This window comes from Accipiter gentilis, chromosome 17, assembly GCF_929443795.1.
Source record: "Accipiter gentilis chromosome 17, bAccGen1.1, whole genome shotgun sequence".
In the NCBI taxonomy this organism is placed as follows: domain Eukaryota; kingdom Metazoa; phylum Chordata; class Aves; order Accipitriformes; family Accipitridae; genus Astur; species Astur gentilis.
Genome location: NC_064896.1, coordinates 4,696,624 through 4,928,846, shown reverse-complemented (window position 1 = coordinate 4,928,846; position 232,223 = coordinate 4,696,624). Strand labels below are relative to the sequence as shown.

Here is a 232,223-nt window from a genome sequence, read left to right as displayed (position 1 = left end):
AAGGGGGGGGGAGGGAAGGGGAGGGGAGGGATTTGTTGTTTATTTTTTTTTTTAAATTCAATCTGTAAATAGAGAGAAATAAAACCTTTCTAACAAGTGGAGGGAGCCTGAGTCCTTCTGCCTCCCACCCCCCCCCCTCAGGGAGAGGGGCTGCCCCGGCGGGGGGATAGATAGCAGGCAGGGTGGGTTGGGGGGGTGGCTAGAGCTGGGGAGACAACCCTGGATTGCAAGATTTGGGGTGGGGGCACCCATCCCCATGCAGGGGGGCTCCCAGGTTGAGCCAAACCAGGACTGAGGGCCGTATCCTCACCCCCTCCAGCCCCACAGCACAGACATGCCTCGGCCTGGGGGGGGCCACCTCCACTGGGGAAAGCAGAGAAAGGCTCCCCCCCTGCTCCCCTAGGCCATTTGGGGCTGCAGCACTGGCTCCCCCTGCAAATAAAAGCCTGGAAAACCAGGGTTTGGGAAGCATTTGGGTTTGCAAAGCTGCCCCCACGCAGGGCACCCCGCAGCCCCCCCTGCACCCAGCATCCCCAACAGCGGGCACCGTCCCCTCCTGCTAGTTCCCAGGCATGTGCGTTAACGAGGCAGCAGCCTGGATTTAATTAGCGGGGGGGGGGGTGTCCCCTGGGCAGTGTCTGGCTGGGGGGAGCTGGTGCCCCCCCTCCTCTGTGTGAGCTCAGCCGTGCTGGTGGGGGGGTCCTGTTCTTGGAGACTGGGGAGGAAGAGGTTAATTTTCCTTGCAGCTTGGCCTCCCCAGCAGGGCCCAGCTGTGGCCGGCTAATGAATTCCCCAGCACTGGTGGGAAGGGGGGACTGGCCCTGGCCCCATCCGGGGGGGGCTCAGGCTGGGGGGGGAGGAGGCCCCAGGCAGGTGGGGAGGGGGGCACGGGGCCAATGCCAGCGGATTTGGGGACATACCAGGGGGTTAGGGGACATGCCACCATCCTGGGCACCTCCCCAACTCCTGCTTCACCCCAGTTCCTCCAAGGGCTGCAAATCCCCCAGGGAATAGGGGCACGCAGCACAGCAGGACTGGATGCGGCCGCATCCCCCCCCCGCCCTCCCCTCTTCCCCATCCCAGAGAAAAATCCCTCTGGGAAGAGCCAGGCCCCCGGCCAGGCTTGGCTGGGCAGTATGGCACGATGCCCAGTGCCGGGGGGGGGGGGCCAAGCGAGGAGAGCAGATTGCGTGGCACCGCCAGCCGAGGCGAGGAGGCGGTTGGCACCGGACCGCAGCGGGCAGAGCCCCGGTGCCAGATTGCAGCCACCGGCTCCGGCCACCCCACGCCTGGAGCTGGGCACCCAGGGACACGTAGGCTTTGTGGGGCCAAGGGGGACACGGGGCACCCCACGGCCACGGCAGCGTCTCCATCACCCCCCCGCCGGTAGCGCTGGGGTTTGGGGCTGTGCCCCCCCCCCCCCCCCCAAAAGGGCTGCCCGCTCTGCCCACCCGGCTGCCCCCCACCTCGTATCGCCCCCGCGCTTGGCGTGCGTACGCGTGCACACCCACGTGTGTTCGGTGTACACACGCACGCCGCCTGTCCTGGGTGCGCACACGCGTGCACTCCGTGCAACCCTGCCCGCAGGTCCGTGCACGCGTGTGCGCACACACGCACCCCCTAATATTCAGCGCCCGCAGGCTCTGACGCACACCCAGCACCCCAAAAACGCTCTCCCTTCGTGTGGGGTGCACGCGTCACCCCCGCGCGATGTGTCCCTTGTCCCCAGGCCCACGGGGACACGTGTGTTGTCCCTCTCCAGCCCCACGTTGGGGGCAGAGCCCTCCAGCCTGGGGGAGCATCCCAGTTCAACGCCAGCTCTCTGAGTTGGGCACAGCACCGCTCGGCGAAACAAAGCAGGGTTGGGGGGTGTCCCCCCACCACCACCCCATTACCCCTGTGCCCCCTGGCACCGGCGCTGGGCAGGGTCCTTCCGCAGCTCAGCCCTGGTAATTAAAGTCTCCCACTTAATTGCAACTGGAGTTTTCATAGAGCAGGGCTGGCTCGGGGGTGGTGGGGGGCCATGGGGACCCCAAGTTTGTGCACCCCAGCTGTGGCTGTTGGGGGGGGCAGCAGCCTCTGCCTGCAGCTGCTCGGTGCTGGATCAGGGAGGAGATGGATGTGGCTCCACGGCCACGGTGGGCACCTGCGGAGAGAAGAGGGCTGGATAGGCGGTGGTGGGTGGGCACCAGCAGGGAGGAAGGCTCACCATCGCCTTCGCTGCGCCCACAGGCAGCCCCTTCATCCAGGGTGTGATGGACAAGTGACGGGCGCTGCCGGATGGACCCCGGTGTGCTGGGCCCTGGCTATGCCAGTCCTGACTCGATCCCTGTTCCTGCCTGGTTCCTGCCCGTTCCCGCCTGCTTGGGCATTCAGGGGGGGGGCTGATCCCACCGTGCTCCGGCTGCCCGGCAGGGTTACACCGGGGCAGCAGCGAGCAGGATCAGCCCCTCGCTCTGCCAACCTGGCAATACGCTCCAGCACAAAATTCACTTTAAAAGGAATAAAAATGTAAATCCGGGGCCTGGCCTGGTGTGGAGGGGAAGGCTGGCGATGCACTCTCTCCATTGCCGCCCTCCTAATGCTCCGCTTTCACCTCCCAGCAGCCTGGGACAGATCCTGCCCTCCCAACTGGAAATGATGCCAGCCCCACATGTCCCCAGCAAAAGACCCCTGTCCCTGGCAGTGCCGGTGGCAGGAGTGGGTCAAGACCGAGCCAGAGGGTTTGTGCTGGCCGTGCCGTGCCGTGCCCCAGGGACCCGCGTGGATTTGGCCACGTGCTTTTAAATGCAGTTGTGCCGCAGTAATCTCTGCAGGACCGTGGTCGTGTCACTGTAGTCTGTCCCCAATTTTTCCCTTTGGTGTCATGAGCGTGAAAAGCTCTTGGGGACAGAGAGCGGGGCCAAAGATTGCAGGGACCTGCGTGAAGGGGCTGAAGGGAGGGTCCCCTGTCCTGGCCTCCGTCCTTCTGTCCTTCCCCCTCTTCCCCCATGGGTGCCCCGAGGCAGGGGCGAAGGGGTTAAAGGGTATCGCCCCGGGGTGACCGCAGGCTGGGCAGGGGAGGCGGCATCGATTTTATGTTAATGCTGGGCTGCATCGACCAGGGATGAAGGGACAGTTGCTGGGGGGGGGCACGGCCATCCGCCCGCTCCCGGGGTCACCCTCCGCACATCCCCGGCAGCTCCCGGCAGCCCAGGGCAGGGTCAACCCTGGGGTGCCTCCAGCCAGGAGCGATGGGAAGGCAGGGAAGGAAGCTGCCCCCCCCCCCCCCCCCCCAAAGGTGCTGCAGGGCTCATTTTTGCTGCAGAGCTTGGGTTGGGTGCTCAAAGGGAACACGGCTGCGGGTGCTGGGGAGGGCAAAGCTCAGCATCCAGACCTGGGGGTTCTGGCCCATTCCCCTCCCGGCTGACCGGTCCCTGCAGCATCGCAGGCAGTGCCGCAGAGCCGAGCTTTGGCTGCAGCATCTTCTGGAGAGGAGGCAAAAGCAGCTCAGCATCACCTCCCCTGCCCTCACCCTGCCTGCAGCCGAAGGCCGAATCCAGCATGAAGCTGCAGCGTCAGGTCCCCACGATGTTCCCCAGGACCCCCCAACCCCATCGTGCTCAGACTTGCCTTTCCCTTCTCCTGCCTGCAAATCCTGCCCGTGCCTGCCCAGCCCACGCGGTCCCGCTCCGGCTGGCTGCTCTGCCTGCGCCGTGCCAGCCTCGGTCCGCACGAGCGCGGCGGGAGCTCGCGGGCGGGGGGTTCTGGAGCGAGCGTGCCCACCCGGTGCCAAGCGGGCGGTGGGCGCAGGTGTGAGACCGCTGCAGATGGCCGGCGCTGAAGACCCTGGCACGAGGGAGCTGTGGCACTGCCACCCTCCCCGGGAGGGGGTCCCCTTGCCCAGAGCTACCGCCGGGAGCTGCGTCTCCCTCGTGGTTGGGAAGGTGCCATCCCCACCCAAAACAGGCCCAGGGACCGGGTCTGTTCCTGTCCCCTTCAGCACAAGCTCCCCAGGGACTGGCAGAGCCCGCAGAGCTCCTGGGTCATGGATTGGAGCAGCGTCCTCGCGGCAGCGATGACCAGACAACAGTGGAAGATGGCCAAAAATGTGGTTTTAGGCTCAACCGGGCATAGGACTACTGGGCCAGGCCCGCAGGGACTGTGTCCCCACAGGGGAAACTGAGGCACGGAGGGACTTATCGGCAGCCACCCAGCAGCTCAGCACCAGTCGCTGGGAGGGGATGCCTTTTTCCAGGAAAAAAACAAGAGAGGTTTGGGAAGAGCCATGCACCGGCCGCAGCGGCATCCATGACAGCAACCAGGGAGCAGCAGGATTATGGGGATGGAGGTTTTCTGGGCAAAGCGAGGCATGGGGATGCTCGGGTCACAACACAGACACGCGTGGATGGGGAGGAGGTGCAGCGGGAGCCTTGCCGTGCCCGGGGGCACGGCGCTGCTTGGAGCTGCTGAGCAATGGTTGCACTGGGGAGAAATCTGGGATGGTTTTTGCTGCTGCTCCAGGGCAGCACAGGGCTGGAATTCAGGGACGGATGGGTCTCTTCTGCTGCAGTTACATTTATCAAGGTGAAATCTAGCTGGCCCCAATTCTCCGCAGACGCCGGAGGGGCAGGATCCCTCCAAACAAAATCGGGGTCTCTGGACCGCGCTTTCCACAAAGGCAGCTCCCGCCCCCCAGCCATGCGTCAAACGCCTTTTGCTGGCCCCCTCGCCTCCCTGTGCCCGTGCACCCCAGTTCTCCCCCACAGCACCCCACTGCCTCCAAAAACCCCCTGCTCCCACCTTGGGGAGCTGGTGGCTTTTGGGGTGCTGACTCCCACCCCCCCCCCCCCAGCTAAGCCAAAACGAGCTTTTGGGGGACAAAACCCCAGGTGGCCCGATCCTGGCAAGGGTGATGGGCAGCGGGACCATCGCCCCCGGGGTTTGGGGAGCGGGGGGAGTTGGAGTCCCGGGCCAGCCGCCCACAGGGTGCAGGGACACGGGCTGAGAGCCGGGGACAGCGGTGGCCCCGGCTCGGCAAAGCAGCCACTAGATGGTAGCGTAAGTCCACGCCAACGCTGCTGACACAGCACTTGGCTGGGAGAGGGGGACAGGGTGCCCGGGTGACCCGGGTGGCCCTGGGGACCCGCCTCCGCCACCCACCTCCCCAGGTAAAAAGAGACAGCGGCAGGGCTGAGCACCCGCGGAGTTGTGACACGGGTGGCGTGGGCACGGCTCCCCCGCCCCAATGCCCCCTGCCACCCGTGCCCGCCGGTGGGTCTCTGAACAGGCAGCAAGGGGAGGACCCCGCTCCCAAACCATCACATCCACCTCCCCATCTCCCCCCCCCCCCCCCAAACCCAAACCACCCTGTGCAGCAGAGCTGGGGACAACCGCGGGGCACAAGCCTGACTTGAGGGGGGACAAACCCAGGCCTGGGGACAAATGGGGTAACCCACAAGGCACCCAGGTCAGCGGGGGGGTGCTGGGCACCCATGGGAGCCTGGCGGGGCCGGAACGTGGGTGGCCCTCGCCGGGGACCCCGCTGCGAAGTGCCTTGCTTTGCTCCTCAACCCCTCTCCCAGCCCTGCCGAGGGCTCCATGCCAGACTGATATATATATTTTATGATAACTATAGAGATGCACTTCAAACCTGACAAAGGACTTTGACAGTTTTAAGCATCTCTTTGATTAATACATGACCTTTTAATGCTTCGGATTAAATTAATAAATCTTTTACATTCTAACCCATTCTGCTTGCAATGTAATGTTTTTTGCACGACCTCCCTCTCTCCCTGCCCGTGCAAGAGAGCTGACCCGTCCCTCCGTCCCGCTCCCCCAGTGCACACGCAGGTACAGCACTACACAGCCTTGCAATATTCATAGGGTGCAAAGCCCTGCAAGGCGAGAAGGGAGGGATCCTCCCCGTTTTTTTGAACCGTCCCTAAAAATAGCAAGAAAATTCAAAGCTGACATTCAGGGTGAGGGGACGAGGAAGCCTGCAAAGTTGCTCACTCAGCCACCAGCAATTGCAGCGATCCTGTCTGCGTGTGCAGATTCCTCTGCTGACCGGGCTGGAGCCCAGGCCTCCTCTCTGCACCGCTTCCAGGAGATATGCAGACCGGTCCCCATCTTTATCCGGGGGGTCCAGACTCCAGCCGGTCCCCAATCCATCCCTGCTGATCCCACTGGGGTGCACGGAGCCCCGGCGACGGATCTGCCGGCTTTTCGGGTGCAATAGGTCCCCGCTGGAAGACAACTCTCAGCTTGACCCCAGCTCACCAGTTCATCCCAGTCCGACGGCAAAGCTGGGGTGCCCAGCGCGTATCCTGAGCGCAGATTGGCTCCTCGCTGCCTGTTGATCCAGAAACATGCAGCAAACCCCAACCTGCACCACGCAGGCGAGGCAGAGGGCTGCTGTAAAGCCAGGTGCTGTGTCTCTCCCTGCACCCATGTGTTATTTCATCGATGACTCACGTGTTATTAGCAGCCAAGCAATATTCCCAATTCCCTGGAGTTAACCCTTCACTCGTCACTCACAAAAACACAATGTCATAACAAACATCACTGGTATTATCTACTTTAATTATATTGTATCTACCCGGCTCCGGGAACATTAACATCGGCGGAGACTTGGAGGGAAGGTGCTGGGGAGATGCTCGGCGGAGCCATGGGGAGGAGGGAGGTCACGGGGTGCTCAGGGAGCTGGGGGTCATCTCCCTGCTCTGCCACCGCTGTCCCAAGGGGCCTTGGTCACCGCCTGCCCTCCTGGCATCCCCTCTGGGACCTGGCCGAGAAGGGGACACAGCGCCGTACCCCAAAGAACGTGGAGGAGCAGGGTGTTACCAACCAGCGAGGAAGTTTCCAGGCCCCAGACAGAGCTTTTGCTTCAAAAAAAATTAATTAAAAGTGGAGGAAAAAAAAAAAAAAAAGGGGGGAGGGTATTTGGGTGGCTCCGTGTGGGTGCCGAGGTGGAGAGGGGCTGCAGGGGCTGTCCCGTCGTGGGTGGGTGGGTGTCCCCCCCCCTCCAACCCTGCATCCTTGGGGGGGGGGGGGTGAGCAGTGCGGGTGCAACCCGGGAGAGGGCAGCAATGTCCCACGCATCCCACTGGGACCTCGGGGTGGGGGGGGGCACCCCGGGGGGGGGGGGATACCCCCCTTTCCCCTAAGTCCCCCCTCCCTCCCCAAGAAGCGCGCAAGAGACGCGCCCGTTTGCGCCCCTCCCTGCGCGCTTCGCAGCAGCGGGGAGGAGAAAGAGGGGCGGAGGGGAGGGGGGGGGAAAGGAAAAGAAGGAGGGGAAAAAAAAAAAAAAAAAAAGGGGGGGGGTGGGAAAAGGAAGGACTACAAGGCCCGGCATGCCCCGGTGGTGCTGCACGGCTCCCCGGGGTGCCGGATGCTGGCCGTGCCGCTGACAGCGGAGCGAAGCGAAGCCGCGGTCCCCGCCGAGCCCCGGGGAGAGGAGAGAGGGGCAGGGCGCGCCTCGCCGCCGGCTCCGCTCCCCCCCTTTTTTTTTTTATCCCAGCCCCCACAAAGCCGGGAGCGGCAGAAGGCAAGAGCGAGGGAGGAGGAGGAGGTGGTAGGAGGAGGAGGAGGAGGAGGAGGAGGAGGGAGGAGGAGGAGGAGGAGGAGGAAGGGGGGAGGCAGCGGCAAGCCAGGGCTCTGCTGCGCTGTGTCTTTCTTTGCTTTCCGCAGGCGGCGAGCGGCGGAGGCGCAGAGGGGAGGTCGGTTCCCCTCCGCCTCCCGCTCCGCTGCCTTTTGTGTGTGTGAGAGGCGAAGGGGGGGGGGGGGGGGAGAGAGAGAGAGAAGAGGAAAAAAAAAAAAAAAAAAAGAGGAGAAAAAAAAGAGAGGGAGGAAAAATTAAAAAAAAAAAAAAAAAAAAAGCTAAGAGGTAGAGGGGAGAGAAAAGCCCGGAAAAAAAAAAAAATAATAATAAAATAGAGGGGTGGAGGGGGGGGAGAGGGAAGGAGGAAAGCGGAGAGGAAAGAGCAGGCAGGGGACGGAGGAGGGGGCGGGCTGGCAGGAGCGGAGTTGCCTGGGGAGAATGTGAGCAGGAGGCGCTGGAAATGCTCTCGTTGAAGGTGGCGAGCGGTGCCGAGGGCTCCGGGACTCCCGCGGCCGGTCAGGAGGCAGCCCCCCCGGACGGCAGGAGCCTCCCCAAGCGGGCGGGCTCCGAGGGGCTCGGAGCGCAGCAGCCGGTGGGTGAGTACCGGGGACCCCCCGCCTTTGTGTGGGGCTGGGGAGACTGGGAAAGGGGGGGTGGGAAACGGGGAAAGAAGGGGGGGGGGGAGGGAGAGAGGGAGAAGGAGGGGGGGGGGAGGACACACGGGACACCCCCTTCGGGGAGAGCGGGGCGGAGGAGGGGATGGGGGGGGGGGGTGAGAGGAAAGGAGGCGGCGTGTCCCCCGTCGTGTCGTCGTCGTGTCGTGTCCCCCCCCCCCTCCCCCCCGCCGTCCCCTTCGCTGAAGTTGCGCGGCGAGTTGGTGCCAAATTGCAGGAGTTTAATGGCACTTGGGGCGGGGAGGGGCGTGCGGGGGGGGGGGTGGGGGGGGGGAGGCCGAGGCGAGCCCCCGGCGGGGAGGGCGAGGGGGGACGGGGGGGGGCTGCGATCTCCACGAGTTCGGCCGCCTCCCCCTGGCCGGCCCCCCCCCCCCCACCCCCACCCCCCCCCGGTTACTCCGTCGCCTCCACCCCCCCGCCCCCCCCCCCCCGGCTGCGAGCGCTGAGTGACAGCTGTCAGAGCCGGCTCCGTCCGCTAGAAGGCAGGCCGCCGCCGGAGCCGAGCGTGTCAACAACGTTTGGGGTTAACCGGGCTTCCCGGGGGACTTGGGGGGGGGGGGACACACAGAGCATCTGTACCCCCCCCCCCCCTTCCCCTGGCAGCCTGGCCCCGGGGAACGGCGGGCTGACCCGCGGGGAGCAGCCCCGGGGCTGGGAGGTACGGGGGGGGGGGGGGTGGGTGTAGGTGGGGAGTGTTTTGGGGGGGTGGGGGTGTCACCCCAGCCCCGCCGGCGAAGTTGCGTGGTCCGTGGCGCGGGTCTCGGCGAGCGGTTGTCACTTCGGTGCCTGTCATCCCCCCTCTGATTTGTTTTTATCGATCAGCTGTTTTAAATCCCCCCCCCCCCCTCCCTCTGTCTACCCCCCCCTCGCCACCGACGCGGCCCCTCGGTGTTTGCACGGCGATGGAGGAGCGGTGGTTTTGGTGGGAGCTGGAGTCACCCCCACCCACCCACCCACCCACCCCTCACCGGGGGTCACGCTAATACCGGACCCTCTACCAACCCCGGGCGATGGGTTTGGTGTCCCCAAAACCAGAGGCAGGTGGAGACACCTGGGTCCCCGCTTGTTTACGTGCCCGGGGAAGGACGTGGCCCCAGCTGGGACCAGGTGGCCTCGTGCATCCAGCCCCTCGGCCCCGTGGCTGCCAGAACAGCCACCGAAAGCCACGGGCTGAGCTCATTGTGTGCCGCCGCGAGCCCCCCGGCGCTCCGTGGAGTCGCTCCAGATTTATCCTGGCGTGACAGAGAGCAGAAGCGAACCCCCCGGGGCGACGGGCACCAATCCTGCCCGCTCGCTTTCTACCCAGGAGACGGCAGGCGCTGGGGGTGTGGGGTCCGAAGCGGTGCCCCCCATCCTCCCCTCCTCAAGGCCTTCCCCCCCCCCCTCTTCTCTGCCTTCCTCGCCCCCCCAGGTGTCCCCTTACACTGGCTTCTCCTGCTGGGCTGAGGAATTTGCAGAGGAGGGTGGTGGTGGTGGTGGTGGTGGTGGGGAGGGGGGGAAGAGGAGGGCGGGGGGGTTGGGGGGGGGGGGGGCTGGAGAAGGGATGGCGCGGCGCCAAATTCCGCTCTGCCATGTCTCTGTAACCTGAATAGGCCAACTCCATCCCCGGTGCGAGTCCCCCGGGGCTCCGCCGCGCTCCGATGCAGTCAGGCGGGAGGTGGCTTTCACCCGGCTGCTGGCCTCCCCCCAAACCCCCCCCCCCCCCATTACACACACACACAACCCCCCCGTCAACCACAGTCCGGTTCCCTCCCTGCGCCGTCCGGCGAGCGGACGCCGGTCGGAGCCACCGCGTACCCGCCGGAGCCACCGCGCGCCCGCCGGGAACCGATCCGTCAGGAGGTGGTGATGGCTGGGGTTTTGGGGTGGGGGGGGTGGTGGGGGAATTAGTGGGCGAGAGGCGAAGGGTTGGCACCGTGACGGGGACGGAGTAGCCAAGGACATGCCGGGAGCAGGGCGGCCAGCGGAGGAGAAGCGATGGAAGCCCGTGGAAGGTTACGGGAAGCCTGGGGGGGGGCCGGCGCTGCCCTGGCCTCCTTAGAGGAGGCAGCAGAGACCCGGGGCAGGCTATTTCTGCTGAGATCCCGAGGAAAGCTCTGGGAGAATTGTGGGCTTCTATAAATAGTGTGTGTCAGCCGAGTGGAAACAGGGCCTTGAAATGCTCCTGCTATTCTCCCGAGTGCTTGGAACCAGCTCTTGGTAAACAGGGCAGCGGTGGGGAGGGCTGTTTCCTTCTTCCGGGCTCGTTAACGGGAGCGTGGTGAGGGGGGAGCGGGAGGGACGGGCTGGGGGGGGGGGATTTTTGCCTGGTGATAAGGCAGGGCTCCCCCCCCCAAGGGCCAGCCGGCTGGATGCTGGGCTGTGGCCGGACTGCCCGGATGCGGGATGGCCCCTGAATGCGTCGCGGATGTCCCGTGCCCCCCCCCCCACCCCCCTTGCCCCTCCGCCGTCCCCTCCCCAGCCTCGCCACCCGCCAAACTTCGGGGCCGGGATGTGCCGCGCGGTCCGGTTGTGGTCCTCGGGGAGCCGGCGATGCCGGCGGCGGTTCTGGGGGCGCGAGGGCTCAGCTGGCCGGGAGATGCTCGGCAGGCCCCCTCCTCTCGCCGGCGTGGGGGTCCGCGGCGTCGCAGCCTGGTTCCCCTGCTCCCCGCCGCTTGTCCGTCCGTCTGTCCGGGCTGGAGTTGTTCCTGCTCTGCCTTGGGGGCACGTGTTGAGCGATGGCTCGGCCCGCTGCGTGTGCTGGAGGGCAGGTATTTGGTCCCGTGGGACTTTCCCTAGGCACGTCTGGATGCCCAGGGTGCTGGGACCCCCCCTCCCCCGGGGGCTTTTGCATGTGGAGGGGACGTGGTGACATGTGCCCAGGGTGTCTGCTTGGCTCCGGGGTGCATCCCGACGGTCTCACCGCCGCGGGTGAGCGTTTCGGCTTCGCACGAGGAACCGGCATCGCGCGCGGCGGCGCCTCCCCTCGCACCCGCGCCCCGATATTTACCCCGTGCCGCAAACGGTGGCTCGAAAGCTGCGTTGTTGTTATTTTTCTTTCAAAATAACACAGAGGGGAAACAAACGGGGTGCCGCTAAGGTGCCCGCTGTGAGTTTTTAAGGCGATGTATGGCGGGCTGCGTCGGTGAGAGGGATCCGGCGCGCTCGCGGTGGGATTTGGCGTTGCAAAGTGAAGCAGCCTGGAGTTCATCGGGGTGTCGTGGGCCTGGGGAGCTCGCCCTGGCCCCGTGGGCTGGCTGACCCGGGTGAAGGCTGGGGCTCTCGGTGCCGGCGCAGCGGAGCGTGCCGCTCTGCGTGGGTGGGAAGGGGCGAGCGCCAGTCCAGTTTTTTTTCAGTTGGGTTTTTTTTTTTTTTTCCTCTCCATCTTTTTTTTCTTTTTTTTTTTTTTTTCCCTTTCTTTCCTTTTTTTTTTTTTTTTTTTTTCTTTTTTCCCTCCCTCTCTGTGGGTTGAACGTTGGGGCGACAGACAGGGAAAGTCTGAGCAATGGTCTCCGCGCTGGTGCTGTCTTCAATCACCGCGTCCCAGAATCCCTCGCTCTGGGCCTTCTAGGCACAAGGGCTTACAGCGAAAATCGGCAGCTGCAGCTGCGAGTGAAAGCACAAGAGCCCGGCTGGGTCTTTGGCATCGGCAGGAGAGCAAAAAGCTGGGGGAGGCGAGGAGGGAAAGAGGGGGGGGGGAAAATGTGCCCTGTGGTTTTTTTCCAGGCTTGCCACCGAGGGTTGTGTTTCAGAGCATCGGTTCCCGGGCGCGGGAAGAGGCGGGGAGGGAGGGGTGGGGGGTGGGAGGGGGGTGCAGAGCGATGCCTCCGGGGAGCTCATTAAAATCCGTCGGCTCCCCCTTTTCGCCGGCCGAGGGAGGCTGGATACGAAGGAGAAGGAGGGAGGGACGTGCTGGGAAGGAACATGCCTGCAAACCGGCTGCCCGGTGGGGACAGTTCCTGGCCCAGGCAGGAACGCTGCCCCGGGGGCTCACCTGTCGGAGCACGTAGGACGCCTGCGTGCCAGCGGGGCCGTGACAAGGGCGGTTGCTCGCCGCCACGTCGGGGACTCTCTTTGCGGCGGGGCGAAGCTCCCCCCGGGGACGCCGAGCTGGGCCGGGAGGTGTGATGAGCTGCCGTGGGGCTGGGGCGAGGGGGGGGGGGCTGCGGCGGGTGGGCTGCGGAGGGGGTGCTTGGCTGGGGGTGCGAGGGGGTCAGCGGGGCGCGGGCAGGAGGGGGCGTCAGCGGGAGGCGTCGGCACGTGAGCGGGCAGGGTTTGGTGTGCCAGGGCTGGGGTTGGCGTGTGGAGCTGGGGGGGTGAAGGGGGGGACTGGGCAGGTGCTGGCGGGGGACACGTCACGGCGGCGAAAACGCCTCCTGCTCCTCCTCGGTGAAGGGGACGGGGACGGACGGCGGCGGGGACCCCCCACCCCCCACCCCGCGTCGAAGCCCACCCCGCGCAGGCGTGCACGCGGGCGAGCGCTGATGCAGCCTGCCCTGGCGCGATGCGGGGAGACGCGGGAGCGGCGAAATGTGTTATTGATCCTCTCGGAGGGAGAGCAAAGCAGTTCTGGCATCTGCCAGCTCCAACCTCTGCCCTTCCCGCCACTAAACGAGCTCCAGGCGGAGGGAGCAGCATCCCATCCCATCCCATCCCATCCCATCCCATCCCTGTGCCGCCACCCCCGGGGCCCCGAGCCCCACGCACGCTTTTTGCCTCCTGCTGACTTCAGCGCATCGGCTTGGGCTCGGCGCCTGTACATTCCTCGCAAAACCTGGGCCTAAAATATCTGGAGGAGGACGGAGCGCCTTGGGCGAGGGAGATGAGCTCTTCAGCTGCGGGAAAGAAGGAGGCTGCTCCGCTGGAGGCAACGGGGCTGCTCCGCTCCCTGCCAGCTGCCGGCCCCGCTGGCCCCCCGGGAATTCACCGGGAATAAATCTCGCCCGGCGAACTCGGTAGCTGGGTTTGGGATGGATGCGCCCGAGCAGAAGCAGGGGTAGGAGGGGAGCGTGGCACCCCGCGCATCGCCAGCCGAGCGGCATGGGAGCAGGGTGGCAGGGGGGACGGGGTGACGTGGGAGCAGGGTGGCAGGGAGCGGGTGACACGGGAGCGGGGTGGCAGGGAGCAAGCTGGGGCTGGGTGGCTGAGGAGGGACAATAAATGCCGAGAGGGAGGTGCTAGGCGGGAGCTGTGTGAGAACCAGTTTGCGAGGTCCAGATTGGCAGCAGATCCTGAACCAGGAGGAGCTGAGCATCCATACGGCCCCTGCCGAGATCAGACGAGACGACAGCGACTCGGTTTGGGGGAAGAAATTGGAGGCGGGGGAAGCTTTTTTGCTGAAATGAAATTTGAACCCCAAAGTGGGAGGGAAGTGGAGGTGGGGGGCACGGCTCTCTCCACATGGTTATTACTGCTGTTTTCCACCCAGCTGAAAGGAGAATGTAGCTTAATATGGACCCGCGGGGAGGAGAAGCGATCGGGAACGGGGATTTGTCAGGAGGGAGCTGGGAAACAGCGAGAGAGACGTAGAGGTGAGAGTGGCCAGCGCATTGCCCAGGGAGGTGTTTGCAGCCCGGCAGGAGAGGACGGAGCCGGGCTGGAACAAGGCGCTATTGTTCTTGGCGAGCGGGGGGCCAGCCCACGGCCCCCCCAGACCCGCAGAGCTGGCGCGGATGCGGGGAAGGTTTTTTGGGACCGTTTTTTCCCAGCGGATTGCCGGCTGGGGAATGGGAAACGCTCCTGGGTTTGGGGTGCGCCAAAGGAACCGGCCGAAACGCCGGGGGAGGCGAAGGGGCGGCGTGCCGGGGCCTGGCGGGCACGGATGGGGGGGTGATGGCAGGCGAGGTGGGGAGAGGACAGGGATGAGCTGAGGGGGGGGTCGGATCGGCAAGCGAGAGGGTGGCGGTGGCGGAGCGGGGCTTCGGGGGACGGGGGACGGGGCTGCGCGAGCGGCGACGGGGCAAAGCCCGGTGTCCCTCGGCTGGCAGGCGCGGCGGCTCCTCCTTGACGCGTGCGTGGGGCTAGGGCGGGCGAACCGGAGGGGCTTCTTGCCTTGGTGGCCTGGGGACCCCCGTCACCCCGCGATCTGGGTCCTGCTGCGATTTCCCCCCTTGGCTTTTGGCATCTCTCCGGCAGCCCCCAGCCCGCCGCTGCTATCCCGCGCGTCCCCTCGGTCCCTCGCCCCGACGCCTGCCATCGCCGCCCTCGGCACGCTGCCGCCGGCGTCTCGCTTTCTGCCCCCGGCATCGGGCACCGAGGCGTTGGCAAGAGCAGCAGCCCCGTCCCGCTGCCGGCATCAACCGCCACGTTGCCGCAGCTGCCGACTGTCCCCCAGGCCACGTCGGTGCTTGGGGACACCCCAGGGTGCCGGCGAGCGGGAATGTGGGGGACCAGTGAGGCGTGTAGGGGCTGGGGGAAAAGAAGAGGAGGAGGAGGAGGAGGAGGAGGGAGAGATGTGTAGCCCAGTGGGGTCTGGGGGCTGCGGCCGGGGAGGGGGCGGTGAGGCAGGGGCCAGCCTTCGCATGGCTCAGGGCGAAGCTGAGCTTGTCCCAGCCCTCCCGGGCTCCCTGCGCTGTGGCCGGGGGCCAGCCTTGGCTGCCTTCAACCCAGCTGGAAAAGAGAGAACGCCCCCCCCACCAGTGCAGCCCTGGCATTTGCTCCCCATCCCCCCCCACCCCAGTTCCCACCTCTCTGATGCTTCAAACACAGCGATGCCCTAAAGGCAGCAGAAGCACCTTAGCAAGTGCACACTAAATATTTGAACGCGCATGGGTGGGTTTGGGTTTGCTGCTGTTCTTGCCCTTCCCCAGCTCCTTCCCCGGCGTCTGCCTCTTTGGAGCCCCCAAATTTGGGGGGTACCCGTGGGAGCTTCTCCTCTGCTCCGGGACTGGGGTGTAATATTTGCTCGGCGGCTCTCGCTTCGAATTATTTTATTACGGCCGTTCCAACCCAGCCAGCGCGGTGCTCGGCATTGCCGTGCCACCCCGGGTGCGTGTCATCGTGTGTCCCCCCCCGCCCTCCCAGCCCACCCACTGCCAGCCCTGACCACACGTGGTGGTACCACGGCATCCCCGCACCACCCGCCTCCCCATCCTTCATCCCCGTGCCCTCCCCTCCTCTTCCTCCCAGCCTCAGCACCCTGCAGCCGGGCCGGGCGCCCATCGGGGCGGGGGGAACAGCGTTCCCCTCCCCTCCCCGGCATTCCTCGGGAGTGAAACACAAGAGCTGGCAGGGCACTCCTGCTTTCTCTGGCCTCTGCTCCTCCGGTGCCTGAACAAAGCCCTCCTGCCTCTCCCGGGAACCCGGGGTTTGAAACAGGAGAGGCGGCTGGTGCTGCGTGGCAAGGCGAAATGTCCTCCTCCAGCCTATTTTGGGTTTCTAGGGTGGGTGGGGGACAGAGGCGGGCACGGTCCCCACGGTCCCCACGGGGGGCAACTCCGGCCGGGGTACCCCGGCCGGAGTTGCCCCCCGTGGGGACCGCGGGGACCGTGCCCGCCCTGTGGCATCCTCCCCAACCTGGGCTTTGCGTCCCCGCCATCTCGCTGCCATTGTATTGCTATGGAAACCGAGCCCTGGAGAGGACCGGTTCAACCCCAGTTTGGCCCCAGTTTGGTCCCAGCTCTCACGCGCAATCCATCCGTGGCAATACAGGTCGGTGTATCCGGGCCAGCTTCGCCCCTTCATCCCGCGATGATGCATCCCAGAGGGAGCGTGCGCTCCGGCCCCCGGCCGCCTTCCCAAAGTCCGACACCCCCCTCCTTGCAGAACAAAGCCCCCCCTCCGCTCCCCACCGCCCCCGGTGAAACAGGCCCCTGTCGGAGCGCAGTCCCCGACAGCGAAGGTTATTTTAATGGATGCATTACTTTAAACGAACCCTCCGCCATCTGTTCCACCCCCTAATTACGCATGCAAAAAAAGCCCATCTCACAGCCAGCGCAGGAGAAAGTAAAGATATAAGTGATTTAAATGCATGTATCCGCAGCTCCGCCGGCAGCTGGGCTGGGCTGCGCTCCTCGCCTTCCTCCCGGCTGCCTGGCGAGCCGGGCAAGTTGCAGGCAAAGGCGGCAGAGGGATGGATCTCTCGGGTCCGGCAGCTTCCCGACACCTCGGGACGGTGGCCTCGCTGCCGGACGGTGGGTGCAGGCAGGGGTTGGAGTTTGGTGGCTGCATTCGCCCCCCTCCCTCCCCGTTGCCTTTCTCCGCCACCCCCCTGAAGGTTAGCTCTGCCCGCCGGCTGCCAGCCTCGGCGTGGCGGCGGCTGAGCCTTCAAAGCGTGGGGACACGCCACCGTCCCCGGGCTGCCGCGGTGCATGGCGGGGATTTGGGGGGGAGCACCCCCGACTTGGCCGGGCTCCTCGCCCTGCCGCCGTTTGGTGGCGGTTCACGTGGGTAGGGGGTCCCGCGGTGCCGGCTCTGCGTGTGCGCGGCCCCCGGGGTGACGCTGGGGTCCTTGTCCCCTGGGAGAGCGGCTGGGGGGGGGCGGTTGGCTCTGCCCCCAGGCTGTGCTCAGGGGTGCGAGGCTGTTTCCCAAGCAGCAGTTGCATTTCCATGGGCCGTCCCAAAATCCAGGGATCCCGGACCCTGAGTGTCCCCAGATGATGTTCGACCCTGGGGGTCTCTCCTTCGGGGCTGTGGAGGGTGAGAATGGGAGGGGGGGGTTGTGTGTGTGCTCAACAAGCCCCCCCCGCCCCCGGAGAGGCAGAGCCTGTAGGTGTTTGAAAAAACCCGTTTTTAAGTCAGCCTCCTGGTTTGGGGAGTCCCAGCTGGGGGCAGGGGGGGGATGGCGACACACCAGGGCTGCGGTGCAGGCGACTGCGTCCGGCCACCGACCAGGGCTGCCCCGGCGTGACTCAGTTTCCCCCAACCCCAGCGCAAACCCTCTCCTTGTGCCACCACCCGTGGGGCTGGGGTGGGTGACCGGCGTGGCTTTGGGTGACCCCACGGTGACAACGCAGGACCACGACCACCATAGCAGGACCACCGCCTGGCGCCGAAGCCGACGGCAGTCCCGGGCGCCGGCGTCCCCCCCTCTCCCTTCGTCTCCCTCTCTCCGTGCCTGACTGCAGCAGATGCGCCAGCTCTGCAGGAAGAGGGAATTAAGTTGGGCTGGAGGAATTTTAAAGATTGCTGCAGGCCTGAGGGTCTTAGATCCCCCCGCGGAGATGGGCAGTCATGCAGAATTAATCCTATCGGCAGCCTGGCTCGGCTTCAGCCGGTGCAGAGCTCCAGGAGAGCGCGAGGGAGCGCGGGGGGCGATGCTGGGGGCGGCTGAGCGAGCCCCGGCGCCTCTCAGCGTCGATGGGAAATTAATAATGAAAAATTAAAAGCCCCAATTCGGCCTCCCCCCCTCCCCAGCCCGGAGGTGGGACTCGTAGAGGGGGGAGGAGGCGGGAGGATTCTGCAAAGCTTAAGGAAAACCTGTTTGCCGTAGCAAACGGAGCTCGGTGGTGTGAGAAAACACCGGGGCCGCATCCTGCTCTTGGTGAACGGTGCTTTGGTACAGCCAGGGCTCTGCCCTCTGCCACGGGGTGGGGGCTGGCTGGCTCTCGGGTGGGAGCACCCCTTGGCTGCCGTCACCCAAACCCACCCGCGATGGGCTCATGCGGTGGCAGGAGGTAGTTCGCGGTGCCGCGCCGGCGCGGGGGACGCGGGGACGCACCGGACATCCCCACGTGCTGCAGCAGCCGCACGCCACGTCCAAGGGGATGCGAGGGTGGCATCTGGGCACCCCGTGGCTCTGCCAGCCCCACGGGTAGCCTTGTCCCCATTGTCCCTCCTGGCCACCGGGGCCGCGGTGCCACCGTGCCAGCGGGCTCGGTGGCTGCGTGACGCCGGGCAGGGTGGCCCGCGAGGGCTCTGCAGCTGCCGCCGAGCTCTCTGCTCCTCCAGTTTATAAATAATGCAGCACCGAGGCGTGTTGGCAGCGCCGCGCACACGCCTGCAGGCCCGGCGCGGCGGTGGGCGCTTCGGGGGCGAGCGGTGGGTGCTGTCACCCCGTCTGGGTGCCACCGAGCCACGCCATCCCGGTGGGAAGGAGGCGAACCCCGGTGTCCCCGTGCCCCCTCGTCTCCCCACACCGTCGCCCAGCCCCACACCCCACCGGGGTGGGTGGCGGCGGTGGCGGGTGCCCGCGGTGACCCCACGCGTGGGGACGTCCCCGTGCCTCGTGGCGGTGGCGCCGATGGCGGCGCGCAGCTTGCACGGTTGCCATGGCGATGTGCCGGCGCTAACGAACCCGAGTAAACATTAACGAGGGAGAGCCCCACGCGGGGTGGGTGGGAGGGTGGGGGGCCGCGGCGCTCGGGCCTGGGGACCCGGGCGTCCTGCAGGACTGGGTGCTGGGGTGGGAGGGTCTTGGCATCGTCCGTGTGTCTTAGGGTGCGCCCGGGAGCATCGCCCCGGACGCCTGGGTCCCCTCTAGATGCTGCCTGAGGTTGTGCTTTAATGGGCAGACTGGGAGCTCTGGGTGCTGGGCGAGGTCCGTGGGGGCAGGACGTCTGGGTCCCCGTCCCAGCTCGGGGGGTACCCAAGGTGGGAAGGTCCCGACCCCAAGAACCCAGGGGTCCTGTCCCGCCTCCGCGCGGGCACCAGCACGGTGCACGGCACCGCTAGGCGAGCACCGGCCGCCGTCGCCCTCTCCGTGTAGCACCCATGGGTGCAGGTGCGGTGGGGGGGATGCAGCTGCGGTCGGGTGCCCCCCGGGGCTGGCGGGGAGCTCAAGGCGCTCCTGGCAGCAGCTGCCACGCAGCCCTGCCACCGCCGCTGCCTGCAGTTGTCACCATGACTCAACTCCCCCCATCCCTCCTTTCTCTCGGCCACACCGGCACGGAGACCCACACCGCGGTTTGGGTGGGGGTCAGGGTGGGGGTCAGCCCTCCCCGCGCCAGCAGCCCCAGCGTGCTCGAGGTCCCCTCCAGCATTTAATGGCGCTGCAGCTCATTAAACGGAGGTGCAGGTGCCCCCGGTACCTTCCTCCTCCCGGAGGGCTCTTAATGAGCGGCTGCTAACGAGCGCCTGCGCTCCCCGCTTGCCTCCCCAGCCCCGGGAAGAGGCTGATTGGCGAGCAGGCACCCAGGAGCGATGCACGGGCTCTTTTCGGGGGCTTTAAGGGGTCGAGTGACCCCACGTCCGCTGCCCCTTTGCCGTGCCGCGGACGTGGCCTTTGCACCGTGCACGAGGGTCCCGCGTCACCGTCACCGGTGGTCCACCAGCTCGGTGGTGGGGAGCACCGATGGCTCTTGCAGCCCTCGTGGTCCCGTTGTCTGTCAGCCTGAGGGTGGGGGCTGACAGCACGGCAGCTCCCTGCCTGCAGCCTGCCTGCAGCCTGCCTGATTTTGCAGCAGAGCACTGTACCTGGGGAGAGAGGGCTGAGGGCTGTCACCATCCTTCCAGGCGTGCGTGGACGTGGCAGCACCGCATCTCTCCCCGGCTCCTCGACGCAGGGCTGCTGCGGGATGTGCGTCATGGGCACCTGGTGCCCCGTGCCTCAGTTTCCCCTCCGGGGGGACACAGGGCCCTAGGGGCAGGCGCCGGGGCTGGGCAGACATGCAGAGATGTGGGTTGAGGCTCGTGTTGGTCCCCCCCAGCCCTATTTTTGTCCCCGTAGTCACATCGTACAAAGCCACCCAACCGCTGGGAAGCCCTCCTCGGGTCTAGTTTGAGCAGGGGAGCTCCGAGAGGGGGGTCAGTCGAGGGTCCGTGGCTCCCCTGTACTCCCAAAATAACCCAGTGGCACTGGTGCGGGGCAGGGGTGCAGGTCTGTGGGTACCCCGGAGGAGGTGGGCTGGGAGCTGCCTGGCTGGGGGGGGTCCTTAGGCTCGTCCCCCTCCTTCGGGGACTGCAGCGAGGGACAGCCCATCCCGCACAGAGCCATCGACCCGCTCCGGGGCCGGGTCCCCCAGCTCCCTGCCAAAGGGAGCCCTAATCCTCCGTGACACGGTGCCCGGCTCCGCGGTGGCTAATTGCAGTGTCCCCAGCTGAGGATTACGGTTTAAAGCGGGGAAGGAGCAGCGGGAGCAGATGAGCTCCCGAGCAACAAAGCTCCCGTTTCCCTGCAAAGCGACTTTTATTAGGGGTATAATTAAAAGCTGACAGGAGGGGAAAATCACGGGGATGGTCAGGGCGAGGGCTGGAGCTACCCGAAGGTCCCCGTGCCCCCCCAGGCATCCGACCCACCAGCCCCCCGCTCCGACCGCAGCTTTTCTGGCAGGGCAGGAGGCAGCGAGGTGCTGGGCTGGCGGAGGAAATCCAAACTCGGCCCCTATGAAAGGGGCTTTGTGTGCCCGGGAAGGAGCAGCCCTCCTCTTTCTCCTCCTCCTCCTCCTCCTCCTCCCCTGGCTGCGGGGCCGCTTTCCCGCCTGAGGGTGACCTCACCGTGGGTGCCGGAGGGAAACTGAGGCACGGGGCGGCATGGCAGCCCCGTGGTCTCCTGCCCCGCTCAGGCTCCCACAAGGGCTTTTCTCCATCGCTTACACCCGTGGCATCCGCAGGGGCCACGCGCTGCGGGTGAGCCGGTCCCTGGGGACGTGCTGGGGTCGCCCATGGGTGCCCCAGCTGATGCTGGGTCCCTTGGGGTGGGTCCTCCCTGCTGGGGCAGTGGGGAAGGAATCGCGGGGACAGAAGGACATCACGGGGACAGAGGGACATTTTCCCCTGTCCTCTTCATGCCGCCAGGATTGGCTTTCCCCAGTGCCACTGTCTGCCTCAGTTTCCCCTTCCCCTCCGTGCAAGCACTGTGGCTGCCGTCCGGCACGGTGGGATGCCGGATCTCCCTGGGGGGCGTTCGACCTGCATTGGTGACCCCGACTGCCTCTGTGGATGTGGCTGATGTCCCCTGGGAAGGGGACACATTGCAGCACCCAGTGTTTTGCACATCCCCGGGCAGAAGCTCGCAGGAATGTCCCTCCCGTGCCGGTCAGGTCCTGTTGCAGGGAGAAGGGTGGGCGCAGGCAGGGCCCCCCAGCTGGGTGCTGGCCCACCGGCTGCCTTGCCCTGGCCTGGCTCCGGCCCCAGCGGGCGGCGGGGGGCTTGTTCTCCGCCTGGACAGGAAGACGAATGAATTCCATTACGGGATCGCGATTTTATTCCACGTGTCAGGGAGCCTGAGATTAACTTGCTCACCAGGCTGTGACAAACCCAGACACCCGCGTGCGCGCGCTCGGGTGCAGGGGCTTCGTATGCTCGCCGGGCACGGAGCTGCCTGAGACCCCGCCGTGCCCCCCAGGGCGGGCAAGGCTGTACCCGTCCCCGCTGTCACCAGTTGGGAGCCCTCCCGGCACCTGGGGAGGGTGGCACTGGCCAAGGTGGGGGCCTGGCGCTGCCACCGTGCTGTCCCATTGTCCTAGAGGTCCTTTGGCCACCCAAGGATGCAGATCTTGCAGCCGGGCGAGGGGTGAAGCATCTTCCCGGTACAGCTCCCCTGCAGCCCGACGCTGTGCCGGGAGGCCGCGTGCTGCCAAAAAACGGGCTGGGAGGGAGGTGGGAAGGGGGACACAGGGGTTCAGGGGGCCTGTCGCAATGGCTGGCAGTGTTGGAGCCACGGCAAGACCAATGGCTCGCTCTCATCTCACCCCAGCCGAGTGGCTGCCCACCCTGGGAGAACACGTCGGGGCCCTGCATCCGCATCGGGGCCGTGCATCCGCGTGCACGGAGCTGTGCCGTGCCGTGCCGTGCCGTGCCGTGCCGCGGGGCCGGCTGCTCTCCCCTCGCCGCCCCCCCTGCGCGGGCGCAGGCAGCTGGCTCTGTTTGCTGGAGGCTTTGCGCATTCCAGTTCGTGGGTCACTCGCCTTCGAAACCTCTCCGGGGACGGAGGCAGTTGGGAGCCGTAACAAACAACCCAAGGGCTCCGATGACGCCCGCGCCCAGCGCTGCCTGCCAGCACTGGGGCGGGGGGGGGGGGGGGGCGGGGAGACGGCCCCCTGCTCCCCTGGGGTGCCGGAGTGGAGCTTTGGGGTGGTGCTGGGAGGTCCCAGTAAAAATAACTGGGGAGGAGGGCCACGCCGAGCGGGTCTCCTTTGCAGGCCGTGGGAGCGATCGCTTTTTGGGGAGCGGTGGGGTGCACAGGAGGGATGCCGCGGTCCTCTCTGCTTATGGGGCGTCAGGGCTGGGGTGCGGAGTGGGGTGCCGGCAGCGGGGCATCGGCCGGGATCCGTACGGGGAGGGGTGGGGGAGCCGGGGGGTGGGTCCGGCGCGGGCAACGAGCTTGGGGTGGCCGGGCTGGGGTTTGCTCAGGGCTGGTTAATGTGTCCTGGAATGTGCGTCGGAGCCGTCCCGGGGAGATCAAGGGTCCGGCAGAGCGGCGGGAGCGCGGCGTGGCTCGGGGGGCTGCGGGGCCGCGCGCCGGGGAGGCTGGGTGGCGCGGGGAAGGTCAGCCTTGGCCAGATGCAGCCACTCCACCCTCCTCCAGTGCTTTGCACATTAATGCAAATGCACTGGCCTGAGTGGTTCATTAGCAGCATGTGGAATGGAATAATGCATCCGCATCCCATTAGCCTAATGAAAAAAAGGGAGCCGGCACCTGGAACAAAGCTGCCGACTCTTGGCTAGTGCTCTGGTTCGGCCATGCTGGGCCGTGGGGCCCCCCCTTCCCTCGCCCTCCCTTCCCGTCCCTTCCCTCCGCCGCCCCGGCCATCGCCTGCCCGGTCCTCCCGGCGTCCTCGCACCCAGCGCCGCAGAAGGGGCCGCCATCCCCGGGACGTCACCGTGGCGGGGTGCAGCCGCAGGGGGACCCCGGGGTGGGCAGAGCCCGTCCCAGCATCACCCCTCTGCGTCCCGGGGGGGACACACGGCCGAGCCGGGAGTGCCGCAGAGGCGCTGGCCGGGCGGCGGTGCCGGGCGGCGAGATGTCCCCGTGTCCCTGGGGCTGGGAGCTCGAAGCCTGAAGGATTAGAGGAAACATTGCCAAACAAACCAGGCTGTGCCGGAACCAATTAGCCTCCAGCAGGCAGAGTTTCAGATGCTGTTATTTCTGCCTCTTCTCTTTTCTCTCCCTCCTTCTGTCTCCCCCTTTCCCCCCTCCCCGGCCCTCCCCAGCCCCTCCTGCCCGCCCCCAGCATCTCTGCTCTCGCCATTCCTCTCCGTGTCGGAGCTTGTTTTGGGCACTGGCTCTGGAGTGAGTCATGCCGCGCGTAGGGGATTTTAAAAGCTTTCTGCTGTCGCTGGGAAGCCGGTTTGGGCTGCTCCGACACTGGGGGTGGAGCGCGATGCCTCGCAGACAACCCTCGTCTGGGGAACCCAAAAAAAAAATCCCCCACCCCGGTGCCCCGAACCCCTGGGGTCCTGCGGGCCCCCTCTTTGCCGGGCCTGGCTCGGTCACCCTAGCCAGCGGTTGAGTCACAGCCGAAACTTTCGAGCCGTTGGAGCTTCCTCCGCCGGGGCCCCTCTCCGAGGAAGTGGTCTGCCGGGGCGTCGAGCCCGGCGGGGCGGTTGCCCTGGCCCCGACGGGTGCAGCACGCAGGCGCGGGCAGCCGGCGCTGGAGGTTGAAGCGTGGGAGATTTTTTTTCTTTTTTTTTTCCCCCCTCTGCCTCCCTCCTTTCCTCCACCGCCGCCTCCGCCAGCCCCGTTGCCAAGCCTGGGGTGGGGGCCCTCCGGCACGACCCTCCTGCCGGTCCACAGCTGGCCCCGGTCCTCTCCCCCCCCCCCTTCATCCTCCTCCTCCTCCTCCTCCTCCTCCTCCTTGCCTTGAGCTGTGCTGCCGAGGGACTGCAGCTCCCGTGGATCAGGAGGAGATTTAGGTCAAGCGCTCGACTGAGTCGAAACAGCCATCTGTGTGCGGAGGAAACCGGCCACCCAGAGCCCCCGGCGCGGCTGGCCCGGCATCGCCACCGGGTCCCGGCACCGCCGGCACCCTCCGAACCCCGCGGCTGACCGCGCAGGCTGCCTTTGTCTCCGGCAAGGAAAAAAAACCCCACCCAACGAATAAATAAACGGGGGGAAAAAGATTCCCCCTGCCCACCCCATCCGTCCCCCCCAGCTCTGCCGTTGGCATCGCCGCCGAGCGCCGGGAAATTTGGCACGCACCGGCCGCGGCACCGCTCCAAGGTCGCCCTGACACGCCACTGGAAGGTGCGCGCCCGGGGAGGGAGGCCGGCGCAAGCTGAGCTGGGGATGTGGGTGCCGAGGGCCGGAGTTGGCCCCGGGGCGCCCGCGGTGCAGGCAAGGGAGGCAGGGCGGGAGGTGCAGGCAGGAGGGAGGCGCTGGCTGCCTGCCCGGAGTCCGGACTCCTGGGTTCCTGCAGGAACAGGGTGGAGCGGGAGGAGGCCGGGGAGCTGGTGTCATCCCAAGCCGCGGCGGGGGGGGAGCGTTTCCCTCCCCTGGAGGGTGGGTGGGGGGCTCCGAGCGGACCGCGGCGTGCGGAACTGCTCCCCGCTCGCCGCCGTGCCTCAGTTTCCCCAAGTGGGGGTACTGCCTGCAGAGCAGCCCGGTGCTAGCGGCACGGCCAGGCGCCCCGGTGAGGTGGGGAGCCCCAGCCGCCCCTTTGCACCCCATGCCGGGGCGGGGGCGGCCACGGCCCCTCCTGCTCTCCACCTGCCGGCTTCTTCTCGCTTTCTCCATTTCCTTCCGGAGCCTTTTTTCGCTCGCCGGTGTCTCTTGTCGCTGCGCCTGTGCACACGCCCGTGCGCGGGGAGAGGAAACGCCGCCGGTGCCGTGGGAGGGCCGGCGCACGCCGGACGGGACTTCCCGCCGCGGTCGGTTTGGTGCACCCCAACCGTGCAACGAGTTGTGCCTGGTCTCAGGCCGGAGCCCGGCCAGGTGCAGGGATGCTCCCCGGCATCTTGCCCACCCAGCGCTCTGCCCGCGCCCCGCCAGGCCCCTCGGGAGCCCGTCGATCTGCACGTCGTGCTTGGTAAGGAGCTTTGCCTGGCTACGCAGCCGGTTCGCACGGTAATCCCGCCTTCGCCGGGGGGATTACACGTGGGGAGAGCTGTGGGGGGCCCGGAGCGCCCAGGGGCCGGCAGCCGGCTTTTGGAGGTCGGGATTTCCCCTGGTGCAGCGGGTTTTGGCCAGGAGGGCGACGGGGACATCCTCGCGCCAGAGCGGGTCTTGCCGATCGAGGACCGCCGGCATTTACCGCCGGCTCGCCCAGCCGTGGGGCGAAGCAGGCGGGAGCCCGGCGTCCCCGCAAGATCTTTACCGGGCAGGGGACAGGCAGCCCTGCGCCGAGCCGTGCCGGGGCTGGAGCCGGTGCTTCCCTCCGGCGGGATCACGGTGAGCGTGCCTGCATCCTTCGCCTGCATCCCTCCCTCCCCGCGGCGCGCTGGCGTGGCAGCGTGCAGGCACGTGCAGGCAGCAGCGAGGCGAGGCAGCTGCGAGTGGGGACACGCAGGCAGCGTGCGGAGGAGGTGTCCGGCACGGGGACTTGGGAGCTGGGCTCGGGGACAGGCTCTGATCGGGGGTCCCATCCTGGCTTCCCCACAGCCCTGAGTCCCTGGGGTGGGGGGGCTCGGAGGGGGCTGGTGGATGCCGGGAGCTCGGCGGTTCGTTATGGTCTCAGAGGGCTCCATTAATTCTTTAAATATCCAGCCTTTCCAGGTGGGTTTTGTTGAAAATTAATTTCCGGAGCTATTTTAATTTTGCTGTATTTAATTTGCTGTTTATTTTAATTAATTAACGTCGGGAAAATCTCTTCTCCCGAGCATCCTGCAGCCGTCTGGGGTGGCTGCACCCGGGAGGCGAGAGCAAGGGGGTGTCGCGAGCGCGAGGGGCACCGGCAGGGAGGGTGCCCGGCCCCCACCGTGCCCACCCAGCTCCGCCGCACCTGCGCCAACCTGCCCGGGCAAACAGGCTGTCGGCACCCTCCCACTCGCCGGGATGGTCACGGGGAGGCGGCGAGCTGGGTCTCTTCCCAGCTCCGTCCCCGGCTCCGGGGCTTATCCGGGGGTTTGCTGCTGGCTCCCTGGGATGGTCGTTGCATCTCCTGGCTGGCAGATGGCTCGGGTACCGCTTGCAGCCGCCTTCCTCCTCCTCCTCCCCCTGGACCTGGGGGTCCAGCATCTGTGGGGATGCAGCATGCGGTGGTGCAGCTGCGCCGTGCCGTGCCACGCTGTGCCACGCCGTGCCGTGCCAAGCAGCAGAGCTCTGGTTTAAAAGCCCGGCACGGAGCTGTTTCCACCCACACCCACGCAGAAGGATGCGGGGCTGAGCTCAACCTCCCGCTCCCATCCCCGCATCCCCCTCGGTGCTCGATGCTCCAGCCCTGGGACTGGCCATACCCCTGCAAAGGGGTCCCTGGGGGGAGGCAGGCGAGGTGGGGGGGGGAAGGGATGGAGCCGCCTTCCTCCAGATCAAGGCCTCTGGTCTCTCGCATGTCTAGACGCTGCCACACACACCTAATGTGGTTCTTGGCAGGAGCCGCGGCTGCTCTCTCGAGGTTAATTGCTGCGCGCAGAGCTCTGCAGACAGATAGCCGGGCTCCGTGCTGCCCCGGGGACACCCGCCTTGCCCGGTCCCTGCGTTGGCTGCAGCCCCTCAGGGATGCTCGGACCCCCGAGGGATGCTCGGACCCCCCCCAGGGTAGAGGAGCGGATGGGGGATGCAGAAGGAGCGCTGCTGCGCCAAGCCGGGCGATTTGGGGTGCAGCACTGAGCAATGAGGGGGGGGTCCCTGGTTTTGGGGAGCAAGCAGGGATGGAGGAGAGGCGCTGGCGGTGCTTTGCAAGGGGCGATGATGGCCCTGGGGGCTTTGGAGCCAGAGGAGGAGAAGAGTTAACGGCCTCTCCCTCGCCGGCTCGGCGCTGCCGCCGTCCTCCTGCCTGCTCTTGGCAAGGCGGCTGGGCTAGATAAGGGGAAGCGCGGCGGGGGGAGCCGGACAAAGGCAGAGCCTTATTCAGCCAGCGTGGCCGGATCCAGCCTCCGGAATGGGAGCCGGAGAGAGACGCGGCGGGGACTGGGGTGGGAAGAGCCGTTTCATCCTCCGGCCCCAACATCTGGTGGAAAGCGGGGCTGGGGAGGGGGGGAACGCCGGGGGTGCTGCAGGGGCGAACCCTGGGGCTCGGCCGGATCTGGACTCCCTGGGATGGGCTGGATGAGGCCATTCCCAGCCGCTGCTCTTGCAAAGGAGCCCAGAGGTCTCTGGGATCCACAGGGAGTTCAGGGCAGCCAGGCACCGGCACCTTCCCGGGAGCACCGCGAGCAAATGCTGCCAAAACGCCATGGTCGGAGCCACCAGCACCGCAAGCCCCGTCCCTGCCTGGCGCCGTGCGTAGGGACCGGCTTCCCCATGAGCAAACTAGTCCCTTGCCGGGCCCGATGTTGGCTCCCACGTGCCATCACCGAGGCAGGGTGGTACAGAGCAGGGCTGGGAAGTGGGGCATCCCAAGGGGGGAATCACATTGGGGTCACAGGAGAAATCCCCAAAGCACGACATCCCCTCGCCTCGCACATGGCTGGTGCCGGTGTTGGGGTCCGGGCTCGGTCCCATGTCCCGGGGCCGTGTGGGGGTGAGCTCTAGCCCTGGGACCTGCCCCACACGGGATCCCCGGGGAATCAGGTGAAGGTTTCAGTCCGAGCTGTGTTTTGGTTTGGGGTTTCGTCATGTTTTCATGGCAGGGAATTTCCGTTCCTAACCAAAGACAAGAGAAAAAAAAAAAAAAAAAAAAGAAAAAACCAAAACCAAAAAAAAAACAACCCCTGCCTTGAAATTTTGCCAAAAAAATGGGATGTTTCCATTCTTGTTTTGGTTTTTGGCAGCCCCAAACTGCAGCCAATGGAAGAAAATATCTGTGTGGAAATGCTGCTGGCCTCCTCCGCGCAGTGCAATGGCTGTTTCAGGGCCGGCAGGGCTAGGAGCTCCTGCCCCCATGGCCGGGTGGCTTTGGGGGGTTTTGGGTGCAGAGGGAGACTTTTGGCATATGGAGAAACTTGCAGAGAGCGTGAGAAGGAGCGTGGACCCTCCTGAGCGTGGTGCCGGGCACCGCTCCTCCGACGCTTTCCTCCCCGCACCCGTGCTCTTTGCAGAGGACATTGCCATGAGAACGGGATTGTTGTTTTGTGGGGAGCATCGACAAGAAGCAGGCGAGCGGCTGCAAGGACACCGGTGGCATGCGGAGCTTGCGGTTCCCACTTGTCCTTGCAGCGGGTCGCTCTCTCCTCCCCAGCTGGCAGCGGAGCCGCGTTTGGCTCCAGCGTGTGCCGTGCAACGCCGTCCTCCCACCGTGCATCGCCTCCCCTCCCGGCATCACCCAGCCTCCCCCCGCCGCCACCCCGCTTCGCCCCCCGGCTTTTGGGGGACCCTCTGCGGGGGCCACGATGCTGCGGTGGGTGGGGTTGGGAGAAAGCGGCCGCTGCGATGCTTAAATGAGGTTGGGTATTTTTCCACCCCCCCATCCATGCTAGGAAGAATTACAGTCACCCAGGCATCTGTTCTGGCAGAGTCGAGCTAAAGAGCTTGTCCTGGGCTTGGCAAACCAGCCGGCGCAGCCGACAGCTTTTCCAAGGGCAGCCTTGGCGGATGCGGAGCAGCAGGTTGACATTGCAGGGAGAGGATCCCTGCACCGCAGGCACCCGCCCTGCGCCCCTCTGTTCCTGCCTGGGTGGGGTGGAGGGGGGGGGTGTCCTGTGGGGAGGATGGGTTGCAGGATGCTGCAAACCTCCTCCCCAAAAAGCAGCATCCTCCAGCAGGTCTTTGTTCAGAGCAAGGAGGAGGGTGGCCGGTGCCAGCGCATCCTGGGCTCCTCGTCCCCGGGCAGGGAGGGTGGCTCGTGGCACCCTGCACCCGGTTGCAGGAGGCAGGATCGGTCCCTGAGCAGCCCCTTGCGTGTCCATGGGAGACCCCTGCAAGGGACCACCACCAAAAAACCCCCCGTTAGCTGCTTCTCACGTGTGGAACCCGGAGACATCTCTTGGCATCCCCTGGCTGTGCAGCATCCCCTGTCACCGCCACCCCGTCCCTGCTGGGCGCTGCACACCTCACGGCCACCCCACGGGTCCTGCTGTCACCCACCGTCCCCGTGAATGCCATGGGTGGGTACAGCGGTGGCACCAGGAGGGGCTAGGAACGCGGCGTGCCTGGCCGGTGCTCGGCCACCCCTCATGCCTTCCCCAACCCCGCCATGCCCTGATCCTGCCCAGGCCTGCGAGCACAGCCGCGGTGCGGGTAATTAGCAGTAAATCTCTGTGTGCATCTCCTCTCATCAGCTCGCAGGAGCTGGGCTTGGCACGGCCGGCAGAGAGGCTGCTGTTTGAAGGCACCTTTGCGGCCGCCCTCCCACCCGACGCCCAGCACATCGCCGTATGGGTGCCGCAGACCAGCCAGCGGCACGGTGCGCACGGGCCGTATCCGTGCCCCAAGCCATCAGCGGTCGAGGCAGGGGGGAGGCGAATCGGCACGGCTGGGCAGGGAGGTGGGGGAGCCCTGCCAGAGCGCCAGGCTCGGAGCTGGAGCGTGTCAGGCACAGATGGGATTGTTAGTAGTGGTAAAAATTAGCCAGCCCCCTCTTAAAAACCCAGGCGCAGCAACCCGACCCCACGGGCTCCGGTGGCGGCGGTTCCCACCGGAGGGGTGTTGGCGTTTGCTTCCCCTGCCATTACCATCCATCCCCGGGCTGGGATACGGGGCCACGGCTGCCCTTCATGTGCCACCACGTCCCCTCTGCGCTGCTGGGCTGTGGGCTTGCTCCTTCGCCCAGCCCTGGGGACGAGCACCCTGACCCTGCACCCGTCCCGGCCCCAGTGCCACCAGTGCAGGGCGAACCCTGTCCCCGCGGGTGCCCCCACCCTCCAATCTGATCCGCCCCGTGCGATTTCCTATTTCTTTCTTAATGCGCCCAAGCCTCCTGTTTGCTTTTTTAACTGCAGTAACCACAAGAGGGAAGTTTCGGAGCGGTATGAGCCCAGCTCCACCGGGAAGGGAGAGTCGCCGCGACGCTGCCGCCCATCACCGCGGCACCGTGACGGGGGGGCTTCGCCAGCACGGTCCAGGGGATGGTGGCAGTTGTACTCTCCATCCCCCTCTCCCCGCCCCTCATCCCCAGCCCCTTTTCTTTTCGAAGTGGTGAATTTGGGGCTGGTTCGGTGTCGCCGAAGGGACTCAGGCCCCCCCAGCGCCGATCGATCGCTCTGCTCGCTCCCGCTCGCTTTTTTTTCTGTTTGTTTGCAGCCGCTTGAGGGCTCTTGTGATGAATCCAGCCTGGACAGATTTCAAGAACAGCTGAAACGCAGCCCGGGGTGGGGGTGGGAGTGGGAGGGCAGCGGGGCTGGCCAGCACCAGAATGCAAAATGGTGCAGCGGGCAGAGCTGGGACGGCGGGACGGGCTCACGTGGGGTCCGGCTCGAGGAGAAGAGAGGGATGGGGAGCAACGGCAGCGCCTCCCCAAAGCTCTGGGTTCTGTGGGTCAGCGACATGGGGACCCTCTGGGTTTAGTGGGGCTGAGGATTCGGGGCGATGCGTGGGGAGCGGGCTCAGCCCCTGCGTCTGCCTTCTGCCCGCTGCCCGCGGCCGCTGCCGGGAGCTGGGCTGCGCTCCAAGCCAGCCCCTAATTGCACCGGCAACGGGCCGGTCCCGCTGGCCTGGCGCGGCTTGGGCTGCGCCGGGGCTCGGGGTCGCACCTGCGAGGGGCCGAGGGGGCCGCGCCGGCTCCGCCGCCCACCCCGCCGCACCAGGTGCCGTCCATCCCCGAGCGGCCCCGGGGATCGGCCGCCTGGCCTTCCATCGCTGTAAAATGGCGGCTTCTTAATAAAAAAGGAAACCCTCCCAAAAACCCAAGCACGAGGAGGGTGAGCATCTCCCCGCACCCGCAGCCCGGGGCTGCCGGCTTTGCCGGGGAGGGGGGAGCGATGGCAGCAAAAGGGGGGGCGCGCAGCTGTGCCAGGGGGAACAGAAGCACGGGGGGCAGGAGGAGAACCAGAGCCTTGGAGGAAATCTTCCCTGGCTGAGGCGATGCCGATTGGCGAGGCGGCGGCTGCCGTGGTGCTGGGTGCTGGGGTTGGCTGTGATTTTGCAGCCGCAACTCCGGGAGAGAGCGGGACGCGCGTCTGCGCGCGTGTGCGTACGAGTGTGCGCGCAGGCGGGAGGAATAATTAGTTCCTACTACAGCACTTCTCACTCAAAGTGCTTTTTAAAAGCCTCCATTCATTAGTCTTCACAGCTCCCCTGAGGTGTCATGTCCTGGTTCTCTCCCCCCTCTGACTCCCCACCTTCCCCGGAGCAACTGGGGATCCTGAGCTGGGGAAGGGGAGGGTGACACCGCCAGCAGATGCTGGGTCCTTGTAAAACCCGAGGTTTTTGAAGACCGTCCCGGTGCCCCCCGTCCCCATGGGGCTGATGGGGTGTCGTGGGCACATGGGCATCGCTGGAAAGTTCCTGTTGAGGCTGAGCTGTGCCAGGTTCGGAGCACTGGGGAGGAGAGCGGGATGGCAGGGAAGGGGTCATGGGTCCGGTGGGTCCCACCACCGGCTGCACCCAGGGACAGTGGTGTCCCTCACCGGGGTGCCAGGGAGTGGCACAGCAGTGCCAGTTTCCAAATTACCCAGCGCGTGCTGGGCTGCCAGGGGTCACCGGGCAGAAGGACGGAGGATGCCGGAGGGTGCCGGTGCCGCTCAGCCCCCGAACGCGAGCATCGCCGATGGGCGAGGGAGTGGGGGGGTGCCCGGGCGCTTGCCCCCAGTGGGGCAGCAGGGCCGGGGGGGCACGGAGGTGGGCAGGCGATGGTGGAGGGCCTCCTCTGCAAACCCTAACCTTATTTTCCCAGGTCCGACGCCAGTTTCCATGGAAACAGCCGGGAGCAGAAACGGGAACCAGAATCCAGAAATGCGAAGCCTCGAGCTCCCGTTCGCCTTCCTGGATTCCCGCTCCCCGTGGCCCCGGGATGCTGGCTGGGTGCTCACCACGGGGCACCCACGCTGCTCCCACCATGCTGGGGTGCGGGGCCGGCCCGTCTCGGCAGCCCGTGGGGTTGGGGTGCTCCTCTGTCCTTGCACGCTGTGGCACCCGTGCATGGTGCACGGCACATGGGGATGTGCATGGTGTGCACAGCAGGGTTGTGCGGTAGGCAGGGGGTACCGCGGGCAGGGGGTACCGCGGGCAGGGGCTACTGCGGGCAGGGATATTGCAGGCAGCACCGTGCGCGGGCAAGTTCAGACAACATCTGCACACATCTGTGCGTCTAGATGGTGCACAAGGGTGGGCGTGTGATGTGTATATGTAGGCGCTCCTGCACAGACATGTGCGCTATATGGGTATAAGGGGGGTGTGGGCACCGTATGTATCAATAATGTATGGTCTGTATGTTCAGTGTTACTGGTTGCACTGGCAGGACCCCAGTCCCGTGGTGTTTCCCAGTCCCGTCCCTGCCCTGATGTCCCCATCCCCAGGACGCGGCAGGGATGGGGGACCCCAGCCGCCTCGAGAGGGGCAGCACCAGCCAGCCCCACCATGGGGACCTGGGTGCTGGGTGCTGCACACAAACCCAGGCCTGTGGCTGGGGGGGGAGGCCCTGCTTGGCCCCCTGGGGCTGAGAGCCCCCCAGACTGCTCCGGGCAGCCAAACCGGAGCCTCACGGGCCACGTTTGCATCCCACAAAGCCGAGCCCCGTGCCCTGCGCCGCGCCGTGCCGCGTCCGTCCAGCCTGCGCCTTCCCCGCTGCCCACCGACCTCCTGCACGCGTGTGCTCGCCTCGCACGCGCGTGTGCAAGCCTCACCCCGTGGTCCCTCAGGTGCGCAGCGGCACGTTGCGTTCCCGCATAAGCTCGTAGGAGCCAGCATCCGTGGGGTGGGACATTGGTGTCCCCTGGCACATCCCAGCCGGTGATGGGGATCTCTTGGCGCCGTCCTGGTGCCAACTGTCCCCATCCTCCCTGCGGCACCCCGCCACCCCCCGCGAGCCGATTTCACCATGCTCCCAGCGGGCTGGCTCCCAGCGGAGCCACGCACGGCTACCGGATCGCGGCACCCAACCCCACGCCGCACCCTGGGGGTGACGACAGCACCGTCGTGACACCTTCCCCCCCCCCCCCCCCCCCGCCGCCGCGGTACACGGAGCCGTGGGTGCGGGCACCGCTGCCATTGTGTGCGCGCACCGTAATACATCATTTACAGACGGACAGGTATTAAGATACATTATGGATAACTCACAGAGAGAGACGCTATTAATAATACAGACACATACAGAGGGAAGAAAGTGCACACTCGATTTCCATGTTGCTACCAGGAGTTGTGAGGCTGGCTCTGGCTGCCTCTTCCCACACGTGACTGCAACACAGTGGGTAGCTGACAGCCCAGAGAGCCTGGCTTGGGGCCAGGAAAAAGCAGAAAACACAATGTCTGTGCATATCCTCTCTCTTAAAATAACACTCCAACACCGTCTGAGACGAATTAAAATAAGATCAGGAGCGGTCTCGCGAAGAGAGGAAGACGAAGAGGGAAAAGGCAGGCAGGGGAACGGCCGGGGCTGGGCGGCTTCAGTCCCCGGCGGGGAAGGAAAGGGGGCTTGTTTTGCAGGGTTAGAGTTTAAAATTTAAAAAAAAAAAAAATAAAAATGCTGAAGGAGAAAAGAGAAGGCGAAGAGGGAGAAGCAAATCCCCAACGGGGAGGGGAGCGATGCCGGCGGCGGCGGCGGTGCTGGCTGTCCAGCACATGGCTGTCCTTTGGAGGGAAGCCGCGGCAGGGCGGGGGATGCGAGCGCAGGCTGCATGATGGAGAGCATCAGGAATTTCCTGCAGCTGAGGAACACACCAAATACCAGAATGCAAGAGCGAGCGGAGGAGAGCAGGGTGCCGGGGAGGGAATGAGGAGGCGGGGTGGGGGGGGTGGTGGGATGCAGAGGGCTTGAAATAACTGGTGGGGAGAGCAGTGAGGGCAGGGGGCAGCGGGGGGGGGGGGGGGTACTGGGGTGGGGGGAAACGTGGCACTTTGGGCCTTTTTCCATCTCTTTGCCTTGATTTTTTTGCTGCTTTTTTGAAGGAGGTGCCCCGCGGTGCTGCCTGTGCCCGCAGGCCCCTCTCCCTCCTGCCCGCTCCCTGCCCGAAGAGGGGGGGGCTTGGTGTATTTTGGGGGTTTAACGTCTTTCCTCCCTTCTTTTCCCCGGTGATCTGGCGCGGCGCCGGCGGGGACGCAGGGGTCGGTGACGCCGGGGCGTGGGGACGGGGCTACGTCCCGCAGACCCCCGCCTCTCCCGTGGGGCCAGATCCAGGCTCAGGGAGCCAGGAGCAACCCGGAGAACGGGTCCATCCCTGCGGGACAGTGTCACGGGAGAGCGGGGGCCCTTCGGGGGGACCCGCCGTGCAGGCAGCGAGGGCAAACGCTGCCCGAGGAGCCATGGCAGCGCCTCCCACACATGCAACGAGTTTGGCAGGCGCCCTTTGGCCACGCTCCTGCTTCTCCCTGAGCCAGGCTGGGTTAAACACAACAACCCCAAAATCCCCAGGCAGGCTGCGAGCCCCTGAGGCCGGCGTTGCATCCAGGTGCAGCCCGACCTCTCCCTCCTCCTTGGCCACCCCCGGCTCCCCCCTGCATCCAGCTCCTGACTGCATCCAGCCCTGGCTCCCCCGGGGATGCTGGGGGGCCGGAGGGGAGGGGAGATCAGAGGGGGCATCTTGCAGTGCCGGATCCAGGTAGCCAGAAGGTCGCACTGAAAATCTGGAAGTGGAGTTTGGAGCTTAGCAGAGCGGTGAAATCAGTCTTGCTTTAGGGCAGAGAGGAGGAGGAGGAGGGAGAAAGATGCGGTGAAGGGAGCAGGAGGGAGAGGGGCTGCGTGTCCCCCCACATTTTGGGGTGCTGGGTGTCCCCAGGTAGATGCCGTGCCATGCCCCGGCTGGGGCTCTGCCGAGCATCGCGACGAACTGGGTCAGGGGCGTTTGGGGGGGGGGACCGAAGAAGGATGAAGAGGAGGCAGCAGACCCTTGAGCGAGTGCCGAAACCCGGCCAGGCGATGCCGAAGGCTTTGCGGCCCCTTCACCGGGTGCCTCCCGTTTCCACCGATTCCAGGCCGCGGCGTCCCCGGCATCCCTGGGCGAGCGGTGACCCACACCTGCCAGGGCCCCGCCGGGGATGGGGATGCTGAGAAAGGGCTGAGCTCATTAGCAGGCTCCAGCCTCCCCAGCACAGGGGGTCAGAGAGCAGCAGCCCCGGGGCATGGGGAGGGGGGGGCGTGGGGAGCGTGGCTGGAGGCGCTTTGTGTGGGCTGGTGGCCCCCGCCGACCCGCTCGCCAGCCCCCACGAACTGTCCCAGTTCCCGCGATGTTTGTCCCCAAATCTGGGGGTACAGCATCACCGGACGGGGATCTAGCAGGCATGGTGAAGGTAGTGCTGGGGAGGGGGGTCCCCAGGGGCTCCCCCCACCCAGTGCTGCACCCCGCTGTGGTTTTTCCTACCTCCCCCCCCCCCCAAAGCACCCAGTTTCCTTCATTGCAGACCATGAGCTCTTGGTCTGGGTGCAGGGGGGGTGCCTGTGCCCCCCCCCCCCAGCATGCCGGTGCCCTGTCCTTCCCTGCCCAGCACGGAGTAAGGGCTCTCTCGGCCCGTTGCGTGCCAGGAATCCTTCCTGGCCTTGCTCGCCGAGCCGGCAGCGGCACTTTGATCTCCAGCACCGCGGGGTGAGAGGGCGAGAGGGGCCCAGCCGGGGTGCAGAGAGACAGGGCTGCAGCCTGGGGGGGGGGGGTCAAGCACCCCGGGACCCCTCCCTGGCTAATGAATCTGGGGACGAGGGGCCGCCGTGCCCAGTGTCACCCTGCCTGGGCAGGAGATGCGAAGCCTGTGCTTACCCCAAGGTTGGGGTGTTTCTCGTTAGGCATCAGCTGCTAATTGGCCCCTCCGCAAAGTTGTGCAATGGTGGGGGGGTGTCCATCCCCCCAGATGTGCCCCCTCTCGGTCATGCCTGCCTGGCACGGAGCAGGGTGCCCCATCATTTAGCATGGGTGCCTGACGTAAGTGCCCCCGTGGGCTGCCCACAGGGGCCATGGCACCTTCGCTTACACCGTGGCATCCAGGCAGGGGACAAGCAGGGTGCCAGTACCTGCCCTCGGGATGGGGACAGGGTGGCAAAAACCCTACCAGCAGATCACAGGGTGCCCCGGTTTCCCCCGCTCCCCCTGCCCACCCACCTCCCCAGCCCTCCCTGCACATGCCTTTGCTTGGGGGCTGGCCGGCAGGGAGGCCACCCGGGTGCAGGGGCCGGAGGCAGGCGGTGGAGGGGGGGGGATACTGGCTGGAGCGAGTCTAAACCTGGCATCTGTCGAATGTCACCTTACCCAGACAGTCTGTGCTTCCCTGTCTCCATATCAACCGTTCTGCTCCAGCCACCTGCGGGGGGGGTGGCAGGGAGCGCCTTTGGGGAGGAGGAGAGCTCGCCGCTCGCTTGCCGCTCGCTTGCCGCTCACTCGCCGCAACCTCCCTTTCCCCTCCCTTGCTCGCCCCTGGGGTGCGAGGCCCCGGGCTATAAATCGTGGCGCAGGCGCGCACCGATACTCCTCCAGCCACCTGGGATGCGCCTGGGAGATGGGGGGGCGGTGACCCCGGCGCTGGCGGCTTGCGCAACCCCAAATTGCATCATCTGGCTCCGCCGTGCCTCAGTTTCCCCTCGCCGCAGCGGTGAGGCTGGGGACCAGCAAACCCCTACCTGGGCCGCTGGCCCCCCGCGCCCACCGGCACCTCCGCTCCCCGCCGAGCCCCGGCGCAGCTGCGGTGCAGGAGGGATGCTGGGGCTCGCTCCACCCCAGACTCAGCGGCGAGGGCCTCTTCTAACAGCTCTGCACATTTCCCCGGACTGTCCCTCTTCCCTGTGACCAGATGTTCTCGCCCTCCTCCCCCCCGACGGGGTCCGGGCCAGAGCCAGCTCACCGCGGCCGTGCTGGGACGGACACCGCCTGCCAGCATCTCTCCTCCTGCCCCACACCTGGACGGCGGCTGGGGACAGGGGACAGCTAATGGCGTCCTCCCGTGTGGCTCCCAGTGCTCCCCAGTATCGACCCGTTCTGCCGCAGCTGGGCTGTGACACCCCCAAACACAGCGGGGAGGCGAGCCCGTCCCGTCTCTGCGCGGGGCAGTGCGTCGGGGACGGGATTGCAGCACCAGGGCTTTGTATTTGGGGGGATGCTGGAGTATTTGGGGGGATGCTGGAGTATTTGGGGGGATGCTGGAACAGTAGGGGAGATGCTGGAGCATTGGGGGGGGCTACTGGAGCATTTGGAGGGACATGCTGGCGCATTGGGGGGGATGCTGGAGCGTTTAGGGGGATGCTGGAACATTTGAGGTGGGGGTTCTGGAGCATTAGGGAGGCTGCTGGAGCATTTGGGGAGGTGCTTTAGCATTTGGGGTGGGGGTGCTGGAGAATTGGGGGGGTTGCTGGAGCATTTGGGAGATGCTGGAACATTGCGGTGGTGCTGGAGCATTTAGGGGGATGCTGGAGCATTTGGGGTGGGGGTGCTGGAGATTGGGGGGGTTGCTGGAGCATTTGGGAAGGTGCTTTAGCATTTGGGGTGGGGGTGCTGGAGCATTGGGGGGGGTTGCTGGAGCATTTGGGAGATCCTGGAGCATTTCAGGGGAGTTGCTGGAGCTTTTGGGAGGTGCTGGAGCATTTAGGGTGGGGGTGCTGGGGCACTGGGGGGTTGCTGAAGCATTTGGTGGTCACAACAGTGCTCCTTGCTGGTTTACGCCTATCCCAACACCGGGGCAGGCAGCAGAACCGAATTCCCGTAGCGGCGGTGCCGTGGGCAGACGGGTCGGGACGGGGCACGCGCGTGCATGCGGGCCCCTCGCGGGTGCATGTGCATGTGCCACGCATGTGCCGAGCCACGCGGGGCGAGACGCCGGGCTGCGTGGCCACCACCAGCGGGGGCCACGCGGACACCGCTCGCGCTCCGGCGGGAACGCCTCGCCGGCCACGCGCTCCCGGAGCGCTTCGGGAAGGCACGGATTGCGCGGCAGGCGGGATCGGACGGACGGACAGCCGAGGACGGACGCCACCGCCCTCTCCCTCCTCTCCCAACCATGCGCAGCGGCTCCTGCGAGTGTGTAATTTCACCACAGTGCCTAAACGAGGGACAGAAGTAAATTGACCTTTTAACCCGTTTTCCTACCAGGGGGATTATAGCCTGTTTCCTGTTAAATCTCTCCAAGAACTGGCTCCATCCTGCTCGCAGAGTGGGGCGGGGGGGGGACGACACCCACCCAAAGCGGGGGGCTTTCATTTCCCTCGCCGTCCACCGCCAACTCGCCTTTCCCATCCCATCCCATCTCCACCACCTCTTTTCCCGTTCGAGTCTTCGGGGGTGCTTTCACCAACCCCGGGAAAAACCAACGTGGAAAATTGCTGGGAGGAAGGAACCGAAGGCGGAGAGTGATAAATATTGAAAGGGTGGGATTTCGATGTAGGCTGCAACAGCTGTGCCGGTTACAGTGTCACACTATCTCTCCACAGGTTTACTGACCCATTTCCATTCACACGGCTGCCAGTATCTTAGCAACTGCAACAGTCCCCCAAGAACAGGCATATTGCCTGCTATTAGTGACTGCTGCAACTGTGTCAAGGTTAGCTCTCTCCCTCCAAGCCCTGCCGGGTTTGTTTTTCGCCCAAAGCCAGCCCAGGCTGTTCGGTGACATATCCCCCTTCGGCAGCCGTCTTGGGTATTGGGTGGTCATTCCTTCCACAAAAAAAACGCCGGCGGGACCGGAGGAGCGCTTGGCGGGGTGATGGATGGATGGGCTGCGGGGTTGGGTGGTGGGACGGAGGGGGATGCGGGGTTGGGGTGCGCCGGGAGATGCTGCGGGAGGTTGGTGATGGCGTGGGTGCGTGGTGCGTCCCCCCAGAATAGGAGTGCTGTCATCCGGCTGGGTGTCACCGTCGTCCCTGTGCAGTGCCGAGCCCCGGGAAGTCAGCTGGAGGTGGTTGGGGGCTGCGTTGAGCCCGCCTGGGCTGTCACGAGTGGGGCCGGCCTCAGCCCGCACCCTCGGTGGCTCAGCAATGAGTGCTCCCATGGCTGGGCACGGGCAGAGGGATGGTGCATGTCCCTGGGCTCCGTGGCAGCACCGGGGGGGCTCGGAAGGGGAGGCATATGTCCATCCATGTTGGCAAAGCCTGGGACCACCGTGCACCGGCTTGGGACAGAAAGTGCCACGTCGGTGACATCCGCTGTCACCACCTCAGGCACAGGGTCAGCTTCGGCGAGAGACCCACTGGGGTCCCCCCACACTGCATTCCCCCCCACCCCCAGCCCCTGCTCAGCTCTAGCACTTGTCCTATCAGGGCCGTGCCTTCGGGGGAAACTGAGGCACACGGTGTGTGGTCAGGGGACCAACAGGGTGCTTGCTGTTCCCGCTGCATCCAGCCTTGAGGGGCATGGAGTGCGGAGCCATAGCCACAGCAAGAGAAGGGACGTGTGCTCCCTCAGTGTCCCCCAAAACGCAGCGATATTGGGGTGACTGAACCCGCAGAGCAGAGAGAGGGCAAGCAGCCGGTGCGTCCCCCAAACAGCCCATCCAGGGAGGGAAACTGAGGCACAGGCACCCACCAGGCAGGCAGAGCTCCCCATCACCCAGCTCCCCGGCGGGTGCTCTGCTTGCTGGGACCTCGCAGCCACCCCAGGGCTGCACCCACGGGTGAGGAGCAGTGAGGTGGGTGCTGGGGTGGGCAGGGTGCGTCCCGGCCCCCCCGTGCCAGCCACCCCCCCCCCCCCCCCCGGCAGTGCTGCAGACAGTAGGCTCCACACCAGCACGGCCGCGGGGACGGCTGAGAGGGAAGCCACAAAAATGATTTAAGGGGCTGGCGGGATTGATTTATTAAGAACAATTAAAAGCGCTAAATACGCTTAGCTCAGCCAGACGCCGAGCAAGGGAGCCTGGGGGGAAGAGACCTGTCTGCTGTATCCGGAGGGCGAGGCTGGCAGCGGGGGGACCTGCGGCACTTTGCGGGGGGACTGGGTGGCACTGGGCGGCACTGGGCTGGGCTGGAGCAGCCGGGGAAGGGGAGGGGTGCTGGGGCTTGGCTGAAAGGCGATGTAATGGGGTGCAGCGCCCTGTGGCTGGGTTTGCACCCAGCGGTGGATCTGTACCTAGTGACGGATTCGGATCCAGGGCTGAATTCGTACCCAGGCGTGGGTTTGCACCCCAGCTGGAGGGTGCGTGGTGGATGCCCAGGGGACAAGGATGTCCCCAGGCAGTGCTGAAACTGGGGGAGCTGCTTAGGGCCAGTGTCAGCTGCCCAGTATGACCAGTAAACCACACTGGGCAGGGTGTTGCTGTCACAGCCCTGTCTGGCAGGGCTATCCCGGGAGCTCTGCAAGGCCCCGGGAGCCGGCTCAGGGCTGGTGTTCGCCAAGCACCAGTGGCGTGCCAGGCGATCGGCAAAGGGAGGAGGCTCGGTGGCCGTGGGTGTAACCCACAGGACTCCTCACTGATGGGCACCCACGAGGCCAACTGCATTGCGTGGGTTCCAGGGAGGTCGCGGTGCAGAAATCACGAAGCGTTGCGACATCCGCAAACCCGCGTCCCGCTCAGGAAATCCCAGCCGAAAGTCCTTGGAGGCTGGGAGAGTCCCTGGCCTTGTACAGACCTGCCCAGCCCCGGCTCCTCCCTGGGCACCAGCAACGGCTGGGGGGGAGACGGGAGAGCTGCACCCACCATGGCTTTTCTGGGGTCCCCGGTGCTGTCACCCCGTGGGGTGGGCTTTGCCCGGCAGTGGCGGTTCGGCGTCCCCACCGTGCTGCTGGGGTGCTGGCGGTGGGGGCAGCGGGCAGTGCTCTGCATCCTGCCAGTCCCCCTGGCTGTCTGCAGTGGGAGCACTGGTGTTGTACGCATTCCCCAGTGCAGTGCAGGATTCGTCCCCTCCCCGGGGCTCAGCGGGCTGGCTGTGCGCTGGGGGCCTGGGTGATGCTCAGGGACATGCGGATGGGGAGCCGTGCTGCCTTCTTCCCCTCGCCCACTCCCTCTACAGCATCCCAGTGCCATCGGGGGAGCTGGGTTGGGGGGTTTGGCTTCAGACCCCCCCCGCAGAGCAGCCGCCACCTCCCCCAGTCACCCCACCTTAGGTCAGGATGCGCCCACGGCCCCATCACCGCACGGGTCCCCCGTGCCGTGAGCCACGTTGGGCACCTCCTGCCTTGCCCAGGAGCCATTTCCTCGCCAAAACCCCACAGAACCGGGGCGGGGGGCCTGCCCTGACCCCCCCAGAGAGGAGCCCCGGGAGGTGGCGGGAGCTGGGAGGTGCTGGGAAAGGTGCTGAATGGGAACAAAAGGTCCACGGGGTGGCTGGCAGGGGCGAGTGGAGCCAGAGGCTTTCTGCTGACCCTGCTCCAGCTGCCCCGGCCCCGGCCTCCCCCCGCCACCCCCACCCGCTCCTGCCGACGTCAGCGCTTCCCGGCAGCGCTCCCAGGTAGAGGAGCCGGCCGGGAGGTGGAAAAGCCATTTCTGCCTCTGCCCCCGGCGCTTACGCCTCCGCCAGCCGTGGCAAAAGCTTCCTGGAGCAGGGTGGGTGCTCGTGCCTCGTCCCCAAGCGTCACCACGGGGCCACGTGCCCTTTTCCCGTGGGGACGGAGCTGTGGTGAGGTGCGGAGTGCGGCACGGGTTGGGTGCTGGACACGGTGTGGGTGTTGCGTCCCCCTCTGCCTGCACCAGCACCATGTTGCGTTTGCCGGGTGTTCCTGTGGGGACAGTGGCCGGGGATGGAGGTGGCCGGAGATGGAGGTGACCGGGGATGGAGGTGACCAGGGATGGAGGTGACCGGGGATGGAGGTGGCCCTGGCACTGCCAGCGTTTGCTTCCATGCTCCTGCTTGGCCAAGTGCTGTCCCAACCGCGGGCAGCGGGGACAAAGCCTTGTGCGGCAAGGCGAGGGGCTGCCGGGGGTCACCCCGCTGGCAGTGGTCACCTACTGGGATGCACTGGAGTCCCAGTAGCCGCACTGGGGGGGAAGGTGGGTGTGGGAGCAGCTCGGTGACTTGCCCGGGGCCGTGCAAGCAGGGGGGTGGCAGAGGTGGGTCTGCCCCAGGACGCTGGGCGGCGGGTCCCTGGGTGCCCCCGGCCTCGACAGAGCGCACCCGCCGCTGGCTGCCCAAGGGTTAACGAGAGTTTGCTGCTCCTGCAGACAATTAGTGACATCTTTGCTGACAACGCCACACTGAGCCGCTCGCTGCCTCCCCGGCAGCACCAGCCTGGCCGCCCCCGCGCCCCGCACGGCCCCCGCACCACCGCCTGCCTTCGCCGCCGTGGCCCAGCCGTCCAGCCCGGCACCTCGCCCCGGCACCTCGCCCCGGCGGATTTTCGGCAGCGACGGCACAATTGCAATCCCGAGCGGAGCAGCCAGCTCCCCTCGCTGCCCTCTGACCCGCTGTTGCTGTGGAAACTACATCCCACGTAGGATTACGGAGCCTGAATCCGCAGGCTCCGAACTCCCCTCGAAATCCAGACGGCCACGGGGGTGTCGTGGCCGTCCCCCTCCCTCGCCGGCCATGCCAGCCCCCCCTGCCCGCGGTGCCCATGGCGGTGGTACCCGCAGGGTGCCAGCCTGCGCCCGCCGTCCCCGCCGGGATGGAGGTTGGGTGCTGGAGGAGGTGGCAGCAGCACTTTCTGGGGACCCTGGTTCGCACCCACCAGCTGGTGACACCGCCAAAGGTGCCGTGGTGTCACCGTGAGGCTGTCGGTGACCCCCTGGCACCTCTGCTCCCCCATGCTGTCGCCTGAGCATCGTCTCCTGGTGTGCCGCCATCCCTGCATCCCGGAGGGATGGGGAGAGGTGTGGGGTGCCAGCGGGATCCGCCTCCCCCCTCACCGCAACCAGTAACCAAAAGCACCCTGGGGAGGTGGGTCCACCCCAAGGACCCAGGCCCCAAACCGTGTGCATGGGTCCCCAAAACCTCTGGGGCAGCAGCAGGAGCCGGGCACCCACCAAAGCCCCCCACGTCCCCAGGGACAGGCAGCGTGGGTCCCCCAGGCCTGGGTGCCCGCGCTGGGGGAAGGGGTGGGCGCGGGGGAGAGCGGAGCCTGTTTGGGGAGCTCTGTGGGCTGGGTTTGTGTCTCAGCATCTCTCCCTGCCACCCGGGGAGGTAGGAGCTGAATTAATCGCGATCAATTAGTGCTGCTTGCAGTCCCCGGCTTCCTCCCTGCACCAGCTTTGTGCCGTCGCACCCGGCAAGGGGGGCCCCGGCGTCCCCAGCAGCACCCGGGCACCGTTGGGGACCGCAGCCCCTCCGGACCCTCCGGGATGGGGACAGGGGACAAGCGGGATGTCCCCCAGCCCGCGTGGGCACCCGCAGCCATAGCAAACGTCCACGCCATAAAATTTGGCGGGGGCGACAGCGCAGGGATGGGGAGGGGACGCGTGAGCCCCTCGAAGCCCTTCTGCCAGGGCTGGAGCGGGATGATTTGGGGGTCCCGAGCGAGTGGCCGGATCCTGCAGTATACTGCAGCAAATGCCCTGCAATCTGCATCCGAATGAATCCCACCTTCCTTCCCCCGCAACGTGCTGCCCTGGGCTACAGCTAATCTATTGTGCGCTGGGCTGCAGCCAGCACAAGCTGCAATACAGTAAATCCTTCTGCAGTATCCTGCAAGGGGACCGAGCCCAGCCGCAGCCGCTCGCCGCCTGCCAGACAAAGCCGGGGGGCCCGCGCGGGGACGGGGCGCAGGGGACAGGGACGCAGGAGGGTGGCAGGCACCCCTGGCTTCATGCCGGCGAAGCTGGGAGAACGTAACCCCTGACCAGGGTGGGAAGTTCCCCGGGGAGTTTTGGCAGCACCGTGCTCTGTGGATCCCCCTCGCTCCCCAAATCCCTGCTGTGGGCCAGGGACATGCTCCGTCCTTTGCCTTCCTGAGGGTGGGGTTGTCCCTAAAGCCTGTCACCACCATGGTCCCCGCCAGGGTCCAGGCGCGACGCAGGGGTTTGCATCCTCACCCTCTCCTCGTGCATGGCGCAACCTCCCTCGTGCCTCAGTTTCCCCACCACCGCAGGGCTCGCCAAGCACCTCATCCCCCTCCCGCCAGCAGGCTCTGGCGCACGTGAGCCCTGCTGCCCTTTGCCAAGGGATATTGCTTGGATACTGTTATTATTGTTATTATTACTACTATTATTATTATTATTATTATTATTATTATTGGGATGTTGGTGGGGCACAGCGGCTCTGCCGGACCCGTCTTTGGAGAGCGAGGCATCCTTCAAAGGGAAGGCGCTCTGTCACCGCCCCACAGCAGCTGCGTTCTCCTCAATTAGAAGAGGTAATGAAGCAATTTATGGGCATCTACAAAGTGATGTGTGAGTGACAGGCTGTGTACGATCCGCGCCGGGGCTCTGCCGGCAAGTTGTGTTCTTCCAATTTTAATGGAAAGCTCCCTGGCGAGGGAAGGGGGGGGAATAGGCGTACCTATAGGTGTGTGTGCTTGGAGGTTCCTACGTGGCTGGATCAGTGATGCCGGTGGGTCGTGGCTGGGTGCAGGGAGAGCTGGGTGCCCTGATCCCCCGGCCCTGGGGAGCTTGGCCCCCCAGGACGCGTCGTGCCGCAGCCTGGCCCAGCCGCAGCTGTAACCGGAGCTGGGAGGGCAGCTGGGTGGGAGCAGAGCGGGGGGCTGGGGCTGCAGCGGACGCCTGGGTCCTCTGGGAGAGTTGGCTGCAGCTCCCTGTTTCCATCTGCACTCCAGGCACTGCCCACCCTGCTCCCTGCCTCAGTTTCCCCACGCGTATCCATGCCCCCACTGCTTATTGCTGCCAGATCCCGGGTGCTTTCCCTGCGCTCGCACCTTCCTCGCGCCTCTGGCTTTTTGGATGCTACCGCGGCCTCTCAAAGGGGAAGGGTGACTTGGGTTTTGGGGTCACCCGCTCTGATCGGGGCATAAACCAGTGTGCCCCCTGGCACAAGCTGCCAATGGCCCCCTGCTTCTGCTGCTGCTGGGGTGTGGCGTGGGGGTCCACGGTGCCAGCCTGGCCATACTGGGGGGCTAGGGAGTCCCTGCACTGTGGGAGCCCATGGGTGCTGCCTGGGTGCCCGGCTGGGGCTGCCAGCGCTTCGTGGTCGGGAGGGTGCGGGGGCATTGCGGTGCTTGTCGGTGCATTGTACCCCCGAGTGGGTGTGATCCTGCGCGTGCGTGGGAGATGGGTGCTGCGCATCCATGCGCCAGCACACCTGGGTGGCTGTACCTGTGTGCACCCGCGTGTGCGCCCATCTGTGCGCCCGCCGGTGCCCATGCACGTTCTGTACCTGCGTCTCCACCTGCACCCATGTAGGTGTGTGCGTACCCCTGGACCCATGCTTGTCTGGGTGGGTGCACCCACGTGAGCGCAATCGTCCCCCCGTGCACGTACCTGCGCGCACACCTGCGTGCGCACAGCCACCTTGGGCACGTGCAGCCCCGTGCGCATGCACACCTGCACCCGTATCTGTCAGTGGGTGCATCTCCTACGTACCCACCTGTGTGCGGGGTGGCAGGCTGCCGTGGGGCTGCCCCCCTCCCCGCGCCTCTGCCCCGGCACGCCGGTGTTGGCATTATCCCCAGTGGCTCCCACACCCCAGCTCGGCCCCAGCCGGCCCTGCACCATGCCGCATCTCCCAGGAAACAGGATCCGCAGCCAGGAGTTTCCGCTCAACTCGTGTATGCCTCCCACAAAAAAAAAAAAAAAAAAAAAAAAAAAGAAAGCAAAAAAGAAAAAAAACCCCAACCAACCCACCCTGACACCAGCACGGCCGTTAATCCTGCCCGGCCCATTCTGCTTTTCTTGTCTAGCCAGTTTCTAAAATTGGCCAAGGGAGGCAACTGGCTGCTCTCCCCCTGCCCAGACCCCCCCCAGTCCCCACCTGGTCACCCCGACACGTCGTCGGCACCGAAGGGGTGCAGCGGCGATGCCGTGGGCTCGACCGGTGCACCTGGACCCCGCTGCCGCCGCTCCCTGCGGTGGGGCTGCAAGCGAGGGAGGCAGCGGCCGGTGCCTGGTGTGGGGGGTGTGGGTGGGCGCTGGGTGGCCCTGAACCCCGGCGGGCACACGGTCGGCATCCCGACATCCCGGCGGGTGCCCCTTTGCTGCCCTGGGCAGCCCCCCAACCCTCAAGCGCCGGGGGAGCATGGCTGTGCCGAGCGAGCCTTCGGCACGGGCACGCGTCCATCTGGCGCCTTCCAAATGTTACTGGCCTCGCAGGATCCCGGCCCCGCTCGGTGTTAACCCGCAGCGCACCGCGGCCTCACAGCCGGCTGGGGACAGGGGGGAGCTGAGCATCTCCTCTGCCCCCCCCCCCTCCGGGGGTCCCTCAGCAGGGTGTCGGGGGGCTTCAGAGCCACCCCGGGTGCCACGGGCTGCGGGCAGGGGGTGGCGTGGGCAAGGAACGGAGCCCCCCTCCGCGCCGGCACGGCCGCGGGTGTTACATGACCCGGCGTGGCCGGCACTGGGCAGGGACACACCGGGGCTGTGACTCATGCTGTGGCTATAACAGGGAGCCCGGAGAGGGGGGCCGCGGCCGTCTGCGCAGCCTCAGGCCTGCCGGCGCATTGAGGGGGGTGCCCCGGGGCACGCTTCACCACGCTGGGGCGAAGCACCCCACGGCACCAGCCGTCGCGCGGCGACGTGCGTGCAAAACTACCCGGCACCCCGAAGACCCCCTGGCACCCTGACCTGGCACCCCGAGGAATGGGTGCTGGGGGGTCCCATCGTCTGTCCCCCCCGGCAGGGAGAGGGCAGAGGAGGGGGCCAGGCCGGCTGCTCGCCTCCCGCGCCGGCTCGACGGGGCGGGGGAACAAAGCTGGCACCGAGGAAAGCAGCTAAATTTAGCCCGTTTCCCTGCTAGCTCTGAACTGCGGCTCTGGGCTCCAGCCGGCCGAGGTGCCACCATCTCTGCAGTCCATCTGTCGAGCGGTTTTGCCGCCCGACCTCCCCCGGCCCCCCCCCTCCAGCCCCACCGCCGCCTCCTGCCCCCCTCCCAGCAGGGGAGGGGGGTCAGGCCCCTCTGGGACCAAGGGGGGTCGGGGTGGGAAAGGGGGCTGCGTCCACGCTGGACGATGCCGCTGGGGCTGGGGGTACCTGGGCATGGAGGGGAGCTTGCCCCCCACTCCCGAGCGGCTGCAGCCACCCAAATCTGTGGGAGGAGGAGAGGGTCCTTGCACGGGGAAATGGTTTCTTGCAGAGGGAGACGGTTGCAGGGGAAAATGGTCAGTGCAGGGGAGATGGTTCTTGCAGGGGAGATGGTTTCTTGCAACAGCGGGAATAGGCATCCCCACCCCTGCCCATTTCGAGGGCACCGTGACACGTTACAGGGCTGAAGGCTGAACCCATTGAGGGTCCCACCAGCTCCTGGACCACCAGGCCCTCAGGCTGAGGCGTGAACCCCCCGAGGATGCCACCAGCCAGGCTGGGGGCTGCGCTGCCGGAGACCCCCGTGGCAGCAGCCCACACCTGGGGCCAGGCCCAAGAGAAGGGCCGTGTGTCCTGACTCACCATTATCCCCCCAACAGCGTGGGGGCGTCGGCGTCCCCGGGGTCCCTGCTTCCAGGGCCAGCCGGGATTTCGGAGCTGTTTTGGCAATGAGTTTCCCACCCTGCCTTGCTGCAGTGCTGGGTGGTTGGGGGGATGCCAAGACCTGCAAGCACCCCCTGCTTGAGCCCAGCGGTCCCAGAGCCCCCTTCCCAGTGCCAGGGTGGGTGCCTGAGCCTGCCCCGGGGATGTGGCACCCCAGGGTGCCATGGGAGGGTGGCTCCCAGCCCCAGCTCTCCTTTGGGACCACATCTCCCACGTGTATTTGCCCCCCACGCCAGCCAAGGCCTTCTGGGCACCGCCATCTCCTCCCGCACCGGCACCACATCCCGGCACTGCACTGGGGGCGATGTGTTCCCCCACCAGCTCCCTGCTTGGGAGGGACCCCAAAAAACCTCCACTCTGGCGACCAGTGGCCCCCTGAAAGGAACTGGTGGCCGAGCAGCTCGGCTGGACCCGTTACCTAAGATGAAACCCGGGCGCCATCTGCTCCGTCTCCTAATTACAAGCGCGGCAGAGAAGGCAGGGTGGTGGGGAGGGACATGGTGACAGCCGGGTTCCAACGGCGGTGGGAGCGGGGTGACAACCCAAGGAGGGGTCGGGGCTGCCTACAAGCACCCTGCACCTCTGCCTGCAAGCACCCTGTGCCCCAGCACCCATCTGTGCCCACCCCTCTGGACCCCCGGCTCTTGCCCTTCTCCCAACCCGTGCGCTGGTGGCATCGTAGGGTGGTGGGTCCCCGAGGTGGAGCGGGTGCCCTGGGAGCTGGCAGCGGTACCAGGGCAGGGGGTTTCTAGACGGGCTCCCAAATCACCCTTGGGGTGCTGATGGGTGCCCCCATTCCAGAGGCAAGCAGGGTGGTGGCAGGGGATGCCCGGCGCGTGGGGTGCAGGCAGGTTGACGAGGTGTGGGGAGAAAGAGGAGGGAGCAGGACCCGTATGCTTTGGGGTGGGGGCTGTGATGCTGAATTGGGGGGGGGGGGGAACGCAGAGGTTGGGGTGGCAGGAATGAAGGCGGGGGGTCCTCCTGCCTGCCCGACCCCCCGCACAGCTCAGGGAGGAGGTGGCCAACGGGGGGGGGGGGGGGGGCTGGCTGGGGAACACGGAAACCCTCGGAAAGCGCCTGCCAGGAAGCTGTCACTGGAGGGGATTTTCCATTGGTGTCAGCAGGAGCAGGACGGGCTCCGGGGGGACTCACAGGGCGGGGGGGCCTGGGTGCATGTGAGGGAGCAAGGGGGGTGCGGGAGCGTGCGAGGGACAGGGCGCAAAGGGGACAGCAGCGGGGAGGGGGGACGTGCAAGGGAGCTGCACGTCTGTGGTGCCCCCAGATGTGCGTGTGCAAGGGAGGAAAACCTCTGCCGTGCCCCAGCTGTGTGAGTGTGCAAGGGAGAGGCACCGCCACAGCGGCCCCAGGCTTGTGCAAGGGCGGCCGCGGGAGCGGGACACCCCGTGATGCCACATCATGCGTGTGTGCAAGGAGGGGGGGGGGGGGCACCTCTGGGGTGCCCCAGATGCGTCTGTGCACACGCAAGGGACAGCTGCGACAGCTGTGCACGCAGAACACGGGTGATGGGGGTGTCCAGAGACCCCACGTGGGGGTATTTAGGGCCACCCCGACCCCTCCCAGCACCCCACGGTGCCCAGGGAGCCGGGAGGCGGCAGGGCGATGGGGAGGACCCCCCGGCCGTGGCCCTGCCGCCGCGGGCGGCTCGGCACGGTGCCCTGTCGGGGTGGGAGGCGGAGGGCCAGCGTGTCCCCATCTGTGTGGCGGCTGGGTCCCCGCCGCCTGCCTGTCTCCCGGTGGCATCTCCGGCCCCACCCTGACGTCTGGGTGGCCTCAGAGCCGGGCACCAAACCACGTCCGTGTCTTGCGGAGCCGTCCCTCCGCCGCAAGCTGCCGCCACGCCGGTGCCAAGCGAGCCATTCTGTGCCCACCCTCCCCCCCCCTGCTCCTCTGCCCCGCCGGCGCTGAGGGTCGGGGCTGGGTGCCAGCAGCCTCAGGGGACATAGAAGGGGGGGGGGGTCTGCAGCCCCCCTGTGCCCTCATGGTGCCACCTCTCCCACCCCACAGCACCCTTGCCACCCAAGAGGGAGACCCCCGGGAGCCTGTCCGGGAAGGAGAAGCGGCGGCGAGGGGGGAGCATGCCACTTGCTGCCAACCTTCGTCAAGCCTGAAACCGTTAAACTAATTAAAGCTTTGCAGCAGCAGGATTAAGCCCGGGCAGGGGAGGTGGCGAGCCCAGGTAGTCGATTAGTTCACCAGGCGAGGATATTGGATTTCTGCGAGGCGAGTCAGCAGTCTTCGGGGGCTGTTATCTTTGCAGGGCTGCGGGGTCAGGAGGTGGGAAGCGGAGGTGACTGCAATCTCGCCCGCTTCCCCCCCCCCCCGCCTCTGTTCCCCCCCCCCCAACCCCGCCGCAGCACCCGGCCTCGCTGCCTCTCCCCCGCCCACGGCGCCCATCTATCTCTCCTTCTCGTTTCGTTCCCTCCATCCCTCCTCGCTTGTGTGGTCTCGGCTGGTGTTTTGTAACCAGCGAGGAGAAAAAAAAAAATTAAAAAAAAAAAATTAAAAAAAAAAAAGGGAAAAAAAAAAAAGAAGGAAAAAGGCCCTACCCCTGGCGAGCAAGCCAGGAATGGCGAAGTCCGGAGAGCCTAATGCGAAACATGTGGCGGCTGCCTGGGGCTGAGCAGGGAGGTGAAAGTGAGCGCGGCGGCGCGGCGAGCATCCCGCCGCACCCGGCTCCCCCCCCTGCAGCCCCCTCCCCACCGCCCAGGGCCAGGCTCCCGTCCTGCGTCCCATGCCCCGGGTGGGTGGTGGTGGTGGTGGTGGTGGTGGTGGTGGTGGTGTGAGGATGGTGGGTGCTGCCCATCCCCACGGCGTGGTGTGGTGGGTGCCTGGTGAGTGGCGCAGGTGGTCCCCGCCGTGGGGGGCAGCCGGATGGCGGCGGTTCGGCCGGGGTGAGGGAGGAGCGCTGGCACGGCGCGGGGAGCGTCCCCCGCCTTGTCACCGGACACGTGGCCCTGCCGGGGCTGGAAGGGGGTCCGAGGGCAGGAGCCTGACGCCGGGCAGTGTGGGGTAAGAGCCGGCTGGACGGGCAGGGCAGGGCGGGAGGGGTCATACCCAGCACCTCTGGCACCCACGAACGCACGCCGGCGGGTGCCGCGCACCCCGTTGGGGACCCCACGGGCATCCCGCAGGATTTCCCGACTCATCCGCCACCCCGTACGCCGTGGACACGCAGGGGGACGCTGGAGCAGAGACCGGGGGGGGGGGGGGACCGCGCCCCACGCCCCGCGACGCCTCCGGTCCTCCCCGTCGAGCCGTGCGCAGCGTGTGCGGCGGGGACCGGCTCCCAGCGGCTGTTCTGGAAAACCTCCCGTTTGCTTCCTTCCTGCCTGCCTCCCCTCCAACAGCTCTCCGGGCACATTAGCAGCTTCATCAGAGACTAGACCGGTCTTTCTAGCACATATTTTCCTGCTCCTACATTGCCCTTGGTGTAACTCTACACCACGCAGGCAACACGGCGGTGTTTGCCGGAGAGGTGCCCGCATCTCCTCTGTGCCAGCGCTGCGCCCAAAGGCTGGTGGGGAGACTGGGGTGGGGGGTGGGATGCGGATGGACTGACAGGTTTGAATTCTCTTTCCCTGCCTTGTTGATAAGTTGTCACGCTAATCCAGACACCGGGAAGAGCCTGGATCACGCCGAGCGGCTGCGTGTGTGTGTGTGTGTGTGTCTGCGGGTGTGTGCTGGGGGAGGGAGCCAACAGGCAGGGATTCACACGCGGCGCTCGGGGGGGGACGGACAGGCGGACACGCTGGCATGGGGGGACCACGATGGGTTGGGGGGTTCTGCTGGGCACCCCTGTGCCGGATAGGCAGCTGCCTTGGGTGCCCGGACCCCCAGCACGCCGGTGTCACGCAGGGCGGCAGGGGCCCCCGCATGCACACGCGTGTGCAACGCGCACATCCGTGTGGACGTGCGCACGCGCGCCCGTGGCGCGGCTGGGAGGTGGTGCCCTGCCTCGGACGGGCAGCCCAAGGCACGGCTACAGCGGGGAAGAAAGGGATGTCCTGCCCCAAAATGCCACCCTGTGCCCGGGCATCCCGCGATGGGCCCCATCCTGTGGCGCATAGGGGACAGCGTGGCTCCCTGGGTGTCCCGATGGCTTTGAGGGGAAGGCGTAAACGGGGAGCACGCAGCGTGCCCGGCCCTGTGAGCGCCCACGCTAGCCCGGGGCAAGGGGTGCTCCCCCGGGGAGGGGGCCGCCGGCCTGACGCTTGGGGGTCTCTGTGCTTGCTCGAGCAGATGGGAGCTCGGTCGCCTGCCAGCCCGTCGCACTGGAGAACGGTGCCAGCCCGCCAGCCGAGTGGTTCCCGCGTACCCAGGGCTCCGGCCCCCGCCAGCCCGGCAGCGACGGCGACGGCAGGACCTTCAAAGTGAACCTACACTGCAAGCACCCGCGGCCCAGGTACCCCGGGGGGGCCCTCGCCCCGGGAACGGGGAACGGGGGCTGCACCGGGGGTGGTAGGGGGGGGGTTGGCAGCAAATCTTGTTGCCTCTTCTCTGCCCGTCCCTGCCTTGGCGGGAGTGGGGGGGCTGCAAAGCATCCTTGAGGATTTGGGGTTGGCGGGGGGGGGGGGGGGGGGGGGCTCTGCGGCTTTGCAAAGCCCTGGGCTTGGAGCGGGGAGGTGGGGGGGGGGGCAAATAGGGGTGCCTGCAGCCTGCCGTGCGGTGCAGGGTGGGCTGTGCTAGTGGGTGCATGGGTCCCATGCCGGGCACCCCAACCCACCCGTGGGTGCCTGTGCAACACACCCCCCCCCCCCGGCCTCGACCTCGACCTCGCTTGTGTCCCCGTTGCCAGCGAGGGGAAACTGAGGCAGACGCAATGCGGGTGGTCCCCGGGGGCTGCTGGCACCGGGCAGTGTCACCTCGGGTGGGGGCAGCAGCTGTGCGTGGGCTGTCCACGGGTGGGTGGGAAGGAGGTGGGGCTGGGGAACGGGGGACACGGACGGACAGACGGACGGACCGGAACATGCTAAGCCACCTCCGTGGGCAAAAAACACTTCCCCCCCCCCCCCCCTCCTCCCCTCTTCCCCACCCCTCCCTCCCCGGTCTGTCCGGTGGCCGGACCGGGGCGCTGGGCGGCGGGGAGGGGGGGGCGGCGGGGGCCGGGCCGGGGCGGCGGGTGGGAGCGCGGCTCGCCGGGGACACCTAGCGGCAGCACGGCCGTAGGGCCCCCCCTTTCCCCCCCCCACCCCTTACCGCCCCGGGCCTCTTTCCTTCCCCCCCCCCCCCCCCTTTCCCCGCCCCCAGCGCCCCAGCCCCGAGGAGGGGTTGTTGGTGGTGATGGTGGTATTGGGAGGGAGGTGGGGGGGGTAGGGGGGGGGGTAAAAAACCTGTCCCCTCTGTCCCCCAGATTGGAGGCAGCTTCCCCCCCCTTTTCCCCGTCCCCGCCCCGCTCGCAGCCCCGACGCCAGGGTGATGGGCGGGCGCTGCCCTCTCGGCTGTGGGAGCTCGGGAGGATCGGCCCCTGGTATGTCCCTTGTAGGGACTGGTGCTGCGAAGAAGCCGTGGGCGCGGTGGGCACCCAGGTGTTCCCCCACACCCCCCCACCCACCCCCCACCCCCCACCCCACTCGGGGCTAACCCTCGGCACCCCTTCCTTTGCAGAGAGCTCAAGTGCAATAGCAGGAGCAGCAGCAAAGCCGAGGGTAAGTCCCAAGCCCCGACCCCGTGATGTCCCTGGACCCCCCAAACCCTGCCCCACGGGGGAATGGGGCAGCCCCGGACCCCCCAAGCCCTGCCCTACGGGACAATGGGGCAGCCCCAGACCCCCCAACCCAGCCCCATGAGGGGATGGGGCAGCCCCAGACCCCCACGGACACAGCCATCCCGCTTCCCTTTGGAATTGGCTCTGCGCCGGGGCGAGCCGGGGCTTGGCACGGGTGGTCGTGCCGTGGGGAGGGTGTCCAACCCCCCGCCCTGAGCAGGGGAGGGGGCCTGACCCCATTTCCCCACCGCTGTGGCGGGCAAGGGAGGAGGCTGGGGGCGGCGGGGGCGGGTTCCCGCAGTGCCAGCCTGGTCGTCGCTGGTGATAAGGCAGGGATGAGCCGGGGGGTGAATGCGGGCACCCCGTCTCCGAGGGTGGCGGGGATGGAGCAAGGCACCGCCGGCTGCTTTTGGCCGGCAGTGCCCTCGGAGCCTCACTGTCCCCCTCTCTGCCCCACGCAGGTCCCGGTCTCACATTCCCCGACCCCCATGTCAGCAACTGCTCGGCCAAGCGGCACGCGGGGGAGGAGGAGGTCAGGATGCGCGTGAAGCCCCCGGGCCCAGTGGTAACGACCAGCGTTGTGCGTGGCTCGCCCGACTACGTCCGAGAGCCCAAGTTCTACCCGCCGGGGCACCCGGCGCAGCGGCCCCCAGCCTGCCCGGCGGAAAAGGCCTTATCCTGCAGCGTGCTGAGCTTCCCTGAGGGCTCGTGCCCCGCGCTCGGCCGGGAGCACCAGGCAGGCTCGCTGCTGCACGGCGACCCGGCCGACCGGTGCCAGAGCGTGCACGGGGGCACCAAGGCGGCGGAGGACTTGCTGGGCTGTGCCGGTGAGCCCCGGATCCTGGGGGGCAGCGCGGAGGAGGCAGCCGCCCGCGATCGGGCGCCTAAAACCTTCCCCAACGTGACGCTGGCCTCGGGCCGCTGCAACGTCGACAGCATCCTCGCCTTGCTCCGGAGCAAGTGCGGCAACGGGCACATCAACCTCCACCCCGTGGTGCAGCTTATCGACATCATGAAGGACCTCAACCGCCTCTCCGAGGACCTCAAGAGCAGTGGGGTGCACCTGGACTGCGGCAGCCTCCGCGGCGGTGGCGGCGGTGGCCACGAGGACAGCCGCCTCCTGCCCGCCGACCGCGACCTCCAGTACAGCTTCTTCTCCTCGCCCTCCCTGGCCAACAGCATCCGCAGCCCCGAGGAGCGGGGGGTGCTCTGCAAAACCGAGCCGCCGCGGCATCCCCGGCCCCCGGCCCGCGATGGAGAAGCCGACGGCGGCGGGGGGAGTGCCCCGCAGCCCCCCGGCCACAGCGGGGGCGTGGGGGGGGCCTCCAAAGCACCGGCGGAGGAAGCCGGTTGCTCCCAGCCCGACGCCGGCGATTACTCGGACCTGGCCGAGGCGGACATCCTGAACGAACTGGCCTCCCTGGCGTGCCCGGGGACGCAGCTGCTGGAGTCGCAGGCGATGGAGCCGCAGCCCCAGTTGCTGCCAGCCCAAGAGCTGGACTCCCAGTCCCGGCTGCTGGATTCCCAGTCCCTCGAGTCACAGCCCCAGCTGCTCGATTCGCAAAGCCTGGAGCCGCTGCCGGAGTCTCTGGAGCTGCAAAACCTGGAGCCGTTGGGGTTGCAGTCGCTGGAGCCGCTCTCCGAGTCGCTGGAGCTGCAGTCGCTGGAGCCCTTGTCCGAGTCGCTGGAGCTGCAGTCGCTGGAGCCGCTGGCGGAGCCGCTGGGGCTGCAGACGCTGGAGCCGCTGCCCGGGGCCCTGGAGCCGCCGCTGCTGGACGCGCGGGCCCCGCTGCTGCCCGCCGAGCCCTCGCTGCTGGAGGCGCAGCCGCTGGGCCCTGTGTCAGAGCTGCTGGAGGCGCAGCCGGGTGCCGGGGACCCGCTGCGGCCCCACGGGCTGCAGCCCCGGCTGGGGGGTTGTCCCCTGGGCGGCGTGGTGAAGCGGGGACCCTGCGGGGGCCGGGGGGCCGGGCGGTGCGGCGAGGACCACCGCAAGTACGCCCTGCGCCGGACAGACAAGCCAAAGATGCTGTGCCGCCGGAGGAGGGCAGGGCGAGGGCGCCGGGCGGACATCGCCCCCGAGAGCCGCGTCTTGTCCCCCCTCGCCCTGCCCGCCGAGGTGCCCCCCGGGCCCGAGGAGCCCGGCGCTCCGCTGCTGGCCCCCCCGCCGCCAGACCCCACCACGCTGGACCCTGACGAGGCGCCCAAGGCCCCCACGACGGGGAAGAAGAGCAAGTGCCGGGGGGTGAGGAAGATGGTGGTGAAGATGGCCAAGATCCCCGTGTCCCTGGGGAGGAGGAACAAGACCACCTACAAGGTGTCGTCACTCAGCAGCAACCTGAACCTGGAGGGCAAGGAGCTGGCGGCCAGCAGCTCCATGGAGCCCACGCCGCTGCTCAAGATGAAGAACAACGGGCGCAACGTGGTGGTGGTCTTCCCCCCCGGCGAGATGCCCATCATCTTGAAGCGCAAGCGGGGCAGGCCCCCCAAGAACCTGCTGCTGGGCCAAGCCAAGCCCAAGGAGCCCGCCCCGGAGGTGAAGAAGAGGAGGAGGAGGAAGCAGAAGCTGGCCTCGCCCCAGCCCTCCTACATTGCCGACACCAACGACAGCAAGGCCGACTACTCGGATGTGCTGGCCAAGCTGGCCTTCCTCAACCGGCAGAGCCAGTGCTCGGGGCGCTGCTCGCCGCCCCGCTGCTGGACCCCCAGCGAGCCCGAGTCCATCCACCAAGCCCCCGACACCCAGAGCATCTCCCACTTCTTGCACCGCGTCCAGGGCTTCCGCCGGCGCGGTGGCAAGGCGGGGGGTTTCGGCGGGCGCGGGGGCGGCCACGCCGCCCGTGCCGCCCGTTGCTCCTTCAGCGATTTCTTCGAGGGCATCGGGAAGAAGAAGAAAGCCCCCGCCGCCCTCCACGCCGACCCCGTGCACCCGCGCAAGCGGGGCCGGCCGGAGCCCGACCCCGTGGGCAAACCCAAGCGGAAGCGACGGGCCCGCAAGAACGGGGCGCTCTTCCCCGAGCCCAACCCCGGGCAGAGCTTTGGCGACGGCCCTGCCGAGTGGGCCGGGGGGGAAAAGGGCAGCCCCTGGGCCCCGCACCACGGCCACCCCGGCGGCCAGGCCGGCCGCAATGGCGGCTACCAAGGGGCCGAGGCGAGACCCTTCCACGCCGCCGGCCTGGAGTCGGGCTCCTCCGGCCGGGCAGGCTTCTACGCCGGGAGCGCGCCGTCCTCGCAGACGGAGGCCGGCCCGGAGAGGCACAGCCTCTTCACCGGCTACTTCCGCTCCTTGCTGGATTCGGACGACTCCTCCGACCTGCTGGACTTCGCCCTCTCGGCCTCCCGCTCCGAGTCCCGCAAGTCGGCGGCCGCCTACACAGCCCCACCGGCCGCCCTGCCGGGCCAGCGGGGTCTGGCCGCCTACCCGGCCCGGGGTGGCAAGGTGGCGGCGGCAACTCCCGGCACCGAGGCCGCCTTCCACGCGGCGATGCAGGGCCGGCCGGCCTTCCCGCCCGGCCGTGCCGCCGCAGCCGCCGCCGCCGCCGCCGGCTACGGGGTGGCCCAAGGGTCGTCCGAATGCCGGGGGGCCGAGGCCTTCCCCAAGCTGGCGCCGCCCTCAGCTGTCTCCCGGTCGCCCACGGCTCACCCAGCGGCGAGCGGCACCCCTGGCTACTCCCCATACGGCAGCTACGGCGCCGGGCAGAGCGTGGCACCTGCCAGCGTCTTCCCACCAGGGAAGCAGTACCCGTCGGCCCAGGACTGCCCCAACAGCAAGGACTGCAGCTTTGCCTACGGCAGCGGCAGCAGCCTCCCGTCCTCCCCCAGCAGCGCCCACAGCGCCGGTTACGCGCCGCAGACGGCCGGTCCCAGCCTGCCGCTGGGCAAAGCCGCGTTCTTCAACAGCGCCGAGCAAGGGGGACAGTTCTCCAGCGCGGCGCACACCCCGTTGCGCTGCGATAGCCGGGCCAGCACCGTCTCACCCGGCGGCTACATGGTGCCCAAGGGTTCGGCCTCCTTTCAGCCCTCGCCCGAAAATTGCCGGCAGTTCCCTAGCGCCGCGCCGTGGGCTTTCCGGCAAGGCTACGGCGGGCTGGACTGGAGCTCAGAGGCCTTCAGCCAGCTCTACAACCCAGGTTTCGAGTGCCACCTCAACGAGCCCAACGTCATCCTAGACATCTCCAACTACACCCCGCAGAAAGCCAAGCAGCAAACCGTCTCGGAGACCTTCTCCGAATCCTCCTCCGACAGCACCCAGTTCAACCAGCCGGCCGGCTACCGGCGTGCCAACAGCGAGGCCTCCTCCAGCGAGGGCCAGTCCAGCCTCTCCAGCCTGGAGAAGCTGATGATGGACTGGAACGAGGCGTCCTCCGCCCCGGGCTACAACTGGAACCAGAGCGTCCTCTTCCAGAGCAACTCCAAGCCCGGTCGGGGCCGACGGAAGAAGGTGGACATGTTCGACACCTCCCACCTGAACTTCTCCTCCTCCTCCTCCTCCTCCTCTGTGTACCCCTCCAAGAGGAGCACGGGACCCCGGCAGCCCCGGGGGTCCCGGGGGGCTTGTGCCTCCAAGAAGGAGAGGGGGACGGGCAAGGCCAAGTTCCCCACCAAGTCGCAGGCGGTCAACCCCCTCTTCCAGGAGAGCACGGACCTGGGCTTGGACTACTACAGCGGGGACAGCAGCATGTCCCCCCTGCCCTCCCAGTCCCGGGGCTTTGGGGTAGGCGAGCGGGACCCCTGCGACTACGCCGGCCCCTACTCCATGAACCCCTCCACCCCCTCGGACGGGACTTTCGTCCAGGGTTTTCAGAGCGACTCCCCCGGTTTGGGGCAGCCAGATTTGGAGAGCAAGCACTTCCCTGCCCTCCCGCACCAGCTGGCAGCCCCCGGCCAGCAGACTGTCTTCGAGGCCGGCTTGCAGAAAGCCTTCTCGCCCAACTGCTCCCCAACCTTGGCCTTCAAGGAGGACCTACGGGCGGGCGACATCCGTAAGCTGCCCGCCTGCGACTCGCTCAAACACAGCATGCAGGGGGGGGCCCTGCCGCACGCCCCCCACCTGGCTTGCCGCGATCTCCCCATGCCTCAACCGCACTACGACTCCCCCAGTTGCAAAAACCCCCCGTACTGGTATTCCCCCAACGCCAGCACCCGTAGCCCCTCGTACGACGGCAAAGCGGGGGCCGGTATGCTGGTAGACTTCATGGGCAGGACGGACCCCCCATGTCTCAACCCCCACTTGAGCAGCCCGAGCGGCACCCACCCCTCCAAGGGTGAGAAGGAGCCCTTGGAGATGTCCCGGGCTCACCACCGAGGACCCTACGCTTGTCCCTTGATCAATGACTTGAACATCTCCCCCGTACCGAGAGACTCAATGCTGCAGCTGCAGGACAACTACAGGTACCCCAGTTTTGCACCCCAAGGGCACCCCGTCATGGCCCCCACCCAGAAGAGCGGGTTTTTGGGACCCATGGTAGAGCAACAACATCCCGAGGACACTTTTACGGTCACCTCATTGTAGTGTCTGCTGACGTGCCAACCGGACAACGAGGTTTTGTTACAGGGTAGGTGGGGGAGCCCCTCGGGGCGAGGGTGGCGGGGTGGCAGGGGTGGGGACGGGGCACCCCTGGGCCCTTCTCATCGTCACCCCCCCCCCCCTCCGTGTTGTGTTTCTCTTTCAGAGGTAATTTAGCCAGCACTTTTTTCTGGAACACTTTTCAAGTTCTGTATTTAACTGGGATTGGAACCGTTTGTTTGTTTTCTAAAAAAAAAAAAAAAAAAAAAAAAAAAAAAAAAAAAAAAAAGGAAAAAAAAGAAAAAAAAGGAAAAAAAGTTAAAAAATAAGCGAAACGAAAGGAAAAAAAAAATAATAACGGACGAAGAGAGAAAACCCCCGTTTTTTTCCCCCCTCCGCACTCAAACCCACTCCGCCTGCCAACCGCCTGGCTCTGCTTTCCGGACTGCCGCCCCCACCTCCCGCCCCGCAGCAGGACAATCGGACGGACAGACGGATGGACGGACGGACGGATGGACGGCGCCGGCCCCCGCTGAGCCCAGGGCAGGGGCGCAGGCAGGGAGGGCAGGCAGGCCGGGCAGGAGGCGGCCGTGGGGCCTGGGGGTCAGCGGCTGGGTGCCCCCTGCCCGCAGCCCAACCGGGGGGCAAGGGCAGCCCCCTCAGCCGCCCCTGGGGGGGGTCTGGTTGGGGTTTTTGGTTTGTTTTTTTTCTTTTCCCTCCCGTCCGCTCGCTTGCCGGGGGTGTTTTTCTTGCCGGATGGATGCCGATGGGTGTTTGGGAGAGCTGACCCCCACCAGGCTCTGGCAGCTTCGCCAGCGGGGTTCGGAGACGCCACCGTCACCCGGTAAGTGCCACCCAAATCCCCTCGCTGCCCGATGCCCGTCCCCTGGGAGGGTGGTGCGGGGTTGGGGGCCGGGAGCTGAGGGGGCAGCGGGGCTGCGCTGGGTGCCCTGCGCTTGCTGGTGGGCTTTCTAACCCCAACGCACCCAGTGAGGTTTGCCCACTGGGTGCCCCCAGCCCCTTTTGGGCTGCAAGCGCTTGCCCTGGGTGTTTCCCCACGGCCAAGCATCAAACTGGGGACTTCGTCTGCCCCAGTGTCTGTGGGTGGCTGGAACCCAGGGTGTGGGGTGCTGGAGTCCAGGGTGGTGGGGTGCTGGGTGCTGGACCCTGGGCATGCCGGAGCTGCAGGGTTGTGGGGTGCCCCAGAGCCCTGGGTATGTGGGTGCCAGACCCCTGGATATATGGCTGCCAGATGGAGGGTGGGCAGGACCCCAAAATCCTGGGTGTGTGGGTGCAGATGGAAGGGTGAGCAGGACCCCAAAACTCTGGGTACATGGGTGACAGACCCGGGCTGAGCAGGACCCCAGACCCCTGGGTGAATGGGTGCTGGATGGGGGATGAGCAGGAGCCCAGACCCCTGGGTGCATGGGTACCAGATGGGGGGTGAGTAGACCCCCAGATGCTGGGTATATGGGTGCCAGACCTGGGATGGGCAGGACCTCAGACCCCTGGGTGCGTGGGTGCCGGATGGGGGATGAGAAGGACCCCAGATCCCTGGGTGCATGGGTGCAGGGTGGGCAGTGGACAGGACCCCAAAACCCTGGGTATGTGGGTGCTAGACCCCTGGGTGCGTGGATGCCAGATGGGAGATGGGCAGGACCCCAAAACCCTGGGTGCATGGGTGCCAGTTGGGGGTGGGCAGGACCCCAAAACCCTGGGTACATGGGTGCCAGACCCCTGCGTGTGTGGGTACCAGATGGGGGGTGAGCAGGACCCTAAAACCCTGGGTACGTGGGTGCTAGACCCCTGGGTGCATGGGTGACAGGTGGGCAGTGGGCAGGACCCCAAAACCCTGGGTACATGGGTGCCAGGTGGGCAGTGGGCAGGACCCCAAAACCCTGGCTGCATGGGTGCAGGGTGGGCAGTGGGCAGGACCCCAAAACCCTGGCTGCATGGGTGCAGGGTGGGCAGTGGGCAGGACCCCCAAAACCCTGGCTGCATGGGTGCAGGGTGGGCAGTGGGCAGGACCCCAAAACCCTGGCTGCATGGGTGCAGGGTGGGCAGTGGGCAGGACCCCCAAAACCCTGGCTGCATGGGTGCCAGACCCCTGGGTGTGTGGGTGCCAGATGGGGGGTGAGCAGGACCCTAAAACCCTGGGTACATGGGTGCTGGGTGAGCAGTGACCCCAAAACCTTGGGGTACATGGGTGCCGGGTGACCCCAAAACCTTGGGTATGTGGGTGCTAGACCCCTGGGTGCGTGGATGCCAGATGGGAGATGGGCAGGACCCCAAAACCCTGGGTGCAGGGGTGCCAGATGGGGGGTGAGCAGGCCCCCAGACGCTGGGGCGCAGCTCCATCCCTCCGCCACGGGGAGCCAGGGCAGGGAGGTCTCCTTGCCACCCAGTTGCCGCAAGCCCCACCGAGTGGGTGGGCACCCACTCGGCGCAGTGCCGAGCCCCAACCTCACACCCAGCACCCCCAGCTGGGCCGAGGGGCCACAGCGGTGGGACGCTCACCCCTCTCTCGCCTCTCCCCCCCCAGCCTGCCCGCCAGCCACAGCACCCTCGGCCCCGCACCCCGCACCCGTCCCGGCCACCGGAGCAGAGAGGAGAGGAGGGGGCCGCTGCCAGCGGGGTACCCCGGCCCCGTCGCCCCCCGCTTTGCCCGCCGGCCCCCACCTTGGCCGTGGCGCCGGCGCCGCGTTCTCTCTCCTCCCGGCCAGAAGCAGAGGGACTCTTTAATTTTGATTTTTTTATTTTATTAATTTTCATTTTCTGCACAAAACCAGCAATTGTAAATAATTTTTAATAAAATAATTAAAAAAAAAAAAAAAAAAAAAAAGTTTAAGGAAAAAAAAATCTTAAAAAGCTGAAAATTCACAAAAAAAAAACCTAAAAGAAGAGAGAGCCACACACCAGAGGGAGAATCAAAAAGTGACCGAGAACAGAGACCTAAAGCGACCGAGAGGTGAATATGCAGGAGAGAAGAGCAAAAACCCACCAGTATGCACTGAGAAAAATTTATTTACAGATCGATCGACAAAAAAAAGAAAAGAAAAAAAAAAGTAACAATAACCTATTTATTGTATATAATGTTTTATTATAAATCGTGTCTTGTATATTGCATTCTGTACATCTGCTGTGGTTTTGTGGTGTGCAACTTCCGCATGGGTTCCTTGGGTTTCCGTTGCCTTTTTTTAATGACGATGATGATGATTTGAGTTTTATTTTTATTATTATTAAGAAGAACGAGGCGGGTTTTTTTTGGCAGTACACACCCAAAGATCCAAATTTGTATAAAAAAAAAAACAAAAAAAATTAAAAAAAAAAAAAAAAAGAAAGAGAAATCAATCACATACCCTCTTGGTGGGGAGGGGGAGCCGGGGGGGGACCGGGGCGCGGGCCGGGGCAAAGGGGGGGTCACCGGCTTTCTCGTGGCCCCCAGCGTGGCGGCGGTGATGAGCTCAGGGTGTGGGTGCGTGCGTGGGTGCCAGGGGGGGCTTTGGGCTCCTCTCCTCCTCCCCCCCCCAGTCCCCTGTGTGTGTCCCCCCCCCCAGGGTTTGGCAACTTCTGTACAGCTTTGTGGATTGTGCAAAAAAAAGAAGAAAAAAAAACAAAAACAAAAACAACAACAAAAAAAAAGATAAAACCAACCTGAAATGAAAAAAAAAAAAAAGACAAAATGCAAAAAAAAAAAAAAAAAAAAAAAAGGGAACCCCCTCCCCTGGTCAAAATAGCCCCCCCTTTCCCACCCCTCCTGTGCTCCCCCTCCCCGGCTGACCCGCGCGGTGCTTGTGCTGCCCTGGCCGGAGCGGCCCCCCCCGGCAAGATCCCCCCCACCCCGGTGAGCCCCCCGCGCCCGGCCCCCCCCGGCCCCCGCTCTATCCCCTCAACTGGTCTTTTTGTGTTATTTAGGAAGGAATTTTTAATAGGCACTTTTTTTATATTAAAAAGAAACCTATATATTGAGCGATGCCCGCTGCTTTCTTGCTTCTCTTTGGGGGTGGCACAACCTGGTTGTGCCAGGGGATGTGGGGGGGGGGGGGCTGGAAGGAGACTGACACCCCCCCCCCCCCCCCCGAATTTGGCAGGGGATGCCAGGCCTAAGGTGGGAATTGCAGCGAGAAAGCTGAATTTTGGTGCAAATTGGGGTGCGGTATGGCACGAGGTGGTCCCGCTGCTGCTCCCCCCCCGGGATGGGGTGCCAGTGGGGGTCCCGGGGGGGGGGGGGAACACGTTACCCCAGGGTGGCTGGAGCACGTCAGGGACCCGCTGCCCTCCCCGATCGCCTCGTGCTCGGGGCTGTGGGTGCACGAGTTATTGCTTTGGGGGGGCTTTCCTTTGCTGCGCAAGATGGGTGCTCACCCCTCCCTGGCACCCATGGGGCACCCTGGGTTGTACGGGGGGGGGGGGGGGAACACACACAGGGCTGCAGGCAGCTTTGTGGTGATGGATGGAGAAAGCGCCAACACCATAAAGGAGCAAAAGGGAGGAAAATAAGCCAAAAAAAAAAAAAAAATCAAAATAAAATAATAAAAAAAAATCCACCAACTTCCAGGACTGGGAAGATGAAGGCTGCAGCATCCTCCGGGCGAAGAGAAGGAGATGGGGGGGGGGGGGGTCGGGGTGTGTGGAGGGGGGGGGGAACCAGCTACCTGTGGGTGGGAGAGGTTAGCGATCCCGGCGGGGTCAGGGCTGCTGCAGCGAAGTGCTTGTGCAGCGCTGGGGGGGCCGGGGGGGGGGGGGGGAGGCAGGAGGTTGCTATGGAGAAGAACACACGGTGCATACTGATGGCTGGGGGGGGGGGGAGAGAGGGGGGAGCGGGGCTGCCAGCGCCGCAGCAGCCTGGGAAGATGTCGGTGCTGTGCAGGGAGAGCTGGGGGGGGGGGGGGGGGGATGCTGGGGGACCCCCTCTTTGCTGGGCTGGGGGACCAGCAAAGCACCCCCCCCCCCTCCCCTTGCTGCTGGGATATGCAGCTGGGTGGCATCAAGGGAGGTGGTCCAATGCAGCCCCCCTCCCCCCCCATTATAGGGTGTGAGGGGCACCCTGAGCACCCATCTGGGCATGGAGCTGGGCTTATGGGAGCCCCCCCCCCCTCCCCGGCACCCCCGGGGGTGCCAGGAGGGAGAAGGGGCTTTTGCCAGTCCCTGCGCCCCAGGTGAAGGTGGTTGGGTGTTTGGAGGGAGCTGTATTTCCACCACCCTTTCCTGCCCCAGGGCCCCCAAGTGCTGCGGGGGGGGGGGCGCTCAGCGGGGGCTCTGGGTGCTGGTGGGTGTTTGGCAGCATGGCTGCGTGTGTGTGCATGGGGTGTCCCTGCAGGGGACGACTTGGGTCCCTCGGTGCAACCACATCTCTGCAGGGGCCAAACTGGGAGGGGGGGGGGGGGGCAATGCTCCTCTGTGGCCCCCCTGGGTGTCCCCCATATCAGGCAGGGCCCTCAGGGTAAGCTGGGGGAGATGCTGCGGGTAGAGGTGATAAAGGGGGGCTTGGGGGGCTCTGCCGGCACAGGGGACCCTGCAGAGGATGCCATCCTCTCACTGCAAGCACCCTGGTGCTGGGTGGTTTTGGTGGGGGGGGGGCACTTGCACCCCTAATGTCGCACACTGGAGCTTCGCTCAGCGACCTCCATCTGCTCCCCGTGGGCTGGTGCCCGCTGGGCACCCAGTGGCCCCATCCAGGCTGGGACTGGCCCCACCAGAGCTAGTGCTGGCTCTGGGGATGCTGCTCCCATCTAGCACAGCTGGTGGGTCGTCCCCCCCTCCAGCACCCCCCCAGCAGGGTGGCCGCAGCACTGGGAGGCTGCTGGTGGGGATGGGATGGAGGTTGGAGCACCCCTTCCCACGATCCTCATCCACGGTGCGGGCAGAGTGTCATGGCTGGGGCAAAAGGGGACCCCTCGGGGGGGGCCACCTTGATGCTGCGCTCTCACCCTGCTGGGCACCAAACGTCCCCGATCGTGACGTTGCTCGATGGGGAAACTGAGGCACGTGAGCAGGGTAGGGGATGGACGGCCTTCCCTGCCGCTCTGCCCACGCCACGGCCGTGCCCGCATCCTGCACCCGTCCCACAGAGGCTGGACCCCCTGGCACAGCTACCCCTGGGGAGGGTCTTTTAGGGGTGTGTGACCATTCCCACCTTGGCTCCAACGTGATGCTTCCCACAAGCATCAAATTTGCTTTTCCCCCCATTTTTCCTCTCTTTCATTTCAGGTTGCAAAAAGCAGCATCAAAGGAGGACGAAATCCGTTGTGGCCTGATTAATGCCCGGGTAAGGTGGGCACAAACGAGCACAAGACCACCGATGGAGGCACTGGGGTGCGCCGGGAGAGAAATCCCCCCCGGCAGGTAAATCCCACCGGGAGGCATCACCCAGCATGGCCACAGCCTTTCCGGGCACGGCCGGCTGCTTGGAGCACAGCTTGATTTTATTTATTTTATTTATTTATTTATTTATTTAAGACTCAATTAAATCTATCAAGCAGCGTGCGCCGTTTCTGAGGCTGAAAAACCTCATGATTGGGCTGATTGCTGGGGGTTTATCAGCACAGCCCAGCATCGCTGCCGCCGCACCCGGCTCTTGCTTGGGTTTTGCCAGCAGAGGCTGCTTGGTGCAGGGGGCGGAGAGGGGGGGGGGGGGGGGAAGGAGAAAAGGCTTCAAAATTTGGTGGGGAAACGGTTGTTTTGCTACTTCTTTATTTGCGTGGCGTGTGCTTATCAAAGGTTTCTGGGAACTGCTTGTGGGGGCACCCGGGGTGAGCCTGGCACGGCCGCGGTGCCACGCTGTGCCCAGGGTGATGTGGGATGAACGGGGAGAGGAAAGCCTGGTCCCCGGGTGCCTGGCTGTACCTGCTCGGCCACGCCGCCTCCTCGGGATGGAAATGATTATTTTAATTAAGCAGCTCTGCTGGGAGGAGGGTTCTGGCCTCTCATGGTGCTAACGATGCCAGAGCAGGCGATGGTGCTCGGAGCCTGGGGACGCTGCAGGACGGTGGGATGAGGGATGCTCCGTGTCCCCGGCACTGGCAGAGGGGTCCAGGGCTGACCCCGGAGCCACTGCACCACGGTGAGCCGGAGCTTTGCCCACATGTGCCATGGGGAGCGTGGCTGTAAGGAGGGTCCTTGCGCCGCTGCCGGGATCCGGCATGCGCCGGGGGGGAAGGCAGCTTTGCCGCCATTTTGACTTTTTCCATCCCCTTGGAAACAAGGCAGGAATTTGCCCTCCTCCCCCTGCCCTTCCCTCCTGCCCATCGCATGGGGATGGATCCGGGGGGGGGACGACAAAGCTGGGAAATGCCCCATTCCTGGGCGGTGAGGGCCGGGGCAGAGGATGGTGTGCATGGATGCACACATGTTGCACACCCAGTCCCGGTTGCACCATCACCCCGGCACAGGGAAGCACATGGGATGCCCATACCCGTGCTGAGCTCACCCCAGTACCGGCACCCGGCCCAGCCGCTGCTCAGCGGTACCCGGAGCGGAGCGGAGCAGAGCGAGGGCTGCGTTGCCCACCCCAGCCCTGGGGTCTTGTCCCGGGGGGCAGCGGTGGGCCCTTGCCTTCGCCCCGCAGGGCTGGGGCCAGCGGAGCCGCCTGGAGCTGCCCGGGAGGTTTAGACACCCCCTTCTCCTTCAAATTAATGGCTGTGCCGTGAAGAAAATTGAAGCCATTATTCTTAGCTCGCATCCTTTATACCCACCAACTTCAACCACTTGACATGCTAATCACAAGCTAACGAGGAAGGGAGGCGATTTCCCACGTCAGACCTGCAATCCAGTGCATCTGGCAGCTGGGGTGGGGACCATCGCATGCCGGGGGCCACCAGCACCCCTGCACCAACGCCTGCACCCCTGCTACCGCCCCTGTCCTTCCTGCCAGCAGCACCCCGGCAAACAGCCCCCGTTAGCCCCGTTGAAGCCCCCCCACGGCTGGCGTCACCCTACGTTGTCCTTGTCACCCACTCCGGGACAGCCGGGAAGAGGACGCGAGGGCGATGGCGATGGTCCCCAGGGCTGTCCCACCGCAGGGCAGCCTGTGCCGTGCCGCGTCCCCGCTGCAGAACGGCCTCTGCGCCGGCAGCGGGGGCGGCGCAAAGCCCAGCTGGACGACCAGACCACCCCTGCTTTTCCCAGAGGAAGGGCCAGGCCCTTGGAAGATATTTCCACCACCCACCCCCACCCCCTCCCCATGTCCCCCCCATCCTCCTTCCGCTCTGCCAGCAGCAGCTCGGGTTGCCCATGCGCTCCCCGCGCCGGGGTCCAGCTGAGCCCTGGCGCACTCGTTGCACACGCCGCAGGGCTGCGCCTGCCCGTCCCCAGCCACCCCAGGCTGGATTCGGCCCAGCCGCCGGCCGGGCAGAAAGCTCTGGAGTCCATTAACATTCCCCTGAGCGATCTAATCCCCCCTCTCTGCCCTGGCTCTGGCTTTTACTTGGTTTTAATCAAGCCCAGCCTGGCGCCTTTTAAATAACCGGGGCGGATGGCACCCAGCTCCCTGCACGGCACGTGGGTGCTGCCGTCCCCGGTGTGGGTGCCGGCGCGGAGGGGGAGGCAGGGGCAGCCGGGGGCAGAGCATTTGCAGAGGTCTCCACTCTCCAGTAATTTTAAAAGGCATTTTGGAGCCGGAGGAGCTGAGATCAGCAGAGCGGGGGCCAGGAAAGCGAGGGAATAAAAGCAAAGGCTATTGCAGGGGTTGTTATTAATATTTGCTGGCTGATGATGGAAGGGGGGGGGGGGGGGAGCCGGCACCAGGGAGTGGGCTGCGTGTCCGCCCTGTGGGGAAAGGGCAGGCTGGGCTTCCCATGAAGGGAGGAGGGATTTGGCATCCGGATGCCTGGGTTCCTTCCTGGCACCCAGAGATGGGGGGGGGGGGGGGTGTGCAGGATCCATGCCAGCACTCCTGGGTCCTGCGCAGCCGCCGGTGGGGCCCCGGTTGGGGCGAAAGGCGATGCTCTCCGCACCGACGCTCCTAAATCAAAGTGTTGGGGCACAGCTGGGGTATGTTGGGGGGAGCCCGGACCCCCCCTGAGGCGGGGGCATCCAGGGGATCCCCCCCTAAACCCCTGGGGACCAGAAGGGTGCGAGGGGAGGGCACCCATGGTGCTCAGCCTCCAGGGGCTCCACCATGTCCCAGCTGCAAAGGGAGCAGGAGCCTGGGGGAGCAAAATACCTGGGGGGGCGTCCTGGATGGGACCCCCCCGGCTGGGGCTGGGGGCTCTGCAGGGTCGTGGTGGCCTTGCCCAGCCGTGCCCTGCGAGACGGCGCCGGGGAGCCATGCCGGTTCCCCCCAGGCTGGCAGTGGGACCGGGTGGGGGGGTCTGGGGGTGCTGGGTGGGGAGGCAAGGGTTTTGGGGGGCAAAGCATGAGCCAAAGCGTTTGTTTTTCCGGGGGCCCCGGCGGTGTGAGTTATCAGCAGCGGCAGAAGCACGGTGCTTCCCGGCCGGGTGTGCGCGCCGGCTCCTCAGGGAGGGATTAAGGGGATTATATTATTATTTGTTATCACTGAGGGGGGAGAAAAAAAGAAGAAACCTCCATTGCTGGGAACTCTGCCTAATCGGAGCAGAGATTAGCTCTCCGCCTCCGCCCGGCCGGGCTGGGACGGCTCCTGTGGGCACTGGGGCTGTGGCTGCCCCTGCCCGGGATGGGGGTCCGGGGGGGCTCCCCTGTACCCATCTGACTGGCAGCGGGAGCCCAGCCGGGTGACACAGGGCCACCACCGGGTCCCTGGGGAGCCACCTCGTCTGCAAGTCACATGTGGGACCAGATTTTGGAGGCGATGGTTACTGCCCAAAGCGGTCGGCAGAGGAAATGGCGGCTCCTTTTCCAGCCTCCCCTGGGACCGTGGGGACTGTCACCCTTGGCCGGGCACGGTGGCACCCCGGCTGTGGGGGGACCAGCCCCATGGTTCGGTGGAGGGCAAGCCGGGAGTGATGCTTTGCCCCATGGACGGCGAGAGCTGCCACGAAAGCTTCTGGCAAGGGCGAGCTTGCGGCCATGGTTTTCCATCTCCCCCAGCCACGGATCTTGGGGATTTTGGCAGGTTTGGGGGGAGCAGCACAAACAGGGGGTTTGTGCCTCCCCTGGCATCGGGACAAGGGCGAGTGCCCCCAGTGACAGCCCAGCATCCCCGAAGGATGGGGCTAAACTTGGCTGTGGTCCCCCCCTCTTTCACCCCCCCCAGGTAACTGGCTCCCAGCCCTGAGCCACGGGGTAAGAAATGGAGCCCCGAGACGAACCAAGACCGATACCTGCGCAGCCCCGGGGCTCCCACCACACAAATCTCTCCCCGCCATGGTGCTGGGATGCGTCGGCCGCCCTTCCTCCCCCTCGTCTGCTGCCTTCACCCTCCTCCTGCAGCCACTGCGTGGCAGGCGGTGAGTGATGCCGCTGCCAGCTCAGCCCTGCCTGGCTCTGGCTCAGGGGGGGCCGCCCCGGCCAGGGCTGCTGGGAAAGATGGGTGGCTCGGTGGGGCAACGTGCCACGGGGCGATGCGTCATGAGGTGACATGCCATGGGGCAACGTGCCATGGGGCATCCCCCGGAGGTGCAGGGGATGGAGGCTGGGCTGGGCCAGGATGCTTCGGGGCGTGCTGGTATGTGAGGATGCAGGGCGAGATCCTGCAAGTCAGCGTGGGCTCTGCCAGCCCGGTAAGAGGAGCAGGAGGATGAGGAGGGTCCAGCTGAGCCAGGTACCCATGAACAGCAAAGTTTCAGGGTTTCCCCCTCACAGCGGGGTCGTGTGCCCCATCCTATGCCCTTGTGTGCCCATCAGGGCTGTGCTGCATGGGGCAGCTGGCTGGTACCCGTGGGCTCCGCGGGTCCTGTGCTGCTCCCTGCCCGTCCCAAGCTCCACGGAGCTGTGAGCATCTCCCACCACCCGCTGGGCTCCGGTGGGCTGGGGATGGAGATGTGCCAGGACACCCGGCACAGAGGGGCCACCTCTGCCCTGCTCCCCGCGAGCTCCACGGATGCCAGGGCAGGGTAGTCACACCACGGGGCGGAGGAGGTGTGGGACCACACTGGGTGCTCTGGGAGCCAGTGCACCCAACTCAGGACATCAGGGTATTTTTTTTTTTTTCCCCTTCTTAAGCCTCCAGCTCTGTCTGCTGGGCCGGGAGTCCCCCAAGGACAGCCTCACTCATTACACTGCAGCTTACAAGTGCACATCTTGAATTTTTCTTTCCAAACCCCCAGCTTCCAGCAAGTGGAGGCCAAGCCAGGTTCAAACGTGGGGTGCAGGTTTGGGGCAGCCCCTCTCCAATTTTGCCTTGCCTGTAGCAAGGCTGAAGCCACCACTGCCACTGCAGAAAGCCCGTCATTAGAGCTGCTTCCGCACACCCTTTTCGCTGATGGACCGCGCTATTTTCTTTAGTCTTTTATTTACACTTTATTGCTCTTGTTTTTGCACTGGCAAACGCTGCTGGAGTGCACAGAAATCCTTCAGATCTCGGCTGGCAGCAGAGCTCTGCCTAATCATAGTCATTATCTGGAAGCAGGTAATGGGCATCTTTCCCATGTTAATTTGAAAACAGAATCGGCAAGAGCAGGACACCAGGGATGGAGCATGCTCCCAGCAGCCGCCACTGCCTTCGGATGATTTCTGGGTGCCGGTGGCTTAGGTGGGTGCTGGCCATCGGGCAGGGGTAGGTTTGGGATGGGAGCACACGCAACCCCAGGCACAACGGCTTGTGCCGAGCCTCGTGGCTCAATAAATCAGCTGGGAAGGGGCTGCTGGCCGGCATCCCGCATGGCCGGAGCCCGTCCTTGCTGCCGCAGCAATAAAATCCCCCGGCCTTGTTTTTTTGGCGGCGAGGAGGATGGCGGCTCTCCCTCCTCCCCGCGCCGCTGTCAGAACTTGCCCCCGGCTCGGCCCAGCGTGGCTGGGTCCTTCGTTAACAAGGACTCGTCCCTTTTATCCCCATCGGCGGGAGGGGATGGGGATGGAGGTGAGAGGCGAGGATTTCTCCCGGGGCCGGGAGGGGAAGGCTGGGTGGTGTTGGAGTTTCGTTTGCTGAGATACCATTAACGAGTGAGCAAAGGTTGCGGAGTCTCCATGGAGACAAGACAGCAAGCGAGACGGAGCGGGTGTGCAGCTGAGGTTAGAGCTGATTAGTAAATGTCAGCGGCACAGCAACTGCCCGCCACCACGCTGGCTCGGGGACCCGGCGGGCAGCGGGTGCCCTGGGCACCCCACGCACCCTCGGCACCCCATGTGCACTGCGCATCCCGGGCACCCTCAGCACCCCATCCATCCCGTGTGGCCCGCTGCATCCCAGGTATCCCGTGCATCCCGTGTGACCTGGACATTCCGTGTGTCCTGTGCTTCCCAGGCACCCCATGCACCCATCCATCCCACGCGCCTCATGCATCCCACGTGCCCCATGCACCCCGGGCACACTGGGCACCCTAAGCATCCCACATGCCCCATGTATCCCACACACCCTGGGCACCCCATGTGTCCTCTGCATCCCCAGCACCCCGTGCACCCCATTCATCCCGCATGCCACATTGCATCCCGTGTGCACCATGCATCCCACGCACCTTGGGTAGCCCATGCACCCTTGGCATCCCACATGCCCCACACATCCCTGGGGCGCATCCAGGCGCCCCATGCACCCTGTGCATCCCATGCACTCCCTGCACGCAGGCACCCCAGGTCCCTGCTGCAGCCCAGGTTGATGCCAGGCTGTCACGGTCTATGGGAATCAGGGATGCAGGAGAAGCCCAGAGCACACCATTAAGTGTACATTTCTGGAACATCCTTGCAGCTCCGGTACCGACAGCCCTGGCTCCTTTCCCGCAGGGAGCAGGGATGCAGCCAGAGCCGCTCTGCCCTCATGCCACACTGCTGCCATGCTGCAGGGGCTCCTCGGCCATTTTGTGAAACACTGGGGGAGCAGGGGAAGGGGCACCCAAGTCTCCCCGGCGGAGACCGGGTGACTCCAGATTGCTGCTTGGCTGCCATCCCCGGGCAAGGACATGGCCGTGGCCTTGTGCGAGGCTGGGACGGCACGCCAGCTGCGATAAGCTGCCATCTCCTCCCTCCTGCGGAGGATGTCCACTCCTCCATCCCTGGGTCACGCAGAGGAAGGATGAGGCTGGACCTGCTGGATCCCACCTCATTTTCAGCAGAAGCAAAGCCCAGGCTGAGGGAAGCGGGGTCGGGCTGAAGCCGGAGGGGATAGCAATTTGTGCCAGGGTCTGTCTGGGGTTATCAGGGGCTTGGACATGGCTGGAGCCCAGCCAGGAGGCAGGAGCAGCCCAGCTGCCCTTCCCCATCCCCTGGAGCATCATTTACCTCCAGCAAAACGCGGGGAGGCACCTGGCAGGCGAGAGCATCCCTCTTGCAGACAAACAAGTGTCAGGGGGTACTGCGCGGAGGGAGGGGGGTGGTGGATCCTGCAATTTAGCGGGTATTATTTGGCAGCTATAAACAGAGCCTCTCACACAGCCGGGGAGAGATAAAGGTTGCAGTGCAGATACAGATTAGGTGGTTCCCTTGAGGCTGTGACACCTTGAGATAGAAGCAGATCTTCTTCAAGGGAATGGCTCGCTGGCAGTCTGGAAAACCTGGAGCCGAGCGGCCTCCAGCAGCACCTCGGCCCCTTGCCTTGCACCCGCAGGGGGAGACAGAGGGGTGCTGGGGCAGCATGGGGGGCCCGTGGGTGCTGGGCGCATCGGGAGGTGCTGAGCTTTGCACCCAAGGTGGCTGTGCGGGAGGTGGGAGTGACATAAAATGGGCAAGAATTGGCTGTTTGCAACATTCGCGTGTGCCCATCTCGCCCAGGAGGAGCCAAAGGAGACGGCGGCAGTGGCAGAGAGACCCCAGGAGTCGGCAAAGGCTGTGCCACGGGGCAGGACAGGCAGGAGCTGCGGACAGAACGGGCAGGCACGGCACACACCAGAGTGACCCTCAGGTTGCTCCAGTTGGGGCCACCAGCTCTGCCCTTCAGCAATGCCCGTGGCTGGGGTGCCCTCCCCAGCTGCTGTCACGGCTCCCAGCAGCGCTGACATGGATTTGTTTGCTTCCCAGTGGGAGTGATGGGAACACCGGTGATTTACTCCCCGCGGTTCGGTTTAAAGCATGAGCACTCCAAGCACCGAAGAGATAGATGTCCGTGCCCGGTGCCCTTCGTCCTGCCCCCGCCTGCTCCCTCTTCCCCCTTCTGTAGGTACAAACAAACCCAGTGCTTAATGTTGATAATCAGGCAGGGATGGAAAGATTTACTATCCAGGTGCGCAGGCAGAAATGCAGCATGCCACGTGCTGGCAATTTTTGATCGAGTCTTTGCTCCCGCAGTTTCTGAGGGGGCCATTAGCATCACCCTGGCTCTGCCGAGGACCGGGCTGAGCTGGAGGACGCTGCCGAGGTCACCGGAGCTCGAGGCCGGGCAGGGAGCGGAGCTTTTCCGAGCCCCCAGCGTGCTCAGCCAAGCTGCCCGACCTGGCGTGACCCCTACCTGCCGCAATCCCGGCCTGATATCCTCGTGGGCGCCGGGGATGGACGGCAGTGTCCACTCAGCAGGACCCGTCCCGTGTCACCCCCCCATACGCACGCTGCTGGCCCCGTTCGTTCGTTAAACCAGGCTCATTTAAGATGTGACTCCGCTCCCCACCTCATCAGGCCACAGGGAGAAACCCAGGCGGGAGCCCAAATCAGCCGCCATCACCCCTGCACAGCCAGCGAGGAGGACAGCTGGCTGTCCCCATGCTCCCCCCCCCAGCTCCGCGTATCCCCGTGCTGGGGACCCCCTGCCCTGATTTGGGGACTGGAGGTGGTTGGGGGGGTGGGGACCCCCCCCTCCCTCGTTTTGGGGTGGAGGCTGATGGGGGGTCTCTGGGTTTGTGGCAGGAGGAGCTGCCAGGCTCCGGTCCCGCTCGCCGGCCCAACACTGTCCCTGTCACCTACACCCCCCTGCCCCACTGCCACCCACCCACCTCTCCCCAAAGCCCCCCCCCCATCCCTCCACCCCTTCCTCCTCCTGCTCCCCCCCCCGGCCCTGCCCCTAACCCCCACCCCACACTCCTGGCACCCATACCCTGCCCCACAGCTCCCAGCCTTGGCCCCCCACAGCCTTGGCCCCCCCTCCCAGTTCTGCCCTCTCCCCCCCCCCCCCGCCCCGCCCCGCCCTGGCGTGACACCCCCGCTCCCCCAGGTGGAACTTTCCTCGCAGGGCGTGAGACCATAGAGGCGAAAAAGGCAACACCAAAGGGGACCTCTTCGGGGGGGGACGAAGGGACAGAGGACCCCTTCTTCCAAAGACACCTGGAAAAATATCGAGCTTTGGCCCTCTAAGACTCAGATACGTTTTTTAAAAATGTCGTGGATGGCCGTGGTGTCGCGGTTCTCCCCCATGCCGCTGGAATCTGGCCCAAACCTGTCCGGGGCTCTCCCCGTCTACCTCCCCTAATGGTACGTTCCTCCCCGTTTACGCTCTTTGCGCGGCCGGCTTGGGTGGGGTTCTTCTGTTGCTCCAGTTTCGTACGCAAGTGGCGTAGAGCGGCTTTGATAGACAGCCAGACGCAGCCAATAGCGCGGCAGGATCTTTGACCGGTTAGCCAATGGCGCAGCGGACCGGCGGCCGGGAGGAGGCGGGGCGAGGCTCAGTCAGGGCAGGGAGGGGGAGCTGTGGAATGGCGGACGGCCGGGCTGGCCCGCCCTGGTGGTAACGAGCCGAGGGGGCCGGAGGGGACAGCTGCGGAGGGGGGTGAGTACGAGAGAGGCGAGCAGAGACTCCCTGGGCTTCCTAGGCCGCCTCTTCCCGGGGGAGAGAGGCGGAGGTGCTGGGGTGGGCCGCTAGGCCCTTGCCAAATAGTGAGCTGTGGGGCTGAGCGGGGCACTGTTTCCTGCCACATAGTGAGTCCCAGGCTGGTGTGGGCCCTGGTGCCCCCGGGCTGGGAGGTTTGGGGCGGGCTTGGCCCCGGCCTGGGGATGGGGAAAACGAATTGGCTTCATCCCTGGGCTGACACTTGCCCAGCCCCTCCCAGGAGCCATGGCTCAGTGCAGGGTGTGTGTCCTGGGCCGGGCTGGCCGGAGGGACTGGGGTGTAGGGGGAGGGCTGGCCTGCCCGGGGGGGGTGGACAGAGCCCTGCGTTGGGTTAAGGAAATGCCGGTCTGGCGGGCTCTCCCGAGGCTTCGCTGGTGTCTGCTGTCCTGGGGCAATTACAGAGGTCTGACTTGGTGGGAATGGTTTGGGGAAGCTGGGGAGAAGAGTGGGGGTGCTGCGGGGTCCCCTCTAAGTGAGAGGCAGTGCTTTTGTGCTGGGGGAGGGGGGGGTCACTCCCTTCCCAGGCTGGCTGCAGCCTTTGCCGGGTTTGACATCAGTGCTTGTGCAAACGTGTGCATGTCCGTGTACAAAGTCTGTCTGTCTGGGTGTGAGCTGGCTGCCCATGTTGGTGCAAGTTCTGGTGACTGCGCTCATGGAGCGTTGCTGTGAAAATGACTTCTCCCTCCTGGCTGTCTTCCTGCCCCACAAGTGAGTTCGCCCTTCAGTGTGTCTGGCTATACTTTAAGGATGTGTGTAAGCCCCTTGACCATTAACTAGCCATATGAGCCCATAAAATCTAAAACTACTTGGGATAAGACTATGTGGGTGCTGTAGTGTGCTTTGGAAAATATTTTCCCCAATCTTAAATCCCTAGGTGCTCTCTGAAAAGAAGCTTTGGAGGGTGTAACAGGATATGGTCGGGTAGTTTGGTCAAATGCTCTGGACCTGCTGGTGACCTCGGATGATATTTTTTCCAGAGAAGGAATAAGTTGTTAAGGAATGTCCTTGGGGTTGTACCTCACCAGCATTTAGGTTTGTGTTGCGGTTACTGCTTTGGGATACAAAGAGCCTATGTCCTTTGGAGAAAGGTAAGAGATTGCAGCTCCTCCCTGTTAGCTCTTATGTGACCTCAAGGACCTTCCCATGGTAGGATTTTTTTTCCTGCCAAAAGTTTCACATTTGACATTACTCTTTTACTTTCGTTAGTAGCAACAGCAGAATTGGGCACCTCTACTTAGATTAGACCACTGGTGGGACTGCATGGTGTGTAATGCCAGGAGTAGGCCTCTTCGGTAAGACACTAGAAAACACTGAAAGTCTAAGTCTTTCAGCGCTGCAGATGTTGGTGGGCATGAAATTATATTAATATCAATAGAAAACTTTCATTAAGTACACCGGCTGCAGACAAGGTCATCATTGGTGGAGCCCTCTGTAAACTTCACGCTTGCATGTCCAGCCCCACAAAGACTTGTGAGGTGGAAAAGTTGAAAGTAAAAGATGTGAGAAGCCAGCAGGGTGTGCGTGTGTGTGCCTCCCTGTGACAAAGCTGATGCAAAATGTTACTTTATGGGAAGTACTAAAGTCAGTATGCTTGGTCACATGAGGAAGGGCAATAGTTATGTTTTCCACCCTTTTTAAAGATCTGCAGAATCAGTTGCTACTAAATGCTGCAGGAATTTAAAATGCTGCGTTGCGACACTTTTCATTCTGATTTGCCCCTTATTGACCTTGAGTGGGTTTTTGTCATAGAAACCGATACAGAGTTTAATCCAAAACTTAGTTAAAAACAAACCAAAACTAACATCTACCCACTGAAAACACAGACAGAATGTTGATAGAGTGACTTTGAAAATCCACTTGCGTTCACAGCCAAGGACAAGTTTTATCCAGGAAGTGGGGTAGAGCTGGCCAGGCACTCCAGTTCTGTGCATTTTTGTTGTTTGGGTTTGTTGTTTTGTTTTTTTTTTAACTATTGTGCTTGAAAACATGAAGTTTGAGTGAGTGAGCTTGATGCAGGCTTTAAAGACTCACCTAATGCTGATCATTGGTCAAGCTACATTTGTCAGTATTGTCTCTGGGTGGGTTGGTGATGGTGGGGGTCAAACCCAGGACTTGTGCCTTCCAAAGCATTGATTTCTGCTTGGTTAAAAGCCTTGTTCTGTTTGGGGTGAGGAGCAGGTTTGTCTCAGCCCAGCTGAGACAAGGTGAAGCCTTGCTGTACTTTGAGTTGTAAGAGGATAAACTTCCAGGATTGAACTGAATGCAAGCTTTTCCCTAAACTGCATATTTTGACTGCTTTCAGAAGGAAACGTGACATTTTTTTTTTATCTGTCTGGTAACAAGTTCAAAAAGTAAATGTCCCAAATTCAATTTTTTTATTTTAAAAAACCAAACCTTCTGATGGCTCATGCCTGTCAAACTCCTTCCTCTTCACAGCTGTGAAGATAAAGCCTTTCCAAGCTGTCTGCTGCTGATCAGGTTTTTCCAAGCCGCTGCATGGTGATGTTAGCAAGACCCCTGCTTTATTTTGCTGTTCCCACACCCCTGTTCCCAGCCCTGCAAAAAATCAGCTGTGCAGCAGTGCGATGCCACTGCCTGATCTCAGGCTGCAGGCTCACCCACTGTTCCTTGCTTTAGCTTCTGTCTGGTCTACATTCCTAACAAATCTTTCAAGCTCCAGTTTTACAAAACTATGCTGGGGGGTGGGTAGGAGGGTGCAGGCTAAGGCTGCAGGAAAAAAAAGAGGGAAATATGGTGTGTTCCTGGCTACTTTTTGTACAAGTCCTATTTGAAATGTGTTGTGAAGTGAGTGGCTTACTGAAGAAGGGTAGAGGCTGGAACTGCAGCCCTCATGTCTTTAGAGATATCACTGCTGGAGTTTGAAGTAATGAGTTAATAGTAAAGTTCTTTTAAGCAGAGCATAAAACTGGTTTCCCTATGAATAATGTGACACACCGAACAGAAATGGTATATTTTTAAGTTACAGCTCAGAAGGTATTTGTGAGCAGTGATTCATTAAAAAGAATACAACCTTTATGATAACTACCAACCCAGTTTCTCAGCATGCTTTGAATATATCTCATTCTTCAGGGCTGGTCTAGGAAAAGTTGATTTCATTCACAAAGCTTAGATAATCACATAGTGTGGGTGGAGGGGTTAAAACTTCAGTGATTGCCTCATATGCATATAGTTAGAGCAGCAAATCCATCTCCTGGTTTTTTTTTATTTTTTGTGGTGATAGAAGAACAAAGAAGGTTGTTAGGATTAATGTTTCAACAAAATCAGGTTGGTTTTCTTTGACAGACTGTAATAAGGAAGATTTCAACAAGTGTAAGACTCGGCTTTAATCCTTCCAGATAGGTTCTCTCTGTGGGCTTTCTGGACTCAAATGTTTAAGGTTTCTGTTTTGTCTCTGCTAGGTTTGATAATAATACTTAGCCCTTGGTCATTCAGCTGAGCAAAATACATTGCTGCATGTGCTGCATGAGTCAGTCACAAACCAGGAAAAGGATTGAATAGCAATTATGTTTGCATGTGTTGTGTATAAAGTTCCCGCTGTCCCATACAGAATGGGACACCAGCACCCAGCAAAAACATGAGCTGCCAAAAGCTGCTTCTGACAGTTCAAGTAGCCAGAACAGGCCACTGTCTGATGGCTCAGTGCTGGGCTTGCTTTTTTATGTAGTTTCTAAAGTAATGCTGCACAAAATGCACAGGAGGCAAACCAAAAGTGACACTTTCACTGTGCGGAAATCTGGGAAAGCAAAATGCAACTATTTTCCCAGCCTGTCTTGTGGTGTGTTACTGTTTTCAGCCACACTCTTGCTTCTAATAGGATCTGTAGTAAGAAATTGTGTATTTGAGTATTTATTCTCACTGCGTAAGGATAAATATTTGTGAGATTAGGCCCTTAGTTACCGCAGATTAACATTTATTTAAATATTTTAGGTATTTATAAACACTGGATTTAAAAAAAGGCATGTGGAAATGGCTTCTGGGTAATAAGCAAATGACTGCTCAGAACAGAACCACCCGGGTGACATTTACTTCCTTTGTATTTTTGCAACTCTGTGTAATAAAAAGACTGTGTGTTTTCTTTTTGAGGAGGGGAGGCCACTGGTGCTGCTGATCAGGCTTCACTGCAAAGGGAGTGCTTGCTAACAGGAGCTTCTACAGAAGGTTATCAGATTCAGGCCTGATTCTGATTTATATAAGATTGGTTTCTCCATCTGAAGGTCTGCAGGATTTTTATTTTCCTACCTGGGAAGCAGTAGGGGGGAGGTCCCCTCCCAGAAGAACTGAAACGTGAACTTCCATGTTATTTTGTTGAGCAAGCAGTACAGCGGCAGTGCAAAGCGTTAATCACATTCTCCATCCTGAGCTTGCCTTCGCTGCAGTAATGGGCCTGGGAAATAGTTCCTCTAGATCCTACCCTAATTCTTGAAATCACAGTAAAGCTTTCTGGTATTATGTTGCTGCTGGAGAAGTGGTGGAGCACAGACATATCTCAAGTATGCATCTGCCAGGGGCTTTGATGAAGAAAATTTAAAGGACCAGGAATCTCAACTCGTCTCCGACAAATGCGGTCAGTGGCGACCTGCTCTGTTCCTTTGACAGCTTCCATGTTGTCTCTTACAGAGCAGTATCCCAGACCTGTTTTGGGGAGAAATGGTGGTTTAAAGGATGCTGTGATGCCAAGAGAGGAAGAAGAGAGATGCCTGTGAAGCAGTAGCAGTTAGCATTTGCTCCTGAGGGTGTAAATTTCTGCATGGGAGGCTGTTGCTGGGTCACCGCTTTAGAGGAGCTGCTCTGAGATCACTAGTGACCTGTTGTCCTGGAGGTTTTGAGTGTCCTGCGTTACTGTTGAAAGTAGTGCACAGTTGAGAATGGGCCGGACAACACGCAAAGAGCTGTCCACTAAAAATAGTTTGTTCTTATTGCTGCAGTAAATCAAACCTAAACATGAGTTTATTTTTTGGTTTCTGCTGAAAGTGCTCAGTAAGAATTCAGAGCTTCTCTTCTGTTGTCTGATGCAGCTAGATAACCTTCTTCCTGGAAGGTGCTTGTTTAATATGAATGGTGATGCATTTATTCAAACAACTCCTTTATGAAGCAAAGACACACATAGATTTGAGATTAAAATCTCCTAATTGTAAAGTGAAGGGCACAAAGGAAGTTTTTTTTCACCTAGTGTATGATAAATGTGGGACTTGCTGGCCTGGGATTTCATGGATGCCAACGGTTTAGATGAGTTCAGAAACTGATGAGACCAGTTTATGGAAGTGAAATCCATAAAGGACAATTAAATGATAGTGTTTGTTTCTGCGTGGTCTTAAGGTGTGGTGGGGTGCTGCAATGTGGAAAAGGACAGCAGGGAGAACTGTTGCTCTGTGCTTGCCTTGTTCTCATGCTCTTTTCTTTATGCATCTGATATCTGGCCACTGATGGACAGAGAATGCTGGTTTATCTGGAGGCTGGATGACCTAGCATGGTTATTCTTAAGTCCTGTGGCTTAGGGTTTCTTGTCTTGTTTGTTCACTGACGTTTCCGATGATGTTACAGAGCAATCTGCCTCTTCCGAGCCTCCATTTCTCCCTGCTCGTAAAACTGGGCTAATGACTCTGACCTTTTGTTTGTAAAGCAAAAGGAAAAGGATCAACAAAATACTGGAGCTTATTTACTATCATTACTGAAATGATGAGCAATGCCACTTTGCGGTACTTCAAAGAGGCTTCGCTTATAAGATGCTGGAAATCCCTAGAGAGCGAAAATGTTTCAGATGGAAAAGGAGGAGGGGGAATATTCCTCCTGTTTTCATCTCGTAAGTGTACTCCCTGCAAGGCATGGAGGTAATATCTCCAGCCATCTCCCCTCCCAGCTGGGCTATTTAAAATAGTTGCTGACAATCTTTGCTTTTTTCCGTAATAGCCAAATGGGCTGGTGTCACTGATCGCATAGGAGCGAGTTCTGCATAAATTGTTCACATGCTGTGGAGTTTTGCGAAGTACTTTGTTGACCTGTTGTATAACTGCTAATAAGATTGAATGTGGTTTTAATTTCTCACTTCCTTTTTTCACAGATGCCCTTTTCCTACTTCTTAGAGTCTTACTTCAAGTCTCTGTATAGCAAAAGTCTTTTTCTGTTGCTCAAAGAATGAATGATGCTTTGCTTTCAGTCAGCTCTGCACTGGAGGGCTTTAAGTGGCATTCAGAGAAGGCTATCAGCCACAATATCTGATGTATTGGTGTAGCTGCGGTTCATGCATGGAGTGCAAAAAATGGGATTTAATTGGGAGGGAGGGGGAATAGCAGCCCTGGCTGAATGGATGGGTGAAAGTTCCCCGACCACCCCTTAGCCCAGCAAATAGTTGGTTGAGTGCTTGCCAGAGCGGAAGCGAGTTCCCTTTCAGGCACCCTGCTTTTGTGCACCGTAAGAAAAAGCACACACTCTTATGGTTTTGGCCTTGCAGCTGCAAAAAAAAAAAAAAAAAAAAAAAAGGCGAGAGAGAACTGTGCACACACCCAGATCCTGTTCTTTCAATACCAACAGCTGCTGAGCTGATCCTTTGCTGGAGGAAGGCATATAGCTGTAAACACAGCTTGTGTAAAACCTTTACCTTGTGTCTAGGGCAGCATGAAATAACTGGCCGCTTCCCTTTTGGAGGCTAAATTAAAAATGCGTGTAATTAACTTATACAAAATAGCCTTTTGGTTGCTATTGAGAATTCAATATTGTATCAAGGAGGTTACATCTAGGGTCTGGCTTCACATGAGAGGTTTCCATAAAGCAGCTTATTATAGACCTTGTGGTGAGCTTTGATAGAAAGACTTGCATCTTTAGCATCCCTAATACGGTCTAATCTCTTTTCTCCCGAAAAGATCGGTTCAATAAAGTGATGGTTTCAAACACTCTCAAATACTTTTGGATGGTCCAGAGCCTGGAGTTTGCACTGTAGATTACATAAGGTGAGATCACTGCTGGGCTCAGAACATGCAAAATGGAAACAACTACAGCTTAAAAAGAATATTTTTCTGACTGTCCCAAGGAGATTACACAGGCATCTGTCACCACGTCCAAGCTGAAATTTGACCCTGCCCTGTCAGACCAGGGGGGCTGATTGAAACAGTGGGGCCTTGCTGAAGTCTGCCTGGAAGGTTCTTTGGTCCCGCTGGCTGCATGGATGGAGAAAGTGAGTCCAAGGATTGTCATGCTGTTGAGCAAAACCAGAAGACTGCTACTCGCAGCTTCCTGTAGCTCTGCCTGCAAATCCCAAATGGCAGCTTGGGATCATGCGCCATGCCCGTACGTTGCACAGATGGCTCGTACGTGCACAAAAACCAGATCCAGTGTTTTTGTGGGGTTGCCTCGCTGGGCACCTCTACAGAAGAACGGGGTAATCCCAGACATGGGGCAGGCCCCTTCTCCCCCAGCCCTGGTTCTTTTTCCCACCCTTGGACAGGACAGTAGGTGTGGGGAGGGAGAACTGCCTGGAAAACCCCAGATATATGGTGGCTTTTGGTACTGGTGGGGTGGGCACCTGCCTGTTCTCCTGACTTCGTAGTACTACCCATCTCGCTTGACTCCTGAGATCCAAAAAGCATATCCAGGGTCTTAATGTGGCATCATATGTGTATCTTTTTTTTTTTCCTTCCGCAATAGAAAACCCGTGTGTTATTTTGACTTTATTAAGACACTGTTCATAAACCATTTTAATCTAGATGCTCAAGGCTGTTCTCTTGGTTTTTTGTGACAGAAATCCCAGCAGATATAACACTTCTGGAAAATATCAGGGAGTCAATGTCTTTGGTTTTTTCCTCGTGTCAAAGGTTAACTTAAAATATTAATGCTGCAAAGATTCATTTAAGATATTAAAACTGTTCAGGCAAGAATACATGTACATATTGTAATTACTTCCTTTTTCTTACAATTAAAGTAATTGGATTATATTTAATGAGCTATTTACATTTAATAATTAAGAAAAGACTTATCTTTCCAGTATTCCCCAAGTGCAGCAGAAGGGTGGGGGCACTCAGAGCTGTGATATAATTATCTAGGCGTGAGTTGAAACTGAAAGAGCAGTTGAGCTGTATAGAAAACACTTGGAACTGGTTTGTTCCTACTCTTTCATTAATCAAAATAGTTTAGTGTGTGTTAAAGGAGGGGAGGCTGAGCTTAGCTGCAAATGAGACAGAGTTTATCTGCCGAAAAGGAAGGTTAAAATATGTTCAGACTTCAGGAATAAGTAATTTAGAAAAAAAAACCACACCCTCTCTTTCCGTATTAATTACCGAGCGCTACCCTAGAATGAAAATGTGCTGATGTATTGTGAGAGTTGCGCTTTGCACCGAGTGTTTTGTTAGTGCGAACAGGCACAAGCCTTTCCTCTTGCTGGAGGAGGCTGGTGTGAAGGAGAGGAAGAAAACATGCTATCCTCATTAGCAGTAATTCAGCCTGGGAATGAGCGATTCAGCGGTGTTTGCTTTAGCAGCCACGCACCATTTGCAGAAGTTGGCCTGTGGTTCTGCGCAGGCATCCCCGCAGTGATGGCGTCAGGCTCAGGTACCTGCAGTACCTCCAGATGAACGATGCTGTTGGGAATGATGCTGCTTGTGTTGCCACCTAAATTGCATCTCTTCTAGTCAAGACCTTTTGAAGTGAATTCAGTGCTGTTACAGACTTTGAGGCTTGGAAAATGAAATCTTGTGATTTTATCCAGAGCATATTTTGCCTGGATTGGGACAGAAACAAGCAGATGGCTTTGCCAATGAAAGCTCCTCAACCTTGACCTTTAAGGACTGGCTTTTGGGGCACAGTGGCAATCCCGTTGTAATAGACATCTCTCTCTTGGGTTGCTGTGATTGCTAACCCTGGGGCTTGTTACTGCTCAGGGGACTCATATCCTGGGACAGGTTGAGACTGATTTCTTGAACAGTCTCATTCACTTTGGACAGTGGTTCGGGCTCAGACCAGGTATCGTTGGAGACCTCCTCCTGATGGACTGAAACCTGCCCACTGACCAGGCCTCTCTCCCCATATACTCCTAAAATATTTGAGAACCTATGGTGGGTTTTCTTTACCTGAGTATGCCAAAGCTACCTGTTGATTGAAGTTTGTGATCCTACTCTGTATCGTCATTGACCTTGTATCGTTGCCAAAATTATTCATAGGTTTAACAGAAAGCATTCTGCTCCCTTTGCTGCTCCTGTTTCCTAGGAAGCAACAAAGCCAGAGCTCTTCTGGTGCTGAAGGAGCCCTGCCTCTCTCCTGATGTATATCCTCACAGCAAAGACCTTGAAACCTTTCTGTTTTGGAGCTTTAATTCCTGTTTAATCAATAGTTCCGTATTCTGAGAATCAAATCCCTGTGACAGCTCTCTTTAATTGAGCTAAACTGCCTTTCTCTTGTCACATCTCTTCTAGAGTTTTATTTAAATGCATTTGTTCTGCCTGTATCCTCCTAGTCAGGCATTGATAGGAACACCGGGTGACCTTCTTTGTTTAACTTGTTTTTCAGCTAAATGAATGGAAACATTAATTAGGGCAATGGTGTATTTTTTTTTGGGGGGGGGGGGGGGGAAGTCTAGGTCCAACTGCTGGCTGTATATGCACTCCGACAGAAGCTAGGAGGATCTGTATGTTCCCCGTTGGTGACACCCCCATCCTTCCACCCCAGCTTGATTTCTGCCAGCAGCTTCGAGCGAGTTCCTCTCCAGGAGAGCAGGCTGGCATTTATTCCAGCAAGATCATCTTCAGTAAAGCTGATAACAAAAGTTTAAAACGAAGAGCCAAATTTTCAGTCACACCTGTGCAATCCCCTTGAGGGCAGTAAATGATGATGATAATGCATGAGCCAGACAAAAAACGCAGAAAATGGCTTTCTGAGCCTCTTTTGCATTTTTCAGAGCCAGCAGACTGGAGAGGGGGGGAAAAAAAGGGGAGGAAAAAAAGAAAGAGTATTTTTACTCCAGGAACTGAGCAGGCTAGATGTTTGTTGTCTCAAGGACTCCACAGTGCGCTGTACAATGCTTCGTTATTCTGCGAGATCAGGGCTGACGTTTCCTAGTGTCAGAGCATCGCTGTGGAAATGTGCAGTGCTGCTCTTGCCCCACGCTATTGCTGAAACACCTCTTTCATAATGCTGCCAGATCATATCTGTGAAGTTCTTGAGTTGGTGATTGAAGTGAATTATTAATGTACAGAGGGGTTATGTATGGGGTTTTTGTGATCAGCTAACTGTGTTCTCCTGAAGGCCCTGTGTTTTCAGTAGATCCTGCTTCAGGAAAGGTTTTGTGCGATGGTGGGTGAAAACACAGACTGCGCTTTCCATCTTAGCGGCTGGTAAGAGATGGTGGGCAACGTTTTCCCCGGTGCTTGGGGGGTTTTACCCATGCATCTCCCCCGTGGCTTTTGGGGAGAATAGACCACTGTGAAAGGAAGCAGCCCTGCAGCTGCCCTTCACTGCTGACTCCTGCTCAGCTGCTGGCAGGCTGGGCTCTTAATGACAGATGAGCCTGTGACGCGTTTTTGGGAATGAATACTTGTTACAGCTGGCGGGATGGAGTAGTTTGTGGCATCACATAGCAGTTTGCTCTATAATTTCACTCCCTATTGCTCGGATGCAGCACTGATTGCTAGGTCTCTCTCCGAGCGTGGAACTGTAGCATTTCTGATTGCTGCATCCCACTTCTCTGTGGCTGCATTGTGAGCTTGGATATAGCCCTGAGCACTCAGCAGAGCCTTCTGCTGATTTTTTTTTTCTTTTTTTTTTTTTTCCTTTTTTTCAGTTCTCCGTGTGTGTGTGGCTGCTGCTTCCCTTTCTGCTAGTCTTTTGGGGTTACATAAAAGCCAGTCTCTTTCTGGCCATTACAGCTACATGGGGGAGTAGTTACTGCTGAGAGAAGCTTGAAATTTGAAGCAGAGTTGTCACAGACATTAGAAAGAACAGTCAGTCTGCGTTGGCAAGCTACTGAGTTAAGTCTCATTTCATACTGATGGGAATTTCAGATCTGATTATCTCCTTTCTCCCTCATTCCCAAACCTGCTGGTGTGTCTAATCCCCCGATGGGTACTCCTAAAGGCTGCTCTCCAAGGCGCTTAGCTGAAGGCTTGGTCTCCTTGACTATGCTGCTTGTTTGTGTCCAGGCAGAAGATTTTGTAAGCCCTGCTGAGGGCAGGGTGATTGGTCATCCTGATGTACTTGAAGATCAAGCCTAATTTCCTTCCCCTTCCCCAAAAAATGCGCTCTGTCCTCCTTAGGTGCTTTGTGCTACACCAGACATTATGACAGATGATATCACTGCTGGGGTCCAGATTTATTTGCAGATGGTCCCTGATCTAAGAGGTTGTGTGTCACATTGAGTGGGGAATTACCCAGGTGACTCCCAGTAATGCTATGCTAGCTGGTCAAATACCAGTGAGAAGAACCTTGCCAGATCTCTCCCTCCAACTCGGGCTGTTATTTACAGCTCTTTGTGTGCATTGCATACACACGTCTCACCTTGTAGTCCTGCCTACCTTCTCCTCTGCACCGTGGTGTTGACTGTACTATCTGCCTGCTGTAAAAAAAAAAAAAAAAAAAAAAAAAAAGGCTGGTTCCTCTCTTGCTGTGCAGTGCTGTTTTCTGCTCTGCTCCAAACTGCTTGTTAAGGAGTATTTGCTCCGAGTTGCTGTTTTCAGTTGACAGAACTCGAGTTGGAAAGCAAATACTCAATCCTAAAATGTCCCTGTATTGCTTCTCAATACTTGTAATCAAAGTCTGTCTCCTTTATTGTTCGTAACAATTGTCCAATTTTACTGTGCCAGCCCTATTTATTAAAAGTAGTCAATAAGACGCAGCTTTGTGTGAGGGGTTTATAGACTGGCAGTTCTTGTTTGAAACAAACCAATTGTACTTGATTCTAATCCAGAACTGGGATTCCTGAGTGATCTGCTACAGCAGAGCTCATGGGGAGAGCGGTCGATGACTTGCTGATAAGAAATCTTAGAGCAGCATGCTTATCTTGAATTTACCTCGTGCTTTGCTCAAAGTGCTGGATTCAGAAAGGCAACAATTACAAGTTGCATTTTCCGCCCCCCTCCCAGCTTTACAGGCCTATGTTGTGCCATGCTTGTTTCCTAGTGCCCCCAAAGTATTGACACAAATAATTGCCAAAGTCAAAATCTGCTTACAAACTGGTGAGTAAGGGATTCAAGGTGAGAGCTTGTGGAGGGAGCAGGGTGTGAGATCGGCAGCCATGTGAAGAAGCGCTACACACAGATCCTGCTTTCTTGGAGAAATACAAGGCATCCGAGACCACTGTCTGTGCAGTGAGCAAGCACAGGATAGGAAGGGTGATGCTGAGCAGAAGCTGGAAAAGAGGTGCCAGTTGTGGCTGAAAGATCGGTAGGAATGTAGGAGCGGTGAGCTCAGCTTCCAGGGCTTTTGTCGTGCTCAGCAAACTTTTTCTGGGCTGGCATGGGGCTGTGCAGCGGGCCGGGGCTCGGCAACGTGTGCGTAAGCATTTTGGGAGAGGGGAAATGGTGAGGAATTCTGGCAATGCCCGGCTGGAGGTGGGGCAGCATATGGCTGCAGGGAGGCAAGGGGAAAAGAGCTACGGGGCAAAGCTGGGCTTTTCGGATGGTTTGGCTTTTAGTCACCGCCGCAGTCATAACAAGGCTTGGAGCCTTCTTTGATTCAGGCCGTGGCTTGGAGACTTCAGAGGAAATGCTTGCCATGAGCAGGTGGGAAGGTTCTGATTCAAGTGGGAGACAAAAATCATTTGTTACCATAACAAAGCCCTTGCCTCTTGTTTTTAAGAAGGTGTGAAGCACGGCAGTTGGGAGGATGACTATTTTGAACCTGGATTGGTGCAGCAGTGTTTGTGGATTTGGCACATGAGCAGCCTCATTTTCTGTCCATTTCCTTATGGCTCTTGTGCTCTGCAACCAGCAAAGATCACTTAACTTCTCTCTTCACATAGCTAGCACTGTTTCAATTTGATGCCTGCCTTTTTTTTTTTTTTTCCATATTCATTAAAAATCTGTTGCAGACAGTTTTCTGTTTCTTAGAGGCAGTTTCCTTTTAACATGCTCCCTCTCTTTTCCTGTTATAGTGGGATTGGGGCAAGTCCTCTGTGCCCATGGCATGCCATTCCTGCAGCTTCTCAGAAACAGCATATGCAACCCAAACTCTACTACTGAAACAAATCTAATCTTCAACATTAATAAGCAAGTGAAAATGCTTATCTTTGCCTGAAAGATAAGGATTTTTGGCCTCGCAATTCATTTAACTTGCTTCTGAATGGTAGGATTTAGTTATAATATATGGTCTGCGGTAGTTACGTGACAGTGACTAATGCCTGATGACCAGTCTGGCTAGCTGGGGTGGAAAACTGCTGTGCTGTCATGCCCTGACCACTGAAAGTAAAGTAGTTCTGGATGGCCCTTGCTGGTAGCATGCTGTCAATCGGCTTCTTAATGACTCTCTTAAAGAATAAAAGCAAGAGCCTCCTGGAAAGCTTTTTTAGGTCTGTCCCTTCCTTATTTCATTTACTGTGTCTCTTCCCTGCCTCCAGCTGTATGCCTTGTGCTGTCTCCAGTGTTTTGCTTCCTCCTTCTCCCTCTGCTCTCATAACTTGTCCCTTCTCCACACTTGATTTTCTGCCCCACCTGACTGCTGCTTTTGAAATACACCACTTATTTTCCAATCCAGACTATTAATCTTTGTCCCACCTACTCACGAGGCATGAAGGTTTTACAGGAGCCCATTAGCTGTTATCTCTATACCTACCCTCCAAAGACTCATGGGGAAAAACGAGGTCTAACAGCAAAGTGCCTTCTTGTAGGGACATCAACTGCTCTTTTTGGTAATGTTGGCACCAAGCTCTGGTTGTAGGTCCCAGATTTCCTATCTGCCTGCCTCCACCCTACAAAAACATCTGAAACCTTGAAGCTCCTTGTCTTTCCGCTCAGAGGGGAAGAAATTTTTCTTTAAAGTGCCTCTTATCCCAGAGGCTGCTGGGAGAGCAGAAGGGTGGTTGTCCACAGCCCATCCTGTCCTCCCTGCCTTGCTTGTCTCTGTGGTGCAGCACGGGGTTAATCTCTTCTTTTAGTCTGACTGCTGCTTGCTGGATCCTGATGGGTTTTAGGAGCAGCAGCAGGGCAGCAGAGCTGTCCCCGTCGCCTTGGGAAGAAGCAGCACTGCCACACTCTTTGCGAGGAAGGCTGTCTGTAGTGATCACGAGGGCGAAACTCTTGATTCTGCAGTGGAGTGTGGCAGGCTGTGCTGGGAGGGTGGGGGTGGCTGGCAGGATGAGCCAGGCTATAAAGGGAGTGTTTTTCTTAGCCCTTATCTCTGCTGTCTTGCACCGGTGCAAATTCATAATGTACATGTGCTGTACCATTGTTATTTAAAAAATAAACAACTTTCACCACTACTCCTTGCTTTTAGTTTGAAAACATGCTTTGAAGGCATACACTTTCTGGGGGGCTGTATATAGACAACATATTCTGAGCCTTTGTTTATTTGTGGGTATCTGGGGCACTGCTCCATTTTCTGCCCTGTTCTCCCCATACTTGCAGAGATTAGTGCTACCTGTGTCTGTCTGACCTGGCTACCTATCATCTTCGGGGGGGGTGGGGGTGGGGGTGGTGTTTGTCTCTCTTTATACATGCATGCTCACATCTCTTCCCCCTTACAGGCTTATTTTGCCTCTTGCTGTTTTCCTTCTGTCTGTCCTGCACCTTGGACAGTTTCCAGCCAGGCTTGGTGGATGGGCTGTCCCCTCTGGCTCTGCAGATCCCACTGCATGTGCTCCCTGGCCGAGCCCTGGGGAAGCACCGGGGAGAAGCTCGATGCAGGCAGCCTGCAAATGCTGCCTTGTTTATGAGAGCTGCTTGTTGGTGCAGACTGCAGTCTGGGGGGAGCTGGGAAAGTTTGTCTGGCGTAAAGCGCTAAAGCTGACAAAAGATTGTAGGGCTTGGGCTGTAATCAATAAAACACAGGGTATTTGGAAGCGAAGGTCAGAGTCCTTCCTTAGTTCACCCTGTTCTTTAAATATCCCAGCAGTTACTGATGGCTGCTGCAGTGCTTGGACACGGTGAAGAACAACACGGGCTTCAGTCCTCGGAGAGTCTCTGCTTTTATTTATTTGGATGCAGGTCTCGCTCCCCTCTTCGATAAGATGTACAGTTTTGGGGACCCTTTCCTTGCACAGGGACAAGCACACGAAGTCCCTTGCATAGAGGCATTGCAAAATGGCAACCAATATCTGCTTGTCTGGGAGATATCCGTGGGCCCCGGTATGCTGCGGCTCTTGAACTCCTCTGCCTTAATGGGTCAAATTTAGCAATTCAAAATCTGGCTTGTGAGGTAATTAGGAGGGATAATGCCCACTTCTTCCTCTTAACACCCTGATAGAAAAGCATCCAGGAAGGACTCCTGGACCTCAAAGATAAGCTGCCAGCTGCCACAGAGACTATCAAAGGGTGGCTCAAAGTCAAGAGCAAACAGCTGATTTTTTATGGTTCTTGGGTTTTTGCTGTTGGTGACAGGAAGCCATGTTCCCCAAGCTGTTAGCTTCCTGTTTTATTTTTACACCCAGCCCAAGCAGATCAGCATGCCTATCACATGGGAGCTGGCTGCTTCTCTTGGGTTGTTCCTCAGCTGACCTAGAAAAGTGATTCTTTCCCCTTCTAAATTAATCAAGAAGTTGGGATGTATTTGCTTTCACTTAGTCTTAAAGATTTCAGGCATGTATCATGCTCCTTGTTCTGAGCTGTTTACCCAAGTTTCCTCCTCTCTCTTGGAGGCAGATGATCTGAGAGGGAGCCGTTTGTTGCTTCAACATTTCAGCCTGTTAGCAAAGGAGATTTTTGTTAGTTCAAGGCACTGACATGCACATAAAAGCGTTTTCTGTCCAAAGCATAACTTCCGGACACTTATGTGTTCGTCTTTTTTTTCTTTTTTTTTTTTTTTTTTTTTTTTTTTTTTAAAGAACTGGAAGTTTGTCCCGACTGTTGTACAATCAATCTTGACTTCTTTCTGAGCACGCTCTAGTCCTGCATCCTGATTAGAGCTCCCTCAATGTTAAACTGCTGTAGCACGAAACAATGGTCCAGTGTAAACCTTGGGCCCCGGGGGATTTCCCAAGGGAAGAGGGGTGCAGCCTGCAGGATAAGGAACAGTCACCAGAAAGTTTCCTGGTCAGCTGCAAGCGCTTCCTGTTGTTTCAGGAGAGCCCTGTCTGTGCTGCTCCTAGAGGGAGGCACCACGCATGCTTTGGTGTGCTGGAAGAAGCTGGGGTCTTTTTTTTAACATCTCCCGTCTTCATCCTCTTGGTTTAAGCAGAACCTATTGATCGCAAGTTTAAAATATTTCTGAAGAAGAGCTTGTAAGACTCGCCAAAGACACTGTGCGGGAGGAAGGAGACTGCTCAGAGACGGCGGATGGGTAGGAAGGGAACAACAGCTGTGGTAATGCCAGCAGCACCTTGCGTGTGGGCGAAGATGTGTAGTTTTCCATCTCTGTCTCTGTACCTGAGCTGGTGGGGCTTTGCTGTCACTGCAAGTCATAGAACAGCAGGATCTTTATTTCTGATGAACCAGTTTTATAAGGGTGGGGAGGGGGAAAGAAGGCTTATAAATAAAGCCATTTGAGAGCAGGAAAAACGAACACCATGGCTCTGGTGTGCCTGGAATTTGCGGTTGAGTAATCCTTTCCTGTTTCTTTTTTGGGTTGTTTTTCATCTTTCAGAACAGTGCCTGAAGCAGGTCCACCATGCCGTTAGTAACGAGGAACATTGAGCCAAGGCACCTGTGCCGTCAGACGTTGCCTAGCGTTCGAAGCGAGCTGGAATGCATGACCAACATCACCCTGGCAAATGTCATTCGACAGCTGGGCAGCCTGAGTGAGTACCATGGCGAGCCTGCGCGTTGCCCTCAGGAGTCGCTAGTGCTCTTTATTTAGCTCCCTTTCTACTCTCGTGTTCCTATTTCTCCCCCATCTGCCTTCCCTGGGTAATGCTAAAATGTTTTCCTAAAGAAATCTGATGCTAATTTCATATCCCTGATCCCACTGCCTTCCTATCTAAGAGAAAATGGGGGGGGGGGGGGGTGTATGTCTGTGTGCGTGCATGTGTGAGAGGCTGCAGCGAAACTGCAGATGGAAGGATGGAGCACAACTCAGGCTTGTAAAATGGGAGGCTCTCCGAGCAGCCAGGATCTTGTGTCAGAGAATGTGCCTGTAATTGCACGCGCTACTAAATGGAGCTTGACTGCGTTGAATCTACAGTGTGTCAGTAGTCTTATTTTTAATGAAAGATAATTAAAGCGCACACGCAGAAGCTGCCTGCTTGCCCCCACTGTTTGTTGTGTTGCAAGACCCAAAGTCCCCAGTCTGAGCCAAGCATTGCCTCTGGAGTATTGGGGATTTGGGGCTTCTTGCTCAAATGACAGCATGAGCTGTAGCGATGCCTAGCTCAGCTCTCCAGTGGGCTGACCAATAGCCTTGTAAAGGCTGGAGGGGAAACGTGGGCCTACATGCTGTAGGAGAAATGAAGAGTTAATTGTGGTCTCTCTGGGATGACTCCTTACTCTGTTGAAATGCTCTGGATTCTGATTAGCCACCTCTGCCCTTGAAGCAAGACTTTGATAATCAAATTAATACATTGTTTAGCTTCTGCGTGGTGTCTGCAAGCACCTCTGCTTGCTCTGCGAAGCAAGCCCCTTGTCTTCTGCCATAGCATGAATGTGGCAGGGAAAGTTGGAGCGCAGTCTCTTTCCAGCAGTGAAAACCATGGTTGCTGCTAAAATCTGGGTCTGTGTTTGCTGCCAGTCGGTATCACATTCTGTTGGGTTGTAGAAATGTCACTGCACAGGCAAGACCAGTCTCTCTGCTTGCATTCAACTGGCCCTTGTTGTTCATTTGTTAGGTCTTGTAGCCAAGATGGTTGTGGAGTGTGAGTAAAATCCATCTCGTGCATGTGAAATGATGAGGAAGAATCAGTAAAGCTGTGCAAATCTCAGCTGCAGAGAAAGCTAATCCCAGTCCAAAGGCATGCAGTGGGTTAGTGTGACAGAGCCGTGGTGAGATCCTTCAGGTTTAGACCTTCTTTGCGCAGCTCAGATATTGAAAGCTTCTCTGCTGCTACCTCGTCAGAGAGGGTGAAGTGCTGGAAGCCAAATTGCAGCCCAGTTTCTTTATCGGGAAGGTACCCTGGGAGCCTCACTCAGCGATGTGGGGAGGGAGGTGCATGCTGCTGGACCAATCGCAGATACCTCGAGCAGAGCGCTGGAGGGAAAACTCGGGAGAGGTGGCTCTTGCTGACACTTGCGTGCTTGTCTATGTAAGAGGGGAGCGAGGCAGGTGGGGAGGAAATGCTGAGCACCGTCTCTTACCCGCTTCCCTAGGGTCAGCAGTATTTTAAATGAAGCAATATTTGGACTAACTTCTACAGAATGCTTGCACCCAAATGACCAAACTCCTGCCCCCCCTCCTCTTTCCTTCTTACTTCTGAAAAATAAATCCGTTCCTTCCTTGTACGTTGAATATTACAGGAACGTAAAGCAGGTTCAGTAGGCTGTGACAGCCCTGTCAAGTGAATAATCAGCCATGCCTAGTGCACCACAGTCTCTTTACAAAGATGCAAACATAAATCTTGTCAAACTTTCATATTCCAGTGAGTTTACCCTTCGTTACTATCACAGCTGGTAGCACTTTGTATAAGTCGACTGTGCGTTTCTGTGTGATTTTATAGAATCCACAAGCTAAAGATGGAAAGACCTATTAAATCATGCCGTCTGTCTTCCTGCCAGTGCATGACAAAGATAATTCTGATTGTAAGCTGCACTTTTGCAGTCAAAGTAACTAAACCAAAAAATTAATCTTTGCCTCGCCCCATCTGAAAGCGTACATGAAACACAGAATGGTATGTGAGATGCTGGGTGATAACTCTGTACAGGTGTACTTACACAGGCAAGGGAATATGGACCATTGCTGCTTTCTCCTTCCAGGGTCAAGACCAGTATATACAATGCTGTTTATTATTTTAGGCTTGAAACATACTACTCAGTATTGCAAACCAAAGACTTCATTTTTTCCCTAGTGCTTGTTGCAGTTCCTTGTGAAATTCAGAAATTATTTTCAGTTCTCATTAAAGTAGAAACCAAATTAAAACTTTTATTTTTTGAACTGTTGCTGGGAGCTGTCAAATTATGCCATAGATAAACGTTCACCCTCTTTGGTCAAATAGGAGAGCTGATCTTGTGCTGATGTTGAACACGGTGAGTGCTTCATGAAACCTGGCTGTATCAAGAGCTACCTGGCCCTTAGGTCTCCAGAAAGAAAATCCCTCTCATGAGTTTGAGGAAAGCTGTTTGGGCTTGTTAATGGCACATTTGTGGAGTCTCTATTGTCTAGGAGAGTGGAAGGAGGAGGTCAGTTGAAGTTAACTTCCAGCATTTGCTTTCTACAAACACTTCAAGCTGGCATTGCCACCGAAAGGGGTGGAGGAGGTTGATTTTTAACCTGGCTGGTTCCCCGTGCTTGGCAGTGTAAGGAGAACTGCATGGGAGTATGAACAAGTAGCTGATACGTCAGTTTAGATAGCTGAAAGTATTTGTGCAGCTGGGCTTTGGGGGATGCCCTCGTGTTGCCTTGTGGAAGGGGTGCTTCTCTTTCTGATGTGACTCATTGCAGACAACCAGATTTTCCAAAATTGCTGTTAAAGTTAGGCTTCCAACTGGTTATGCTTTCCTGAATGTCGGAGAGGATCTTTAGGAGTAACAGATTCCAGAACGAACTGTTGACCATATGATGATGCACTTCAAAACCAGACTGCTTATTGGGAGCAGCCTTGTACTCAACAGCCGTGGCTGGAAATGTTTCCCGTCAGTGGGAACTCCATGGGCCTATGTCTGCTGTCAGTGCCAAGTCTGTTCTGATCAGTATTGTCCTCAGCGTGGTTAGGGCTCCCTGTCTTGGGTTATGCCCGAGAGCAGAACAAAAAGACAGTACTCGTAAGTTCTTGGGTTTCTTCCAGTTCTCCCATCTCTGTCTACCTGTGGTCATCTCTTGTTGCATGCGTAGATTTTTAAACTCTTAAGGACAGGGGACATCTTTTTGTTATGCTTGTAAGTGGTGCAGCGAGCTCCTGTTCCAAGCCCCTAGGCACTCTCACAGTCCAAACGATGGATGATGTTTGTCATAGCAGCGCACTGGGCAATCCAAGCTGTTACAGAGAGAATATCCCTGTTTGAGAAGTTCCCCTTTGGTTTTGATTTGGAATAAACGTGAATGCATCAATTTTTCAGACACTGCCACCTGAAGGAACAAAAGGGTCAGTGCTTTCGTCTGTGGTTATAGCTCAGGCTTTAGGATCAAGGACTGGGTCTGCTCTCTGGTTGCAGACTACTTTGAGCTTGTAAATATGTGCCAGTTACCCTGGAGGCAGGCCTGCTGGAGACTGGGAGCCTTTGAGATTCTCCAGAGCAGTAAAAATCTAACTGTATTTGCCTGTCTAATAAACAGAACAGCAGAGAGTCTTAAAGGACCTACATACCCATCCAGATTCAGACCATTATAGTATTGTCAGCCCTCTTTATTTTGTTACTTTAATAACGACTTGAAAGTATGTCTCGATTGTTTCTTTATTGCTTGAAGATCCCTTGGAAATGTCAGGTTTTGGTGGAACAGAGCATTTTCTTCCTGGACGTTAAACTCAACCCTGACAAACTTTAAAAGAAGCATGGTTCTTTCTTTCTTTCTTCTTTCTTCAAGAAAACAAGGTGGGAGTCTGAATGTGGTCTGATGTGGCTCACAAGGGTAATGTGGACACTTTAATATTCCAGGTAAATTTGCAGAAGACATATTTGGAGAGTTGTTTACTCAAGCCAACACCTTTGCCTCTCGGGTGAGCATTCTAGTCGAGAGAGTTGACCGCTTGCAAGTCAAAGTCACTCAGCTGGATCCCAAAGAGGAAGAAGGTAATGGAGTGGAGCAGAGTCCTTGCAGACCAAGCGTGGTAAAGATTCTCATTGAGTCAGCCTGGTTGGTTCACAGCCATAAAGTGAGCATGACGCTGCGATGGGTGTTGGAACGTCTTCTCTTGGACTAAGAGGGACCGTTTCCTCCTTTCCTGAAAAAGCACCGTGCTGCTCATGTGGATAGCCTTTTTGACTGAGTCTAGCTTTGCTCGTTAGCAAGTCTCCATGTGGACACTCACTTTTCAACAGTTTGATAGTGGTGCACTTCTTGAGTCTTGGTTGCAGGGGTTCAAAACCACATCGGCAACTCTCAAGAGAGCCATGTCTATACAGCCGCAGATCTTGGCACGGCATGATCTGAGCTTTGCTGGGTTTCCCAAGAGATCTGTGGGAAAAGGAACCTGACCTTAAGAAGTGCTAAGCGTGCCAAGAACTCCAACTGAAATCAGATGTTCACTACTTTATCTTCAGTGTCATTGGCCTGGGTCGAGCTGTTCTTCACTTGCTCTCTCCTCTTTCTTACAGTGTCCCTGCAAGGCATTAACACCAGGAAGGCCTTCAAAAGCTCCACTACTCAGGACCAGAAGCTCTTTGATAGAGATTCTCTTCCCGTGCCTGTCCTTGAAACCTATAGGACCTGCAATACTCCTCCACCTCTCAACATTCTCTCACCTTACAGGTATGGCTGCAATACCTTCTTGGCCCCTTGCTCCCTTGCAGAGTACCTCTTCCTCCCAACCTGCCAAGGAGGTCATTTCCCATCTTGTGCTGTATTGAAGTATCTATTTCCACTGGGAAATCAAGTTGCTACACTGAGATTCACCAGGAAATCTCCATCCCCTGGATTACATTCAACTTTGCTTTTGGGGCTGTACAAATGAGGGTAGCTAGAAAATTATATATTTGGTTACCTGCTGTCACTTCTGTGACTGCCTTGGGGCAAGGCTTGGCTGGCACTGCATAAACATGCTAGGTGTTGTGCAGATGATGCATTTTTCTTGTGCTTCTCTGTAGCCCTGTGGCTTCTTTCCAGAAAGCCGCAGTGCAAACTGCAGAGCATACATCTGTAAATGGCTCTCACCCAGGTGGGTGCAGCAGACTCCTGTAGATCTGGAGATGCTTTCTGTGGCCTCCTGTGCCTGGTCTGAGACATCTGATGTGACCTATGCTGGCTGTGTAACCAGTTCTTCTGAGCAGTCCTGCTCTGATTTCATCTTGTAGGTGGTAGAAGTAAAGGGGGTCAGAATACAGAGACTTAGCCCACATCCATAAATATCTTTTGAACAGGTAAAAAGTAATTACAGATAGCTGGAGGCAGCTGTCTTCTGCCAGACGCGGCTGCACTGCAAAGTAGGAGGAGAGTGTGTGTGTGTGTGCATGCACGCTCACTCATGAGTTTCAAGGACGCTGCTGGTCTGATTTAGGGTTCCTGAGCTGGAGAAGGGTTTTTTCACACCAAAAATACAACACAAACAAGTGGGAGTTGAAGTGAGAGACCTGCTGCTCTCTTGGTGATTGTTCAGAGCAGTTGAGCTCTTCAGGTGCTGAGTAATGGAGAGTTTGTGTGAGGACAAAAGTGATGGCAAGTGGGAGAGCCAGGACAAGTGAGGCTGTGGGTCCGCTTCCTGTTCTGAAATGGGGGACAAAGGGAAGAGCAGCGTGTTTGACCTTCTCACTGCAGACTTTTAAACTGTCATCTGGGGTTATGCCTTGCGTTTTCTTTGGGCTTCGAACAAATGTGTGACTTGGTCCTTGTTTATGTGTTTGGTTTTTTTGGTTTGTTTTTTTTTTTTCTTTTCCCTGTTCTAGGGATGATGGCAAAGAGGCACTTAAATTCTACACGGATCCTTCATATTTCTTTGACCTTTGGAAAGAGAAAATGCTTCAAGACACCAAGGATATTATGAAAGAGAAGCGGAAACATAGGGTGAGGAAATGGGAGATCTCTGCCAACAGAGGCATGTCAGGGAAGAATAGGAGGTGGGAAGTGTTAATAAATCTTGGACTCCAAAATTGCTATCCAAAATTCAGGTTTGCTCTCTTAAGCTCTTTAGGGATCAATTCAGTGAAGGTTTTTTCTGGTTTACTCTCATCCTTGTTAATTAAAAAAAGAAAACAAAGATACCCTTGATCTGTTTTTCCAAATGGCACCATCTTTGTATGGTTACAATGGTGTAATTTGTAGTTCTCAAATGTAGTGCTGGTGCAGTCAGCAGGGGAGAAAGTTGCATTGGAGTCTTTTCTGCACTTCTGACGTTGCATAGGGGGTCTGTTCAGTGTTGAAGCAGTGCAAATCCCACTGCCCCAGCACCTCAGCGTGTTGAGTGGTGTAATAAATTCTGCAGTGGAAGAATAAAGAAAAGAGAAAATGTCCCTTCAGGAGCGCAAAACCAGGCCCTAATGTTAAATTAGGGGCAAGCGGGAGGCTTAACAAAACCATTTAAGCTGAAAATGGCAGGTAGAGTTCCTGGTTTGGTTGCCTGGGGATTTGGACCCATGTTTACCAACACTGAAACTTACACCATAAAAGATTCAGTTTGAGCATACTTTATTTAGCTTTTGAGCAACTGGAGTATTAAATATCAAAATAGATCATGATTTTTCAATCAGAATAACAAAGGAGAGATTTAGGCCATGTTAGAATACAGAGTGAGGCTAACTAAAGCCCAGTTCTTTGTGGGCAAGTGTCCATATTGCACCTCAAAGCACTTAACACCAGCAACATGATAGTGAGATTTGGCAGCCTTGACACAGAGGCTAAAGACTGAATTGATGTGGGAAACTGAGCTTTCACTCTGCCCTCAAGGTGGTCATGCCAGGGAGTAACGATGGCATCATGTCTGGGCTGCACTGGGGAAATCTGATGTTGTCTGTCTTTTTTTATGCTATCTCTGCTCCAGCTTCTTTGTATGGGAGATCTTTGGAGCTTGCAGCAATCAGGAAAGTAAATTAAAAATCCTGGCCCTCTTTGAGAATGTATCTTATTGAAACTGCTACAGGTCTGTCCTATCCCTCCCTGTTCCCAGTGAGTTTAAAGCAAAATAAGGCTTCTGTTTGATTCCTCCTCCCTTAGAAAGAGAAAAAGGAGAATCCAAACCGAGGAAATGTGAATCCACGGAAAATCAAAACCCGGAAAGAAGAGTGGGAGAAGCTGAAAATGGGACAAGAATTTGTTGAGTCAAAGGACAAACACGGTCCTGCTGGGTAAGCAAGTCTGGGGCTCTCTGTTCAGCTCCCCAGTGAGGGGGAGCAGGCGGGCGTTGTTGATTGTAATGCAGTTCACCCTGCTCTGCAGCTTCTCCAGATCTGCTGCACAGTGCGGATCGATACTGCCACTAATCAGATTCTCCAAAGTAAATCCGTCTGCTGATTTAAAATTTGCTAAATAAATCAGGGAGCTACATGGTTTGAACAAGGTGGCAGGAACAGCTTCGGTAGCAAGTCTGCTCTCGGCTGCCTGTCTTGTGGGCACAAAATTGTTGAGAGCTTTGGCTCCCTACACCATCGCGGTGCCCTTCCCATCACACCTAGCCTCTGGACCTTACGCTGAGGAGCAGGGTGGCATCTCGGTGGTATTGTGTGACTGCTTTGTAACATTTCACAAATGGCTCTTCACACCCTAAAGTTGAAGCGGGGGCTGTCCCCATCCAAGTATTTCAAGCTACAGATCTCTCTTTAGCGCTTCTGGCTTGGGAATTCATTTAACTTTTGACACCAGTAAGGCTGGAAGCAGACTGAATTCCCCACAATGCACTTCTCACTTGCTCGCTCCTTGCAGCTTCCTTTCATATAAGAAAAATCTCTCTTTAAATCACACTCTCCAGCTAAAAATAAAACTTGCTTTTAGTTTAATAGGAGAACAGGTTTGGTTTCTAGCAGAGGAATCGAGCAGCACAACAGCACCATTTTCTTGCTCCTCTCTTCTGGTGTAAGCATGTTCATGTATTTGAATTCACTGGAGGTCCAGAGCCCCCAAGAATGGGGTGGTTCCACCGCCCCACAGTGAAATGAGCTCATTGAAAGTTGAGTGTGAGAGTGGTCTCTTCCTTCAGTACTATTTCAGCTCTGGATACTTGCTTTTAATGGCATCACCATTCCTTGGGTTCTTTTTGATACTCTGTTCTCAAGCTTTTTTTTTTTTTTTTTTTTTTTTTTTTTTTTTTTTTTTTTTTTTTTTGGCATCTAGGAGTACCTCTTCTTTTTTTTGCCACTGATGATACCCAATGTAACTGGGAGTCCTTCAAGTCCACACTGGTCAAAACATGCTCTTATAAATGTTTTTTCTAGGATCAAATGTTAAGAAATGTATTTTTTATTTTGTTGTTTTCTTGTTCACTAAAATATATACTCATGCTGTTCTGGTGTGTGGTAGCAATAAACAAACATGAGAGCATCTGGGCAAATCCTAGCCAAAGAATTACGCAGAGCATACTAATACAGCTGTACATAATTCTTCATATAGGATGCTTTGAGAAACAGAGACTTTTTTTTTCTTTTTTTCTTTTTTTTTTTTAAATGTTGCTTTAAGGTTTTGTTTTGTGTGTCCTCTCATGGTGGTTGATAAGGTTCCACCTAAAGGCAGGTCCCACTGTGCTGGGAAAAGCCATTCCTGCTAGAAGACCTCATTTCTAAATCTTGCAGGTTGGTCCATCCACTTGGTTAATATCACTGCCGTTCGGTGGTTGAACTGCTGCACGGTTGTTTGTTGTAACCCTTCCAGGAGAGGCAAAGCTCTTGTGAGTGGGGGGAAGGGGGGAATGGGCTTTAGACATTGCCTTGAACTCTTTAAACAAATCGCTTGTCTTGCTTTCACTCAGGTACCCCTCTAACATGGTGTATCAGAATGGCAGCATCGGTTCAAACGAAAGCATGGACGTGAACTGCTACCCGCCACCGCCGCAGACTGACTCTATTGTGCCACCACCTCCTTCATTCCCAGATGACAGCCTGCCTCCGCCCCCGGTGGAATTTAGGTAAGCCTACGGGATCCCTTCTGTCACCAAGGAGTAGTAGGTGGTGTAAAAGGATGACATGAGACAGGCTGAGATAGTTCAGCATAACTTCCTAACGGGTGTTGTATGGGAACCAGAATGCTCCTGTCTGGAGGGGAAGTGCAACTGCAGGCAGGGACAGAGGCACAGGCAGAACAGCTCTCCGTAAATCCTGACCACCATCATTGTTCCCATACAGAAGGGGACAGTGGGCTTGGGCAAGAAGTAGAGCAGGCTTATTTCACTTTCTAGAAGAGTGGGGTCCCAGTTAATGGTCTGGCTCCATTGCATGTGCTTTCCAATGCAGCTGGTCCAGAGACTTATGTTCCTGATAGAGCTGTGCGAAGAATGGTTTCTTTCTCTGCTGTTTTTGTTACCATTTGCCCTATAATCTCTGACAAATGCACAATGTGGGCACTGAAGATGTAGATGTAGTTAAATTTAAAGGACTTGAGCACACCAGCTGACTTCTTCCCAGAGACTTCAGTGCAAGTTCAGGGTAGCTGCTTTGTATCTAATGAAATGGTGACTTCCAGTCACCTCTAGGGATGAGAATTATGGTCCAGCAGTAGCTCAAGACACAAAGGGTGAAACAAGAGAGTAGCCTTTTTTTTAAAGGCAGTAAAACAGAGTCCAGAGTAACAGGAGGAAGTATGTCTGATAGACAGGACTGCGTTAGCTTGTCTCCATCTTATCCAAAGGCAGCAATGCTGCAGAAAAGGCTCTTCTGATGTGTCAAAGAGACCAAGCCCTCCACTCTGCAGCATGTTCCTCTAGGGCAGAGCAGAAACGAGCTTTCAGATGAAGCTTATGCTGCCTTATGCAGTTGCTTAGATCTCTGCCAGCCACAGAGATCTTTCTCTGGTTTTGTTTTGGTGGTTGTTTTTTAAAGAACCCTGGGAGCTAGGTTTGATCTCCAGTAGTCTGTCTTGGATCAGCACTGTGCACTGTTAAAAATTGTGACATTTTTGTAGCAAAAGTACCTTGTTTTTCTGTCTTACTGTGGAAGGGGATATCAGTTTAGGGCTTCCTTTACACGTAGATAGGATATTACAGTATCTTATGGGCAGTAGTGTTTTCTGGTATAAACACAGCTTCCATAAATGAGAGATTCAGTCGCTCATGAATAGGTGTTTTCCTTAAGAGCACATTGGGTTTCCATGTCTTCCTCTTCACTCCGCATGGCGAGCTATGAGACATGGCTGCTGCTCTCCAGCTCTGAGCCATGGAATCCGGTGAAGAGATCTGTTCCTAGCAGGTGTTCAGAGCATATGCTTTCCTGGCACACCCACCAATCCTTGTGCGATTTATCACGGTAGACATCCCTGCTTGGCGTGTCATAAGTCTGACCTCAGTGTGGAGGGGTAGTGGCTTGCGTTGCTGCAGGAGCTCTTAAGCCAGGAGGCTGCTCTGAGCTCAGACGTGACGCCTGGCCTCTGGCGGAGAGGTGAGATGGCTCATGTTCTTGTCAGCCTGGGAGATGGGATGGATGATAGCATTTCTGCCAGTCCCTAGAAGCTTTCTTTTGTTCTGGTGGTGTAGGCCAAAAGAAACGCTGCGAGGGAACTAAAACCAAGGAGTGAGGTCTCTTGGAAACACCAGTGAAAGCTGGAACTTAGATTTTTTTTTTTTTAATTTTTTTTTTCTGGACTGCACCAAACACACATGATTTGCATTAACATTGAGATTGTGTAGTCTAATCTGGCCTCACATCTAATAGCCTTATGTCACTTTCCTTCTGTTGCAACAGCTATCCTGTAGACAACCAAAGAGGTTCTGGTTCTGGAGGGACCAAACGATCCAGCCTGGTTAGCCCAAGTCACCCACCACCAGCTCCTCCGATCGGATCCCCCTCAGCAGCCAGGCCAGGCTTTGCTCCCCCTCCGGCGCCACCTCCACCACCACCACTGCTGGGAAACGCCTCCCCTCCACCACCTCCCATGGGCTTCCCATCCCCGGGAACTCCACCACCACCCTCACCCCCTTCTTTCCCTCCTCACCCCGAGTTTGCTGCCCCGCCACCACCACCGCCCCCTCCGGCAGTCGAATATGCCAGTGTGCTCCCACCTCCGCTGCCACAGCCAGGCAGTGGGAATACGCCGCCTCCCCCTCCACCACCGCCACCTCCTGGCCCACCGCCTCTGTCTTCCAGTGGCCTGGATGGTCCCCCACCCCCTCCTCCACCTTCAGACACCTCCACCTCCAAGCCCAAGTCATCCTTGCCTGCGGTTAGTGATGCCAGGAGTGATCTGCTTTCAGCTATTCGTCAAGGTAAGGTTTTGTTTCAATACCAACTTTCTCCTTTGCCTCTGGAAAAACCCTGCAGTATCCAAGTGAGAGCACTTGGGAGCCATCTCATGAGCAGTGGTGTGACTGTCTTGCTGCTTGAGACCTGTTCCTTGTGGTCCCTCCTTGTCTGCCCACCCTAATGACAGCCTCAAAAGGTTTTGTGCCTCTACCTGCACCTTTGGAGATGGCAGTGCTGGAATTGGTGTGGTCCAAGTTTGCAAGTAGATTGAACAGCAGTGGTGGTGTAACCCCTCAGAGGAGCACAGAAACGATTCGCTTCCCATTCCACCTGCCCGCCCAGCCTGTCTTGGCTGTCATTCACCATCAGCATTATCCCACAGCCTGTCCAATACTCACTGGCACAGGACAGGCTGCCTTGCTCAGGGGATTGTGTCAAAGGGATGGCTGCTTTGGAGATTTCAGTGTGACCAAAGCCTTTGAATGATCCCCTCTGTTGCCTTCTTCCCAACAGGCTTCCAGCTCCGCAAGGTGGAGGAGCAACGGGAACAGGAGAAGCGGGACGTTGTGGGCAATGATGTGGCAACGATCCTGTCACGCCGCATCGCTGTGGAGTACAGCGACTCTGAGGACGACTCTTCGGAGTTCGATGAGGACGAATGGTCGGATTAACCACAGTCCTGTCCCCTTCTTCCCCTTCTCTCCTGGGTTAACATCTTCTTAAAGAATCAGGTGGCCAAACCTTCCACCACTTTCTTTTTCATCCCATAACCAAAGATGTGCCAAGGGTTTTCAGACAACCAGCAGCATATCTCCCCTCCCTCCCCCTCTGGCTTTGGCAGGACTTTGTGCTCTGCCTTTCCAAAAGGTCTCCTCACGGACACTGAGGATGCGGTGTTGGGATTTAGCTGGAGGGGGTGTAACGGTTGCTTATTTAAAATAGAGCTAAACCTCCAGATTCTCGATGCCACCAGGCAGAGCACATATAAACCCTCCATCCTGAGGGATTTTTAAAGTAAAGATGGATGATCCTGTTGTGGCCGCGTGGCCTTTCAGATGAAGGACATTTTCAGCTAGTTTTCTCATTGCAACAGCAGACAGTTGATCTGATGGCTCTTCCTTTCCAGTGAATACTGGTAGTGCTGCAAGAAAATGGGCTTTAAATGTCTGTTCTCTGCTGCATCCCACTGTCAAATAATCAGTTTTTGGCAACAGTGCACAATTCTTTCCCCTCTGACCCCCTAGTATTATTTCCAGACTACCCTGCGTGGGGTGCGCTTCCTGGCTCTAGGGCTGTGGAGTGCATTGGGTGCAATGTGAGGAGGGACTCTCTTATTTTAAAAGCTGCCTTTACCTTCCTCAAATCTCCTGGACTGCTTCGCCAAGTCTGCCAAAGGGGACTTGCACAAAGGGGTGCAAAGCCAGGGCAGGATGGTTGCTCACCTTCCCGCTTCTGGGAGAGCAGAGCCACTGCCCCACCAAGACACATCTGTGTGGTCAGCACTGAGTGGTGGTGAAACTCCACTTTGCTGATTTCTCCAATTCATGCTGAGAGTGTATTTAAAAAAAGTGCCTAGAGCAGGGAAATGGTGTGGGGAGGGGTTCTCTGAACACCAGGCACTTTGATCTTCTTTGGCCTGTTCAGGGCAATGCTGCAGTTAGTTTGAAGAGGTGCTTTTTCTAGCAGGGTGACCATACTTTTTTGCACAGGGACTTGAGTAGCAGAAAATGCTGGTATTACCTTTGCTTCCTTCTCCCTTCCACCTAAGGAGGGGAGTTTGTGTGCCTAAAAACATCTAGCGTGTGAACTGAGTTGCCCATCGGTTACATCAGCCCTAACCTACGTTGTTTCCCATAATTTTGTTATTATAATTCATTAGTTACTTTTAAGGAAACATTTCTTTTCCTCACTAACCCTGTGAATTCCCAGGCTGCTCACTACAGATACAGTACTGGCAGGGGGAGAAAATGGTGAACTTGAACTAGCTGACCTAGGTTTTATTGCTGTTTTATATTACCTTACACCAAACGTAAGCATATCTTGGAAATCGAGAAACAAATACCCCTGATGTTACAGATGTGCTTTTGGTATTTTAATTTGGATGTGACTCTCTCAGGGTCATGCAAGAAAGCAATTCCAAAGCCTTTTGGAGATCGTGGGTCCAGCTGTTGTGGGGTGGGACCAGCTGCATGTCCCATTAAGACCAACTCTACAACCTCTTTGCCTTTCCTATTGTAAAGTATTTTGCCAGCCTGTGCCTGTTCTTTCTTCTTTGGCTTGCCTCGTTTAATGATGTTGCTGATACCTGGAACGCCAGGCCCAGCCCGAGGCTGCCAGGTTGCTGAAAATCCTTCTTGGGGTTTGATTGATGGCTTCAGTTTGTGCCATTGAGTTCTTACCGATTTCTTATGTGCGTGTGTGTGCGTGCGCATTTTTAATCTTTGACAAAGCAGATGATGACCTGGAGGATGGGCTTTTCTGGGGTGCGGATCAAGCTGAGATCCAGCGCAACCCTGAGAGATTTAGTGGACCGCTGCACCATCAGATTTTGTCTGCAAATCAGCTGCTAGGCAGGATGCAAAGGGCGTAGACAGTGAAGCATCCCGATGGGCTGGGAACATCTGAGCCGTGCTAGTTCCAGGTTCTGGAAGAGGGAGCAAACCCCTCGAGTGCCAGTGAGCCATCGTGCAGTGTAGGGACTTGGAAATGCAAGCTGATTATTGCTGCAAGCTGGGTAAGGGGGGCTAGAGGAGAATCACTGCCTCTTGTTTTTCTGCTCTTTCTGTAAGCATCCTCCTCTGGCTTCTCTCGGAGACAGGTTCCTGGGGAAAACGGACCTTTAAGCTAACCCGGGCTGACAGCATTATCACACAGGGAAGCGAGGAGCTCGCAAATGCCAAACCTGGGTTAATTTTAAATTGCCTTAACTAGACTTGGCCCCTGTTGGGAAAGGGGAGTGAGTATTCCTGTCACGTGAAATACAGAAAAGTGCCATATTCTCTGTGACCCAGATGGATGGTCTGTCAGGCAGGGCCGTGCCTCGAGGCATTAGGGACACAGTTGCCCCACGTGCTGCCTGTTGCACAAGGATGCTGTGTGGGCGATCCAGCATGGCTGCGGGTGGAGTCGGCTCCTCTGCCTGCCTCGCCTGCTTGCAAGGCCTTCCTGGCAGCAGGAGGGACGCTGCTTTGTCCGTGCAAGCCTGCTGTAACTACCCTCTGTTTCCAAACTCGCATCCCAAGGTGAGAATCAAAACTGCTGGATCCTAAGCAGAAGGGTTGTGGACAGGTAGGGAAGGTTGGTTGGGTTTTTTTTTTTTTTTGGTTTTGTTTTTTTTTTTAATCTCTTTCAATTGCAAAAAGAAGTGGTATGAGCCTAGCATGGAGATCCCTGAGAAACAACTGGTGTAACGTGACCGTCTCTGAGTATCGTTGCAAAATCACAGAGCACTGGGCCACCAAGTAAGCTTAATATTTCTTAAACCAGTAGGGGAAGAGGAGAGGTGCCAAAAACAACCTTTGCAAGACAGAGCAGCTGTGCTGTAACTGCAGGGCTGCTGCCCCATGTAGACCGAGGGCCTGTGCTGGACTCCCCTGCCATCTTTGTCATTTTGTGTTAAGTTACTCCTTCCTCCCCTTTTTCCGTGTAAGGCTGGGTTGAACAGCACGGCGGGCGAACCTCAAGCATTTCACAAAGCCAAAAGCGAGAGCTGGCAGCTGGGGTCCTCCCCGCTCTCCGCCTGCCCGGGAGGAGCCCCTGTCTTTCCATTTCAGCCCAACCCGTGTCTGTATGGAGACGCAGAGCCGGAGCAGCCATTTCACCCATCCTGGGAGCCGTTTGCTCGGGGCGTGCAAGTTTGGGCAGGCCGCCGCTGCCTTCCCCTTCCCGGCGCCGCGCTCCTGGTTAAACATTCTCCCGGTGTCCTCGCCCGCAGTGCTTGGCTGCTGCTCCCGGCAGCCTCTCCCCCGCTGCCCCCCTTCCCGCGCTCGCAGGGAAAGCCTCGTCCCGGCTCCCTGGGCTCAGCCTGGAGCCTCATCCGCAGTCGGTGACCTTCACTGCTTTCTCCTCTCCTTATCAGACCCAAAGCACCAGACCAGATCGAGGGAAGGGGCTCCTGGAGGTCCCAGATGGCCAAGAAACTGTGTGGAGTGTCGTTTCAGGGAAAGGATTTTTTTTTTTTTTTTCCAGTCCGTGAACTTATTTAACGTGCCTTGTTTGAAAGTACCTGCCCTTGACAGGCTCTGGCGGGGAGCTAGCTGGCAGGGCCTTGCGTGGGGCAGATGCAGCTGCCCTGGGTCAGGTTTCATTGCTGTTGGATTTCGGGGGGTGCTTTCTTCTCTTCCTTTTTAAACAAAGCCTTGAAGTGGGAAGTGGATCTGATGTTTTTATTACTGTATTAACATTCATTTTAATTCATTTCAGAAACTAACTCATTTTTCTTCCTGATTAGAATGTCATAGAATTAGACGAGCTGTAACCCTCCTGAAGTGCCTTATTTTCCTACATGATATAAATATATTTATAAGAGTAATTATTCCACTTGTATCTTAGGGGTTTATTGCTGAGCAGGAGATATGGTGGGAGGAGAGATGGGAAGTGACCTCGAAGGACCCAGCCAGGCCGGGGGTCGAAAGGGTGATGTTTGACAGATATTCTCAGGGTGCAGGGGGTTACTCACTTCAGACCAAAGGAGTTTCAGCAGTGAAACTCTGCTTAGGAAAAAGAAGAAAAAAAAAAAAAAAACAAACCAACCTCATGAGCAAAATACTGTAGACTTGTTTGGTTTTCTTACCCCTGCAAAATAAACACTGATGGCCAGACTCTGCCGCCTCATCTGCACGGATGCAGCGGGCGTAAAACTGCTGCTGCTGGGGGAGTAGAGCCCGGTCCGTACCTGTGCATCCCAGCGCAGACCTGCTGCCTTCTGTTTTCCCGTGTAATGTCTGTCTGTGCTGTTCCCTGTCGGTTGCTGTGTAAGCCAGGCTTTCCTGCTGCTTTTTTTTCTTTTTTTTTTTTTTTTTATAATCAGCTCAGTAACCCCTGGATGAAGATCCCAATTTCAATTTTTTTTGTAATGTACATGTAAAAACAAAAAAAATTTAATTTTTTTGATCCTTTTTTAAAACTGTAAACTTGATAAAACCTTTCTATCCAATCGGTGCCTGCGTGTGTTACTCCGAGCATGTGTTGGGGAGCTGCGGTGTGGTCTCTTGCACGTAGAAAGTGGCTGGTCCCGGCCAGAGGGGCTGCGGCAACTTGTCTGTGTGTGACTTCTCCTGCCCAGGAGCATGGGCAGGTGCCGAGCCACGTGAGCGGCTCGTGCCTGTACAACTTGTGTCCTGTGCTGCATCTCGCAGGGCTGCTGGGGTGTAATTTGGGGAGACTGGCTGCATTCGACATTTCATCAAGGGCGCCCGGGCTGTGTCCTGTCTGCAGGTGCCTGGGCAGAGAGATGAAGAAAGCCAGCGGGTCCCAAGCTGTCTTGCAGACGCCATCCGTGCAGAAGCCTCTTCCAGTACCGAAATGCAGCCATGCCAAGGTGGGTTGAGGATTATCGATGGTGGTAGTTAGTGCTGCCTGCCGTGGGTAACGGCGCCAAGGAAGCGCTATCCAGGAGGAGCTACCAGCCTCCCGTGTGTGCTCCCTGCCATACGAAATGAGCCCATGCTCCATCTTGCAAGAGCAGAGCTGCTGCAGCTGGGGTGGGAGGGGGCTGCTTCTGCTTTTTTTGCCTCCATTTCAGCTGCTCAAGGTCCCTTAGGCAGTTAATCTGCCTGGCCCCAGCCGCAGCAGCGATGGCTCCTGGCCCTGTTTTCAGGTGCCTTGTCTGGGCTTGGTACGTGAGCCTGTTGTGCGGGTGTATTTTCTTGCCGGTCGGTGGAGAGCAACAAAAGGATCCGTCCCTGCTGCTCCTCGTCCCTGCTTTTACTGCGAGCTTTGCTCTGCCAAATTCCCTTGGCTTCTAGGAGACACCCGTGCGCTCACTCTGCAGCGCTGTGCCTTTCTTGGCTGACAATAGTCCCTGGCTGCAAAACCTCATTAGATTAATTGGCCTTGCCAGCTTCTGAACAAGCAAGCCCTTTAGTCGTGCTGGGGCGCGGAGGGCAGGGGAAGGAGGGATCTCTTGGGCTTCCACGTCCCTGGCGCTGCGTGTCCCGGGTCTTGGCTCCATCTCGAATCCGGGAGGAGCAGTCGGTGCCCCCGGCTCCCTTGTCTGGATGGGTGCGGCTGTGGCCAGGGCGAACTTGGTGCCTCTGCTTTTTTGGGGTACACACTAGCACACAGCCCTGCGCTTTTGGGTTACCAACCCTTGAAAGTCATCTTTGGGAATTGGAGGGGTGGGTGTACAAGCAACCCACGGAGCCGGGGAGAGCTCCTGCAGACCGAGAAGCCTCCCCTCTCCTGCTGCTCCCTGGCCCGGGGTTTAGCTCATTACGGGGAGGAAAAGCCCAGCAGCGAGATGAATCGTGTGCCGGTGTTCTCAGAGCCTGAGCCTCTTCCGTGAGCAGCAGTTTCCTATGGAGGAGCTGCTGCAGCTGGGGGAGAGTCTCTCGGGTTCTGCTGTGCCTTGGCACTCTGGCCTTGGCCCCAGCCTTTGATGTGTTTGCCTGTCTGTCTCTTCCATGGGGCTCGGCACCGGATCACAGCTGGCCGGCTCTGGCTTCACAGGAGCCCCTGTCTCCAAAGACCTATTTAATTTTCTCCTTCAAGGTGGTGTTAGCAACACCCAGAAGATGCTGCCGGCTGCCTTGGACGAGTGGGCTGCGTGTCCTTTCCACCACTGACGTCAGCTTCTCTCCCTTAATTCCCCCTCTGGGACCAAAGCGAGTGCAGGCGCTGCCAGCTCTGATCAGCGTTAACAGCCTGCTCTCCCAGTGTGTGGCAGCGCTCTGCCTTGCCAATGTCACCCCCGACTCGCGCTGCCTTCGTTAGCCAAGCATCCATGGGTGGTGGGAGAGCACTACCCTCTTCCAACTCCCCGGGAAGGGCCCGTTGCCAGCAGAGAGTCCCCATTTCTTGCACGTAGGTGTGCTGAGATGGCAGCTCAGCCCCTGTAGAAATGGCTGACTCCTTCTCTCTCGCTCTCTTTCTGCCTTTTTTTTTTTTTTTCTCTCCTCCCTGCCTTTGCTGTTGCCTACGCGGTTGTGTGGGGAAGGCAATCGGCTCCCGTGCTGCGGATGGCTTTATCTGTAACTCTTCCATCTGCTCACAGCAGCTCACAAATAACCACGGGGTGCCAGAGGAATTATGTATTTGGAGCTCAAGTTTCTGCAGTCTGGCAGGGCAGCAGCTCTGCGCTGGGCTCATCCGTTCCCGCAAAGGCCAGCGCCTGCATGTGGAGGGCTTAAGGCAGCCGGCGCGGAGCTGGGGTTGTGGCCAGGGCCAAATTCCGCTCCCCGTTGCCGTCTCCAGGCCAGGTTGAGTTAGACAAAGCCCCAGCCCTGAGCCAGCGTGGGAGTCCGGTCCTCTGCGAGCTGCCAGTGGGGAGCAGAGGTTGCTGCCGGCCCTGGGTCCCTGCACCCCGGTCGGGCGGCCGAGGGCTCCTGGCACGAAGCCGCCTTCTGCATCGGATGTTGCTGCAGGAATAAAATGGGAGGCTGCAGGGTGCTAGGGACGGACCTCCTTTCTGCCCTGCTGTTTGCTGTCGCCCACCCAGAACAGCACTTTCGGACAGGTTCTCCTCTCTGGGAAACGCTGGCCGATGCCTCCCAGAACCACGGCTCCGGTGGTGGCCGGGGACGATGCTCCATAGCCCAAGCCGCACCGGGAAATGCCTCCCGCTACCCCACTGCCTTCGGCATTTGGTAAAATGCTTACGAGCGGGGCCGCGTTTTCTTCATTTCCTGCCTGCTCCTGCTTCCAAGGAAACAAAATCCCCCAAGCCAGGGCTGAGGTTTCTCATTTAAATGTAACCCAGGCCAATAACCAGGGCTGCTCAGCCCTCCCTGTAGCCCGGTGTTCCCAGCCTGGCCGCCCACAGTGGTGCAGGGGGATGTAGGGGCTCACGCTCCCTGCCGGGATGCACCCATCGTGGGCACCCCAGTAAATCACTGGGAGCAGAGACCCATCCCTAGGATGCTATCTGGGCAATGGGCAGCTCTTGGCTCTGCCCCAGGCAGGTCAATTGGGGTTTGGGGTGCTGGTGGGAGGTTTTGGGGTAGCAGCAACCTCCCTCCCTCCTCCAATCTGGCAAAGCTGCCTTGTTTTTGGTACCAGGGCTTGAGTGGAGGCTCCTTAGCGGGTGGCTCTTGCCTGGCAGGGACCGGCCATGGCTTTGCCGTGGTTACTGCCAGCTCTCTTGCCCGGCATCGCTGCTCCTGGCAAGGTGGCAAAGGGCAGGCGGTGGAGCTGTAGCCGAGCCCCGCTGCTGCCAATGGGACAGGGGCTGCCCGCAGCAGATAAGGGGAAAAAAAACCTTCCCGGACCCCCGTGCCCTCACTGCAGCATAGGCAGGGTTTGGAGGCAAGAGGCTGCCTGTGGCTTACAGCATCTGCTGGGAGCTGTAGTGCTGGGCAGGGGGTGCCTGGGGAGGGCTGGGCCTGCCAGATGTGCATGCACAGCTGGGGTGACGGCATGCCAGTGCCTTTATCCTGCTCACAGCCTCTTAGCTCATGTTTTAACCCCAAAGATGGGCCATCGGTCCCTCCCGAGCCTCTCCTTCACATCGGCGGCGTGGGGGTGGCTGCTCAGCGCTCGGGCGCCTTCTCGGATGGATTTGACTGGGTTTTTTATACCTCCGCTTTCTGCATCTTTCTCCACCAAAAAAGGGAGCGGGCTGGGCCCTGCTGCGGGCTGTTTACCTCCCCGCTCGGTGCCGCCTGCTCCGTTCCCTGAAGGCCTGGGAACAGCCAGGAACATCTCCAGAGTCACTGGCTGGTGTGCCGGGAGAGCAACCAGCACCACGGCAGGGTCGGGGTCTCAGCTTCCTCCACCCCCATGTTCAGCCTCGGCTTTCCTCATCCATCCTGGCAGGAGGGAATTGGACACAGGTAGGAGCCGAAGGGTGCATTTCCAAGCTGGGAAGTGGCACATAGGGCAGCCACGCGCTGATCGACGGCCACCGTTGTGTCTGGTGGCAGCGGGGGACGGGGCTGCGCGGGGTGACGTTCTTGGGGCACCCATGGTGATGGGTACGAGGGCTCAGTGCAGCCTCCAGTTCCGAGGGTTCCTGAGTTACTGGGGCTGGGTTGTGGTGGCTTTTGATGCCAGGCTCACCCTAGTTACCGAGTCCTGTGAGTATCCCTCCCCCCCAGGTGAATTTGGGAAGCCCCATCAGCTCCAGCGCAGCCTTGTGCCCACCCCACCGCCGGCTGTGGTGGGTGGGAGCCTGAAGGGGGGGGTCTCAGCAGACCTGCACGGTGCTGCCTTTATACCACATGCTTGCGCACCCTGCAGCGAACCCCAGTGTGTCACCCTGTCCCCTAGAGGAGATGGCAGGGACCCCAGGGAGCAGAAGGGACCGGCCAGGCTTGCCCACCGTGGAGAAGCAAAGGGGCTGCGGCTGCTCCCTCTGAAGACATCAGCAGGGGAAGCACGAGGGAGAGAAAAGCTATTTAAGCTGCCGTACAATGTTGACATAAGAACAACCAGGTATAAACTGCCCATGAATAAAGCAGGGCTGGGAATTACAGGATTTTTTACTGCTGGGGGAGGTGAGCTCGGGAATTATCCCCCAGCTGAGGGATGGAGGGTCCTCAGCTCAGCCCTGGGGCACAATAGGTGCCTCAAACCCCTGAGCTTTGCTCCTTTTCTCCTGACTTAACGTTGGTGGGGACAAAGGGAGCCCCAAATTCCCCAGCCCCGACGCCAGCGCTGAGCCCAGCCCCTGGAGAGCAGGAGACGTCGGTCTGCGGGTCCTTCAGCCTCTCGCCAGCCCCATCTCCCCTCGACGCTTGCTGCCGTAACCCCTTTCCAGCGCTCAGCTCGGTCGAGAAGCGGAAGGAAATCTTTATTTCCTTTGCAATAAACAGCACCAACCCTCCGGGCTGCCACCAGGTCCCTGAGCCCAAGGTGAAGCCAAGCCTCGGGGACCGGCACGCATTCTGCACCGCCCGTGCCGCAGCACCCAGCCGGGCTCCGGCTGCTCTTCAGCCCTGGGCTCTGCCACATCCCGGCGTGTCTGTGGATGCACAAATGCCTGTAAGAAACCTGCTGCTCCCTGACCGGAGTGGGCAGGGGCACGGGGGGCTCTCGGGGCGCAAAGCCCTGCTACCGGAGGGGACGAGCTGCCCTAATTAGCTTTGCCATCGTTAACCCTGCCTTCCCCGCGATAAGCGCCGCACGCAAATGGCGTGGGCAGCAATGACGGGCGTCCCAGGCCCTATTTGCACAGTGGTTCTCGCAGCACGGCCACCTTGGCGCGGGGGTCCCGGGCAGAGCCCCGAGTCCTCCCGTGCCACCTTTGCCAGGAGAGGGGCCGGGGTGCAGGCAGCTGCCCGTGGTCTTGCTGTGATGGAGGCAGCAATAACAGCACAAGGCTGGATGCAGCCCTTCTGCCTGCTGGACCACTCCGGGGATGAGGGATGAGGATGAGGATGGCCGGAGCCCTCGGTGCTGCTCCCCCAGGGCCGGCTCCTGCTAACAGGATGTGATGGGTGGGGGTAGTGCTGTCGCTTGGGATTTCTTAACCGGGAGCGGGGAGAAGGCCCTGCCTGGACTCGGGGTGACGGTACGGGGACCTCAACTTGCTTCCCACCCCCATCCCCTCCCCAGCATCAAACAGCTGCATCTCGTATCACAAATTACTTTTATTCCCCCTCCCCACGGTTGTAAACATAGAAGCAGACCCCCCCCCCCCCTTACCCCCGCTCTGCAGCATCCCACCGAGGGGTCCCCATCCCAAGGGGCCTCTTCGCATCCATCTGCCCCACCCACCCAAAAAATGTGCAAATCCAAATAAAGGCTTTGGCAGGGGGGAGGGGGGGCACCCCTGGGTGCCATGGGGAGGGGGGGCAGTACCCAGGAGCCCCCAAAGCTGCTGGGTTTGGGGGTGCAGAGCCTCCGGCAGCACCTTCTGCCCAAAGGCAGCGAGCACTAGAGGGCAGCAAGCCCCAACGCTGGGCCGGTGGGAGGGCGGCATTAAAATCATATTAAATAATAATTAAAAAATAATAAATAAATTGATGAACAGCTGGGAGAAGGGGGTGGGTTTGAGTCCCTCCTCCTCCAGCAAGTGAGCCTCTCCCCCCTCCCCCAAAACGTACAAAATATATTTTAACTATCTGAGGTAAATAACGAGGCTGTAAAAAAAGCAAGAGGGGAGTGAACGTTCCTGGTATCGCCCCCCCTTAAAAAAATAAAGCATCATAAATAGTTTTAAAGAAAATATGAGGATCTCCCCCTTCTCTCTCACGCGCGCACGCATAAATATAGATTATATTATGGATAAAAAATATGTTTTTCTCTCCTGTAAATTCAAAAAGTGGAAAAATAGAGGAAGAGAAGGGGTTGTGCCCAAAAGGACGGGGCTGGGAAGAGCTGCTTGATTCTGAGAGCTCCCGTGATGTGTCTCTGGGAATGAAAAGGGGAAAAAAAAAAAAAAAAAAAAAAAAGAAATTCCCCCAACTGCAATCGGTAAGTGAAAGGTGCAGAGAGGCTGGGGAGGGGGGGGACGACGTGTCAGACGTCACTGGGGGAGCGGGACCGGAAAGGCATGGTGGAGGAGAAGCACCCGCAGCACACGGTCCACAGCACTTTCTGGATCTCCTGGTTCCTGAAGGCGTAAATGACGGGGTTGATCATGGAGTTGTAGGTGGCGGGGAGGAGGGTGATGTAGGTGTAGAGGGCCGGGTAGCTGTAATCCCCCAGGAGACAGTAAATGGTGAAGGGCAGCCAGCACGAAGCGAAGGTGCCCAGGATGACGGCCAAGGTGGCGATGCCTTTTCGGGTGGTGACGTAGTGGGAACTGGCCAGGAAATGTCTCTGGACGGCGATCTGGTGGGCGTGCCGGCAGACGATCTTACAGATCTGCACGTAGAGCTGGAGCATCACCGCAAAGACCATGAAGAAGGAGACGGAGAGGATGATGAGGTGGTTCTTCGTCAGGGGCTTGACGATGCTGCAGGTGGAGGGCTCCTTCAGGCAGTTCCAGCCCATGATGGGCAGGAGCCCGTAGCAGATGGAGGCTCCCCAGGTGAGGATCAACATGATGTAAGTCCTGGTGACCGTCTTCTCCGAGTAGTAGGTCAGGGCGTTGTAGAGGGACAGGTAGCGGTCGATGGTGATGGTCAGCAAGCTGCTGACGCTGGCCGTGAAGGAGGTGACCAGAAGCCCCACCGTGAGCAGGCTGACCGCTTCCGACGGGATGAAGTAGACGAAGGCAAAATGCAGGATCAACCCCAAACCGGCCAGGAGGTCGGCGGTGGCCAAGCTGCCGATGAGGAGGAACATAGGAGCCCGGAAAGCCGGGGTGTAGAAGATGACCACCACCACGACGGCGTTCTCACAGGAGATAATGGTGCCGGAGATGCAGAGGACGACGTCCCACGGGTTCAAGGCGAGGGGTTGCGCCACAGACTCCAGGTCCAAGGAGCTGCCGCTGCCGTTCCTGGCCGTGAACCAGCCTTGCTGGTCTTCGCTGGAGTTGGGGGGCCCTTCCTCCATCATGCTGGCGGAGGCTGACCTGCTGCAGCCAAAAGCAAAACCAGCCCCCTCCTCAGCACACCCTGCCTGCGGTGGGGACCCACCCGAGCTGTCCCTGTGCCACCCAGCCAGGGACAGTCCTGCCTCACCCCAAAAGTTGTCTCCAGGAGGGGGGGGACAGAGCGGTGGGCGTTGAGGGGGTTCTCCGAGGGGATTTTTCTGGACAAGGTGGTTTGGTTTTCATTCTTTTGCAAGCAAAGAAAAATAAATAGGTGAATAAAGGGGGGGGGGGGGCAGGGGGGAACCCCCACTCAGCCTGCTCCTGCCTGCATTGGCTGCTGGGGTTTCTGCACTGCGTGATTTTGGTGGATAAATACAGGGGAGCAGGACCGGCCCTGGCTCGTCCCGTCCCCCCCCCCCCCCCCCCCCCCCGCGAGGGCTTCGGGGCCAAACTGAGGGGATCCCAAACAGCAGGTGAAGGGGGCAGTCCCGCTCCCCCGGGACCGGCACCCCGGTGGGGAGAGGCGCCCTCTCGCCCCCCCCCCCAACCGAGGGGAATCCCCCCCCCCCCTTGCCTTGGGGGTCTGGGCAGCCGGGCAGGCAGCACAACCCCGGGGGGGGACACGACACGACACACAGGGACGCCGCCGACGACAGACGGACACGGCTGCCCCTCGCCCTCCTTCCCATAGCGCTGCGCTTTGCCCAAGCGTGCTCACACCCCCACCGGTGTCCGTGACCGTGTCCCGTCCCCCCCCCCCCCCGGTGCTGGGCACTCACCTGCCGGGATGCTCGGCCGTGGCCCGGGCTGGGGGCCCGCTGCCATGGGCGCCGCCGAGTTATAGTGACCGCCGGGGGGGGGGGTGATGGTGGTGGCGTGGGGTGGGGGGGGGAGGTGGTGGTGGTGGTGGTGGGGGGTGACTCACCACCAACCCCCCACCCCCCCCCCCCCCGCAACCTCCTCCTCCTCCTCCTCCCCCCCCCCCCCCAGCCCCGTTCTCCCTGCTGTGACGTCAATGGCGCGCCGGAGCCAATCAGCGCCCCGCGAGGCAGCGCGGGCGCGCGCGCGCCGCATAGTAATCGCGCCGGGGATGGAGCGGCCCATTCATAAAAAAAAAAAAAAAAAAAAAAAAAAAAGAGACAAGACATCACCACCACCACCCCCCGGCCCCCCCCGCCCGCTCGCCTCCCCACCACCCCACCACCCCCACCGCAGGCCCACGCCGCCCCTGGGACCCCCCCCCACCCCAGGTCCCCCCCGCCACGTCCTTGCAAAGCCCTTGCAGAGCCGTGCTGCAGAGGAGGGGGGCGCCGGCTCTCCCCCCCCCTCCCCCCCCAGTCCCCCCATTGCGGAGGTTTGGGGGCTCCGCTTTACACGCTGGGCGTGGGGTGTGTGGAAGGGGGCGGCCCGGGGGAAAAGGGAGGGGTGGGGGTGGCGAAAGTGAGTCCTCCCCCGCACAGCCGGGGGGGCGCAGCCCCCCTCCGCTTCCCCCGCAGCTCCCCGCGGTCCGGCTTTCCCACGCGGGCCTGAATAATTCATTGCCGGGAGAACCGGGAAGGCCTGGCCCGGCCCGGGGGGGGGGGGTAGGGGTGGGGGTGGGCTGCGGGAAGGGCGACTGGCAGGGAGCCCTCCTCCCCGGGGAAAGGAGGAGAAGGAGGGAGAAGGCGTGCGCACCCCCGGGACTCTTCCCCTGCGCCGGTTCCTCGAAGCCCGGTGCATTTCAGCCCTTCCCCGGCAACCTGCCCCCGCCGCGGGGGGGCGGGTTCGGCCAGTCCCGGCGTGCCCGGACCGGGCTGAGCCGCTGCCGGGACCCCGCGGGGGTCGGGAGCTCCCGGTGCTCCTGGGCTCGGCTGCAGCCGCTCCCTCGGAGGCCGGCCTGGGGCTGGGGGGCAAGGGAGGGCTCGGCTCGGCTCGGCTCGGCTCGGCTCGGCTCGGCCCGGCTCGGCTCGGTCCGGCTCGGCTCGGTCCGGCCCGGCGGGAGCTGTTCGCGGTGCTGAACGTCGGCGCGACGGCGCGGCCCCGGGGAGGGTGGCGGTGCCCCGGGCTGGGGGCGGGGGGGGGCGAGGGCCGGGAGCGGGTGTGCGGGGGGGGGGGGGGTTGCAGGGCGTTTGGCCGGCTGTGGGCATGCAGGGAGTGCAGGGAGTGCAAGGTGTGCAGCGCAGGATGCGCAGCGAGAGAGTGCAGGGAGTGCAGGGTGTGCAGGTTGTGCAGGGAGTGCAGGGAGTGCAGGGTGTGCAGGGAGTGCAGGGAGTGCAGGGTGTGCAGGGTGTGCAGGGAGTGCAGGGAGTGCAGGGTGTGCAGGGCACTCAGTGCTCGGGCAGCGCGTTGTGTGCGCAGGGCAGGGTGTGCGGTGAGGGCAGGGTGTGCGGTGCAGGGTGTGCGGTGAGGGCAGGGTGTGCAGTGAGGGCAGGGTGTGCGGTGCAGGGTGTGCAGTGAGGGCAGGGTGTGCGGTGAGGGCAGGGTGTGCGGTGCAGGGTGTGCGGTGAGGGCAGGGTGTGCGGTGCAGGGTGTGCGGTGCACGGACAGTGTGCAACGAGTGCGGTGAGTGCAGGGTGTGCAGCGCGTGCAGGGTGTGCAGCCCATGCAGGGTGTGCAGGGTGTGCAGTGCACAGACAGTGTACAGTGAGTGCAGGGTGTGCAGTGAGTGCAGTGAGTGCAGGGTGTGCAGTGCACAGACAGTGTGCAGTGCGTGCAGGGTGTGCAGGGTGTGCAGTGAGTGCAGGGTGTGCAGTGCAAAGACAGTGTACAGTATGTTCAGCATGTGGAGTGCAGGATGTGCAGTGTGTGCAGTGCGTGCAGGGTGTGCAGTGCGTGCAGGCTGTGCAGTGCACAAACAGTGTGCAGTGTGTTCAGTGTGGGCAGTGCAGGGTGCGCAGTGCAGGATGTGCAGTGAGTGCAGTGTGTGCAGTGAGTGCAGGGTGTGCAGCGGGCAGGCAGTGCGCAGGGTGTGCAGTGAGTGCAGTGTGTGCAGTGTGTGCAGTGAGTGCAGGGTGTGCAGCGGGCAGGCAGTGTGCAGGGTGTGCAGTGAGTGCAGTGCGTGCAGTGAGTGCAGGGTGTGCAGCAGGCAGGCAGTGCGCAGGGTGTGCAGTGCGTGCAGGCTGTGCAGTGCACAGACAGCGTGCAGTGTGTTCAGCGTGGGCAGTGCAGGGTGCGCAGTGCAGGATGTGCAGTGTGTGCAGTGAGTGCAGGGTGTGCAGTGCGTACAGGCTGTGCAGTGCACAAACAGCGTGCAGTGTGTTCAGTGTGGGCAGTGCAGGGTGCGCAGTGCAGGATGTGCAGTGAGTGCAGTGTGTGCAGTGAGTGCAGGGTGTGCAGCGGGCAGGCAGTGCGCAGGGTGTGCAGTGAGTGCAGTGTGTGCAGTGTGTGCAGTGAGTGCAGGGTGTGCAGCGGGCAGGCAGTGCGCAGGGTGTGCAGTGAGTGCAGTGTGTGCAGTGTGTGCAGTGAGTGCAGGGTGTGCAGTGGGCAGGCAGCGCGCAGGGTGTGCAGTGAGTGCAGTGCGTGCAGTGTGTGCAGTGAGTGCAGGGTGTGCAGCGGGCAGGCAGTGCGCAGGGTGTGCAGTGCGTGCAGGCTGTGCAGTGCACAGACAGCGTGCAGTGTGTCCAGCGTGGGCAGTGCAGGGTGCGCAGTGCAGGATGTGCAGTGTGTGCAGTGAGTGCAGAGTGTGCAGTGCGTACAGGCTGTGCAGTGCACAAACAGCGTGCAGTGTGTTCAGTGTGGGCAGTGCAGGGTGCGCAGTGCAGGATGTGCAGTGAGTGCAGTGTGTGCAGCAGGCAGGCAGTGCGCAGGGTGTGCAGTGCGTGCAGGCTGTGCAGTGCACAGACAGCGTGCAGTGTGTTCAGCGTGGGCAGTGCAGGGTGCGCAGTGCAGGATGTGCAGTGTGTGCAGTGAGTGCAGGGTGTGCAGTGCGTACAGGCTGTGCAGTGCACAAACAGCGTGCAGTGTGTTCAGTGTGGGCAGTGCAGGGTGCGCAGTGCAGGATGTGCAGTGAGTGCAGTGTGTGCAGCAGGCAGGCAGTGCGCAGGGTGTGCAGCGCGTGCAGGCTGTGCAGTACACAGACAGTGTGCAGTGTGTCCAGCGTGGGCAGTGCAGGGTGCGCAGTGCAGGATGTGCAGTGAGTGCAGTGTGTGCAGTGAGTGCAGGGTGTGCAGTGGGCAGGCAGTGCGCAGTGTGCAGGGTGTGCAGTGTGTGCAGTGAGTGCAGGGTGTGCAGTGGGCAGGCAGCGCGCAGTGTGTGCAGTGAGCGCAGGGTGTGCAGCGGGCAGGCAGTGCGCAGGGTGTGCAGCGTGTGCAGGCTGTGCAGTACACAGACAGTGTGCAGTGTGTTCAGCGTGGGCAGTGCAGGGTGCGCAGTGCAGGATGTGCAGTGAGTGCAGTGTGTGCAGTGAGTGCAGGGTGTGCAGTGGGCAGGCAGTGCGCAGTGTGCAGGGTGTGCAGTGTGTGCAGTGAGTGCAGGGTGTGCAGTGGGCAGGCAGCGCGCAGTGTGTGCAGTGAGCGCAGGGTGTGCAGCGGGCAGGCAGTGCGCAGGGTGTGCAGCGCGTGCAGGCTGTGCAGTGCACAGACAGCGTGCAGTGTGTCCAGCGTGGGCAGTGCAGGGTGCGCAGTGCAGGATGTGCAGTGTGTGCAGTGAGTGCAGGGTGTGCAGTGAGTGCAGGGTGCGCAGCGGGCAGGCAGTGCGCAGCGTGCGCAGGGTGCGCAGTGTGCGCAGCGTGCGCAGTGAGTGCAGGGTGCGCAGCGGGCAGGCAGTGCGCAGCGTGCGCAGGGTGCGCAGTGTGCGCAGCGCGCGCAGTGAGTGCAGGGTGCGCAGCGGGCAGGCAGTGCGCAGCGTGCGCAGCGTGTGCAGCGCATGCAGCGTGTGCAGCGCAGTGCATTCAGGGAAGCAGGGCGTGCTGGGGCTGCAGCTCCAGAGCCCCCCCGGGACCGGGCCAGCCCCGCCTTTCCCACGGTCACGGCAGCGTGCAGGCAGCGAGGGGGGGCGGCTAAAGGGGACTGCACCCCCGGAGCGGGCCCCCCCCCCCCCATGGGCCGGGCCCCCCGGGGCGGGGCTGGGCGGGACAAGGCGGGGCCTGCCCCCCCCCCTCCGGCCCCCCCCCCCCCCCCTCCCCTCCGCCACCGGGGCCGCCTCCCGCGGGCGCGCATGTGCCCGGGGCTCCGCTCCGCTCTCCCGGGAGCTCTTCGGCTTCGCAGCCGACAACGTCCCGCTGGGACCGGGTCGAACCGAGCCGGGTTGAGAGCTGAGCCTGGCTAAGCCCAGCACAACCGGGCCGGGGCCATGGCCCCGCCGTACGCCGGGGCGTTGCGCTGCGCGCTGCTCTGCGCGCTCCTCTGCGCGCAGGGACCCGCACCCACCCGCGCAGGTACGGCCGGGGAGCGGGGGGTGGGTGGGGGAAGTTTGCAGCTTTGGGGCAGCTGAACTTTTGGGGAGGGGTTCTGTTTTTTGGGGAGGGGGGTCCCTTCGCCTGTGATGGGGCTGGGAGAACACCGTTTCCTCGGCTGGCCCCGGTTTGGGGGCGAGAGGGGTGTCCGCTCCCGGTGCCAGCTGGGGGGGGGGGATGGGACCCCCAGGGCCTGGAGGGGTCCCCTGGGCTGCTGTGGGATAAGTGGGGTGCAGGGTCTGTCCCCCTTTCCAAAAAGCGGGGGGGAATCTCGTGGTTCGTGGCGGTTTCTGTGGGGGGGGAGCGGAGCCGTCATCCTCCTGCCTGGGGTGCCTGCAACTCCGGGCATGAATTATGCAAACCCCAGGCCTGCTTTTGCTCCCCTTCTCCCATCCCCCCGCTGCTCATGGGAGACATTTCCACCCTGACTTGTCCCACTGGGACCCACGTGTGTTCCCAGAGCACCCATTGGGATGGGGCTGACCTCAGCAGGCCCCACTGCCCCCCCTTTATTTCCCTCTCCCTCCCCACACCTGACGGAAGGAGCGGGAGTTGACAACGATGGGCTCAAACGTCTGTTCCTGTGCCTGCCGCGATAAAAATAACTTAAATTATAAACCTGCCTTGAAACCCTTGCGAACAAAGTCCTACTTTCCCATTGGTTCCCAGCAGGTCTCTAAATGCTGGAGGGGGGGCCCGGCGGCGTGCCCACCACGCCGTAGCCATGGCAATGGGTCGGCAGCATCCCACATCGTGCCTTACGCCACCAGTTGCCCCCTTTGCTTTTGCTCTGGGGGGCACTGGGGGAAGAAAAGGGCATCTGGATTCAGCCAGGCATGGCCCAGGAGACCAGGAGGACCCTAAAAGTTGGGGGGGGGGGGCGGAGTTGCCCACCCCAAAGGGAGGTGGTGTGGTTTTGGCTGTGCAAAGCGCAGGGATGGCATGCCGGCAACGTGGCAAAGCCAAGCGTGAGGCCGGGTCGGTCCCTGCGTGGCCGAGACCCCTGGGAAGCCAATGCAGGGGGTTAGCAGCCCCCAGCACCATCCTGCAAGCCCTGGGGGAGGGGTTGTTTGTCCCCTGAGAGCCTGGAAACGTGTCCAGGGTGGAAATGGAATGACTCCCAGCTCTTTCCTGGGATGGTGCAAACGTGGGCGTTGGGACGCAGCGAGGTGCAGGCAGGGCCCGGCCGTGGCTCCTCGTTGCAGCCTCCCTCGTCGACAGTCATCGCTGTAAATTAATGATGAGTGTGTGTGTGTGGGGGGAGAGCTCGTGGCAGAGCAGCTCCGCAAACACCCAAGTGACTCACCACCATTGCTGGGGCAATGGGGAGTGGGGGGTCCTGTGGGGTGGTCTGGGGGGGGGGGCAGAGGGGTAACGCTGCTCGGGTAACCCCAACCGGGCTACTGGGAGCAGCTGGGCTGGTGCTGCCGCCTCGTCTCTTTTAAACCTCTACCAAAAGAACCCAGGCTGGGGTGGGCTTGCCGTGGCTGCAGGCGATGGGGTGAGGTCCGCGTGTCCCGGGTGGCTGTGGGTGCTGGGAACTGTGGGGTGCGGGATGTCCCCTCTCTGGAGAGCTCGTGATGCTACAAAGACACCTGCAGCCAGCCAGGATGGGTCAGTTAATGGTTTTGGTGCTGCGATAGGTGCCTTCATCCCTCCTGCTGCGTGGTGAGAAATCCTCCTCCGTGGAGCAGAGGGTCAAGCCCCCACCCCAGCTGATTTGGGGACGGATGCTGGCCTGGACCTCACCCCTTTCCCCTGGCTTTGGCAGGAGAGTGCAGCGAGCTGAGGTCCTGCGAGACATGTACGGCCAGCACCGCCTCACACAACACCACTGGCTGCATCTGGATGGGCTGTGGGACCCCCGAGGAGCCAGGTGAGGGGGGCTCAGCTGTGTGGGGGTACAGCGAGGGACTCCTACCTGCCACCAGCCTTCTGCAGCCCCTGCCACTGGGCTGGGGCCGTGCCGGGATGGCGCTGGCAGCTCAGCACCCTTGGGTGCCTGGTCCCAGTTGCTTTCCATGGTCAAGGTCCACCTCATCCGACCCATCCTGGGGGGAGGCAGGGGATCCGTGCCAGCCCAGCAGGCAGGGGTGCAGGATTTTGGTGTGTGCTGCTCCCAGTTTATAAAGCCCTTGTTTGGGGCTCTTCCCCGCAGGGGTGCAGATGCGAGCCCCGACTCGCAGCCTCTCGGATGGACGCCCACCCCTGGGAATGAGTCCTCACCATCCCAAACCCTCAGGTGCCCAGGGCAGCCCTGGGCCCAAATGCCAGCAGTTGCACTGGGTGCCTCCATGGGCTGGTTTGCCAGGGATCCCTTGGGAAAACCCCGCTCCCTTTTCCCGCAGAGATGGGGAGCTGCATCCAGAGAGGAGTGGCAGCGCGGGAGACCTGTGTGCTTTACAACACCAGCACCCTGTGTCGAGGTAACCCCGCTCCCCCCGCGAGAGTGGGTCCCCCCCCTGGACCCCAGCAGCCCCCCCCCCAAGACCCAGCAGCCTTCGGAAAGGAGGTGCTGTCGTGGGTGCCGGCACCGTGGGGATGAAATCCCACCCCTGGGACAGGGACGTGGGGCGGGGGGTACATGGCGATGTCCTTTGACAACCTTTTTCCCCCCCCTTCCCTCTGTCACTGCCTCCGGCAGCACTGAAGTCCCCCACCGGAGAGCCTCCACGGTCCCATAGCAAGGAGCCGGCGACACATTCCCCAAGTGAGTGGGTCGGGGAGGTGGGAGGTGGTGGGATGGGGTGGGGGGGTCTGGGTGCCCCAGGGGACAGTGGCCAGTGGGATGGGACAAGCCGCTTCCCTCTGTTTTTTGCATCCCTGGAGAGGGATGAGCAGAGCCGCTCTTGGGGTTGCATCCATGGAGCTTCAACCTTGGCTGTGCCCCAGGAGGTGCCAGCGCTGTCCCCAGGGTCACAGCTCCGTCCCCATCCCTCCTCTCTGCCCTGATCAATGCTGCCATGGGCTACAGTGATACCAGGATGGGGCTGGAGGGGTCTTAACACCCTTCAGCCCCCCCCCCCCCCCCAAGAACCATTCCTGCTGCCATCCTTGCTGGGAAATGCTGTCTCCAGCCGGGTAGGAGCAGGGGCTGGAAGCGGATCAGGAGTCTCTTCCAGTAAGCGGGAACTGGAGAGCGTTGGGCTAATTACGGCGGGTAACCGGAGCCTGGAGCCCTCTGAATTATTGATCCCACTGGGATCCTTTCACTGCTGGCTCCTCTCCCGTGCGGTGCCGGCTGCTCTGGTATGGGAAGGGGCTGAGCCCATCCTGGCATCGCGTGGTGATGGGGACATCCCAGCCCTGTGCAGACACTGGGGTCTGTGCAGACCCCAAATCCTTTCTCCTTGGCAGGGACATCAGTACCCCAGGGATGCCAAAAGCACCCATAACCCCCCCCCCCCATTTTCCCCTGCCATTAGGGACCACCACCACCAGTGCCCCATTGACAGGCAGCCCCGAATTTCACCCACCCGGCTTTGACACGGCCAGCTTCATCGGCGGCATCGTGCTGGTGCTGAGCGTCCAAGCCGTGGTCTTCTTCATCATCAAGTTCATCAAGTCGAAGGACAGCACCTACCAAACGCTGTAAGGCTCCCGCGTCCCCGGCCGGGATGGAGTGGGGGGGACCCGTGCCAGGTCATGCCTTGGCCAAGCCACCCTTAAAGCCAAAACTGGGGGTCAGCCCCGGTCCGTGGGGCTCCGTGGCCCGTCTGGCCGTGTCCTGTCTCGCTGCTGAGTGTTGTCTCCCGTGGCTGTTTGTGCCGGTCCGTCCTTGCCCGGCGGGGGGAGGATTTGGGAGATGGAGGGGCTCGTCCTCCCCTGCCTGTCCCCTCGCTGGTGTCCGGCTGTCCTGCCGCCGCCTCTGTCTGTTGCTGCCTGGCCGGATCCTGACTCTGAGCCCCGTGGGGAGTGCGGGACCCCCAAATCCATCCCTCTGAGGCTCAGCCAAATGGGGGCCCGTGCTCTCCTCGTGCCTGTGTGCCATGGGGCTCGCCGTGTCTAACGTGGGGGGCCGTGCCCCCTCTCTCTTTCCTTGCACGCTGCCAGAGAGGACAACCAGTAGGTTCTGGGTGCTGGTGGAGATGGGGAGGGGGCTGCCCCCCTGCACCCCCAGAGCTTCACCCTTCCCTCGCCCCTCTCCGGGGGGGAATGGCGTGGTCCCTCTCTCCTGGTTTGCATGAAGGGGGGTTTCCCGGCTGGTTTGCTGTTTTCCTGGGAGTTGTTAGCGGTGGAAGGGAAGGGGGTGTCCCCCCTCAGCCCCCTTTTGTGCACGGAGCCCCTGGTGGGATGCAGCCGATGCACAGCCCCTTGGTACCTCCGTGCCCCTTCTGCCACCTGCGCGAGGTGTCCCCGACCCCCCTCCCCAGCCCCACGGTGGCAGGGTGCAAGTCCCCCCTCCCCCTGAGCACCCTTGGCAGGGTGGGAGCTGCAGGGCCCAGTTTGGCCCCAGTTAGAGAGCACCCAGCAGCCCCCCCTCCCCACCCTGCGCACCCCCTGCCCCATTGCCTCCCCACAGCCTTGGGGCTCGCTGGGGGGGGGGGCTTGGGGTCCTCCCTTCCCCCGGGTGGGCTCTCAGGTGCTTTTCCCTGTAGCATTTTGGCTGGAGCACCCAGGCCCCTGCTCCGACCTCTCCCAGCCCCTGCCCGCCCCGGCCCCCCCCCAGCCCCTCTATGCCGGCCGGAGAAGCGGAGCCAGGGCCTTGCTGTGTGCTTTTGCTGTGCCTCTGTGTTGCTGTGGGGGTGTATGGGGGGGTCCCCAGCCCTGCCCCCCCCTTCTGTGTGTTGTTTTGGGGAGGGGGGGTGCGTGTCGTGTGCCGTGGGGTGAGACTTGTAGCTCGGGCTGCCCCAATTAAACTCTGCGAGGTGGTGTCTGTCTCGTGTCCGGCGGGGGGGGGGGGGGGGGTGTTCGTGTAGCTGGGGTGGAGGTGCAGGGGGGGGGGGGGCACAGCTGCAGAAAGCCTGTGCCCCCCCCCATCTCTCCCCTGCGGTAGCTCCCACCCAATTCCCATGTGCAGGGCCAATCCTTCCCCATGGCATTGCCACCCACATGGGTGCAGCGGGGTGGGCACTGGGGCACCCCCCCCCCCCCCCACCTGCACCCCACTCCCTGGGGGCTGCGAGGGGCTGGACACCCCCCCCCCCCCCCCCCCCAAAGGCAAAACCACCCGGGCCCTTTCTGCTATGCGCTCTTCTCTGTCCGCTGCACCAGGATCTGAGGCCACCGCGCGCCCCGGGCTGGGGGAGATGCTGCCCTCGTCCTCCCCGGGGCAGGCGGAGAAGAGGCCAGCGCTGCCACCGTCCCCGCCTGGTGCCAGCATCCCTGCCCATTGCTGGACTGTCCCCCCCACCGACCCCCCCCAGCGTGGCCACAGGGCCCTGCAGAGCCCCACACCACAACTATGCAAAGCTGGCTCTGTCCCCAGCATGGCTGGGGATGCTCGAGCCGGGGGGGGGTTGCACCCAGCGTGGCCACGGTCGCACCCTCTGGCTGCTCCCTGGGGTGGGGGCAGAGCAGGGTGGAGGGGGTGCAGCTGGGCACAGGGGTCCCATCCAGCCCTGAATCCCAGTCTTGGGCTCCCCCCAGCCCTGTGCTTGCCAGGAGCCTGGGGGACCCAGGGCATCCGAGGACACGTGGCCACGGCTGGCAGTGGGGTGGCCCTTTGCCGGCCAAACCCCCAGCCCCACGCCGGGCAGAGCCCGAGCCTGCGCCGGGGGGACAGAGACCCAATAAAGGATTTTCCTCCTATTCCTGGTGTCCGTGTTGTCGTCACCCATCACCCCCGGAGCCCGAGGGGCTGGTGCTGCCCCGGGAGATTTTGGTTGCAAACTTCGTACCTGCAGTTGGGGACGTGGCTGTGTCCTGTCCCCAGGTTGGTGTTGGTGGGTGGCCCTGAGTGACTCCAGTCCTCCCAGCGACCAGGGGAGGGGAACCAGTATGGGGATGGGAGGTACCGTGCTGGAAGATGGAGCAACAGGACATCATCCCCTCCTGTCCCGGGGATCTCGCCCCGTGGTTTCCCGCTCCGTGGGGAACATCCCCACCGCAGGCTGAGGCCAGAGGAACTGGAGGAATTGCTGGGCTGGGCTCCCCAGCTCCAGATAAGCGCAGACAGGCTGAGCTGGGGCTCAGGGGGAATCTGCGGCCACATCCCATCACCCCAGGGATGGCGATGGGGACGAGGGACGCGGCGGCAGGGGAGGAGGCCGGGCAGGGTGCGTGCCGCAGCCGCCGCACCCCTGGCTCTGCCTTCCCCAAAAATGGTGATGGGGCTGAGCGGCAGGCCTGGGCAGGCAGGGCTCCGTGTCCTGCTGTCCCCAGGCACCCAGCGTCCCCACTCCTCCCTCCTGCCCCGGGGCTGGCCCTGCCCTGCTGGGGGAACAACGCTGGGACAGCTCGTCTGCCTTCGTTGTGGCTTGTCTGCCTGTACGGTGGCTTCTCTGCTTGCACGGTGGCTTGTCTGCCTGTACGGTGGCTTGTCTGCTTGTGTTGTGGCTTGTCTGCCTGTATGGTGGCTTCCCTGCCTGCCTGGTGGCTTCTCTACCTGTGCAATGGCTTGTTTGCTTTCATGGCATCTTCTCCGCCTGTACATTGGCTTCTCCGCCTGTACATGGGCTTCTCCGCCTGTACATGGGCTTCTCCGTCTGTACATGTGCTTCTCCGCCTGTACATGGGCTTCTCCGCCTGTACGTGGGCTTCTCCGCCTGTACCTTGGCTTCTCCGTCTGTACATTGGCTTCTCCGCCTGTACATGTGCTTCTCCGCCTGCACGGCAGCCCTGCGCAGGGTGCTGTGCCAGCCTGTCCCCTGCATGTCACCACGGACCAAGACTTTCCCAGCCGGGGACGCGGCACTTCAGAGCCACGGGTCACAATTCTGCCCACAGCTCTGCCCACTCGGCTCCCGTCTCCATCCCCCGGGCACCTTCCCTGGCCCGGGAGGGGGGATGTGATGGGGGTACGGGGATGGGGGGGGGGGGGGGCTGCCCAGAGAACCCCAGCTTTGCTCCCACCACCCAAGCGACTTCGGAGCCGGTATTTTGGCTGTGACACGTGCTGGGAGGGAGAACCGGCCCTCCCCCCCCCCCCCTTTTTCCCCTTCCCCTTGCCCTTCTTTCGCAACCGGCCCTTTGCAACCGGTGCCCGCGGGGGGCAGGATCCGGCCGGGGGGGTCCTGTCCCGTCCCGGGGGGGGCGGGCGGAGCCGCCGTTGACTCACGGCCGGGACAGGCGGAAGCGGCGTTCGGTGCCCGGGGCGGAGCGGGGCGGAGCGGAGCCCGGTGCGGGGTAGCCCCGGTACGGAGCCGTCCGGAAAGGAGCCCGGTAAGAGGGGTGGACGCTCCCGGTGAGAGCCGGCCCGGTAGGGAGGTCTCCCGGCGGGGGGAACGGGGCAGCTCGGTGCGGGATACGGGCTCTCCCGGTAAGGAACGGGGCAGCCCGGTGCTGGTCAGCCGGTACAGGGTCCAAGCTCTCCCGGGGGGGGGGGGGGGGAAATTAGGGGCAGCCCGGTGCAAGGTAAGGGCTCTGCCGGTAAGGACCAGGGCAGCCCGGTGCAGGGTACGGGTTCTCCCGGTGCTCAGTCCGAGCCCCCAGCATGGATCAGCCTGCCCCAGCCACGGAGGTGCCCAGGACCCCCGTGGTCACCGGGAGCTGCTGGCAGGACCCGTTGGCGGTGGCGGGCACGACGGGCCGGCCGGTGTGCAGGTCCCGGGACCGGGCGAGCGGGCGACGGGCGCTGAGCGTCGTCTGCGTGTTGGGCCGGGAGCCGGCCGCCTGCCCCGCGCTTCACAGCCTGCGCGATGCCTGTCGTCACCTACGGGCACGCCTGCACACCTTGCCCTTCGGCACCCTGGTGTTGGGCGACACCGGCACCCTCGACCGCTTCTACAACGCAGGTGAGGATGCGACCCATGCCGCCGGCGGAATTCCCGGCGTGGGGTTTCTATCACCCTCTTTTTCCCGCTATTCTGCCTGGTTATCCCAGCTGTCTGGGAATATCTGGGCCGAGAGTCTCCCTAGCCCCTGTGCAGCTCCCGGCGGAGCTCTGCCGGCTGTGTGCTTGGGTGGTTCGCTGTTTGTTTTCCTGCCTTCCTCCTGTTTACTTTCCGGGGTGGTTGGACATTTGCAGGGATGTCTCCTTGGCGTTAAACACGCCGGTGTGATTTCAGAAAGGGTGGTTTTTGTGGAGGGTTTGCTCAGGGTTCAACCCTGTGCCAGGGTGCAAGCGGGTGCCCCTCACCGTAGCCTCAGGTGCTGTGATGGCAGGGGCCATCCCCTCTTTTAGGGGATGCAGACCCCCCCCCAAACTCGGGGGTGGCTGTTTCTCCCTGCCCCATGAATTCGGGGTCTGGCTTCGGTCCCGTGAGCATCCCCGCCGTCCTGCCCGCAGACGTGGCCGTGGTGGAGCTGAGCGACTCCGTCTGCCAACCCTCCCTCTTCTACCACCTGGGCGTCCGTGAGAGCTTCAACATGTCCCACAACATCCTGCTGTGCTGCCAGGCTGACCTGCCCCCCCTCCAGGCCCTGCAGGTCAGTGGGGACGGGGACAGGGACACCCCAGCCCCTGGGTGCTACTGCTCCAGGGTGGCACCAAGTACCTGGAGCATCCGCGCCGGCAGGAGGGGGATCTCCATCCCACCCCCCCCGCCGAGCCCGGCAGAGTTCCCACGGTTGCATCCTGCTCTGACAGAGATTTCTCTGCACCTGGATGGGATGAGGAGACAGTGGCTGGGGATCCCAGTTAGCCCCGGAGCTGGGTGCAGGGTGCTGGGTGCTTCCCTGGCCCCAAGCAGCTGGAAATTCAGGAACAGGCGCTTTTCCCTGGGGAAAGCCGATTCCTTGGAAGCAAAACCTTCCACACAGAAGGGGCCAGCAGGAGGGATTCTCACTGCTCAGGGAAAAAAAAAGTGCAGCTGGGAGCACATCCAAATCGTCCCCAAATGTCACCCTGGCTCCGGGGAGCCCCAGGCTCCCCTTTGGAGACCCTTTCCCTATGCCGGGTTTGGAGCAGAAGCCGGCTGCCTTTGCAGCCCTGCCCGGGGTGGGGGGGTTCCGCACGCAACGCTTGCAGTGTGGGGACAACTGGCCGCCCTTGTGGCTCAGCCCCAGTGTCCCTCGCTGTCCCTGGCTCTTTTCCAGGTAACTCCAGTCCCTGAGCCTGATATCGGCTGATTTCTTTTGCCGGGGACTCTCCTTAAATCCCTCCTCCTTCCCTCTCTCCCCAGGAGGACATCTGCCAGAAGAACTCGGTGCGTCCCTTTTCCTCATGCTTTCTGCTGCGGTGCCAGAGGGGTTTGAGTCCCTCTCTCCTGCTGAGCTGCCTCTCCCCAGCCTTGAAGGGTGGACATTGCAGACAAGGAGCGACACCTCTCCCCAAATCTGAGTTAGGGAGACCTCACTTGCTCAGAGCAAGCGCCAAGAAACAGCAGCACAGAGAGGGGTACCTGGTTTTGAAAGAACCAGGAGTGTTCACTCTGGAGTGTAATGATGGCAGTCAGAGAGAAAGCTGGTTTGTCTTTCCTTGCTAATGACTTATATGGAAGGTCGTTGCGTTAGCATGGTCTGTATGGCCTGGGCAGTGTGAGCAGGCTTGGGCAGAGGGGTTTGGTCCGTGATATGAGTAGGGGGGTTCTCAGCTCGGCTGACACGGCCTCTCGCCCCTTCTCCCCTCCCTCAGGACCTCTGTGGCAGCTACACCTTCATCCCATATGTGGTCACCCCCCAGAACAAGGTCATCTGCTGTGACGCCGGGGCCATGAAGTGCCTGACGGAGCTTTTCCAGCCCAGCTCTGAGACGGAGGCTGCCTTCACCCCGCTGGCAGCCCGGCTCGTCCAACTGCTGGAGGGGATCCCCACTGACTCCTGGTACTGCTGCCCACTCCTCCGCCTGCGGGCAAACCCCCATGCCCACATGGGCTGGCAGGGCTTGGCAGAGAATTACCACCACCCGATAATCCCCACGTCTCTGCCCCCCATCCCCAGCGGGTATTTTCGGGAGATGATCCGGCGGGATATCCGGAGGGCACGGGAGATGTACCGGGGGGAACAGCTGAGCCGGGAGCTGGCCCGCATCCAGCAGCGCCTGGACAGCATGGAGCTGCTCAGCCTGGACATCGTGGTGAACCTCCTCCTCTCCTACCGTGACGTGCAGGTGAGGGGATTTAAACATCCCGGGGAGGTGCCGGGGACCACGTCGGCATCTCGGGGGGGGTTTGCTCCGCAGCCTGCCGTTGCTCGGAGGAGCTTGCAACTCTCAGAGCTTGTCCGGTGCGGGGAGAGCATCGCCCTGCGGAGTTGGGCACAGGCAGCCCGGGGGTCCCCAGCTCAGCCCCACCGCCATCCCCGCAGGATTACGATGCCATCGTTTCACTGGTGGAGAACCTCCAGGCGCTGCCGACCTGCGCCGTGGCCGAGCAGCACAACGTCCGTTTCCACTACGCCTTCGCCCTCAGCCGGTGAGCGGTGGCCGGGGAGGGGGACACATAAATATACCCCGGGTACCCCAATGGCACGGAGCTGGGGGCTCAGGGGACTGAGGGGCCGTGCTGGCGATGCCGTTTGCCAAGCGCCGGTCGCGTGTGTGCAGGCGTAACCGTGCCGGGGACCGGGAGAAGGCCCTGTCGGTGCTGCTGCCCGTGGTGGAGCGTGGGGAGGGGGCTGCGCCCGACCTCCTCTGCTTGTGCGGCCGCATCTACAAGGACATGTTCATCAGCTCCGGCCTCACCGACACTAAGATGAGGGACCAAGCTTTCTACTGGTGAGGCTGGGGACAGGGCTGGGGGCCACCTGCCTGCCCATGCCCCCGTCCGGGGGGTTTGGAGCGGTTCTGGGGGCTTTCCAGGCAGCACAGCCCCACATTCAACGCCCCCCGGCAGCAATGCGGAGGCAGGTGATGCTAATTCCTGCCGGGCTTTTATTATTTTTACTTCTTTCGGGTTTTTTTCTGGCTTGGGAGCACTCCTCCATCATAGGGGGCAGCTCCAGGAGCCCAAGGCAGCCGCGTTTTGGCTGGCAGGGGGGTGGCAGCGGCCGTGCCCCCCACCCGGCATCTCTGCCCAGGTACAGCAAAGCCTTCAAGGTGGAGCCGAGTCTCCACGCGGGCATCAACGCCGCCGTCCTCCTCGTGGCTGCCGGCCACCAGTTCGAAACCTCCGTGCAGCTGCGGCAAATCGGTGGGTGCCCACCCACGGGTTGGGGACAAGGACCCACTGGGGATGGAGACCAAACACTGGGGTCTGTTGGCATCACGGCACCCCGGAGCAGCTCTGCCCAGGTGCCAATTTGCTGGCGGAGGGGTGATGGGCTCCTGCTCCCGTGTCCAGGGGTGAAGTTGAGCTGCCTGCAGGGTCGCAAGGGAAGCCCGGAAGAGCTGCGCTACTACTGGGATGTGGGTTTTTGCCTCGGAGCTGGCATCTTGGCTAACGATCTCAGCAAAGTCATCCAAGCCTCTGAGAAGCTCTACAAGCTCAACGCACCAGGCTGGTACGGCACGGCACGGCACGTGCCCACCCGGGCAAGACTGGGTCTCCAGTCCCTGGTGTCTGTGCTCCAGGAGGGGGTTTAGGGGCTTTTAGGAGGTGCTGGGGACATCCCTCTCTCCTCTCTCGCCCCCCATGTCCCCACAGGTACCTGGTCTCGGTCATGGAGACCTTCCTCCTCTACAAACACTTCCAGAGGAGCCCACAGGTCCCCTCTGCCCGGCAGGAGCTGGCTGATTTCTGGCTGGGCTTCCTCCTCCAGGGATGCCAGCCCTTCGTTGCCGCACAGCACTGCCCGGTGAGGGACCCCATAGACCCAACCCCTCCTGCCCGGACCCCCGGACATCCCTAGGGATCACCCAGTGGTCCGGGCTCACTGGGGATTTGGGGAGGCACCAAGCAGCCCACCGGTGCCAACCCAGGGGGGGAGGATGGGGGTGCAGGGATGCAGGCTGGGGACCCGGCGGGTGGGGGGCTCACCCTGCAGTCCCCTGCTGCCACAGGTCCTGGTCCTGGAGCTCAGCAAGGTCCTGCGGCCGGCCCGGCTGGCACTGCACGGTGGCACGGAGGAGCCCGCCCTGACGCTCGCCCTCGTCTGCCCCACGGAGGAGGTAGGGATGGGGCTGGAGGGGGAGAGCTAGCGGGGTCCCCACCGACCCCCTCCTCACCTGCCCCTTCTCCTGCAGAAAGCGGCATCGAGCTGGACCTTTGCGGCCACGGCCATCCGGGGTGTCAGGTGAGCGTGTCCCCAGTCCCCTCGCTGACAGGACCGAGGATGCCCCTGTGTGCCCGCAGCCCCTCTGCCCGCCCCGTGGGCAGCATCAGCCCCAGCACTGATGGGATGGGATGGGGTCTTCTCCCTCCAGCATCTGCAAATGCGACGAACGGGGCTGCTTCCTCTACGTGATGCACGTGGAGGAAGATTTCCAGCTCTATTTCCCCTCCCAGCAGCACTGCCAGTGGTGAGCAGGGCGGGGTGGGGGGCACAGGGACCCCCACATTGCTGGTGGGGGCATGGGGGACCCCCAGTCACTGCCCTGGTGAGCAGGGAAGGATGGGAGCAGGCTATTTCTTCCCTACCTTAATTTGGGGGGGGGGGGGAAGGGGTGTCCTAGGAACCCAAGCCCTGCAGCTGGGTCCCACAAAGCAGGGTGGCACAGGCCCCCCGCGTTGTGCCACTGGTGGGGGACAAACTGCGAGGGGGCGCAGGAGCCCCTCTGCGCCGGGGGGGGGGGTGTCAGTGACCAGGTCCCCAGCACCCTCACTGGGGCTCAGGACCGTTGTCCTCCCACCGGCAGGTTCTGCGACCAGATCCAGTCCCTTCTGGCTGAGCAGGCAGCGGGTGGTGAGGAGGTACCCAGCCCCACACAGCCCATCCTGGAGGTGAGCTGGGGACAGGGGGTGACATGGGGGGACACGGGGCACCGAGTGGCACAGGCTGCCACTCCGCATCTCTGCCTGCAGTACAGCTACGAGTACTCGGAGGCGGGTGAGCGGGTGATCCTGGGCAAGGGGACATACGGGGTCGTCTACGCCGGGCGCTGCCTCAGCAACCAAGTGCGCATCGCTATCAAGGAGATCCCAGAGAGGGACAGCCGGTAGGTGCCACGCCGAGGGGGTCCCGGAGGGTCCCGGCTGACCCTGGGCAGCCCCTCACCCTGGTGTCCTGCCATGCAGGTACTCGCAGTCCTTGCACGAGGAGATCGCCTTGCACAAGCACCTGCGGCACAGGAACATCGTGCAGTACTTGGGCTCCATCAGCCAGGACGGCTTCATCAAGATCTTCATGGAGGAGGTGCCGGGAGGTAGGCAGCGCTGGGGATGGGATTTGGGGGTCAAAAGGGGGACACGTGGCCGTACGTGTGGCCTAAATGGGGGAGATGCCCCCCTCTGTGCCCCCTCCCTCCCCAGGGAGCCTCTCGTCCCTGCTGCGCTCCAAGTGGGGACCCCTGAAAGACAACGAACCCACCATCGTCTTCTACACCCGCCAGATCCTCGATGGGCTCAGCTACCTCCATGATAACCACATCGTGCACCGTGACATCAAGGTGAGGGGGGCATCGCCCATCTGGGGGCATGAGACCTGACCCCCTTATCTCAAGGGACACCGGGGAGCCAGGAGCTGCCCCTCTGTATCCAAAGCCCCTGGGGTGATGCCCTGCTCAAGCACCAGGAGCCTTTTGTGGCTTGGTTTTATTTTGGGGTGCCCTTCTCGCCCCAGGGAGACAACGTCCTCATCAACACGTACAGCGGGGTGCTGAAGATCTCTGACTTCGGTACCTCCAAGCGCCTGGCGGGCATCAGCCCCAGCGCCGAGACCTTCACAGGTAAAGGCAGCCCGGGGCTGGGGACTGGGTTCCCTCGACTTGGGGGTGGTGGGATGCTGAGGACCAGGCGACAACGGGGGTCTGCATCCTTGTACCCAGCATGGGGACAAGGAGAACCCACCCTGGCGGGGAGTTTGGGTGATGGATATGGGCTCCTCTCACCCCTCCTCATCCTCTCCCCAGGCACCCTGCAGTACATGGCCCCAGAAATCATCGACCAGGGGCCGTGGGGCTATGGGAAGCCAGCGGATATCTGGTCCTTGGGCTGCACCATCATCGAGATGGCCACAGGCAAGCCCCCCTTCTACGAGCTGGGCAGCCCCCAGGCTGCGATGTTCAAGGTACCCACGGATTTGGGCAGGGGATGGGGGTTCCCCAGCCCTGAAATTCCCCCCCCTCCTTGGGACGGCTGGTCCCTTTGCAGCTCCACGGGTGCCTTCCCTCCAGGTGGGCATGTTCAAGATGCACCCGGAGGTACCCGAGTCCATGTCAGATAAAGCCAAGACGTTCATCCTGCGCTGCTTCCAGGCCGACCCGGCCAAGCGGGCAACGGCTGCCGCGCTGCTGCAGGACCCCTTCCTCGCCGACGCCAGGAGGGTCCGGACTCGGCCTGTGCCCCCGGTGGGGGGTGAGTCTTGGTGGGGGGGAGCAGGATAGGGGGGACCTGGCATGAGCTGCTAAATAACCGTCTCCATCATCTCCCTGGCAGGTGATCCCCCCCACTTTGCGCAGCAGGATGGGGATGTGGAGGGCAGCGATGGGAGCAGAGGATGTTCCTCAGCCAGGCAGGACGCCCCAGTGAGGGGCACAGCAGGCAGCCTCCTGCTCCCGTGCCACCCCAGCGAGGCAGCCTCCAGCCGCAGCTACTTGGGGTAGGGGGATGGAGGGACCCTGGAGGGGGGGGGTTGGCTTTCTGCCTCCCACGGCACCCACTCTCCCTGCCGTGTCCCAGCACTGCACCCCATGATGCTTCCTCATCGTGCCAGGGCATCACATCCCTCCCCGTTACAGCCTGGGGGGCCTACAGGAGGTCCCCCATGCCGTCTGCCAAGCCCAATGGCTGTGCCGACCCCAAGGCCACACTCCTAAATGCCCGAGGCCAGGTTGGAGAGGGCAGTGCCAACCTCGCCCACCTCTCCCCAGCACTGCCCAGGGCTCAGCTGGCTCCGACCACAGCCTGCGCTCGTCCTCCCCCGAGGAGAGCGGGGACGGGTTCCTCCTACGGAAAGACAGCAAGCGCCGGGCCACGCTGCACCGCGTCCTCACCGCCGAGGCACCGGGCATCATCGCCGCCTTGGAGGAGAGCCAGGTGGGCGCTGGGTGCCCGGGGTGGGGGGGGTCTGCACAGCAACTGGCTGGAGGGTGGGCACGGTGGCAGCCCCTGAGCATCTCCCTTACCCACCCAGAGCACAGCGGGTGCGAGGTTGGGCTCGGAGCATCTCGCCCAGCTGCTGAGCTGCCTGCGGAGCTACATCCAGTGCCCCAGCCAGCACCAGCTGTGCCAGGACCTCCTGGCACTGCAGACCCAGCTGTGGGCAGAGGGGCTGAGCCTTCCCCACCTCCAGGCTCCCCTCTTCAGCTTCCAGGCAGTGGTGAGTACCCGCGATGGACTGGTAGGGTGCTGAGTGGGTGATGCCCTGGTGTGGGTGATGCCCTGGTACAGCGATGCCCTGGGATGGCTCTGCCCCTTCCAGGTGAGACGGGTGCTGCGCCAGCATCACATCAAACCCCACTGGATGTTTGCACTGGATGATGCCGTGAGCCAGGCAGTGCAGGCGGCTTTCACCGTGCTGGTGAGAGGTGGGTGACACTGGGGGATGGCTGGGACGTGGGTCTGGGTCCCACCACCGTGGCCGGTTGGGTGGACGAAGAGGGTGGCTGGTCTGGGGTGGGCTGGGAGACTTTGGGGTGCTGGGAAAAGGACATGAGGGGGGGAGCCAGCACTGGGGCAGCTTTGGCTGGGCCCAGCTCCCCATTTTGTCCCTGGTGCTCTGGGTCCGAGGCCATCGGGCACTTCTCTGTGCCCATCGCTGCCTCTGCCCCCACAGACCTGGGACTGAAGGCTGGCAGCCCAGGGATGGATGGCATCAAGGACACGAGTGACAAGGATGACCCCATGCCGCCGAGGCTGTCCATCCCCAGGAGCCCACCCCAGCAGGATAGCACTAATTCAGGACTCAGCACCGGCCCCAGCACCCGGGCGGACCCCCTGCCCTCCCTGCAGGCATCCTCGGCACTGGTGACACAGCTCTGCCATCTCCGCATGGAGACAGGCAGGTAGGGCTTCGCTGGTCCTTGTCCTCTATCTCCTGGGGTCCCAGTCTCTGCCCCCCACTGGGTGCCAGTCCGTGTCCCACTCTCCCCAGGCTGCTCCAGGAGCTAGCCGAGAAGGAGCAGGAGTGGCAGCAGCTGATGCAGCGGGCACTTCGCTCCGGGGACAATGACACCGTGGTCCCCAGCCAGCCCCGGCGCAGAGGGGATCATGGAGAGGTCCCCTCGAGGTGCTTTGCCCCGGGGCAGGATCGCTCACCCCCAAGCCCCCAGTCCCCCCAGGGACAGGCTGACCCCCTCCTCCTCGAGTGGCTGCAGCGGCACGACACGGACCCGGCCACCACGGCCACGGTGAGGCCCGTGGCCACTTGGCACACACAGCTACGTGGGAGCTGGGGGTCAGGCCCCGCTGGCATGAGCAGGACAGCCCCCTCCTTCCCCGGCATTGCTCCCCCCAACACCTCTGCCACCTCCTGCAGCTCCTCTCCCATGCCTTCACCCTGCGGGACCTGCTGGGCTGTGCCACCCGTGACGACCTCTTCTACGTGGGCATCAGGTACCCCCAGCTCGTGTTGCCCCTCCTGGCCTGGCCGAGGTGGGGAGAGCGGGGTGGCAGCTTTGGCAGGGTGGGGGGGGACACATGGCTTGGTCCCCTCCCTCCGACAGCCCCCCATGTCCCAGCAGGCGCGGGCCGGCGTACCGCCTCTGGGCAGCCATCCTGGAGCATCGCCGGACCCTCGCCCAGGAGGAAGGGGAGTAATTCCCAGCCCCAGCGTGGGGACGTGGATCCAGGACACCCAGCTCCTGGAGCCCCAGGGCTGCCACCACGGCGGCTGGCAGGATGGTGATGGAGGGGACAGCCCCACGCTGGGAGCCGGCGGATGCAGGGGCTCCAGCTCCACACCGGAGGGAGAAGTTGGGGTACGGTGCCCACAGCAATAAACAGCCGCCAAATGTGCCCTCCGGTGCCACTTCATTGCTGCTAAAAGGCTGGGGGGGGGGGCACAGACCCCAGCCCCACCCAGTGATGCTCAGGGTGTAGCTTTGTCCCCCACCCCGGGTCCCACAGTCCTGCTGGCACAGGGTGCTCTATGGAGGGGGCCGTGGGGGCTATGCCCGGGGGACGAGGTTGGTCCGCAGAGGCAGCAGCGCTTCCACCCACTGCCCCGGCTGCCGGAGCAGGCGTCCCCACACTCCCCGCTCCTCCGCCGTCGAGTCCATCCAGCCCACCGGCAACCCGTAGCTGCTCCCTGCGGAGAGACCACCGGCGTCACCTTGCAAGGTGCCACCAAGCCCTTGCAAGGTGCCACCAACCCCTTGCAAGTTGCCACCAACCCCTTGCAAGCCGTGGGGGCACCCTGGGGTTCCTGGGGCTTGCTCCCCCCGCCTTCCCCACCTCACCTGTGCCCAGGCTGAGCCGGATGCCACCCAGCTGGTGTTTGGAAAAGGCTTCGCGGTGCCAGAGGGTGAACTCGGCACACGCCTCGGCCAGGTCCTTGGCCTGGAAGCCGTCGTACACCATGGTGTGGTTAAAAAGAGGATTGAGGCTTCGCTTCACCACCCGCGTCTTCTGCCGGCTCGCCTTGCTGTCGTCCGGCAGCACGTAGCTGGGGGGTGACAGCAGGGTGAGGGGGGGGATGACACACACATCAGCCCCTCTGGGTGCCCCCCTGGGTGTCACACACCCCCCCCCTTACCACTGCACAAAGGCATCCACGGTGCCACTTTGCAGGGGGATGAGGCTCTGAGCATCCTTCACCCAGATGTGCAGCTCACCTGTGGGTGGCAGCCCCCCACCTGCAGGCGAGAGGAGTCAGGGGCACCCTGCCATGCTGGACCCCCCCCCTCCCCAGTGCCCACAGGCACCTCTTACCTTCTGAGCCAGCAGGAATGAATTTCAATGCCAAGTTGAGGTTGCCCCGGCTGGTGAGGCCATCCGAGGAGATGGGCATCTGGGGAGGATGGGGGGGTTATGGGCGGCAGTGGATGGGAGGGGGGGAGTGGGCCGGGGGGGGAGCTGGGAACTCACACGGGGCTGGAGGCTGAACCACTCGGGGCGCGTGTTGGCCCAGTCCCAGGCTCCCAGCGCGATCTCCACCTCCCCCAGGAAGACGTTCCTGCCCAGGCTGTCGTGATGCCACACCGAGAGGTTCAGGGTCCGGCCCTGCAGGTCCCTCTTCTCCAGCTTGTACTGGTGGGGAGGGGACACAGACAGGGTAAGGTTATTCACCCCCACCCATCCATCCCCCCTTGAACCAGGAGGACCCCCACCCCCCCGCCCCCAAACTACTCCAAAGCGGGGTTAGAAACCTTGAGGGTCTCATTGAAAATGGGATCCAAGCTCCTCTTCCTCACTGTGGTCTTGCGCTTGCTGTGGTTGGACTTATCCGGCAGCAGGTACGTCTTGATGTACCTGGAGCCAAAAAAATGAGGAGGATGCAATGGGTACCACCACGAGCATTGCCCGGACATCGCCGCTCGGGGCCGGGGCACTCACGGGTCCGACCGCTGCTTCTTGGCCTCGGCCAGCTCGCGGCACCGCAGCACGTGGACCCGCAGCTCCTTCTTGGCCGGGTCGTAGCAGAGGGAGAACTGGACGCAGCCCCGTACGGCCACGCTGCCCAGCTCGCCCTCGCTGTACAGGCTCATCAGGCTGCCGCTCAGCTGTGAGGCGGCGGGACAGGGTCAGGGGGGCTGGAGAGGTGACCCCCCACCCCCCACCCCCCCCCCCCAACAGCCCCCAGCCCTGTACCGTGGAGGAGCTGAGGCTGGACACGGAGGAGCTGGTGGTCAGCGCGCTGCTTCGGGGCGCGTGGCCGTTCTGCGGGGACACCCGGCCCGGGCACATCTGATCCATCTGGGGGGTCCCCAAGCCCTGGAAATGCAAAGGAAAGAGGGGTCAGCACCACCCCCCCTGGACCCCCATCCCCAGTGCAGGCTCCTGAGGGCACCCAGCTCCCAGCAAGTGCCTGGTACCTGGGCACAGCCCATGCCATGCTGGCTTTGCATGTCCCATACAGCCCTATATAGCCCCCTCCAGCCCTCCCAACTCCCTCCAGCCCCATACAGCCCCCCTAACCCTATACAGCTCTATATAGCCCCCTCCAGTCCCCCCAACTCCCTCCAGCCCCATACAGCCCTATATAGCCCCCTCCAGCCCTCCCAACTCCCTCCAGCCCCCCTAACCCTATACAGCCCTATATAGCCCCCTCCAGTCCCCCAACTCCCTCCGGCCCCATACAGCCCCCTCAGCCCTCCCAACTCCCTCCAGCCCCCCTAAACCTATACAGCCCTATATAGCCCCCTCCATCCCCCCCCAACTCCCTCCAGCCCCATACAGCCCCCCCCCCGTGTCCCACCTGCCCAGCATCGGGGCCACTGCATGCGGAGTCGGGCTCCTCCTCATCTTCCTCCGCGCTGGACGTGCCGAAGGGGTTCCCACCTGCTGTGTCACCTGCAAGGGTGCGGTGTGGGTGGGGGGTCCTGCCGCAGCAGGGATGGATGGGGGGAGAGGGGGGTGTCCCCTTTTTTTGGCAAGAGGAGTAAGAAGGCAATTGAGGGATGGGGGGCTGGGAGGAGGCTGGTAAGCAGTGCTGGGGGGCTCCAACCTCCCCAAATCTAGACAGCACTGACATATCCCCCCCCCCCCCCCCCCCCCCCCCCCCCCCCTCATTATGATTACCTGGCTGGGCTGGGACATCCTGCTCCCTGGCCGGGATGTCACCCTGCCACAGGGGCTGTGACACTGGGGTCTCCTCCAGAGCTGGGGCTGTGGGGCTGGGCTGCGAGGTGGCACAGAGGGGAAAAGGGTGAAAAATTGGCACCCTCCTCTCCCCGGTCTGCTCCCCTCAATCCAGCCCCTCTGGGTGCCTGGGGACAGGGTGGGCGACATCCCATGGGACATCCCTCCCATCACTTCCCACTCCACAAGGCTCAGGATCATACTTTGCAAGACCATGCACAAGGCTGGCCCCAACCGCAGCACTTTTTTGGGGTGACACTGTGGCCCCGGGGCCACGGCAGTCAGGGTGACTGAGCCCATCACTGGGGCGTCAGGTACCGGCTGCAGGCTCTGCTGTGCTGGCTCAACCCCCCCCCAGGCACTGACCTGGAGCTCTGCGGTTGCCTGCGCCTCCTCCGTAGGGGGGCTGTGAGAAGAGACGATAATTAGTTTCTCTCGACAAGGCATCAGGCTAACGAGCACTTTCTCTCCCCCTCCACATCCCCGCAGCTATTTATAGAGCTGGGGTCTGGCAGGGCCATGGAAAACCTCCCGGGTGGTGGACAGACAGACATGGGGACAGTGGACAGACGCCAGGACAGCGGAGAGATGCCAGGACAGTGGACAGACACCAGGACGGTGGACAGACACCAGGACGGTGCAAGCTCTGGCTGTGCCAGCCCCCTCACCATGGGCTCTGCTCCCACTTCTCCACCTTCAGCTCCCCCCGGGCGTCCCAAGGCTGTGCCACCCCCAGCAGGGTACCAATAAGAGATGCCACCAGCCCTGGGACACCCATGGGGTAAAAGCCCCCCCCCCCCCCTCACCTTTCCTCCAGCTCCTCCACACCATCCTCATCCTCCTTCTCCTCCACCAGTGGCTCGCCGATGGCCTCCAGCTCGCCAAGGCGGGGGCCACACTCCAGGTCCCCCGCTCCTGGGGACATCGGGGACCTCAGCAGACTGAGCCCCGGCCCCCAGCATCCCCCCCCCCCCCCTGCCACCCGCATCCCCATCGTTCACCTACCCCGGGGCCGCCTCCTGCGGCGGATGGAGGCACGGACGAGGTCGGAGCCCAGGTGGTGCCGGTGGCGCTGGGCACGGGCATCGCAGAACCAGTCCCCGGTGAGGGTCCTCAGCCGCGCCGGATCCGACACCGACTTGCGGAGCTTGCTGGTGGTGGGAGGGCGGCGTTAGCTCCCCCACCACCCCGGTGCTGCCGTCGACCCCTGTGCCGCTGTCCCCATCACCGCTTCCCAAGCGGCTGATGGAGCCACCACAACTGGCGTTGGGGACACCAGCCACCCTCTCCCAGGGGGTTTGGGATGCCTGATACCGGTGTCACCCACTGCGGGACTTCACCCTGCTGGGCTCAATGGGTGCCCCCATCCACAGGGGAAAGGGGATCCCAGGCTGGCTGCTCTTAGGGGGGGGGGGTGTCACACTGTCCCCGAGGGTGACGCTGAGCAGGGGACCCCCCACCTCACCTGATGCGCCCCTCTTCGCGCCGGCGGAGCTGCCAGTCGCGGCGCAGCACCTCGGCGATGGCGCCCCTCTCCTCCTCTGTCAGGAAGCTCAGGTCCAGCAGCGCTTCGGCCCCCAGCTCCAGCGCCATGGTGGGGCTGGGGGGGCCGGTGGGGGCACCCCGGGGTGCTGGTCTAGGCGGGTGCTGAGAAGCAGAGGGCCGTGGGCGGGTAGGCTCAGCGCGTCGGGCATGCACCAGTGATGCCAGCATCTGGAAAGGGACTTTGGGGCCGCTTTGGGGTGGGAATCATCCTGACCCTCTGCAAAGAGATGGAGTGGAAGCTCAGCATGCAACCCCCCCCCCACGCACACACACAGACATTGCACCCCAAAACACCCCTGGGACCCCAAGTGAGGACAAACCAAGGGGTGGGATGATGCCGAGGGTGCCAAGGGAAGGAGCACGGGCAATCCCACAGGCAGGGTGAGGGAAACCCTGCCGCTCCTGCTGCCGGGCCCTGCTGCCGGCCCAGTGCCAGGGCCAGCCCTGCCCACTGCCGGGATCCTGCCCGCAGCCCATGTTTGCAAAGGGTGTTTGCTCAGGACTGGCTCTGCCCCTGCCTGCTTTCCCACGGGTTTCATTGGGTGCCACAGCACCGAGATGGGGGGCAGAAGGGGGCTTGGCTGCCCCCACGATGGGCTGAGACCTAACCAGGCTGAGACCAAACCAGGCTGAGACCGTACTCAGCTCATCACAGCTCCCAGGGCAGAGGACGCAGCAGGGGCTCTTGCCCCACTTCCCCGGCATTGCCTCACTGTTGCCCTTCCTCGCTCTGGTGTTGCGAAAGCGCTCGCTGCCTGGCGCGGGATGCTGAGGGCAGGAAATTGCAGCAGCAGTAAGGCAGGATCGGTCCTGCTGTCCCCCCAGTCCCCCCCACAGCCCCAGCCACCCCGCTGGGACGTTAGCACCAGCACAACCGCACCCCGGCATGGCCAGGGGGGATTCCGCCTCCACCGTGGGGCTTGGACACCAGTGGCCCTGTCCTCTGCTCCAAAGGCGACTCTGTCCCTGTCCCACGGGTGGTCCTGTCCCAGCCCCATGGATGCCTTTATCCCAGCCCTGTGGGTCACCCTGTCCCTGCCCCACAGGTGGCCCTGTCTCAGTCCTGTCCCCAGCCCCATGGGTGCCCCCGTCCTAACCCTGGCGGGGTGGTCTCAGACATCCCCTGGCACTGGGGACCCCAGCCCAGGACCCAGCTCAGGATCTGAGCGCACTGGTGCCGGTGGGTGGGCTGGGTGCCAACCCCACCATGGACAACCCCCCCCCGCAAGCCAGCACCAGGGACCCCCCCCATCAGGCACCAGGGACCCACACACACAACCTGAACAACCCCCTCCCCAGCACCCTGCTCCCCACGCGAGGCAGGGGGACCCCGCGACACCCACCAGCACCCTGCACCCAGGGCTGGGTGGGGGGGTCTCGGTGGGCACGTACCGGCTGTCACCGGGGCTGGGATCCTGCTGCCGCCGTCTCCCCGCCGCAGCTCGCTCGTATCCTGTTTACTGGCGGCATACAGGGGTGTCCCCCCACCCCGGAACAGAGCCGGCACCCAAAAAAAAGTCACCCAGGTCTTGCCCAGGCGCTGCCGCAGTTCCCTGATCCCTGCAGGGACCCCAGTGGGTGGGCGCAGCCGGGGTGTAAACAAGCACCCACCGGTGTGCAGAGGGGTGCTGGGCACCCGGCCCCCCCCCACCCTGCATGGGAGACCAGTCAAACCAGTTAGACCTCACCAGTAAGCCACAACTTTGGGGGGGTGGGGGTGCACATCTCCCTTTTTTCTTTGCAAGCAGCCCACCACAACGGAGGGGGGGCAACGGATGGTGTGAAAAAATACACCCCCCCACCCCCCCAAATGCACCCAGGCTCAGCCTCCCCGGAACCCCTCCTGGGGACTAGCAGGGCCCAGCTGCCCTCACCACAACCCAGAGCTGCACCCCCCCCCACCCCGTGTACCCCCCCCCCCACCTCCCTCCCTGCACCAGGGACCCTGCAGCCCATCACCGTGGCCTCGGACCCCGTCCAGCAGCTGGGCCAGGCCTCTGGCACAGCAGTAGGGGACGATGAAAGCCACCGCAGAAATTCGGGTCCCAGAGTCCCCATCCCATCCCTCCTCGGTGGGCAGCAGAGCAGAGACGAGGGGAGGCTGCAGCCCCCCAGAGCCAGGCGAGAAGAGCCAGGACACCCCCCCAAAATCCAACACACACACCCCCCCTAAGGATCCCAGCGCAGCCCCACCATGGGGCAAACAGCGGGGTCAGCCCCACGGTCGCCCTTACCTGCCCAGGACAGCCTGTGTGGGGGGTCACGGTGGCTTGTGTCCCCCCCCACCCACCCACCCAGCACCCCACGGGGACGTGGGTGGCCCCCGGTCCCCACCCTGGTAGGGTGCTGGCGGCCTAGAGCTGAGTCAACCGCAGGCGAGGAGCAAAGCGCCTCCTCACCTCGGCGGCACGAAAGCAGGGACTGGAGCCAGCAGCACCCGCCGGACGGGACTGAACTGGGCTGAACTGGGCTGAACTGGGAGGTGTCAGGCAGCCTGGGAAGGAGTGGTACAGAGGGAAAGTGACCCAGGGTAGGGGGACCCCCTCCCCAGCTCCCCAGGCTTGGTGGAGGCTCAAAGCCAAGAGCGTGGATTTGGGGATGGGGTGGGAGACACACCACCCCCCACCCCCGTTCTCACCAAGGGGTTTCTGGGGAGCACATGGGGCAGGATGCGGCCTTGGGGTGCTTTATCCGGAGCAGCTCTGGAAGAGCTCCAGGGTTGCACTGGAGGGACTGGGCAGACTGGTCCCTGCTGCACCTGGTGGGTGGGTGGGTGGGGGCAGTAAATCCACACTCCCCCCCCCAAAAAAACCTAGTGTGGGGCAGTGCAGGGTCCCTGGGGCTTTGCAGGGCCCCCAGCCCCCAGGGTATCCCCAGCCCCACGGCTCCCATCCCATGGGGCAGCCCCAGTCCCCCCCGCCTCATCCCATCACTAACCCCAGCCCCACAGCCCCTACCCCATGGGTATCCCGAGCCCCACAGCTCCCATCCCACCCAGTGCGATCCCATCTTGCTCCAAAGGGATGGAGGTCCCGACCACCCAGGACAAACCTAGGTGCTCAGCCCCACGCAGGATCAGGCCAGCAATGCCCCGCAGTGGTAAACCCCAGCACGCAGGGCAGGAGCATCCTTCCCCGGCAGAGCGGGGACCTGTGCCTCAGTTTCCCTCGATTGCAGAGGGAGGGTGGCTGGCTGGGGGGGGTGGGTCAGGCTTCCCCACCGGGGTCCAGCCATCACCCAGCCAGCTTTACGACGAGATGGCAGTGCTGCTGGGGGAGGAATTGCGGTGGGGTGCAGCGGCGGCTGCCTGGTAGCACACACCGAGCACAGGACCGCAAGAAAAGGGGATTATTTTTAGTGTGGTTTCTAAGGAAATGAGACTTTAGCAACAGCTCTGTCTGTCTGTCTGTCTGTCGTCTCCCCTCCCCTTCCTCCCCTCGTAGGGTGATCTCTGCTCAGCTCCGGTGGGGAGAGGCCCCAGATGGACGAGGTCCTTGCTATGGATGCTCTGGAAATGCAGCGAGCGTGGCCAGGTCTCTGCGGGGAGTGGAAGGTGATGGCTCGGGGACGGTCGTGTCCCTGCAGGGGTGCTCGTAGGCTGGTGGCTCAGCTCTGGGTCACCCAGGGTGGGCACCGATCCCCTCCTGTGTGTCCCGGACCCTTTGTACCAGCAACATCCAGAGCAAGAAATGTTTATTGGCTGAGACTGAGACAGGAAAGGACGTGGCAGGATCTGTCCCCTGCTCCTGGATCTCTGGAGATGGATGGACAGACGGTACCTGACACCCCGGTGATGGGCTTGCTCAGTGGGGCAGTGCCCCTCCTCGGGGCCACATCCTGCAGTGTGTGTCCCCACGCCATCCCTGGTGACCCAGAGGCGTAGTGAGTTTGCTGGGTCTCAGCTGTAGCTGCTGTAGCACTGCAGTGCCCGTGGAGCGGAGCCTCCCTCGGTGCCTCCCTCAGCCCAGGACAACCGTGGCCGGAGGCTGCGTCAACCGGTGACACCGGGGAACACCCTGGCCACCAGCACAAGGTGAGCAAGGCGCTGGATCAGCCCGCAGGGATTGGTTTTCCTTGCAGAGACCCTGGAGCGAGCCAGGCAGCCGCGATGGCCTGCAGCCCGGCTCCAGCCACCTCCCGAAACAGCATCGGAGAGAGAAACCCCCCCTTCTGTCTCCTGGGTGCCGGATGCTCGGAGCTGGGTGCTGGCAGCTCAGAGCTGGGTGCTGGCAGCATCCCCGTGGGTGCACAGAACAGGTTCTGCCTCATTTCTGGGCTGGGCGTTTGGGCAGCGGGGAGGCAGCAGGGGTGAGGAGCAAGTCCTGTCCTGCTCCCCAGCCCTGCTCCCTCCGCCAAGGACTCGTTCTTCAGGAGGCGCAGGCAAGCCTGGCTCTCCCGGGGGGAAACTGAGGCAGGGAGCACGTGCTGGAGCATCGGCAGCATCTCACCTGCTTGTGGGTTTGCAGGTGGGGGAGTGGGGCAGCACCCGCAGCATCAGCAGCCCGGTTGGGTGGGCAGCACCTGTGGGACCACCGGCTGAGGACACCCAGGGTGGGCTGCAGGGCTGGGGGGGGCGTTGAGGGAAACAGGCTTTGAAGGCTCCTGCTGGAGCTGAGCTCCACGGTCACTAGCTGCCAAGAGCATCTCTGGAGGGACGGGGACCCTGGAGCAGCCCCTCCAGCCCATGTCCCCCTGACCAGGAGGTGTTGACCCTGCACGGTGGTGGGGAGAAGGCCGGGAGGGATGGGGGTCTCTCCCCCGGGGACCCTGGAGGGGAAGGCAGGCCTTTGTGCATCCACAGAGCCCACGCAGGCAGTGGATGCAGGAGATGCTAAATCTCCCCACGGGCACCAGCTGCAGAACACAAACATCTCTGCAAACCAGAGAGGAGGTTTCGCATCCCAAAGCTGCCCCACAGACACACAGCCTCGGCAGCCTCCCCCAGCCCCAACCAGCCCCCCTTCCCTTTCTGCCAATGCTTTTTACATCCCTATGTCCTCCCCCCCAGGGATGGAGCCATCTGGCCCCATTCCCCCCCTCCAAGGACGTGGCTCCCCATGCCCTCTGCCCTCCCGGTGCCTTTGATGTGCCGCTCGAGCGCTCCCTGGGCATGGACCCCAGCTCCCACAGGCTGGGGGGCTGCTTGCTTGCAGCCCCCTCCTCATTTTTAATTTTTAATCCTGGCAATAGAGCAGGAACCTTGTGGCATTTCCACTTTCGGCTCTGGCTGGGGATGATGTGCAAGGCCTGTCCGGGAAGACGTAGGCATCGAGAGCCCCAGCACTGGCTATTGCACCCCCTTCCCCTCCCCTGCCTGGGAAACAACAGGGATAATGGGGTGGCTGAGGATGAGGAGGGAGCTGCAGCCTCAGAGGCACCACAGCTGCAGGCAGCCCAGCCACCACCACTGGCGTTTTCAAAAGCTTCCACTGTGCAAATGCTTAAGTGCAATTTGATATTGCTCCCCAGGGAGCCCTTTGATGTGCCCCCCCCCCCCCCCCACTAAGGGAATGAGAAATGGGGCCCCCTCCCCTCCGGCCAGCTGCAGCAAAGTGACCCCGCTTCAAAGGCGGCTCCACGCCAGCCCTGCGGCGCTGGCATGGCCGGCGATGGGGCATCTGCTTCCCCGACCCCTTGGAGAGGTCAGGGACCCCCAGCCCCGCTCCCCACACTGAAGAAGCCCCCACACCAGGGCTGCTGGGGTGGATCGGTTACGCTCAGCCATCCTGGGTGAAGGCAGATGGGTGGGAGGCAGCGAGGTTCTTCTGATGATTTGGTTCAGGTCATTTGGCAGGTTGGGATGGATCCAGCCACTCTGCTTTGTGGCCTCCCTGGCTTCCAGCAGCCTCCGTCCCTCCTGGGGCTGGGCTGACCACGCTGAGAGGTAGAAAAATGAGAGGAGCAGGGCTTGCAGGGTCCAGCCTCCTGTGACAGCCGGAGATCTGTGAGCACCCCAGGCGCCCGAGTGTGACTGTCTTGGCACATTCAGACCGGCTGCTTCCATATAATCCCCAAATACCATGACCCAAACCGTGCGGCTCAGCTCCCACGCACCTCCAGCCAGATTCCCTGCAGCTCCCCAGGCAGCAGAAGTGGGTTAGAAAAATCTTGCCACACTTGGGAGGCAAGCAGGGACCCAGCAGGATGGTTACAGCAGTATAGAACCATGCACACCGGGCAGAGCGTGTTCCTAGTGGGTTTTGCATCCTCACCTCACGCTCCAGTGACAGACGTGAGCAGGATAAACCCCTCGGAGGCTGCCTGCCATCCCCACCGCTGCTGTTTCACAGCCCCGGAGCCAAAGCAGGGGCTGGAGTTACCGCAGCCGCAGGAGCAGCGTGGTTTGGACCGAGGGGCTGAGCAGGAGAGGATCCAGGTGGTGTTTTGTAAGATGGCTGTGCCATTAAATCCCCGGGCCTTGTACACAACCTAATTTTAAGGCTGATCTACTTTCCCCACCGCGCAGCTCTGGCCTCTGGATATCAGATGTAACGGAAAATCGGCTGCTGCATTAGCACTCGTTACAGCACTCGGAGGCCCAGCTTCCCTCGCTCCCAGTTCAGGCAGCTGTATCCTGCTGGGAGAGGGGAAAACGAGGCCGGCTCTTTGCATCCAACTCTGCTCTCCACTCCTCTATAGCTCCTGGCGCCCCAGGGCCTGCACACATGTCCCCTCCCCAACAGCTTGCAGGGTAAATGGAAGATGGGGGGCTCTGTGCTGGCAGGGGAAAAGGAGCCAGGAGGCCAGTGCCCCCAGCCTCCAAGAAAACAGAGAAGTTAAGAGACTTAAGGGAAGGGGCAGCTATTTACAGCTCAAGGGGATCAACCTGCAAGCGGGGGCTTATCTTCTAAAAAAGCATCCTCTTCCCCAGAGCGCTCAGCTCCCCCCTGCCCAGGGCCACACAGGGCTCTGCTGACCAGGCAGAGGCTTAGAGACCAGCACAGAGCAAGAGCAGGCAGAGCCCCATCTCCTCCCAAATATAACAAAGACCCTCGGCCGGTCCCTGGCTTTGAGAGACCTGGGATTAAAGCCTGCAAATGTTTCCCATGCTGCGGCAATTGGGTTCCTCCTGCCCCCAAACACCTCTTCCCGACAGCAGGTCTGAAAACAGGACTGTGAGTTTTGCCCTGGAGCAGAGCAAAGGGCAAATTAATAAAGTAAAAGGCATGGGAGCTTCGGGGCCTGGCTTCTGCAGGCAGCCAGACACTCTGCCTTGGGCCAAGAGAGGGGCCAGAGCTCCGCCAGGCAGGGGGGAATACCAACCCTGCTCCCGGCTGGAAGAAGGAAGGAGTCTTGACTACAAGAGATGTGGCACTTGGAGACATCCACAGAAATAAGTTTATTTCCCCTACTGTCAGGATTATGAAACCACAGAAGCAGAGTTTAAATATTTACAAAGTAATCCAGTGCCCCACAGAGATAAAGAGAACAAAGGATGAGGGTACAGAGGGCTCGCCCCTCGCTGGAGAGCAATGGCAAAGCCACGGAGCTCTGCAGCGTAAGCGTGTGCAAAGGGGAAAAGAGGGAAGCATAAAACTGGCATCTGGAAGGTGAAGGACAGGGTGAACCTTTAATGTGGCTAGTCGAAGGGGGTACTGCGAAGACGCCGGCAGTGAGATGAAGGAAGCTGCAACGAGAGGACATTCCTTACCCACCCACCTCTTCTGCCACCTCCCACGCCAAGAGGAAGCAGCCCACTCCCTGCACAACCGCAGCCGCTGGCTGCAGCGCTGCTGGGCAGCCACGCCGAGCACCGCCGGCATTTCTCCACACTCCTGCAGCACTGGGTTGACACTACCACAGCATAGGAAAACCGTAAATCCGACCAGCCCACCCGCCTCCCCCAGCATCCGACCTCTGTGGGCACCAGCCTTCATTGTGCGAGTACAGACAGCTTTGTGTGTCCAGCAAGGATGTGCGGGCTGGCTCTGCAGTACCTCAGCTTTGAGCCTTGCTCTCCCATTAGCCACGTTTCCTTCAGATGCCCGGAGCCATCCTCCGTCTCCATCGGTGGAAGCGGATCGGCTGTTCAGCCAGGACTTGGGCAAAGCACCACCTTCCTTCCCAGGCAGTCAGCACTCCAACCCACTACGAGGTCCATTTGCTGCTGCTTGATAATTCTCCATTCGAAACCCAGATCTGGTAAAAAGCTTTAGGAACAAACGACAAGGATTTTCACAGTGGGGAATGGCACTCAACATGTTTTCAGAAGTCCCAGGAGCGAGGACTGTGGCCAGCAGCCCCACCCCCGGCCTCCCCCGACAACTCAGTCTCAGCTTTGGCAATGCTTGTATAGCTTATCTATAAAACACTGAATCAACGTGTGAGACAGGCCTAAGAGTCTCTAGGTTATTGCTACTGCGTAAGACAGGTTGGCTTCAGCCCTGGGGCCAGGGACTCCGCGCACATCCTTGGCGGGTCACTCTAAGAAATCATACTTAAATTAAAAACAGAGGCAAAGGACTAATCTCTCCTGTTCAACTAGCTTGTCCTAGGGCATGTTAGCCAGCAGGCTAGCTGGGTGGAAACCGCAGCGACACAGGGTAGCTCGGTAAGACACCATCCTTTCATCGTAAGGTTCTCCTTGATCAAGATCTTGGCTTTCTAATCAGCCCCAGGCCCAGCACCCTCCAGCTCACTCTCCACACAGGCTTGAAATGACTGTACAGAGCAGACACCGACAACTATTTTAGTTCCAGGTAGACAGGGAAGGGTGCTGAGGTCTGCACACCTCCACCCAGCCCAGAAAGGCCAGCACCAGATGAGAGACAGACAACTGGGTGCTAGGGAGAAGGGAGAGGTTAAAGGGGCTACTTAAAAGTGACCGAGGAAAAGGAGGAAATGCAGAAATTGAGAAGCCCAAGAGAAGTCCCCGAACTTCCCATATGGCTAGAGGAGCTGGGGAGATGGAAGCAGATGAGGCACACGAGGACAGGTCTGAAGGCCAGCAGGGTGACGGCGAATGGGCTTCCCAGTCAGAGGAAGCCACAGAGATGGCAGGCAGTGGAGAAGAGCTTTCTTGCTGGCCATAAGCACTGCTCGAGGTTGAAATCCAGCAGGTAGTGGAGTAAAGAGCCAGCCTTTCAAGGCATGAGTGAAAAAGCTATTCTTCCTCTGCAGTCAGAGGGGATCTGCTCAACTGCACATAACCCTTCAGCCACACTTTTTTTTTTTAAAAAGCCACCTGGCTCAGAGCCCCACAGAAAGCAGCATCTGCAGGCCAGAGTCTCAACAAACACAGACCTGGACCTCTTCCCCTGGAAGAGGCTCTGGGTCACGTCCAAATTCACTTCCTGCCTAGCACTCAAGAACAATCTATCCCTCTACTACCCATCCTGGCCCATCCAGGGCTCAAAAGGGCCATCAGCCCCACAACACTGCCAGACCAGCATTTCTCGCATCAAAGCCAGTCCTGCAAAGCATTTTTACCCAGGTGTGCTCTTCAAAGAATGCCAAGGAGGTAAACAGACCTTCTCGTTCACCATCCAGGAACCAGTCGCAAGAAAACCAATGACCCAGTTTGCTGCTGCAAAGCCCAACCAGAACATGGATGCCTTCCAGTCCCTTCACCTTTTTTTTTAATCTCTGATGGCCCCACTAAGCTCAGGTCTCAGGTGCTGCTCTCATGGATGCTTTCACAACCCTACGCTAAGCCTTCTGCCCTAGAACCATGTACCTGCTCCTACCGGCACCTCTGCAAGCTCAGGTAGGCTGCGACACACAAAGTACTAGGGATCAAAGGAAAGTAAGTGGCTCGCGAGAAGTGTAATGACAATTCTAGATATTCAGAGCACAGGGAGAAGGAGGGAAGCTATGTTTTCTCTGGCACAAGCTAAAAGGGACTTAGCAGTAGACTCCCAACTGTGCAACAGGCTATTGAAAGTGTGCAGACTGCCACGAGCCATACCCAAGTCAGATGATCGACTTTCCTGCCTTACTGGGCTCACCAGCAGGACCAGATGAATTTGCCCTGCCACAGAGCGTTCCTCTGCATGTCTCCTCAGAGGAGTGTCCCACCGTCAACACCTTTCTGTCACTACTGGGGAGACCATCAGTGAGTGCTGTGGCACTCTACACCCTCAGGAGGAACCCCACACCTCCACTTTGAAACATGTGCTACAGGAGAGACATGCAACAGGGAAACAACTCCTTCTTGGAGACTCAGGAAATCTGAGGAAGCATCTGATGAAGTCTGCCAAGAGGAAGAAACCAGGTGATCAGAGAGAGCCTTACAAGGTGTATCTGCTTGTGCTCCTGAACCAGGAGGCAGGTTTTGCCTTGTGACTTTACTTGGCACTGAAAGCAAAGGTGCCCACGCCTCTCCTTTCCTGATTGCATTTCTACCTACCAAATTGCAGAAAGGGAGCATATTCAAGGAGAGAGCAGGAGTCTTCAGAACCCCTGACACTGGGAGACACCATCGACAGAACAAAAACAGAAGGAAAAGAAGCCAGTTCCAGGAAACAAAGACGAGCTGTTACAATGGAGTGGAGCTGCCACCTTCCCTGGAAAACTCCTCCCAGAGTCCCATGCCTCCATCTCGCTGGATCAGTCACAGTTTCTTTCTTCGAGTGCCCATGGAATGGGGAGTTCACAGCTGCCATCACCGCAAATGAAGTGTGAGAACAACGGTCACGATCACCCCCAAGAAGAGGACAAAGGGAAGCCAGGTCTTCACAAATCCCCCTATGCTGCAAAACGGAAAAAAGGGGAAGGGCTCAAAGGTAAGAAATCAGCAGAGAAAAACAAAAGGGAGAGAAAGATGTCAGAATAACTGGAGAAATCAGAGGGAGACAGATGCCCTTCTGACTTTCTTATCCATTGCTGACACTGCCACACATCACATCCTGGAGATTCAGTCAGTGTTAAAAATTGAGACTAAATCAGGTCCACAAATAACTATATCATGAACAACAGGGCTGGACTCTCCTTCCAGCTTAAATTCAGGTCAAAGACTAGCATGTTTCATATCTGAACAGACAGGAGTGGTGACAGGAGACCACAAAAAATGAAACCCCATTACCACAGGCCTCGTTATTCAGATTGCTGGCATATTTAACCAAGACAGCAGGGACTACACTTGCCTAAAAGCTGGTAGAGAAGCTTCTCCAGAACAGGAAGGACACAACAGAAGTGGACCAACTCAAAAGCTTTATGCAGGGCAGTCCTCGCAGAATCTCCTCTTCAGGCACAAGGAGCTGAAATGGAGATTAAGCGCCCTTTCTAGTAAGGAAAGCTCGGGGTTTCCCTCTCCACTCAAGTTGGAAGCTCCACAGCAGTTGAAAATCTGACTAGTTTTTATGTAAACAAGATTCAAGAGAGGGAAGAGAAACCAGTAATCCTTGGAGACAAGCCATTCTGTGACCTTATGTTCTGACCTAACCCAGCCAAAAGACAACAGAGTGAGATTTGCTTTAGCTAGCATTTCCCAAATTCCAGGCACCCTAAATTAGATGCCAGATACAGTATTTTGGGAGCAGCATCTAGTGCAACCCAGCAAGCACTCTTGGTCCTTTTCCTAAGAACAGGCGGCAGACAGCAACAGTACCACCTACCAGCAACATACACCCACATGTTCTGGGGGAAGAGATGCTTCTCCCTTCTCCATGGGACAGTCTCAAGCTTTGGAGGGCGAGGAAGAACAAAAGAAACAGAGCCCCTTTGCCTGCTGAATCTAGACTGCTCCTCACCTCACCTTACGTACTTCCCATACAGGAGTGAGAAGAAGCAGAGTTTCACCATGTTCCAGGAGGTGCTGTTATCGTATCTCATCAAGTTTAAGGCCAGAGCCACATGAGAATGGCAGTTATCACAGCAAAGGTTGTGCTGGAACAGAAAAAGGGGCACCGGATTAGAAATTCTGTTCTTGAGGCTCCCCAGTTCTGCACCCTGCACTGGTGCAGAGCCACAGGTCCCACCCCTGCAGCAAGGACCCAAACACTGGGGAGATATTCCTCCACACACAGACAGGACATCAGTGTCGGAGCCGTACCATTCGGTGCTTGTACTCCTCTGAAGCATCGTGTACAGCTGTGTCCCAAGCATTGGGACCGGTGGAGTATACTTTGCTTGGATCCAGTTTCCAGTACCTAGAAGGATGAGAACAGATCCCTTTGCACTACTGCTGCACCTTCACAACTTCTTGCTCTTCCCAGCAGGAAGATGCCTAAAGGACTTGGAGAAATCCACTGCCTCTGGAGTCCGTGGAGCTGAGCTCTTCAAGACAAGCGTACGCTGCAGAGGGCAGCAGAAACTACTGCTCAGCACCCTCAGCCCAACAGCACCCCAGAGAGAGAAACTGCAGACCTCAGGGGCACAGACAAAACTCTGAACTGCTTTCGCATCCCGTGATATGGAACCTTTGGCCATTCAAAACGTAAACCTGATCTGACAGATACACAAAACCCAGGCACCTCTCCTCCTCCCCCCAGAAAATCATTAACAGGATGTGAGTGATGACAGTTCATTAGTACAGCGCAGGCAGTATTTACTTGGAAGACTTGTTGTTATCTTAAAACGTTTTAGCCTTTTCTTTTCTCTCTTTTTTTTTTTTTTTAATAAAGGCTCCATACAGCTCTAGTTATTAATACCATTACATTGCTGTCACGCTTCTAAAAAGATTTAATTTAACGTGGTTTCTTGAAAAGCAGAGACACAGTAGCCATCCACTTGAATTAGGGCATCTGAACAACAAGAAAAGCAATATTATAGCATGTCTGTCTCCATGAATTAAAGGACATCTGCAGGTCAGTTGGTTAGTTTAATAAAAACTAACAAGAGCACTTACTTCACTGGCTTCCCAAATGCCATGTTGTCTTCCTACAAAAAAGGAAAAACGTCTCAAGAGGATAACCCCGTGCAATATTCATGACATGCCTCTTGCTGGAAGGCCTCACAGCCCGCGATTGCTTAGTGATAAAACTGTCACATTGCCTCAGCAGTCTCGAGACACCAATCTTATTTGTGTGTCTGGATTTAGATTTCAATTGTTTTCATAGTCCTGTTCGGGGCACGAGTATATTTATACTCTATACATGCTAACACCATCTAGCTATATTGTTCCCCCTCTTTTTTTTTTTTTTTTTTTCTTTTTCTTAACTGTTAAGACTTTGTTAACTCAAAGTTGTAAATGTCCCGATGTATTAAAAGTTTTAATTAAACTCCCTTACTTTCAAAATCCACCAGACTATAAAGCAGTTTAGAAGACTGGCACATAACTGGTGCTAAGCAGCATGATGGTAACAGGCATGTTGAGGAAGTTGGAAAGCAACTTTTGCTACTCAGAATTAGACTACTATAAGAGAATTTAGGTCCAAAATTCCTAATTATGAACCTGAACTACTAAGGATTTTTTCCCTTCTGCTCACCAAACCAAACTAGCCACTACCCATCACATCCCTCAAATGATCTCCACTGGACAGCAGCCCACAGAGGACTAGCAAAGATCTGTGATCTTCAGAAACATCTAAAACCATTACTTTGCAGAACTTTGAGCTGTAAAAGACAGGGGATGGCTCAAAAGTCACCAGCAAAGGTGAGAAGCAGACCAAGCACTGATTCTGCTTCAGCACCTGGATCCATCGTCTACTTACTGAGACAAAGTACGGCCCTGCGAAGTCCCGAATGACTCCAGTCGACGTGCAGATACCCATGTGGCCAATGATCGGGAAGAGCCATCTACCGAGGCAAAAAGCGAACCATCAGGCTGAGATATTTGCCCCCCGATCATACCGAGTGCGTGCAACATGCTGCCAGGAGATTGCTGGAGCGGCCGTACAACCAGCTGCATAGCATGAGATAGACAGGCACAGTTAACATGTTATACGCAGCTGAGAGATGAAAGCAGGTGAGCCAAAGCCAGGCAAAGACCCGTAAGGATGAAGAAGAGGTACAAGCAAAAGAAAAACACACAGGGAATACCCAAAGCTGTGCTGACAAGCAGATCTAGAGTCAGCTCGTCTGTGGGGCAGTCAGGCTCCACGATTTTACCATGAGTAGCAGCAGTTATCAAGAGCGCAAGACTCTGAAGGCCTGCACTACACACATCCCTGGCCAGGGAAGGGCAAGCCACAGTCTCGCAGAACAAACCCATTTGTGTACCCAAGTAAAAATGTTAGATCCAGCAGAAACTGCCTTGAGATAAAACTGGACTTTCCACTTCAAGAACTGAAAATAAGGTCACCTTGCCCATCTTCCTATCTATGCTACAGCTTTTCACAGCAAACTAGATTTAAGCACCCCAGACAGAAAATGGGGCTTCTGGCTCCAGGAAGAGCATTCCCTCCCCTAAACAATCCCATTGTTTCAAAGACCTTCTCCTCCCTGTTAGATACTTATGGCCTGGGGAGCAGCAGATCTATATCCCAACCCCCTTCCATCATCATCACTTAGAAGTAAATACTTCAGGCCAAGTTACAGCTCTCTCCCACATCCTCTGGCATTCTCAGGTTTGCTGACCTCTCTCCTGAGGGACTGCGCGCAGCGACTAATATTTCAGAAGAGATTACAGCAGGACTAAAGAGCAACAGATTCACAAGTCACGGCTCAATCAGAGAGATCCTAAAACTATCAAAATAAAAAGGGACCGAGGCGGTTGGATGTTATGAGGAACAACAAGCCATACATACCGACAAGCGCAGCTGAGGTTATAATGATCACATAGCTCCTGTTGATAACAGGACCCTACGACAGAGAAAGGACTCTGCAAAGTTTGATGGTCTGCGCTTGCATTGCTTACCCTCTGCATGTTCCTATCTGGTGTGAAAGAAAGCAGCCAGACAGTTTGGCTATCTGTGCAATGTTATATCAGCCAGAAGATACGGCTGAATATAACGCTGTCACAGCACTACCACCTTCAAAGGTCTATATAGTTCTTCCTTTTTTTTTTTTAATTCTCCTCTCAGCACTGACTAGCTTTCAAGCCTCCAAATCCAAGGATGACAGGAAATGCCAGAGAAAGAAAGCAGAGCTATTATGCAGTCTAACAAGATATTTTGCCAAATAACAACGCTGAAATTTCTGCTGCAAAACAAAATCAACAGGAAAATGCCACTGTTCATCAGGGAATGAACCCACAAGAAATATGGATGCCCAGTGACTTTGGCAGCAGGACTCTTCATCAGTCCCAGCAGGAGATAAGAAGGTTAAAACCTTTGGAAAATCCTCCAGGAAAAGACTAAGGTGGGAATTTTAAGCAATCAAAAAAGAAGAGAGGTAAAAAACAAAGCTGGTTTGTAGCTGTATGCGAAACAGCAAGAGCAAAGCTACAGCTTCTCCACACCGAGGAGAGTTGCAGTGCCATTCCCAATCCTGGCACGGACCACACCACGTCTTCTACCTGACTTTCAGCTCTGGCTCAGTAAACATTACCACCTGATTTGAACCGGAGGGGAAGAGGAAGGCATAAAAATAAGCCTTTGTGTTCCCAGACTACCCCCAAACCCACATTTTACAGCTTTTCATTTTCCCACGACCAGAGTAAAACTCAGAAGTTCTCCTCGGAGCCTGCTTACACTTGGCTGACAAGACTGGGAAGGCAAATCCACTTCTAACTCATTACAAGTGAAGCGCAGGGGCTCTCCTCAAGGCATAAGGTGGTCTAAGATCCCCGGAGCCAAACCTTTGCTCCAAAAACATGAAAGCCTTCCCACGTTTCACTGGATCCCCTCCACTCCCGCTCCTGCAGAGACAAGCCCGCTCTACTGCAAAGCTTTCCCCACACACGCCCTCGCTGCAGGGAGAGGAGAGCCCTACCCTAAGGACAGAATCCTACACGGGCCCCGAAGCAGCCTGGCACCCAGTCACCCCAAAGCAGGCCGAGCACCCCGAAGCGGGGCCACCCCGGAGCAGGCCAGGCAGCCAGTTACCCCGGTCTGTCTGCCCCAAAGCGGGCCTACACCCGCTTACCCCAAGGCAGGCCGGGCTCCCCGCCAGCTCCGCAGCTGGCTGAGCACCCGGGCACCCCGAAGCGGACCAGGCAGCCGGACCCGGGGGAGGCAAGGGGTGCCCCGGCCCTGGCCCTTCCCCGGTAGGGAGGCGCGGGCCCAGGCCTCAGCCGGGCCGCCCGCCCCCGGGGCCGGCCCGGAGCGCAGGGCCCAGCACTCACGTCAGGACGGGGATGGGGGTCCACACCACGCAGTAGGGGAAACGGCCGCGCTCGGCGTCCAACCCGGCCCCGCCGCCATTGAACTGCTTCATCTTGGCCTCCGCTTCCGCCATCACCGGGGCCCGCCCCCCTGCCCGCCGCGTTCACGTCACTTCCTGGAGACCGTGCCCGCTTCCGGGCACGGCCGGTAACCAGGAAGCGGGAGCGGGCAGGCTCCCTCACGGCCTGGCGAGCCCAGCGCCCCCTCCCCCGGGCCCTCCCCGTTTTGGGGAGGGGGAAGCCGGGCTGGAAGGGCCCCGGGGCTCACCCACCTGGCCGGCCAGCCCGGGCGGAGAGCCCACAGCCCCGCGGCTGCTGCTTGACGAAGCGTTGGCTCGCTGCTCTCCGCCCCCACGGAGAGCCGAGCTTCGGGCTTCGTCCCCCCACCCCGACCCAGGACTTCAGCGGCTTCGTGCGGCGCAGAAGGACCTGGGTTTGCTTCGCTCCGGCGAAGCTCCTCCAGGCAGGTACCTTCACCCCTCACACCTACCTTGTGCAGATCCACCACGCAAACCTCGGCAGCAAACTTCGCCCTGTTGCCCTTCCAAAGACCAGAAGCTGGAAGAGTCAGGCCCTGGAGCTGCCAGGTAGAAGGCACCCTCAGGAAAGTGCATAAGCAGCAGCATCAGACCCAGCCTCCCCTGAGAGAGGATGCGGTCAAGGGACTGCAAGGGGAGGAACAGCATTTACAAATGGAGAATCGGATTAGAAAAATAACAATTGCTTTATTAGGAAGTTTAATTCAAACTACACGAGAAAGCTGAAGAAGAAATATGTTTATTCCAGATTTCCACCCACCACAACACACTCGGCAAAATACAGAGTGACAACTCACTGAACTAGTGGGAAGAACAGGGAGGACATCGCTTGCCCCAGCCCAGCAAACCCAGGACAGGGACGTTCAGCCCAGCAGATGCAGGAGAGCTGCCGAGCATCCAGCCCCTACTCTCCTCTTCGCATCCTTCCATGCTTTCCTTGGAAGCTGCTCATTTCCTCCTCACACAGAGACCTTGAGCTGTGTTCCCCTTCAAGGCCTGTAGTTACCAGAGCTCTCCAGCACAGTTTGTGGCGTTATACAGCATGATGCCTAGGGGTTTTGCTAATAAAACAGTCTTGGCCCCTTCCTGCACATGGTTGGGTTCCTCCTCACACAGAGCAGAGGCAATGCAGAGCCAAGCACTCTGCTCGCAGAAGGTGCTGGCTTTTGTCATTAGCAAACCCTGTTAATGGCAAGAGCCACGTTCCCAACAGTCATCACAAACTTACAGCTTCCACATAACCACCCCACTTTTTACTGAAATTCATCTCCTTCATCAAAGACTTATCTCTATGCGTTCTGCTTTCCATTACCTGACTGCTCAATAATTAAGCTGAGTCCAGCCTTCCACATTTATCAATGTATTTTCTGTTCTGGGGACAGAACAGCACTTAACACGCTCACTGAATTTTAGACTAAGGAAGCTTCCAGCTTGAAAGCCCAGGAGATCCATAACCTCTACCGGCAGCAGAGGCACATCAGAGGGGACACCAGTTGGACGTTGCCAGTATGGCAGTAGAAAGCATTGGCTAACAGTCTAGTGCGGAGGTGGCCTACCCGCCCTCAATACACGCTAACTTGTCATATGAGTACTCAGGCTTCAACACAACTAGCTTAGTAATGCACCAAAGACTACATTTCCTTGCCTCTACCGAGCCCTCAAGAGATCATCTAATATCCCACCTTATTTCCTAGTCTAGACCATGTTTTAGGACAGCCCCTCCAAGAAGGAGGGCTGCTTCAGAGGCAGCTGGATGGAAGCAGAGCCATCAACCGAGGTGCTCATGCAGAGCAGCTCACGTCAAGCTACAGCGTGGGCATCGTCTCAGCGTGACCTGTCACTGCATCAAGAGTTGATCAAGAGCCTGAGATCATGCTCCTCGGAATCTGATGGTGAGGGAATTCACAAAATAGTCCAGTTACAAAAGAGAGAAAGCCGAGGAAATATAGACACCCTTAAGAGCAAAGCCATGCCTGGTGCTTTGGTTTCCAACAGACACTTCCTATTTTGGCACTTTGGATGGAAGATGCACACAAAGGTTGTATGTGTTTCAGTGAACACTTTGTTCAATGAAGAAAAATACTTGCATTGATTTGCTCCAGGCTAACGTAAGTATCAGAGATTGTTAAAAAATCTATGAATAGGGGCCAATGTTCGCATCAGCTAATGTGGTCCTGGCGCGTTTGTCGGATTAGGCAATGGATTTGCTCTTCCTGCTTGTGTCTCAGAGGCTGCTAAGCAGCGTATCACCAGGGACCAGCTCCCTTGGCAAAGCCACGCAGCAAGGATGACACCGACAGCCTCAGCAGGATGCATCTCCCTGCAGTGCCACCTCACACCCTCCCCTCCCGCATGGGCAGGGGGCATTTCAGACGCCCCAGTTTATTCTCTCTTAAACTAAGTGCAGGAAGGCAAACCAGCTGCTGGAGCACAGGAAGAACACCGTTTTCCCCAGGCTGGATTTAAAAAGTAAAAAAAAAAAACCAAAGAAAAAAAAAATCAATACAGCACTCCTGTACTGCACAGCTTTCTTTTGTGTTTGTCAGGCAAGCGGAAGGGCTCTCCATCCCCAATACCGCACTGGCAGAAAACGGGTGAGCTGTAGCTGACAGCAGGGTCTTCCTAGTGACAACTGGAAAGCTGCTGCTGTTCTACTGCTATTGATCTAAGCAGAATACAAAACACCTGAAGTCAGCAGGGAAAAATAGCTGCAGTTGGAAAAGAAACTGCAGGGAGGGGGACACACGGACAGGGAGGGGAGAGCAGGTAAGAAGTTCTCCATGCATAAAATTAAAGGCCGGGCTTTTTATTGCAGCTATCTTGCCTTACAAGACTAGATCGATGTACAGAGCAGGAATCCTGCCATCATTGTTTTTGCAACCTCTCATTTGACAAGAAACAAAAGGTTTCACTCCCACTTGTGCCAGCAACTTGCCATCGATGGCTCCTCTCTCCTGTTGTGAGCAAGGAGGCAGCTCTACTTCCCGTCGGCCCAAAACGTCCTCAGGACAACAATCTTTGCCTACTCACTGCAGGTGCCAATGCATCACTTGCACCCTGGAGACGCAGAGCCCTTCTGAGAGGAGAGCCTGCCCGCTCTGGGAAGAAGCAGCCCAGACTGCACACCAGTTTGTCCAAGCACACGCCACCATGGCTATAGCTGGAGCTCAGCCTGGAAGGGATTTGGTTACCTCCCCTTTCTACCCCGGCTCATCTCTGAGCCTGAAAGAAGCAGGCACCCAGCCAGCTCTTGTTCAGTAAAGCAGCTTCCTTGGGAACCTTCCCTGTTGTGACAGCTCAAACATTACAGGGACTGCCAGGACCAAACCACTCAAGGAAGAGATCCCCTCCCCCTTCTGACATTGACAACCGAGGCAGCAGCAGGCAACACCGTGTGCAGGAGTCTATTTAAAATGTCACCGAGGCACAGGCTGATGGAGGACACCAAGGCGTCCTTCCCCCACCCTGGAGGTGATGCTGGGGTGGGTTGCTTTGCGTTTTTGTTGTTCCTTTCCTGTGGTCTGTGCCTGCTGCAATCTGACAGCCTCTAATCGCTCAGCATGAACCAGAAACGTCACTCTCATCTGTATTGATGATGGTGCTACTCACAAGCGAAAGAACATACGCAGGCTCAGCCACCCACCCCAAAAGCAATGCCCCTAAGCCATCTCACCCCTCAGCTTTAACCTTCAGGTCTTTTCTGCTTCCCTGTCACTTGAAAGCTGCATTTCCTTCTCTCTCCCTCTCCAACTGACACAGTCAACCCACAGGGCAACTTTTATGTTTAAAGGAAAAGCCACCAGTTTCTCAGGGACAAGGGGCACAAGGTGGAAGCGCTCAAAGAGCCAAGTGCAGGTCACAATCATTTCTCAGCTACGAAACCCACAAAAAGGCCCACCTTTTCTCCTTGCCAGCCCCGGCGCTGGTCCCGATCAGTCTCATCTCCTGCAGCAGCAAGGCCTGAACAAGCTACGAGAAGCATAACAGGCAGAGGACTGAATTCCTCACTGCAACAACAGCAGGCAGTTTTCCGACATCCTGCTCCCATTTTGCTCAGAGACAGCAGCCATCTTGAGCCCTTTGCAGACTTGTTCCTGGCACTGTGACATCTGAGAAAAGTGATCTCATCAGTAGGGCTGTGATTGTTCTTCTCCCCACATCCCAGAGCATATCACTCCTCTCCCTCCTCAACCCAATTCCCTTACCCAAATTACAACTAAAACTCATTTCCTGGGTCCTTCTAGCCATTTCCACCCACAATTCAACCACTCAGCTTCCCCTTCCATGCTTCCTCTTTGTCCAACCATTCAGTCCAAGATCTGACCTAATTAGTTGATTGCCAATTCCAGCTGTGGATGCACATTGCTTTGTTAGAGCAGAGCTGTCTTTTAAAGCAATAATTTATATCAGACAGGATTTGAAATGAAGAGGCCTCAAAAGGCCTTCAGCTGAAAGGTGTCCAATGGGAATTTTTAAGAGAAGACTTCAAATGGATTCTGAAAATAGCAGACTGGTTTTCTAACTCTTATTTAAGGCTTGGCATTCTGCAGCTTGGAGGGCAGGAAAGTATTTGGGAGGTTTTGCTGCAGGAGCCCAGAGAAGAAAGTGAGTTTGTGATATCCTTTAGCAAGAGATCATCTCTGGGTCTAAATGTTGATGTCCAACACACCACGCTGAGTGCGAGACACTTTAAGGCAGTAAGTGCGCTGTTTCTGACAGCAGAAAGGTCTCAGAAGATCAGTCAGTAACATGGTGACTCAGGCAGCTGACCTTGGATCTGCCCCATAGCCTAAGCCACCAGGGCTCTACTTCTCAGGGCAAGAGGCTATTTACTGTTTAAGAAGAGCTAAAAGGCAAGTATGGGTTAATTTTCCCTACACAGCTTTTTGCCTCCCCCTCACTCACCTCTAACCCTTGGGTTCAGCAGGAGCTCAATGAGGATTTTATCAATTTTACTCCCCACCCTGACAAAACGTAATTCAGAGAAACTAAATCCATTACAGCACCATTCATCTTTCTGTAAGACATGTGCATCACTTCTCTCTTCTCCAGCAAGCCCCAGGCAGCTGTTCTCATCCTCACTCCAACGTTTGCAGCTTTAGCTCTAAACCAAGCCAGAGCCAGACTCTGCTCCCAAACACAGCCCCAGCCCTTGGTCCACTGATAGATCTGAGCTCCCACACCTCCACAAACTACCATCAGCACTAACTTAGTAGCTGCCACAGCTTACAAGCCATGTTTTGGGCTCCCCAGCCCCCTTCCCACTCAAGTTTACTGGGACGTCTATTCTCCAAGAAGCAGCACTGTTGAATAGACAACATCCAGCCCAACCAGGCCACCCCCCCCCCCCCCACGCTTGTCCACCTCCATAGAGGAGAAAGGTTGAACAAAGCCAGAACAGTCCCCCAAACAAAATGACACCAAGAAAGAACTAGAACAAAGAACTGTTTAATTGCTTAACCCTTTCTCTTCCAGGGACCAGAGAAACAAGTTTTCTGCTCCTTCTAATGAGGGCAGTAAGGCTTGTGTGTTACCTCCACAACTGCAGGGGCAAAGTTTACGAGATGATCGTCTTTAGTACTTGAAAAAGCGAGAAGCAATGATCACTGCAACACTAAGAGAATCCTAGAGTCTCCTAACGGAGAGCCCATTGCTAGAATACAAAAATAAAAGAGGCATCCCTGCATATCCCAGGCTAGAAAGAGTTAACCAGAAAGAGCAGGAAGAAGCTTTCCCAAAGAGGGGGTTGAAGTAAACAGCAGAGGTCAATAAAGCAACATCTTTTCCCTACTTCCCCAGCATGTTTCTTCCTTCACCAATAAATACAAATTCCTCATTAACAAGCAACAAAGCAGGTAATCTGCCCACGACAAGGGGAAAAGGGGCTAGAAGCAGAAAGATTTTTCTCTCTCCTTCTTTCCCATTATTATTTATCTTTTTTTAACCAAAGCAGCCATTAAAAAAAAGCAATCCACTGCAGAGGCAGGGAATCTTGTAGCTTTCACACTGCAACTGGCAGGTAAAAGAGCTGCACTGTCTCACAAGGGTAAAAACAACAAAAAATAGCTGCCACAGCAAAAGGTGAATGGGGAGGGAGAGGTCTGTTCTCTTCAGAGCTTTCTATCTCAGCCTCCCAGTTTAAAAATCAAAGTCTGCAGACATTGTCTACTGAAAGCTGAAAAAAAAAAAAGTTTGAGTGGGAGGAGAAGAGAGAAAAAAAAGAGGATGCGTCTAGTAGGAAAGCCTTAAGCAAAAAAAAAAAAAAAAAAAAAGAAAAAAAGGAAAAGGCCAGACCATGTCAAAAAGCCACCCAAGTGAGAAGAATTTTCTGCTGTCTCTGGGTTTTGAAGAGCATTGAGTGCCAGGGTACACCTGGGGTGTGGGAGCTTGTACACAACCAAACAGGTAAACTGAGCAAGCAGTCACATCTAATGCGCTGGTACTGCAATGAGAACAAGCAAACATGCCCTCAGCAGCCAAGTGACAATCTGTCCCAGGAGAGCTCTGCTTCAGCAGGAGAAGATGGAGCGCAAGTCTGCCATCACAGCTCAGCAGAGCACAAGGGTAGCCGGTTGTTTCTGGGCAGTGAGGGGCATACTCCCACAAGTCCGGGTTCACCAAGGCTCAGTTTCACCCACGTGTGAAAGAGCAGATGGACATCTTTGTCCAAGGGGCAGAGATCAGGTCCCAGTTAGCTCCACTGCGATAACAGGGGGAGTGTGGGGGATCTCTCTATGCAGGGAACAGTGTCCTTGGAGAGATGCTGCCAGCTACGAGACTGTGACCTCTCTCCCTCCTGCACAAGGCTCACTCATCTCATAAAGACTGTTCTGGAAGGGAGATGAAGCCAGTTACCTTGATCAGCCAGCACTGCGCAGTCTCTCTCATCAATGCCTGGCAGCCAGAAGCAGCCAGAGAAGGAAAGGGAGGCCTCTCATCTTTCCACAGCAGGAACAGGAAGACCAGGGATTGCACCACATGGAAGAACAGCCCTAATGCAGCATACACACATGCGCACACACTCCCAGACACACATCTCACACCCCTGGGACCAAGGCTAGCATGTTCAGACCTTCAGCAGTAAGAGATACGAGACAGCGCAGAGCAGTTAGGATCTCCAGGGGCTCTTTGGTCTTAGTTGATAGTCCTAGAAAAAACAACCTCTTCGGATTCGGTTGTAGCACAGCTGTGTAAGATCTATTTGATATTTAGCATTTGGCAACTGCAAGAGGGAAAAACAGGGCTGCATGTTACATGAGAGGGGAAGGGATGGAAGTACAGTGCTGCATTTCTAGCTGTACTCTGGGCTTTGCACCCAGAGTCAGTGTGTGGAGAGTGGGAAGAGGAACGAGGGTTCCTGAGAGGACCACTAATCCATCAGATGTTATACCAACAATGAGGCAAAGAAGGCCCACCTTGGCCAAGACAGAGCAGCTGACTGCACAAAAATACTGCTTCCTAAAAGCTCAAAACTTTAGTTGCAACTTATAACATGGTGGCAACATTCTCAGCTCCAACACAGGTGACTTAGAGAGCAGAAGGTGAATAGAGCTACACACATTCTGGGAAATGGAGAGAGAAGCTCTGGAAGAGTGCTGTTACCAGCCCCTTTCCTCAGTAGCTTTAGCTACGTGAGCCCTAGGTCTCTGATCAAACCTGCTCCCATTGCTGTCACCTTTCTCCATGGGTTCACAGACCACAGAAGAAAGTATCAGAGCTTGGGCAAGCACATCCTGCCCTGTTGAGCTGCACATACTTAGTGCCTTCACTGATTGATCAACTAAGACAGATGCCCAGGGACAAGACAGGCAATATCCAGTCCTTAATACAACACAGCTACATCTGGTGACAACGTGTTAAGAGATGGAAGCCAGAAGAAAGATGTTATGGGACAAAACAGGTGTTTCATGGCCAACAACCCTAAACCAGGGGCCTCTAGACAGACTGGTAGCACAAAAGCAGAGTCAAGCTTTCAAGACCAAGATCACTGCAGTAAATTCATTTCATAACCCCTGCCCTAGGTTTGTATTTTATTCAGGAATTTAACATCCCCTCTCCAAATGCATGAATGCAGGCAACATCCCTCTACACCAGATCATACAGCAGCTCTGGAAAAAATTCACCAGCTTACTCTGCTTACAGACAACTCAAAGACCCCTGTTGGGACTAAATTCCACTAAAGGCAAACCTCGGACTGCACTGACATGCTGCTCAGTAGCGTGACGGGAGAAGGAGGAGGTGGTGACGATGTTTTAAAGAGACGGCCGCTCCTGCCCCTGCCAGCTTGTCCTACTCTGTGCATAGTGCGAAACAGTGCAGTCATTCATCAGAGAAAGTTCAGGACCAAGGAAACTAGGTTCCCTTTCAGCCAAACAATTAGAGGAAGGAGAGGCAGTTCTGTTTTAGCTGGGCCGGCACTGGACTTGCCCCTCCGAGCTGTCTTCATCATCTGAGCCTCCAGCCCCACCACTGGTCAGTCCTGTAATCCGGTACCCCATGTTCAGCAACATCACCTCCAGTGGGTCTGCATTCATTCGTCTCTGGTTAGCTTGGGAAGCACCTTCCATGTCTACTACCACGCGCCCATTAAGGTTTTCACTCTGCAAGACAAGAAGGCAGATAACTCAGCAAGGCAGTACTAGGACCAAACAGGGGCTGTTACTGCTGCTGCAACTTTCAAGAGATCCCAACAGGAAAGACCAGCTGAGTGAGTTACATCTCACGACAAGACAGTCTTTTACTGTGGCTCTTACCTCTGGCCTAGGATTCCACAGTCGTACAACTGGGTCAATGCCGCTGGTAGCCAGGAAGCAGTAACTGGGATGAGGCTGGAGACAGTTCACAATCGACTCATCTCCTTGTAGCACTCTAACAAGGTTGGTGGTTTCTTTCTCCCAGATGAAGAAGGAGCCGTCATCTGACCCACTGACTATGTACTGTGCATTGCTAGGGTGAGAGGAGCAGAGACTGGAGATCACAGCTCAGAGTCAAAGCTAGTCTCTAGCAGACATGAGAATCTCAGTTGGCTTCTATAATCAGTAGGCTGCCACCCCTCACGCTTATGGATCCAGATAAAGCTTTCTGTGTTGGCTCCCTCCATCCCCAGGATTCATGTTTTCAATCCCAAATGGCTTTTCTGAAATGCTAGCCCAACCGGGTCCTCTGTGGATCTGCTACTGAACCAGCTATTCATGCAGCCACACAAGGAGGAGGGTTTCCGTCATCTTTTTCAACCCTGAAAACCAGTGTCAGCATCATTTTATGAACAGTCACATGGGGCTATGCATGAGGCTTTATCCAATGGAAGAAAGCATTCTGCTGCTGCTCACACTCCTGTCCTGCATCCCTATTACGCTCTGCCAACATACCTGCCAAAGAAATTGGCCTCTTTGATGTCTGTAGTAGTGTTACAGTGGCCACAATATCGGAATTTGTAGTCGTAGCTGCGCTCCCTCAGCACCATCTCATCCTCTGAGATGGAATCCTTGCGGCCTGTGGCTCGCAGCCGGATGGGGCCACCTCCTTTCTTGTCTTCAGCTGGAAAGACAACATATTTCCCTCATCACAATTTGGAGAGGAACATGTTCTCAGCAAACAGAAAGCACTCTAGGAAACCCCAACAGCTTTAGAGAAGAGTTAAGGACAATTCCAGTAGGGAGCAGGGCTTAGAAGCACAAGCTTCCTTCCAGATTATCTCCTGGGTACATCAGACTCCTTTTACCATACTCTTGCTCAAGAGCAAACCAGGACTAGGCACAAGGAAAGAACATGCCTAGGCCAGTTTTTGTGCACAGTAACAATCAATCTCTCTCAGAAATTAGAGCTTTACTTTAGAGGGGCAGTTTAAGGAGAAAATTCCTTGTCTGATCATTAGATTTTAGTATAACCTTAAAGAATCACACCAAACACTGGCACTCACCATTATCGCTCTTGGAGAAGAGGGCTGCATTGATGTCTCTGTCTAGTGCATCGCAGGCACTGCTATGTGCTTGTTCTGGGAACTTCCCTTTAAAGTCATCCAGACACTCCAGTGCTTCTGCCACGTACTTGAGTTCAAAGAGACAGCGGGCAAGTCGGAAATGGGCCTTCAGGTGGCATGGATTCAAGGATATGGCCTTCAAGCAGTCTCTTAAAGCATCATAATGGTCCCCATCCCTGAAGAAAAGGGAGTGGTGGATTAGATAGCCCAAGCAGAAACAGTACACATTTTCCACTGCTGTTTCCCAGCCCTTGTTTCACTCCAAAGCTGCTTGTTTCCAGCTCTCTTTATGCAAGCAGACACCCCACAAGCTCATGTACTAATAGCATTTGCTGTTTCCCAGGGGCACCATCTGACCAAGCCCAGCTTCTTGAATGCACCTCCACACATATACAGGCAGCCCTGTAATGTGACCACACAGGGAAGCCCAGCAAGTCTTGACCTGCCATTTTAAATCCGACAGAGCAGAGCTCCCTGATAGAACACATTTAGGGAAGTCCTTTGAAGATGGAGGATGCACAAGCCCTCTGGCCAAGCAGACACAAGGCCTCTCCTGCAAGGCGAGCAGGGTCTCCTCGGAACACAGCAGCTCACGCGTGCCCCTTTGTGGACACACAGCGTGGCAGCATGTTTCCCTGCCCACAGTCACAGCCACTTGTAGCCCTCAAGAAGGAGCTACAGAACCACCACACTTCATAGCCCTGATGGACAAATATCTAAAGCAGCAGTCTTTTCTCACCTTTATAAGAAAAACCTTTAAGTTTTAGAAATAAGCATTATAGCAGACTGGTATCATAATGGATATTTATATCCTATTTACAGTTACTGGAGACTATGCTTGATTTCCCTAAGCTCCATGGCTGTGCAACAAGAATGCCTCCTGTTTGTGCTCTGGAAGCAGGAGAGACTTGACAAGCCTTGCATACTGGTATTCAGTTCAGACTGACAGAGGCTGAGAAGTCAGCCAGGACTGACACGCCTGGTGTACCATCATCAAGCCTAAACTGTTCAGAGGCACCACAATGTGCCTTAAGAGAGTGCTGAGTCTCCATGTGACAGCTAGTAATAATAAAAAAAGAATAATAATAATAATGTTTCACACCTGTAAACCTATGTGCACTGCACCTACCAAAGTCTGAAACAGCCCCAAGGGGAAGGGGGTGAATTGCCCTGTACCTTCCACAGGGTGACAGTTGTAGATCATGTGGAGCCTTTGTCAGAGAAGAGGTGCTCCTGTGTCTCTACTCATTAAGGGAAGATCCAGATCTTTGGGTTACATGCTAAGCAGCGCTTATTCAGTGCCACAAGCATGTTCTGCAAACCATTCATCCTATTGCTCCCTCCCATCTAGGAGGATATTGGCCACATATTACAGCTTGCTAGCACAGTACAGAAGGTGGAGTGCCTTGTGCATGAGATCTGCAGCAGAGCAGAAGAAACATGGTTCTTGAGGCTGTCTTTGCAGCACTGTGTCTGTGTCAATCCAGGAGGCTGGATGCACAGCATCAGGCCACTTTTATTCAAAGAAAGAGGGAATGCAAGTTACCTGTTATGATGACAGATGGGTATCTTGCATTTTCAGAGCTGATTGGGCTATTAGCTGCTTTGCCACCCTCAAAAATCCTTCACCCTCAACTACCAGCGTCAGACAGCCCAATAGACTGGTGTGAAAATGTAAACATTGAGATGTAAAGCAGGCACTGACTTCTCCCATTGTTACAGGTTTGACTCAGCTTGTACAAAAATGGTCTAACTAGAAATCAGCTAAGTACTGTCAACATAGACTGCTAAAAGCAATCTGGAGAGTGAGGCAGTTGGCTCTTATGAGCAAATTTTAAAAGGACAGCCTTAGAAGTGCTGCTGAGTATGAGTAGCATCTTAAGGGAGATAAGCAAGGGGAGGCTAGGAAATCACAGACCTTCCTTTTTTCTAGAGCTCTCTGTTACTCAGAGAACAAGGCCAAAGCAAGACCTGCAGTATTCTGCAGGGTGGCCGATAGCTGTTCTTGCTCCGAACGTGAAGACACACAATGGTTCAGTGGGGGTCACTGTCCAACTGCTTCATCCTCCTTCTCAGTGACATCCCAGCCACCTTCTACCATACACCAGTAGCTGTTTCTAGCAGAAAAGTACCCTGTCTTTTCTGCACCTGAGAAGATATCAGCTCAGTACTATTTAAATTCTAATCATTGCATGCCACAGAAACCCACTGTGCATATATTTTCACATCTTCCTGCTACCGAAAACTGTAGCAAAGCACTAGCTGACACACAGAAAGGTTCAGATCTGCCAACATCCTTCGGGAAAAACGATTCCTATAAGAAAAATGTCATTCATGAGATCAGCACTCAGTTTCTGTCTTCCATTCCTTAATTCCAACCTATTGTTCTTCTCTCTCTGAACACTGAGGTCTTTTTGAGGCAGCTCCCAAATCTCTGCTATTGCAAAACAGCCAGTAGGCCAGTTACCAACAGTCACAACAACTGCTGGCTGCTCTTTATCTTGGCAAGAAGATAGGAGAATTCATACTGGGGATTTCAGCAGGGAGAGGAGAAGGATATCCTCACAAAGCAAATGTAGATGAAGGACCACAGCTATTTTAAATATGTTAATGGCAAGTCATGCTACTCAGTCTTACTCTGCTCAAGGGGACAGATACTGAAATAACTCAGCTGTATCTTGCAGATGCAGCTCTGGCTATTGGTCAGAGAAGACATTACCTACTGCAGAGGCTACAGCACATTTTGCAACAATCAAGCAGAACCTCCCCCAGACTCTGAGGCACCAGTTGCCACCTCCCCAGATCCCTCAGAGAGGTTTGTTTCCAGTCAAGGGGAATGTGGGTTAGCTGGGGTGACATGGGAACCACCAGGTCATGTCTGACTATCTGCAGTACTAGTTACTTGGATAAAAGCAACCAAAGCAACTCCAGGCAGTCCTACAATCTTATACCATGAGATATTAAGTTATAAAGCACAGTAACCATTACCTCATCTGCTGACAGCAGATTTAGAGCCATACTCTAATGCAGATCAGAATTACCCAAAGAAACACAAACACCCTTAGAGACACTCATAACGCTGTTACTCAGAAGTGGATTTTTGTCGTCTTTTTAAACAGGAAAGGAACGGAACATTACTCAGCATGCCAGTAGGCAAAATGATGAGCTACTACCAGCTGTGCTTGCCTGTGTGGTATCTGTGGCTGTAATTTCTCCAACACATGCTGCTGTGCAATCCCCTTGTTCTGTACCAGAGGTGACCCACTTACAGCTTGATCCAATAACCCCAACCCTGCTCTGCATCAAGGGAAGCCAGGTGCTTCACAGTGGACAACAAGGTATCTGTGGTACTTGGACGTCAGGCACCAGCAGTGCCTGTGACACTAAATTCTCTAATATTCTCTGCTTCCTTACCACTTGCGCTTCATGTAGGCAGCAGCTCTGTTTCCATACAGCATGGCATTGTTGGGGGCTTTCTGGACTGCTTTGCTGTATAGCTGAATGGCTTGAGTCCACAGCTGGCAAGCAAAGGCCTCATTGGCTTGCTGCTTGATTCTCTCCAGATATGGAGGTAGCTCCACTTGGGGACTGAAGGGAAAGAAAGGACCACAGGTAAGTCTCACATGCTAATGCTCTGTTAACTCCAGTTAAAAATCTGCAGTGTTTTGTTCTAGCTTAGCAAGTCCCAGCAAGCATTAGCTAATACCAAAAGTTTCAGAAAAAGGCAGAAGAGACCCTGAACCAGAATAACCTGAATTTAAGAGGAAGGTTTCTTTTTGACCATCATTTGACTGTTTCCATCTTTTCTTTATATAGCGACCCATACTCAAAATTGAACAGTAGGTATTTTAAGCATCTAATCCTTCAGACTTCACCAATACATCTTTGCTTTGACTGCATAAACAACATTTCCAGTCCTTTTTTAGCAATGCATAACAGAACACAAGTTCAGAAGGAAACCAAGCATCCAAGTTCACAGGGCTGCACAAGGCCCATGCTCAGCAACCCAAAATTCCAGCCAACATCTCTGCTGCCGTGGTGGAGGGGCCATCTAGAGGAAACAAGCTGAAAACATTCAAAGTGACTTTGGTGGAACCTAGACTACCCATATATGGTACTAAGCAACTGTGTCTTGACTTTTAACCATGTCTCATCAGCTGGAGGAAATACAGTCAGCAAGATGTGCTTCAAGTCTGATTCTGCTTCACCCCAACTGCATTTTGCTCTTAAGGAAAGTAAGCAGTAGGAAAAACAGAAGAAGGCTCTCCATCCATTCCTAGCTCACATGCAGACTACAGGAGTAATGACTCCAGTGTCATTGTCGTGAAGCAATTTTGGCTGCTTTAGTTCAGTTTGCAGCAGGCAGGTGCCCAAAAAATTGGCAAAGGGAAGCAAGACTCTTTCAACCTGACAGCCTCTCCCATTTATCAAGACGCAGTTCCTGCAGATCGGGAAGTAACAACCACTCAGGACAACTAAGAATACCTTACTTCCAGGCCTGAAAAGTAATTTCTTAGTTTTGTCCGTAGTAATTCACTGTAAAAGGGGAAAAAAAACCCACTTCACAGACGTTTCTCCCAGGACGCTCTTGCCTGATCTGACTCTTGTTCATAGCACCCACACCAGAAGCAAATACAGCTCCTAGGACAGAGGCCATTTGACAGTCAAGCTTTCATGTAGGTAGAGCTGTCCCTTTACCTCACATGTGCTCTTCCTTCAGACAAGCGGAAGCCATTGCTGTGGAGATGGATGCCATTTGACACTCCATTGGTAGAAGTTTTTCCATTCTGCACTTCTGAAAGTTAGGGGGGGAAAAAAGAGATCCATGCTAAGTATCAGTGTAGATTACACAAACTAAGATCTGAAGCTGAAGGGTTTTATTTTACAGTGGAGTCAAGCCAATGCCACAGCCCCATTCAGAGCAGAAGTAAAACTTCCATGATTCCACATGCCCCACCTCCTCCAGCCACCTGGATTTGATTTGCCTTCTTACATTTACTACAAAATCTCTGCAGTATCCTTCACAATACAACTCTAGAACAGAAAACTAGATACACATATAACTAAGTATACACACACACAGAGGGCAGCTTGAATTGAACTGCCTTCAGACTGAGTCTAGGCCATAATCGGAGTACCCGACTGATCACCAGATTCACGCAGATAAAAAATCATAGAGCTAAGTGGTTGAACATTTAATAGAACAAGGAGGATGAGTAGAACCACTGGAGGAATCCAGTAAAGGAATTCCAGATGCTTTCTTCCTTTTCTTCTTTTCTTACCCTACTGCTCAAGGAGCCATTACAAGCTGAAGTAATCCTCTGAAGGTCGTGCAGCCACATCATCTGCCATTTCCATAGAAAACATTCAGCTTACATTTTTACAAACTGCATTTATGTTGCAGCTGGGAGTGCTCCTGCAGCCATTTCACAGGTTGGGAAACTGGGGACACTGTCCAACCAGTCTACTGAACTGCTCAGATTTCAGTGTGTAGAGACATGCATGCACATGAAGTTCAGCCTTTGTACTGATACCACCTTTTCACAGCCTTTGCCTGAACTTTCTGTGCCCAACAGGGTGGAGGGTTTGCAGCAACTGCACCACTGTGAGCCTGTTCAAATGCTGTCCTGCCATTTAAAGCGTGACCTCACCAGATACCACAGTACAGATCACCCACATGCATTCAAGACTGAAGAGAAAGGCAGGCAGGGCCTATATTTGCTACCAGGATGTGAGTGTTAGATTAAGGCCTAAGGCGCACTGAGTACACAGATCAAACTCTGCCAGAGTGCTCTGAGAACAGGGAAGCGGCTGAGCAGGGAACACTCCCTGATAAGAGTCAGCCTCTGCCCAGGGAATAGCATTATAGCCATTCACTGTGTACTGTCTGCAACATCTGTGTACAAACAGGCCCTGTAAGAGACAGGGCCAAGAATAAAAAGGCTTTTGGATATACTTACTCATCAAATAAATGACTTTGATTCAACTATCTCACCACCAGGAGGGATATTAGTGCCAGGCCAGATTCTTAGACTAGGGAAAAGATTGTTCTGTCTCCTTCTTAATGGGTGCATAAGGGGATAACAGATGTATTCTACATTTTACTAGTAAGTTTAACAAATATATACTATTTCCACACCTGTCCACAAAATTTTCCCCCTTAGCTGAAGGCAGGATTCCAGGACTTCAACCACTCTACAAAGTCTACTTTATCCTTTGTGCGCAGCTTTAAGCATTCTCCTTGGTTCACATGCATAGACCTCTCAACAGCTCGCTTCTCTTCTCAAGACACGTTTTGTCACTCTGTAGAAGGGTTTTAGAACTCAGTGTATGAACTGCACTGCAGAAACAGCCCAGCAACAGCCATGCCCTACTTCATTTTCCTAGTTCCTGCCCAGACTGGGCTGCACCCTGAAAAAAGAGCTGTGTAGTACGTAATTTCACTCTGCCTTCCACTCACTTCCACGATAGCATCACACTTACCCCCTGAAGTATGGCACTTCTTTGGGAGGAGAAAAGTATATGGTCGCTGTTTGTATGTTAGATCAAACAAGTAAACCTAAGGAATGAAGAATGAGACAAAAAAAGTCAGTGAAACGTAGGTGCTCAAGTCACAGAAATAAAACAGGGCTAGATGGGTATATGGTTCCATGTTTGTGTTTTTCTAGTTCCAATTTTCTAACTGGGAATCTTGTTTATAGACAGGAACACACAGGATGACAGCAGTACCACTGGCATGTTCCATTCCAGAATTGGGTTCAGAAAGAATAATGCTAAGAAATAGGAGCATCGTCTTAAGAGATAAGAAAGCTCTCTCCACACCTACAGAACTTAAAAGATGACCTGATCACAAACCAGCCTGCTCAAAACGCTTCAACTCCAGTAAGATATTTTAACTACTTAATTAACACAGTGATCACAAAGAAATCAAACATTTATTGACAGAAAAGAGGCGGTACACTAAACCAAGGCAAAGTCTCTCTAAGATGAAACCAGGATTTCCTGAGAAACTTTGAAAGCAGACCTACAAAGCCCTAATTTAAAACTGTACTGTTACAGGTATTGACAGCCCAGATCAGACCTCCAATTCATCTAACTCAGCACCTTCTCTTAAAGGGAATGAGTGCACTTGTGAGAAAGAGATATGTAGAGGACAACCACAGAGTAACCTGCCCACAAGCAAAGTTCCTGCTTAATCCATGCTGATTAATGCTGTCAGGAGGATTTTCTCATTTCACCGATAGGCTTTACAAAAGATCCATGAATATCACCCAGTGCTTAAAATTAAAGCAATCAATATTCCAGGTGAAGGCCTTTGCTTCTGTAAGTTCCTTATTCACTATATTCTATTACAGAAGCAGTTTGATGTTTCAAGAATGAGTTATGAAATCTTTTCTAGGTCAGCAAAGGTCAGTTCCAGAACTGGTTTTTTCCAATTCCAGAGAGTGAAATGTGAATTGGAAAACCAGAACAGAATGCAGTTCAAGTTTGATCAGTGGTAGCATAACAAATAAATCCCTAATACCAAGCATTTAGTCTGAATGAATCAGAAAACAGTTTAAAATCAATTATAGTACCCACAGAGAAGTTGCTATACTCGTTTTCAAGAATGCACAACAATGTATGGCCACCCAACAAGCACAACCGAAATGTAAAGCTTTCTGTCCAACTTTAGCTGTCTTCTTACCTGCTCCCCTCCCATGTTGACTAAGAGCTCAGTGCCATCAGGACTGAAGGTGACGTATGTGGCCACCAGAACTCTCAGCCGGTTGTTGTAGTCCGGAAGCTTCACTGGAAGGTGCCCTGTGGAGAGCAGGGGTCCAAATGTATTAGCATAAATAGTAACCATTGTCTTTGTCCTACCCCAGCTGCCCCCTTTTACAAGAGGTTGTTAGGAGAGCAATGTCATGAAGAGCATGCACCTAGGTGATTTTCCATTTCCTACTGCTGTTTATTGAATCCTTCCATCAGTCATCAAAACACATAGATGTGCATAGCTGCCTTTTTACAAGTTCTAGATACCAATTCTGCAAGGCGATCTCCATATGAAGAGAAGACTGGATTATAACTAGCTTGCTAACAATGAAGTCCGCAGAACCCAGCAAATCTCAGTTTTAGGGGTTCACAATGGATTTGGCTTCTGTGATTTGTGGCCATCTGCAAACAAATACCTCCATCTTCAACCCTCTGATCAGGTTTCCTTAATAAAGCTCTTAGCACAACCAAACCAAGGCTCCTAAACATTCAGCTCACACACAGGTTCTCTTGCTTTAGACAGCAGATGTGTTACATGACCAATTCATGGGACCTAAGAAATCCTCTAGCGGGACTCATCAGAAGCAAGACTGTCATAACTGGTCTGCTGAACATGCTGGTCTAAGATACTTTTAAAAAACCCAACCATTTGGGGCAAAAAGATAGTAAATAATGAGCACTAGAGAAGAACGTCATCTGGATTGCCCAGATGCTGCATCGCTAATTCTTCATCTGCAGGATGAGAAGTCATTTCTGTGCCAAAAAGATTTTGAACAGCAGCCTGGCTGGGACCAGTTCCAGGAGAAAGCCTATAGCGCCCAGGTTATCCAATCCTTGACTTTCCAATAAAAGTGACAAAAAGACATTTACGCTAGACAAGAAGAAGTAAGGCCAGCTTCACCCAACAACACTGCCAAATCAGGGAAAGTGGGCAGGTAACATAAGCAAGAATTCACAGCATAGAAGTGAAATAAACTGCAATTCCATGGAATATTTCCCTGTATCAGAGAACTCTTCCAAGCAGTGTTTTTTTGTGTGATGGGTAGAACTCCGCTTTGTCAGGCATTAAGTAAAAGTCCCATCAGTCACCCCCAGCACAGGTCCCAATACCTGCTACGTAGTACTGTGCCGCACCATCCGGGAGGGGTTTCTGTCGGTCGCAGAATGTGTGTACTCCAGCTGAAGGACTCTGCTTCATGCTTTTTCTAGCCAGAAAGAAGAACAGTCTTATAATCACAGCATTCAACTGCTGGAAGCCTGATCTGCTCTGACACTTCTTGTTCACCATAAGGGCAAGGCCTCATGCCTATACAGCTGTGCAGTCAGAAGCCTGCCTCAGTACACCACCCCAGTGTACTCACACAGATCAAAAAGACTGAGGGATGATAGAAAACACTGGGTAAAAACTTCACAGTGAGACATCCAAGTGTCAGATATCATTGCAACTCCCCCTTTCCACCAAAGCCTTGAAGAGATTTCTGTACCACTCACGTCTGCCTAGAAGGCTCAGAAAAGCCAGTTGCCATTACCTGTGGTTGTGGATCATGCGTATGTCGTAGAGGCGCACAAAGGGTCCACTTGCCCCTACTGCTAAGTAGTTGTTATCTTGGGGGTTGACCGTCAGGCATTTGGCCTCCACCAGCTGCCCGCAGTATTCTGTCAGGTCTATCAGGACTTCTGAACGTTTGCTGTTCTCTCGCAGATCGTACTGTCTGCAAAGGGAAGAGAGAGTCAGGCAATCCATGTCACTAGATAACAGAAGCAGCAATAAGAGAGAGGTTAGCTTTCCGCAGTGACCAAACTGAAGACCACTCAAAGCAGCACATTTATAGTGCTCAGTAGTGACCTACACTTAATTATCTGGCTTGTGCATGAAGAGATTACACTAATGACATTAACAGTCATTTGTGCCACAGGTTACTGGAAGCATCTCAGTTCAATATACACTAGGCCTCAACATCAGGATAACCATTAAAACCAGCTCTATAATGCGCACAGATTTATTCAAGTTCCAAATTAAACTCCAAGTCATGAACGCACAAAAGGTAGCTCATATGAAAAGTGGAACAGACTTGTAGTAACGTTACTCATTTAAGAGTCTCAATGACTCTGGAGGGAAACATCCCTCAGTGTTGTATCGCCCCTCCACTTGACATGGCTGTTCCTTTCCTGGTCTCCCTTTTCAGCAGAGGAAAACAGAGGAGCTGAGAACAGTGTTTATCAGTGAAGTCTACATTTCAAGATGAATCCTTCCAGTTTCAGGAAAGGAAGAGATTAGCTTAAGATTCATAGTATAGACACAGTCTCTCTTCAGATCTATGCATAGTACATACTGCAATGGATCCTAATCCAATTATTTTTGGGGCAGAACAACTGGAGATCTGTACCTGATTAGTCCGTCTTCGGCTGCACTCCAGAAGGTGTTAGGCCACATGGGAGCTGTGGCAATCCGCTTAACTCTGTTGGTGTGGTCTCCAAACATGTGGATGGTCTCCTTGACAGTCAAGTCATGGACATGCACCTTGGAATCTGCAGCTCCTGTGATGAGGATCCGATCGCCTGAATGCGGCAAGAACTGAGAGACAGATTTGACATTCAAACTTGGAAAGTGCCGAGGCTGTTCATATAGACATCGTTGAGCTGTCCTGGCAGGTCACAGAGCAGCTTGCTTTAGAAATGAACACAGGATGACCCATGTTATTAATGACATTACACACATGCCAGTGTGCACACTCAAGAGTCACCAGCTACAGTAGCACACAAAATAGTTTCTTCATCACACATCCCAATTTGCTGCAACCATTTCCTTTGAATTTACAGAGAGAATGAGATAAGCCTGGGAGCTGCATAAACTAAGTAGTGCAGGAATTAGATTTAATGCAATTTTTTCCTAATACTAGAAATATTAAATTGGGGGGCGGGGGGGTGGGGGTGTAAATGCTTGCAGGAAAACACTTCCCAGCAAAGATCTATTCTCTTGCTGCTTAGGTTACTGATTTTGTTAGCCGTTCATTCCTTCTAACCATGTACCTTGACAGAAAAGATGTTTGCAGTATGTCCTGTGTGCATAGAAAGGAGTTTCTTGTGGTGCAGAGGATCCCAGACAATGGTATGCTGGTCATCAGAGCCAGAGGCCAACAAGCTAAAAGACACAGAAGAGAAGTATGCATCATGTATTCTTCTGTTCTAAGCTGTGACCATTTTTTTAGAGTGGTTTGACCACAGACAGCCATTAAGTTAATTCAGCTCTAAGAAGCCCACTTCCTCTCTCTTTTCTCAGCTATGTGTTCTTGTTGCTCCCCGTGCACCAATCCATTCAGCCAGTTCAGGGAGCTAAACCAGCCAAATATCAACTCCATAGAAAAATCAAGCGAGTGTTTTTTGTTGGTTTAGCTCAGTGAACCAGCTTACCACAGATTCAGATGGCACAGGGGAAAACAATAGGAGCATTTGGTCAACAATAAAATGCAGGGCCTCCATTTTCCTTATTAGCCTGGCTGCATTAACTGCCCCACATCATCCCCAAACCCAAGCCAAGACATTAACTCCTGGACTTCGGATGTACCCAAGTAGTCCCAAACCAGGGCTCATTTAGTGATTCACAGACTGCTTTTTAAGTGCAGGGTGTGGCAGCGGTATTGCAAAGCACTGTTTGCCTTGTACATCTATCTTCATTTGAAGCAAAAGAATTTGACATCTGCAACTATCAGCTGTTTTAAACTTATTTCCTTGTAGCCAGATCTCTTTCAAGTACATGACATTTTTACTGGTAAATAACTCTGAAGAGTATCAGACAGCAGACTTTGGATCTTGTAATCAAGAAATATATGCTCTTCCTTCCATCTAGTCATTTCTCAAGCAGATACTCTATTCCACTTGGTTAACAGAAATGCTCTTATGTTCAGTTTCCCTCTAAAACTGCAAAGGGGTAAACATTCTGCCTCCCTCCCTTATATATTTGTCCCCTAGCAGAAGCTTTTAACAGCATGGTGAAGGGGGTGGGGAAATGTCACTACCAGCTGGGTAAATCCTAAAGATCCATTATAATCCATAATACCACTTAAGAGAAGAGAAGCAGCCTTCAATCTCCACTTCTTAGTCTGACCATTTCCCTTCTGAACTCACTAAAGGGGCATTTCTAATAATAACCAGATATATTTAACAAAATAAAGCTTCTTTTGAAGCGTGAGCTCTACTACAGTTCAAAACTTTGAGCTTGAGCTCCACTTTACTAGGAATGGGAAGCAGCTGCTTATGATAAGATGACCTACATCCTACACTTGGGAGAACCTGGGGTTATCAGTTTGTTGATCCCTCAAATCAAGCCACATACTTACTCTCCTTTTTCATTCCATTCTAGACAGTTGACACACCCAGAGTGACCCTGAGAAAAAAAAAAAAGGGAAGATGGTATTACACAAACTTCAGACTTATCAAACAGAGCTGTTCTAAGACAAGGACACAGCGAGCTCCCCACACATAACAACTTGTTCCAATACAAGCAGGTTTTTTTATTCCAACCCTGCAAAAAAACACCCACATGGCAAATAAGCACCTCCAGAAAAGACAGATATGCTATAGAAGTTGGGGTAGAAAAGGCAAAATGAAACAAAACAAAACAAAAAGTAGCGTTGAATAAAATGGCAGTTTAGTCTCGGAGGCTACAGATGAAATCCTGCTGTACACATGGAAAGGTGACTTTGCTTCAAAAGCCCTTGGCTAGGCTGACAAATTACATGTACAGGTTCTCTGGGAACGCAGGGAAAATGCACTTTTGATAACTCTTTTAGAAGCACCTTGCTGCTGGGTGACTATATCATCCATCTTCATCCAAATTAACTAACAACTGTACCAGGAAAGACTAGGGGAGCATGCAGTAGTGTCTGATATGGGAGATGCAATTGAAAAGGGGGGACAAAAGAATCCTTTCCTCCCCCAAACCAAGATAATCTTAAGATCATTTTAAGCCATGTCAGACAGCAATACAACAAGCTATTCCTTAGGCAACACGTTACACACTTCAGCATTAGAGCCGAGTATCCTGAACAATTGGCAATTGCCTTCTTCAGGCACCACTGTTGGGATTAGCTGATACACACCTGTTAAAGGCTCTCTTGTAGGTGCAATAGGTAATGCAGAAAGCTCACACAAAATCTCATTGAGCTATTCCTAGCTCTAATGCAGTTTAGGGGACTAAGTAATCAGTATCTATCCCATACAAGAGAGAGAATCCCGTACACTCCTGCATGCTGTCTTTTCTGCAGGAAGTTGTACAACAAGCAGCTCAGTTTGCTCTTTAAACACTGCCCACTTACCTGCAATTCTGCTTCTAAGCCCAGGCGTCGAATGAATGGATCGGTGACATGATAGTGTCGTTCGAAGCCCAGTGCACCCCTCTCCTGCACAAAGCAAACAAGAGCCTGACTACAGCAAACAAAACACTCCTTTTTCCCTTAAGAGAAGATTCAAAAACTTTAAAAATCAAGCAGGGACCTTGCCAGGTATTGGGGTGTCCACAGCATCAGGTACCTGTCCCATAGTAGAGAGACATAATTTGCGTGACCTCCAGGTAGGCAGTTTGTAACCCTTGCTCCTGAATTGGTTTAAAATTATGTTTATCTAATTGCCAGGCTGCAGATGGGTAGCCAAGACAAGGTTTGAGAAGCCCACACTAAGACAGTATAAGTTGCCTACTTTGGGCCAGAAACAGAAGATAGAGAAGAGCTTGGGAATGCCTCCATTATCTCTTGGCAAGCATTTCAGAAGGAACTCACTCCTGAGGACTGCAGTACTAGACCACAGCTGCTCAGGAGAAGTCTGCCATTACACAGAATCTGTCCTAAAGTACCACCACCATGGGGCAAAGTATTGGGGAACGTAACTGGACAGCATCCTTTAGAGATGGCTTATTTCATCAGCAGTGGAGTGGGAGCATGTAGCCGCAGTACCACAGCACAGCCTGTTCTACAGGGAAGAGAACAGCTGCCACAGAACTGCGTCAGTACAAATGAAGGTGAAGAAAAGCAGGACAGTTGTTTCCCCTGTGATCTCACTGGGTTCACAGATGCATTAGCAGATGGCTTCGATGAAAGAAGGCCAACTGCAGAGGCAGGCAGAAAGAAAAAGGGAATGCAATTCATATTTTGGATGGAACATCTAACGTCCAAGGAGATTCCTTCCTAGGACTTGATCCAGCCTTGGTCCCATCCTATGCCATGCTACAGTCAGGTGAAGACAACTTAAGTCTTTGTTATCACCATTTGAGAAGAGATGAGAACACTAATGTCAAAAATTACACTAATGGTACTAGGAACATGTTAGTAGTCATAGAGCAGACACACAATAAAAGCTGTTTGAAAACAAAATGGAGATACTAGGGGACTGGAGGGAAAAAAAAAAAAAAAAATCAAACAGAACAGGCTTTTTGTAGTAACTTCCATTACAAACTTCAAATCCCTTGACATATTTTTTATGGCTAGCATTCCCAAAACACTGCTAGGCCCAGTGCAAGGTGCTGCAGTTATAATTGCTTTGCTGTTGCAACCTCAGTGGCTTTGTGAGGTCTGTGCAGTAGGATATTGCTTTGCCTACAAGGAACTGTCAGACTTGCAATCTTCCCAAGGTCACACATGAAAGTCTAACAGAGCAGACACTATGAAAAAGTCCCAGGCTAATGCTCTAACCACAGAACCATCCCTTCCTTGTTAGAGCAGCAAAATAAGTCTTTGCACATGGATTAAATCACAAGCTTATAATACAAAGTTTGGTACCAAACTGCAAAGTGAAGTGAGCATTCAAGCTCCTAGTTCCTCATTCTGGCCACTAACAGACCACTTTCGTGAATGCTGATTACCAGCAAAGCTGCAAATGATTTAAGGCCTCTGAGTCCAAGCAATAATTGCCTATTGTGTCTGCTGTAGCTAGTCCTTTCACGTTAAGAGATATTTCACAAATGCAGCCATCAGATGACGGATCCAACCACCGTAGAAGTTTTTCCCTACACAAAGGAAGCAACACACCACTTTTTATAATGAAAAAGAGACAGAAAGAGAGTGAGACAGAAATCATTAGCTTTACTACAGTCAGAAGATACCTTTGATGGCAAGATCACACGAAGAGAACACATAAAGAAGCAGACAGAAAACTCATGAGGGAAGCTAGCTAAGGGTCCTTTATGGTGCCCAAACACAAGCAGCCATATTTCTCTCTTCAATGCTGTACTCAAAAGGAACAGACCTGCTGATGTCAAACCAGCACAGTGTGCTCCTGATAGGGAGAACTGTATTCCTGTCATGCCATACTTCATCCCAGCTCTTCATTAAGGATAGTGAGAGGCCCTAGGCGTTTGTTCTCTTAAGCTTCTTATACAGCTTATCAATACATAAGTAGCAGAGATCTTTTCAGAAGTAAAGGCAACAACATCAGTATTTCCCAATCCAGCATGAACACTGACTCTCCATCTACTCTCCACCTAACACAAGCAAACACTTGACTAACACATACCTTGATCTGTCTGTGGATGATGTCTCTGGTAATGTTTGCTTTTGCCATCTTCTTGCAATGGGGCAGACGAAAAGAAGCTATCGGAAGAGCTGCTGTGCATCCAAGCATGCCAACAGAGCAAAGATCCACACTAAGGGCATTTAATTACCTGCAGGACAGAACAGGGAGGGAACAAAGGCAGGCATACAAACATATTAGGCCATTCATATACAATGTCAAGTACTTTATTTTCAAAAAATAGTGGTGGCTAAGAACTGAAAAGTTTTGTATAAAGGCTTCTTGAAGAAACTCAAGGATGGGAAGGAACACCACAAGACTGAAGAACATCTGACTTAAGAGGCCATCCCCAGTTTGTGGGGAAATTCACAATGAGCAGAACTCCAGGACTACATCAGCCTAGAAAAGCCATGTTTCTATGCCAGCAAAGACCCGGCAAGTCCAGGGTAGCATCCTGTTTCACAGCTTGCCTCCCACCATTACATGTCCACTCATGTCCAATTTCACATTTCCCAAACTCTACAAGCAACAAGACTTATTATATTGTGAATAAATAAGGCATTGATATTTTTGGCCACCTCTTCTCTCTCGTTTACTACATTTGATTACCAGCCAAAAAAACCCACTCAAAACAACCCAACCAAAAGGGCATAAGTGTTCCTTAGAAATCACAACAGCCAACCATCAGGTGACACTATCATCTGAATACCCAATTACATTAGCAATAGAAAAGGGGCTATCATTTAAAGCTGTATTTCCAAGAGAAATTAGAGTTTTCCACACTCTTAATGGAGTTCCATATTTAATGCACTAACCTAAATAATTTAAACCCCATAGAATTAGCTACACCTGCTAGAAAACACTGCAGAGTGATTGTCGCAACCCTGCTCTGGACAGGCTGCCTAGCAAAAGACCAGTCATTCTCTACGAAATGATGTCATTCACCTTATTTACATACCACAGGCCCTGCACCGTCCCATTTTGATATTTCTACAGTTCTCTTTAATTATTTTTTTTTTAAACACCCATTTTGTCCTATGTAACCCCATAGTTTTAAATTCTCTTTAAAAGCATTCACAAGCAGAACAAGCCAAAATTTTCAAATGAGTCCTCTTTTGAATGAGGAAATGCTGATTCATTGAAACAAGAACACTTCACAGAAACGCAGCAACAAATAACTCCGCTGAGGTCAGGCAGAAGTTTTGACAAACCCTGCCTGATTCTCTACCGGTTCATCTGTCAGGTTGCTGCAAAGTGAGGGCTTCCACCATTAGCGACTTCAGGGCCGTGCAGCCGTACTGCACAGCAAAACCACAAGGCTCCTGCACTTGAGATTCCCCAAAGCCCTGGGCTTCAGCTTCAATTTGCTTTCAAAAAACTGTTAGCGTGCATACGTAGGCATTTCCCCATGGGTAGGAAGTACCAAGAATTCATGTTTCCTCAAAGAAAGCAAAGTTCATCCAAAGTGGAAGTTTAGATCACTTTCCTAACATAGCTGGCTCCTCTAGGCAGCTCTGCAGTGAACACAGAAGCATCATTAGACCTGCAAATAGCATGAAAAGCCATACAAACACACTGAAGATTGGGTTTTCTTGCAGTGGGCTCCTACACAGGATTTTTAGGGTAGCCATATGATCTCTCCAATACAACACACAGAGAAAAGGCACAGCTGTTTGCATGTCTCTGAAGATGAACATCCTTACTGCAGACAGCAGAAGACAAGCAGCCCTCACTGTTGTATTCCAGTCCCATTTTGTACGTATGATGAGAACAAAATTGATAAAATTCCCACAATGAGATCGCAGGACTTGAAAGCAAGGCAAGTCAGGACAATGGGAGGACTTTGCACGGCAAGCCTGCTCCCAGTCCACGCCCAGCAAGGGCTAATGAGGCCATACTTTCACCAGGACCAATTCAAACCCCAGATGTACACAGAGCAGGTCAAACTCACCACCATCCAAGTCTAGTTTCTGCAGCAGATGTGTCCAGTAAGCCAGGGGCCTCTGCCACACATCTTGAGTTCACCGTGGCAGAAGCAGCACGCCTCACACCCCCAGATGTTGGAGCAATCAGCTGACATTTTTTAGGGCCCATCATCTGTTTTAGTGCATAAATTGGGGCTCCCTTAGAATCCACTGGCCAGCCTGAAACTGAGCTAGTATGTGCATATTTGTCCATCATGTATGTATGTAATGCACATTCCTTTTACTCCAGAAGCAGCACCAGGAAAGCTAGCATGCATGCCCAGGAAGACACCTCATGTTTTAAGCATCTTTAACCTCACTCACTCTCATGTTGCGTAATAGTTGCTTCATCCCAGGCTTAATGGCAAGAGGCAGCACTGTGGCTGCATTTGATCATCAGTATTTCACACTAATTCTTGCAGTAGGGTGATTAAGCTATCACATTTTGATACCCATCCTCTGCCTTTCCACATGAGCTTAGTGTAGGTATTGTTTTGCCTGTTTATGGAGAGTCTGTAAGGGGACAACAACTGCTCTTATGAACAAGCATGGGAAGGAAAGGAAGCATGGCACCTGCAGCAAAGCGCCTCGGCATGAGGGCAGGTGGATCCCGCTGACTCTGCAGCTCAGAGGTAAACATGGGAAACCAGGACAGACACATCGCTACTTGTGCCCAAGGCCAGCTCTACATAAACATGCCAGCTGGGCTAAATAAGCTACACTACTGGAGACACCCACGAGGACATGGTTTCCAGACACTGTTTTCTGCTAAGTTCTGCAAGCGAGAGGACTGCTAACTCAAAAAGCAGCTTCAAGTTCAGATAGACTAAATATGCAGGGATGAATGGTATCTGTGATCTCTCTCCTCCAGTTTCTCCAGACACCCTTTCCAGCTAACAAGCCTCCACCTGCCCTTCTCCTGGGCTGGATCCCCACAGACTGGCCTCCTTAAACAAACCCTCCAGGATACGCAAGTGTTTTCTCCATCCACAGCTGCAACAGGGCAGACAGACCTTCCATCATTCTGCAACACCTCAGCAGCTCACCCCTCAGGTGAGGGACTCTGGTACTTACTGTATAAAACCCAAAATCTTCTCACCTCCAAGATTATATCCTGAGGCTCCCTTCCTCCTCCTCCGCACAGCCCTATGAAACACACCAGCCACCCAACCTCACACAACACTTTTCTGCAGGAACCTGTGACCAGTGACTGGTGACAGTTAAACAACTTTTTCCGGAGAAGTGAATGATCCAGTAACCCAAAGCACATTGTCAAGAGACATGAGGGACAATATTCCAGCAGATCTCAGCGACTCAGTCTTGCCTGAAGCTTTCCACTCTTCTTGGCGCTTTCCCACAACATTCCCAGACTCTGTCTGCAGTCGCCCCTCTCCAAGTGGCAACAGGCTAAGTCATCTTCTTTCCTGCCAGGCAGGGACTGCCTTTCTTCCTCTTTAAGGGCAGTTTAGTTTTCTTTTGATCTTAGGACCCCAAAGAGCACTAATACCAGGCCAGAGCCAAGCAGGCAGTCATCTCCCAACTGACAAATGCCCCACTGCTCTCTTAAGAGCCCTGGAAGTATTTTTTGTCAGATTTCCTACCTCTAGCTGTGGCTAATTTCTAAACAGCTCCTTTTTTATTCAACACCTATCTAGCAAGAAATGACACCAAATGACCTGAAGGACACACATGGAGAAATGCATGTTCATGGAATGATACAGATCTTCCATACTCTACAGACATAAATAACCCATACCAATGAGCCAGTTTACTGCTAAATGAGGTACTGCAAAACCACTTATACACTAGAAATCCACTCTTTGACTGTATGAACAGGATGCTCAGAGGGAACAAACACCCAATCCCCCAAAACCTACCATTCCTTAAGAGAGACTCAAATTCGCTTACTCTCCAACAAAGTCTCCTCTGCCACAGCATTTTACACTTTCTGGAACTCTGAAACACACACTGGCCAGGAGAGCACGGCAATACACAGAAGCTTGCTATTTCGGTGAGTGTTTTTAGGATTACAGATGTGTTATGGAACTTCCCAACTCTCTGGATAGGTCATTGTCAGCTGCGGTAACTCAGAGGTGCTCTCAACAGATCATCACTCAGCAGGTCTCAACAAGAGATGAACACATCTAACTTTTGTTTCTTAAAAGCTACAGGCCAAGAAACTCATCCATGAAATCAGCCCTTAGGTTGACAAAATGGAATAAACCAGAGTTTAAAACAGAACATCTGATGCAAAACTGGCTTTAAACATACCAATACCAGCATCCAAGGGTATGTGGGCAAATTGTTCAGCGTCTAATATACCCGAGATGCTGATATATGCTTTTTAGCATTTGATCATTAAAAAAAAAAAAGACAGTCCTGGAAAAAAAACAACAAAAAACAGTCAAACAGGAATGCATGAGCCTAAGGTGTCTCTCTTGCCTGGACAGGGCTTGGTTTGGTGACTGAATGTTGACAAATGCTTACAGGTCTCCCAGAACACACGTACGTGCTTGGCCAAGAAAACTCCAAGAGCCTTTCTTGTTTTCACAATGCTATTTTTTGTTGCTCAACAGGTATTCCACAGCTGCAAAGACTTTGGCAACCTTAAATTATCAAGAAATCACCGACAAAGAATTAAGAAGTCCCAAATTCTCATTCCAGGTCAGACTTTGTTCATTAGCCACAACTGGTCACAATCCCAGACTCACGTTCACCATGAATGTGATAATTACCTAGTTCGTGAGTTAATACGTGTAGAGCTCCTACTATGAAACTAAGTGCTCTTGACACTAAAGGCTACATTGACCACACCATGGTACATGTAGATCAACAATCTCCGATTACATTAGAAACTGACCCTGACATAAAGCATAAAATCCCCTAAGATTTGTAGGTCTCCTGGAAAATATATGTAAAAAAATCAGACAAGAATTAACCACACCATCAATTTCTTAGACACATACAAGCTTCCAGCCATGAAGCCCCTTCAAAGAGTCTGTCCACTTGTTACCACTAAGGCATGTATACTGGTATAGGATGTTCCTCTTTCAGCAAAACCACTGTGCAAATTCTGATGACTTTTAGATATATTGTTTCCTAAACCATTCGGGCAGTTTTCTGGCTTTTAACTAAACCTGCACAACCAACTCTTGATGAAATGAGAGGATTAAGTCCCAGTGACAAGGAACAATTTAGGATAAATCTGCACTATTGCTACCAGTGATGATCCCACAAGCAGCTTCATTTTGGCTACATGTAAGAGATCATCATGACCTTTTTTGATCATTTATTAGATGACACTGGAGCATGTTTCTCCATCAACCTTCAAGAGCATCTCTGCGCTCAATTCCAAGCAAGGACAACCTTCCCTTGTCCCTCACTGTTCCAAACCTACCTGGAATACCCCAGACAGGACTAAAAACCTGGGATCCAGTTAAAGCTGTCACCTCATCCACAGTAACAGCCTCTTCTCAAACTACACCCTGAAGCATAAAGAGGACTACCCCACCTGCAGTTAGCTGTAGTTGGCTCATTGGACTCTTCTGCTCCTGCAATGCAAAGCTCCAGAGGCAGAAAAAGAACTTTCGCAACACTTGCCCTTTAAATTTGCAGTCAAAAATTAACAAGCCACAGATTTCTGCAGGCTGTGGGCTCAAAATCTGCTAGGCTGTATTTACACTGACAGTAACTTAAGAGCCCCTTAAGCTCCTGGAAAAGTACACTTTCAAAGGGTGCTTCTGGCTATGGGGAGGAAGGGCAGTAACAAAATTCTCTGGCTTTCCCCAGCTGGCTCGTCTAATTTTCCCAAAACAATTGCTCTAAGTCTGGAAACAAAGCCTCAACATTGATAACGCACACAGAAATTCAGTCGGTTTTAATAATGAACGCTCCCAATGCAGCTAGGATTTGGGGAGTTGCTCTTTTGCTTGAACGTATTTTCCCCTCACAGAGCCACCTACGCACACACCCCTGCCTCACCTACACACACAGCAATGCATGGACACAGAGAAGTGCCCTGCAGACATGGGCTTCAAAGTTCAAACCTGGGGACCACTGCCCTTCAGAAAAGCTCCATCAACACTAGGAAACTCCACAAAGCAGCAGGACTCAAATTAGCAATCTTAAATAAGCAATCCAATTCCTAACTGTTTAGGTGCACCCAAGTTTCTCAGTCTCCAAACTCAAGGTCATTGAAAAAAGCAGCACTCTGCACACTACAAGCCTTGCAGATACGCAACTCATCCCAAAGGAAGATTCCTATGACCCTTACCTTAAGCATCTATAAATTACTTCACCCATCCAAATATCACCTAGGACCCAACTCAGCAGGCTTTAGCCTCACGACTTATTTTCCCTGTCCTCTTTACCTTGACTTTCCAAGAGGTCACGGATCAAATTAAATATATACACATAAAGAGGTAGATTTTTTTTTAACAAACCTAGCAAAACAAAAGGAAGTTACCTGGTTAGCAGCAGACACCTCATAAAAAGAAGGTTTTGCTACAGCTGAAGGAGTCGCCAGGAGCAGTAGTCACTCCCCAGGACAGATGGCTCAGAACACGGAGCCAGCCAACAACAGAGGAAGGAGCTGCTTGCAAGAGAGGTGGACAGGAGAAGAGGTAGGATCTGAGACCTGACAGGCCCAGTACAAGAGGACAGCAGTGTCAGGGAAACTTTGACATGCCCCCAAACGCTTGCCCACATGGCGCTTATAGCTCAGCCAACAGCCCTCTGAGCTGACATCCTACCTCTACCCTTCATCCTCCAGCTGACACGACCATCCACAGGAAGAGAGGGAAGATGCAAGACAACACCTCAGCCCCAGTACAAGTAACAACCCAATGCCAGGACCCAGATACATGGGCCAGTAGCTCCAGGAAGAAATTTAGCCAGCAGACACTGGCAAAGGAGGAAAAGCTGATCTCCTCTCCAAGGAAAGGGGCTGCAGAAGACCCACTGGGGCAGGGGAAAGTTTCACATGAAGGCTTTAGCAAGGGAAAGGTGAGCAGGGGAGGGAGCGGGGCAGAGTCAGCCCTTAGGAAAGGGGAGAAGAAAGCGAGGACAGGGCAGCGACAGCTGTGGGAGGGGGGGAAAGAGAGAAGTCAAAAAGGCAGGGGCTGAACCTGGCAGGGGGGCAGGTACCAGCCAGAGGATGCAGGTATCAACAGAGCTGGGGGAAAGATGTGCTTGGTTAGAGGGGGAGGGCAGGCAGAAGGGATGGGGAAAATGGGGGATGAGGGGCTGAGAGGGGATGAGGGGCTGGATAAAGGAGGGCTTCTTAAGAGAGATGGGGTCAGGCTCCTGGAAAGGGGGGGGCAGGAAGATAAGAAGGGGGGGGAACACCTGACAGGGCCTGCAGTGGGGGTAACTGACAGGAAAGAGGGGGATAGCAGGGGGCACGAGGAGAAAAACTGACAGGAAAGGGAGGTAAGGGACCGGGGCGGGGGGGGGGGGAATAGCTGGCAGGGGAGGGGGGTACGGGGGGAATAGCTGGCAGGGGAGGGGGGGCTGCGGGGGCGGGCGGCCCGCCGGACCCGTTACCTGTCAGGCCTCCCTGGTGCGGGCACAGCAGGCACTGGAAGTTGCGAGGCTCCATCCATGCGGGGGGGAGAAAGAGACCGAGCGGAGGGGGGGGGGGGGGGGGAAAGCTAGAGGGGGCTCCAAGGAGCCGGGCGCCGTCCCCGGGGCGCGGGGAGGGCCCTCAGGCGCGGCCCGGCCTAGGCCCCGGCCGTGCCCCCCCGCCCCCTCCCCTGTTTACCCCCTCCAGCTGTCCGGGGCTCAGCAGCACCCCCCGCCGCCGCTCTCCCCGCGCAGCTCTGCGCATGCGCCACGCTAACTGCGCCACCACCCCCTTTGCTCACCCGCAGCAACCTCGACTCCACGCAAACGGCGTAAATCGCTTTCCGGAATACTTTTTTTTCCCCGTCCTGCCCTCCCGGCAGGCGCCACCCCGTAATTGACAACTCCCCTAACCAAAGGGAAGAGGAGAGCTTTTTCGTGCGGGCTCGACCAATCGGCGTGGAGGGAGGGGCGGGAGGGAGGTGCCATGAAGGGGGTGCTGGGAGTTGTAGTCTGCGGAGGGAGGGATGGCCGCCTGCCTTAAGGGGGGGGGGGGGGTGTCTCCGCCCGCGGGGCTGGAGCCTCAGGGCCCGGTCACATACCTCTGTCTCTCCCGCGGTTCTCCGTCCTCCTCCCCCCTTAACCAAACCCGGAGGCTGCTTAAAGCCAGCCCTCGCCGGGCCTGGAGCCCCTCAGCTGGCAGGCCGCAGCGGGGCCTGGGCCCCAGCTGCCTCACACGCTCACCCCAGAGGGTGCCCGGCCTGCGCCTCAACCACGGCCTCGATGGGGGGGCTTGGGCTTCGCGGCCGCCTTTCCATAACCCTGCGGTCCTCCCCAGGTTGCTGGGGCCGGGAGCCATCCTGCAGGGATCACCCTGCAACAGGGGAAGCTGCCAGGCCGGTGTCTCGGCGTGAACTCTCCACGGGCAGCGCGTTGTGACCGAGGCCCTGCAGAAAAAAAAATAATCCCTGCCCGCCAACGTTTGGTGTTTCCAGCAGCAATTCGCAGAAGTGAAGCACACAGCTCCCTCAGGCAGCACAAAGTTAGGTTGGTTTTTTTTTGGGAGGGGGGGAATATAACTCTGTGGAAAGAGCCAGGGGGTGGCAGTGTTTGCAAAAACCTTCCCTTCGCCTTGGCCTTCCAGCTGCCCCGCACAGCCGGCCGCTGGCCCTGGGGACACTGCCGGCAGACCTTGGGGCGAAGGCAAGGCTGGCATCTCCGCTAGTCCTAATTATCTTAACGCACCCTCCCGAAAAGGGGTGTGTGTTTGTAAAATAAAAGTTAGGAATTCATCTCTCTGTAATTTATTTCCACAATTAAACATTCCCAAGTCTATTAATAAAGTGTAATGAATAGTTTAAATTTTCATTTAGAGCTTAATTCCATGGCTCCTAGATAATCCCAGCTGCACAACAGAAGAAAATTGCTACTTGCCTATTCTCTGTTAACAGAAGGAGCAAAAAGCCCCTTAAATCAGACATTGCATGGAAGCGCGAGGGCTCTCCCATACACCTCCAGACTCATAAATGACAGACCAACCATTAGCTGTAATGATTTGTCTTCATCTCATAACCCATTAACTTATTCAGCTGTTGTCAAAGTTCTTTACGGAAGAGAATTGTTAATTGTTTGCCTCTGTATCTGTCCAGACTCTTTTAATTAAAACAAGTAATAATTGGGATCCATCACTATCATCCTTACAACAGGGTTTTATCTTCTTTTCTCAGATGCCGTCCTCTTGGGGATCTAAAGCTCTACACAGAAAATCAGGCAGGCTTTGGATGCCCTTGACATGTAAGTTTTACTTGCTGACAGACAGAAAATTGGGGCACAGGAGCTTGATTTTTTTCCGAGCTGGTGACGGAGAGACATAACAGTGGCTGAAGCCAAAGAGGACCAGGGGTACTTGCTGGTTCTGACTGTCAGAGCTGAAGTTCCCTGCTGCAGCCTCAGATGGAACTGGAGGCACTTTGGGGAATGTAAACAAAGTGGTGTCCTCCCAGCACCCAACCTCCTGCAGTATAAACACCACCTTGAAGAGTATCCTCGTGAAACAGGGCTGCGGAGTTTTCAGTCCAAAGAAAGGTACAGGGAGCAAGGAATAAAACTGCTTGAGAGGAGTTGGACTTGCCCTTCTTACAACATTTGAGAGAAAACAATTTAAGTATACAAAAGGCATTTTTTAATGCTTTCATTGTAAATATGTCTCCTATTCTGTCCTCAATCTATGCTACACACATTAAAAAAGACAATTCAGTGTAAAAAAAACCACAACGTGCACACAAAAGTTAGATTTTACACCCTGTGCCATAGTTAGGAAGTCACAGCGCACACGTACGCAGGTTCATAGCCATAGATCTTACTCTGTGAGAGAGAAGCAACATGGTTTGTCCTGCAGACACCTGGCCAGCGAACACTGGAGCTAGACTAGGATTTGTTTGCAGGTGGAAATCTAGGCTAGAGCAGTTGAAATAAAATTTAAAGTCATGCATTCTTTACTTTCCACTTCCCTGTGCTGTTTATGGGGCAGACCAGAGAAAAAGAAAATCATTTGACTGAGAGAGAAAGCCTGACCTGCAGCCACTTTGCTCAGGCAATTGTGAGTTGCAAGTGGGGATGGGGGAACAGGGGAAAAGTGTAAACAGAGAGAGGGGTAGCAGGACTGAGATCATCTTTATCAAATAAATGCAGAGAGGATGAGAAGGAAAGAGCTGGGTCTAATATAGAAATGGACTGTAAACGTATAGAAACATTATTTTAGCCAATGTGAGCTGCAGCCAGGATGTACAGCAAGGTCTGCACTCCTGGTTTCTTTGAGCAAATCTGCTGCCGATTCCTTGCACGACTTCAGCAAACACTTCCCTTCTGGTGTCTCTGCCTGGGTTTACCTCCCTGTGCAATGTAAATGATGTTTACTTTTTGATGATTAACATCTGCTGAAAAAAATTTAGACCCTCTGATCAAAGCTATTATGAAATAGCAAAGCTTCGCGGAAGATTCTCTCAATATGAGGGCTGAATTCTGCACGATTTACATGTGAACACAACTCAGGGCATTTGCTGTGTATTGTATTAGCGTGTGCTGGCTTATGAAGCACCATGCGCTTGCACGGCCTGGAGGAGCAGGGGGAACGCTGGTGTCTGGGTCAGAGAAGGTGCCCAGTTGCACAGCTGCTCAAAGGCAGGAGGTGTGAAGTATTTCCAGGGGCCAGGGAAGACAATTATGAACTTAGGTATACACACAGTGTCTGCTTTTGCCCTCCAAGATACAACAGGATAAACTCTGGTGTATTATGTAATTTGCTTGATGGGACATTTCTAAAGCTCCCTCTGCTTGTTCATGCGGTTGTATTGCTCTCCCTTTGCAGGCTAAGAAGCTTAATCCTAATTACGCTCCCTCCTGGTGGGAGGATGGTGCAAGTTCCAAGAATCACGGCGAGCATCTTGGCTGGGCCATGAAAAGCTGGAGGTAACTGGACTACTCTCCTAACAGAGGAAACACAAATAACTGAAAAAAGCACCAAGGCAGCTCAAGCCCCAAGGCTTAGATGGGGATATTTGCCACTGTCAGAGCACTGCAGTGCTGATGGATTAACTGGGGAACACAGATTTAATTGGATGTCTCCAGGTCTTTGTCTCCCAATCCAGAGGAAACAGGAATCTCTTTCTATTTTGTCAAGAATTTGCACCAACCGAAATCCTTCACGGAGTTCGATAGGTTGAAAGGCACTTGTCCAGCCAGTAGCATTCAGCCAAGCAGGTTGGGAACGTTCACTACCAAAGTAGCAAGAAGTTAATTTGATGCTACATCCCCCACTGGCAAATGTACAATAGCCAGGTACTAAACAGTTCAGACCTACCCACCACGGTTGCTGATTGATCCAGGCACAAGGAGGCAGAAAAATCTGACCCAGTTATTTCATGGGAACATCATACCAGTTTTAGCTTCTAGGAGCTGTTTCTGAAAGAAAACCAGCCCCCATGTTTTCTCCTGAACAAGTCTCTAGTTGTCTGCATGCTGCTAGTGCACAGTCCTGCTTCAACCGAAACGCATACCAACCGCTGTCGTCTAGGATCAGGCTTCTCACCCAGATATGACTAAGCCCTTACAAAACGAGAAACACTCAGCATTTCTTGCTTAATTGCTAAAACAGATTAATTTGACTATCCAGAACATAACCAAGCGGAAGAGAGGAATTGACACACCTAGCTGGTTCCTACTCAGGCTGATGATTCACTTTAATTGAGGGGTCACATTTGTTGATGATTTCTACCAAGTAGCTGCAGCAAGGCTGCTGTGCCCCCCTCCTGTCTGCTGGGAAGGCGAAGGGCTGCATTCCCTGCAGCCTTCCCTGAGCGAGTCCAACCGCCAGCGCTTTGGGAGCTGATGCCGTCTTAAAACAAGAATGTAACCGATGCAAACCAGCAAGCATAACCTTCAAAGCTTGAGTTTTAGCTGCCACATGTCATGTCAAGGGCCCATGCCCTCCGTACACCAAGTGCCCCCAGGGGTTAGGGGCTGCATCTTTACCAAAATGCTCCTTTGCCCCTAAAGTTTAGCTAATAAATCAGTTAGAAACTCCCGCCGGTTTTGATTGCTCCTGTCACACACATGTGACACTCAGGAAGTCAGTAGCAGAGCCAAGAAATCAGGGTGGCTGAGGACAGTCGCACGGTGCCAAGCAACCCCCCCAACGCTACTCTAGTGGTTTTATTAGAGCCTTATCAGTTTTCCTGGTGAGTCAGACTATGCTAGTGACCAGGGCAAAGGGCGAGGCGGTACCAACGAGCACAGATGAAGTTACAGCACCATGTTGGTCCAGAATAGCAGCCAATGCTCACCAGGCCCATCCCCCTGGAAGTCATCGCTCTGCAAATCCCACCACCCCAGAGGTCTCCCCAGAGCGGTGCCTGCATGCTGAGGCTAAGCAGACCATGGCTGTCCATTTCCAAGCAGCAAACATGGAGGGGGCAGCTGACTGCTCCGCTCTCCCCACTGTGCCCAGGGTGCTCTGCTGGCCCCATGAACTTTGGCTGCCTTCCTTTTGGGTGCATGGGCCGTGCACCCACAGTCTCCCTGCCACCCCCACGCTGCTGGGCACGGTGTAGTGCTTCGTCACCCCACTGCACCCCTCCAGCAGCAAGCACAGTCCACAGATTCCATTTCCCTCCCTTTCTTCTGCACCTCCCGGCCATCGCATTAGGGCCCCTTTGACTCCTTGCACCTCCCTTGCCTCTGTGCACCCCTCCTTGCATTTTCACCCCCTCGCTTCCTTGTGTCCAACCCTGCATTAGCACCCCCTGCCTCTCTGTACCTCCCCTTTGCACCGCACCCCCTTGTCTCCTTGCACCCTGCCTTGCATTGCGCCACCCTCTGATGCTTGCACACTTGTCCATTGCTTCTCCTCTGTGCACCCCCTTTTCAGTTGGATCCCACCTTGCCTTAGCACACTCCCAGTTCTCTGCTCCCCCCTTTGCACTGCACCCCACTTTGCACTGCACCCCCTCACCTCCAGGCACCCCCTTTGCAGTAGCACCCACCTTGCATTCTACTGCCCTCCCCTCTTCATGCCCCTCCTTGCATTGCATCCTCCTCCACCATGCACTCCCCCTCCACGCACCCCCTTTGCCCTGCACCCCTCTTGCACTAGCACCCCCAGCTCCCGTGCTCCCCCTTTTTCTGCTCCCACCCTGTTCCACAACAGCACCCGGCTTTGCAGGGCACCCCCTCTTCCACTAGCAACCCCCCCACTCCCATGCTCCCCCTTTCGCACCGCACCCCTCCTTGCATCGCCCCCCACTCCACGCACCTCCTTTGCCCTGCACCCCTTTTCCACTACCCCCCAGCTCCCGCACTCCCCCTTTTCCTGCTCCAACCCCACTTTCCAGTTGCACCTCCTCTTCCACTAGGACGCCCTGCTCCCCCCTTTGCACTGCACCCCGCTTTGCGCTGCATCCCCTCGCCTCCATGCACCCCCTTTGCCACTAGTGGTACCCACCTTGCCCTGTACCTTCCTCCCCTCTTCGTCCCCCTCTCTGCATCGCATCCTCCTCCGCCACGCACCCCCTTTACCCTGCACCCCTCTTCCACTACCCCCCACCTCCCTCACTCCCCCTTTTCCCAGTTACACCTCGCTTTGCACCGCACCCCCTCTTCCACTACCACCCCCCCACCCCACTCACACCCCCTTTGCCCTGCACCCCTCTTGCACTAGCACCCCCCCAACTCCCATACTCCCCCTTTTGCACCGCACCCCTCCCACTCCATGCACCCCCTTTACCCTGCACCCCTCTTCCACTACCCCCCCACCTCCCACACTCTCCCTTTTCCCGCTCCAACCCCACTTTCCAGTTACACCTCGCTTTGCACCGCACCCCCTCTTCCACTACCACCCCCCCACCCCACTCACACCCCCTTTGCCCTGCACCCCTCTTGCATTAGCACCCCCCCACACTCCCATACTCCCCCTTTCTCACCGCACCCCTCCTTGCATCGCCCCCCACTCCACGCACCCCCTTTACCCTGCACCCCTCTTCCACTACCCCCCACCTCCCGCACTCCCCCTTTTCCCAGTTACACCTCGCTTTGCACCGCACCCCCTCTTCCACTAGCCCCCCCCCCCTTCACCCTGCACCCCTCTTCCACTACCACCCCCAGCTCCCCCCCCCAGCAGCACCCACCTCCCCAGCCCACCCCATCCTCCCCGGCCTCCCCCCCCCCCTCCCCAGCCATCGCCGCCGGCGCTGCCTCCGCCCCTGCCTCCTCCCCGCGGCCGCCCCGGCCGCTCGGTGGGATGGGCCCCGGCTCCGCGGCCGCCCCAGCTGCGCTCCGGCTGTCGGCGGGGCGGCTCCTGCCCCACGCCGCCGGCGGGCCCCGCCGCCCGCCCGAGCCGCCCCCCCCCCCCCCCCTTCTCCCCTTTTCCTTTCCCCGACCCCCCCTTTTGCCCCCAGCGCCCGCCGCTATGGGAGCCGCGGCCCTGCGCGCCCTACCCTGGGCCCTGCTGCTGTTGGGGCCGCTGCTGCCCGGTCAGGGCTTGCAGGCCACCCCTACGTTGGCCTCCGAGCCCCCGCAGGGACAGCCGGTCCAGCTACGGGGGGGGGAGATGGGGGGCTTTACCCCCGCGCCCCCCGCCTCCGCCCAGGAGATCCATCCGCTGAACAAGCAGCCGGCCAACGGTTCGGGCGAGGGGCACGCCAAGCCCCGCAAAGCCTTTCCCGTCCTGGGCATCGACTACACCCACGTCCGCATCCCCTTCGAGATCTCCCTCTGGATCCTCTTGGCCTGTCTCATGAAGCTGGGTAGGTTGGCGGTGGCGTGGCGGGGTCCCGGGGGAAGGGCACCAAGGGAGGGACCCCCCCCCGCCCTCCCCAGCACCCAGGAGAGGGACCCCTGGCTCCGTGGGGCAGGCATCCTCAGCATCCCAAGGAGGGACGCCCAGAGCATCCCAGGGTGGGACCCTCTGGCTGAATGGGACAGGCGCCCCTGAGCATCCCAAGGAGGGACCCCCTGAGCATCCATCCCGAGGAGGGACCCCCAGAGCATCCCAAGGAAGGAGCCCCCTGAGCATCCCAGGGCAAATTCCCCTGCACATCCTATGCAAACCCCCCAGGCAGCCTGGGGCAGGGGTGGGCACTGCTCTCCCCACGACCTTGGGTCTGTGCCGTAGGCCTGGCAGGCAGGGCAGTGGCACCCCAGCCCCTTTGCTCAGCACGGGCTGGCTCGTCTCGCTGTCCGGGAGCGGGGCTGAAGATGCTCCCTGACCATCCTCTGCTTGGTACCAGGTTTGCTTTCCTCCTTTTGGCACTCAGGCAGCAGCAGGGAGGAAGCGTCCAGTTTGTTTCTTTGCTTCCTTTCTTAACCACAGATGCCTTTTGTAACCTTGGAGAAGTCGCTTAAAAATCTCCCAGTGCTTCAGCCTCCCCTTCCTCCCCCTCCGCAGCAAACCAGGGTGGGCAGCTGCCTCTGCTGCAAAGCGTCCGAAGGATTCCTGCATTAAAGATACGGAGCATCAGGGGCCAGAGGGCTGGGAAAAGTCACCCGCTACGATGACCCGCTCTGAGAAAGCATCAGTCTGCCGGGGCGGGTGTTGTTGACAAAGTGTTTTCCAAACTTCTGCAGCTGGATCAATACCAACTGAATTACCCCAAAGCGTGTGATGTGATGTAACTGCTCCGCACTCGCCGGCACCAGCGTGCCGGACCCGGCCTCCGGCAGTGCAGAGGTCGAGCTGGCCCCGGTCCCGTCGGTGGCTATAAAGCCAAGAGGGCAGGTGAAACGTTTGCCTGTTCCTGCCTTAGAGCGGGCGACGGGAGGGAAGGGAGCTCTACGTTCATTTTGCTCCTCAGTTACCATCAGCAATTTAATAATGCTAACGGCAGCGCTCCTTATGGAGCACTCCAGCTTGCTGATTGAAATCTTGCTTTGGGAGCTTTTTTGAGCTGGTGCCTGCTGGAAACCGTGCCCTGTCCTGGCCCGGAGGGGTCCGAGAGACCCCCAGGAGCTCACATACTCCCTGCCCAGCTTTTCCTAAAAATACCTCATCCCCTTCCCAGCCTGCTGTGAGCGTGCGTAGGAAGGTAAAGCCCCATTTTCACGATCCCTCCTGGGTGTTTTATTTACATGTAGGCGCAGGAGTGCAAACGCTTCAGACCCGGAGGCTTCCTGCCTGTCTGGGAGACAAGCAGTCGGGGCAGAGTGGAACCAGGTGGGATCTGTGGGGTTTATCCCTTCCTGGCTTTACCCAAAATGATTTAAAGCAGGTTTAGCTAGAAGGTGCCTTGCCATAGGCAATGCAGCCGCGAAATCTCCTTTCCCAGGGCTCACCCAGCGCATGTTAAGCGACCTCTGCTAGCTGTTTGGGGCTATTGCACTGCGTTTTCAGTCCTCCTGCCTCGCAGAGCAAAGAGTGATGAAATCAGAAGTATCTGTGCGGAAGCTGGTGGAGAAAGGAGGGGCTAACAGCGTTGGCCTGCGGCCCTGCTCGGGGCGTGCTTTGAGAAACAGCCGCTGGAAAGCACCAGAATGGGCAGCAGAAAGTGGCTCCCCAGGGACGGACGTGGTGGGGGGCACGGGAACATCGCTGCCCGCCGGCCGCCCACCTCCCATGGGCACCCTCCATCATCGGCGCTGCGTGAAGCTGTTTCTGCCGTCCTTGCCTGAAGTTAGGGCTCGTTTGTGCTGCAGGAAAAGTTATTTCTGGCGGTGAGCTGAGCCCCGTCGGTTCTTACGTGTTAAAAGTATTATGCAAGACTGCGTGTTTAAGGGGTATATTTTAGGAGGAGCTGCCTTGCAAGCTTGGCAAGGGTCCTTTGGAGATGGCAGGTGCTCTGCAGAGCTCCAGAGATGCTGATTATGCCAAAATCCATATCTTAGGTTACCTACACCTCTAACAGGGGCTTCGACAGCAGAGCAGTCCTGGGACATCCTTTTGCTTGGCCTCCTCTCCAGAGTTTTGAAGGGGATGGCGTTGCTTGTTCACATTGTCTTGGTATGTAGTTCCCAAGTTGCTGGTACAGCTGAATATTCACGCTCCCTCTGCTCCTAACCTGCAAAAATGTCTCACTGCCCAGTGTCTAAATACCGGCCCTGCTGACCCCACCCTAGATCAGAGGGTGTTGTTCAGGAGCAGAAAAATACACTTTTTTTCATGCAGGGATAACTCTTACACAACTGGGTGCCACTGCACGCCTGTGCAGTGCAACCTGTGATGGCAGGACGAGGCACACACATCTCCAGGCTCCCTAAACTGGACAGGGTTCGGAGCATCCGGTTTCCACATAGAGGAGAAGGGGGACGATGAGGAGAACAGGAATTTGTGGTGCTTCCTCTCTCCCCCATCTTGTTAGTGTGCATTCATTGATGCATCGGGGTAACCCTGCAAAACCCTGAGGTGCAAGGAACAAACATCTTTTCTCCAAGAGGGGGAATTCATGCAGCGTGGGCTGTGCATGACAGCTTGGCACCTCCTGACTTCCCTTCCCCAGCTTCTCCTCCAGCTCCGGATGCCCCTTTGCTGCGTTAGGGCTGGGGATTGAGCCACATGTTGCTGCAAAAGTGAGAGTCTTCAACCCTATGAATGGTTTTTGGGTGTCGTCCATTGGCGTAGTACAGGGTGACCATGTAGAGGAGCTCAGAAGTGCTCACAGGGCTCTTCTCTGGGCCAGGAGATGCAACCCAACCCTTGTCCTGTTGCTCAGTTTCCCCTCATCGCTCTTGATGCTTCAGACAGCTATTCAGGCTTAAATGAGTCCCGGCATTGTCCCTTCCATGTGATTTATCCTCTATCTAGCAGCCCTAACTGGGAGTTTGTTTGGGGAATCAAAGGTATGAGTTGAGCCCTTCCACTCTTGATGCAGTTTTTGTAAAAAGCCTCAAAGGATGTTGATTCCCGGAGGATTCACCACCTGATGGGGTGGCTTTCTGGGACAGAGGGCCAGTCACCCCAGTGTGTCCTGCAGGCATCAGCTGTTTCTGCTTTGCTAATCCCAGTAGAGAAGGGGAAGCCTGGTGCTGGCTGCTTTACTTAATACACACATGGTATTTTAAGACTCACTAGGGGAAGAGGCGGAGGGTGAGGGATAGCTACAACCATGCCTTTCCACAGCCCCCCAGCTACGTGCAGACCACATCTGGTGATGGCTTGACTTTGCCAGTAAAAGTGGAGAGGCCTTTGCAGCTGAGGGTTGGAACCAGACTTTGTCTCAACCTGTTGCATTGCTGCAGAAGGTCAGACCTTCGTAAAATGTCCAAATCAGAAGCCTTCTGTGCCTGTCTTCAAGGTTTTGCAAGGATATTGTAAGGGTTTCCTTCACACTGTGCCCAAGGAGTGGTAGGGAAGGGCTGGGGCGTTTCTCAGCCCAAGAACCTGGTTTCCTGACTCTGAGGACTGACCTTTCAGCTCACATGGCTCCAGGAGTCGTTCAGGGGAATTCAGGTCCGATTGTGAATATTCTTTCGTTTCAGGGGAAAGGGAAGGAGTGAGTCAGGAATGTAAATAACAGTTTGTGGTTAGCAGTCCCTTTGCTGGCTGTGCAAACACGAGCTGGGGCCTGGTGGTCAGAGTTTTATTGCAAGCCACCAGCACTTACCCACCTTGGAGAAGAGTTGGGGTTACATGTGTTTCCAAAGCACATCTCGGGCCTTACCTTCTAAAGCAAAAAAAGCACAGCAGTCATATTGCCATCCTGCATTTGGAGCCGCCTTCGATTGAGGCATGCCCTGTTGTCTGTCTGCGGGGCCGTCTGTCTGCACCAAACGGCTTTTCAGCATCTGAGTGCTTCCCAGCCTCCTTGGAGCATCCTGGCCATTCCACCTCGCAGCTCAAGTGCGTAGTGGAGACTTGATTTCCTACATGTCCCTGACAGAGACTGCTGCGGAGGGTCCCCACGAGGCACTGCTTCACGGCTGAGCTCTCTTACCCTGCTTTTGCTCGCTGATGCACGCTAGGCACTAGCTCGCTGCCTGATGCAGCGCTCCGGTTGGGGTTGGAGCCTGTAGCAATCACTGAGTCATTGCTCTGTCTCTTCTTCTCCCTTCGCAGCACTCCGCTTTTTCGTGTGTCTGGGTCAGGACTGTTGTCTGGGGTGTTCCCCCTCCCTCCAGACCGTCTGACAGCAGCCAGCGCCAACCTGGTACTTGCAGAAAAATCACCACCATGTGATTGTCGGGCTGGTGTAAAACGAGCCGAGGAGAATCTTTGCTAAGCGAGCAGAAAGGGAGCCCAGAGCTGTGGACAGCGGTGTGTTAAGTGGGGACACGCTGCTGCTTTGGGTGTTGTTTGGTGGGTGACACGTCTCAGCCTGGTTTACTGGGCACGAGGCATCCTGGCGTCAGGCTTCGGTGTTCGGTGCTGTTCCTGCAACAGCGGTTGCCTTTGGCCAGTACCGACCATCGCCATCACTGCTGGTGGCTGGGGAGGAACAAGATTAAGGAAGTTCCCAGTGCCTGTGGGCTGGTGATAGGAGCTGGGAAAAGAAGAGCAAAACATGACGGATGCAAGTGGGGTTGTGGAGCCTCACAGTGGCTCTGCGCACGGCGGGGTGGCTCCTGCACATGAAGCAGCAGGGACGATTTCAAAATTGCCAGAGAAACATTTTTAGAGGCTGGCGGCTGCTGGCTGGCAGCGACATTTGGGTGCTAAAACACTTGGGTGCTTTTCAAATGTCTTCAGCAGCCCACATCCCTCCCCTGAAACTGGGGCTTTTGGAGGGGCCACCCCAGAGGTCTTACAGAGACCTGTGAGTCAGGAACTTGAGGGTTTGCTTGGGTGAGGGGTGATAAGTGGCATAAGAAACCTGTTGCAGTAGTGGCACAGGATGTAGGAACTGGATCTTGAGACCAGACGCAGCAGAAACACCCCGGAGCAAAGCCATCGGCGTGAGGACACCAGTGCCACCTGCAAAGCTTGGAAAGGGGACAGCAGACAAGTGTTTGAAGACGTGCATCACCCCGGCCTTCGTCATCGTGTTGGAAATACGTGTGTCTGATGTAGATTATGAGCGTGCTGGAAGTTATCTCTGTTGCCCTTCTGCCACCGCAAGGTTGGCTTCTCTTGGGCACCAGGCAGGGCTGTGCGGGGCAGGCTTCACTCGGGACAGCCATTGGCAAAGCTTGGCTGGTGGGAAGGGCTGCCGGAGGTTTCCTGGGCTGTTTCAGCTTCATCCATGGGACTGGTTGATGCAGATTCCCTCGCTGAGCCGGAGAGAAATGTTTGTCTTAAAACTCGCCCGCTCACAAACGGCAGCCCTGGGTTACTTCATGTGTGGGCTGCAGATACCAAGGTGGCGTGTGGTCTGAGATCACCCCAGATGTTTTCCCATTTGTATTGGTGAGCTGGTGGCTGTTCTGCAGGGGAATTGAGGCTTGATGAATAACTGTCGGGAAAGGATTTTAAAATACTGGTGCAGCTGGTGCCACAAAAGTGTAAATTGTCGTGATAATGAATTTAAACAGCCTCTTCTAATGCAGACTTGTTGCGTTCCTGCTTCCTTATTGGGGAATGATCCAAACGCATGCTGTGGTTTCCCTTTCTCTCTGCTTTGCCATCTCAGAAAGAACAGCCACGGCATTATTTTTCCTCCGTGGTCTGCCCATTGCTGGTGTCTGAGCAAAAAAACATCCCAACTGTTCCCACCATGGATCCGAGAAAACCATTAGATTAATTAGGGCTGGAAGAGTGAAAGGTTCCCGCTGTGAAGTACGGGATGATGATGGAGTAGGAAAAGCTGAACACGTCTGTAATCACAGCCCATACCTCCCCGGTGAGCCCTAATGTCCATTAAAGCAGAATTACGCTTGGTTTGCAGCCATGGCTTTGCTCCCCACAGGGACCCTGTTGCCCCCAGTGGTGCCCAGTTCTGCTTTCTGGACCTTGAGGGCACTCAGGAACCGAAGCTGTTGTTTCATCCCATTTATTAACGAAGGCTTGGACACCTCATGCTGGGGGTCAGGGATGGGCTGGCTTCCCGCACAGTCTGCAGGTGGAATTTGGGATGTGGGCATTGACTTGCCGAGTCCCGCAACAGCCAGGGCCTGGATGGGTGCTGGTCCAGCTTCGGGGGAGATGCCCTGAAGTTGTCCCTCCCTGAGACCTCCAATAGAGCTGGGGTGTTTGTGGGGTAGGAGCAGAACATGACGATATTTGGTCTCTTTGGTTCACGTCCTTTGTCCCAAATTGCCCAGGCATCCAACCGTGGCTTATCCAGAGGTGCTGGAGTTCCCTTGGGAATTAGTGGAGTGGAGAACGAGTCTTTTGTCTGCAATTAGTGTGGCTATTTAGAGTCTTTTGGGGTTTGAGAATTACACATGGGAGAAGGGGAAACCAGGTTGTGGTGGCGAGAAGGGGAGATGGTTGTTCTTCTGGTTACAAGCGTATAAACCTGTGGCATCGAGGGACTGGAGCCCGTCTTCTGCAGAAGAGAGGCAGACATCTCAGTGGCACTTGTATAAACCAGAATCTCATTAGGCTTGCAAAAGAGTATTTCGTTAACATAATCCTTTCCATTTTCCCTCCTGCAAGTCCTGGGGTTTGGCTGTAGACTGCAGAGACGATGGGGGCTGTAGAGACTGTGCCAGGGTCATGCAGGAGTCGGTCCTTTACTAGAGCATCATTGGAGCTGTGGATACTGAGAGAGGAAACTTTAAAAGTAAGCAATAATGAGGATAAATTACTGCAGCTGTCTCGTAAACATTTGATTTCTTTTTTTTTCTTCTTCTTTTGGGTCCCCAAGGCTTAATTTGTTCAAATAAAAACTGAAATCCATCTGGAATAATCTGTGAAAACACAGCCTTGCCAAGAGGAGATGGAGCTGGGTTACACCTCTCCCCTACGCTGTCTTCGCTGGGCTGCCTGGGTTGTCAGCAGTTTCTTCTCGCCCGTCGGGGCTCAAAGCTGCTGGTGTAGGTTTGATGACAGCCTCGGTGTTTTGAAATCTGGGCTGGCAGCTTCAAAGGGAAGAGCAGAGGAGCAGGGAAGTTGTGGCAATGGTTTGACTTGGACCAAGTATCAGTGCTTGGTCCTTTCACTTCACAGTGCCAGCCAACATAGCGCCTTAGGCAAGCTGTATGATCTCCATCTATTCTACATGGCGTTTGATATCTTGCTTATCTCTTTAATTTTCCAACGTCTTCCAGTTGTGTGTTAATTGAGGGATGGCTATCTTGTCATGTTTTGTTCTTCTGCTCTTTCCTCGAGCAGTGTTTCTGCTTGGGAAGGAAGAAATGAAATTAAAAGCTCTACAGATGGGCATGCACACACACGTTGCTGCATGCTTGTCAGAAGAGGTGAGATCAAAGATTGATCATTGCTTGGCGTGGAATAGTGAGAATAAAGTTGATGGTATGTCACGTTTGGTGCTATGTCACCTTTGCTTCTACGTCACCCCATGGCTTGGGGTTCCTTCCCAGGAAAGCCTTACTCACCTGCATGGTGGATTTGATAGGGGCAGGACTGACCAAAGGCTTGTTTGAAATTGGGGTGATATTTTGAGATGCCTGAGTGGAAAGTTGGAGAATGCAAAGTACTTTTTTTAAGTGGAAGAGAACAAATGCATTTTCTTGGGTTGCCCAGGAGTGACTCATAAACATCATAGCATCAATGGTCTTTGTCTCCAGAAAGTCGCAATACAATCAGCCTCGAGGGACAGCTCTTAAGTTCCGTTTAACAGAGGGTGCTGGTAGGGAAATAATTCCCCTCTCTCTATCAAACCTCCAAGATGCACATTTGCAGAAGCAGACTCCCTTTTGCAGTGAGTTTTTTTCAGTGCCTGGAATTATTCTGCATTTCAGAGTCACGACATGCTAAATCTTAATGATGTATTTGGAGAGAAGACAGCTTCCCACCCCAGTGCTGGAGATTTTAACAGCACAAATGCCACAGGCGCAGACTTAAGCACGCACAGGCCTTTAAAGAGAAGAGCTGGTGTATCCAGCCCTGCTAGTGCCTCAGTTTCCCTTGGGAGCGCTTTTCCCACGTCAGCCTCGGTCCCTGGGGGATGCGTTTTGCAACGTATGGGCTCCTCTCCTGTGTGTGAAGCACTGCGTAGAGGGGAGAGCATCTGCTCCCAGGAGCACTTCTGTTACCTTGGCTGGGTGTGAAATAACATCGCCTGCATCCCAGCTGAAGGGGGACGCTGGAAGGCTGAAACGGCATCTGTTGGGGACAGGTCTCCAGCCCCTGGGTCTCGGTAGCATTGCGGTTAGCCTGTGGGGTCTCCGTGTGCCGGCAGCTCCTGCCGAAAGCTGGGGAAGAGGCAAAGGTGAGTGGGTGCTAGCGTTGGCTCTCGACTCACCGCTGGCGTGTGTTAGGAGTGGTGTTGCTTTGTCTGGGTTTGTGAAGCCCGGTAGTAATCAGTGATAATTGCAATTACCTCCTCCCTCCCATTGGAGTGGAGACCAACAGGTTATTTCCTGAAAAGCTTTTGTTTGTCTTTCCTGCGCGTGTTCCCGGTAGGAAATCTGCCCTTCCTGGGAAGGGCGATTGGCGTTGCTCTGCCTGGGGAGTTTGTCTGTGGTCACCTTGGGCTGGCTCAGCTTTAACTCTTCCCACGACTTCGAGGGCCAGCAGGAAACGTGTATTAAATGCTGCGCCATGTGATTGAGGGCAAGGAGCTGGGCGAGTGACGGGAGCCTTATTTTGGATGACCAGACTGTAGCCTTATTTTGGGTGACCAGGTGCTATTGCTTCACATTACCTTGAGTACCTTCTGCTCCAGAGCAATTCAATATCTGCATTAAACAGCGTGAAGTTTAGCTTTGCACCATGTAGAAAGTAACTGAGAGGGTTTTATTGTAGAAATCCCCCAGCTTGAGGCAGACATGCTATGCTGACCCCTCCTAACACAGCTATTCGTGGCATCCAGCGCGTCTTGCGACAGCTGAAGCAATCTGGGAAGAGCATGGCTGGTGACTGGTTATGTTTAGCTCCTAGCCCTTTTCCCTGGAGCATAAGCAGTTTTTCTAGACCTTCTTTTATTAGACCTCCTCAAAATGCTCAATTCCAGCTGCTGTCACTGTTCTGATGCTTTTGAAGGATATAAACCCAAATGAGGATGCTGTTGCCTATAGGAAACTTAGTTTTCTGATGTAAACTATCTGTGCCAGGGAGAGCCTAGCCTTGCTGGCTTGGCTGCATGATGCACCCATCCAGAAATGGTGGAGAAGAGTCAAAATGAGTCCTGGAGCAACAGCAGCAGCAACTTGCATGGCAGTTTGTCTCTGTGCACCTCTGTACCTGTGTGCCCGGCTCCTGCTGGGTGAATGCCACAGGCTGGTAAAGTTTCATACAGTCCCGCCTTAGAAAAACTGTGTGTGGAGTATACTTGAAGGCTTTAAACAGGTTTGCTAATCTCAGCCTGTGGTTTGGGAGTGGCTTTGTAACGTGCCTGTTAGAGGAATGTAGTCAGCGGGGATCGGGGTTACTGGGGTACCCGCGAGTCACCGAAGATTTTTAATAGCCGCCTTGGCACATAGCACCAAACCCTCTACTGGTTTCTCAAAGCTCCTCCAGAGGAGAACATTGGCTTTTGCAGCATCCCGTCCTGGGGCAGCTCTGGAGCTGGAGAGAGGTGGAGGAGAGCTGCTCTGCTCACAGCTGTGCACAGCTGGATCTGGAAGAGGTTTCTTCAAAATGGGATGGGACCAAGCCTTGCAGCCTCCCAAGCCATCACTGCTTGCTCCAGCAGCATCTCCGGTTGGCTCCGTGTTTTCTTCCCTACTTGAAATGCTGTAGCTGTTGGGTGACAGTCCAAGGCGCCATGGTTTCTCAGTCTTTAATAGCAATTAGGTCTTTCTTAATATCTGCTTTTCTTGCAGGGTGTCCTTGGCTTTTCTTCTGGTTTGAAGGAGAAGCATTATCTAAACATAGGACTGGAAATTGGGAGCTGCTGGGTTCTCACGCCAGCTCTCATGCTGTTCACTTGGGGACTTGGGCAAGTCCATTTAATGTCTTTTGTCTCTCATTTCCTTTTTACAGCTGGGAGGAAATTAATACCAGCTCTATAAAAGACTCCCAATTGATCTGTTAATTTCTTGTGAGTGCTTCAGAGATAAAATGAGGGTACGTGCTTTTGCTGCATCAGTTCTCCCTGCTCTTGGAAAAAAAATAATTCAAGTGTTTCTACTAAATGCGTCTGTAGATTGCTGTCATGGTGCATTATTGTAGTGTATGGGCACTTTCTCTTCTCGGGAGGCTGATGCTGTCCTCCCTGTCCTCCCTGCTGTGTTCACCAGTGCTCTCTTAACCCAGCCAAGGTGCCGTTGAGCAAGCAGCAGGCTGTGGTCTGTCCCAGCCTGGTCAGAGGAGGATGTTGGTCCCAAAAGGTTGCTGTTGTGATCCCTTCCCACAACGTGAGCCTTCAGGGACATCTGCCTGCACGGATCCTCCCTGTGAGCTGCCCGGAGCCTGCCTTTGGGCTGCCTGCTGCGCTGCTGCTTTCCATTACGTGTGGGGCCGTGCAGGCGTCCTGGTGTGAAGCACACGGAGGGAAAAAATGGGCTTTTGAGGGCTTGCCTGTGAGTTGCCAGCTGAATCAGGGGTGGGTGAGTCAGGGAGGCAGCAATCGCTCCTGTCCTGCCCTGCCCTGCCTGCAAGCGCAGCTGCAACTTGGCATTTCGCTGCCTGTTTTAGGGAGGTTCTCCTGGATATGGGTCTCCTCTGAACGTGGCTCTTGCAGTGGGTGCCCCAGGTCAGGGCCAGCTCTGCAGGGAGGTGCTGGGTGGGCTAGAACCCTGGCCAGGCTGGTTCCTAAACCTAAGCCTAACCTACACCTAAGCCTAAGGCAAGTAAACACAAGATGGAGCAGTGCAGACGAGGAGCAGGATGAGTCCCTTTCCCAGTGATGGATGCCAGCGCCACAATTAGAGTTTGCTGCAAGCTGCTCCATGCAGCACAGCAGAGCCAACTGTTTAGTTTGGGTTGATCTTAATTAATTAGTGTATCTTTTAGAGTTGGAGGGGGGAGAATTAGGCAATGCTCGGGATGTTGCTGGCTCGCCTGGCTGACCAGACCTTCTGGGTCAGGGCAGCAAGGTTTAATTGGGAGGAATTGCTGCTGGCTGTTTGGCACATGTCTGTGAAGTTGCAGGCTCAGCAGCATGAACGTTTGCTGTCTGGTTTGCAGAGCTGCAGGGAACACCGAGTGTTGGACCGTACAAAGGTCTCGGCGGGTTTCCCTGAGCTGTCTCATGCCGGGTGCTTGGGAAGAGAGAGGGACACAGCCCCTTTGGATGGGGGAACAGCTGAGCGGGCAAACTGCAAATCAAGGAGCAGCCGCCTGCCCCCAGCTTTGTGCTTTGGTGCTGAGCCTGGATTGGGCCCCAAGGAAGAGCTCTCTTCTTGTTATTGTTGAAGTTCTCTTGGTCTGCGTAAACAGCTTGTTTATAAGTGTATACGGCGGCTTTCTGCAAGGGGGGTCCGCCCATCCTGGCAGGCTGATATCCAGGGTGCCTGCAGATGATTCACAGCTCTCCTGCGCGCCTGGGATCGTTGCATCCTCCTCCCGCTTTGCAGCACTGCAGCGCTGCCATTGAGGTCCCGCGACATCCATGTTTCACTTGGCTGCAGCGCAGCAGCATCCTCCGCTGCGACCTTCCAGCAGGGCTCTGGGCAGAGAAAATGAGATTTTCCTTGCCAAGGGGAATGTTTTGCTTCTAGGGGGGTGTCAGGGCAGGTAGGGAGCTGGGCTCATCTGCATGCAGCTCATGACTCCAGCTGCTGCAGGATGCAGTGATGCTTTTGGTTGTGTTCCCCAGGCTGCTTATCCTTTTGGGACCTTTCTGCGTCACCGAAACCAGCCCTACACAAAAGGAACAACCTTGTGGTTTCCTGGTAGTGCCGTCATCATCCTTGGGTATTTCTCTGCTGACGTTGCCCATGGCTGGGAGGGGGCTGCATTGACAGGCTGTGAAATTTGGCACCCCTGCATCCCTTTGGAGCCAGGCAATGCCTGCCACGGCTGGTACGGCCCTCGGCAGAGCTAGCAGCCCCGGGAGGGGGCTGAATAGGTGCTCCCAGGGGAAGGCATGGCCCTGGCACGACAGTGAGGATTAGAGGCACATTCCTACATGAAGTTGCTGCAGGCACTGGGTTACCAGAAGAGGCTTTGCCCTTGCCCTGCCATGGCCATTGCTGCCTGCGCAGAGGCTCGTGGGCAGCGTAGCTCAGCTCCTCGCCCTCTGCGCTCCCAGCCGTGTCATGCCAGCGGCCGGTGCGGGATGGGGAGGAGCGGTGCCCGCCTGCTCACCCTCCCCTCCGTGCCCTGCCATAATGGCTGGTTTGACAGCATGCCGGACCCATTCCTCTTATCGCTAGTCCCCACGGCCGTTGCTTATCCTAGCAGCTGAAATGCATGAAAAGGCTCTAAATAACTGCTCTCTGAAAGGCTCCAGGCATGAAATAGCACAGCCTTGCACCTCTCCTTGGCCCCTTGAACTTGCAGAGTGCCAGACCAGCATCTCTCCTGCTGATGCACTGGCATCCATCCCCTGTGTGCATGGGGTGTGGGGAGCTCTCAGCATCCTCCTGAGGAGGAAGGCTCTGGCTGCAGCTTATTCTCTGGTTATCGTATTCTGGGGCATGGGCTTTGCTCCCCAAAGGTCCCCAGGGGACAGTGGGATCTGGGAAGGGCAAGTGCGTGTCTGCTTTCTCCAGCTGCCTTATGGGTCCAAGGTGTCCAGACCCGTCTCCCCTCCCATCGGAGAATTTATTCAGGGCCTGCCAGTGGGAACTGGCTGCAAACTGCTGCTGCGGGAGGATGGTGCAACTGGGAAACCGTCAGACATCGCAGCCCTGCTGCAAACCCCCTGCCAGCCCCTTCTGGCAATAGAGATGCAGAGAAGCCATCTGCCCTTTGCCTGGGATGGAGGGCTCTTCCCTGGTGCTGTGATGCTGCACTAGCGGGACTGCCTGCTTTTGCTAACGTGGCTGTACTTTAAGGGCTTGACCAAGCCGGTTTGCACGAGTCCTTGCAAGGTCTGCCAGGGCCAGGCCAGTGCAAGCTGCTGTGGCTGACTGGCTAAGCTGCATCAAGGCTGTTGCACACTGGTACCTGACACTGTCTGCTTTTTGTTCTGTAGCTTTCACGTTTTGACTCATTTGTGGGCTGGCCTGATGCTATCAACACTGTTCTTATCTTCTGCAAAGCAGGCAGGGTCCAGGCAGGTCACCTTCTCATGCACGCTTGCCTCGCCGTAGGCGTTAGGGCTGAATACATGAGATTGAGTGAGCTGGAGGTTGTACCAGGCGGCTCTCAGTCTCCTATCGCAGGCAACTCTTTCCATTTGCCCCCGGTTTGTTTGCAGTGTGGGGGGAAGAGAGGGAAAACAAGGGGCAATTCAGCAGCTGCGAGGTGGGACCCAGCTGTTTGAGCAAGGTCTGTAGGCAAGGGGGATGGTAACGTCACACCGAGAGAAAATAAAACCATACCTTTGGCAACTAGCAACAGGTCTTAACGACTATTGATGGCAGCAACGGGACTTGGAGGGGTGTTGTGTGCAGTTCAGCTCAGAACTGAGGTCTGGGAGTTGGCCACGATCGCAGCTGGGCTGTGCTGGGCACCTTGTGTTAGGGGGACAGACCCCACAGGGACCCAGCCTGGGTGCAGCATTGGGCTTCATCTCCTTCCCCACCTGCATCCCATGCAGATGTGCCCTGCTTAAAGCAGACAAAATGGTTGTACTCGATCCCCACTTCTTGCAGACTAAAAATGTCTGGAGGCTGCAGCGCAGTGCTGGATGCTTATGAATCTTAACCCGAGTCCTGCATATCGGGCTGGTCACAGACCCCTGCTCACGGGTGGCTGGGGTACAGAAGCGTGATCCCCAAAATCAGGGCTAGGTGTTTTGCTTTTCCCTTCTCTCCCTGTGCTCGCTTTGCACGCCAAGCTCACAGCGAGGTTTGGGTGGGTGCCGGCTGCGTGGCCCCTGTGTGGTATCTGCATTAACTCAGTGAGTCACAAAAAGCAGTATAAATTAATTACACTCCTGATTCTTGGCTTTTCCCCGTAATCAGCAACAAGAAAATAATGAGGCTTGAATGAAACATTTGGTTTGATCTGGAGGAAATTGTTTTGCTTAGGAGCTCTTTCTGTACCTGTGTCTTTTAAAAAAAACCCCAACAGTCAACTTCTAACCAGGAAATGTCATTTTGGAGTGGAAAACAAAACATTTCCATTCCGGTCATTGAGGCCAATGGATGCTTCTCTTAAAGGTTGCCCCAACCAACCCAGATTGCTGAAACCAGCCCAAAGTAGAGCTGCAGGAGAGTACTCAGGAGACCTGGACCTGCATTAAAACCCTGCGTGCTCCATGGTGAAGCAGAGCAGGGTTTGGCAAAGCCAAAGCTGCAGCAGGGCCCCCACACGTGCCGTCCCGGCGGGGCGGCTGCCGGGGCAAGCCGCATTGGTGCTCGGTAGGGCTGGAGGTTCAGGGCAGGTGGTGACGTTGGAGCTTGTGAGTGGCAATGGATGTAATTTAAGTATCATGGTTTTACCACCTCCCCTTGCAGGGTGACATGAGCCGTGGCCTCGCTCTATTTTTAGGTGTAAATCACCAGCTATTTAATTCCTTTCTAGCAAGTTCAATTTTCATCCCCTTCCCTCGAGACTTCCCCATTACATTTGGTACCTGCGCTGGTGCCGGGCACGTGCAGCTCTCTCTCCGTGCCCTTCCCCAGGCTCCTCGCTCCCTGTCTTTGCAGGCAGGTTGATGGATCCGACTCCATTTTACAAGGGAGGCTGCACAGCAGGGCTGAGACATGCTCCCAGCAGCTACAAGACATCCCATGAGGCTTGTGCTGGAGGCCACCAGCAATCGGCAAAGCCCGGCTCATGTTTGGGCAACTGCAGCAGCAGCCGGTGGTTGAGCCGGGGAAGAGAGAAACCCAGCACATTTTTTGGGAGGAAAGGGGATAAACGAACAGAAACTGTGGCCAAAATCTGGGAACTTGAGATGGGTTTTCCCCTGAGAGCCAGTTGCAAAACATTCGGTTCCTGCATTGCCATCCTCACAGGGCTTTAACCCTGCTTGGGGCTTAGCCCCACATCCTCGACCCTCTACCACCCCAAAATACAGAGCGTGAAAACCAGGTCAGAGTGATCTTTGTGCTTTGCAGACCCTGGAGCCCAGCCCCAACTCTTCTCCCTGCCCCTCTATTTCTTCTAAGCAGAGAAAGAAGAAGGGCATGATGCTGGGTAATGGCTTTGCAGATGACTAGTCCCCCTGGCTGATGACACATGAGAGACTTTGTGGCTCATCCAGCAAAGCATCCACATGTCAGGGCTCTCCGTGGTCCCCGTGTCACACGGGAGCGTGGGAAGATGTCCTCAGCCACCTGCATCCCTCGTCACCAGGTCCATGGGTTTTCTAATGACACAGGACTGTTGTATCTCCGTGTGGCCCACCCGGACCCTGCCAGCCTGGTATTCTGAGGGGTTAAAGTGGCCTTTGGAGGGGCCCTGGTGCTGCTGAGACACGTGTGTCTCCTTCAGCCAGTGCTCTCTGCAGTGTCCTTCAGAAGGGCAGCTCTTCTGAGCATGCCTGCTCCCCCTCACCGCCTCCTTCCCGGACCCCGTGCCTTCTCCCAGGGCTTTTCCAGCACCGCAGCACGCTCCGCACCCAAGCCACGCGGCCGCTCGGTCCCACCCTGCAGCCCAAACAAGCACCCATGGGTCCCTGGGGCTGCAGCGAGCATCACCTGGGGGGGGGGGGGGGGGCGGGCTTCACCACCCCCTCACCCAGACTAACCCCTCATCTACCTCCTTTCAGAAAAAATCATCCAGGGGGTGGAAGAGCTGTCTAATCCCTGGTTAATAATTGTGTAATTTCTCTCGGGGCTGCTGCCTGCCTGCTGGAGCCTGCAGCTGCTCTAATAAACTTCTGAAGCCTGGGAGGATGGGGTGTTTTTGTAACCGTTCTCATTTCTTGTGCCTCCTGTTAGCTACCAGGCATCTTCCTGGAAGCAGCCTGGCTTTCCTGCAACACTCCCCATGCGTGGGCGCTTGGGAAGCGGGGTGAAGCCGCAGGAGCATCCCGCTTAACCATGAACGTGCCGAGCCCTTCCAGCCATGCTGTGTGCTCCCTTCCCTCCTTTCTCCCCCTGTTTACCTAGCTCCAACTCAAACACCAACCAAGTGGGTTTTCTTCCCTCCTCCTTCATGTTTCTTTTCCTCCTATGAAAGGAGGGGACGTTAATCCCAGCCAAATTCAATTTGCAGCTCTAGGAGGATGTGATGGCTGATGGCAATCCCAGCTGTGGGTCTGGCTCATGGGGACGAGCGCACGGCAGCTCTGGGGGCTGGGGGAACCCCACAGTCCCCAGGGCTGGCACGCTGTCTCGTGGTGCAGGCTGCCTCCAGCATCAGCATTATACATATATTTATATATATATATATTTTTATATCTATATATTTTTATATAGAGATATATATAAATATTTTTAAAATTCTATTTTCTATTTATTGCCTCTGAACACCAGTGTTTTTCAGGGCCGTGGGGATTGCAGGGGCTCTTACAGCTCCGACTCCAGCAACGTCCCGGTGCTGGGAGCCAGAGGGGGAGATACAGATGTCTCCCAGATCTGGCCTGGAGCAGGGAAGTGCGTGAAGGCTTTGCATCCTTTCTTTCATCATACGTGTTCTTCTGAAGTGTTTGATTAAAATGTTCTTAAAATGTTCTTTCCGCACTGCTTTGAGAGAGATCTTTAAAATTAGGGGAGCACTGCCAGAGCTCTGACTAAGCCTGACCTTGGGTCCCGTGCCACGTGGAGCTGTATTGCAGCAGCCAGGATGATGCGAAGGGAGAAGTCCTGCATGGGTGGGATGGCGAAATGCCATCAGGTGGGGAGGGAGGGGACCTCATAGGTGCTGTAGGACACAGAACCTTATAGGTGGTGTAGGACACAGCACCTCTGGTCCTTGGGGCTCTCTGTTGTGGGATGAGGCTGGGCTGAGCAAAGGGGTTTGCTCCCTGCTCCCTTTTGCAGTAGGTTCCCAGCACCAGAGCCGCCTCGACAGCCACTGTTGGTTTGAAAGCTGCAAATCACCCCCTTCTGGCCTTGTGAGAGGGTTTTCAAATTGCTGTGAGCAGCTCAGGGCATGGAGATTGCCTCTTCTTTAGCTGAAGCTCAAGAAGCATCGCCTCAGGCAAGTGCTCGTGTGGGACCTGGCACGTTTTGACAGCAGCAGTCCCCTTGGGTGGTGATGCTGGGTCTGGGTTGGGTGCCCAGCACCCTTTCCTCCGTGTCCCTTCCATCCATATCCCTTCAGGCTCTTCCTGCCCAGGCTGAGGATGGAAGCAGATCAGATATGGTGGGTTTTGAGTTATTAGGCAAGGAAGGAGCAGATGCTGCTGGATGGAGCTTATATAACGCCAGGCACAGCATCCGACCCGTGCACTGGGGCTGCGGTAACCCAGATACAGCCGAGGAAGGAAAAAGCCACACGTAGGTCAGAGTCTCTCCCAATCTGTTTGGTTGGGAGTAAATATTTACATGGCACTGCATCTGCCAGTAACCAGGGCCTTGGGAAAAGCAGCCCGGCTCCCCCTTGGTAGGGTGGGGATGAACGTTTAGCAGCTGAAATCAGAGTCCTTGCGTTTGCTGGGGCAAGGACCAGCCCTTGCAAAGTCTGGAGACCAAAGGTGGTTGGCCGTCCTGAGGCTGTGCTCGGGTGTCTTTGTTCAGCTTCCACAGCCTCCAAAATGCAAGCCTGCTTTATGCACCTAGGGGAAGAATAATCTGCCTTGCTGCACAATCCAGCAGACACTGGTGGTTCTTGCCATCACTGAAGTTAGTGGGGGAAAATTCCTGATATTGCCCTGGACTGCCTGCCCTTGGGTAGAAATGGCCCTGTGCAAATCTGCTGACACCAAAATGAAGACAACTGATGTTCAAAAGCTGCAGAGCAAACTTCTGCAGCACGCGCATCTCCTTGCAACAGTTTTCCTTGGCCAAAATCACTTTAATTTGAAGAACGATGATTTCCTCCTGTCTTTCAAGTGCTTAGAATGTGGTTAAAACTGGAAAGCCACTCCCCAGCCCCTTTCTGCCCTAACCCAAGGAAGAGCTGACCACCAGCAGAGAGCGATCCCTCTGTTTGCCTTGCTGGGCACATGCAAGCTGGGGTGCGTGATGTGGGCGAGGAACCATTTTAATAGGAACTATTAACTTTTGGATTTCCTTTTCCTTGTTTGCTCAAGCTCTCGGGGTTGATGTTTACTCAACTGGTCTTGCTTTTAATAGTTTGATGCTGTTGATAGGGGAACTGCTCCCATGGGGTTTGTTTTCCAAAGAAACTTGGGGAACTCTCCGTGCCCCATGCTGGTAATTCAGGGATTGCAGGTTGCTCTCAGGGAAATGGGGTCTCAGGGGACTTCCCTCCTGGTGGGGTTCAGGAAAACCAGCTGAAACCCAGTGGGTGCTTCTCCATGGGAAAAGCTGCTCCATGTACTCGCCTGCCCACTCCTGTGCATCCCTGCTCATCCTCCGGATGTGGATGCGCCGGAGACCAGCTGCCTCATCCCCTCTGCTCCTGCATCACTTGTTTATTCAGGGTGTGCTGGCAGCGGCGTGCCGGGAGTCTCGTACGCCTGGTGCAGGCACTGCCTCTCCGTTACTGTTCCTCACTCCTTAGGGAAGTGCTTCCCGTGCAGCCGGCGCAGCCCTCCCCAGGCAGACCTCTCGGATGCTGGCTCCTGCCCTTCTGCTGCGGCAAGAAGCACTTGCTGCTTAACAGAGGAAAATGAAGGAGCACTGGGGGTCTCACTGTGCCCCCCCTGCCTCCTGGCTCATCCCAGGTTTGCACTGGCAGCAGAGGATTTGCAGCTCCCACTGCAGTAGATGAGTCCCAGTTTGCAGCAGGGCCACCACATTTGGGGACAGGCTGGTGGCAGCAGTAGGTACCTGGGCAGGCGAGCAGCCCGGCTACCTGCTGTGCTAATAACCTTTTACTAAAGCAGCCGGGAACAGGAGCCAGGGGGGTTATTAAGGCTTATTATTGTTATTATTAAGGTTATTATCAAAACTCATTCCCCTTCCTGCTGCCCCTGGATGTGCCCGTGGCTGGGCATCCTCATCGACCAGCATCCTGCCGCAGCCTTCCTCTTCCTCCAGCAGAGAAATTCAGGTGCAGATCTGGGATCGGACCGGTTCACCCCTGCCTGGCATCGCCCCTGCGGCGAGAGTGTTTCTTCCCATTAATCACCCCCACCCTGAAGCGGGATGCTGGCCTGGCACTCGGAGCAGGATCCCAGCAGGATCCCAGCAACAGATTGGTACCGATGAGCTTTCGAGTGCTCTAAAAATACTGAGTGGAGAAAGCAGGGAGCAAAAAATGGCTGAGATTCAGCGAAATCAAAGGCATAATTAACATGCAGCCCGTGTGAGTGTATTTTTAGGGCCCTACAAAAAGGCTCTAAAACATTGAATTCACATCAGCACGCGAATGTTCCAGTTTAATGGGATCCTGGGGCCTGTGGGGAAGAAGTGAGAGATGCTTAATTGTTAGTGTTTGTGTTTTATTCATGATTGAACGTACTTAGCAAGCGAAAACTGATTTGCTGCAGGCTTCTCGCTGCTTGTGTGGCTTTAAACCTTACTCTGGCCAAGGCTGGCGTATGCTGAGACGGGCAATTGCCCGGTGTGCTGGAAGGGCCGGTTGTTCCTGGCGTTTGCGTGAGCTGTGCTTGGAAAAGGGTTTATCGCCTCCCCTCTGATGGGGAGCTCCTGCCCGGGCTGCCTTGGGGTGCTCAGCACTTACGTGGGCTCGGGGGGGATCAGAGACAGAAGAAAAATCCCATGGGGGTAAATCAGGAACCGCATCCAGACCAGGAGGTCCCTGAATGCCGGTGGCCAGACACTGGGAGAGCACTGAGAGAAAGCTCGGATGCTTCCCGTTTCCTCCCAGCTTCCCCTCGTGTCCGAACCCAAATGCCACAGAGCAGTTTGCTCAGAGATCGGTGCTGCTGCAGCAAAGCCAAGGTAGAAACCAGACTCCTTCCCACATCGATCCAGCACCCGAGACCCATCGGAGCCACCTGGGCACTGCCAAAATGGCACGGCCAGACCTGCGTGGAGCCTTGGGTGTGATGAATCCTCCAGCCTCTGCAGTGCTGCGCTTGCCCATGCCGGAGGCAGTGCCTGCAGCTCAGGTAGCAATTTGAGGTCTAATCCTGCCCTTGGGGACCTGTGCTTGGACATGGCCGTGGCCGGTAGTTGAATCACTGCCTGTCCTTAGGGAGGGATTGTGGAAGCGGCTGCTTTTCCCATTGGAGCCGGATTCATGCGGCACCTTCCCCACTCGGCTGCGCAGGTGGAGGAGGGATGAGCCAGCACCGCGGCGCAGATGTGGTCCCTGCAGGCTCGGCGGGGAGGGGGGGCGAGGGGGCTCGCTGCGGCGCAGAGCGGCTCTGGATCGTCAGCGGGATGGTGGCTCTTTAGGGAGGCGGGGGGGGGTTATCTGTTGTGAAACGATGTGCAGATGGCACAGCCGCCCAGCCGGAAGGAATGGAGGAACACGGGATGCCAAGGCAGGGTTCCTTATTTTAAACCGCTTCCCTTGCCAGGGAACAAATGTGCTTCACTTCAAAATAATAATTATAAAGCCTGGGAGAGGATCCAGGGAACCCAAAATCCTTCTGTGGGTATTGGTGCGTTGGCTGAAGTGCTGCTTTGGTTGGCGTCGTGCTACCTGCCCGACCCGCAGGCAGATGCCTGCATTGCCAGGGCTGCGGGGGGTGTGGTGGATGTCATCCCAGCGGGTCACGGCCAGCTCGGAGACCTGCATTTGGGGTCATGCTGGGATTTAAAAGGGGAAAACAAGTTCCCTCTTACCTTGCACCCTAAGGAATAGCCCTGCACCATGAAGATGTGTCCTGTCCCTGCTCAGTGCCCAGGAGCAGGCAATCATATAAAACCTCCCAGCTTGTTCCTGAAGCTGCAGGAGGGGGAATAAGGAGCCGCTCCAATTGCATCCTCAAACCCACCGAGCATCAGCTTCCCTCCCTGTCCCCTGTGTCAGGGACACCCAGGGACGGGCACTGTGCTGCTGCCTCCTGCCAGAGCCTGGCACGCTGGATGTAACGGCGCCTGGGTGGGCAGACTGCTGTCTGACGGGAGGTAAATGCCAGTGCCTACGTGCGCTCAGGATTAGTAGCTGCAATGGGAAGAGCTGGAGCCAGCGACAGCTTGTGTTTTGAGTACTGCCTGTGCCGCAGACAGCTGTCGTGGGGGCCTGGGGGTCCCTGAGAGACCCCGGGATGCCCAGAGGGTGGCTGCTGCCTGTTGAACTGGGACTCGTTGTTATTTTCTGGTCTGAGATCAAGCAATGCCAGGGTACGTGGGTCCGGTGAAGCTGCAGTTTCCACTTTACAGCTTGGGATCATGGGGAAGAAGGGGGTTAGAAGGGGAAACTGAGGCATGCAAAAAGTAAATGAACCTGAAGAGTGCAGTGAGGGCTGGGAACTGGTCCCTGGCTCCCGCAGGGGTGTCCTCCTGCCGAGAGCATCCTCCATTCATGTAGCTAACGTGTGTCTTGCTCTCTCCTCCTCCTCTCCAGGCTTCCATGTGATCCCTTCGGTGTCCAACATCGTTCCTGAGAGCTGCCTGCTCATCGTGGTGGGCCTTTTGGTTGGGGGACTCATCAAAGGGGTGGGTGAAAAGCCCCCCATTCTCAAGTCGGACATCTTCTTCCTCTTCCTCCTCCCACCCATCATCTTGGATGCCGGCTATTTCCTCCCCTTGCGCCAATTCACTGAGAACCTGGGCACCATCCTCATCTTCGCCGTGGTGGGGACGCTCTGGAACGCCTTCTTCTTGGGTGGCCTGATGTATGCTGTGTGCCAGCTCGGCGGCCCCGGCCTGAATCACATTGGCCTCCTGGCCAACCTGCTTTTTGGCAGCATCATCTCGGCTGTGGACCCGGTGGCTGTGCTGGCTGTCTTTGAGGAGATCCACATCAACGAGCTGCTCCACATCTTGGTCTTCGGGGAGTCCCTGCTGAACGACGCCGTCACGGTCGTAAGTGGATGAGGGGGGTTGGCCAAAGGCATGGGGTTCGCTTTGGTGGAGCATCTCTGGCTGATGGCACCAGGATTGGCAGCTATCAATCAAGCCCTGTGGGCAGAACCATAGACTGGGTCATTGCAAGCTGCCAAGTGCCTCCTGCCAGCTGAGCTGCGGCAGCTCTGCTTGCTTCTAACCTTTTGCAGGTGCAAAGCTAAATATAGCAGCCTAAAACACTGCAGAGGTGGGTTAAGGTGAAGCATTTTACTTGGCGGTTTGAGGAGACTGAGAGCATGTGCCCAGCCAGCTACTGCCTCTCAATGAAGAGCAGGACTTTGCCCAGTGCCTTGGTCTCCTGGGAATCTGCTCTGCTGGGTGAAATTGCTGCCTGCTGCCGTGCTCATGCCTGTCCTGCCAGGGGAAGCGAGCGGGAATGTGGAGGGGCTGGCGCTGGGTCAGGCAGCACTGCCATGTAGCAGCTGCTCCCTCCTGTCTCCTTCCTCATGTGGTCTTCCTTGCTGTCCCCCAGCTGCAGCACTGAGGAGGTGGGAGGGCAGGATGTGGCCAGCCATGGCAAAAGAGGAGCTGTGGGGGCTGCAGCCAGGCTGGCATCCCGCCTGGGTCACCCCTCAGCCCCAATCTTTGAGCAGCAGCTTTGCAGAGACTTTAGGGAGGTTCGGGGGCCAGGCCACCCACTCTGGGGTCATGCCATTTCCAAAGGACGTCTGTGTCCAGGTGCTGGCTTGGCCGTCAGCATGGTGTCCTCCTCTCTGCAGAGCTGACCTCTAAATTTACTTCTAACTCACTGCTTTTTCCTGGCTCTTCTCCCATATCCCAGCTGTCCACTTCGGAGCTGGCTGCTCAGCATGCTGCTGACGAGGTTCCTGGTGACGATGAACGTGCTGTCGCACCACAGGGCTTTTCCCAGGCACTTCTCCCTGCTTTTGACCAGAGGGGCTGCCTGCAGGGTCTGTGTCCCCGCTCCCATCCCTGGGGAATGCTTTTGCCTTCTGCTGTCACATCTGTCCCTGCCCGTGTCCCAGGACCCGGCCCTGGCAGGCCGGAGCTGGCACCTCGCCTGCCCACTGCTTGCAAGCACTGCCATCCCTGCAGGATGCCCTAAAGCCCGTTTCCCATCCTGACACACCTGCATCAGCTTCTGCTTTAAAATCTCTCCAGGAAACGTGTCTGGAGGTGGGAGAAGGCGATGCAGCCCAGGGTGGGCTCCTTCTGCAAGGTTGCCCTCTTAGCTACAAAGCTGCATTAGGGGTTTGGGCTGTGCTCTGGGCTGACCAGGGCAGAAGTTGGCTTTTCTCTCCATGCGGCTGTCAGGTGTCCCCCAGCATGGATCTGTCCTGACCTGCTCGTTGGGAAACAGAAACAGTCTCTGGCTGGTTCAGACCTTGACCAAAGCCCCTCCTAGGACAGTGATTGGGGCTGTGATGGAGAGCAGAGCTCTCCCAGACACATCTCTGATGGCACCATGTCACTGTGAGCCACAGAGGACAGGGAGGTGGTCGCTACGGGTCTGCGTTTTACAGCAATGCACCACCAGCTTTTTTTGGCACGAGACTTGGTCAAGCGCAGGACCCAGCTCGGGGTCACCAAGCACTGGCACACTTCATCTCAGGTGTGCCATGCTGGGTCCCTGCCTGGCTCCCTTTGCTGCTGCTCTCCCGAGGAAGGTCCCCATGCAGGTCTCCTCTGAGATGAGGCTGTCTCTTGCCAGCGGGGCAGTTTGAACCCCCCTCTCCCTTCTCCCTCCCAGGTCCTCTACCACCTCTTTGAGGAGTTTGCCAACTTTGAGCAGGTGACCATTATCGATATCATCCTCGGCTTCCTCAGCTTCTTCGTGGTATCGCTGGGCGGTGTCTTCGTGGGCGTTATTTATGGGGTGATCGCTGCCTTCACATCCCGCTTCACCTCCCACATCCGAGTCATCGAACCCCTCTTCGTCTTCCTCTACAGCTACATGGCGTATCTCTCTGCTGAGCTCTTCCACCTCTCCGGCATTATGGCGTGAGTTGGGCATGGGTGGGATGAGATGCCCTCCTGCCCCCAGAACCGTTTGGAGGATTTAGTCTGGTGTAACCACAGCCCTCTGGCTGTCCCAGCATGGCCAGTACCTGCCCAGTGAGGGTCAGAGGTGTGTTTGGGCTGGGATATGCAAGGAGACAGATGAGGGAAGTGACTCTCTTTAGTTGTCCCACAGATCCTGGGGCACTGGCAGCCCATTGCCCATTCTCCTTGGCACACAGTAGCAGGCAGGGCCTGCCAGGCACTCAAGATGACATGTTTTTGTGCTGCCTGCCTCCGATGCTTACTCCTGCCCTGCCAAGGGGAAGGAGAAACCTCGTGTTGCCTTCTCTGGAGGCCTTGAATAATTGCTTATGTCTTGCAAGCCCTGTCCTGGTCTGGGGTTTAGTATAAGAGCACAAAACACTGCTGCAGGGCCAGGGGTTGGGGTTGTCCCCGTGTCCCCATGGCTGCTGAGTGCCCCCACCTTGCCCCTAGGCTTATCGCCTCTGGAGTGGTCATGCGGCCGTATGTGGAAGCCAACATCTCCCACAAGTCCCACACGACCATCAAGTATTTCCTCAAGATGTGGAGCAGCGTGAGTGAAACCCTCATCTTCATCTTCCTGGGTGTCTCCACCGTGGCTGGCCACCACTACTGGAACTGGACCTTTGTCATCAGCACGCTCCTCTTCTGCCTCATTGCGAGGGTTTTAGGTGAGCTGTCAGTGTGGTGGCAAAGTCCCTGGGGATGGTCCTGGGTGATGGGCAACTCTCAGGGACACGAGATCCCAGTTTACCTTGCTGGGGAGACTGGTGTTGACTGGTTGGCACTGCTTCACCGTGGGCATCGGCCTTGCTGGTGGTTGGCTTTGTGGGAAGTTGGGCTTAAGGCCACATTTGTGCTAGACGTGGGGTTGAAGCTCGTGAGGGGTGTTGGGATGAGTGAGCAGGACAGCACCCACCTACACCCATGGCCCTGAGGGGGTGACACTGCACTGCACTGCAAGCTGGGCTGCCAGGAGGGGGGGGTCTCTTTGGGGCTGGAGGGCATCCTTCACCGTCTGCTCACACGAGGCCCTGCCCCGCTCCCCCAGGCGTCCTGGTCCTCACCTGGTTCATCAACAAGTTCCGAATTGTGAAGCTGACACCAAAGGACCAGTTCATCATTGCCTACGGGGGCCTGCGGGGAGCCATCGCCTTCTCCCTCTGTTACCTCCTGGACTATAAGCATTTCGGCATGAGGGACATGTTCCTCACAGCCATCATCACGGTCATCTTCTTCACAGTTTTCGTGCAGGTTGGTGGCACGCAGGTGGTCACGGTGTGGTTTCAGAGGGAAAGGGGGTTATTCAGTGAGTCGCACGTGTGTGCGGAGAGTGAGGAGCACGTCCCCAGCCTCCATCCCTGACCCTGTCACTGTCCTCCTTCTCCAAAAGCTCTTGAGACTGCCAAGTGACACTGGCAATGCGGAGCCCCGTGGTTCGGCTGTGCTGAACCCATCCTGCTCCCACCAGTGTGCCTTGGGGAGAGCTCTAACCCACCCTCCCCATTCCCTAGGGCATGACCATCCGGCCCTTAGTGGACCTGCTGGCCGTGAAGAAGAAGCAAGAGACAAAGCGCTCCATCAACGAAGAGATCCACACGCAGGTAACCCACTGCGCCCGGCCGGCTCTTCCCGCGCGCTTCTCTTCGCCACCTTAGCCCTCTTCTCTCTCTGCTTCTGCCACCTCCACCGCTGTAACCAGGCGGGTTTACAGAGTGGGAGCTGCCCCTAAATCAGTGCCCAAGGTAAGGGGGGACGGAGCGAGGGCTCTCCCCCATCTGTGTCGTCCAGTGCCCGCTCTGACCCAGACCTCCCCTGTGCCTGGTAGAGCAGCAGCCCGGTTGTGTAGGACCGTGCTGCCCTCCTGAGGCCCATCCTGGACCCACAGCCCTGATTTTGCACCCCCTGAGTGCCCTCACCCCTGTGTCAGCCTGGGTGTCGGGGTGGGGAGAGGGTGGGCAACAGCCTTGCGAGCTGCTTACACCTTGGACCTTCCCTTCCAGTTCTTGGATCACCTTCTGACAGGGATTGAGGATATCTGTGGTCACTACGGGCATCACCACTGGAAGGACAAGTGAGTGTGGAGGTTTGGTGACTCAGGGGATCCGTGGGCGACATGGGGAAGGGTTTGAATCGCCACCTGGCAGGTTTTCCAGCCCTGTGCTGGATTTTTCCCTGGGCTGTGATATACACACATACACTCCCCTCAATAAATTACGGCCCTGAGTTGGATGTAAGTGGGGCTGCAGGGCTGCATCCCTTTGCCACGCCACCTACAACGTGCCCACAGCAGTGTGGGAACTGCCACTGGCCGGCCCCTGCAGGAGCTCGGGACCATCCGTTGTAGGTGTGAGCAGCTGCTGGGTGTTTTGGAGGCTGCCTGGCTCAGGAGGGAGTCAGGGAAGCCTGGTCTGACCCATGCTGGTGGGAACCAAACCGTCTTCTGCTGGCCTGGGCCAGCGATGGGGAGCGGGGAGTGGATGCCGGGGCAGAGGGAGGTCTGATGTGTCGCTGCTCCTTCTTTTCCCATGTCCTTGGGAAGGCTGAATCGCTTCAACAAGAAGTATGTGAAGAAGTGCCTGATTGCAGGGGAGCGGTCCAAGGAGCCCCAGCTCATCGCTTTCTATCACAAGATGGAGATGAAGCAGGCAATCGAGCTGGTGGAGAGTGGGGGCATAGGCAAGATCCCCTCTGCTGTCTCCACTGTCTCCATCCAGTGAGTTCCCTAGCCCTGGCCACCTTGTGCCTTCTACGGGCCCCTGGCGTAGGCTGAGTGCACCCTGCTAGTGGCTGGAGGTCAAGCAGACATTGGGCCCTGCTGTGGCCATCACAATGTCACTCTGAATCCTGTCTGTCCATGCAGGAACATCAACCCCAAGACCCTTCCTGTGGAGCGCATCCTTCCAGCCCTGTCCAAGGATAAGGAGGAGGAGATCCGGAAAATCCTTCGCAACAACCTGCAGAAAACCAGGCAGAGGGTAAGGTGTCCCCTGGCACTGTGCATACACCCTTCTCTTTCTTGGGGGTGGCCAGGACCACTTGCCACCAGAAGCCCTCAGGGCCAGCTGGGCCTTTCACCCCTGGTGTCCCTGCCTTCCTGCCCCTTGTATTCCTGGTCTGGCTCTCCCTCCCCAGGAGGCTTTTCCTCCTGGGACGGTACTGGGATAGTGTGGAGGGGGAGGCTCCCTCGGTCGGTGGTTTAGCCCAGCATTTAAACCCTCGCTGGGCTAAGTGGGTCCAGATCAGGCATCCCATGGTAGCACACAAGGGACGAGCCACCAGCTTGCCTGGACGTGCTCTGCCCACTGGTGGTTGTTTCATCCATCTCCAAGGGAAACGGGTGCCGTGACCTTCCTTTGCCTTTCCGTGTGTTTTTTTTTAACCTGTCTCCTTGGGGCCTTTTCCTAGTTGCGATCCTACAACCGGCACACACTTGTGGCCGACCCCTACGAGGAAGCCTGGAACCAGATGCTCTTGCGGAGGCAGAAGGCCCGGCAGCTGGAACAGAAGGTGTCAAGGGGACGCTGGAGCAGGGATGCTGCCGCTTGCTGGGGAGGATGGGGGGCCGAGGAGGGCTTCCCAACCTGGGAAGGACATCGGTGTCCTGCATGGGGAGGGAGATGAAGTTGAGATTACGGTGGGTGACCCCACGCCTTGGGGGTCCTCTGATCGCCCGAGGCTCTGAGCATGTCCTTGCAGCACGGCTGGGAGGATGCATGCACGTGTCCTCTGCATCCCACTGCTGCTTCTTGCTCATCCCTGTGGCCTGGGGTCAATTCCCTGCCTCCCCTTCCCCATTTACCCTTGACACTCCAATGGAGACGGTCCCTGTGCTCCGATTCCAGATGAACAACTACCTGACAGTGCCGGCTCACAAGCTCGATTCGCCCACCATGTCCCGGGCTCGCATAGGCTCAGGTAGGTGGGACTGAGCTGGTGAGGAGTGCCGCTGCCGGCACTTTGGTGCTGAAACACTCGGAGGTTGTGTTGTCCTGCACCCCCTTAGCTCCTCCGTGCCACTCCAGCCCCGATCGTCCCCATCCCGCTCCCCTATGGCAATGGCAGCCAAGCCCCAGGGGTTTGCAGTTCTCGAGCCCGAGCTCTGCCTGAGCAGAAGCACCCGGCTCGCTTCCCGGCACAGTTCCCACTAAGAAGTGAGTTTGGAAGTGAGCTTGGCAGGTCAGTGGAGCCCAGCTTGCTCCATCCATGCACCCGTATTTCTGGCCATGCCTCTCCCTGCCCTGTGCAGGGGAGAGGACCAGGAGTGCCAGCCCCAAGACCCCTGAACTCCCGGCTTCTCCAGCACACATTTGCTCTGCCATCTTTCGTTCCTCCTGTCCTGTGTGTCCTTCCCTGCTTTGGGGACAATGTGACAGGGTGTGACGAGGGGGTGACGCTGCTGCTGGTGCTTGCGGAGCCGGCGGTTAATCGGCAGAGGGCAGCTTCATCCCGTGCAAACGGCACAATCCTGGGAAGCAGGGCTGGGCTGGCTGGAGCTGCTCCAGATGGGATGTGGAGATCAAAAAAAGGAATTAAACAGCAGACTTGGAAATTGGAGAGAGAGTGAGCCCAGGCATCCCAGCTCCAAACATCTGGGAAGCATCAGCTGGGGGTCCCCTGAGACCCCCCCCGCTTCCCTTCCCCAGGTTATCCTGACCCAGTTTGTTCATGATACCGTGAGATGGGCCCTGCCTGACCCCTCTCTGCCTCTCCAGACCCACTGGCCTACGAACCCAAGGCGGACTCAGAGAACCTGCCCATCATCACCATCGACCCAGCCTCCCCGCAGTCCCCGGAGTCCGTGGACCTGATGAACGAGGAGCCCAAGGGCTGCGGTGGCCTCCCACCCTCACCTGAGGAGGATGAAGAGGGGCTGGTGATGCGGGTGAAGGAGCCTTCCTCCCCGGGTACCGATGATGTCTTCACCCCGGGGACCGGCGACAGCCCCAGCAACCAGCGGATGCTGCGATGCCTGAGCGACCCAGGGCCTCGGCCGGAGCCGGAGGAGGGGGAACCCTTCATCCCCAAGGGGCAGTAGCAGCTGGCGCGCGAAGCCTCACGCGCCTCTATATGGTTTCTCTCTCTACATTCGTTCTTTCTTTGCTCTCCTTTTTGGTTTCCTCTGTCACTACACACCGGGTTCGGGAAGGGGAGACCGTCCTGGATGGACTGGGATTACCAGGACAGCTCTGCCCAGCAAGCCATGGGCTGGCCCCAAGGAACGGGGAAGGAGCGCCCGGGATGCACCAGGCTCCTCGGCCGCCGTAGCCTGTGGGTGACGGACAATTTACCGCCCGGGACTGGGATTTGCAGGTGCCTCGCAGCCCCGGCAGGGCTTTCCCGGAGGCTGCCCACCCACTCAGGACCTGCGAGCGGCTCCTCGGAGCAGCTGCGGCCAGCACAGGGTGGGCTCTGGCCGGGGAGCTGGGGGTGCCCGTGGAAGCTGCCCCATGGCACAGCTTTGCCTCTCTCTGGCTTGTGTTTTACCTGCCCCCTCGCCTTGCTCCGGAGCAAAGAGATGGGAAGACGGGAGCCAGGCTCTGTGCCGAGGCTGGTGCACCCACCACCTCACCCGGCACCCTCCCAGGGACTTAGGGCTCGTGCCGCTGCTCCCTGCCTTGGCTGCTTCCCCCATGGGGCCAGCTGCCACCCGGGAACGTCTCCTCCGGCCCTGCATTTCACGCCAGGTCTTGTTAAATAAATATCCTATAGCCATGCAAGGGGGGAGCTGGGTCCCCCCTCGCTTTGAGTGGCCCTGCAAGCCTGGGCCTCTCCATTCCTCCTGGAACTGCTCCCTGTCACCCGTCCCCATGGGGACCCTCTGCCAGCCTCAGCCCCTCGCCCCGTGCCTGCGCAGCAGCAGCACCGGCTGCTCCTTAACCAAAGATGGTGTCCGGGCTCCCCGGGCGCAGGGAGGGGGCATGCAAGGGGTTGCATTTGCTACATGCGGGGGATTATTTTTGTCTCCCTGCAGCTGAAAGGAGCTGGGGAAGAGCTGGGGGCCGGCTCGCCCAGCATGGGGACACGTTGGGGCCCAGAGGTTGGCAGGAGGGGGATGGTCTCCCCCCACCGAGGAGGACGGTTGGGGGTGTTGGGTGTCCTGAGTTTAGAAGGACCCATCTTTCCCCAAGGCTTGGCTGGGAGGGAGTGATGGGTGTTTAGGTGACTTACAGCCCTCCCCAGGCTCGGGGGTACCCTGCATCGTGCTCGAGCGTGTCACCTCGTCCCCCACGTGCCACCCGGCTCCCACGATGTGCCACCCTTTGCCACAGGTGCTGCCTCTCCCATGCCACGGGGTGCTCGTCGCCCCCCTCCCCGCGCCGTGCCTTGCCACGCGTTGTCTCTGCCCCGCTGCCTTGGTGGGCACCCATTCCGTGCGCCCACCCGCTCCATGTCCCAACCGGGACCCTGGGGGACCGGCATCCACGTGGCTTCGTCATGCTGGGGCGTGAGCCCACGTCGCTGCCTGCGCCTGCCTGCCTGCCCTGCTCTGTCTCCAGGAGGAAAAAAGCAATGAAAATTCTCTTGTATAAAAAGGAAAAAAAACACATGTAAAGAGAATCTTGGTTTTTATCATGAATATTCTAATAAATTAATGTTAATTTTTAGTGGGGGTTTTTCCAGCTGTTCGAGCTCCTACCCCTGCCACAGGGTCCCGGCCGTCCCAGATGAATGAGGCGGCCGTGAGACCTCATCCCCATCGCTGTTGGGATGCAGGGTTTGCCCCTCGCCTTCCCACTGTGGCTTGGGGACACGTGGAGCCCCGGCCGGAGGAGACTTTTTAAGCCATTCCCAGCTTTGGCAAAGACAGAGGCTCAGCAGAGCCAGGGGCTGCACTGACATGAGGGTGTGTTGGGAGGAGAAGAGCTGTTTTTCTCACTTTGCAGGGGGAAGAAGGCAAAAGGAAGGTCCTTTTGCAGGGAACATGGATCACCCTGTCACGGCCCAAAGGTGCCAGACGGGCATCTTGGTGCAAGTTTGCCCACCCCAAGCCTGGTGCGTTGCCCCCCGGGGAGGAAGGGGCAGGCATCCTGCATCTGGCAGCACCTGCCTGTCCTGGGTCCCTGCCTGCAGCGCAGTGGGGTTTTGGGGGGCTAATGGCTCCATCCCCAGGGGAGGGGGGGCAGGGGCATTTGAGCCCTGTGATTTTTTTCCCTGAGTTTCCCAAGGAGCTGGGGCTGAAGCCAAGCCCTTGGAGAGGAGCCGGGTCCCACCAGCATCCCACAACCAGAGACAAGGAAGAGGCTCAAAGCAGTGCCTGGGTGAGGGGCTGCACCCCGACCCCAAAATCCCCCAGGAAAGACCTTCCCAGCCCCAGCAGTGCTTCCACCTTCTCCCCACCACTGAGATCCCCCCAACCCCCCCAGGGCCACGGGTGCCCCCGGGGCGGCCGGAGCTCCTCACTTTTGGGTGATTGCAATGGGAGCGTGTTTCATCGTTGCAAATTAAAGCTCTGATTCAACGAGGCCGTGACTCACCCCCTCGCCATCCAGCAAGCGCATAATCGCTGGCGTTGCTCATCTGCTTAAAATACCTGAAGCTCGGGGTCCCCCGTGGCCCCGGGGCTGGTGACTTGACCAGGCCACCATGCTGCAGGGGTTCCCCCACCTTGCTGAGGGGTCCCTGGGCAGGATGAGGTGGCCGGGGATGCCACGGTGCCCGTGGCAGTGCAGGTTGGGTGGGTGCGTGCCATCCTTGTACCCCACGTGGGGTTTGGGGTGGCTCGTGCCCAGGGCAGCAGAGCCGGTGGGGAGACCCTGAAGCAGGAGGGTTTGGCAAGAATGGACAAAGCCAGACCTTGGCTCTGTCCTCACCGGAGGAGAGCGGTGGTTTTGCCATCCCAGCCCAAGGGGTGGGATCACAGAGAGGTGCTGGCCACAGCCCAGAAGCCGGGTGATGGCCACCCATCCCGGGCACAAAGGGGAAAGCAGGAGTCCGTGGCAACCCCAGGCTGCTGCCCGAGCATCTCACCTGCCCCACGTGCCAGCGAGCATCATGTGCAGCTGCTCTCTTGATTTCAATCATACCTTTAATGCGAGAACTCACCAAACCGAGGCATTTCCAGGATATTCTTGTTTCTGTCTTAAAGGGTGAGTAACTTTTTTTAATGAGGGAGGACTAATGATCCCTCCAGGGATGGGCTGTCACCGCTGAGCAACTGCCAAAGCACACACAGCACCGAGGCCTGAGGCCAGGGGGTGGATGGGCCCTGGCGCGTGCCCCCGGCCCTGCGGTCCTGGCAGCGATGCTTTTTGCCCCGTACGGCTGCCCCTGTGCCCCGAACCCTCCCCAGCTCCCCCTGCTCCCTCCCAAAGCACATTGAGGCCATGGTGGTGGCACCAAGGACAGGGAGAACGGAGGGACCCTGAGCGGGATGACCTTGTCCCTGCACACGCGTGTGCTGAGGTTTTTATTCCCCTTCCCGTAACCCCCCATTTGTGGGGATTAAAGAGCTGCTGCCCCTGCAGCTGCAGGAATCTGCCCCAGCCAGGATGGCTGGGCTACCCCCTGCCTCAGTTTCCCCCTGCGTGGTCTGCCACAAAGCCCAGGCTTGCAGCGAGGGGCAGGGGGAGAGCAAAAAGGACCCCACAGCCCCACAGCGCTGCATGAGTGGAGAGGACCGAGACCCCTTGGGAAAGGCCATGAAATCACACCCGTTATCACCGGCTCCGGGCTCAGCAGCCACCCAAAGCGGAGGTCCCGGCTGGCTTCCCGGCTTTCCCAAGAGGAACATTAGCAGGGCAGCCAGTGCAGCGATGCCAAGCAGCTGGTGAGCGATGGGACGGGGTGTGCTGGAGCTGCCACTACCCGCAGCCATGCTCGGGTGTCACCCAGGGCACAAAACCCTAAAGCGAAGGGACCAGCTGCGTTCTCTACCAGGCTCAAATTAGTGGCATTAAGACGGGTTGTCCCTTGCCATGGCTTTAAAAGCACAAGTCATGCCAAGCAAAATAACATGCGGTGTCACTGGGAAGCCACCGAGCCTGGGACATGCAGGTCACTGTTCCTGCCTTGAGGGGACCGGGGGGACAGGGACCTCCCTGGCTGGTGACACCCTGGGCAGCTACGAGGGGGCAGCTCAATCCCTGCCCCGCTCTGGGGCCACATCAGTGCCGTGTCCCCCTCCCCATGCCCCGGCAGTGCCGTGTCCCCCCCTGCGCTCCCCAGGCAGCATTTTTCAGCAGCCGGGGGAGGTGACGGGTGCCATTCCCCAGCTCTGTGTCATCCAACAGTAATAATACCCTGTACTCCCTTTCATCTCAGGGCTTCCAAGGTGGCTGTCTCTGGGACAAGTGCGTCCCAGCATCATCACTTATCTTCAATTCCAGGAGGCAGCCAGGGACGCGGTGGGGTCTGGGGGTCCCAGCCAGTGACATGGGGACCCTGGGCTGAGAGCAGACAGTGACACCCCCCGTGCTGGGCAGTGAACACGGGTGCTCACCGTGCAGCCGCACCGCCTGCGACACTGAATTTGGCCTTGCTGTGGCCACAGAGGCAGCTGGTGGCACAGCCCCAGGGACACGGGTGGCCCGGCAGCGAGGGTCCAGGGGCAGAGAGCAGCAGTGGCACCTCTGGGATG

General features: G+C 57.7%; 9 protein-coding genes and 1 long non-coding RNA gene across 31 annotated transcripts; 6 read left to right on the top strand and 4 right to left on the bottom strand.

Annotated features, from left to right (window-relative positions):
• Positions 1-7,375: 7,375 nt before the first annotated feature.
• On the top strand, positions 7,376-59,143 carry AHDC1 (AT-hook DNA binding motif containing 1). Of its 8 annotated transcripts, none has more exons than XM_049820474.1 (6): positions 7,376-7,528; positions 8,058-8,178; positions 51,908-52,070; positions 53,273-53,313; positions 53,834-58,924; positions 59,042-59,143. In XM_049820474.1, exon 5 carries the CDS (start codon positions 53,911-53,913, stop codon positions 58,879-58,881), a length of 4,971 nt encoding a protein of 1,656 aa, XP_049676431.1. In that variant the 5' UTR covers positions 7,376-7,528; positions 8,058-8,178; positions 51,908-52,070; positions 53,273-53,313; positions 53,834-53,910; the 3' UTR covers positions 58,882-58,924; positions 59,042-59,143. The 8 variants fall into 8 exon arrangements, with proteins under 8 accessions (XP_049676431.1, XP_049676430.1, XP_049676433.1 ...); XM_049820473.1 differs by having other exon boundaries at positions 7,376-7,555; XM_049820476.1 differs by lacking the exon at positions 7,376-7,528 and adding an exon at positions 7,643-7,700.
• A 592-nt stretch (positions 59,144-59,735) lies between these two features.
• LOC126047187 (uncharacterized) lies at positions 59,736-61,710 on the top strand. Of its 2 annotated transcripts, XR_007508525.1 has the most exons (4): positions 59,736-60,318; positions 60,525-60,799; positions 60,940-61,047; positions 61,122-61,710. It is a non-coding gene; the product is annotated as an uncharacterized LOC126047187 (long non-coding RNA). The 2 variants fall into 2 exon arrangements; XR_007508524.1 differs by lacking the exon at positions 59,736-60,318 and having other exon boundaries at positions 60,329-60,799.
• A 12,760-nt stretch (positions 61,711-74,470) lies between these two features.
• Positions 74,471-111,875, top strand: WASF2 (WASP family member 2). Of its 3 annotated transcripts, none has more exons than XM_049819709.1 (11): positions 74,471-74,575; positions 91,367-91,520; positions 95,461-95,595; positions 96,121-96,274; positions 97,405-97,522; positions 98,669-98,799; positions 100,413-100,568; positions 102,337-102,857; positions 103,348-103,495; positions 108,271-108,373; positions 111,603-111,875. In XM_049819709.1, the coding sequence occupies exons 2-11, from the start codon at positions 91,391-91,393 to the stop codon at positions 111,867-111,869; spliced, it is 1,863 nt and encodes a 620-aa protein (XP_049675666.1). In that variant the 5' UTR covers positions 74,471-74,575; positions 91,367-91,390; the 3' UTR covers positions 111,870-111,875. The 3 variants fall into 3 exon arrangements, with proteins under 3 accessions (XP_049675666.1, XP_049675667.1, XP_049675668.1); XM_049819710.1 differs by having other exon boundaries at positions 109,546-111,691; XM_049819711.1 differs by lacking the exons at positions 108,271-108,373; positions 111,603-111,875 and adding an exon at positions 108,192-108,246.
• A 2,214-nt stretch (positions 111,876-114,089) lies between these two features.
• GPR3 (G protein-coupled receptor 3) lies at positions 114,090-116,280 on the bottom strand. Of its 2 annotated transcripts, none has more exons than XM_049819718.1 (2): positions 116,197-116,280; positions 114,090-115,459 (listed from the first exon to the last, which is right to left on the bottom strand). In XM_049819718.1, exon 2 carries the CDS (start codon positions 115,438-115,440, stop codon positions 114,454-114,456), a length of 987 nt encoding a protein of 328 aa, XP_049675675.1. In that variant the 5' UTR covers positions 115,441-115,459; positions 116,197-116,280; the 3' UTR covers positions 114,090-114,453. The 2 variants fall into 2 exon arrangements, with proteins under 2 accessions (XP_049675675.1, XP_049675676.1); XM_049819719.1 differs by having other exon boundaries at positions 114,090-115,456; positions 116,197-116,279.
• Positions 116,281-120,523: 4,243 nt separating this feature from the next.
• On the top strand, positions 120,524-126,515 carry CD164L2 (CD164 molecule like 2). 2 transcript variants are annotated; one of them, XM_049819721.1, is made up of 6 exons: positions 120,524-120,770; positions 122,560-122,664; positions 123,137-123,214; positions 123,433-123,498; positions 124,214-124,379; positions 126,003-126,515. In XM_049819721.1, the coding sequence occupies exons 1-6, from the start codon at positions 120,686-120,688 to the stop codon at positions 126,007-126,009; spliced, it is 507 nt and encodes a 168-aa protein (XP_049675678.1). In that variant the 5' UTR covers positions 120,524-120,685; the 3' UTR covers positions 126,010-126,515. The 2 variants fall into 2 exon arrangements, with proteins under 2 accessions (XP_049675678.1, XP_049675677.1); XM_049819720.1 differs by lacking the exon at positions 126,003-126,515 and adding an exon at positions 124,842-125,660.
• A 1,547-nt stretch (positions 126,516-128,062) lies between these two features.
• MAP3K6 (mitogen-activated protein kinase kinase kinase 6) lies at positions 128,063-137,778 on the top strand. Of its 4 annotated transcripts, none has more exons than XM_049819707.1 (28): positions 128,063-128,111; positions 128,493-128,683; positions 130,013-130,036; positions 130,465-130,652; positions 130,770-130,938; positions 131,136-131,242; positions 131,374-131,544; positions 131,847-131,959; positions 132,110-132,269; positions 132,413-132,563; positions 132,769-132,876; positions 132,952-133,001; positions 133,132-133,227; positions 133,564-133,648; positions 133,730-133,863; positions 133,943-134,070; positions 134,177-134,313; positions 134,487-134,592; positions 134,776-134,933; positions 135,040-135,220; positions 135,302-135,464; positions 135,736-135,901; positions 135,999-136,184; positions 136,287-136,392; positions 136,641-136,869; positions 136,959-137,214; positions 137,343-137,419; positions 137,545-137,778. In XM_049819707.1, exons 2-28 carry the CDS (start codon positions 128,588-128,590, stop codon positions 137,621-137,623), a joined length of 3,624 nt encoding a protein of 1,207 aa, XP_049675664.1. In that variant the 5' UTR covers positions 128,063-128,111; positions 128,493-128,587; the 3' UTR covers positions 137,624-137,778. The 4 variants fall into 4 exon arrangements, with proteins under 4 accessions (XP_049675664.1, XP_049675663.1, XP_049675662.1 ...); XM_049819706.1 differs by lacking the exon at positions 128,063-128,111 and adding an exon at positions 129,178-129,317 and having other exon boundaries at positions 128,123-128,683; positions 137,548-137,778; XM_049819705.1 differs by lacking the exon at positions 128,063-128,111 and adding an exon at positions 129,178-129,317 and having other exon boundaries at positions 128,123-128,683.
• Positions 137,779-137,817: 39 nt separating this feature from the next.
• Positions 137,818-144,460, bottom strand: SYTL1 (synaptotagmin like 1). Of its 5 annotated transcripts, none has more exons than XM_049819715.1 (16): positions 144,385-144,408; positions 143,543-143,710; positions 142,071-142,367; positions 141,611-141,756; positions 141,412-141,520; positions 140,972-141,011; positions 140,546-140,645; positions 140,223-140,317; positions 139,616-139,738; positions 139,361-139,527; positions 139,174-139,276; positions 138,893-139,054; positions 138,737-138,815; positions 138,561-138,660; positions 138,265-138,470; positions 137,818-138,113 (listed from the first exon to the last, which is right to left on the bottom strand). In XM_049819715.1, the coding sequence occupies exons 3-16, from the start codon at positions 142,316-142,318 to the stop codon at positions 137,974-137,976; spliced, it is 1,818 nt and encodes a 605-aa protein (XP_049675672.1). In that variant the 5' UTR covers positions 142,319-142,367; positions 143,543-143,710; positions 144,385-144,408; the 3' UTR covers positions 137,818-137,973. The 5 variants fall into 5 exon arrangements, with proteins under 5 accessions (XP_049675672.1, XP_049675671.1, XP_049675673.1 ...); XM_049819714.1 differs by having other exon boundaries at positions 143,543-143,802; positions 144,385-144,399; XM_049819716.1 differs by lacking the exon at positions 144,385-144,408 and adding an exon at positions 142,792-142,918 and having other exon boundaries at positions 143,543-144,034.
• A 5,010-nt stretch (positions 144,461-149,470) lies between these two features.
• TMEM222 (transmembrane protein 222) lies at positions 149,471-158,410 on the bottom strand. Of its 2 annotated transcripts, none has more exons than XM_049820541.1 (6): positions 158,256-158,409; positions 155,743-155,827; positions 154,938-154,969; positions 154,143-154,239; positions 153,846-153,976; positions 149,471-152,841 (listed from the first exon to the last, which is right to left on the bottom strand). In XM_049820541.1, the coding sequence occupies exons 1-6, from the start codon at positions 158,366-158,368 to the stop codon at positions 152,754-152,756; spliced, it is 546 nt and encodes a 181-aa protein (XP_049676498.1). In that variant the 5' UTR covers positions 158,369-158,409; the 3' UTR covers positions 149,471-152,753. The 2 variants fall into 2 exon arrangements, with proteins under 2 accessions (XP_049676498.1, XP_049676499.1); XM_049820542.1 differs by having other exon boundaries at positions 152,747-152,841; positions 153,841-153,976; positions 158,256-158,410.
• A 641-nt stretch (positions 158,411-159,051) lies between these two features.
• On the bottom strand, positions 159,052-191,394 carry WDTC1 (WD and tetratricopeptide repeats 1). Of its 2 annotated transcripts, XM_049820525.1 has the most exons (17): positions 191,075-191,394; positions 189,996-190,121; positions 183,570-183,717; positions 181,382-181,465; positions 180,404-180,450; positions 179,097-179,208; positions 178,454-178,641; positions 177,596-177,778; positions 177,177-177,271; positions 175,999-176,114; positions 174,795-174,870; positions 173,010-173,106; positions 171,726-171,899; positions 168,252-168,487; positions 167,701-167,869; positions 167,086-167,278; positions 159,052-166,932 (listed from the first exon to the last, which is right to left on the bottom strand). In XM_049820525.1, exons 3-17 carry the CDS (start codon positions 183,675-183,677, stop codon positions 166,735-166,737), a joined length of 2,076 nt encoding a protein of 691 aa, XP_049676482.1. In that variant the 5' UTR covers positions 183,678-183,717; positions 189,996-190,121; positions 191,075-191,394; the 3' UTR covers positions 159,052-166,734. The 2 variants fall into 2 exon arrangements, with proteins under 2 accessions (XP_049676482.1, XP_049676481.1); XM_049820524.1 differs by lacking the exon at positions 189,996-190,121.
• A 6,496-nt stretch (positions 191,395-197,890) lies between these two features.
• Positions 197,891-229,251, top strand: SLC9A1 (solute carrier family 9 member A1). Its single transcript, XM_049820523.1, has 12 exons — positions 197,891-198,390; positions 220,137-220,597; positions 222,351-222,601; positions 223,097-223,314; positions 223,695-223,897; positions 224,158-224,247; positions 224,647-224,717; positions 225,186-225,359; positions 225,507-225,621; positions 226,052-226,153; positions 226,489-226,561; positions 227,359-229,251. Exons 1-12 carry the CDS (start codon positions 198,054-198,056, stop codon positions 227,679-227,681), a joined length of 2,418 nt encoding a protein of 805 aa, XP_049676480.1. The 5' UTR covers positions 197,891-198,053; the 3' UTR covers positions 227,682-229,251.
• The last annotated feature ends 2,972 nt before the right edge of the window (positions 229,252-232,223 follow it).

What these genes read in the sequence shown, in the direction of transcription:
- AHDC1 (XM_049820470.1), top strand. Translation starts at nt 8,043, where the DNA reads ATGCTCTCGTTGAAGGTGGCGAGCGGTGCCGAGGGCTCCGGGACTCCC. An exon ending in CGGAGCGCAGCAGCCGGTGG is followed by an intron (nt 8,179 to 51,907) that starts GTGAGTACCGGG and finishes TTGCTCGAGCAG; the next exon opens with ATGGGAGCTCGGTCGCCTGC. An exon ending in TGCAAGCACCCGCGGCCCAG is followed by an intron (nt 52,071 to 53,272) that starts GTACCCCGGGGG and finishes CTTCCTTTGCAG; the next exon opens with AGAGCTCAAGTGCAATAGCA.
- WASF2 (XM_049819709.1), top strand. Translation starts at nt 91,391, where the DNA reads ATGCCGTTAGTAACGAGGAACATTGAGCCAAGGCACCTGTGCCGTCAG. An exon ending in TCGACAGCTGGGCAGCCTGA is followed by an intron (nt 91,521 to 95,460) that starts GTGAGTACCATG and finishes TTAATATTCCAG; the next exon opens with GTAAATTTGCAGAAGACATA. An exon ending in CCGCCCCCGGTGGAATTTAG is followed by an intron (nt 100,569 to 102,336) that starts GTAAGCCTACGG and finishes CTGTTGCAACAG; the next exon opens with CTATCCTGTAGACAACCAAA.
- GPR3 (XM_049819718.1), bottom strand. Translation starts at nt 115,440, where the DNA reads ATGATGGAGGAAGGGCCCCCCAACTCCAGCGAAGACCAGCAAGGCTGG.
- CD164L2 (XM_049819720.1), top strand. Translation starts at nt 120,686, where the DNA reads ATGGCCCCGCCGTACGCCGGGGCGTTGCGCTGCGCGCTGCTCTGCGCG. An exon ending in ACCCGCACCCACCCGCGCAG is followed by an intron (nt 120,771 to 122,559) that starts GTACGGCCGGGG and finishes TGGCTTTGGCAG; the next exon opens with GAGAGTGCAGCGAGCTGAGG. An exon ending in TGGGACCCCCGAGGAGCCAG is followed by an intron (nt 122,665 to 123,136) that starts GTGAGGGGGGCT and finishes CTTTTCCCGCAG; the next exon opens with AGATGGGGAGCTGCATCCAG.
- MAP3K6 (XM_049819705.1), top strand. Translation starts at nt 128,383, where the DNA reads ATGGATCAGCCTGCCCCAGCCACGGAGGTGCCCAGGACCCCCGTGGTC. An exon ending in TCGTGCACCGTGACATCAAG is followed by an intron (nt 134,314 to 134,486) that starts GTGAGGGGGGCA and finishes TTCTCGCCCCAG; the next exon opens with GGAGACAACGTCCTCATCAA. An exon ending in TCCAGCCGCAGCTACTTGGG is followed by an intron (nt 135,465 to 135,735) that starts GTAGGGGGATGG and finishes ACCTCTCCCCAG; the next exon opens with CACTGCCCAGGGCTCAGCTG.
- SYTL1 (XM_049819717.1), bottom strand. Translation starts at nt 142,318, where the DNA reads ATGCTGGCATCACTGGTGCATGCCCGACGCGCTGAGCCTACCCGCCCA. An exon ending in CGCGAAGAGGGGCGCATCAG is followed by an intron (nt 141,757 to 142,070) that starts GTGAGGTGGGGG and finishes TCCCACCACCAG; the next exon opens with CAAGCTCCGCAAGTCGGTGT. An exon ending in GGTTCAGCCTCCAGCCCCGT is followed by an intron (nt 138,816 to 138,892) that starts GTGAGTTCCCAG and finishes CATCCTCCCCAG; the next exon opens with ATGCCCATCTCCTCGGATGG.
- TMEM222 (XM_049820541.1), bottom strand. Translation starts at nt 158,368, where the DNA reads ATGGCGGAAGCGGAGGCCAAGATGAAGCAGTTCAATGGCGGCGGGGCC. An exon ending in AGGAGTACAAGCACCGAATG is followed by an intron (nt 153,977 to 154,142) that starts GTACGGCTCCGA and finishes TTTCTGTTCCAG; the next exon opens with CACAACCTTTGCTGTGATAA. An exon ending in CTGTATGGGAAGTACGTAAG is followed by an intron (nt 152,842 to 153,845) that starts GTGAGGTGAGGA and finishes TCCGTTTTGCAG; the next exon opens with CATAGGGGGATTTGTGAAGA.
- WDTC1 (XM_049820525.1), bottom strand. Translation starts at nt 183,677, where the DNA reads ATGCTTGGATGCACAGCAGCTCTTCCGATAGCTTCTTTTCGTCTGCCC. An exon ending in GAAGTGCCATACTTCAGGGG is followed by an intron (nt 173,107 to 174,794) that starts GTAAGTGTGATG and finishes CCTAACTTTCAG; the next exon opens with AAGTGCAGAATGGAAAAACT. An exon ending in TGTGGAATCCTAGGCCAGAG is followed by an intron (nt 166,933 to 167,085) that starts GTAAGAGCCACA and finishes CTTGTCTTGCAG; the next exon opens with AGTGAAAACCTTAATGGGCG.
- SLC9A1 (XM_049820523.1), top strand. Translation starts at nt 198,054, where the DNA reads ATGGGAGCCGCGGCCCTGCGCGCCCTACCCTGGGCCCTGCTGCTGTTG. An exon ending in GGCCTGTCTCATGAAGCTGG is followed by an intron (nt 198,391 to 220,136) that starts GTAGGTTGGCGG and finishes CCTCCTCTCCAG; the next exon opens with GCTTCCATGTGATCCCTTCG. An exon ending in CACCTCTCCGGCATTATGGC is followed by an intron (nt 222,602 to 223,096) that starts GTGAGTTGGGCA and finishes CCTTGCCCCTAG; the next exon opens with GCTTATCGCCTCTGGAGTGG.